At 43.3% G+C, this 234593-nt stretch overlaps 3 protein-coding genes and 2 long non-coding RNA genes across 8 annotated transcripts; 1 reads left to right on the top strand and 4 right to left on the bottom strand.

Moving 5' to 3' along the window:
• Positions 1-821: 821 nt before the first annotated feature.
• On the bottom strand, positions 822-153917 carry Deptor (DEP domain containing MTOR interacting protein). 4 transcript variants are annotated; one of them, XR_012909644.1, is made up of 10 exons: positions 153589-153917; positions 117518-117696; positions 114655-114778; positions 78327-78505; positions 47875-48060; positions 45601-45735; positions 43201-43271; positions 41043-41147; positions 5511-7091; positions 822-3063 (listed from the first exon to the last, which is right to left on the bottom strand). XR_012909644.1 is itself a non-coding variant. In XM_075961005.1 (9 exons), exons 1-9 carry the CDS (start codon positions 153708-153710, stop codon positions 6963-6965), a joined length of 1230 nt encoding a protein of 409 aa, XP_075817120.1. In that variant the 5' UTR covers positions 153711-153917; the 3' UTR covers positions 2968-6962. The 4 variants fall into 4 exon arrangements, 1 of the variants encoding a protein (XP_075817120.1); XR_012909643.1 differs by having other exon boundaries at positions 822-3031; positions 5324-7091; XR_012909645.1 differs by having other exon boundaries at positions 822-3031; positions 5763-7091; positions 153589-153912.
• Positions 153918-179012: 25095 nt separating this feature from the next.
• Positions 179013-180721, bottom strand: LOC142844810 (uncharacterized). Its single transcript, XR_012909778.1, has 3 exons — positions 180504-180721; positions 180082-180318; positions 179013-179479 (listed from the first exon to the last, which is right to left on the bottom strand). It is a non-coding gene; the product is annotated as an uncharacterized LOC142844810 (long non-coding RNA).
• A 15325-nt stretch (positions 180722-196046) lies between these two features.
• On the bottom strand, positions 196047-200290 carry LOC142845246 (uncharacterized). Its single transcript, XR_012909819.1, has 3 exons — positions 200262-200290; positions 197724-197760; positions 196047-196111 (listed from the first exon to the last, which is right to left on the bottom strand). It is a non-coding gene; the product is annotated as an uncharacterized LOC142845246 (long non-coding RNA).
• A 3164-nt stretch (positions 200291-203454) lies between these two features.
• On the bottom strand, positions 203455-209092 carry LOC142844213 (uncharacterized). The gene is made up of 4 exons (XM_075962524.1): positions 208839-209092; positions 205848-205965; positions 204960-205133; positions 203455-203619 (listed from the first exon to the last, which is right to left on the bottom strand). The coding sequence occupies exons 1-4, from the start codon at positions 209090-209092 to the stop codon at positions 203455-203457; spliced, it is 711 nt and encodes a 236-aa protein (XP_075818639.1).
• Positions 209093-215325: 6233 nt separating this feature from the next.
• Dscc1 (DNA replication and sister chromatid cohesion 1) lies at positions 215326-231454 on the top strand. Its single transcript, XM_075963617.1, has 9 exons — positions 215326-215740; positions 217265-217433; positions 218845-218979; positions 221402-221492; positions 224725-224863; positions 225547-225599; positions 225960-226114; positions 227645-227793; positions 231011-231454. The coding sequence occupies exons 1-9, from the start codon at positions 215541-215543 to the stop codon at positions 231117-231119; spliced, it is 1200 nt and encodes a 399-aa protein (XP_075819732.1). The 5' UTR covers positions 215326-215540; the 3' UTR covers positions 231120-231454.
• The last annotated feature ends 3139 nt before the right edge of the window (positions 231455-234593 follow it).

The following is a 234593-nucleotide window of genomic DNA, read 5'->3' on the forward strand; positions in this document are numbered from 1 at the left end:
TATTAAAAAATTAATACAAATTAAAATTAATTAAATAATTAAAAATTATTTTGTTTCGTCTGCACCCCAGAAGAGGGCATTAGATCCCATGGGACTATAGTTTTAAACGGTTGTGAGCCAATATATGTATGGATGCTGGAATTGAACTCAGGACCTTTGGGAGAACAGCCAGTGCTCTTAACTCCTGAGCTATCTCTCCAGCTCCTGATTTTCCATCCTACAGTGTTCGGTAAAAACTGTGGAATGTAGCCAACCCCAAAGCTAAGAATGTCATCAGGTGGTCTGAGATCAGTTCCCTGCTTTATTGTAACCTGTAACTGCCTCCTGATATTCAGATCAAATTCCTGAGTAAGGCTTTTGTCCTTTAAGATTTATTTTGTGGGCCTGAGTATATATGTACACATACATGCGTGCACACACATACACACACACACACAATACACCCATGTGTACATGAGTGCCCCTTGTGCAGGCACCTGCAGAGGCCAGAAGCAGACTTGGGATCCCTAGGAACTACAGTTACAGGTGGTTGTCGGCTGCCTAGTGTGGATGTGTCACTCATAACTCAGATCAGAATAAATTCTCTTATTCCCTCTGGAGGACAATAGGGGTCAGTGGGTGAGCATCAGGCAGGCGAGAGGAAGCTTGTTAATGTAGTTTTCCTCCAGAAGACCTGCAGAGAATGCCTATCACTGAGCACACCCACAAGGGGACCTCAGGGTCCTTTACCAAGTAAGACAGGACCATGCGTCTGTCTCTCTGTCAACCTAGATATTCAGCTTGAAGTGCAGCCCTTCTTTGGGCAAAAAGTGGCCAAAAAGTCATTTTTAATGTAACATTTATTTCATGCTATGCCCTTGTGTTTTCATACAATCATTTTTAAGAATTACAGTACAGATTTAATAAAGATAGCAAATCACTCTCACCAAATTTTAAAATAGAGCTATATATTAGGTATTTTTAAACTCATTTAACAATCCTATATGTGATCTTTGATGGCGAACTTCATTTTGGCACACAGCTCTTTTGTCCTTTGGGGACTGTAATCGAAGAAGTATACATTCCACCTGAAGCTCAGGTGACAGAAAATCACGATTGATGGCAACAACCAATTTCACCCAGCCAGCCACATCAAAGTGCCCTGGGGTTATTCTGCTCATTTATAGGCAAAGAAAAACAGACTTCTCAGCAGCCTGCGGAGAAGAGCCAGTACTGACAGTTTAAAGCAGGCCTCGGGAGTGGATCATCTCACCGGACCTTTGAAAGGAAAGTTTGGAAACTCAAGACTCCTGTTTGAATGGAAAGCAGCGATATTCTTAACCTTGGTGTCTGTCCTTCCAAAAGAAGCCAGCCATCACCAATGGTGTAAGTCCGTCATGGCACATTTAGGTGAAGATGGCTTGCCTTCCTCATCTTAACTACCATCTCTTGATCTTAGCCTTAGTTATTATGCCTTTGGGGTATCACGTGTAGTCCAGGCTGGCCTTGGATATGGCCAGTGCTGGGATCAGAGGGGTGAGATCCTAGGCCTGATAAATTATTCTTTAGATAGGGTCTCTGTGTGAGCCCAGGATAGCCTAAAACTCCTTTCTCCAACATGAGTCTTCTTGTGCTGGGTCACCACATCTAGTTGTAATTAAACCTCAGGAGGCAGAAACGGACCAGAGGACAATAGCGCCGTTTTCATTTCGACAAAAGATGGCCTTCTAATTTGCACATACAGTGCTAATTACAGAACAAAACTGTCTTCCTTCCCATCATTAAAGCATAAAACATTGTACACATTCTTCCACTAGAACAAGGGAAAAAAAAAAGAAGAAAAAAAACATTGTACACAGACATCTAAAAAAAATTTTGTCTAGTTTTATTTTGTAGGCCAAGTCTCTGTAGCCCAGGCTGGCCTTAAGCTCATGGCAATTCCCCTGCCTCAGCTTCCCAATGTTAGGATTATAGGTGTGAGTCATCAAGCCTGGCTTTGAAAATATTTTTTCAGGGAACAAGAAGGAAAGCGTCCAAGGTGTGTAGGTAAGTTATATCAGGCAGTAGGTGTCATTTCCTCTTTGAAGATCACAGACACACCAATACACATGAAGACCAAAATAACTGAAAACAGGCATGGTAGCTCAGGCTTGTAATTCTAGTCCTCAGGAGGTTGAAGCAGGAGGATGGTTGAGTTTGAGACTAGCCTGTGCTATATATAGTACATTCCCAGCCAACATGGCCTACATTCAGAATAAGAATCTGAAACAAACAAACAAACAACAATAAAAGATGATATTCCCCTCCCTTCCCAGACACCAGGTACTGCTTTGATTTTTGAGTACATCATGCCATAGGCCTGTTTCAGCTCTACTGCAACAGGGCTGGATGGCAGGAGACTCAGAAGGCATAAAGCTCAAACTCCATCCTGAAAAGTTTCATGAGTTTGGGTATAGCACAAGACCGTTCTATACCTCATTTGTTAGTCAAATGAGATGATTAAACTGTGTTCTACATAGCACACGGCACTAACATTTTAGGTCTATGGACTCTGAAAATATCATTAGAAATCAGACTTCATTGACACTCCCACCCAATGGTTGGATACGAATTTGGACCCAGAGATCCTAAAGCTTTCAATAACTACCTTCAATGAGCAATGACTGCTTTTTTTTGCATTTACTTTTAGAGATTTGAAAATGGCCACAAATTCCATGTAAGTCTTCTCATAAAAGATGGTGTTTATTTCCCCACTGGAATTCTCCTGGATTCTGGGCTAGTTTTATTTTTTTTAATTTAAAGATTTATTTATCTTAATTGAGTGTATATGAATGTTTTGCATGCATGTAAGGTTGTATGGACCCCCTAGAACTATAGTTACACCAGTTGTGAGACATTATGCAGTGCTAGGAATCAAACTTGTGTTCTCTGGAAGAACAACCTGTGTTGGTTTTTTGTTTGTTTTTGTTTTGCTTTTTTTTTTTTTGGTTTTTCAAGACAGCGTTTCTCTGTGTAGCCCCTTGCTGTCCTGGAACTCACTTTGTAGACCAGGCTGGCCTCAAACTTATTGAGATCCACCTGCCTCTGCCTCCCGAGTGCTGGGATTAATGGCGTGCACCACCGCTGCTCAGCCACAACCAGGCACTGCACTATCTATCCAACCTAGAGCTACTTTTATGACTTGCTTTGGTTCTCAAAACGATGTGAACCATTTTGGGGTTTTCAATTTTTAATCCAAAGAAGAGAAGGCTGTAGATTCTTTCTAGATTATTTGGGGTTACATGACCTGGAACTGTGGCAATTCAACTTGGAGCAAAGGCAACCTGGAGACAAGATACATGAAGCCATGTGTATTAGACAGTTATCTATGTCTATAACAAGGTACCTCTGACAATCAACTGATAAAGTGTCGAGAGCCACCTTTTTGGGGCAACTTTTCAGATTTGGCCCACATTTTTGGGTCCCAACAAGAAAGGGGTTATTTTGGCTCACAGGGTTTGAGGTTTAAGCCCATGACTAGTTGACCTCATTGAGATCTATGGTGAGTTAGTGCATTGTGTGGGAGCAGATGGTGAAACCAAACTGCTCACTCATCTCATGGTCAAGAAGTAAAAAAAAAAAAAAAAAAAAAAAAAGAGAAAGGGCTGGGGCCCCACAGTTCTGCTGGCAAACCCCCAGGTACCTGTGGTTCTCTCATGAGGTCCTACCACTTCCTTGGGTGTCTTAGACAGTATCTAATATGAACCAGCTTGGCCTCCAACATGTTCTGTGACCAAGGCTATCATTGAACTCCTGATCCTCCTGCCTCTACCTCCCAAAGGCTGAGAGGTGGGCAATGACACTGTAAATGTCATTTTGCTCTCATAGAGGATAGGATGGGATTTACGGGTCTGAAGACATTTGGAGAACATAGGGAAGGAAATCTTTGGGGACCTGGAAAAGATTTCTCTAAGGAGATGACATCCAAAGAAAGTAATGAGAATAATTTCTCCTGGGCAAAGAGGGAGAAATAACATCCTAGAAATAAGATACCATGTATGCAAACATTGAATGAGTAAAACAAGGTCCTGGGGGCCATTGCAGTATCTATATCCACTAATTATTATGAGACTGTGTGTGTGTGTGTGTGTGTGTGTGTGTGTGTGTGTGAGAGAGAGAGAGAGAGAGAGAGAGAGAGAGAGAGAGAGAGAGAGACACCTTAACTCAAGGTCAAAAGATATTTGCTGAGGTGGCAAATGTCCTTTGGCACCTGGCCTTTAAACTGGGGATGAGAAGAGCCAAATAAACCAGTTAAAGTGTTCTTCGCTCTCTCCCTGATGGCTAGAAGGAGGGGCTGTGTGGAGTACAGAGAGGTGCTTCCACGGTGTTCAGTTTGGCTAAAGGGAAATTATAGGATCTCGGGTTCAAGACAACTGGCATTTGCAGGTAAGCAGCAAGAAGAATGCAGTGCCCCACAGGCATCCCTTCCTCTTCCGTCAGCCCAGAAACACCTAAGACAGAAAACAGCTGAGACTCCTCTGTTGGGGTTTTAAAGCTATCCGAGTGCAGGGCTGTGAGCCTGTAATCCCATTTAGGAATTGAGGAGCAGGAGCTTGACACTGTCTCAAAACAAGCAACAAACACACCACATGATAAGGTCTACAGAGTTGCTGGGCTGTTTTGAACATATGATGAACCATATGTCGGTTTCTTCATCTATAAAATGGGTGATGACGGTATTGACCTCTCAGGCCAATAAAAACAAACAAACAAACAAACAAAAACCCATGAAGTCTTCAAGAGCCCTGAATATAAAACCTCTAAATAGGAAGTCTGCGGCAGACAGGCAAAGGGGCTTTAGCATCAGAGAAATAGGCTGTGGTTATATAGTTATCACAGGTGCTTGAACTTATAGACCATTATTGAATCTCCTCAGTCCTAGTGTCCCCATCTAAAAATGAGGGTGACAACAGCTATCTTAAAAGGCTGTGACAGGGAATTAGGAGAGCATAGACATTAAACGCCACAGCAGAGAGCCTTGCTCGTAGCATAAGTGTACTCACGCGGCATCTTTTTCAGACATAGATGGGTAATATTAGTGTCAGCTATCCCATAGTGCTTCAAAATCCTATTTTCTTACCAAAGCTAGAAAAGTTGGATTAGCATATATATGCTAATAAGATGTATTCCACCAGTACCAATACATGATGATCACCTCCCACTAAGAAATTACTGAGGCATAACAATTATTTTGTTAGCTGGGCAGTGGTGGCGCACGCCTTTAATCCCAGCACTCGGGAGGCAGAGGCAGGCGGATCTCAGTGAGTTCGAGGCCAGCCTGGTCTAGAAGATCTAGTTCCAGGACAGGAACCAAAAAGCTACAGAGAAACCCTGTCTTGAAAATCAAAAAAACAAAACAAAAAAACCAATTATTTTGTTAATGCATAATAAGAAAGCAGCCTCTCTGTTCAAAATTGTATGCAAAATGACTCTCTCATTTGGTAGTCTGAGGACTATCCTCTCCATACCAATACCCTGAATATATCCCCCGCCCCTCCTGGTATACAGGGTCTCCTATATCTCGGGCTCACTTTGAACACCTGATCTTCCTGCCTCCACTTCCTGGGTGCTGGGATTACAGGCACAGGATACCATGTCTGATTCTCTGGGAGTCTTTTCTAGATCAAGGAAACACACACAAGAGAGATGAAGAATTCCAACACAAGACAGAGGCGGCAGTGGCAAGCAGATCTTGAAAGGAGCAGCACATCCCATGACATTAGAAGGCTTGCAAAAATCCAGGCTAAGAAGGCGTTTTGAATCTCAACTTTGTTGCACTGGAGCCGAATCCCTTAAAAGCGGATCCTGGCAAAGTGCAATCTCAGCAGAGGTTTGACTTTGAGTCTTCCATGGGCAGGGACAGACCTCTTTGCTTTCACACCCGGAAGACTTCAAATGAACCCCAGAAAGCTGCTGGAGCCGATGTATGGGGCGAAAGAGAACAGAGGGTCACGCTGCTGTGAGCATCGTCTCCTTGCCCATCCCCACCACCCGGGACACGGAGGTTTGTTTTATTATTTATTGATGCCATACCTGAAACAGGTTAAGCTGAAAATTAAGGAGAAGTCAGTAGCCAGGGGAGACCTAGCAAGCCCCACCACCCCAGTAAGAAGATTTAAATAGAGAGGAAAAAGTTACTCCGTGATGATGGCTTTTACGCTGTTGAATGCTTAAGAACCTTTGTGGAAATTCTTGTTAGCCAGTCACATCCCTAAGGATGTCACTTTCACTTTAAGACAGTGAAATCTAGGCTTATTTAACAGCCTCAGGCTAATTTTGGTGAGAAACCTTTTTGTTAATGTGGAGGTCTCACTATGTTGCCCAGGCTGGCTCAACCACCAGAATTCAAGCGATTCTCCTCTTTCCCCTCCGTGCCCTAAGTATTCCGGACTGCAGGCGCTGTTTCATTATCCCTGCCACCAAAGAACAATAGAAATGACGTAAACTATATACTAATCATTCTTCTGAAAATGGCATTTTCCCACGTTGCTATTTCAGCAACTGTCTGCAACCATGAAAACCAATGGTCGAGGACTATGGACTGGGCTCTAGTAAGGCAATCCCACCCCAAAGAGAAATTGTTTGGCTATTGTCATCTACGTTGGCATGAGCCCATGCGTGTGCATGCGCATGTGAGCACACACCGTTTTTGAGAGGGGCACTCACACTGTGAGCTGAGACTGGCCTTGTACGGGCAGCACTGCTCCTGTCATGGCCTCCTGAGTATTGGGATTATAGACCTGAGCCACCACACACCCTGCTGTGTTTTTTTTTTTTTAAAGATGTGTTACCCAATCCTTCCACATTCAAACACTGCATGAAATTCAAGGTGTGCATGGACAGAGAAAAGATCTGTACGTCCCAATTATCCATTTGTCTGGCTGTCTTGTCACGTCATTGCTGTGTGGTCCTGGGACAGGGCACCAGCGGGGACGTCCCTCTGCTCAGCAGTCTAACTCCTCCATGACTTCCATGACGATGGTCCGTGGGCCTGTCAGAATCAGGTTGCTCACAGTGCGGTAGTCTACATTCAGCACGTTGAGCCCATTGACAGAGACAACGAACTGGCAGACCTGGAGGAGTGATGGAAGGAAAGAATGTCGGTTTGAGTTGGGGGTGTAGCTCAGTGAATGAAATGCCTACCCGCTATGCCCATCATCCCAGCACTTGAGGGGTAGTGGGAGGTTCAGAGTGGTTATTCTAGGCTACATAAAGAGGCTAACCTGGGGTAAATGAGATCCTGTCTCAGATACAGACACAGTCACACACACACACACACACACACACACACACAGATGGACAGACGGACAGACAGATAGAGCAGATAAAGCAGAATAAAAAGAGGGATGCTCAGGTTTTAAAGTATCCACCATCCAATCAAAAGGACCAGAGTCGGGATCCCCAGAAACCCATGTGCAGTGGTTTCAATAAGAATGGCACCCATAGGCTCATACATTTGAATGCTCAGTCACCAGGGACTGACACTGTTTAAAAGGATTAGAAGGATTAGGAGGTGTGGCCTCGTTGAAGGAAGTGTGTCACTAGGGTGGGATCTGAGATCTTTCTTTGTCTGTAAACCTGGAAGTAGCCAGCAGCTAATGCTCCAGGGCTATGTGTTCTGCCACGTTCCCAGCCATGATGACAATGGATTTATACCTCTGAAACTGTAGGCAAGCCCCCAATTAAATGCTTTCTTTCATAAGAGTTGCCTTGGTCATGGTGTCTTCATGAGAGATACGAATTAATTCAGTGTTGAAAACTCAACTAAAGGGTTTGAGAACTACCCAAACCTTTGGGAACCCACCATTTCCTTTTTTATTGATATCTGGCAAAGTAATATCAATATAAACTTAAAATCAAGTCCCAAAGTAGCTGTACCTATTGCCTCTACAGACTCAAGTCAGAAAACATCAGAATCGCAACTTGGTTTCTGATTTTAAAAAAAGTTATAGGATTTGGAATCCTAAAATAGGGATTTATGACCTATGTCCCTTTGATGACGACCTCAATTAAAATAGGTCACTTCTCCGCTTATCTATCATGTGTTTCATGATATAAACATGCCTCATTTGGAGCTGGGGATGTAGCTCAGTTGGTAGAGCACTTGCCTCACATGTATAGAGTCGGAGGCTTGATCCCCAGGACGGTACAAGCTCCGGGAGTGCTATTGTGTACACATATCACCAGCACCTGGGAAGTGGAGGCTGGAGAGTCAGAAGTGAAACATTAACCTTGGCTGGTTAGAGGCCAGCCCGGGCTACATCAGACTTGGTTTCAAACAAGAAATAAAAATAAATAAGCATTCCTCATTTGTAAAATCAATAGGTAAAAAAATGTATATCTACACAAGTTCAATCACACAGCGAATTTAAAGCATTCTGGAAGATACCACACAAATGCTGGGTTTACTAATTCCTCACTTTTTAAAAATGGTCATTTCCTAGCCAGTGGTGATGGCATATGCCTTTAATCCCAGCACTCAGGAGGCAGAGGCAGGTGGATCTCTGTGACTCTGAGACCAGCCTGGTCTACAGTATGAGTTCCAGGAGAACAGCACTACACAGAGAAGCCCTGTCTTGCGGGGGAAGGGGAGTCATTTCCTTCACATGTAAGTATAATGTCGTAAGCAGAATAGTATTTCTTCAGTGACCAGGAACCTTAACACTTCCGTTCCTTGCCTTTGTTGCTGGGGTGTCTCACACACAATCACCATTTCTCCTGTCCCATTCCCAAAGTTGGCCATCAAGAATTCAGGGCACATCTTAAGTGTAATCAGCAGTCAAGGTCATGGTGATAATGGCGTCACACTGCCAGGTCACAACTCACCCAGTACGGAGCCACGAACACTTGTGGGGGCATTTCCCACTCAGACCTAACTAGGCTATTGCCTTTGCTTTCCTCTGCCAAAGAATGAGAGGAATGCCACCCCTCCCACCCAGGGTGCTGGACTCCAGATCTGTGTTCTTTCCTCCAAAAGACTGTCTTTGTGCTGCTACATGGGAAAACAAGAATTGCCAGCCAACCCTCCACAGGCTCCGGAATAATTGTGACTCTGAATCACACCACGGTCATGTTAGTCATTCGGTCTTCACCACAATTATGCCGACATCCCACACCGCTTGTCTTAACTAGCCAACATGTGAGCGTTGGGGAGTGTTAGGGACGTCACAGAGAAATTTAACTGGAGTCATGCTTCTCGGGGACAATGTGGAAATCCCACCAAACCAGGTTGGATGGCTACTGGCTGGTAGTCCCTTCTAAACTGGGCAAGTGACCTTTCATATGCCACGGCCCTTCATTTAAATATTAATTTTAAAGTTAATTAAAATTTATTTGTATGTGCATGAGTGTGCCAGCATGGGTTGATGTGCATAGGTGCCCAAGAAGTCCTGAAGACAGATCCCCTAGATCAGGAGTTATAGATGAATCCCCCAGAGCTGGAGTTACAAGCAGTTGTGAGCTTGGTGTATACGCCTGGAACCAAGGCTTGGTCCTTCTGCAAGCGCTCTTAACCCAGAGCCAGCTCCCCAGCCCCACCACAGCCCTTTCCACTTCCTGCTTTTTCTTACCACTTAGTTGATGACCACCTGAGTTTGAAGAGCCAGGCTAGGCAGAGGAAGTGGCTGGAAGCTTCAAAGACGGAAAGACATCTTAACAGTCTCCTGCTAGGGCTGGAGAGCTAGCTCAGTGGCTAAGAGAACTGCCTGCTGTTCCAGAGGTCCTGAGTTCAATTCCCAGCAACCACATGGTGGCTCATAACCATCTGTAGTAAGATCTGGTGCCACCTTCTGGCCTGCAGAATACTGTCTATATAAGGAATAAATAAATCTTCTAAAAAAAAATAAAAAAAAATAAAAACAGTCTCCTGCTAAAGGACTGTACTTCTCGGCTTCCTCTGTGAGTGACTGAAGGCATTTCCGCCCTATAAGGGCCGACAGGCCATCCCTGCTTGTAGGTATTTTCACCATCAGCACACTTGGGTGACAAAGATGCCCCCCTCACCGTGACTAAACACGGTCCCACCTAAGGTCAAACCAATCCTCTCATTTTTTTCTGCCTTCCATTTCTCTACATCTTTTTCTTTTCTTTTTCTATTAAATCTAACCCATTTATCCACCAAATAATAAAAGAGAAATACAACTTAATATATCCATACTCTGTGATATCATTTAGCAGCAAATGAGAACAAGCTGTAAGACAAACAGGCAACAGTAACAACAAAACAGTGGGAAATTCCACCACTGATTGTAAATCTCTCTCTCTCTCACTTTTCTTTTTCTGTTTTGAGACAGCGTCTTCAGCTCAGGCTGGTCTTGAACTCCCTGTGTAGCAGAGGATGACCATGAACTTCTGACAGTCCTTTCTCTACCTCCAGGTACCAGAACTACAGGCCTGAGCTGCCACGCCCATCTCCCTCCCCCAACCTTAATCCAGGAACTCCTCTGTAGCTCCTGTGGTTACGCCCATGAGGTTTCCATCCCGCAGTCACTCTGCTCCAGCCACATAGGAAATCTTTTCAAAGGTTCCCCACGCCTCAGTGCAGTGTGGATAGAATCCGAGCAAGGCAGCCTGGCCTTCTTCACTCATGGAGCCGTCGCATCCAGGCTTGGCCAGTCGGACTCAGTCTCCTAGGTTGCCCACTCTGGGGATGAGTAACATGAGAAACTTTATTCCGAGGTCCCAAAGTCTTCCCTACTTCTGTCCTTGGTCAACCATGGGCCACGTGACTTGCTCTTTATTGTCCTGTGCATCTGCTAGCTCCCAATTCACCCTAACTCCCGTCTTTAGGGAGCTGTTTTCCTTTGCTGGTAGCGCACACAATTGCAAATAAAATCCCTACGAGGGAGGGAACTGAACGTCAGAGGTCAGTGTTCAAGGTCATATGACTAAGGGCTACGTCTGGAATTTGGGCTTCAAGTGACTGAGCATCTTTATCGGGATACTAAGTTATAAGGAAGATGTACACATCTGTGTAAAAGCAGAGGACCGTGTGTGTGTGTGTGTGTGTGTGTGTGTGTGTGTGTGTGTGTGTGATATGCACACTGACTCGACATCCCATGTGTTGTAAATCTGGCAATCTGCCGTTCATTTTTTCAGTTGCCATCTTGCCTTTCAGCGACTAGGCGGCAGTTCACATCATCACTGCCTGCTGCCGCCAGGTGTGGTACCTTTTTGCAAAGCAGCATGTGCCCCTTAAAGTCCCGAGCATCCCCAAATCACTCTCTCTGTCTTGTTCATTCTGCCCGTCTCTCTCTGTCTTTCTCTCTCATGTGCCCACTCCGCAATGGCCGGTCATTTTCGCATCCTTCCCCAATAAACCTCTTGCATTAGATCTGTTGTGTGTGGTGTGATCTCTCAGTGGCTCACGTTAGCTGAGCCAAAGGTTCCTATTTCTCACTGCCTTATATAACACCATCAACCAGAGTTCAAAGCGTTAGGTATCTTCCTCAATTGCTCGCCACCTTATTTCCCGAGATCAGATCTCTCACTGAATCTGGAGCTCACTGGTTTGGCTAAGCTGGCTGGCCAGTGAGTTCTAAGCAGCCTCGTGTCTCTGTCTGTCCAGTGCTGGGGTTATAGGAGTGAATAGCCAGCCACGCCTGGCTTTTGTACATGGGTTCTAGGAGTTGAACATAGGTCCTCACTGTTTATTCAGCAAGCTCTTTACTTATTAAACCATGTCCACAGCTGTTGGTAGTGTTTTTTCCCCCTCTATTCTTTAACTCTTAGACTTAAGCAGTCTCAGGTCTTCTCAAGCACCTACAGTGTGGTGGTACACTCCCATAATCTGAGCTACTCAGGAGGAAGGATTGAGGGTTCAAATCCTGCCAGGACTGTAGAGTATGAATCAACCTCAAAAACCCAACAAGCAATGTGGATGTGGCATACACTTAGAATCCCAGCACGAAGGAGGTGAGGCGGGAGACTGGGAGCTTTAGCACACAGTGAGTGCACAGCCAGCCCAAACACGGAACTCTATCTCATAAAAGCTACAAGACGGCATAAAAATTAAAAAATAATGTATGATGTTGATGTTGAGGGTCTTTGAATTCCATAACAAGATTTTTATTCAAGTGAACCTGGATTAGAAAACAAGCAAGGGATCTCAGTTAGGATTTCTACTGCTGTGATGAAACACCATGACCAAAAGCAAGCTGGGGAGAAAAGAGTTTTATTTGGCTTACACTTCAGCATTGCTGTTCATCACTAAAGGAAGTCAGGACAGGAACTCAAACAGGACAGGAACCTGGAGGCAGGAGCAGATGCAGAGGCCTTGGAGGGTTGCTGCCTACTGGCTTGCTTTCCACAGCTTGCTCAGTAGGCTTTTCTTTCTTTTTTCTTTTCTGAGACTCTTTTCTTCTCATGTTGTAGTCTTTGACTCACAGAGCTCTGCCTGCCTCTGTCTCTGCCTCTGCCTCCTGAGTGCTGGGAATAAAGGCGTGTGCCACCACCACCCAGTTTCAGCATGCTTTCTTATAGAACCCAGGAGTGCACGTCCAGGAATGGTACCGCCCATGATGGGCTGGCTCTCCCCATCAATAACTAACTAAGAAAATGCTGGATCTTATGGAAGCATTTTCTCAATTGTTTCCCTCCTTTCAGCTAACTCTAGTGTGTGTGTGTGTGCGTGTGTGTGTGTGTGCGTGTGTGTGCGTGTGTGTGTGTGTGTGCGTGTGTGTGTGTGTCAAGTTGACATGAGCATAACCAGCACACCTGGTGAGATAGATAGACCTGGGATCTACCACTTGGGAGGTTGAGACAGGAAGATGGTAAGTTTAAGGCCAGTCTAGGCACTGTAGGGAGACAGATCCTGTCTCCAAAAAAGAAAAAGAATAAATAGAGGCTAACTATACTTGTCTACATTTAAGAAACAATTACCATACCTTCTCTAATATTTGAACTCGGGACTCACCAGGTCTACAGAACAAATCTGAAGCCAACTTGGGCTACACAGTGGGACCCTATCTCAAACATAAACCCCAAATACTAACAACAAAAAAAGGGGGAGTTGCTTTTCTGCTCCACTTTCTACTTATAAATATCACAATTACTTTCAAAAACAGACGAGGGGCTAGGGAAATGGCTCAGTGCGTAAGAGTGCTTGCTGCAAAAGGATGGACATCTGAGTTCAGGGGCCCAGCACCCAGGGAAGAGGTGGATATGGCCACACATGCCTAAGCTCTATTGTTGGGAAGGGACAGGCAGGGGGATGGTGGAGGCTTACTGGCCAGCCAGTTTAGAGAGAGAGAAAAAAAAATCTCGTGAGCTTAGTGAGCTCCAGGTTCATTTCGAGATCCTGTCTCAAGAAATAAAGTGGAAAATGACAAAGTAGGACTCCTGGTGTTTTCTTCTGATGTCTGCATACATATGTATGTCAAACCTATGTATCATGTGCATACACACACACACACACACTCATGCTCCCATGATCATAATTCTCTCCTTTTCCCAGTTCTCAGCAAAGAGATCACTTCTCACAACCACAAAACTGAGAGTTATTTCAAACCTTTTCCAAGAATAAAGAAAAAATGCCGTCCAAACCTTTCTCATGCTTATATCCTACAGGGTATTTTTAGAGTCTGGCTGTTGGAAAGACGTCATCTCTCCCTAAGTGGCCTCAATAACCGCTGTGGTTCAAGCAGTTTCTACATCCTGTTGCTAAATGTTCCAGATCATCCAGCTCCACAGGCTCCGCTGTGTACTCACGAGGTAACTCACGGCGACGGGTCTTCAGGTAGCATCCTTGGTACACCATGCTTTGCAAACCTAACACACATTACCGGTAACAGCAGGAAGCATACTTCCCGGGGGGAAATTCCTTGTCCTCTATGCTAAAAAGCACACATGTACGAACACACAGAATTCATGACTGCCTCCAGACAGGCCACTTTAGGAACATGATTTCTCCTTGCTGGGCTAGAAGCTGAGATGCCCGCCTCCTGGAAGTGATGGGGATTCTACTTTTAAGTATCTTTACCACACACACCTGTTTGCAAAGATCATATTGCAGTTGTCCAGTTTTCCGTAGTTGTTTGTATCTGTTTGTGTATGCACATATAGGGGAATAGTTCTGTGTGTGTATGTGTGTGTCTGTTTGTATGTGTGTAGGTGTGTGTGTCTGTCTGTTTATATGTGCCTGTGTACAGAAGTCAGAGTCTGATATCAAGTGTCTTCCTCAGCCACTCTCCACCTTACTGTTTTTGAGACAAGACTTCCCACTGAAACTGGAGCTCACTGATTCCAGCTAGACTGGCTAGGCAGCAAGCCAAGGGAGTGCCCCCCCCCCATCTCCACCTTTCTAGAGCTAGGATGACAGGCACAATACTATGCCTGGCTTTTGTGTGGGTGTTGAAGATCCCAACGTAAGCATTTTTTTTCCAGCGGAGCCATCTCCCTGTCCCCTCCCCTCTTATTTTGAGATGTGATGTCATGTAGCCTAGGACTTGAACTCACTAGTGAGCTCAGGCTGGCCCTGAACTTCTGATCCTCCTGCCTCGACCTGTGGTTGCACCCAGGGCTTCACGAACGCTAGGTAAGCACTGTGCCGACTGAAATTAACCCCCAGTCTCATTACCTGCATCAAGGATGCAGGGCTCTAACTTCCAAGGGAAAGGGTACAGACACATTCCCATTGAGACACAGAACAAAACCTTCCTGTGACAGACACATGAATCTGGGGTTAAGATGCAGCTCTGAGTAAACAGGCTTAGGAGAGACATCCCGAGCAATGGCGTCGGTCCTTCTGAGTTAACGGGACGAAGGAAGCTGCACCAGGTACACTTCAGGGTGTGACCAAGTCGGGACGAATACCCAGGCAGAACTCCAGCCTTCCTTCAGATGGAAAGCCAAATTAAGTAAATCCCCCTGCTTCTCTCATCCCTCTCCCTGCACCAGGCCTGGCAGATGTGCCCTAATTCCCAGACTGATGGAGTGCCTGTGGAATTGTTCGATTATACACATGCTCATACTTGGCTGGAGCCCACCACAGTCATGTAGCTGTTTGACCTGAAGTGGGAGAGAGGTTGGGGAGAAACACAGCTCCGCCAGTGCACTGGAGTCTTCTCGGTACCTGGAAGTCGCCAGATAAAACAGAAGTGAAAGAGCCTGGGGCTGGAGATGTCGCTTGGCTGTTAAAGTACCCGCTATTCTTCAAGAGGATCTAAGTTCAGTTCTCAGGACCCACATGGGAGTTCACAACTATCCTTAACTCCAGTTCCAGAGGACCTGATGCCCTTGGCTGGCCTCCGCTGATACTGTGTATGTGTGTGTGTGTGTGTGTGTGTGTGTGTATCAGTGCACAGCCCTACACCCAGCAAACCACCCATATACATAAAATAAAAATAAATAAAATCTCAAAAGAGTCTTGTATTGATTAGTAAGCCTAATTAGGGGAAGCCTAATTAATGACACAGGGAAGCGAAGACAAGGCACTAAATAAGACAGTAGGATGTGCTTAAGTAGCTCTGAAGTCCTCAGACATCATCCTGATCAAGAGACCATTAAAAGGGGACCAGCCTGGGGAGACAGCTCATCTGGGAAAGTGCTTGCTTTGCAAGCAGGAGAACCCGAGTTGCGCCCCCCCCCCGGGGGGGGCGTGGTGACGTTTGCCATCTCAACCTTGAGGGTGGAGACAGAAGGGTCTCTGGGACTTGTCAATTATGTTAGCCTGACTGCTAAGTTTCAGGCCAGCGGAAGACCCTTCTCAAACTAAGGTGGAGTCCGCCAGGCTCCACATGCACACACAATCACCTGCACTCATGTGTGCCTCAATGCGTGTGCGTACACACGTGTGCATACACACAAACACACACACACACACACACACACACATTTTAAAAGGCTCAGGTGTTCCTCAGAACATAGATGTTAGCACGTTCAACCGTCATTGCTAAGAATGAGCACCCTAAGAAGTTTATCTCGGAGGCTTTGCTGGTCTTCCTTCCTTCCTCCTTCTCCAGTGGGGGCTTCTCCATCTGTGACACTAAATTAGGAACCAGGGAGTTAATACCTAGTCTCAGACGGTTACCCCTGAACCAGGGAGTTAATACCTAGTCTCAGACGGTTACCCCTGAACCAGGGAGTTAATACCTAGTCTCAGACGGTTACCCCTGAACCAGGGAGTTAATACCTAGTCTCAGACGGTTACCCCTGAACCAGGGAGTTAATACCTAGTCTCAGACGGTTACCCCTGAACCAGGGAGTTAATACCTAGTCTCAGACGGTTACCCCTGAACCAGGGAGTTAATACCTAGTCTCAGACGGTTACCCCTGAACCAGGGAGTTAATACCTAGTCTCAGACGGTTACCCCTGAACCAGGGAGTTAATACCTAGTCTCAGACGGTTACCCCTGAACCAGGGAGTTAATACCTAGTCTCAGACGGTTACCCTTGAAGCTGAACATTACTTTACTTTCCTAAGTATGAGTTCCCCTATTGGATACATTGATACATTGAAAAGTAAGAAACATAAAAACCAAGCCAAACCAAATCAAACAACCCCACGTGTTTCTTTATAAACTTTAAAGCATCTTTATCTCTTAAAAGATCTTTTTCCTTTTCCTTTTCTTTTGTTTTTAGAGACAGGGTTTCCTTGTGTAATCCTGGCTGCCTGTCTTTGAACTAGCTCTGTAGACCAGGCTGGCCATGAACTCACAGATATCCACCTGCCTCTGCGTCCTGAGTGCTGAGATTAAAGCTGTGGGCCGACACCACCACCACCACCAATATTAGTTGTAATTCTTGAGACATTGTCTTGCTCTGTAGAGTTGGCTGGACAGAAGCTGACTACATAGACCCTGCTGGTTTTCAAACACACAGTATGCCTCTGCCTCCTGAGGTCTGGGATTCATTCACACGGCCCTGCCCAGCCTTTCCTTCTCAAATCCTCCATGGGAAAAAGGAATCAATTTCTACTAAGTGACCACAGCATGCCCATCAGTGACAGTGTCCCCAGCCTGTTGATCAGTCACATGCCAAGAAACAGACCAGGCACATGCTCTTATTAAATCTGTAAAAGAAATGTTATTCTTCTTAGGAATGTGAACTGAACCTTAGAACAATATATATAAATGACAGAATACAAGAGGCTCTCTTATGCATCAATGTGCTGTAGGCTTATAGATGCTTTCTAAAGAAAAGTGTAGCCAAAAAGGTCATATTACAAAGCTAGAATATAGCAAGGCAGTGCAGTCTTATGATAGTAAAAGTACTAAAAAAAACCAGAAACTGATCCACGCACGGCCATCTGCCATGATTAAGGTGGCTAAGTAGAGAAAAAAAAAAGATGCAAGATTCAATCCACAGGAAGTCCTAATAGCCGATTGCCTATGTCTCTGACCAAAACAGTCCCACGGCATGTAGCGCAAAAGCCAAGGAACTCAAGATGGAGCAGGTAACTGAATAATGCTAGTTAAGACTGGCCTTTGATAACGGATAGAGAGGCAGGTAGAAGGGCAGGCTACATACACTTGGCACGTATCTGTACAGCATCTCTCCTCTCAGCTATGTACCTAGTCCTGCTGCCATAGCGACCAGTTCCTCAGCTGTGGTTATACTAGCAGGTCACACTGTAATAACTGCAGATATACACAATTTATATGTCTCTATGTAGAGCATACAACTGTTTTCATGGCCACCTTTGCACTTAGGTGAAAATTAAGTGCAAATTAACTTTCTCCCCTTCCACCCGCCCCCCTGTGTGTGTGTGTAAGTGAGTGAGAGGAGAGGGGTGGTCTGGGAATGACTTTAAACTTCTGACCTTCTTAGCTCTGTCTTCTCAGTGCTGGGATTGTAGAAGTGAGTCACCATAGTTGGCTTCCATTAGTGAAAATTTAAAGTAAACAGAGCTGGCCTTTGAGATGGCTCAGTGGCTGAAGGCACACGTGTGTGTGTGCACACATACACACATGCACACACCCATGCGTGTGCGTGCACACACACACACACACTTTTAATTTAAAACTAAGCAGAACAATCCATAAAGGGATAATGTTCCTGTCCATGAGGTGGTTACAAGAACAAAGGTGCATCAGAATTGAGACCGTAGAATTTTACTCAAAAATAATTCTTCATCATGAAATACTGTAGAAAAGCAGACAGCAGACTTGCCAGCGAGCCATAATCCATTACACGAATATACTGCGATGTGTTTACACAAGCATCACATTCAAGGGTCCTGTTTAGGAGTTCCCCGTGCTGCTGTCCTGAACAAGCTGTTTGTTTTGGTGAGGAAGAGCCAGCACAGCAGAATAGAGTCCTCTCCAAAGCACACAAGATAAGAAAACTTGCAGCTGTGTGTTCAGCCGCGTCAATCTTTCTGCCAAGTATGCAACTGGCCAGAGAGAGACTGGTGTGGGAGGTGGCAGATGGCCGGCTGTGCACAAACACAGGCTTCCCACTCCACAGAACCAGTCCTCCTAAGCTTTGTGCATGTAAGCATACTATAGGGCCCCGTGTGTCCCCCAGAGAACAGACTACACCAATGAAGGAAAGCGTACTGAAGGGCTATCTTTCATAAGAAAACAAAACCAGCAACATAAAGCTGCGCAAACCTTCTTCTTTCCGCAAACTGAGACGTTTGAAGAGCCTGCTGAATCTACACAGAATCTGCCCTCTTGCCCAAGCCATCACTATGCTTTAGATGCAAGTTCACTCCTGGTCCACTCGTCTCAGTGGGCAGGCACAGGTTTGTGGAACACTTGAAAGGAGAGGAGGGGTCTGAAGGAACCTAGACTCGGGATCCAAAGAACTTGGGATTCTCAAAGTGAAAACAAAATCTTCCTGAAGATTCTCTATAAAGGATTGTAGCAGGGGCTGGAGAGATGGCTCAGAGGTTAAGAGCAGCGACTGCTCTTCCAGAGGTCAAGAGTTCAAATCCCAGCAACCACATGGTGGCTCACAACCATCTGTAATGAGATCTGGTGCCCTCTTCTGGCCTGCAGGCATACATGGAGGCTGAACACTGTGTATATAATAAATAAATAAATAAAACTTTAAAAAAAAAAAAAGGATTGTAGCAGGAGAAAGATGTGGACACATTGAAGGTTCCTGCGATTGTCCTGTAGGTGACTAGAAGCATATCCAAGGTTAGCTTGCTTTAAGGGAAGACTGAAGTCTCAGGCCGAGATAAGTTTAACCCAAGGGCATAAAAGTGTTCAGTTGGCTGAAGGAGCAACAGATGAGTGTTACAACCACAGGATTCTAGGATCTTCTACTGAAGAAGGGAAGGAAATTTATCAACAGGGAGCCAGTTCTCACTCTTACACTCCCAGGCCCCCAGACAAACTGGCTTATTCTATGGATACAAAAAGTTGCTCAGAACTTCCCATGACTGGGCCTGTGTTATGGCTCAGTGGGTAGAAATACTTGTTGAGTCTAATCCCGGGAACCAAATCAAAGGAAGGAAGAGACTCCCAAAAGTGGTCCCCTGACATCTGCACACGTGCTCTAGCAAGAAAGTTTGGGTGTGACCACAAACACACAACCCAACCAGAGAAATAAATAGGTCAACATTTTTGTGTGGATGTGGCAGAGGGTCAGGAAATATATTCTCAACACACACAAGATCCGTCTTCCTCTCATAAGAATCTTTTACACAACTACCTGTTTGGTCTTAAAAAAACATTCATTTATTGTTGGGAGCTATAGATCCCGGGCCCCTTGATTTTCTTTGCCTGCGTCAGATTCTTGCCTGCAGCTGCTCTGAGCAGGAGGCCTGCAGCTGAAAAATCCCAAGAGCTGGGCGTGGCTAAGGAGCCCTATATAAGCTGTCCCCGAGCACAGTAAAGTTTGGCATTTGGCATTCTTGTATCAAGAATGACCTGTGTCCCCGCCCCCCATATCTCTGTGTGTCTCTGTCATTGTGTTTTTAAGTCTCCAGGTGTAGTTCCCAGCTCACATAAGGGCGCTACAGGACTGTCCACGTTCGGGTTTTTACAATTTATTAAATTTATTTATTAAAAATAAAAAACACAGTACTTACGCTTTTTTCCTTAATTACGGTTAAGTTTCCAGTGCTGAACACTTACTATTAACAAAAATTAACATAACAGAAAATTTAAAAGATCAATTATTAGACAAGGTGCAGAATAGTAGGGCTGCTCATCAGATCATTCATTATTCAATAGCTTGATTTTTCAAAACTACAAAGTATTTCCATGTATGATTTCACTCACAAGGGGTAAGTTGCAGTGTATTGCTGACATTTTCCGATCTCCAGGGGCTCTGCCCCTGTGCCCGCCAAAACCTTGACCCCTCCTCCGAGAGGGCAAGATAGCCCTCAAAACCTTGACCACTCCCCCAAACTGCTCCCTGGAAAGTCTCTGTGTGCCCTCCCCCCCCAACTCCGGTCACATTTGTGGCTTCCCGGTTTCCCTCGGGACCGTCAGAGAGCTCAGAAATCCCATTAGGCTGGGTGGTGGTGGCGCACGCCTTTAATCCCAGCACTCGGGAGGCAGAGGCAGGCGGATCTCTGTGAATTTGAGGCCAGCCTGGTCTACAAGAGCTAGTTCCAGGACAGGCTCCAAAACCACAGAGAAACCCTGTCTTGAAAAAGCAAAAAAAGGGGCTGGAGAGATGGCTCAGAGGTTAAGGGCATTGCCTGCTCTACCAAAGGTCTTGAGTTGGTGGCTCACAACCATCTGTAATGAAGTCTTCTGGCCTGCAGGCATACACACAGGCAGAATATTGTATACATAATAAATAAATAAATGAATGAATGAATGAATGAATGAATGAATGAATAGAAAGAAATCCTATTAGACCTGGATATCCTTGAACTCAGCTCGGCTCGGCTCGGCTCGGCTCGTTGTCATTTAGCTTGATTGGGATTTTTGCATCGACAGAGAGCTTGTGTTAGGAAAACTCCTAACACGGGTGAATTCTATCATCTTTATGGCCTGTTTTTAATCCACCATGATGGTGTGCCAATATGGACCAAGAGCAAAGCTGCGTTAGAAGGTGTGAGCTGAGGGCACACGTGGGCACAGTGGAGACACAGGGCAGCGCCACAATCTACCTGGTGACGGCGGCCGTGCGATTTTATGAAAATATCTCTTCTATTCAACGAGACTGAAACTTTTGCTAGACTTCATAGCCAAGTTAATAATACACTTGGGGTCACTTGAGACTTAAAACTGCGATTCTTCCGTGTGCCCCTCCTGTTTGTCTGACCTGCCTTAAAGAGAACAATGTAACAACCAGCCTTACTTGCCTTGGGTTTCCCAGGCAATGACTGTTTACACCTTAAACCCATGCATAGCTTAAATCCTAAATTACGTACTTTTACAGGTCCCTGACCCAGAGAAAGCAATGCACGAGTGTATATATATGGTTAGGATAATAATTTCCTGAACACAGCCAACAGGTCAAAGGTGACCTTATAAAACAAATAGTCCATAAACGCTGGAGACAGCATATTTATATATTACTTGATAATATTTTTACAGTTATGTTTGCTTTTCTGAGTGCTTCTGGGCTGGAGTCAGTAGATGGCTTTTCCCCATGAAACCCTGTTAAAGATGCCTGTCAAACAGCCTTCATTCTTTGCCTATGTGACACTTTCTGTGCTGTCCAATAGAGGGCAAAGCCGTTGTTAGCGACAAGGCAAACATGGAGCAGGCGTGAGGCATACGATACACAGATTACAAACAAGTCAGAAATGACAGGCTACAGACGGACGACACCAGGAGAGAAGTGGAGAATTCTAACTTGGACTCACCCTTAGTCAAACTAACCCGAGAAGAAATCTGAGATTTCATTCCTTCGTGCGACGCAGATACATTTCGGTGCCCAGTGTGAGGAATCTCTAATGCATTTAATCTACGTAGGTGAGGGGTTTATGATTGGCTTGTGTCATTAAGTGTTGATTTTTTTAAATTACATTTATTTACTTTTGAGGGGGACATGTGTGTGCCACTGCACACATGTAAAGGTCAGAGGTTCCTTTTTCCACCATGTGGGTCTAGCGGATTGAACTCAGGTCACCAGGTTTAGCGGAAAGTTTACCTACTGAGCTATCATGCTGAACCTGTTCCTGGCTTTTTGAGACAGGGTATATCTAATACGATCCAGGCTGGGTTAGAATGTCTTGTTTAGTGAATAACCTTCAACTCTTAATCTTCCTACTCTCAAGTGTTGAGATTGCAGGCTCGCAGCACAATGTGCCCTCAGCTCTAGTTGGAAATGATGTGGCAGGGAACGTGAGAAGATTACAAGTGGTAACGGCCCCATGGGAATCTGTTTTATGGTGTGGTGAGGATCTGTGGTAGGAGGCAGACCTCTGGGCACACCTGGGAGGGACTGCAGGGACTGTGGTTACCCTTTGAGAATGGCTCTGAGGGATTATCTTGACTGGGTTTATTTTATTATTATTATTATTTTTTTTTTTTTTTGGTTTTTCGAGACAGGGTTTCTCTGTGGTTTTGGAGTTGACTGGGTTTATTGAGGTAAGAAGACCCGCCCACTGGGGGTGGCACCATTCCCTAAGAAGGGGGCTCTGAACCTGGCCAGAGTGGCAAAAAAGGATCTGAGCACCAGCATGCCTGCCTTAATACACTGCTTTCTTCCGCTTGACCATGGATACAATGGGATACAATGTGACAGGACTCTTTCAGGCTCCTGCTGCCTTGACTTCCGGGAAATGATGGACTGGAATCTGGAACCGTGAGCTGCAATACAGCCTTTCTCCCTTAAGTTGTGTTTGACAGGCTATTTTATCATACCAGCAGAAACAAAGCCAGGACAACGTCCTCATGCATCCTTTGCTGGACACGTCCAGTGGAGAGGGCCTACCAGTGCGCTATGGCTCCAGAATCCCATTCTTTAGTTCACAAGTGTGTTCTCACATCCTGGTAGAGTAAGTTGTGAGCCAGGAATGAGGCCGACACTGAGGCTACTTGGAACTGTCTCTCTTCGAGAACTTAACTGAGGGGTCAAAGGGTGCTCCAGGACTGGGGTGTAGCTCAGTTGAGTGAGTGACTGCTTGGCGTGCAAAAAGCCATGGGCTGTATGGTCAGCGCCACGTAAACTGGATGTGGTGTACATAGCTGTAATCCCAACAGTTAGGAGCAGGATCGGAAATACATGGTGAGCTAGAGACCAGCCTGGGCTACAGAAGACCCTGTCATAAACAAACAAACAAGCCAGCCAGGAGGTAGTGGCGCACACCTTTAATCCTAGCACTCGAGAAGTGAGGCAGAGGCAGGCGGATCTCTCCGTTTGAGCCTACAGAGCGAGTTCCAGGATGGTCAGGGTTACGCAGAGAAACCCCGTTTTAAAAACTGAAAACAATAACAAAAACAAGAGTCCCAATATGGACCTTGCTTCAACTTGGAGTAAAGCATTGTCTAACACCTAGAAAGTGGACATGGGCCAGCATGTCATCTGGGCCCTTCTGTCTTTAGTAACCTCACATCCAAGTCACAGAACTGTATGGAGTTTGTAGTGATTGGGAGTCCCCCAGACCTTCATTATTAGAGCAGAATTGACCTCTCTGGTGGTGCGGATGGAGACACTAATGACCTGAAAAGTAGAATCATTTCTCCATTTTTGAAGGATCTTAGGGTATGAAGGATGATCCTGGATCCGAAGCCAGATTGACCCTAGACTAGTTTGGCTTCTGGCTCCCACTACCTCGTTACATAACCAGAGTCTGGGACTCAATTCTTTTATCCCCAACAAGAAAATACAGCTAATATCCAGCTCCTGGGTTCTGACAAAAGCTAGGAGACATAATACATATTAGGCAACGCTCGCAGCTCCTAGCACAATGCTAGCAAAAACAGTCTCCTTTCCCTCCTCACACAACACACCAGACCAGATCCAGAGCTCATCCTGTGCTCGCTCTCCAGGACCACTCCCACGCCTTCAGTGTTTACTGCGAGAGCTAAACCACAGGACTGTTAGCCAGGACCAACTGTCCTCATGCAAGAAGAAAGTGATTAATTTGTAGGCTCACCCTGGAAAACAGACTTTATTATGGATATTCAAATAGGCTTCCAGGAAAATCTCCCAGACAGCCCATTTCAATTTGGCCTTGTTACTTCCATCTTGTACAAAGTGACTGAAATGAGCCCTGTTGGATACACGGCCAGGGGCTGCTGAGACCTGTTCTTGTACAGGCTAGGAGAAAAATTCTAAAATGAAGTCATTTCTCTTTTGTTTTGTTTTATTTATTTTTGAGACAGGTGCTCATGTAGACCAGGCTGGCCTCAAACTCTGTTTTCTTTCTCTTTCTTTCTTTCTTTCTTTCTTTCTTTCTTTCTTTCTTTCTTTCTTTCTTTCTTTTTTCTTTTCCTTTTCTTTTTTCTTTTTCTTTTGGTTTTTCGAGACTGTTTCTCTGTGCAACAGTCCTGGCTGTTTTGGAACTTGCGCTGTAGACCAGGCTGGCCTCAAACTCACAGAGATCCACCTGCCTCTGCCTCCCAAGTGCTGGGATTAAAGGTGTGCAATCCTCCTGTCTTTACCTCTCAAGTATGCCACCATGCCAGATTTGGGCTGTACTGTGATCAAGCACAAAGCTTCATGCAGACTAAGCAAGCACTCTACCACCTGGGATAACATTTCTTTTTCTTTTTGAGCCAGGATCTCATGTAGCTCAGGCTGCCTCCTTCCTCCACCTTCCAAGTGCTGGGATTACAGGTGTGCACCCCCACGCCTGGCTCTGGAGTCATATTTTAAACGGTTTATTTTATGTACAAGAAGCCAGAGAGAATGAGCTGGAGACAGTTTGGGCACACAGGGACCACAGTGGGAACAATCACTTGGACGCTCCTTCCATGATCAGGCGCGTGTACACAGACCAACACTCAGGAAAGCGATCCACCCCCGCCCCTTTCATCTGGTCACCCTCCGCTCTGCCCTCCTGGAAGAGCCTCGTGTTTGCTCAGCCTTCTTCTTTCCTGCGCTGAGCACCATATATGAATTGTCTCTTAGGGAAACCACAGGTAAAAAAGCAGAACATTGTGGCATCCCCTTGAGCCATAGTTCCTTTCGAATATAGTGTTCTAGACTGTCCACAGAGAACTGTGCAGAGTATCCAGACGGTGGAAGTGAAGCAGCTACCTTTGCTCAGAGCTACTGTGGTAAACTGAGGTGCCAGGCAGACACAAAGGCATCCAGGGAGGGTCCAGCTTATCCCTGCTCTCTGCTTTCCCATATTCGGTCCTCCCCAACCAACGGCCCCACCGACCAATAGCGCTCCTAAAGTCTTAGTGACTGGTGATGCCAAAGCTTTGGGAAGACTTTTATGTCATAAACTTCTTTTGTGGACACAGTCCAGTATCACCATGAATGAAGGACAGGCTTGGAGGGTGAAGATTTGGGATCTGTAAGATACTGAAGTGTTGGGGCTGCTACAGAAACATGGAAGAAGTATTGGAGAAAGCAAGGGATAGACCCAGGTGCAGAGATGCCTGTCGGCCAGGACTTGTGTGCTAAGTGCAGCACTGCTGGATTTTTTCCGGTTTGTTCCTTTGCTCCTCCCCTCTGTCCAGCTCTGTTCTACGACCTGCCAGCCTTGTGAACAGGAGGCACCTCAGACCCACCCGGACCCTCTGATGAGATGCAAACAGGCACTTGGTGCCTAGATTGGAGAGAGGCCGAGAGCCAGAACTAACAGTGTAGCAGTTGGTATCTAAAGGTAGGTATAAAAACGGAAGCCCTGGGCCAATGAGATGGCTCACTGAAGTAAGGCTCTTGCCTTATAAACCTGATGACCTGAGTTTGATTGCCAGCCAGATGCAGACTCTTGAGAGCTGTCCTCCTAACATCTACACACAATGTCATGGCGTGCGTGCACACACACATACACACACACACACACACACACACACACAAACACACACACCTGGTCTACTTTCCTTAAGCTATTTCTTTGCAGATAAGTTTTTTTTCTCACATGTTTCTACAAGGCCAGGAACTCCTAAAAGTCCAGAGTTTGAGACACATATGTCTGTGTTTCACACACGAACTATAGCCCAGGATACCAGCTTTCACATACAACGCTGGAGGACATAACCTGCCCTGGCCCAGCCAAAGCAGGGGACAGTCACACACCTCTGGGATGGCAAAAATAATGCCTATACCTGGAACTGATGAATCTGGTTCTACAAAGTAAAATTTGATCCCACAAGCCCTAGGGTAGGAAAGTGTGGATAGCCTCTCCGCGTAGATCACAATGAGCTTAAGGCCCTGTGGTCTCCACAGTGGTCATACTGGCCATGTATGGCCATTACGAAGAAAGCTTTATCCTTAGAGGCACAGAGGGTTCTGGGGCCTCTCCTTATCCAAGACACTCTGCATTCTCCTTGGCTCAAGAGGGATCCTATTTAAAACCCTGCTCAGTGGACTTCTCATCCATCAGACAGCACAAACTCCTGTCAAAACTGAGTGGACACAGATCTAGGTACGGAAGAGGGGCAGGGAACGTTAATATTTTCTCTGCAATGGAGAAACATCCACAGTTTGAAACTGAAGATCTAAAGCTGGTAATATTTTTAACCTGAACTAGCCTTTTATTAGTATCCCACTTTCCTGAGAATGTGCGGAGGATATTTTCCTTGTCTCTAAAAAGCCTGTGCGGTTTAAGATAAAGAAGGCCCCATGGAACCTTTCCAGGCTGCAAGAACCCAGCTGCCCGCTGGCAGCCTCCTTGATGTGGTGCCTCCAACTAGAACGAGTTTTTTTTTTTTTTATATTTATTATGTATACAATATTCTGTCTGCATGTATGCCCTCACGCCAGAAGAGGGCACCAGATCTCATTACAGATGGTTGTGAGCCACCATGTGGTTGCTGGGATTTGAACTCAGGACCTTTGGAAGAGCAGGCAATGCTCTTAACCACTGAGCCACCTCTTCAGCCCTAGAACGAGGTTTTACACTGGGCGTGAGGGCAGGCCAGGTTTCTCGAATGCCACAGAGCCCAGCTGTTAGGATTCAAAGCAAGCAGGCAGAGGGCATGAGCAATATCTGGCTTTGGAAGACTGTTATTAGAAGGTGGGGGCAACTCCTCTGCTTGGCTCACTTGGTGTGAATTTTGACATTCAAGGGGAGCTTGTAAATTTCCAGATGCATGTGTAGCTGATACTCTGCAAACCAGAAGTCCAGCGCCAGACGCACAGCTGCTTCACTGCGTATTTTAGAAAGACAAACTATAGAGAATGGCCTTCAATAGAAATTGGAGGTGTGGGAAGATCATTGCCCATTGTTCAACAATACAGTGTCCATGCAGCGTTACGTCCACCGCAGGGACTCTGGGATGGTCTTCTCTGTCTTGGCTGCACAGGCAAACTACCCAGCAGTTTCTAATCAGTGCTGGTGCTGGGGGCCTGGGTGAGTTAGGGGGAACGGAATGGACCAGACTTGCCCCATCTGCGTAATTGCGAATTTCTTGTGAGTTCCCCCAGGTGATGCTGATGCTTGGTAGAAGTTAGAAACCCTGGCCTGGGCATTCCTTCAAGGCTGTCTGTTCCTGCTCGCTTTAAACAAGAAGATTATGTTCAAGGCCAGTACCCTGAATGGAATTCGTGGCATTTGAAGAGCTGGAATTCACAAGTTACTTGGCCTTGAATGACTCAGTTGAATCTTCAGAAAGTTTTCCTTTTTTAAAATAGGGCTTCCCCGAGTAAACCCCCCCCCCCCCAATAGCTTTGAACTCAAAGCCTTCCTGCCTAACCTACCAGTGTGCTGAGGTCCCAGACGTGAACCACCACACTTTGTCTGAGTTTTCATTTCTTATGTGTAAAACAGAGTACACTTAGCTCTATTTGGGGAAGTTGTGAGCATATGGTAAGTAGAACATCCTCTGACATGATTTATAAGAAAAAACCCAAGGCATAGTTATTATTCAAATCCAAGTGAAGACAACACAAAGCTACCACAACGCAGACAATCGGTTGTCGGGATGAGCCTGATGGTGGAGGTGAGGTGAGGTCGAAGGATGAAAAGAGGATGAGCTGAGTTTTCAGTGGGTCGGCACTAGAGCTGGCCTGTTCCAAACCTTTCACTTGGCATCCTGGTCAGGGGTGAGTGAACTCAACTCCTGGATAAGTGGTTCTACTCCCGGGGACCTCAGTTTCAGTACCCTTTGTGACGAATGGATTAAAACTAGGCGTGGTGGCTCAGGGCTATAATCCCAGTATCTGGGAGACTGATGCAGGATGATTGCCACGAGGCTGAGACCAGCCTGAGCTAGACACCAGTCTGAACTACAGAATACAAACTTTTCTCAAAAAAAAAAAAAAACTAAATAAAATAAAACAACAATATCCACAAAACAATCGTAGTGCCAGAAGGTGCTATGTAGGTGGCTGGGAGAGGGGAATAAAAAAAAAATCAATGATTTTACCCAGCAATGAGCCCTAGACACTTCAATTATGTGGCTTAGCAAAACTGACATAGTGTTGAACCGCTTGCTCTCTCTCTCTACACACACACACACACACAAACACACACACATATTTACACCCATAGACAGTTGCCATGCTAAGTCTTAATCAAAAAGCCTCTTTTCAGTGAATGGCGATGAAGACAGAGACTCGTGACTGCACACAGTGCTGGGACTAAATGATAGATGAATGCTTGGGCCAAAACAGGACATTTATACCATTCTCTCAAACATTTAGGGAGCACTGTGGCTCTCCCACAATGAACTTAAGAGTCAGAAAAAAAAGGAAGGACTGTGAAATGTCAACTCCAGGGAAAGCCGCTGCCATGGCAATCATGAACCCGGAGCAGTTGAGAATGACCACACTGGATCTGCATAAAAAAGGAGCCAAAGAGCTAACTGAAACTATGAAGAGGGCCTGGAGAGATGGTTCAGCAGTTAGAGCACTTGCTGCACTTGCAGAGGACTGGAGTTTGTAAGCTGGACTGAGCAGCTTACAAACACCTGTAACTTCAACTCTAGAGGCTCTGACACCGTCTTCTGTCCTCTAGAGAACACATGTGTCCATGTGCACACAAACAGACACATGCATACACACATATACACAGACACACACAACCGGATCTTGTTTTTTTTTTTTTTTTTAAGTTGGACAGTGGTGGTGAGCATCTTTAATCCCAGCACTTGAGAGGCAGAGGCACGTAGATCTCCGTGAGTTCAGGGCCAGCCTGATATACAGTGCTAGTTTCAGGACAGACAGACAGGGATAAAAAAAAATGCACTTTGCTTGTTTGTTTTGAAACAGGGTTTCTCTATTTCGCCCTGGCTGGCCTAGAACTCGATACATAGGCTGGCTTCAAACTGCCTCTGCCTCTTGGGTGCTGGGATTAAAGATTAAAGATGGCAAAAGAAAGAAAGAAAGAAAGAAAGAAAGAAAGAAAGAAAGAAAGAAAGAAAGAAAGAAAGAGGGAAGCATTTTTTTTAAAAAAAAGTTATAAACAAACAGGTTAGAAGCATCTAACCTATTTCTATTTATTCTAATAAATAAACTAGAAGATTTTCTCCTTAATGATTTATGCTCTTTTGGATGATGCATGAACAATATGAGATTGTACAAGGGTGACTTAAATATTCAAACTGCTCTTTCTGTACTCTGTAGCTTTGTGTAGATGTTCAGACAAGCAGAGGATCACAAAATAATGCTGAGAGTCAGAGAAATCTTTTAAATTCTAAGCTCTGCTTACTGGGAATAGAGAACACAGTTTGGAAACACAGATATATTTATGATGGATTTCACATGTTTTTACAAAATGCTTGTTACTTCAGCATATCTGCATTTACAGAAGTACACAGTGCAGAAGCCCTGTAACAGCTAAGGACTCAGCTGAGTCGATGTCTAGTAAGCTGTCTTCACTTCTAGGAAGTCAGTATGGTTTGAAGGTGATCTAAGAAGCCCAGTAAGTCCGCAGCAGCTGGATGGAAGTCTACATTTGCTTGGGTCCCTAGCGACTTGGAAGCATGTCCAGTCTGACTTTTCCATAGCAGTATTGTTAGGAAGTTATGCTTATGGATGGGGCTAGAGGATAGATAGGAAAGAGGATGAAATTTTAGGGCAAAAGAAGACAAGAATTCATATGGGATTCTGCCAGAGCAGAGCTGGGATCAAGATCAGGACAAAAATACAGAGGGAAGAAAAAGCAGATGCTGTGGCCAGTGCCAAGGCTTGGCAAGTACTTTCTACCAAGACTGAGGACCTACTTTTGACTGATAGGATGAAGCATGATTAATAAAAACTCAGATAGAGAAACGGGTTCAACCTGAAGATCCAAAAAGCAAAATAGCCAGCCACTGGCTCTTACCTCGATCTCAGTCCAAAAATGGTGATCCTGCCTCCAGGAATCTCGGAATAAGACTGTGTCTGAGAGCTGTTTCTTCCTGTTTTATAATCCTCTCTAGGTCAGGGATTGAAGGCATGCACCACCGGGATTAAAGGCATGCAATGCCCGGTTTCTAAGGCAACTACTGTGGCTACTGGGATTAAAGGTGTGTGTCACCACTGGCTGGTCTGTAAGGCTGACTAGTGGGGCTGTTTTACTCTCAGATCTTCAGGCAAGCTTTATTTATTAAAATACAAATGAAATGCCCCTACAGATAGGACCCACATAGTAGAAGGAGAGAAGCCTGCAAGTTGTTTTCTGACTTCCACATTTGTGCTGAGGGTCATGCAAGTACACACACACACATACACACACACACACACACACACACACACACACGCACGCACACACACTCACATACTATATAAATGCAAAAGAGCCTCAGAGATTTAAAAACAAAACGGAGCTAAAGCTGTGGGTGAAACAAGTAGAGTTTATTTAGACATCCATAATCAAGTGAGCAGGATCTACTACACTTACTCTCCTAGGCACTAGATACGGTTCATGTTTTTGGGGTGTCACCCAGGAGACCAGCCACATTTGAAGTATCATATATATGCCAGCAGAGTTAGGCTGCTCCAATCCTTGGGATACAGTATGCTTCTTCATTTCCTGGGCTCAGTCCTTTCAATTGTAAACTTTTTATTATTATGAACGTATCACTTCTCTAGAACGCTACTCTCAGTGTTATGTTCTTGAAGAGTAGAGCTGCACAGTGTGAGCCAATGCAGTGACTCCAAGAGTATCTTCTGCTGCAGGCCCCAAGAACATCTAAGCCCTTTGGCTCACATATACCTTCTTTTGAGATAATTATCTCCAGAGATGTTTAATAATCACAAAAGCACAAGATTTAGACCCATGCAAATATAAATTCATATAGCCCTAACTTGAACATCATTTTCTCCATTTGTAAAAAGAGAAACATATCTATATGGTGTGGGACAATGGTCTATATCCTGTCAATTATATTTTAAATAAACACTGATTGGCCAGTAGCCAGGCAGGAAGTATAGGTGGGACAACCAGACAGGAAGTAGAGGCGGGTCAATGAGAACAGGCGAATTCTGGGAAGAAGGAAGTCCTAGTCTGCAGTTGTGAGCCAGCCACAGGAGTAAGATGTGACTGCCTGGCTGAATAAGGTTCTGAGCCATGTGACTAGCATAGACAAGAATAACGGGCTAATATAAGTTATAAGAGTTAATAAGAAGCCTGAACTAATGGGCCAATCAGTTTATAACTAATGTAGACCTCTGTGTGATTTCTTTGGAACTTAACGACTGCAGGAACTGGGCAGGGCAGAAAACCCCCGACAACATCTAATCACTGGACTATTACCAAAAACGATAGTAGAGACAATGCAAATGGCTTTGCTGGTTCTTAGAACTTAATTCATTGAATTTATTGAAAAGTGGGATTAGATTCCAAACATTAAAGACTGCTATTTTCGTGATATCTCTTAGGTTTAATGCTGTCTGCAACTTGTATCTCTGAGTGGAACATTGGGCATCTGGTGCTATGCTTCATTTACTTTAGAAAAATAAAAATGGGGTTCGTTCCCTTAGCCGGGCGATGGTGGCGCACGCCTTTAATCCCAGCACTCAGGAGGCAGAGGCAGGCAGATCTCTCTGAGTTCGAGACCAGCCTGGTCTACAGAGCTAGTTCCAGGACAGGCTCCAAAGCCACAGAGAAACCCTGTCTCGAAAAACCAAAAAAAAAAAAAAAAACCAAAAAAAAAAAAACCAAAAAAAACCCCAAAAAACGTGCAGTCTGAGAACATCTGAAACTGAAGGGAAAAGACAGCAGCAAATGTGGCCTTCAGACACTTGGCCTGAGAAACTGGGTGGGTGGTGATGATTTCCGCTGAGACCGAAGGGACTGGAGGAGAATCAGGAATTCGCAAAACAAAGCATTCAATCAACTCAGTACCCATTCTTCCTGCCCCGGCCAGCTGACCCTATGCCAGACCAATGTTTTCATCACTTCCCCCCACCCCAGCCTGTCCTTGGGAGACCGTATGCTGTAACTGTCATGCTGACAAGATTCCATTTCATCTGGGAGACCATACACTGTCACTGTCATGCTGACAAGATTCCATTTCATCTGGGAGACCGTATGCTGTAACTGTAATGCTGACAAGATTCCATTTCATCTGGGAGACCATACACTGTCACTGTCATGCTGACAAGATTCCATTTCATCTGGGAGACCATACACTGTCACTGTAATGCTGACAAGATTCCATTTCATCTGGCACAAAAAAAAAAAAAAAAAAAACAAGGTGGGGGTAGAATGAAGAGAATGAGGCACAAGGCAAAATGAGAGACTCAATAATATAGTCTTCATTGTTCAACTCTGAAGACCACTGAAATGTGCCATCTTCCTGTGTTTTGGAACCCGAGGATTTCAGGCAGTAAGCTTCCTGCCAAATTCATGCATCATAATTTGTCAATGAATATGTACTAATAACTAATGGTGCATTAGTGACATCATATGTAGCTAAGCATTTAGAAATTATTAATCTCTGGCTCATCACTACACCTACGACCCTGACGCTAGGGACCTTGACTGGCTTTAAGCACAACTGGACTCTAGGACCTGCCTCAGGGCACTATAGGTAGCAGGCATTCCATAATATGTACAGAATGTGTATGCACTGTAGGTAGCAGGCATTCCATAATGTATGATGAATGTGCATGCAGCTTTTGGAACTGTCCAGTCCCCCTTCTTTAATTGAGCCCCCTTTTTCTTGGACACATGGCTACTACATTCACTCTTCAGGGCTTTTATAAGAAAACCAGGATGACTTAAGACAACAGGAACATTTGTTTCATAGCTCCAGATGCTAAGAGTATGAAACCAACCCGCGACCATGACCATCTTCCCTCTCAACACTCAGAACTCTTCCTGAATCTTGCAGCCTTTTTCTAGTCTCAGGGATGTGGAAATAAGAGTCCAGGATTGAAGAAAACTTCAGATTTACTTACACACTGGGTATGGCTGGTTCCCTCTGAGAGACCTACCAACATATTCATATTGAGGGGAAGGAGGGAGGGGTTAATATGTCTATCATGGTTGGGGGGAGGGTCTGGATATATGACCTCCCTCTCTAACCCTGAGGAAGGTACCATATATATGTCTTCAGCAGGCACAAGTCAAAGAGAAAAGAAATCATTTGCCCGAAGTCATCAAGGATTGGCTCTAAAAACCTAACCAATGACAAAAATCCCATCAGTGGTTGCTTCTGGTGAGGAGCTGACAGAAGAGAGGCATTGGGAACTTGGAGTGACAGACACATCCTGTGAGCTGAAAGACAGAGGAAGCCTACCAAACCATATAACGAAAGCTGTGCATTTTACTGTATGAAGATATGACTTGAGTACAAACTCTGTATGAAATGCCCGAGCTTCTTTTCTTGGGTTCCTGTGCTCTTTTGTGCTGTAAGAGGGTCAGAATCCTTCAGAGTTGAGAAAGCGTGTTTTAGGACACAGAAAATTGACCTCACTCTTAAGAACAGAGCATGCATTGGGCACACTTTAGAGCCAGGCAGTGGGTCCCTGGCATCCACATGGCCCAGACTAGAAAATGTCTTAGGGGTGATAATTAACGTAGGCAAAGAAACATGGCCCTAGCCTAGCCTAAGGGCTCATTGCACGCTGCTGCCTCCCAGTTTCCACATACTTCAGCCCACTCATGATTTTCATTTCTGTCTTCCAAGACAATGTGCTCCCTTTTGGGGTCTATCTTTAGGGACTGTGCACCCCCACCCCAACACACACATGTAAATCTATCATCTTTTCTCACCACCATTCAATTTATTTTTTTGCCTTTCCATGAGACTGATGGCGTAGACACCTTTCCATGTATGTACTGGCCATTCATTCCTGGTTTTTATAGTTTATTTTCAGAGCATTTTCTTACTTTTTTTTTTGAGTTACGACCTTTTAAAAGTTGTTCCTGACACATGGTTCACACAGTTCAGACTCACACTGAACTCGCTGAATACCCAAGAATGACTCCACTCTTGATCTTCCTACCTCTACTTCCCAAATGCTGGGATTATAGGCGTGCTCCACCATGCCCAGGTGACCTATAAGAATCCTTTGTGTATGTCTTGGTTATGCTTCAATTTGTATACTCTCATAATTTAAGAAACTGTATTACTGACTTTTGCTTTGCTGTTAAAAAAAAAATCCAATAGACACGACTTACAAGAGGGAGGGTTTATTTTGGCTCAGGAATTCTGAGGGTTCAGTCCATGGTCACTTGGACCCATGACCTAACATCACTGCAATGGGAATATGTGGCAAAGGTAAACAACTTACTTCCTCGTGACTCAGAAGCTGAGAAAAGGAAAGTCCATGCTCTGAAGATACCATCTCTGACACCCATGTATGTATACAGGGCGCAGATGGACAATTACCTGATTTCAATTCATTCTTTAGACCTGAGCTCAATTCTCCTTCCCTCGGGGAAGCACTCCCTCTCAGCTTCCTTCACCTTGTAAAAAGTACAAGCACTTTCTTCTTCACAGTCAACCTCCTGGATATATGTCATTATATATGTCTGTAACGTATATGCAATTAATTATATGTATATGTCATTATATATTCATTCCAGGATAGCTTGACTAATGTCTCCTTTGCTCAGCTTTAAGTCCCATGAATGGCCCAGTGTGACAACTAGCACATGGTGACAATCAGTACTTATTGACCAAAAGACAACTATGGACTTGAGAGCTGTTTCCCCATCTGCTTTGATGGTCTTTCTACAACCATCACTTGCTAACTAACATGGCTGACCGGGCAGGAAACTGGTCTCTCTTGGTATGAGAGGAAAATTCCATGCAACACAGAGGGCTGTCACGGGAAGGGAGGACCAATGAGTAGGATTTTGAAACTGTTTTCTCTGGGTGAAAGGAAGGTTTCTACAGTGTGGGAGGAGGCAATGCCACTCATTCCTTCTTGTGACTCAGGTGGCTGTTTCTAAATAAACATACAAAGAAACAAGGCAACAGAGGAATGAGGCACGGTAAGCCAACATCCATCAATTCATCCCGGCAGGAAACAAGAAAAGAAGCCAGGAGTCTAGAATGCCTGTGAGACTTGGCACAGGGCAGCATGAACACTTGGGGGCTGGTTCTCACAAGATCTAATTATTCCCACCAGAAAAAAAGAAAAGAAAGAAAAGAAAAAAATCCTTTTTAGAAAAGACCACAGACTCCCTTGTTCTGTATTTATAGGCCTGAAGGCTGAATGTTTTGCTCTAACAAGGGCTTGGTTAAACTGACAAAAGAGAGTGTTTGGGGGGCGTCCCCTTGGGTGAGCCTGGAAGATCTAGTCCTGGTCCAAGTGAGGGGCTGGGGCCAAGACCAAGTGATTTATTTGATCTTCTTCAAGTCAATCCAGGTGAGCATGTGGCCATTCATATTCAATCACTCTCTCTTTCTCTGGTTTTTGGAAAGAGGTTTCTTTCTGTGTAGCCCCAGCTGTCCTGGAGCTCATTCTGTAGACCAGGCTGGCTTTGAACTCACAGAGATCCACCTGCCTCTGCCTCTTGAGTGCTGGGATTAAAGGCATGCGCCACTATACCCAGCTATAGCATGTAGCCGTTCTAACAATGTGCTTTGAATAGAATATACATTCCCCTCTGTAGAAGCCATAAAAGGTCACCCATCCATTAGTACGCCACCACACATTGGATGACTTAATGGGATTTGTCATCAACTGTGCTCTGCTGCCAAGGTTTACATTTCTTGAAATAATACCATGGTCTCGACCCTGGGAAGACAGAGGCCTGGGCTGCATCACTAATGGGATTCTGGCCAGCCTGGGGTAGATAGTAAGACTTTGTCTCGAAATAACACTAGCAGCAGCAACAACAATCACCACCACCATCACCACCAGCATAGTAATTTCAATCTAGTCCTGACACTTACACGGTGGGTCCTTTTACCTCCTGACTGGTAAAGTAAAGAGCCTGTTTCCATGTATTTTCATAAGAGGTTGGAAAAATAAAAGAGATCATGGCTGTAAAATATCTGAAGGCATGATGCAGATGTTCAGTACATGAATTCTCTGACGTCTTCTATAGAAAGACGGCTGGATCTGCCAGTAAATTTGCTTCAAGCAGTTGTTAAATGCCAGGGATTATCTTAGATACTGGAACTACCATTATTTAGACTGATAATAAATAATCCATGGGCTGGGTATTGGTGCTAAACATATAAATGCATGTCTTCAGTTTCTGATTGTACAGAAAATAAGGTGGGTATTATGGGTTGAATATTTGTGGCCTGCTCCCAAAATGCCTATGCTGAATTTCTATCCTTCAGTGGGATGGTATCAGTAGGCGGGACCTATGGGAAGTAGTTAGGTCATGCAGGCGCCCTCATGGATAGTACTAGCATGCTTCATAACAAGCAAGGGGAGAGCTTGTTCTTGCTTAAAAAAAAAAAGACAGACATTGATCCATAAACCAAGAAACTGACCCCTACCACATACAGGATGGACCAAAACCTTGACATTAGACATTCAAACAAATGTGTGCTGTTTAAACAACCCAGTGCCTAAGATCTTTGTTATTGGCTGAAATGGCTGAACCAGCAGGGTTGTACAATAAAGAGTAACTACGGAATCAAAGGGGAGAAATCTCACGGCATAGTTAAGGAAGGTTTTACTGTTAAGGAAGGATTATCTGAGAAGCTAGCATTCATACCTAAAACCCGGAAGACAACAGTGGATCCAGCGTGCTTACCCAGGGCAGGCATACACCTAGTGTTTGGAAGTTACTGAGAAAGCCAGTGGGACTGGGAGGAACACAGGGCAGGGGATAAGGTTCTCAGGGGCAGGGCCCAGATCAAGGATCTCTGGCTACATCTGGCATTTAACAGGAAGCCACTAGTGTATGTTAAGTGCCAGAGCTCCTTAATTCGATTTCCTTAAGGGCCACACATGGAGCCATCAGGAGGTATTTGAGAAACGGAAATCCTTGGACTCAACTTGCACCAAGGACGCCCACAAAACGATCATAAATTCATCGGGCTCTAGAACCGGGGTTAGACGTGATGTGATAGCCAGAGTGGGATGTGACATGAAGCCAGTGTCTGCAGAATACTCTTTAGACTGTAGTCTACAAAACAGCAAGGAAGAAAGAACTGACTCCATCATGAAAGTGGCAGAAAACGGTAAAAGAAGTAGGGTGCGATATGTGATTTGGTTGATAGAATGCTTACTTAGAATTCACAAAGCACCTCTTAAACTGAGAACGGGTTCTCCCAAACCAGAACCCCTGTGACTCCAGGACTGAGTGTGGGTGCCAACGAAAGTAGTAGAATCAAGGTCATCTTTGGCTACATAGCAAGTTCAAAGCCTGGCTGAAATTCATCAGATCCTGTTTCAGGAAAGAAGAAAGAAAGGAGGAGGAGGAGGGGGGAAAACCTTTACAAACTTGGAGTAGCTCCATATTCAAAGATGCTGGCTGGAAAGATCGTGAAGTATTCACTGAGGAAACAAGCGCCCACTGTCATCAGCCTGGGGCCTGTCCTAGCCTCATACTGGTGGCCCCCAGCCTAAAGCATTCTGATCCCCATGACAAGGTGAAATAAACGCAGAGAGCGATGGTAAACACCAAAAACTTCTGAGAAGACCTCTGCTCTAAGCAATCGAAGCAGTAAAACCCTGTTGCTCCGGAGACAAAGCAAACTCTCCTGCAGGGAAAGTCATGATGGATAGATGGAGGGCTTCCTTTCCATAAACAGAAAGAGACAAAGTCAAAGACAGTGACATAAGGGCATTAGTTAAGTTCTCTAGCTGCTGAGACACCACTTACTGGAGGGTATGTTGAATTGAGCTCAAAGTTTCCTTAGTCCAGGACTCAGGGGAAGGCAGGGAGGGAGGACTGTGAGGTACTGCCACCATCTACAGGCAAAGGACCAGGAGGTAGAGGCTGCAGCTGGAACCAGGGGAGGAGTTAACCTTTAAAGGCCCTCGTTTAATGCCTGCTGACTTTTTTCCTAGCCGTCAATCCGGACCTTCTACCACGACTCCAAGCTGAGAAGTGAGGGTTCAAAACATCTCAGATCCAAACCAGAACATAGGGTGATTGTGGCATTCAGTGTAGAGAGGGCCAGTAAAGTTAAGATGGTCGCATTCTATCTGGGGCCAGGGATATGGCTCAGTTCTAGAGCGCTTGCCTGCCTTGTATGGGGTCCTGGGTTTGATCCCCAGCTCCCTGTAAACCACAACCAAGCAGGACTGCAATCTCAGCACTGGGGAAGGTCAAGAGTTCAAGGTCACCCTTGGCTACCTAGAGTTCACGGCGGGGCATAAGAGATCCTGTCACAAACAAACCAAAAGGAAGGGAGCTAGCAAAGTGGCCCGGCAGATAATATCCTTCGCCGTATAGCAGAAGACCAGAGTTCAGGTCACAGCACCCGCATAGAGGCTCTATGTGATCCATGTGCCTATCATCCTGGCACTGAGGGAGCAGAGACAAGAGGATCCCTGGGGTTTGCTAGCTGCTATCCTTGATGGAAAATGGAAGTTCCGGGTTCAAGGAGAAATCCAATCACAAGGGACTATTGCAGGGAGGGATAGAGGAACGTACCCAACGCCCCCTCTGGTACACACCCAAACACACATATATGTGCAAGATACCACCCGAACACACACACACTGCCCGAGTTTCTTTTTCGGTTGTATAAAAAAAAATAAAAATAAACACCCTGACAAAAGCAATTTAGGAAGACAGAGATTATTTTGGCTTATAGTTCCAGGTTGTAGTTCATAGAAGTAAGAGGTACAGGGAACTTGTACTTCTCGGGGGCCACATGAGAACCGTCATACACCTCCAGAGGAGACAGGACTATGAACCAAACCAATTATTAGCTTATAAAAACAAGAGAAAGTTAGGCCAGCCACTCTTCAGGCACATAAAGAGTTGGCCAATTAACTAGTTGTCAATGCCCAGGAAAGTGATTCGACAGTTAATTCCAAGAGACGGACTGAAAGCAATTGAGTTCCCAGTCAGCTTGGCTAGCTGGGCAGGGCAAGGTCTTTAGCTGTTGTGTGAATCCACTGCTTTCCTCCTCAAGGGAAATGTGTTTTCAGCCAAGTCCTTCTTCAAGTGAAGAGGTGCATGCTCAGAATTGAAGGAGCGTGCCAAACATAGTTTATACTGGGTAGTCATTGTGGAAGTAGAATAGAAAATCCTTCTTGGAGCCAAAAGTTCCTTAGGAAACGAAAATCTCAGCCTCAGCTGGGAAGCAAGGGCTTGTTCTTTGGAACGCAAGGCAGCTCTCTCGCTGAGCTCCTTGGGTTCTGTATCCGTTTGTAGGAAAGGACCCTAACCGTAGCTACTTTAGCCAAGGAGGCTGCCAGCATTTGGAGCACAGGACCTAGTGAGAAGTGTTCTTCAAATGGGGGGGGGGGTCAGACAATTATTCTAGAGCAGGGATACACCGCTCTCTGCTTCTGGGGGCCATGCTTAGCTGCCCACACCCCCCCCCTTTAAAAGTGTGCGAAGCAATGCCAGAGTCACAAGCTGGACTCCAGACAGGTGATCTACACGTTGCCACTGCTGCCCGGGGTTACAGCACCAGGCAAGGATACGATGGGAGGATGGAGGCATTGAAAGGCTGTGTGGGAGGATGGTGGAACTTTCTATCTTTTGTTTGTTTTTGTTTTTCGAGACAGGGTTTCTCTGTAGCTTTGGAGCCTGTCCTGGAACTCGCTCTGTAGAGCAGGCTAGCCCTGAACTCACAGAGATCCGCCTGCCTCTGCCTCCCAAATGCTGGGATTAAAGGCGTGCCTTCCCACCTCCCGGCCTTTCCAATCTTTGAAATCTCATCATCCAAGATCAACATCCTCTGTGAAATGTTTGTAGAGGACGGAACAAAACTGTGCTAGATAAAGATGCTTGAAACAGAAAATCACATTTGTGGGTAATACAGTGGGTTACAGATTTAAGCAGGGACCAAGTGAGGAGCACCAGGGGAAGAAGGGCTGGAAAGTGCATTAACCAAAGCCAAGGCTGTATGAAGAACCTTTATGGAAACCAACTGCTTCGTATGCTAGTTAAGAACACACGTTTTTTTTAAGAAGGAACTTGAACACAGGCTCCCTTTACTTGTGTGCAATGCTTTCCAGAGTGCACAGATTGTTCAATGAAAATCTCAGCACCAGGCACGAGATATTTCCCTATAAGTTATTAGCCTGGAAGGCCCCCAAAGGCCCTAAAAGAACACGGGTTATTGACATTGCTCCTGGCTGTCCACTGTAGCTAGACAGCAAGCGCGATGGCTGAAGACACAATACACTTGGTTTTCAGGACAGAGAGAAAGGAAGCCGGCCTAAGGAGAAGTCACCACTACACTGACCCAGTGGTAGCATCGCCATACCATCATACCAACCTACTAAGCATGGTGTGCCTACTGGTGCAATAGAAGCATGGCCGCTGTGGGGGAAACAACTGATTTCCGATTGGATGGTTTGCCAGCTTAGGAGGATTCTCCTGCCTTTGTGTGCAGAGTGTTGGAATTACAGGTGTGTGACATTATGCTCTACAGATTTGACTTTTTCCGGGGTCTGGGGGGTAACACATGGGGGAAAATAAAGAAATGTGAAATCAAGAAAAAAAATGCACAATCGATGAATGCTTCCCAAAGAAGCCAGAAAAGACAGAAGAGCCGATCAATCAATCGTACCTTCATCCCTGCAGCGGCTGCAGGTCCACTGGGGTCCACAGCCTGGATGTGGCATGGCTTGCTTCCTCGCACCACAAAGCCCCAGCCAACTGCATCACCAACAATCTAGAGAGGAAAGCCACAATTAGCAAGCAGCAGACTGTCCCTGGCAATTTGCCTGTCTTCCCAAGAAAACAAAGTCTGACCCCGGATTAACTATGAGTCTTGACATATTTTTTTTTTCTTTATTTCATCTCTACCATGTCAGGGGATTGAAGATGTAGTGGACACATATAACCTGTTTGGATTGGGGAGGTTACTTCCCGGTAAACAGCTGGCAACATGCCTCTTCCTTGGGCTGACAGCCAACTTCATATACATCCCAGCAGAAGTCTGAGAAGACCTTAAGAACATCGCTGCTCCTTCTCTCTCCATCCAATGTCTACCTCAGCATGACCTTTCCTTTATATCCAAATGACAGACTTCAACCTGGCTTACATCGAAGTGTAGAAGAACAGTTTAAACTACTAATGGAGAGACAGGAAGAGTCTTGGCTTCTTTTGAAAGACAGTTTTCCGTACCGAGGAAACCAAGTGAGAAAGCAGATAAAGCTCACTCACAAGTCGCAAACAGACTCTGGTCCAAACATTGTTTGGCACTGACGCATATTTTTTCCTACAGAATCAGAACTGGCAGGATGGCTCCGGAGGCATCCTTAGCACATGTGCCAATGAACATCCTCAAAGTGAAGGATTAGTGATACTGGCACTAACAGAAAGAAAAACAAATGCTCTCAAAACAGCGCCCTCTCAACAGCTGGAGATTGGGAAAAAGCAAGAGGGCAAGTAGGAACTCAGGTGGAATTTCTTAAGACGACCGGGGACTTCTGTGGTTTCAGGATTCACTACTATGAATTTAATATATCTAATTTCACTTTCAAATACAGTGTGCCTGCCTTTCTCCTTGATACAGACGTATTATAATGGCCCTTCTTACATTAACTCCTCAGTGCTCAGATGGGAGGGGCCCTCAGCAAGAGTCTGGGGTGTGAATGAATGTGTGGGGTGTGAATGAATGTCTCTTCCTTGAGGCAATAACAGAAGTTGGGAAACAGAGTAAGGGGTGGGGAACGTTCTTCAAAAGTTTATTCATGTGGATGTTGTAGACTGAGAGAAGCAAGCAAGCACAATAGGGGAGATGGTACCGATAAGATCATGTGACTGGGCCTGGGGATGTCTCTTAGTAGAGCACTTGCCTGGCATGCAAGAGGCTCTGGGTTTGAACCCCACAACTGCACGAAACCAATGTGGTCTTGCAGTCCTGCTACTTCAGAGGTGGAGGCCGGAGGATCAGAGATTCAAAGTCATCCTTGGCTACACATAATTTGATATCTGTGTGAGATCCTTCAGAAAAATAACTTAGATTCTGTTCAAATATAATCAGTGGGGTCTGGGGATGGCAGAAAGAAGGTTGTAGGAACACTAAGAAAGGGCGAGTCAGATACACGACTCAACTCAGGACTCCCCAGTCAGGGGGCTATACACCTCAATACACACTGGCTACTCTTTCCTTTCTTCTCCTTCTTAGGATTCTCTTAACAGTTTAACGATTTTCATAATTAACTGTAAAGAAGAAATTTTTTGTACTGTTATCTGTCTTTTAAGATATAATGATATATAATAATTATATTAGAACAATTGTATAGTAGATGTTTAAAAGGACACATCAAAAAGAATTTAAAATGTCATTAACAAATCAAGGGATTTTAAAAAACAATTTATTTTTATTTTATATACATTGGTGTTCTGCCTGCATGCATTTCTGTGTATGAGTGTCAGATCCCTTAGAATCAGAGCTACAGACAGTTGTGAGATCCCATGTGCTGGGAAATGAACTCAGGTCCTTTGGAAGAGCAGTCAGTGCTCTCAACTACTGAGCCATCTCTCGGGCCTCTCAAGGGAGGTTTTAATACATTTCACTGCATTGGAGCTCAGAAAGTCTACAACTACAACCATGTAAAAAACAAATGCACAGATGGGTACAGGTAAAGACGTTTGTTATCACCACACTTAGGATTTAGAGGCAGGAGGATCCCTGTGAGTTCAAGGCCAGCCAGGTCTTCCCTCTCGTCCCCTAAGCCACACACTGACAGGTGGGTGTGCCCAGGAGTCAGGCTTACCGTGAATGTCTTCCTGGCATACGGAGCTCCAGGGGTCAAGAGTTCCTCAGAAGTGACAGGTCTCTTCAGCACTAAGAGACAGACATAGGGTCAGAGAAGACGCAGCTCTAAGTCCTTCTCCTGGTCATTCAGCAGGGATTTCCTGAACGCCGCCTCTCGACTGCTAACCAGTAAAAGTGGCAAAGACCTCCGCCTCCTTTAGCCAAGCAGACAGGAGGTACCAGCCAAGGACGGAAGCCTAACTTTTAGAACCACGGGGATACAAGTGAGAGAAAAGAAACTAAGATGCCTTGGGAGGGGGCAAAGGGAGGAATGGAGTCTTCCTCTAAAGGAAAAGGGTTCACTTCTAGTTCTCCCAGCTAAAGCCTAGGTAGTAAAACAGGGATCAAGTCCAGGCATGGGTGCCAGGGTCCATTTCTTAGCAACCATATCACTGGCTTCCTAGGCTATGCCATCTCAGAAATTGTGAACAGTAACAGTGTCCAGCGTTGTCTGTCTGTCCTCAGCTCTCTGATGTTGTTTACCGAGGCAACAGAGACAGCTGCATGGCACCCCCCCCAGTAATGAACTTCTCCATCCATCCTGTAGCAATGAATTTCCCTGTCCATTCTCTGATCATTTGGAGCTGGATAGGGGGTTGTCCTAGCCTCCCAGGACAGCTAGTGGGTACTGGGCACAAGGACCAAGCATCCTAACATGGGGACATGCACAGCAGAGATTTAAGTGCCATAGAGAAATGAAGGCCAGGGTCCAATCTGGACAAGTACCCAGCCCTCAGCTCCCTTTGTCAGTGGCATTCATTCAGAGATCAGACACTGGTCCCCCACAAGTGTGCAGCAGCATGGGGGAGCAGACCTGCAGGATCCCCAGGCAGCTGGGCCAAATTGCTGGGAAAGCCCCAGGCTTAAGAAGCCCCCTCCTAGGGAAGAGTCAAGAAACGCCTCTTGCGTAGGGAACAGGTGGTTGGGATTATTACTTTTGCTTTTCAGAAAGCTTTGAAAAGGAATCAGTGTTTGCTATAAGGGAGTAGGTCAAATATCAAATGAGAAACAAAATGTCTCGGGAGACAGAGAGGAGGTAGGAAAAGCAGTGAGCATGTGAAGGTTGAGATCTTATTGCTTAGCAGACAAGTTTCTCTCCATGCCTGTGACTCCTCAGGGGGTTAGAAAAATTGATGGTATTTTTGGCAGCTTGGCTGGCTGTTTATTTTAATGTATTTTTTTCTTGTGTCGGGAAACAGAAACTTTGAGAGCCAGGGAATTATCCTTAAAGATTCCCCTCTTATCACCACGATGCGGATTATGGCGGCAGCCATGACTTTGTTCTTTTGGAAGAGTAGAAAGGTCAGATACTTATATCTACTCCTAAATATATATCATTCTAATATATAGAGATGGCTAATATTTTTATTTATTAAAATAAGAATGTGTGTGTCTGTGAGAGAGAGAGAGAGACACACAGATTATGATATGGCATACGTGCAGAGATCAGAGATTTTTGTGGGGCGGGTTCTTTTCTTCCATGTTTATGTAAGTTCTGAGGATGCTGGGGGTTGAACTCGGGTTGTTGGGTTTGCATGGCAACCACTTTTATGTTCTAAGCCATCTCGCCAGCCTTATGACGGGGTTCAAAGTCCTCATGGAGGCTGAAGAATAGGTTTTGAAACTGCAAAACACCAATGAATTCCAGTGGGCAGGCTTATGTATTCCTGCCCTTTCTCCTTATGAGTGTTAGGCACTGAAACCAAGCGTGGTGGTACATGTCAGTCATCCCAGTATCCAGCAGGGAGACTGTAGCAAGTTCAAGGCCAGCCTGGGCTACATAATGAATACCAGACATTTAGCAAACAGAAGGAGGGAAGGAAGAAAGGAAGGAAGGAAGGAAGGAAGGAAGGAAGGAAGGAAGGAAGGAAGGAAGGAAGGAAGGAAGGAAGGAAGGAAGGGCGCACAGCACAAGGCCCACATAGATCCTTGCTTCATGGTCTGGGAATGCAGTTCTTTCTCTGCTGCATTTGCACAGTGCTGAGGGGGTGCTGAGGCCCTTTCAAGAGTCAAAGACCTCCTTCCTCTCAGCTGCTGACCCCAGCTGCTGGTGTTGGACAGTCCTAAGCTGACGCGAGCGCCATCTCATTAAAGGCAGCTATCTTCAGCAAAGACATCCTTCCTTTCAGGGGAACCAATCTCGAATAACTGGTCAACAAGAATGTTTGACTGGGCTCTCTCAGGGCTACTCTGCAAGGCATCCCGGCACAGGACTGCCTCGCCGGTCAACAGTAGGCTTCCATGGGCTATTTCTTCCCAGCCATTCAACAGATGGTAACTCAACTCCACTGTGGTAAGGTTCCTGCCCATGGGCCCAAGCCTCCGCAGACAGGAGCATGGGCACCCTTTTCCAACTCACCAGACTTGGGGTTACAGAGCACCGGGGGGCTGCTGCTGAGCGTCGGGCTGCTGCTGAAGTAGCCACTGCTGCCACAGCTGCTCATGCTGCTCCTCCGCACGGCAGACACGATCTTGATCTCCTTGCTGGGGCTGACTGTAGAGGGGAAGCAAACACGGTCACTGAGCAGGTGGGCTTAGGACCTAAAACTCCTGGGTCCTCAGCTACAGGGTAAGAATTCCGTGTTCAGTTTGCTCACACAGTCACAGATGGCATAAATCTTCGGTTCTTGGACTGTAAAATGAAATAATATTACTCCACAGGGTGGCTGTGAGGAAAAGATCGTATAATGTATATGAACATGAACATCTTTCTCCCTCTCTCTCTCTTTCTTTTCAAATTAGGGCTCATTACGGAGCCTGGGCTAGCCTCAACCGCCAGGTTTCTGGAATTTAGGGCACACCACTGTGTCCAGTTTACAAAATTATTTTGTCTTGGGGTATTCGAGTGTGTATGTACATATTTGTGTGTATGTTGTATACACACATGCAAATGTGTATTCATTCTTGCGTGTAGAGGTCAGAGGTCAATATCCAGAGTCTTCCCCAGCTGATCTCCATCTTACAGTCTGGGACCCGATTTTCCTCACTGAACCTGGAGCTTGACGATTAGTATAGATTGACCAGCAAGGTCCAGTTATCCTGTCTTTGTCTCCCTAGCACTGGGAGTAAAGAGACATGACAACATACCTTATCTTTTTTTTTTTAATCTTAACATACCCTTTATCTGAGTGCTGTGAATCTAAATGCAGGTCATCATGGTTTATTAACAGGGCCATCTCCCCAGCTGCTACAGGACACGAATCCAAGAACTACCAAACCCAAATTTTCCCTTCCTGGGTATAAATCCAGTGCCTATCATATATGTGATACTTCCTCCCCAGGACTAGTAAATGACTCCTGATTTAATGACAGCCACCATCGGGAAGCATGGAAGACAATGCTTAAATCGGTGCATACTGAGGCTTTCAAACTGTTACGTGAGACAGAGTCTTCTTCGGTTTTCAGGTTTGGCTCTGCCTGCTGCAGAGCAGGGTGGCGCTGAAGGCCTGGAGGTGAAGGAGTGTAGGTATGCTGCTCTGGCTACTGACTGGCTTGTGGAAAGCAAATAAACAAGCAAACAACCAACGTTGGCTTTCCAGGAGTACACTACTCTCGTCATCTCTACTGACCCTATCCCAGAAGCAGGAAGGATGAATTGCTACTAGGCACCCACAGAAGACGTTGGAGCACAGGCATGGGCTGCTGACCTTCAGCTGGTTTTTATTTTCTTCTTAGCAGCTCTTGCTTCGTTTTCAGTCTGAGCCCTGGCTATGTATGAGGATTTTGGGAAACAGTGGTCTCAGAAGGGGGGCTAAAGACGAATGGCTGAGAGGAAGCTATGTCCACCGCTTGTAAGATGCTCCAATGTTTGGGGCTGTTCTCTTCATCTGAGAAATGAGGAGAGGAACAACCGTTTCCTTGGGGCTATTGTAAGAATTAGGTGAGAAAAGCCACACAGCCAAGCCCGAGGCACAGAAATGTCTCCATGCACAGGGGTACAATTCCTCATTGTCAGTTCTTGTTCAGAAGCAAGACATGACCAATCTATTTGGTGCCGAGTTAAATTCAGTGCTCATTCTATTCTTCCTCCTTTCCCCCTCTCCTTCCCACGTCCTCCTTTACTTTCTTCCTCTCCTTTCCATTCCCTCTTTTCCTCTCTTCCTTTGGAGGTAGGATCTCAAGAAGTCACATACCCAAGCCTGACCTTGAGTTTCTGCCTCCATTCCCAATGACTGGGGTGACAAGCTAGTGTCCCACACCCACCCAGAGCTTCTGAACTTTAAGTCAACAAGTTCCTAGCAACAATGTCAAGGGAGCTGGAGATCCTCTTAAACAATCCACACTTCTGTAGTTGGTGAGTGTGTATGTGTGTGTCTGTGCGCACGCACATGCGCGTGTACAGAAGCATGCAAGTGAGTGTTTATTCTTAACACAAGGTCTCGTGAAACCCAAGTGGACCCTAATAGACTGTACTGGAGCACGACTTTGATTTTTTTCTAATCCTCCTGCCTCCACCTCGTGAGTTCTGGAATACACAGGCATACAACACCGAACCCGAGTGGTGCTGGGGATTAAAACCCTGGGCTTCCTGCATGTGAGCAAGCAGTATACCAAAGGAATCACATCCCCAGGCCCGCTCTTCATCATTTCTCAAAAGACAAAACCGCATGCGGGCACAATGGAGCCGGCCTACCTGACATAAAGCTGGTGGATTTCCGGCTGTCATGGCTCTGCTTCCTCAGGCAGAAGGGGCTGTCGTGTGTCTCCTGGGAGGAGGGGGACTTCTCATTGAGCAGCTCCATCAGTCTTCGCCTGCGACGGAAGTTCATTCTGAACTGGTAGAGGAGGTTGCTGTCCACAAATGGGTGCTTGTTGGACACTGGGTTGAAGAAACAAGCCATGAGGAATGCGTGGCATGCTGGCCAGAGAGCAAGACAGCCAGAAGGCTCTAGCCAAGAGGGGCAAAAGTCCCAGGAAAGAGGCTACACAGACGCCACGTGCACCTGCGCAGCGCCCACACGCAGTCCCAAATTCTTCTCACATGACAGGCTTTGAAAGAATCTGGTAGCCAGCTCCTTTGTGAAATAGTCCCTGACTTCAGCCCCAACCTGAGTTCTCTTTATGGTATCCTTTAGGTGTCCTCCCACCATGGGATCACTCACCTTACTGGACACCCTTATTGTTCACGTTCTTTGTTTTTCTACCTAACACACTGGGTTCTCTGGGAGATGATGACAGCTTCACGTAATCACGTGTGTTCAGGATTCCGCACAGTGCGTGTGTCTGCCCCACATCAACACTTCTTCAATTCATTTTTTTTCTTTTTGAAACAGATACTTTTGTTTCAACAGGCTGACTTCAAACGCACTGTACACAGTCAAGATGACCTTGGAATCCTCATCATTCATTCCCCTGTCTCCCAAGAGCTGGGATTAGAGCCTGTGCCCCTGCATGCAGTTTAAGCATGAGAGTAAACAGTCTACCAAACAAGCCACATCTCTGGCCATCAATCATTTGTAAGAACTCTGTGTGTGTGTGTGTGTGTGTCTGTGTGTGTGTGTGTGTCTGTGTCTCTCTTTCTCTGTGCTCTGGGGACCAAACCAGATGCTCTATAAGGTACAGCCACAGCCTCAGTTTTCAATTTTCTGTTCTGAAATAATTATTAACCACAGAGTTTCAACAATACTAATGAGAACACAACCTTACACCATTCCGGTCAGATAAAATATACAAAACAGGGGACTTCTCTGGGTCTGTGGGACATCATGGGGGTTGAAAGGGAGGTATTAGACAAAATAATGGATTGTTACTCTGACTTGGTGAAATTATTCTAAAATTGCCTGTGACTGATGGCACAATTTTGCAAATACATGTTTAAAAAAACCACTGAACTGTACGTTTTATTGATTGTTTCTGTGTGTTTGTATGCATGGGCACACGTGTGTTCAAACACTGTATGCATAAAGAGGCCAGAGGTCATTAATCAGGTACCACCTGCTACTTTTTAAAAATTATTATTGTGTTTATTTCTTTGTGTATGGAGGGGAAACATGCACAGGCCACATGGTGTGGATGTGGGGTCAGAGGACAAACTATGGGAGTCAATTCTCTTTTTCTGCCATGTAGAAGTTGGGGATTAGACCCAGGTCATTGAGCTTGGCGGGCTGGCCAGTGAGCACCTGCCTCCGCCTCCCCCAGCACTAAGATTTCTACAACCACCACACCAAGCTTTTAAACTTTAGTGGTCAGGATTGAATTCAGATGCTGTGACTGCACAACAAATATGTTTATTGACTGAGCTCTCTCTTCAGCCTCAAATTGTATACATTAAATGGATGGATTATACAGCACATGAACTATAGATCCATAGACTTATTTTTAGAAATCAATAATAGATAAGGCATGGAGGAATATGCCTATCTCCCCACAGTTGGGGACACAGAGGTAGGAGAAACTTCAAATTTCTTAAGAAGTTTTATTTCAAATGCTTTGGAAATTCAATGGAAAAATTACCTGTAGCTTTTGGTAAAAAACAAAATTCCTTAAAAACTGACTGAAAAATAATCAATACATACTAGATACTTATTTGAGAAGATACAGAGGAAAAATACAGGTCAATATCAGATCCAAAGAATTTTAAAGTTCAACATAATTTAAAACCAGGGAATCATAAAGGGATCTTCAAGTGGAATGGCTCAACTTTGTTTCCATTGAGGAAGATGCAAGACAAGGTACCCAGTAGAGTCCTGGCAGAAATAACGCCAGCACTCAGCAGATTAAAATCTGTTCCACTGTTCTCTTCTTGACCTGAAGACATATCTCAGGTAGTCAAATTCAGAGGGTGTAAACAGAGGCTTTCCTCTCCTGCCCAGTCCTGCACCTGCTTTTAAAATAATCACTCAAAGGCTTAACATGAATTAAAAACTGTTTGGCCTATTGCTCAGGCTTACTACTAACTAGCTCTTACAACTTAAATTAACCTATTGTTATTAATCTATGTTTTTCCACATATCTCATGGCTTTACCTGTGTTCTAATACATCTTGTTCCTCTGGCAGCTGGCTGACATCTCCTCCAAACTCTGCGCTTCCTCTCCCTGTATCTCTGCTTGGATTTCTCACCTGGCTCTATCCTGTCTTGCTATAGGCCAAAGCAGCTTCTTTATTAACCAATGGTAATAGAACATTCACAGCATACAGAAAGATATCCCATAGCAGGAGGGACTTTTAAAATTTTATTTTATTTTTTTTTGTTTTTCGAGACAGGGTTTCTCTGTGGTTTTGGAGCTTGTCCTGGAACTAGCTATTGTAGACCAGGCTGGTCTCAAACTACAGAGATCCGCCTGCCTCTGCCTCCCAAGTACTGGGATTATAAAATTTTATTTTTGAGATGTGGTTTTGCCTATAGGACTGACTGAATTGGTCCTCATCACACAGCCCAGGATGGCTTCAAATCGGCAGCAATCCCCCTGCATCTGTTTCTAGAGTGCTGTGACTACAGGTGTGAGCCAGTAGGCATAGCTAATGTTGGAGTAGTCTGCAAAGGTTGTTTAAGAGCAGGGGAGAAAGCTCAGTGGGTAAAGACGCTTGCTGCCAAGCCCAATGACCTGAGCTTCCTTCCCAGGGCTAACACGGTGGAAGGAGAGAAGTGATTTCTGTAAGATATCCTCTGGCCGCCACACATGTATCATGGCACACAGGAACCCCTCCATGCCCACGCCACACAGATAAAGAAGCAAGTAAATTAATAAATGTAATAAAGATCCAGAGTTATCTCACTTAAAAGATAACCCTTTGTTTAACAAAAGCCTGAATGTCCGTGGTCGCCATTGCAAGCTCTTTTGTAGGAAAAATAGAAAAACTCTAAAATACTCAATATCAACAAATTTCTTATTTAGGGATGCAAGAAGCAAAAAGTGTATAAACAAGGAAAATGACATAACCCACTATGTACCCCAATAACCTCTTTATCTACATTAATTGATTCATAACTGCCTTTGACATCTCATTTAAAAACAAGCCAGGGTGCACTGTAATTATCAATGCACAATCCCTCTGATCCCACTGTTAATTACTGTTATCATTAGTAGCAGGATTGTTTTTGCAGTCCTGGGAACAAAACAGTGGGCCTCATACACAGTAAAGATGCACTGGACCATTGAGTATTTTCCAAGTCCTTTTTATACTTTTTAATTTTATGACAGGGTCTTATTACATTGTCCAGGCTGATCTTGAACTCACTGTGTAGCCCAAGTAATACCTAACCTTGGAATCCCCCTGCCTTAGCCTTTTAAATAGCTGAGATTTCGGGCCTGTGCGAACAGGTCCAGTTTCTGCCTATATTAATGTGGGTAATTCATACAGATGATGAAATGAACCTTGACATGAAAATGATTTACTAGTATATTCACCCAGTGCCAATTTATAAAATATTTGCTTTTATATGCTATTTTAAAATAGACAGACTGTAGTATGTCTATTAGGAAAGTACTACAGGAAATATTTAACCCAATGACTCATATGGATGCTTTACAATCTTAAAATGCTGATAAACTATTTGGTCAAAAGAATAATGCTGGGTTTAGAGAAAAAAAAAAGGATGTAGCTCAGTGGTAGAGGATCTACCTACCACACACAAGGCTGAATTCAATCACAGATCCCACCAAAAAACAAAACGAAGCACACACACATACACCACTGCCACCAAAGACAAGCACACTGAATTCCCAGATAGTTCTGTATGTTCTCAGATTTAGCTGTTCTATTCTAGTGCTGTCTAGATTGAGAAATAAACCAATTAAATTTTCACAAGTATCCAAATTCCTAGCTTCTCTGTGCATAGCCACCTTTTTGCATAAATCTGTATGTAAGTTATTTTGTGTGACCTTGTTCTCAGTTTGTTGGTTTTAAAAATAACCCATGGTGACTTCCACAACAGTATTTTAAATTATAACTTGCATACATACATACATACACATATATATGTATACACACACACACTATACATATAACTGTATACGTTTACTAATACCTACTGTTTTCCCTTGGCACTGAGTTAGATGAAACATTGGCTGTGGCATGAATATAACCAGAGAGCAGTATCAATACAACAGATTCCATAACTGCTAAGTACTGGATAGGAATTCTTCATTCTGAGCTTGACATGACAGTTACCATCATGGGCACAGCAGCTTTGATGACCTAGCAAAGACCTCAGCCTGCAGACCTCCATAGCAGACAGTTAGAGGGCCTATGAACGTGGAACCCATTTGCTCGAGGGAAAGAGTCACGAGATCGCCATAATACCTCTGATCCTCTCCTGAGATTTCAACCGCTACTCCCTCCTGTTCATGTAGATATAATCTTAAAAATATTAAAGAATGTAGGAGGTGGAAACTCAATGGGGATGGGACCTTTGGGCGGTGTAGCTGTTCATGGGCCACTTGGGCTCCTGCAACCCCACCATGTTCATTTATCTCTCCATGGTAGGCTTCATAAGTTCTTTTTTAGGTTTCTGAGTTCCCTATCTGAGGTAAACAGACATTTCTCGTCTGTCTCCCCAGGAAAGTCATGTAACAGTCCACCAGAAGCATTATCAGTAGGGTTCAGAGGTAGAATACTTGCCTACTGTGTGTGAGGCCCTGGTTCGATTCCTGGTCCAAAGAAAGTTTCAAACTAATGAAAACACTTGAAGTCAACTTTGTAGCCAGATATGATGGCATATGTCTGTGTTCCCAGCACTTAGACGCAGAGGTGGCAGAATTTTAGCAAGTTTGAGGCCAACCTGGTCTAAATAGTAAGTTCCAGCCTAGCTGGGGTAGGGGGTTGGGTGATGGGAAAGACGGGATCTAGAAATAGCTTGCTTTTAAATAAAATTAGATGGTGTGTTTTCTGCCACCCGCATTGATGTTGATGCGCTGTTTTACCTTGAAGATACTTTAGTCTCTCTATTAAATGTTTAACTGAGTTTTCTAAGTGTGTTTTGTGAGTGTAATTCTAGATATGGTGCCTGTGACTCCAGCTTTGATATGCCATGCTTTGTGGATAGCTATGGGAGGCCTACCCCTTTCTCAACAGAAACAGGAGAGCAGTGGGTTGGGGGGGGGGGAGAGGGAAAGATGGAATGGGAGGAGAGGAGGGAGGGGAAACTGTGGTCTGGATGTAAAATAAATAAATTAATTTGATTTAAAAAAAAAAGTTGAATAAATTGAGCTCAGGACTAGCCTGGGCTACATGGCAAGACTTCCTCTTTAGGAGCCAAAAAAGAAAACCAACCAACCAACTAACTAACCAACCAATTCACTAACGAAATGAGCTGAAGGAAAACAGCCGGTCATGCGATGGCGTCGGTAACACACATCTATTCAACTGTGGAGCACCTGGTAAGTGTCACGCCTGGCCCCAGATATCTATCTTAGCACCGCAATGGGCAGATGGCGCCATCTGCTCGTCGGAAAGCTTGCCAGTTCCACAGTCTGCTAAAAGAGACATCATTGCGTATAAAAACAAACAAGCTGGGATTTTACTGAGATGCTTTGATGGCAAGTAACTCTTAGGAAATAAGAAATGCCCTTCAGGGAGGAACACAGGCTTCATACCGTTTAGGGGTGTGTGTGTGTGTGTGTGTGTGTGTGTGTGTATGCACAATTTGTGTGTGTACATGGAAGACAGGAGTTAACTTGAATGTCCTTTCTTAGTCAGTCTCTACATTTTTTCTTTCCTGAGACAGATCTCTTCACTGGACCCAAAGCTTGCCAGTTCAGCTAGAGTGGCTGGCCACACCACTTGGTTTTTTGACACGACACATGTGGCGGTCACATCACAACTTTACAGAGTTAGTTCTCTGCTTCTACCTCTACATGAGTTCTGGGGACTGAAATCAGGACACCCAGCATGTTGGACAAGCACATCCCTGGCCTACCTAGTTGGACCCAACTTAGTTTTTTGTTTGTTTGTTTGTTTTTTTCCCCTGAGACAGAGTCTCACGTAGTCCAGGCTGGCCTGGAACTTGCTATGGAGCTGGAGATGACCCTGAACGAGTTTTCTTTTTCCATGTCCCAGTAAGGACACAGGTTTTGGAGTAAGACAAGCGGAGTTTCCCTCTCAGTTCTGCCCGATTCACGAGCTGAGTGGGTGGTTTGGGAAACTCACTAAACCTGTCCTCATCTCTGTTGTTTGTGGCGCAGTTTCCATGTGAAGAACAAATGGGCAATTCATGTCAGAGATCTGGCATACGCCTGACCTGGAGCCCTTGAAGGGTTCTTTGTCTTAAACTTCCAAAGTCTGATACCAGCCTTGGCTCTGATACCAGCCTGGGCTCACGTCGTCCTTCCTTCAGGACAGCACTGTTACCTTTCACCCACTGAGAAACATGAACTTGAACCAGATATCTAGATCAAGTTTACAGATAGACTCACTGAAGACACCTGAATCAAATCTTTTTTTTGAAGAAATAACAGCTAAATGTGAAAGTTTATATTCTAAAGAAAGAAAAGTGAATTGTTTTTACACTTTAAAAAGACCCCCAGCCGGGCGGTGGTGGCGCACGCCTTTAATCCCAGCACTCGGGAGGCAGAGGCAGGCGGATCTCTGTGAGTTCGAGACCAGCCTGGTCTACAAGAGCTAGTTCCAGGACAGGCTCCAAAACCACATAGAAACCCTGCCTCGAAAAACCAAAAAAAAAAAAAAAAAAAAAAAAAAGACCCCCCCCCCCCATCAAATTCGCCAAGGCCAGCAAGGGCTCTATAAGACCGACCCAACCTCAAAAAGTTTATTTGTTCTAAGTACTTGTTCTTTTGTCTTGGTTTTTTTGTATTGCAGAGGAACCGCCCCTGGGCCTTAGGCATGCCAGGTAAGGTAAGGTGAGTGTTATTGCTTACCTACAACCTCAGTCATTTTATAATCGTATTTTGGGACAAGGTTTCAAAGCCTTTTCCCCAGGCTGATCACAAACATGCTATCCTTCAGCCTCCTGAATAGCTGGACGGAAAACATCTGCCAACAGCCGGCAACCTCTCTTGATGTTTGTTAAACACAGAAGAGCACAGTTACAATCTGGGAAAGAATAGGAAGAAGAAGGATCAAGGAGGGGTCGGAGTCAGTATGACTTTCAGTCTGAATCATTCTGATTCTTATTTGACAGATCTCAGTGTTGTATGGAAGTCGTGTCAACAGCTGTCCTGATGCAGAGTTTAACACATTTGTTTCTTAGGACTACTATTTTCTTCTCTCCGATTTTTTTATTTCCCAAGTCTCAGGTAGTTTAGGCTGGCCTTGAGCTCCTAATCCTCCTGCCTCCACCTACCTAGCACTGAGCTTGCAACCATTTTATCAGGCAGGTCTATCTTCTCTAAAGTGGTGGGAGGGCATGAGAAGAGATGGCGTCCAAAGTCCACATATATTCTTTCTTTATGTTGCCTGCCTTCCTTCCTTCCTTCCTTCCTTCCTTCCTTCCTTCCTTCCTTCCTTCCTTCCTTCCTTCCTTCCTTTCTCAGTTTAACAAATTTGTTGAGCTAGCACAGAGGGCAGGTGAGATTCACTGGAGAATAAAATGGGAAGCAGGAACAGACCAGTCCCCAAGAGGACTGGGCTACATTCTACTATGGGAGCAATTTTTTTTTTAGCTAGTTAATTATTTACTCTTATTTTTATTTCATATCTCCTTTACTGGTCCTTATCTTTTTTTCCTGCCTGTGTACTCCCCCCTTTTATTAAAAGTAGATTCTTATACAATATATCTTGATTAGTTTCCCCTCCCTCTACTTCTCCCAGTTCTCCCCCGCCTCCCCTCTCATTTGGATCCACCCCCTTTCTGGCTCTCATTAGAAAGGAACAGGCCTCTAAGAGAAAACAATGACACAAAACAAAAGTAAAATGTAATAAGATAAAACAAAAAAAATCACATCAAAGTTGGATGAGGCAAGACAACAGATAGATGGAGGGCAAGGACCCCAAGAGCAGGCACAGGAATCGGAGACCCAGTGTTCACACACTCAGGAGGTCCATGAACACACTAAGCTGAAAGCTTTACTTTATAAGCAGAGGACCTAACGTATACCTGTGTAGGCCACGTGCTTGTTGCTTGGGTCTCTGTGAGCTCATAGGAACTTTGCTCAGTTCATTTAGAGGGCTTTGTTCTCCTGGTGTTCTCCATACCCTTTGGCTCTTCTACCCTCTTTCTACCTCCTCTTCTACAGGGTTCCCTGAGCTTGGAGGGGAGGGATTTGGTAGAGATCTACCATTCAGAGTTGTGTGCTCAAAGGTCTCTCTCTGTCTAGGTCTCTCTATATCTATCTATCTATCTATCTATCTATCTATCTATCTATCTATCTATCTATCTATCTATCTATGTTTTTCTCTCTCTGTAGCATCTTGTTATGGGTCTCTTTATTTGTTCCTGCAGGAGGAAGCCTCTCTGATGTTCACATACATTTTCTAATTGTGATCTTATCGATAACTGTCCTTGACAGTTGATTTTCTTTTTTTTTCCTTTTGAAGTTCTGGCAGTTGAACCTTTGGCCTCCAACATGGGGGCAAGTGCATTACAACTGAGCTACAACCGTATCCCCAAAACAAAAAGTTTCACTGTCCTGATTTCTAATTTCTGGGACCTTCTAGGTCTTCTTCTTTGCTTTAGTAAAATTCCCAAGGCACATGGCTTCGTTGGACATTGGATGCTTTACTTTGATCTTGGGTATTTATTCACTGAAATTTTTGTTGTTGCTTGTAATTCTAAGGCTCAAACCCAGTGCCCTTGGGAATGCTAGGCCAGTACTGAGCCACCTCCCCCAGTTGCTCTGGCATTAAAAGGAATATTAAACAGGAAAAGCAGACATGGCCAGAAAAGTGAAGCCACGTGAAAAAGGAGGCTCTTCTTGCCTATGATGCTTGCAGAAGGACAAAGCTACTGGTTAAGGACCAGACTCCTATGTACCATATATCATAAATATTCAGAAGGAATGAGGGATGTGCTATCTGATCTACCCAAATAATAGTGGCAGTAAGGATGAATTTTCTGTGCAAATGATGAGGCAAAATTTTCCCCTTAGAAATAAATAAGATCAGGGCTGGAGAGATTGCTCAGTGGTTAGCTGCTCTTCCAGAAAACCCAGGTTCAGTTCCCAGCACCCACAAAGCAGCTCACAACTGTCTGTAACTCCAGTTCCAGGGGATCTGACATCATTGCAAAGACATACATGCAAGCAGAACACCAGTGCACTAAAAGTAAAAATAGTAATAATAAAAAAATTAGTGAGATGTAGTCCAAGCTGGTCGGCCTAGAACAATGCAGAAGACGGCAGAAGATGCCCTTGAGTTCCCGACCCTCCTGTGTTCACCTCCCACATGCTGAGATGACAGGTGTGCATCACCGCCCCTGACTTAGAAAGCTATTTATTTTAAAGACAATCTGTGCTGCGCTTCAGGCCATAACCACCCACTTCACATCACCCGAAGAGGAAGCCATTGAAGGAACTCGCTTCCCAAAACAGCAGAGGTCCTTGACGAAGGAAGATTAAGCCGCTGCTTTTGAGCTCCGGCTTCTCCAAAGGACGGTGCTAGGCACTTGGGATACAAAGCTCTTCAAGAGGTAATAACAACAGTGAGTCACAGGCTAAAATAATTACTTCCTCCGCCAGCCCTGACATTACAAAGAGGATGTGAAAGCAGGAAATTGATTTTAGGGTACAGAATCCTATTAGCTGATATTACTAGAACAAAACAACACTTGAAGGCTCCGAGTTAGGACACACATAATTATCTAGTTGACTGAAGGGAAGAGAGGATGGGCATAAGTAGAGGAAAGCGGATTTAAAGTAACTTTAGCCAAGATAATGGGAGAGAGATCAAAATGTAACACTTGATTACACAGCTTTTCTGCTACTTCCAATTCCTCCTACAAGACACTTCAAGTTAAAAAAAAAGTGTTGAGCTTGGGGGTCGTTTGTTGCTGTGATAAAATGAGGGAAACTTCATTTGGATTCACAGTCACCCATCATGATAGAGAGATAACATCAGCAGGAGCTCTGAGGAGCTGGTTCCGTTGCATCCACAGTCAGGAGGAAGAGGGAGGTGAACACTGTGCTCAACTCCTTTCTTCTACTGTTGAGGCTCCCAGAACAGACAATGGTTTCACCCACAGAGGAGGTGTCTTCCTACCTCAATTAATCCCCAAATAATAGTCAACAGATGTGCCCAGAGGCCTGAATCCCATTCTAGACCTTGACAATGGATTAAGTATCACAAGCTTGGTTTTATATTCCTCTGAGCACTCCAAACGCTACCAGTCTTTCTTTTTAGTTGTAACTCACAGCACAAAGGGTAAAAATGTTCCAGAAATGAGGTTGGTTTTTCAGAGACCCAGAATGCACTGTAGGAGCAAAGGGGTCTAAAGGCAAAAGCATTTTGTTGATCCACGCTTTGGAAGCACAGGCCTAGAATCCCAACTCCTCTGGTGACTCATACATTCCAGGTCATCTTGGGGAACTTAGATCCTCTTTCAAAACAACAACAACAACAACAAAAATTAAAAACAGGGGCTGGGATAACGTTTATGGGGAGGGTGCTTACTGAGCACACATGAGAGCGTGGGTTCTGTCCACAGCATCAAAACAAACAAAGAAAAAGCAAACCAAACAGAACCCCACATCTCTAAAAGTGAAAAGACGGAGTGTGCCAGACACAGAGTTCAAGAAATGAAATTTGCAACACTGTCTTACTCACCGCTCTGTTGCTGTGAGGAGACGCCATGACCAAGGCAGCTCTTATAAAAAGGAAGTATTTAATCGGGGACCTGCTTATGATTTATTAATTTAGATTGGTCGATAAACGTCATGGCAGGAAGCAAACTGCCTGGAGCTGGAGCCGTAGCTGAGAGCTTTACAGAGAGAGGGATGGGGAGATAGACAGACAGACAGTGGGCCTGGTGCAGGCTTTTAAAACCTCAAACCCCATCCTCAATAACATGCTTCCTCATTCTCAAGCAGTTCATGTACATATATGAGCCTATGGCAGGGCGGCGAAGCGGTGGGGGGGGCACTGTCATTCAAACTACCACAGACTCTATCCTCGTACCTCTGGAACTGTTGGCATAAATCTGTCAGAAATACTTTAGGGGTAACTTATTTAAAAGGGCTCATCTGTCACGTGCAGGGCCCTGGGTTCTACCCCCACCAAAGGAGGGGGAGTGATTGAGACCTTACACTGATTATGTAGCATCAGACATGATGGTCAGAACTGGATGAGGCAGATATATATGAAGCTTTCCCTGAAAGGCAGTTGATGACACAGATGTTGGTGTTCATGATAACAATGGCAGTCGGCTACCATTCACTGAGGGATACTCTGTGCCAGGTCCTGTGTATACTTCCAGATAGGACCATTCAGTTCTCTGTAATACGTCTAGAGAGTTAATGTGCTGTTCTGTCATTGGGAGGACAGCTCGCTGGCAGCATCTATGAAGTCCAAGGTTTAATCTTCAGTACCATAAGAAAGAGAGGCGAGTAAGGAAGGGGAAGAGGATGAGAAGAGGGAAGGGAAAGGAGGGAAATGGAGGAGAGGGTAGGGAGGAGGGGAAGGAAAAGAGAGGAGAGGAGCGGAGAGGAAAGGAGGGGAGGGGAGGAGAGAGGAGGGGAGGGAAGAGGGAAATGGAGGAGAGAGGTAGGGAGGAGAGGAAGGGAAGGAGAGGAGAGGAGGGGAAGGGAAGAGAATGAAGGGAGGGAGAGAGGGGAGGGGAGGGAGAGGGGGAGGGAGGGAAGGGGAATGAGGGGAGGGGAGGTAAGGGGAGGGGAGAGGAGGGGAGGGAAGGGAAAAGCTTGAATAGTCCAGCTGTATTGACACTGAAATGTCAACCAAGAAAACCGAATTAAAATGAGGGGCTCTATTCTTGGTCGGATGGCTATTCTTGGCTGTCAACTTGACTGCATCTGGAATTAACTAAAACGTAAGCTCATGGGTACACCTGTGAGGGATATGTTGACTCAAGCTCCACCTTAAATCCGGGTCACACCTTCTGGTTTCAGTCTATATAAAGAACACGGAAGAAGGAAGTTCTTGCTCTTTGCCTGCTTCCCCCAACTTTTGCTGGCAAGTTCATTCCTCCACTGATCTTAGAACCTGCTTACTAGGGATTCCGGCATCTACTGAAGACAAGCGGGGACAAGCAGTCTCAAGGACCAAACAACTAGTTGATTCTTTGACTGTCATGAGACATAACTGGAAGGGTCAGACCACAACCCTAAGAAATCCTGTTTATATAGAGATTAGATACCTCCTACCCATTCTGCTTCTCTAGAGAACCCTGACCCATATAGGCTCAGAATAAAGAGCCAGAGAGGCTCCTGGGAGAATTTCTAGAGGATACCTGTGAAACATAGCACAATATCAAGGATGACATGTCAGGAGGACAATGACTATAACACAGGAGGCCGAGGTCACAGGTAGAAGCCCTACTCAGAGCCCCAGCCTTGCAGCTGAGAGCAGAGGGGCTGACACAAGGAACCCGATGATCCAAGCAATGACAGAGCCTATGCTGGAAGAGATTCACATTTCTGTTGCTTTTTTTTTTAACAAGATCTCAAGTAACCCGGGACTCTCTGGGACCTTTCCACCCAGTGCAGGCTGCACTTGTACTCCCAATCCTCCTGCCTTGGCCTCCCTGGTGCGGAGGCCAGGGAGTGATAGGCACGGAGTGTGGTGCCTGGCTCGGAGGCACCCATTGAAAGAGAGTTTCCCCACTCTCCTCTACCACCATCTCCAATGTAAGCGGTTCAGTTGAGCTCATGCTTGTCTGTAATGGGAAGTAAATACTGAAGAAGGAGGAGAGGCAAGGGACACACCGTCATCCATACTTTTAACTATCCGTTGCACTGCCGAGAGCTGGTGTGCCCTGTTAATAAACCTGAGGGCCCAGCATCTGTATCCCACTAAATACCATCACTCAACCAGCCCTCGCATTACCTGAGAAAACTCAAGCCGGCTACCCAGCAGAAGATTGTACACTTCTGACATACGGTCCTCCCTTGGTATCCACAGGACAGAGTTCAAGATCCCCAGATACCAGCATCTCCAGGGCTATTCAAGTCTGTATATAAAATAGCCCCACATTCAGACATGACTGCTACATAGTCTCCTGTGACTTTCAACTCTCCCCCAGATTACTTACAATGCCGAATACGATGTAAATGTGATCCAGCTGCTACTGTATTGTCTTGGAAACAATGACAAGAGATTCGGAACAGGTTCAGTACTGATGCAATCTTATTTCCCAAAGGTTTTCCCTCTATAGTTTGTCAAGACCCCAAACGCAGAAACTGCAGATATTGGGGCCAATACACGTCAACTGCATAATGCCTGGGTGCTTATATTGTATGACATTCTCACGCTCTAATAGAAAATACTTGGCAAATACACAAAGCCAGACATGGTGGCTCATGCCTGCAATGCCAAGGCTTAAAAGGCAGACACAGGAGGACTGTTATGACTGCCAGGTCAGTCTTGGTTGTGTTGTGAGTTCCCAACCAGCCTGGGCTCCAGTGTGAAATCAAAACAAACAAAATGGATGTGTGGCTAAACTGAGGATCAAAGCAAGAGACGAAGAGTGTCATGCTGTCAGAAGAGCCTGAGGTAGGGTGGGCTAGGCATCTGTGCTGATGAGCTCATCACAGTCTGAATCAACAGAAACAAGAGATACTCCCCTGGCAGACTGCAGCCAAGAAGGATGGGGATATAGTGAGAGACACTGAACAAAAGGAAACCTTTCATTCACGATCACATTCTCAACTGAAAGACTGCATCAAATTAGTATGTCCCCTTCCCTTTATGCTTTGGAAGATGTTAAGGCTTGGTGCAGCTACAGGCCTGTTTTTCTTGAATTAAAATCAGCACTTACAATGTGTGCCAACATCTTTGCGCATGACACTACGAAGCAACGTGGAAAACAGAGCTGACACATACAACCGCAGGGAAACTGTACCCCTATACACCTTGGGTTTGCTTTTTTTTTTTTTTAAGATTTATTTATTTATTATGTATACAACATTCTCCCTCCACATACGTCCACACACCAGAAGAGGGCACAGATGGTTGTGAGCCTCCATGTGGTTGCTGGGAATTGAACTCAGGACCTCTGGAAAAGCAGCCAGTGCTCTAAACCGCTGAGCCATCTCTCCAGCCCGGGTTTGCTTTTTTTAAAGACAGGGTATTGTATATCTTTGATTGGCCAAAACATTCACTGTGTAGCTGAGGATAACCTGAACCTCTGATCCTTCTGCCTCTGCCTCTAGAAAGTTGAGATTAGACATGAACCACCAGCTCTCATTCATGTGGTGTTGGGGCTGAAGTTGAAGCCTGCTACATGACTGACAAACATTCTACCAATTGAGCTGCATCCCAGCCCAATTTCCTAGAAATTCTAAATAGAGGACACAAACATTATATTAGATTATGGCTTCCGAGAAGATTATATTGAGCCATAAAAAAAAAGATGATGAGGAGGAAAATGACAAGATGAATATGATAATCAAGAAGAAATCCAATTTAAAAATGAGCAAATTGTCTGGATAATAAATACTTTCTGAAAAGAAAAACTAACACTGGCTCTGGTGGCACTGGCCTGTGACCCTAATTACTGGAAGGACTAAGGCAGCAGTATAGCAAGTTTAAGGCTGGCTAGGCTACAAAGTGAGTTCAAAGCCAGCCTAGGCAAGAAGGGCTGGGGATGTGGTTCAGTGGTAGAGCATTTACCGGGGATACACAAGACCCAAGGCTCAATCCTCAGTGGTGTGAATAAAAGAAATACAAAAATAACTCAGACATTTACGAAAAATCACTGCACATCATTAACTACTGAAAGATTATTTTCTCGGTCCAGTTATAATAATAAATGACTAACAGACACTGGCAAGGAAGTGAAGGAAAAAGAACCCTCGTAACAGCTGGTGAAGTGCAAACGGGCACAGCTATTGTGGAATACAGTACAGTGGTTCCTCAAACACCTAACAGCAGATCTCCCGTGATTCAGCTGCCCTGGGAAAGATGGAGCCAGCATATAAAGGGCATACTTTGATATGCATGGTTATGAACTATTCATAATAGATAATACATGGGATCAGTATGAGTACATATTTAAAGAGGGATGAAGAAAATATAGTATAGCTATACAATAGAGTATTGTTCAGGCACAAAGCAAAATGAAGGGGACTCGGGGAGTGGCTCAGCAGGTTATAAAAAAGGAGAGAGAATATAAGTGATAGTACTAGTTTTACATCAACTCGACACACGGCAGTGTCATCTTACAGGGAGCCTCAGTTGAGAAAATGCTTCCATTTAAGATCAGGCTGTAGATGAGTCTGTAGGGCACTTTTGAAATTAATAATTGATAGGGGAGGGCCTAGCTCACTGTGGGCAGTGCCACCCCTTCCTTGGCTGATCTTGGGTGCCAGAAGAAAGCAGGCAAAGTAAGCTCCAAGAAACAAGCCAGTGAGCATTTCTGCATGGTTCCTGCATCAGTTCCTGCCTCAGCTCCTGGCCTGACTTCCTCTGATGATGAACTGTGATGTGGACGCATACGCTGGAAAAATCCTTTCCTCCCCAAGTGGCTTTTGGTGACAGCATTGATCACAGCAACAGAAACCTTAAAACAGGGAAGGAGGGCAAAGCAAAGACAGCCTAACCTCTTCAAAAGCTTCTCTTGGACCATACTTTCCCATCCAGTCAAGCCTAGTGTTCGCAAAGAATTCTGCTGCATCGTTTTAGAAGAATCCCCTACCCTTAATATCTGACCAAGCTCCTAGCCTTCACATTTGTGTGTGTGTTGGGAATTAAACCCAGGGCAACATGAACACTAGGCAAGTACTCTCACACCGACCTATATCCTTAGCTTTTGTTCTCTCCCTCCTTCCCTCCCTCCCTCCCTCCCTCCCTCTCTCTCTCTCTCTCTCTCTCTCTCTCTCTCTCTCTCTCTCTCTCTCTTTCTCTCTCTCTCTCACACACACACACATACTTTCAATGTCTTTGACTTGTCCTTAGTGAGACAAGATATTCCTTTTGTCAGAAGAGATTTTTGTTACAAACTCAAGAAAGGCAGAAAGAAAATTATTTTTTTGCTGGGCAGTTGATGGGGGAGTGTCATATATCAATCTGTTGATTTCATTGGTTAAGCAATAAAGAAACTGCTAGGCCCATTGGATAGGCCCACCCTTAGGTGGGTGGAGTAAACAGAACAGAATGCCGGGAGGAAGAGGAAGTGAGCTCAGACTCGACTGCTCTCTGGAGCAGACGCAGGAGAGACGCCATGCTACCTGCTCCAGGGAAGACGCACGCTATGAAGCTCCGACCCAGGATGGACTTAGGCTAGAATCTTCCCGGTAAGCGCACCTAGGGGCGCTACACAGATGATTAGAAATGGGCTAAATTAATATGTGAGAATTAGCCTAGAAGAGGCTAGATAGGAATGGGCCAAAACAGTGTTTAAAAGAATACAGTTTCCGTGTAATTATTTCGGGTAAAGCTAGCCGGGCAGGCGGCTTGGGGTGTTGGGGACGCAGCCCCGCCGCTGCCCCCTATTACTACAAATGGCGCCCACGTGATGGACTAAACCCACTTAAAAAAACCTGAAAAGGCTTAAAAATAAGGGAGAGAGTTTAACACAGATTTTTGCTGTTTGTTGGTGGCATGCTGTAGAGAGATTTCCTGATTCGGCAACAGCAGCAGAAAAAACACTGTGTCATTTTAAAGCACAGCTTCTTGGGGCTGTGCCCCCAGTGCAAACTCTGGCTTTATGTTGTGTTCCCGCTTGGGATCGGAAGGAGAGTGCTCTGAGACCGTGCTGATGGCTCTCAGCGCTCCCCGCCTGCACCTGGGCAGATGGCCGGATCAGGCTTAGGCAGGCGGAAGAGCATGGCAGATTCCTGCCACCATACAGGGACGTGTTTCCAGACTGCGCAGTGCTCTGCATGTCAGATTTGGATGTAACTTGGATGAAAAGAATTTCTGTGCTGCACGCTCAGTCTCAGAATTAAAGTGCTGAGTGCCGCTCCTACCTGGTAGCCCCAGAGCTAGCACAAAATGGTACATCCTCCATTTTGAAATTTTCCTGACTCAGCAGCAGGAACAAGCCTGTGTTGTTTTAAAATGCCGGCTTTCTGGGCCATCCTGCCAGGGCAAACTCTGACTGTTTGAGGCAGGAGGGCCAGCTACTGAGAGAGGATTTGAGTGTTGTCTGTTGTAGCTTGCTGGCTGGCAGGGACCTTGAAATGCCATAGAGGTGTGGCTATAAACATGGCTGCAGCCAGTACTTCAGCCATGAGGCTGGAAAGCTAAGGATCCAGCCGTCAAAGCCACGGCTTTAGTCCTACTGATATTGCTTGGTAAATTAAAGACTCATGTGGTCAGAAAAAGAGAGATATACAGTAAAGAGAGATTCAAAGACAGATAAAATTTCTGAATGGTTTAAAGTGTGTTAAAAATATATGCAAGCTGAAAGTTGAAGTTCTTAAAGCAAAAAACTAAAAAAAGGAAGAGAGTTGTTGTGTGTACACACCTTTTATCCCAACACTTGGGAGGCAGAGGGAGATAGACCTCTGTGACTTCAAGGTGTGGTAGCACACGCCTTTAATCCAGTGCCTAAAAGGCAGAGACAAACTGATCTCTGTGAGTTCAAGGTGTAGTAGCAAACACCTTTAATCCCAATGCCTGGGAGGCAGAGACAGGCGGATCTCTGAGAGTTCAAAGACAGCTGGTCAAAGATGTGCGCTCAAAAAGCAAAAAGTTAACCTAGGAATGTCACAGCTTAGATTCTTAAGCGCCTAGTGATTTAAAGGTGCAAATCAAAAGTGCTCCTGGATAGTAAAAAATTGCAGATTCACAATAGGACAGATTCAGACCACTAAATGAGTCATACTGTTGGATGAATGTACGTAGGCTTGAGAGAGAGAAGAAAAAGAATATAGAGAATAAAGTTAATGGTTTAAAAAAAAAGTAAAGTCTTTAAAGAGACAGTACAGATAGTTATAGATATAAATAAAAATAAGCTGCGTAAAAATGGAAAATTCACAGAGAGTCTGGATTCTTTGTATTATTGTGTTTTCTTTAAAATTTTTGACTGTGAAGGAGCTAAGTACAGAGAGACATTTTATTATATGGGCTGCCAAGTGGAACCAGAACGGATATCATGAGGGTATGATTTCAGAATTTGGGTCTAAGGATATGATGCTTTGGAAAGGAGTTTCTTATTTTGTTTTCACAGAGGATGAGACCCTGTTCATTTCTTCTATTCCGATTTGGTATGATGGACCACGTCCTCCTGAAGGTTTGCTGTGAACATCTTCAGAAAATTGCTTCGCTCAACTGCCAACTGAGATGAAACTAGCACACAGGTTATACCAAGAAAGACCTAATTAACGACGCCCCCATTCAGCAGGAAGCAGTTTGGAGAGAAAAAACTGCGCCCATGTTCCCAAATATAGTTTATAAATTCTTTTACATTTAAAGGGGGATATGATATAGATATGAATAATTTGAATTAGTATAGATTTTGCTTTATTGATAGAGATTTACGGTCAATTTTGTTATATGTATAAATGTTTCTGATGTAACTTTTACTTGATAACTGTTTTGTTATATGTAATTTTGCTATGTTAAAGTTAAAACCTTTCTTTTTTGTTTAAACAGAAAAAGGGGAAGTGATGGGGGAGTGTCATATATCAATCTGTTGATTTCATTGGTTAAGCAATAAAGAAACTGCTAGGCCCATTGGATAGGCCCAACCTTAGGTGGGTGGAGTAAACAAAACAGAATGCCGGGAGGAAGAGGAAGTGAGCTCAGACTCGACTGCTCTCTGGAGCAGACGCAGGAGAGACGCCATGCTACCTGCTCCAGGGAAGACGCACGCTATGAAGCTCCGACCCAGGATGGACTTAGGCTAGAATCTTCCCGGTAAGCGCACCTAGGGGCGCTACACAGATGATTAGAAATGGGCTAAATTAATATGTGAGAATTAGCCTAGAAGAGGCTAGATAGGAATGGGCCAAAACAGTGTTTAAAAGAATACAGTTTCCGTGTAATTATTTCGGGTAAAGCTAGCCGGGCAGGCAGCTTGGGGTGTTGGGGACGCAGCCCCGCCGCTGCCCCCTATTACTACAGGCAGTGGTGGTGCACGCCTCTAATCCCAGCACTCAGTAGGGAAAGGCAGGTGAATCTCTGTGAGTTGGAGGCTAGTCTGGTCTACAAGAGCTAGCTCCAGGCCAGCTAGGACTGTAACACAGAGAAACCCTGTCTTGACTTATTTCTGTCTAATCATTTGCAACCTTAGGCTGACCTCCATCAATTGATCATTGGAATGACGTCACTTCTCTATCTGAACCTGGCACCTTTGTTGCGTCTCAAGCAAGTGTCTCAGCTTCCATCTTCCCCTCGGATGGCATACTCACAGCCACCCTAGGGCTGCTGGGAGGTCTCCAAAGATACTCTGTGCAAAACTGCTCCTGTTTGTTGCACCGTTTAATAGAATTACAGACTTAAAAGGAAAAGCCAGAGGGTTTTTGAGTGTTGATACTGCTGAAGTGCTCTGGCCAAAGCGGAAAGGGAGGAAATGCGATGTGTGGACACGGCCGCGGGAGCCTGATTAGCCAGGGTCAGTGGCTGCAGCTGAATGCTTTACCCTTGTACTTACCCGGCTTCCATCTCGCTCCGCTTAGTGATGGGGGAGTGTCATATATTAATCTGTTGATTTCCTTGGTTAAGCAATAAAGAAACTGCTAGGCCCATTGGATAGACCCACCCTTAGATGGGTGGAGTAAACAGAACAGAACGCTGGGAGGAAGAGGAAGTGAGGTCAGACTCCACAGCTCTCCTCTCGGGAGCAGAAGAGAGGCCATGCTCTGCTCTCCCAGGCAGGCGCACGCAAGAAAGCAAGCTGCCAGGTCAGACATGCTGAATCTTTCCCGGTAAGACCGGTGCTCACAGATTATTAGAGATGGGTTGATTGGGATATCAGAATTAGCCAGTAAGGGCCAGAGCTAAGGGCCAAGCAGTGATGAAAAGAATACAGTGTCTGTGCAATTATTTCGGGGCATAAGCTAGCCGAGCCAAAGCCGGCGGCTGGGGTGTTTGGGGACGCAGCCCCGCCGCCGCCCCATATTACTACAAATGACGCCCAGACGTGTGGCTAACTAAACCCACTTAAAAAACCTGAGAAGGCTTAAAAATAAGGGAGAGAGAGTTTAACACAGATTTTTGCTGTTTGTTGGTGGCCTGCTGTAGAGAGATTTCCTGATTCGGCAACAGCAGCAGAAAAAACGCTGTGTCACTTTAAAGCGTGGCTTCCTGGGGCTGTGCCGCCAGTGCAGACTCTGGCTTTATGTTTGTGTTCCCGCTTGGGATCGGAAGGAGAGTGCTCTGAGACCGCGACGATGACTCAGAGCTCCCCGCCTGCTCCTAGGCAGAAGGCAGAATCAGGCTTAGGCAGGCAGAAGAGCATGGCGGATTCCTGTTGCCATACAGACACGTGTTTTCAGACTGTGCAGTGCTCTGCGTCTCAGATTTGGATGTAACTTGGATGAAAAGAATTTCTGTGCTGCACGCTCAGTCTCAGAATTAAAGTGCTGAGCACCGCTCCTACCCGGCGGCCCCAGAGCTAGCACAAAATGGTACATCCTCTGTTTTGAAATTTTCCTGACTCAGCAGCAGGAACAAACCTGTGTTGTTTTAAAATGCTGGCTTTCTGGGCCATCCTGCCAGGACAAACTCTGACTGTTTGAGGCAGGAGGGCCAGCTACCGAGAGAGGACTTGAGTGTTGTCTGTTGTAGCTTGCTGGCTGGCAGGGACCTTGAAATGCCAGTTGTGGCTATAAACATGGCTACAGCCAGTACCTCAGCCATGAGGCTGGAAAGCTAAGGATCCAGCCGTCAAAGCCACGGCTTTAGTCCTACTGAGATTGCTTGGTAAATTAAAGGCTCTTGTGGTCAGAAAAAGAGAGATACACAGTAAAGAGAGATTCAAAGACAAAGAAAAATTTTAAATGATTTACAGTGTTAAAAATATATACAGACTAAAAGTTAAAATTCTTAAAGTAAACCTCTGTGACTTCAAGGTGTGGTAGCACACGCCTTTAATCCCAGTGCCTAGAAGGCAGAGACGAACAGATCTCTGTGAGTTCAAGGTGTGGCAGCACACGCCTTTAATCCCAATGCCTGGGAGGCAGAGACAGGCGGATCTCTGAGAGTTCAAAGACAGCCTGGTCTACAGATGTACACTCAAAAAGCAAAAAGTTAACTTAGGAATGTCACAGCTTAGACTCTTAAGCGCCTAGTGATTTAAAGGCGCAAATCAAAAGTGCTCCTGGATAGTAAAAAATTGCAGATTCACAATAGGACAGATTCAGACCACTAAGTGAGTCACACTGTTGGATGAATGTATGTAGGCTTGGGAGAGAGAAGAAAAAGAATATAGAAAATAAAGTTAATGTTAAAAAAAAATAAAAAGGTAAAGTCTTTAAAGAGACAGAGTACAGATAGTTAAGAGATTAAAAGAAATAAAGAAAAATAAACCACGTAAATATGGAAAATTCACAGAGAGTCTGGATTATGTACATTGTGTTTTCTTTAAATTTTTTGACTGTGAAGGAGCTAAGTACAGAGAGACATTTCATTATATGGGCTGCCAAGTGGAACCAGAACGGATATCATGAGGGTATGATTTCAGAATTTGGGTCTAAGGATATGATGCTTTGGAAAGGAGTTTCTTATTTTGTTTTCACAGAGGATGAGACCCTGTTCATTTCTTCTATTCCGATTTGGTATGATGGACCACGTCCTCCTGAAGGGTTGCTGTGAACATCTTCAGAAAATTGCTTTGCTCAACTGCCAACTGAGATGAAACTAGCACACAGGTTATACCATGAAAGACCTAATTAACGACGCCCCCATTCAGCAGGAAGCAGTTTGGAGAGAAAAAACTGCGCCCATGTTCCCAAATATGGTTTATAAACATTCTTTTACATTTAAAGGGGGAAATGATATAGGTATGAATAATTTGCATTGGTATGGATTTTAAGGTCAATTTTATTATATGTATATGTATTTCCAATATTTATTAAGGTATTGTGATTGTGTAGTTCATTTAAATATGTACTGCATAATTAAGAAATATAGGTTGTTAATGGATAATCATCGATAATAGTAAAGCTTGCAGTCATGTTAGTTAGATTTTCTAGATATATATAGAGATATATTTTAGATAGATATTCTTCATGTCTTTCAAAGATTACAGAATAGGACATTTAATGTTTTAATAACTGAGGACTTTTCCTGACAATGAGACACTCTGCTCCTGGCAGCACCAATCTCCTTCAAGAGGAAGATGGGCATCGAAGAGGTACCTTATGGAGTTTGATAGCCATTTGGGCAAGAAACTGCTCTTGCCTGGACTATTGCATAAACTGGACACAGAGAACCCACAGAGAGAGGACTACTGAACTTGCCTAAGGTGAGATGATCTTTCGGGGTTCCTGATTCATGAAAGAGTCTGCAAGACATTCTGCAGGACACCACAGATAGTGACTGAACTGACTTTGAATTTTCCTGCTTTATGGAAATGTCTGCTGGATACCATGGGCCTGTAGGCTGAAGATGGATGCCCCAACGGTACAGAGGAACTTTGGGTGACTGTCCAGGCAGCGAGATGTCTCTGTCATTTCTAGAGTTTTCTTATTTCTTGTTTACTTAGGTAGTATTATATCCTTCTGGAGTCTTTGCTGGAGTTGAAGAATGAATAGATAGTTATAGTTTTCCTTAGTTATGATAAAAGATAAAATAGATATAAATATTGTAACTGTAATTCTTGCTTGATAACTGTTTTGCTATATGTAATTTTACTATGTTAAAGTTAAAGCCTTTCTTTTTTGTTTAAACAGAAAAAGGGGAAGTGATGGGGGAGTGTCATATATCAATCTGTTGATTTCCTTGGTTAAGCAATAAAGAAACTGCTAGGCCCATTGGATAGACCCACCCTTAGATGGGTGGAGTAAACAGAACAGAACGCTGGGAGGAAGAGGAAGTGAGGTCAGACTCCACAGCTCTCCTCTCGGGAGCAGAAGAGAGGCCATGCTCTGCTCTCCCAGGCAGGCGCACGCAAGGAAGCAAGCTGCCAGGTCAGACATGCTGAATCTTTCCCGGTAAGACCGGTGCTCACAGATTATTAGAGATGGGTTGATTGGGATATCAGAATTAGCCAGTAAGGGCCAGAGCTAAGGGCCAAGCAGTGATGAAAAGAATACAGTGTCTGTGCAATTATTTCGGGGCATAAGCTAGCCGAGCCGAAGCCGGCGGCTGGGGTGTTTGGGGACGCAGCCCCGCCGCCGCCCCATATTACTACAGCTTAGCGCTAAGATAACCAGTTGAGAGCTAGGGCAGCTGGGGAAATATTTAGTACCAGGGAAGTGTGTCCACCCCATTTGTAAAAGTTACACACAAAAAACCCAAGGTTGTTAGTGTTTGAGAAAAGGTAGAATTTTATGGGCTGACCATTTTCTTTTTAATAAGCTGTAGCATCTGCCAGCCCATGTGAGCTGTTGTAATACAGTCCACACAGCTCAGATTTTATGAGCTAACAATTTTTATTCTAGTGGGACTAAGGATAAGCCTCTGGTAGGTAAGAGGTGGTTTCAAAATCTGCCCTGATATGAACTTTGAATCTACTACTTATTGGTTCTTGTCTTTAGCAGATTATTTAACCATCTGAAAATGAGACTACTTGGACCAGGGAGATGGTATAGTGGATAAAGACACATTCATGCAAGCCTGAGGACCCAAGTTCAAGACCCACAACTGACATAAAGATGGAAGGACTCCTCTGATTACGCGCGCGCGTGCACACACGCACACACACTATACCCCTTTCCACTGTATCGTATGAACACACAATAATAAACAAATAAATAAATGAGAATGAATATGTAATAGTTACTTTTCTGTTCCTGTGATAACACCCCATGACCAAGGGAAGTTACAGAAGTTTTTGTTTGTTGTTTGTTTAGGGGGAGGACTAACAGCTCCAGAGAAATAAGAGTCCATGATTGCGGAATAGAGAAGCATTGACAGACAGCAGCAGTCAGAAGCAGGACGCTGAGAATGCCCATCTTCAGAGAGAGCAAACTGGAAGTAGGCTGAAGCCTTAAGCTCTTAAATTCTAACCCTAGTGACATCGTTCTCCCAGCAAGGCTAGGTGCACTGCCTAAAGCCCAAACAGTGCCACCAACTGGGAACCAGGCGTTCAAATACTGGACCTACAGAGGATATTTCTCATCCAAGCCACCACAGCAGATAATGCCCAACTTAAAGTTAGAGGAAAATAAGAACACAAAGGACTAGATGTTACCATAGTGACTCGAAGACTGTAGAAGCTCTATAAATGGTCACTATATTTACAGGTGACCAGATCACAAACAAAAGCGGGCATCTGAAGCCAGCCGAGCTGAACATTGTGCCGAGAGCTTTTCTTAAGTGCTGTGATTCAATTCTCAGCACCAGGCAATGTGGGAAAGAGCAATCTAGCATCCCCAGTAGCGGTGCCTGCGTCTGGGACTATGCTCTGGCTAGCCTCCGGAAACCTGGTTTTTGGAAGGCTTCCTAGATCATTGACTGATAAAACCATTCTGCCCGCTTGCAACACGAAGGTGCGTGTGCTCTATCCTCAGGCCACGGTGTGATTTATGGAGGGCACCTGCTTCCTCTTCAAGAGTCTGGGATGCTCGCAGTCATGGCTGGTGGAGCAGGCGGGATGCCAATGGGAGTGACCCACGGTGAAGCCCTTAGCCTCAGAGTCTTGATAGGGCTTTCCTGGACAGAGGTTTTGGATGTGCGTTACTGCCCGGTGCTGGAGGCAGGAGCCAGTGCTCTGGGACCATACAGGAAGCCTGTGCCTCCATTTCTCCAGATCACATATCTCTTGCTGATCTTACACTGTATTCTTACACTGTAATCTATCTTAGGCATTATATGATCAACTTTTCCAGTGTGACACTGCCCTCGTTGGTGTTCAAAGGCTCTCTGGTCAGGAGAACCCAAAAACATTATGGTAGAAGCTGACTTCATACATTAGTAAATCTGTAGATGAGAAAATTAAAGATGATTACTCAGGAAATAGAGCTAGGCTCAAAATCCAGGCTGTATATCCTCCACAATGGGGCACATTCTATTACACCAACTGCATGCATACTGGACCCAGAGAAGTTCCCTCCCCCTCTTCTTTCAGAAGAGGGCATTGAATCCTCTAGAACTCGAGTTGTGTTTGGTTGATGAACCACGGCATGGGTACTGGAACCGACCCCAGGTCCTATGTACAAACAGCAAGTATTCTAAACCACTGAGCACTTTCTCCAGCCCCTCTTCTTCACCTTCAGTAAACATCCTCTTTAGCTTAGGCTGGCCTCAAACTCATATAACCAAGGATGAACGTGATACTTTATACCTTCCTGCTTCTGCCTCCTAAATGTTGGGATTACAGACAAGTGCCACCATGCCTAGTGTTGTGGTATTGACCATCAATCTTAGGGTGTTAATCACACTAGGCAAGCATTCTGCCAACTGAGCTGTATCCATAGCTCACGTGAGTTTCTTTCTTAGGCACAGTGCTTATAGTTGCTACGGTCTATCTGGGCAACCCTGGCAAAATATCTTAAAAGGCTTTGAACCTCAAAAATTTTTACTGTTAATTTTCTGTACTTATATCAATGTCATAGAAGTACTACAAGAATTATGATGCATTATGAATGAATGAATGAATGAATGAATGAATGTATGTATATATGTATGTATGTATTTTTGAGACCAAGTCTCACTCTGTAGGCCAAACCAATCCAAAACCTGCCATGTAGTTCCAGTTGTCATCCAACCTACAACCTTCTTGCTTTAGCATCTACTTCACCAGTACTGGTATTTCACACATGTGCTAAGCCTTTATGGGTTTAATCAAAATATATAAAATCATATGTAAAATATATTATAAAATATTTAGCCCAGTACTTAGCATATAGTAAATATAAATGCATTAGAAAGTAAGAAAGTCCGGGTGGCACTTGCCTTTAATCCTGAGGCAGAGGCAGGCAGATCTCTGTGAGTTCAAGGTCAGCCTGGTCTACAACGCTAGTTCCAGGACAGCTAGGGTTGTTACACAGAGAAACCCTGTCTTGGACAACCCCCCTTTCCCCAAAAAAAGAAGGAAAAGAAAAAGAAGGTAAGAAAGAGCTGGGTCTGGTGGTACAAGCCTGTAACACAGCTCCTTCAGAGGCTGGGTCAAGAGAATTACAAATTCAGGGACTACTTGAGCTATTAAGAGTTCAAGGTGAACCAAGGTAACCTGCTAAGACCCTGTGTCAAAATAAAAACTAAGGCTGAAAACTCAGGTGTGGCAGGGCATACCTGCAAACCCAGCACCTGGGAGGCTCAAGTGGGAGGATTTCAGTGAATCTGAGGCTAGCCTAGGCAATAAGGTGAGTTTGGGCCAGCATGGCAAATAGATTAAGACCCTTTAAAGGGTGTGTGTGTAAGCTGCAGGTGCAACACACACACACACGATTGTGTCTATAACTCAGTGGTAGAGCACTTATTCTATGTGTGGGGCCTTTAGTTTAAAAAAAAGAACGAATGAATGAACTAGAAAAATATGAACATGTGATCATCATATAGGCATTTGTGTATGTACATATGCCTGCACAGACATATGCATGCCCTTAAATATGAGTGCCTGCTAATTACTCATCTGACAAGTCCTGCCTTGATAAGAGCATTTGTTTACCATTCATGGACAAAGTTAAATATTTCCTGAGAAAGCCTTGATGCTCACACTGACAGTAGGGAACCATTTCTATCCAGAAACCTTGTCGTCAAAACCTAAGGGCTGCCTTGCTTTAATGATTAATCTCTGAAATTAATTACTAGCTAGACAATTCAAAGGGTCTCTGAGGACACTAACAATGATGATGGTGTTTTCCTAATTTCGAGTTAGTGATCTGCTTAGCAGGGAAGTCTGCTGGGAAATGAGTTTCATTCCCAGATTCTCCCTGCAGGATCCTTAGTCCTCCTACAACCGGGGATCTGCTCCCACACTCAGATTCTCTACAGTGCCTTGATTTTATCTGCAATGGCTCACCTTTATGGGATGGAGGTTACAGCATTATAAAACCACACTGTAATTGAGATATAATTACATATTCCTTGGAAATCATTTGGAAAAAAAAAACTCATGACATCTGGTATCCTCTCATGCACAGAATGAGTCAGTAGACTGTAGTGTGAGGAACTGGATTTCTCATAGAACTTGGTATCATCTGGCATTTCCTTTTTGGAGCAAAATAAAGGTAGATTCGAACCAAAAGGTGTCTTTGCATACTAGGGAAAATGGCAGCCACTCTAACCAGTTCCAAGTTTACACTTACTAGCAGTAATACCCATTGGACTACGTCTACTTGAGAAGCTTCCAATAACTGTTTAACTTATTGGTATCTTTGTTTCTTGAACCACAAAATGGAGAGAGTAAGAATACCTGCCTTTTGGTCACCGGTACTGTGTTGTTGAGGTGGCAGGCAGCATATCAAATGCAATAAAAATTTAAAGAGTGCCTACTTTATTAGATTTAAGAGGCTCAACTAAATCACTAAGAATACAATGATCAAGGACTGGCGAGATGGCTCAGGTTCAACTCATAGCACCTATACAAAGGCTCAAAACCATGCAGGTCCAGAGGATGCATTGTCCTCTTCTGTCCTCTGTGGGTACCAGGCATGCATGCGGTGTATGTACACATGTGCAGGCAAAGAACTCACGAGCCTAAAATATCCTCTACTCTTTATGGATGGCTTCTATAACCACCGTAGAGTCTACAGTCACTGGACTACGAGCTGCCTAAGGAGAGGGAACAGTCTGACACCATGCAACTCCCATCTTCACTGAACTTAGTTCAGCCATGGACATAGAAGGTTATAGACAGTCAAGATGAGTTCAACATGGTAATAGTGCACAGGAGGGAATGCCCTGGAATACACTGAAAGCCAAAGAAGCCAATGCAAACACATTGGTGGCTTTCTAAATACTGGACCCCAGCACGCAGGAACAAGTAATTTTTAGGTTGCAACAGACGACCCTATCTCAGTCTGTATGCCTCTCTGGACATACTATATGAGCATCAGTATTTGCAATATTTATATTATAAATAAGAGTTTTGCAAAATAACACTTGCCTTACTATGTAATTATGCCCTGTTCTTTTCTATGGCAGTTGGGTTTAGTGTCTCTTATGTTTTAATGTTGAACTTTACGTGCAGCCAAGCATGACCTTGAACTCCTGATCTTCCCACCTCTACCTCCCAGTGCTGAGACTATGTCGGCATAGGCCAGCATGCTCACCACCTTATGCACAGTCTGATTTCATAGGGATCTTGGTCAAACACAGATGAGGTTCAGCAGAAGGCAGATAGGGCAGGAGTTTCTGTATTACCATTGTGTTCCCGGGTAATCCTGAAGGTCCACAGGGGACACGCTAGGGGTAAAAATGTACATTTGTAGTAATCATTTCTAAGGCTGGGAATGGCTTGTTAAAGTTATATTCCAGGGCCAGTGAGATGGGTCAGAGGATAAAGGAGCTTGTTGCCCATCCCGACAACCTGAGTTCCATCCTGGGAACCACATGATGGTTCTGGCAAGCTGTCCTCTGAGAGCCGCCCTTGTATCATGGTGGGTGCACATTTCATGACCCACTAGTCTAGTATTCTAGACTGAGGAAAACATCCCTCATTGTTTCTAACGTTTCTTTCATCTCTCTAATTCCACTGTCATATTCTTGGAACAGAAATTCTTGGCTTGGAAGGTAGGAGGATGAGGGGAAGGAGCTTACAGCCCAATATCCCCATTTCTATGGATTTGGGCAGAAACAAGCACAGGCTTCCTTGTCCCGAGGGGGAAAGTTCATTTCACCTCGCAGGGAAATGAACTGAGTGGGTGACCAAGAGCAGGACCATTAAATGAGAGCACTATGTCTACCTGTGTTTATTTCGACTTTCCCCCGGCGAGGTGGTCATCCTCACTTCCCAGATAAGAGAAAGCAATTGACTGAACTTGGCGGCATTCAGCAACAAGTGAGCCATTGTGGGAGCGAATCTTCCAGGTCTGTATCCCTGGCTAAAGGTGTAGCCACCGTTTCAGGGGAGACCCCAGTGGGAACCACCCAGCTAAGTCTCACCCTATTTCCTGATCCACAGAAACCATGAGACACCATTTCACATTCATAACATTTACAGTTGCAGGTCTAGATCATTACGTTTTGGTATGCTGTTTGTTAAACTTTAAAGTTATTTGTTATGCAGCAGCGGCAATAAAATTCTTAACCAGAGGTTATATTGATTGCATCAATACAATTTATCCCAATAGGAAGAAAATGTTTACAAAGCCCTTTACAAAACCTCTTCACCGGTGGTGCAGCTTGTACCAGTCCATTCTCCTGGCCCAAGCTCTACTTCCCTAAGGTCATGGGCAGTAGATCTGACAAACAAAATTGTTTATTCTTTTTGTGAATTATTTTAATGCTTGTTTTTGAGAGAGGGCTGTATACAGCTTGCTTTGCTATGTAGTCAAGAATGACCCTGAACTTCCTATCTTCCTGCATTCACAATCAAAGTGACTGTACGCCTGTGAGGACCAGTTGTGTATAGAATTGTGAGGTGATACCATACCTAAGTAGAGATTTTGGAGCTCTATAAGCTTCCTGGGCTGAAGAGATGGATGGCTCAGGCATACAATTCACAACTCCATCTGCACCCCCTCTTCTGGCCTATCTGGGCACCAGGCACTGATGTGGTGCAGACATATATGTAGGCAAAACATGCACAAACATAAAATTAAAAATAAAGACTTTGCCTTTCCTCATTAGTGTCTGTGGAGACACCTGCAAAACAACACGTCCCTTTTACACTGATCTCACAGTGAACGAGTAAGGCAAGAAACAGACTTGAACTTGACTCTCAACATAGAAGCAAGTCACACTGTCCAGAGGCACAGCTGACTTATGGACCCAGGGATGAGGAATGTGTGTGCCGTTACAAACACCACAGGTTAGGAGACTGTTTCTCGCTGGGAACATTGAGCACCGACTGAAACACTCACCATGTTGTATGATGCCGTGCTCCATGAGCCGGTGGCAAAGCTGCTCCCCCTCTTTCCTTGTCGTGGCCTCACCTTCCTGAACCAACCAGTCCAGGAATTCAGAGGCCATGAAGGTTCGCTCATACTTCACTCCTTCCTCTTCCCGCGGCTGTAGGAGGGTAGTTTCCGGGCTCATCAGTCTGGGAGGAAACAAGAGGAGGAGAAAAGTAAAGCAAACATATACAGAAGGAGAATAGCTCATCTGCAAGGTGACATCCTAGGCTTCCAGGAAGTATATCCTAGGCTTCCAGGAAGTGGCACAGAAGAGCTGTCCGACAGACAGATGTAGCTGTCATATGCTGCTACATGTAGATGTCAACTCCAAGAGAGGATCTATGTCAGAAATGAACAAGATGCCTTTTCTCCTGGTAGTTAAACAGAAGCTGGACAGACAAACTACAAGTTTACCGCTCACAGGTGTTAGCCACGGTGAAAAGTGGTGGCAGCACTGGGGGTCTGGCCCAGCAGCATGGTGTTTACTTAGCCCTGGGCTTGGTTCCTGGCACTCAACCACACCCACACCCTTGAGGGAATAAAGAAACAATGAAGAGAAGTGTAGCATATTTTTTCTTTTGGACCACCAACCAGCACCAAAATCATGACATAGAGACTCTCTCTTCCTTCTTTCCTTCCTTCCTTCTTTCCTTCCTTCTTTTTTTGAGAAAGAGTCTTACTATGCAGTTCTGTCCTTGGATTTGGTATGACCAGGGCAGGGTCGAACTTGCAGATGGATTCTGGGATTACAGCTATGTGTTAATGTGCCTCCCCCAAATTTCCTGATTCTTTCACATTCTACCGTCAAATCCTTTATTTTATCGAGTTTATTTCAAAACAGATATGGCTGGAGCCAGAAAGCACCTTTTTATGCATCTATACAACACCAGTGACCATTAGAGGCTACTGACCAGTCCCTTCACCCAGAGCGATATTACATGCTACCATTGCCTCTTGTTCCTCCATGAACATATCTTTCTCCATGTTGCAGAACTCTTTTTAGGAAAATAAGAGCGCAACAATAATAACCAAAGACACCATCCACCCAAGTTTGACTTGGTGGACATTGCGTTAACTGAGATTACTTACAGGGACAATATCTAACTCAAGTTATAAATGACGGAGGAGTCTAGGGGTAGATAATAATCCCCTGAGCATATGCTGTGCACATTGCTCTACTGCAAGGAAACATGCTAAGGGTGGAGATTGTTTACCTAGGTTGGAGCCCGTTTATGCAGCCTGGTTTGGCTATGGAGCCTCCACTGACACAGCAGGCTAGAGGCAGACCCTACTCCTGATTGGCTCTCTGCTAGGCAATACTGTTGGGATAATCTTTTTGCACACTGTGTAAAGAGTTATCTGTCCTTCCTCACCTGCCTAAGACACTTTCTGATTGGTTTAATAAAGAGTTGAATGGCCAATAGCTACGGAGGAGAGAATAGGCAGGACTTCTGGGGAGAGATAGGAACGCTGGGAAAGAATCTGAGGCTTGCAAGATTTATCAGCCAGATGTGGAGAAAGTTTGATGTATGGTACTAAGGAGAGTTTACAAGCCATGTGGCAGAATATAGATTAACTTGCTAAAAGATCCTGGTTGAGATGTGTCTGTCTTGTCTAGCCAATGTATGGTAAGACGACCTATACATTTTATTTCCTAAAGAAATCTCATTTATGCCTAGGCCCTCCCATCTCAGCAATGCCACCACTTTAGTCTGAAATGTCTACATTTTAAACCTTGTTAACTACAGCATGTTCTTAGATGAGTTATGACATGCATCCACTCCTATTAGGAAGGTAGTACCTGCTCCACTTCCTTTCCTGATTCATGGATTACCAATCTTTGGTAGAAAAAAAAAAGCACAAGAGCTCAGCATAGTGGTCTATGCCAGTGATTTTTTTACTGAGATTTTTAAATTTTTTTTATTTAAAAGATTTTTCTTTTCATTTTACATACCAACCACTGTTGAGACCATTTAGGGTCCTGGCCTCCAGCTGCTCTTCCCTGCTAGAGATCTTTACTTTCCTTCTAATTTGAGTTACTAAAGGCTGTGTCAAAGTTGTTTACCAGCTCTGCTGCATGAGCATGTGTTGCCTTGGCCTTGAGGAACAGAGGATGAGGTTTTCAGCTGTTTTCTCACCTGACTATGTTGGATATATAAGCCTCCGTGGTGCTATTGAATAAAGGGCTTCTTACCAGTGACTAGAGGTCCGTGTCTGTCTGTGTGTGTTTGTGTGTTTCAACCTCCAGCCCCTTGCCCGAAGCTCACGAACTGTATGGTAGCTCATAGAGTGCAATAGGTGTTGTGTGCTGCAAACCACAGTTCTCCCTCCCTCCCTTCTTCCTAAAACTTCCCTCATCACCTCCCTCCCCAACTCCATCCTCATCCACTCCTCAGAAAAGGTAAGCCCTGCTATGGGGAGTCAACAAAGCCTGGCAAATCAAGTTGAGGAAGGACCAAGCCCCAACCCCCTGTATTGAGGCTGAGCAAGGTATCCCTCCATAGGAAATAGGCTCCCAAAAGCCAGTTGATTTACTGGGGATAAGTCCTGGTCCCACTGTCCATGTTCCTACAGACAGTCCGAGCAACACAATTGTCACCCACATTCAGAGGGCCTAATTTGGTCCTATGCATGCTCCCCAGCTGTCAGTCCAGAGTCAGTGAGCTCCCACTAGCTCGTGTCAGCTGTCTCTGGGTTTCCTCATCATTATCTTGACCCCTTTGCTCATAGAATCCCTCCTCCCTGTCTTTGATTGGACTTTGGGAGCTTAGCTATGGATCTCTGTATCTGCTTCCATCAGTTGTTATGTGAGCGATTCTAACCCTTGGGAGACAAGGCAAAGGATCACGAATTTGAGGCTAGCCTGGGTTACATAATGAGATCCTGTCTCAGACTAAATCAAAGCAAAACAATAATAAAAGCCCAAACAAGAACAAGAGAGAGAGAGAGAGATTGCAAGAGTTATTTATAAAAGTGATTAGCATATTATCAGACCTCATTATAAACCTTATTCAGCATATCACAGAATTCATGCAAAATCTGCTTGGCTACATCTTTCCCCCAAGTTGATCCTCTTTGCACTTTACTCTGCCTTAGAAAGTACTATTTGAATGTTTTCCTGAGGTTAGCAGCAGCTGGGTTGATATGAGCACTTAAAGATTCCATTCAGTAGAACACTGGCACATGTACTTCAACACAGACGCAGGATGATAGCAACATTCTGTAAGAGATGATGCATCATGAACAAATGACCGCAGTTCCCTGCATCTCCATGGAGAAGCCGAGTCTGTTCTATCATCTCCTGAGCCTGTGGATGGCCTCGTGACAACAGGGTGAAGCAAAGTGACCAGGAGGCCATTTTGGACCTGCTAGTACAACAGAAACCCTGTCTGTCTGACCAACCAGCAATCCCATGAAGGAGCCCAAGAGAAACCAGCAGAGGGGCCCTCATGTGACCCATAGATCTAGGAGAAACAGTACATCACAGCTGTTTGAACTATTACATTTTAGTATTTTTCCAATGACCTACCAATGACACATACTGATATTAATGGAGAATGAAAAAAATGCATGAAAAAATGCATGACATACCGCGTATCACTGAACACTCAGAAAAAGAGGAAGTAGCACTGCCAAGACGTAGAAACAAAATTACATAGAAGAAAGCGCTGCAATGCCAGTGCTGAGAGCCTGCGCTAGTGACGAGACTCCAGCGGGGAGAGCAGAAGGACGCATGAACAGGAATTATGGGCACCGCCACTTCTGTTGATGCTCGCGGTATTTTGAATGAAAATAGAAGGAACACTAGTCTCCTATATTTTCCCATTTTAGATATCATTTCCTGTGAGAACTCTCGGGGCCCTATAAATCTGGACACTGTGTCTCTTCTAGAACCACCCAGGAACCATCTGCTGAGTCGACTTTGAACATATGGAGGTCACGGACCCTACTTGAGATGTTTACAGGTGTTTCCTTATGTTAAAATGTTTACAAAAAAATAAATTGCTGAATGAATACATTAAGCTCATTTGCATGTGTTTCTTGCTACATAGCAGCCAAGTACATCCTAAAAAGGCCATCCTCACAAAGCCAGGTGTGGTGGCACATGCCTTTATTCATGACCAGCCTGGGTTTGATTCCACCTTAAAATTCTGTCTTTAGATATGTAAGTAAAACCCTCTCCACAGGTTGATGTGACTGACTTGGTAAAGGCACTTCCCCTCCTGGCCTGATGCCCTGAGTTCTGTCCCTAGGATTCACATGGTGGAAGGACTGAATCTACCTGCTGAGACTGGTCCTCTGAACATCATGTGTGCCATGGCACGCCCATTCCCACACACATACACATGCATATGCAAACTAGATGAACAAATACATAATGTAATTAAACTGATTTTTAAAAATTCTCTCTATTTCTGGCACAGGCTCTTAACCTTTATCTCCACTTCAGCTTCTTCTGCACTGCTGCTTTCCTTTGAGGGCGCCTCAAGGACAAGTGCACAGGGTTATTACTTCACGCTGCTTCTTGGAACCAGACACATGACCTGTTCCGTCCTTTAGAACTCCTGCTAAGTAGCTGGCGGCCTCTGGACAAGTGGCTGGCTAGCTGCTCCTGCCAAGGATCAGGAAAGGGGCCAGCTAACAGGCTCATCTCCTGCCATTTAAAACTCCAGTGTCCTCAGCTCCTCTCTACTCATTTCCCCTAACAATCCAGGAGCATTCCCATCCTGCTTCCTCCTTTTAAGCCCAAGTCTTTCTTGGGACTGGAGTTTAGTATTTATATGCAGTTTTCATGCTAAAGCATGAATCTGACTATTTGATCTGATTTGTAGTGATATATTTCATTTGTATTTTAATAAATAAAGCTTGACTGAAGATCAGGGAGTGAAATGGCCACACCGATCAGCCACACAGACCAGTGGTGGCACACACCTTTAATCTCAGCACTAGAGAGGAATTTAAGAAGGGAGGAGACAGCTCTCAGTTCAGTTAAGAAGTCTCATTCTGAGGATTTGAGGAGGTAGGTTCATCATTTTGGTCTGAGGTAGAGGTAAGAGCCAGTGGCTGGCTGCTTTGCTTTTCTGATCTTCAGGTTGAACCCTAATATCTGTCTCTGGATTTTTATTATTCATGCTACACTGATTGTGTTCTGGCATATAAAAAAAAAACTGACTCAGTAGTTAAGGGCACTGACTGCTTGCTTTTCCACAGGACCCAGGTTCAATTCCCAGCACTTACGTGACAGTTTATGAGCATCTATATCACCAATTTCAGGGGATCCAACACCCTATTCTGGCCTCCATAAGCACCAGGCATTCACATGGTACACAGACATACATGTAGGCAAAATACTCAAACAGATTAAAAACTGGTAATAATTTTTCTTAAAAGAAGCAAAAAAAATTACTCTCAAACTTGGTGGCTTGAACAATGACTATTTGTCTCTTAAGTATTCTGTGGGTTGTCTCCCAGGATTGAATTTGGCAGTCCCTCTGTGGCTCTAGGTTGTGTTGCGAGACCACTTACACAACTGTGTGAGGTGGTAGCCAGAGAGCCGGATAGTCAAAACTGCCCGATGTCATGATACAGCCCCTGCGCTGGAAGGCACCCTAAGCTATACACAAGGAGATTCAGGGCTCCCGGAAGCGGAAGCAGCTGCTCCCAGGATGCTGACTTCACCTTTTCCTTCTCCTCCCTTCTCTCCGTGTCTTCTAGCTGTATTCTGCTGTAATTCATATACCTACAATGACTCACTTAGCTGACACAATTCAATGATTTTTACTATGCAGCAACCCACACAAGCCAGGTAAAAGCATTTTCATCCTCCAATTTAAAAACAAACCAACAAAACCCCACAACTATTAATAGATGATGTCACCCAGGCTGGTCCAGCTCTCTGCATCCCCCGCCTCCAAAATGCTGTAAATATAGGTATACACCACCATGCCTGGTTCTCTGTTTTAATAAAGGCTTTTGTTCATCGCAGCTTTAGAAGCAATAAACTATACATACATACAACACAGCCTGTACTGCCTAGGTTTGGGTCGGTGTGCTATATAATGCTCACACAAACTCACCTAATAACAGAGTTCTCCAATCATGTTATTAAGTGATGCTTGAGTATACAAGGTTTTGTGTGTGTATATTTAATTTTTTCTTCATTATATACCCAGAAATGGAATTGCTCAGCCATATGGCAACTGCTCAGCTTTTTGAGAAACTGCCAGACTGCTTTCCAAATTCCCCACATTCTAGCCAAAAAATCATTATCATCTGTTCTTTTTCATTACAATCATTCTGTGGGTGTGAAGTTGTATCACATTGAGGCTTTGCTTTGTATGACCCTGATGACTAATGACTTTGATCATTTTTCAGGCATCTATTGTCCAATTTCCATATCTCCTTTGGGGGAAAAATGGCTTAGGGGTTCTGTGCCTATTGTGCTATTGTTTTTCTGAGAGGCAGTCTCTGGTAGCCAAGGATGACCTCAACCTCCACCACGCAAATATTGAAATTACAGACCTGTGCACTATCCCTGGCTGGTCATTACTCTTTATTGTTGAGATTTATGAATTATTTGTGTGGTCCGAAGGTGAGGGCCTTATTAGACATATACTGTTTATGTCTTTCTCCTATCGTGATTTATCAGTTCCCATTGTTAAAGCACCAATCGTAACACAGGTTTTTAATGCTTTCGTGCTCCCATTTATCTCCTTTACTCTGTTGCTTCTGCCTTTGCCTTGCCCAAGCACAAGAATGGATTTTTTTTATCCCCCTCTTGTTCTCTTTTCTTATATTTAGTTCAATGACACAGTTTGACTTCATTACATAAGGTGTGAGGTAAGGAGCCAATTTCATTCCTGCGGGCGGCTATCCAGCTGTGGCTGCACCAGAAGAATATTCTTCCCTTATTGCACATCTTGGCATAGCTGTCAAACACCAGTCAACCATGGCAGCATTACTGCCTAGGCTCAAAGGTCAGAGAATATCAGGGGGAGGCGACACACATGCCGCCTCTTTAGAAAACCATACACATGCTTAGATAGAAGGGTGCAATGCTTGGGACAATCTTTGGGGAATAACTGCAGTTACTTATTTTAGTCACCAAATGCTACTTTAAATATCTATAGCTCAGCCACAGCTTTGCAGTCTCTGTTTGTGTTTTCTCTATCCCCACCCACAGGGTCCTCTATTATCATCTGCATTATCTCTATTTTACTTCTCTACCTGGTACTTTCGAAGGTCAGATAGGTACTAAACGTGCTCACTTGGTTATTGGGCTAATTCCCCACAAGTAAAACAGGAATGGGAATGGTGTCTAGAGTCCGAGAAATGGCTCCGCTTGTCAGGGTACCTACTATCCAAGCCTGATGCCCTGAGTTGGATCCCTGGGACCCACATGGCAGAAGTGAAAACTGACTCCCACAGGCTGTCCTCCCAACTCCACAGGTACCCCAGGGCACATGTGTACACATACACACACACACACACACACACTAAAATGGAAGAATTTAAATATGTGAAATAAAATAAAATGAAATGTAATAATTTACAAAATAATTGTGCCTAGTTAGAAATTTTTTGTGCAGTCTGAATGTGATAATACAGACAAGCAACAGTCATCATGCCTGATCAGACACGACAGCTGATGCCCGTAAACCCATCATTCAACGGGAGACAGAGACAGGAGGGTCGCTGTGAGTTTGAGGTTAGTCTGAGCTACAAGTAAGTTCCAGGATGGTGAGGGCTACATCATAATACCCTATTTCAAGAACGATCCCTCAAAACGTATAGTGCTTTAAGTACACCAGAAACCTGTGGTACAAACCTGCAAAATAAACTCAATCCTGCGGCCGATGATAAGTACACTAAAAGTTTAATGGGGCTACGATGAGGTGGGGATTCAAATCCCATTCTGCATCAAAATTAAGATTCTTTATGTATTTCCACTAACAAGGACTTTAATTCCATTTTAATTAGTAATCCAACGTGTGACTGTTGCTCTGGAACATCCTCCCTCGTATAGTGCAAATTGATTTTCAGTAAAGCTGTTCTGTACTGGCTCGTAATCATGGCACAGGGCCACTGCCCATCGACACAGTTACACACGGCTGAGCCTTGACTCCCGCCAACACTCAGCAGATTCTGCTGATGCTGCTGGGCTTGCTTCCACGTCTCCCGATGTGTATCAGAGTCCAATTTCCCAGATTCACGTTAACCCAGAGGAAAGGCCACACAATAGAAGGAACTGCCCCATTCAGGTGCCAAAACAGGAATAGAAATAAGCCGATAGTCATCTCCTTGCGCACTGAAAGAAATTCAAGAGGGTCAGGCAGGCCTTGTGTAATGTGGGAATATATGAGAATTGTGGGCAGGGCCAGAAGTTGGGGCAAGCAAGGCATGGTGTTGCCTATGTCCAGCACTGGGGAGGGTAGAGGCGGGAGAATCAGGAATTCAAGACCACTTCCTGCTACATAGAATGTCATGCCAACCGAGGCTTAGGGTGCACATCTTTAACCCTGGCACCTGGGAGGCAGAGACAGATGGATCTTTGTGAGATCAAGGCCAGGCTAATCTACATAGTGAGTTCCAGGACAGTCAGAGATACAGAATGAAACCCTGTCTTGGAAAAAAGAAAGGAAGGGAGGGAGGGAGGGAGGGAGGGAGGGAGGGAGGGAGGGAGGGAGGGAAAGAGAGAGGGAGGAAGAGAGGGAAGGAGGGAAGGAGGGAAGGAGAGAGGGAAGGAGGGAGGGAGAGAGGGAGGGAAGGATGGAGGGATGGAGGGAGGGAGATAGTAATAAAGAGAGTGAGAGAGTTTGAGGCCAGCCTAGGCTACATGAGATTCTGTTTCGAGACAAACAGAAAGGAAGCTGGGAGTAGTTAAAATTATCATGAGCCTATGAGATCAAATGATAGGGGGAAATTAGGAAGAAAGCTTTGGAAGATACACACCAGGCCAGCTAGAATACACTGCATGACCTCCCAACGCTGTGGCAGGAGGACCATGGCTGAGGCCAGCTGGGGCTACATAGAAGTTCAAGTCCAGCCTGCACCATAATGTAAGACATGGTCTCAAGAGGGGTGAACATTTAAAAAAAAATAAAAGGAAATCCATATATTAATGTGATGATCGATCATCCTACATACACCACAAGCATGACTGAAAATTAAATATCTATTAATTAAAACATTAATAGAGCTACCTCTGATGATAGGCTAGGAAGGTTTCCTTTTATCCTGATAGATTCTCTATAATTCAGATTTTACCCCAAATCACTTGCCCTCCACTTTTAACCAAAGAAAGTCAAATAATTAACAAGAAGTCAAATTATTGTTAGGCTTAGGGTTAACCAGATGTTTGGCTACTGAAAAACAACAACAAAACGCTTACGTTACTATCCTGTATAATACACCAGTTTATTTAAATTATAGCTGATTTATTTTAAATTAAATTAGTTTATTTATATTACATATAAACTAGTTTATAATAAACTAGGCATAAATTATATATGTGTGTTTTCCACAGTTTGAATGCATTATTCTGACTGACTTTTGAGATTAATAAGATAGTATTAATTAGGGCTAAATGCCTACACGAGAATTAGAAGTTTTAAGTACTCTGCTAGTATTGATAACATGGATGATTCATGTATGTATGTATGTATGTATGTATGTATAGATATATTGTTCATAATTAGGTAGTGAGCTAGTAAACAGAAGACTATTTCATTATGAGTATAAACACTGCATACTGGGAAAGGTGAGAGAACGGGGGAAAACAGCTCTGGGCACTGACAATAAATGTCCCCCGAACCATCGTCACCTCCACGCTGTACATGAAATAAGTATATTCATCTTGATCCCCCTGTTCTTAACAGCTTCCTTCCCTCCTTCCTTTGTCTGTGAAAATTTAAACTATTCCTAAGAAGTAGGGTTCTTAAAATCAAGCATAGCAACTCACATTTATAATCTCAGTGTTCCAGACAGAAGCCGAGTGACTTGCATGAGTTTGAGGCCAGCCGAGGGTGTACAGTGAGTTCCAGCTTGTTCAGGAAGCCTGGGCTATGTAAGTGAAGACCTATCTCAAAAAACCAGAAGAGTGACTGGCCCCGTGACACAGGATGTTTACTGCACAAAGGAAATTGGTTTGGGGGGAAAGGAGGGCTGAGATCTAGGTAGGCCCAGTGGCTCATGTCCAGTGCTTTGTGGAGATGAGGGCCGCACTAACCAGAAGGAGAGGGCAGAGGCGTGGAGGGGGGGTCTCGCATGAAGGTGCTGAACAGAGCGTGGAACCATGTTTTCCACCATCAGTTAAATCGTCAAGTCTCTACTGGAGTATTTAAAGTAAGCAGAAACCTAACCTATATAGTTCTTTCATTCTTTCTCTGTAAACAAAATTAGAACAACAACAACAACAAAAACCTGAACTTAAAGCCATGGTTTTTCTCCTACAATTATTGCGTATGTGTGCAGACCCCCCCACCCACCCACACAAAGTGTGCAGGGTATCACTTTGTAACCCAGGCTGCCTTGCAATTACCATGTATCCTAACTGTGGGGGTTTGAATAGGTATGGCCCCCACAGACGCCTGTGTTTGAATGTTTGGCCCACAGGGAGTGACACTATTAGGTGGTGTGTCCTTGTCAGAAGTGTGTCACTGTGGGAGCAGGCTTTGAGGGTCATATATGCTCAAGCTAGACCTAGTACAAGGTTTTCACTTTTACTGCCTGAGGATCCAGATGTAGAACTCTCGGCTAACTATCCAGCACCATGTCTGCCTGTACACTGCCATGCTTCCCACCCTGATGACAACAGACTGTCTGTCTGTCTGTCCACCCACCTACACACGTATGTATGTATGTATGTATGTACGTACGTACGTACGTACGTACCTACCTACCTACCTACCTACCTACCTATCATCTCTGCAGACAATATCCACATTTTTTTTGAGACAGGGTCTCTCACTGGTCTCAGCTGGCCAGTGAGCCGCCAACATTCTCCGACTTCTACCTCCCTGCACTGAAATTACAAGTGTGGCATCATACATGGATTTTTTTTTATCATGGGGGCTCGGGGGGGGGGTGAACTGACTGAATTCTCTATAGACTAACGCTCTTAGCTTTTATTTAACACACGGTCTCACTATGTTAGTCAGATTGGCCTTCAACTTGCAGTGGAAGCTGGGATCAAAGACTCGCACCTCTAGGCTAGGCATAACACATGATTCTTACCCCTCCAACCAAACTAGAAACTCCTAAAGACAGAATTCCATGGTGTCTTAAAAGTTTTTTTTTTTAATTTCTTAGAAAACAAAATTCGGAGGAGGTAGACATTAGATGTTTAATAAATATTTCCTAACCAACTGTGGGAAAGCTAAGCAAATACCACCGGCAACAGTCATGGTGTGTTACTTTTCTCTGAAGGATAAAAGCCCTTCCTCTTTGTTTGCTATTTGAATTAGGCGGAAGCAAACAAAACACTAATATTCTGAAACCCAAGCTGTAATTCCCCATTCCCTAGAGTTTTTACTGCTCTCTGAAGAGTCATTTTCAGAACCTGCATGCACTTGAGAGAGAAGCCAAGTATGATTTTTTTTTTTTTTTTTTGGTTTTTCGAGACAGGGTTTCTCTGTGGTTTTGGAGCCAAGTATGGATTTGAAACCATAGCCATTCTAAAAAGGCTTCATTCGACTACGGTAGGCTAACCAAACACTGCACAAAAGAAATTGAGACCGGGAGCTGTTGCCCTCAGTTCAAAACAACACAAGTCTCGTAGACTTGCCCAACAACTGGCAGGGGAGCTGGGCTTTATAAAGGCTCATTAGAAAAACAAAATTATTATTTATTGTGCATATTTTCATAATCATCAGACAATAGAAGTATTGGTTGTGTTAAAGAAATAGTATGCCTCCTCACTGAGACATTGCTTCACACAAGACCGTGTGTGTGTGTGTGTGTGTGTGTGTGTGTGTGTGTGTGTGTGTGTGTGCTCGCACATGCGCATTGGTGTTTTGCCTGCCATGTGTGACCGTGTGAGGGTGTTGGACAATGGATTGCAGACAGTCATCTGCTGTCAGGTGAGGGCTGGGAGCTGAACCCAAGTCCTCTGGAAGAGCAGCCAGTGCTCTTAACCGCTGAGCCATCTCTCCAACCCCAAGGTGTGGGAGGACGGTCTCTTTAATAGCACTTGTTCAGGTGAGACCAACAACCAAGGTACAGCCACCTCAAGTAGAATGTTTTCCTGCCTTATCCTACACCTTAGGCTTAGACATTCCAGATGAGTTGTCATCTTTAAATTTCTTGTCGGTCCCAGTCCCAGGATACACTTTGAACAATTTAAAAAGAGACACAAGATTAGAAGTCTGGTCACTTTGGCAGATGGGAGATTTATCCAGTAGAAATATTGCCAGAATTCTTTCTTAAGTACACCAGTGTTGTTTTCGGATAGTTGTTTCATCGGGTCATCTTGCCCAGCTGGCAGAATTATGATTTTTCTAATAAGAACGCAGGGTGCTTAATGACAAGCCCAGGACTTGATGGCTGTGACCCTGAGATGCACCCTGGAACAGACTCTTGGAGGCATCTTCTTTGACATGGGGAGGGGCCTACCAGCCGGTTCTAACTCATGGTTGTCTCCATTGGTCATAGGAACAAAGCCTAACTAGAGGCCAATCTTGGTGAATAAATATTGACAGAAACTTTCCCAGCAATCCTAAACTGGAACAGAATTTTCTCTCTCACAGTTTCTAACGTATCTGGTTAGTATACTTCTTACCTTCTAGTCATATTAGAGACTTCACCCTTTTATATATAACTTAATATTTCCTAAGCAAGTTTATCAGTAAATCCTGTCTAATATCAATCTGAATACTTCAAGTTTCTAATATCAGTCTGAATACATCAGTTGGGCATGAAATCCCAGCACTCGGGAGGCTGGGGATGTAGCTCAGTTACAAGGGTTATTGCTTGTTATGCACTAAGCCTTGGGTTCAACCAGGGTGCACACCTAGAATCTCAGTCCTCAGGAAACTGAGGCAAGAAGACTCAAGGTCCAGTCGTGATGCAGACACAGAGCAAGCAAGATGTCACTGCCTTGCCAAAAAAGGTACCGAGCCATGTGGCTAACACAGACAAGAATAATGGGCTAATATAAGTTATAAGAGTTAATAAGAAGCCTGAGCTAATAAGCCAATCAGTTTATAATTAATGTAGACCTCCGTTGTGATTCTTTGGGACTTAACGGCTACAGGACCAAGTGGGACAGAAACCTCAGTCAACAGTGTGGACAACTGCAGCCACATAAAGTCTGAGAGAGCTTGGGAAGGTATTCTAGATAGAAAAGAATAGATTTAAGCACGGCTTATTGATAGCAGCATTTTCTCAGGTTGGGCTCTGCTTGCTAGAGGCAAGCGCTGTCATTTAAGAAAGGCTTCCTGACTCAGCTTAAGCTGCGAAACTTTGCAGCTCTTTTAAGAGGCCCTGCCACGAAACACTTAAATGATGTTATGAGAGCTGATAGCATGTTTCTTGATGGTAGCAGGGACCTTGAAATGCCATAGAGTTGTGACAAAAAACATGGCTCTGGCCAGTACCTCTGCCATGAGGCTCGGATCTCAGAAAGCTAAGGAATGGATTGGATCCAGACGTCAAAGCTTTAATCCTAGCCATATCGTTTAGCAAATTAAAGACTCATGTGGTCAGAAATACAGTAAGAAGACTCAAGGTCTTGGCTACATAGTACATCCTAGGTATTGTGGAATATTAAGATGTATTACATTCGTTTATGCTGTGGAACATTTGTTTAATGATGCAAAGATGTGCTGCATTCTTTTATGTTGCATTTGCTTAACTCTGTGAAACTGTGTTACTTTGCCTGTCTAAAACACCTGATTGATCTAATAAAGAGCTGAATGGCCAATAGCAAGACAGGAGAAAGGATGGGTGGGGCTGACAGGCAAAGAGAATGCATAGGAAGAGAAATCTGGGAAGAGAAGATTGAGAAACAAAAGGAGAAAGAGAAGAGGACTCCAGGGGGCAAAAAAACAACTATATATTAAGCCAAGGAGTAAGAAGTAAAGAAATGTATACAGAAATTGAGAAAGATGAAAGCCAGAGGCATAAGGTCCACAGGATAATTTAAGAAATGCTGACTAGAAACAAGCCAGGCTATGTCTAGGCACTCATAAGTAAGAATAAGACTTCATGTATTCATTTGAGAGCTGGGTGGTGGGCCCTCAAAGAGCAAAGAGCCAAAAAACAAACAAACAAACAAACAAAAAGACAACTACAAGTAGGCACCTACGGCCACACACAGCAAGTCTTATCTCAACAAAGAAACATGGTTACTGAAAGAAAGAAAAATAAAACTGAGTATAATGACAAGCAGGCATTTCAGGTGAACCGTCTATGTGGCTACAGGATGTATGTATAGTCCTGGGTACTCATGGAAGCAATATAAAGCAGAGGAGAAATGGTCCCTGCTCTTTGTACAGTAGGTTGACTTGGGGGTGAAGCTAATGATAACACCCTTGTCAATCATGTGTGAGGTCCTCATTTTAATCTACGGACCCACCAAACAAACTAGGTCACATAATGTATACTTCCAAATTATAAGCACGTCCTTAAATCAGCTTTCTGTCTGTTGATTAACTTTGGAGGTAGGGTTTCACTTTGTAGCTCAGGCTATAATAGAACTCACAATGTTACCAAGGCTAGCTCTCAACCCAAGGAAATCCTCCTGTTTCAGATACCTGAGTGAAGTTTAGGATGTATAGGTTTGAGAACCGAGAATTCAAGGCCAGTGTTGGCTATGTAAGAAATTTGAGGCCAGCTAGGGATACATAAGAACATGTCTCAAATCTTAAAAAAAACAGAACAAAGTAAGTTTCCCTGGGAGCTAGTGAGACAGCACAGAAGATCAAAGAACAAGAATAAGTGGGCCAGGTCAGGGAGGGGTTGGATTTGGGACAATGGGAGATAAACATGGACAATATGCAGCAATTAGAGAGGCTAAGCCTCTATAGACGAGGGAGCGCCACAGAAAAACTCTGAACCCAATTCTGAGGAATGGCAGCACAGAGATGAGATGCTTCTGTGCAAGGGTGATTGGTCATGGGTTCATTCCCCACCACAGTGGTCTCGCTTCCATTTAGCAAACGACAGATACTAACCCACACTCTGGCAAGTTCTGCTCACTGAGAGCATGAAGAAAAAAAAAGCAAGGTCCCTAGTGTGCACCACCAGAAGGAAGAAAAGCAAGTGAGCTTCTGAATAGCTGGAATCGACTCTCACATAGAACTCTGAGTTGGCTCATTGGCTGGAAGCCATCAGGAGGTTGTCTGCACCCAAAGACTAATTGCCATGGTGTCCGAGAGTGCAGGCGGGGACAGGCACTAATCAGGAGCGTGGAACCTCTGCCACTGCCAAGGAATGAGCTGCAAAAGTGGAAAGTGACTCTCCATGGTGGATAAATCTGTCCTAGTGCAGGAAGGAAGCAGGATGAATAAAGGCCACACCCCCTGGGGACACACCGAGGGAATGTGATCTGGCCGGCTACATTTCTTTCTGGACTATTATGAGCACACACAAGGCTCCAGAGAGGTAGTGGTTCAAGGAAGACATCCCGGACTTAAATCGGCTGGCCATCTGGGTCTGGCTGGGCTCTAGGATCTGAGCTTTTGTTTTACTTTTGTGGTGTGTCAAACAGCTCACATTGGCCTCGAGAGCGGCCTTGAACTTCTGAGTCACCTGCTTCTGCCTCCTGAATGCTGGGATTGCAGGTGTATGATACTTCGCTGAATTTATGTGTGGCAAGGAATTGAACCAAGGACTTGGTGCACATGAGGCAGGCACTTTACCAATCGAGCTATATCTCTAGGCTTAATTTATTTATTTAATTAAATTAATTAATTAATTAAGTAGTTGGCTTTTGGAGACAGTCTCATGTAGTCCAGGCTAGCCTGGAAGTCACTATGTAGCCCTAAGATGGCCCTAAACTCCTGATCCTCCTGCCTCCACCTCTCTTGTGCTGAAATTGCAGGCATGCTCCACTACCTTTGACTCTGAGTTTCATTTGTAATCAAGACAACGACAGCTCAACAGAGTCCGTGTGATTTACAATTCATCTGTTTAAAGCACTTACCATAGTGTGTGGCACACAGCAGCAGAGACCACATCACACACACACTCACATGCACACACACACACACACACACACACACACACACACACACACACACGCACGCACGCACGCATCCCTGCCTCACACCCAACAGCTGACCCTTGCAGAGCTTGGACAATAGTCCAGAAAATTGCTATGGAGAGGCTGGAGGAAGGGGGTGGTTGAAACAGAGAGAAGCCAAAGCAGTTAACTTACTTAACAACAAAAAAAAATACAGTCTAGAAGGGGTGGGATGGGGGGGGGGAGGCACACCTTTAATCCCAGCACTCAGGAGGCAGAGGTAGGCAGATCTCTCTGAGTTCAAGGCCAGTCTGGTCCACAGAGCGAGCTCCAAAGACAGCCAAGGCTGTTACACAGAGAAGCTGTCTTGAAAAACAAAACAAGATGATAGTCTAGAACCTCCATCTACTTTTGCCCATTAAGCCATGAATTCCCAGGGAATGGGCCCCAGCACCCCAGGCTCCTGCCTGTCTGTCCTCACAGAGTGAACTCCTCTTGGGCGGAGCAGACTATTGAGTCCCTGTGCCTTTATCTCCAGCTTCCTACTCTAGTCTGATTGTTTTTCCTTCACCCATCTCAGGAAGCTGCTTCTGCTCTTAGAGCGCTTAACAGGCGTCTCCTCGTGGCAAGAATCTCACCCTTAATTTGGTTGTTTACAACGAAACCTGCGGCATTCAGAATGATGTCACAGCCTCTTCCTGTTCTCCCAAGGTAACACTTGAGCGGCATTACTTTTTAATAAAACAGCGTGCATTTCCTTGGTGTCTATAGTATCACCCTTCGAGTACAGGGCCAGAGGAATGGCTCCGTGCTTCCTAAAAGGCCTAGGGAACACAAATTGGGTGCGCCCTTCTTTGTCGTTATGTTTGTTATTTGGGTTGAGTTACCAGAAAATGGCTGCCACGACCCAAAGGCTAAATTACTTTTTAAAAAAAGTTTCATATTCTAGGAAACGCCAAAGCTCATTTGTTTAGGATGTTAAGCCACGGGGGACTACCGAGATGGTTTTAGAATGTTGGGACAGTGGCTCCACGGGGTACTAATGTGCTCAGTTCCACACTGAGCTACATATGCACTTTATGGATGTCACAGTCTAGGCTCATAGTCAAAGTTTAGCTGAGAATTTCACTTCAATAAATTAAAAAATCATAGTTGGGTCTTTCTTTGTAGTAGGAAGGAATTATTCTGGGGGGAGGGGTGGCTCTAGAATTAATAACTGCTTCCTGTCAATGTGCTGCTTTTGCCAGTTGGCGGAATAACGCCTTTATTTTCACTCCCAAGCCCTGTGTGAAGGGACTGTAATTGAGCACGGATGTTTTCATTTAGCCAACAGAGCCTGACCAGCAATGCAACTACACTGTCCATGCAACCGTCCCAGGGTTTCACACACCGCACCAAGTGTCAATGATGGAAGAGTCGCCGTCTGCCATTAGAGACCCAGCCATGTGGCCACTGGTACCATTCCTCAAGCATCCACTACTATCTAGTTTCAGTATGTCCCCAGGCCCTCCTGCTCCACGAGGGTTCTTTCCCTCTGATACTGAATGCGGATTACACTCACCCTGCCCCACCTCCTTCATCCAAAAATAGTGGGTTTTCACTAGAAAAGATTATGTAAACATTTTCCACATAAATCCATAATACTCAGTGAGAACTAGATTTTTTAAAAAGCGTTCAAAGAACCCTGGGAATGGTCTTTACCTTCCACTAGTTAACTGCAAGCAAATTTAATTTTTTTAAATTATCATTGACATTATTATTGCTGTTGTTGTTATTTTAGTATGAAGTAAAGTTGGGCTTTATTAAGAAAACAATAGTATATACCCAAGGGGTAAGTACAGGTGCTCATACGCACACTTTTTTTTTTTCTAATTTCAAGTTTGAAAAAGGAATGAACCTATGCTATAAGCAACTTTTGGCCAGGATAACTTTTTGTTGTTGTTAATTTTATTTAATAGTAGAGGCATGGGAGGTACACATGTAAAGGTATTCACGTGGAGGTCAAAGGACAACTTTGTAGAGTTGGTTCTCTCCTTAATAAAGCCCAACTTTGCTTCATACTAAAATAACAACAACAGCAATAATAATGTCAATGATAATTTAAAAAAATTAAATACATACAAGTCACATTATACAAACTGAATAGGTTATAGTTAGAAATATATCTATGTATACATACACATATATGCATGCGATAACCATCAAAGAAGAGGCCATGAATTGGAAGGGAAGTGGCACATAGTATACGGGGAGGATTTGGAGAGAGGAAAGGAAAAGGAGAAGTGTTGTCATATTACAATCTTACCTCATTGAGTTGTTGAAGAGAACAGTTTGAATGAACCTTGAACGTCTTCACATAGGGAATGACTTCTCAATTCTAATTTCACCTGATTTAATGCAGAGTTAAATTCCCTCTCTGTCTGGTGAATATTCTGTGTGTCTTAGTTGGGCTCTTTTGTTGTTGGACCTTGGCCCGCTGCCTCCTTTCCTAATGAAAATGACCACACACTCATTTATCCAGTCCCCCTTTTAAAAAACGTTTCAGGGAGGGTATCTGCATTGAATAAGGAGGCTCCAAGATCTTAGATTTCGGAATTTCCCGTCATGCTGGGGAGACTGAAACACAAGACACATTACAGCTACCTTGGTGAGTCGGCTGCACCATGAAACCAAAGGTGATGCCGGAGAGATGAAGTGAGGCAAAGACTAGTCAGTGGACCATGTCTCAGTTTCAATCTTCTTAATATTCAAGATACACAATCAGTAAAAACACAAACAACAAAAATGACATGAAGACCAGTAACAGGGGGCTTCCCCATTTACAGGGAATAGACAGTTCAGACCTCCTGAAGTGGAAGGAGTTAACATTTCCTTTCTGATGGCAAGACTGAGCAATCAGGGTCTGGTCAGAAAGTAACAGGATCATACAAATACATTAACAAAGGGTATGGTGGCTGTTATTTTTTTAAAAAATGCTGCAAGATCCCCGGTGGCAGTAGGCAGCAGAAATGCTGTAGGTCCCAAATGGTGGCGGTGGGCCATGTGGTGGCAGGCAGCGGGCCCTGGGAGCAGCCAGTCCCAGGCAGAGACAGCTGCTGGTCTCAGAGCAGTGGTGGCGGGCCATGTGGCAGCAGGCAGTGGGCCCCAGGCAGAGACGGCTGCTGGTCCCCAAACAATGGCTGGTCCCAGGCAGGGAGACACATGGCGGGCGGGCAGAAGATAGAAACATGGATAGACACGACATGCAGGGTGAGGTTGAATGTTTATTCAGGGGCTTATGGAGGAGGAAGGGTGAAGGGGGATACAGAGAGAGAGGGAGAGAGAGAGAGAGAGAGAGAGAGAGAGAGAGAGAAGAGGAGAAAGAGACAGAGAAGGGGGAAGCAGAGAAGTGGGGAGAGAGGCAGAAGCAAAGCTGCCTCTTTGAGAGGAAGATGGAAAGGAGAGCTCAGGCCGGAAGCTGAAGATCAGCCTGCCTCAGCGGATGGGGAGGGGAGTGGGTGTGGCTTGTCTCTTAAAGGGACCAAAAGCATAACATTCCCAGGTCTTCCTTATAATAAAAAGCACGCACTTCAAGGAAGCAGAAAAGGAAGGGCCCAAGATGGCGGCGGGCAGGTCAGAGGTAATGGGAGTGGGCGTGGCTTGTCCCTTAAAGCGACAGGAAAGCACAACAGTGGCATAAGCCTGAACCCAGCACTCAGGAGGTGGAAACTGGAAGATGGGGCAGGTGGAGACAAGAGAATCAGGAGTTCGGGTCATGTTCAAGAAGACTACACCTCGAGCTTGGAGCTACCAGGGTGTGGGGGACTCCAGAGTTTCATAGGGAGCTGTGGCCTTACTAGAGGAAGTGTGTCACTGGGGGTGGGCTTTGAGGTTTCAGAAGCTCAAGTCAGACCCATGATCACTCTCTCTTCCTGCTGCCTGCCAATCCAGATGGAGAACTCTCAATTATTTCTCCGGCTTCATGTCTGCCTGTACACCATCAAATTTCCTGCCGTCACAATAATGGGTTAAACCTCTGAAACTGTAAGGCAGCAACAATTAAATATAAGAGATGCTGGCTGGGGTTATGGTTTCTCTTCACAGCAATAGAAACCCTAAGACATGAGACCGCACAACATTACCAAAATAAATACAAAGAACAGCATAACATTATAACCAGAAAGGCCGTTTGTAATAAATGAGCTACTAAAACCAAGAGGAAAGATGATGGGGCTCAGGTCTAGACAGCTGGGTTGGTCACGGTCATTAGCACCAGTAGCCTGATGGTTATGGGAGAGGGTTTAGATAGGGCCCCAGAGGACAGATGTGAGGAGGGGGCTGTTTGCCCACAAGTGTGGCCACTCAACAGTGGGCTGGGAGCAGAGGAATTCATCACAGTGCCTCCCATTAATGGAGCCAGACTAAAAGACAGGAGCCCGTGAAGCCTGTTGAGGCAGTTCATATAGGTCAGCCTTTGTGACCTTGGAAATGGGGAGAAAATGATCTGAAAGATGGGGAGAAATATTTCACACAGGCCAAGAATCTCAGCTTGGGTAATACTAGGCTGCATTTAATATACATGGAACAGTGCCCTATACGTTAAAATACAAAAGCCCTACTGTAACTAAGACTCCATTACAGTGGTCCTCACAATACGGCTGATGGGTAGGCACTTTCTTCCCAGAACACACTCGACAAAACAGACTTGGAAAGGAGATCTGCCCATGAGAGGAAAGGAACTCTGGCCCATCCTCCTTTGTTTGCAGAAATCCTGAGTTAATCCCTGACTCTACCAAAATGAAAGTAACCACAGAGAGGTAACCACAGGGCATGGAGGAGAGTTTAGCAGAAGTTAGCAGCGCCATCCATCTCCACTTACTGGACCTGGTCTCCTGTTCAAATGGCAACGCGTTTACCTTTAAGTCATTTCTAGATAATCAACCGGAGCTAGCAGTCTGGACGACGCCTGAGGCTTCTGACAAACACAGATGGCTACAGCCTGCTTTGCATATGCATATTAACAAAGCTCTGATTTGACGGCAGGTCACACGGGGGGTGGGGGGGGGCATTGCTCCTCAAGAACGGAAATGTGATTTCTACAACCACTTTTCTCAGGCTCATTTAAAAGTCCATTAAAGGGCTTAGGGAGATAGCTCGATGGGTAAAGCACTTGCTAGGCAAGCACAAGGTCTTGAGTATGGATCCTCGGGATCTATGTACAGGCTGTTGCAGGCGCATGTGCATGTAATACCATCGCCTCTAAGGCAAAATGGGAAGCAGACCTATCTCAGAACAATGTGTGCACATGCAGCCGTCACCAGCCACTGCGCACAACCCACTGTGTGTGCATGCAAATGTCACCAGCGATTGTGCACAACCCACTGTGTGTGCATGCAACCATCACCAGCCACTGCGCACAACCCACTGTGTGTGCATGCAACCATCACCAGCCACTGCGCACAACCCACTGTGTGTGCATGCAACCATCACCAGCCACTGCGCACAACCCACTGTGTGTGCATGCAACCATCACCAGCCACTGCGCACAACCCACTGTGTGTGCATGCAACCATCACCAGCCACTGCGCACAACCCACTGTGTGTGCATGCAACCATCACCAGCCACTGCGCACAACCCACTGTGTGTGCATGCAACCATCACCAGCCACTGCGCACAACCCACTGTGTGTGCATGCAACCATCACCAGCCACTGCGCACAACCCACTGTGTGTGCATGCAACCATCACCAGCCACTGCGCACAACCCACTGTGTGTGCATGCAACCATCACCAGCCACTGCGCACAACCCACTGTGTGTGCATGCAAATGTCACCAGCGATTGTGCACAGCCTACTATGTACATATGCAGCTGTCACCAGCCATTGTTCTGTTTATAGAAACCAAACAGTTCTTTTTGTTTTTTTTAATTTATTTATTTTACGTATATAGTGTTCTGGGCACCAGATCTCATTATAGATGGGTGCGAGCCATCATGTGATTGCTGGGAATTGAACTCAGGACCTCTGGAACAACAGTCAGTTCTCTTAACCTCTGAGCCATCTCTCCAGCCCAACCAAACAGTTCTTAACACGAGTGACTGAGTATCAAAATCAGCCTGGTCACATGATGGTACTTTGCCCACAGACACTGCTAAGAGTCAAGGTAGCTGTCATGTCCTGACACGGGGTTTCTTGTCTTCTACAAGTTCCCATGAAAGGTTATGGGTACACTTGCTGGCAAGCAAGTATGGTTAAATTGCAGTCAGATGTAAATGGTTCATTTATTTTTATTTATATTTTATGTGCATTTTTGTTTCGCTTGCATGTGAAGGTGTCGGGTCCTCTAGAGTTAAAATTAGAGACAGTTGTGAGGCACCATGTGGGTGCTGGGAATTGAACCTGGGTCCTCTGGAAGAGCAGTCAGTGTTCTTAATTCCTGAGCCATCTCGCCAACCCCATGTTAACAGTTCTTAACAAAAGTGATTGAGTATCAAAATCACCCTAGTCACATAAACAGTGGTTAAAAATAACCTTTAACCCAGTTACATCAAAACCACTGGACAAATATTTCAAATACATGAAGCCAAGAAATATTTATTATAAGATTTTATGTAGTAGCTGGGTATGGTGGTTCATACCTTTCCTACCAGCAATGGGAGGCAGAAAAGATGGACATCTGAATTTGAGACCAGCCTGGTGTAAATATTGAGTTCCAGGACAATCATGGCTATATAGAGAGACCCTGTCTCAGAAAATAAATAGACAGATAGATCGATCGATCGATGGTTCTAAGCGATAGATAGATAGATAGATAGATAGATAGATAGATAGATAGATAGATAGATGATCGATAGATGCTTCTAAGCTGCACATTGCCGTGGCACATACCTATAATGCTAATACCAAGAGGGAATGTGAGTTTAAAGCCAGCTTGGGCTGTACAACAAACAAACCAAGAAGAACAAAAAAGGTTCTGTGAAACCACAAATCAAGCAGCACTATTAAACCAAAAATGTCCATGGCACAATGGAAAATGTTTTGTTATAGCTTCCTGGATGGTTGAAATATTTCAAGCTGAAATTTGAATCAAATTGTAGAGCTGAAGGTATCAGTTTGGGTCCATGCCTGTCATCCCAGCACTTGTGAGAGAGACAGAGACAGGGGAGTGGCTGCAAGACTGAGGCCATTTTGGTCTACATAGGAAGTTCCAGGACAGTTAGAGCTATGCAGACCTCATCTCAAAACAAACAACCTAAGTAGTCAAGCAACTGACCAACCAACCAAGCATGAAAAACATGTTCGCAAGGTGGAAACAGAAGAAGATGGGCGTAAAGATGCGCTGAAGGAAATTGTCTGCCAGGCAAGCAGGAGGAGCTGAGTTCAGATCCCCAGCACCCTTGTGAAAAGCCCCGTGATAGTATATACCTGCAATCCCATTGCTGGGAAGTGGAGACAGGAGGGACTCTGGGGTACATGGGCAGCCAGTCTAGTCAACCTGTAAGCTCCAGATTCAGCGTGAGACAGTCGCCAAGAACAGACAGTGAGACATGCCTGAAGCCTCCCACTGGCCTCCATATTCAACTGCATACACACAGATGCATTCTCCCAGCCCTACACAATGGCTTAAAGACAATCCCCCGTCAAGATATTTACTTATTTACTTGTTTACTTTTAGGTGTGTGTGTGTGTGTGTGCGTGATATGCCATGTGCATGCAGGTGCCAGAACAGACCAAAAGATGGCATTTTTTCCCCTGGAACTCAAAATACAAGCATCTGTAAGCCATCCGATGCAGGTGCTGAGAACCCAAACGTGCGTCCTCTGTAAGAGCAGCAAGAGCTTCTAACTGCTGAGCCATTTCTCCAGCCCCAGAGGTGTTTAAGAAGTATCTCTAGCTCCCTAACTAAGGGTCTATATTAACAATTTAAGCCTTTCCGTACCTCATGTCCTCAGTTTTACAATGGAATCAATTATACCTGCTGGGTATATCACTCAGAATTGTAAGGAAAGTCAAGCATAACAAAATATACAATGCTTTGTGCTCGGCAGTGGTGGCACATGCCTTTAATCCCAGTACTCAGGAGGCAGGTGGATCTCTGAGTTCGAGGCCAGCCTGGCCTAGAGAGTGAGTTCCAGGACTACAAAGAGAAACCCTGTCTTGAAAAACCAAAACTGGAGTTTCATCAGGGCACCTAGTGAGACATCATTGTGGTGAGTGAGTGCTGCGGCACCCAGGAACAGCCCGCCTACACTTCCTGATCAACCTACAGGGCTACACTGCCCGGTACCTCCTCTCTCTTCCTATCCCATCCAGCTTACATCCAGATCCCCCCACCCTCTGTTTCTCTTCCCCCTCCCTTCCCTGGTGGCAGAGAGCCTCCCTGCTCTGCATGCTTGGGCGCTGGGTCCCAACCCCAAGCGTAGGGTAAAGGGGAGCTCGGGGGCTTCTTTGTCCCCATAGCCCGCCTGCAGCAAGCAGGGTGGGCCCTTTGTCTGCGAGCGAACCAAGCAGCACGGAGTTTCATCAGGGCACCTAGTGAGACATCATTGTGGTGAGTGAGTGCTGCGGCACCCGGGAACAGCCCGCCTACACTTCCTGATCAACCTACAGGGCTACACTGCCCGGTACCTCCTCTCTCTTCCTATCCCATCCAGCTTACATCCAGATCCCCCCACCCTCTGTTTCTCTTCCCCCTCCCTTCCCTGGTGGCAGAGAGCCTCCCTGCTCTGCATGCTTGGGCGCTGGGTCCCAACCCCAAGCGTAGGGTAAAGGGGAGCTCGGGGGCTTCTTTGTCCCCATAGCCCGCCTGCAGCAAGCAGGGTGGGCCCTTTGTCTGCGAGCGAACCAAGCAGCACGGAGTTTCATCAGGGCACCTAGTGAGACATCATTGTGGTGAGCGAGTGCTGCGGCACCCGGGAACAGCCCGCCTACACTTCCTGATCAACCTACAGGGCTACACTGCCCGGTACCTCCTCTCTCTTCCTATCCCATCCAGCTTACATCCAGATCCCCCCACCCTCTGTTTCTCTTCCCCCTCCCTTCCCTGGTGGCAGAGAGCCTCCCTGCTCTGCCTGCTTGGGCGCTGGGTCCCAACCCCAAGCGTAGGGTAAAGGGGAGCTCGGGGGCTTCTTTGTCCCCATAGCCCGCCTGCAGCAAGCAGGGTGGGCCCTTTGTCTGTGAGCGAACCAAGCAGCACGGAGTTTCGATCAGGGCACCTAGTGAGACATCATTGTGGTGAGTGAGTGCTGCGGCACCCGGGAACAGCCCGCCTACACTTCCTGATCAACCTACAGGGCTACACTGCCCGGTACCTCCTCTCTCTTCCTATCCCATCCAGCTTACATCCAGATCCCCCCACCCTCTGTTTCTCTTCCCCCTCCCTTCCCTGGTGGCAGAGAGCCTCCCTGCTCTGCATGCTTGGGCGCTGGGTCCCAACCCCAAGCGTAGGGTAAAGGGGAGCTCGGGGGCTTCTTTGTCCCCATAGCCCGCCTGCAGCAAGCAGGGTGGGCCCTTTGTCTGCGAGCGAACCAAGCAGCACGGAGTTTCATCAGGGCACCTAGTGAGACATCATTGTGGTGAGTGAGTGCTGCGGCACCCGGGAACAGCCCGCCTACACTTCCTGATCAACCTACAGGGCTACACTGCCCGGTACCTCCTCTCTCTTCCTATCCCATCCAGCTTACATCCAGATCCCCCCACCCTCTGTTTCTCTTCCCCCTCCCTTCCCTGGTGGCAGAGAGCCTCCCTGCTCTGCATGCTTGGGCGCTGGGTCCCAACCCCAAGCGTAGGGTAAAGGGGAGCTCGGGGGCTTCTTTGTCCCCATAGCCCGCCTGCAGCAAGCAGGGTGGGCCCTTTGTCTGCGAGCGAACCAAGCAGCACGGAGTTTCGATCAGGGCACCTAGTGAGACATCATTGTGGTGAGTGAGTGCTGTGGCACCCGGGAACAGCCCGCCTACACTTCCTGATCAACCTACAGGGCTACACTGCCCGGTACCTCCTCTCTCTTCCTATCCCATCCAGCTTACATCCAGATCCCCCTACCCCCTGTCTCCCTCCATCCCTCCCTTCTTGGAGCAGAGTGCCGCCCTGTTCAGCCTGCCTGGGCGCTGGGACTGAACCCGAAGGTGAGTGCAAAGGGGAAGGTGGTAGCTCCTTTGTCTCCATAACCTGCCTGCAGCAAGCAGGGTGGGCCTTTGTTTGGAAGCTAACCAAGCAGCAAGGAGATCGGAACTGGACTCCAGGAGAAACATCACGGGGGAGTGACATCACTTGGAAGGTACATCAGTTGGCAAGAAGACCTGATCCTGTAAAAGAAGATCCATAGGAGAATATTGGAAGGAAGAGATGGGGAGACGCCAATGCAAGAATTCACCCAACAATCTGAAGAACAACACGAAACCACCAGAAGCCAGCGACCTCACAACAGGAGGACATGAACACCTTAATCATGAAGAAGGAGAAAAAACTGACTTCATGACAGTGATTGACACCCTTAAACAGCATATAAAAAACGCCCTTATAGAAATGGATGAGAAGTATAACAGAAAGTTCGAGGAATTGAGTAAATCAGTGAATGATACCCTAGGAAAGCAAGGAAAAACAATCAAGCAGATAATGGAAACAGTTCATGATTTGAAAAATGAAATGGAGGCAAAGAAGAAAACACAAACAGAGGGCCGGCTGGACATGGAAAATCTAGGTAAACGAATAGAGACTACAGAAACAAGCATAACCAGCAGAATACAAGAGATAGAAGAAAGAATCTCAGAGTCTGAGGATAACATAGAGAAAATAAACGCACTGATCAAAGAAAACAGCAAGTCCAACAAACTCTCATCACAAAACATTCAGGAAATATGGGACACAATAAAAAGACCAAACCTAAGAATAATTGGAGTAGAAGAAGGAGAAGAAGTGCAGCTCAACGGTCCAGAAAATATACTTAACAAAATTATAGAAGAAAACTTTCCCAACCTGAAGAAGGATGTACCTATGAAGGTTCAAGAGGCATACAGAACCCCAAATAGGCTGGATCAAAAAAAAACATCCCCTCGCCATATAATAATCAAAACACAAAATATACAGAATAAAGAAAGAATATTAAGAGCCGCAAAGGAAAAAGGCCAACTTACTTATAAAGGTAAACCTATCAGACTTACACCTGACTTCTCTATGGAAACCATGAAAGCCAGAAGGTCCTGGATAGATGTACTGCAAAAACTAAGAGACCATGGATGCAAGCCCAGACTACTATATCCAGCCAAGCTTTCGTTCACCATAAATGGAGAAAACAAAATTTTCCAGGATAAAAACAAATTTAAGCAATACGTAGCCACAAATCCAGCCTTACAGAAAATAATGGAAGGAAAATCACTAACCAAGGAGTCCAACAAAGACCTCAATAACTCAGACATCTAGAGACCCTTCACCAGCGCAACTCAAAGAAGGGAAACACACAAACCCTACTACTTAAAAAGTGACCGGAGTTAACAACCACTGGTCATTAATATCACTTAATGTCAATGGACTCAACTCACCTATAAAAAGGCACAGGCTAAGAGACTGGATACGAAAACAGGATCCAACATTCTGCTGTCTACAAGAAACACACCTCAACCACAAAGACAGGCACCTACTCAGAGTAAAGGGCTGGGAAAAGGCTTATCAAGCAAATGGACCTAAGAAACAAGCAGGTGTGGCCATACTAATTTCTAACAAAGTTGACTTCAAACTTAAATCAATCAAAAGAGATGGAGAGGGACATTTTATACTCATAACAGGAAAAATTCATCAGGAAGAAATCTCAATCCTGAATATCTATGCCCCTAATATAAAAGCACCCACGTATGTAAAAGAAACATTGCTAAAATTCAAGGCAGCCATCAAACCGCACACACTAATAGTAGGAGACTTCAACACTCCTCTTTCACCAATGGACAGGTCAATCAGACAGAAACCTAACAGAGAAATTAGAGAATTAATGGAGGTAATGAAGCAAATGGACTTAACAGACATCTATAGAATATTCCACCCAAATAGGAAAGAATATACCTTTTTCTCTGCAGCTCATGGAACCTTCTCGAAAATTGACCACATACTTGGTAACAAAGCTAACTTACACAGCTACAAAAAAATATTACTAACCACCTGTGTCTTATCAGACCACCATGGATTAAAGTTAGAATTCAACAACAATGCTACCCCCAGAAAGCCTACAAACTCATGGAAACTGAACAGTCAACTACTGAACCATACCTGGATTAAGGAGGAAATAAAGAAAGAAATTAAAGTCTTCCTTGAATTCAATGAAAATAAAGAAACAACATACTCGAACTTATGGGACACTATGAAAGCAGTCCTGAGAGGAAAGTTCATAGCACTAAGTGCCCACTTAAAGAAAACAGAGAAAGCACATATTGGAGACTTAACAGCCCACCTGAAAGCTCTAGAAAAAAAAGAAGCAGACTCACCTAGGAGGAGTAGAAGACTGGAAATAATCAAACTGAGGGCTGAAATCAACAAAATAGAAACACAAAAAACAATCCAAAGAATCAATGAATCAAGAAGCTGGTTCCTGGAAAAAATCAACAAGATTGACAAACCCCTATCCAAACTAATCAAACGGCAGAGAGAAAATTTGCAAATTAATAAGATCAGAAATGAAAAGGGGGACATAACCACAAACACAGAGGAAATTCAGAGAGTCATTAGATCTTACTACAAAAGCTTGTATGCCACTAAACTGGAAAATGTAAAAGAAATGGACACTTTCTTAGATAAATACGATTTACCAAAATTAAATCAGGACCAGGTGAACAAGCTAAACAGACCTGTCAGTCGCGAAGAACTAGAAGCTGTTATCAAAAACCTCCCTACCAAAAAAAGCCCAGGGCCAGATGGTTTCAATGCGGAATTCTACCAGAACTTCCAAGAAGACCTAATACCTATACTCCTCAATGTATTCCACAATATAGAAACAGAAGGGTCATTACCAAATTCCTTTTATGAAGCTACAGTTACTCTGATACCAAAACCACACAAAGACTCAACCAGGAAAGAGAATTACAGGCCGATCTCACTCATGAATATCGACGCAAAAATCCTCAACAAAATACTGGCAAACCGAATCCAAGAACACATCCGAAAAATTATCCATTATGATCAAGTAGGCTTCATTCCTGAGATGCAGGGCTGGTTCAACATACGAAAATCTATCAATGTAATCCATCATATAAATAAACTGAAAGAAAAAAACCATATGATCATTTCATTAGATGCTGAAAAAGCATTTGACAAAATTCAACATCCATTTATGTTAAAAGTCTTGGAGAGATTAGGGATACAAGGGTCATACCTAAATATAATAAAAGCTATATACAGCAAGCCGACAGCTAACATCAAATTAAATGGAGAGAAACTCAAAGCCATCCCGCTTAACTCAGGAACACGACAAGGCTGCCCACTTTCGCCATACCTCTTCAATATAGTGCTGGAAGTTCTAGCAATAGCAATAAGACAGCATAATGGGATCAAGGGGATTCGAATTGGAAATGAAGAAGTTAAACTTTCGTTATTCGCAGATGATATGATAGTGTACATAAGCGACCCCCAAAATTCCACCAAAGAACTTTTACAGCTGATAAACAGCTTTAGTAATGTGGCAGGATACAAGATCAACTCCAAAAAATCAGTCGCCCTCCTATACTCAAAGGATATGGAAGCAGAGAGGGAAATCAGAGAAGCTTCTCCATTCACGATAGCCACAAACAGCATAAAATATCTTGGGGTAAATCTAACCAAGGAAGTGAAAGATCTATTTGACAAGAACTTTAAGGCATTGAAGAAAGAAATTGAAGAGGATACCAAAAAATGGATGGACATCCCTTGCTCTTGGATTGGGAGGATCAACATAGTAAAAATGGCAATTCTACCAAAGGCAATTTATAGATTCAATGCAATCCCCATCAAGATCCCATCAAAATTCTTCACAGATCTGGAGAGGACAATAATCAACTTTATATGGAAAAACAAAAAACCCAGGATAGCCAAAACAATCCTATACAATAAAGGATCTTCTGGAGGCATTACCATCCCTGACTTCAAACTCTATTACAGAGCTACAGTAATGAAAACAGGGTGGTACTGGCATAAAAACAGAGAAGTCGACCAATGGAATCGTATAGAAGACCCGGACTTTATCCCACAAACCTATGAACACCTCATTTTCGATAAAGGAGCTAAAAGTTTACATTGGAAGAAAGAAAGCATCTTCAACAAATGGTGCTGGCACAACTGGATGTCAACCTGTAGAAGAATGAAAATAGACCCATATCTATCACCGTGCACAAAACTCAAGTCCAAATGGATTAAAGACCTCAATATCAGCCCGAAAACACTGAACCTGATAGAAGAGAAAGTGGGCAATACCCTACAACAGATGGGCACAGGCGATCGCTTCTTAGGTATAACCCCAGAAGCACAGACATTAAGGGCAACATTGAATAAATGGGACCTACTAAAACTGAGAAGCTTCTGTAAAGCAAAGGACACTGTCACTAGGACACAAAGGCAACCTACTGACTGGGAGAAGATCTTCACCAACCCCGCAACAGACAAAGGTCTGATCTCCAAAATATATAGAGAACTCAAGAAACTAGACTTTAAAATGCTAATTAACCCAATTAAAAAATGGGGCGCTGAACTGAACAGAGAATTCTCAACAGAAGAAGTTCAAATGGCCAAAAGACACTTAAGGTCATGCTCAACCTCCTTAGCGATCAGGGAAATGCAAATCAAAACAACTTTGAGATATCATCTTACACCTGTAAGATTGGCTAAAGTCAAAAACACCAAGGATAGCCTTTGCTGGAGAGGCTGTGGAGGAAGGGGTACCCTCATCCATTGCTGGTGGGAATGCAATCTTGTGCAACCACTGTGGAAGTCAGTGTTTCGGTTTCTCCGGAAATTCGGGATCAACCTACCCCTGGACCCAGCAATACCACTCTTGGGAATTTACCCAAGAGATGCTCTATCACATGTCAAAAGCATTTGTTCAACTATGTTCATAGCAGTATTATTTGTAATAGCCAGAACCTGGAAACAACCTAGATGCCCTTCAATGGAAGAATGGATGAAGAAAGTATGGAATATATATACACTAGAGTACTACGCTGCGGTAAAAAACAATGACTTCTCGAATTTTGCATGCAAATGGATGGAAATAGAAAACACTATCCTGAGTGAGGTATCCCAGGCCCAAAAAGACGAACATGGGATGTACTCACTCATAATTGGTTTCTAGCCATAAATAGGGTTCATGGAGTCTACAATAGGCGAATCTAAAGAAGCTAAGTAAGAAGGTGAACCCAAGGAAAAACATATAGTTATCCTCTTGGATAAGGGAAGTAGACAAAATTGCCGGGGGGAAAATGGGATCTTGGGGGTGGGGTGGGATGGGGGTTAGGGGAGATGGGGAGAGAAAAGGTAGAAGGGAAGGAGGGTGGACTTGGGGAAACAGGAGGATCGGGATAAAGGAAGGTTGGATAGGGGAGCACGGAACCACAATTCTTAGTTAAGGGACCCACTTTAGGGTGGGCAGGAGACTTGACCCTAGAGGGGCTCCCAGGTGCCCAAGCTGAGGTCCCCAGTTAGTTCCCTGGGCAGCTGAGGATAGGGAACCTGAAATGACCCTACCCTAGAGCAATACTGACGAATATATTGCATACCATCCTAGAACTTACATCTGGCGATGGATGGAGATAGAGACAGAGACCCACACTGGAGCACTGGACTGAGCTCCCAAGGTCCCAATGAGGAGCAGAAGGAGTGAGAACATGAGCAAAGATGTCGGGACCACGAGGAGTGCACCCACCCACTGAGACAGTGGAGATGATCTACTGCGAGCTCACCAAGGCCAGCTGGACTGTTACCAGAAAAAGCATGGGATAAAACTGGACTCTCGGAACATGGCGAACAATGAGGGCTGATGAGACGCCAAGGACAATGGCACGCGGTTTTGATCCTATGCCATGTGCTGGCTTGGTGGGAGCCTAGCCAGTCTGGATGTTCACCTTCCTAGATATGGATGGAGGGGGGAGGACCTAGGACGTACCACAGGGCAGGGAACCCTGACAGCTCTCTGGACTGGAAAGGGAGGGGGAGAGGAGTGGGGGGAAGGGGAGAGGGGTGGGAGGAGGGGGAGAAGAGTGGGAGGAGGGGGAGAAGAGTGGGAGGAGGGGGAGGGAAATGGGAGGCTGGTGGGAGGAGGTGGAAATTTGTTTTTTTTTCTCTTTTCTTTATCCTCCTTTTATCAATAAAAAAATTAAAAAAAAAAAAAGAAAAACCAAAACTAAAACAACAACAGCAAAAAGATGCTTTGTTAGCTCTTTGAAGCCAGACAAGGTGAACAGGCTGGCTATTGTTGCTGGCCATTAAACAGATCTCTCATGCCGTACACTCAGAGGCGCACAGAAACAACACGGCAAGTCCTTTGTACATTCAACAATATTTACTGTGCCAGGCACTGAGAAAGAACAAAAGAACCATCGTGGGACACATGGTGGAGAAAATAAAACACACAGACGGACCCTGCCCCACCAGAGATGGCTTTTCCTTTTGATTCCTCTTCTGTCACGTGGAAGAGAAAATGAAAAGCGGCAGTGGGAAGCCACAGATCTCAAGGCATTCATCTCTTACCACGCTTCAATCAGGTCTAAACCCTTAAGCAGGATAAATAGGCGGGTGTCTGGGGAGCATTCTTATCGCCGCCAAGGTCCAATAACAAAAGAGCCCAACTAAGACACACAGAATATTCACCAGACAGAGAGGGAATTTAGCTCTGCATTAAATCAGGTGAAATTAGAATTGAGAAGTCATTCCCTATGTGAAGACGCTCAAGGTTCATTCAAACTGTTCTCTTCAACAACTCAATGAGGTAAGATTGTAATATGACAACACTTCTCCTTTTCCTTTCCTCTCTCCAAATCCTCCCCGTATACTATGCGCCACTTCCCTTCCAATTCATGGCCTCTTCTTTGATGGTTATCGCATGCATGTATGTGTATATATACATAGATATATTTCTAACTATAACCTATTCAGTTTGTATAATGTGACTTGTATGTATCTATGTACGTGTGACTATTTAGAACTGGACAGCCAGTAGGTGTGCTCTTGCCTGGGGAAGACTACTTCTCCCGCTTCCAGGTTTCCTGGGCTGATTACACTTCTTTGTGTAGTGCTGAGGCCTCATGAGCTTTCCCGGGTCCACCTGGGCAAGTTCACTGGCATCATCCTTGCTCAGCTCACATTTGGGCAATCATGCTGGTGAGACGTTATGGATGTAGCTTCTGACATCACTCAGAGATACCATCTCACAGTGAACTCCCTGATCCTCTGGCTGTTATAATCTTTTTGCCCCCTCTTCCACAAAGCTCCCTGAGCCTTAGATGTAGGGTGTTTTGTAGATATATCCCATTGGGACTGAGTGCCACAACCCTGCATTTTGATTGGTTTTCGTTTTCTAGTGGTCTCCATCTGCTGGAAAGAAAAATTTCCTTGTTGAGGAGTAAGGACTACACCTCCCTGTGGGTATAAGGACAAATGTTTATAGACTGTTGCGAGTGATTATTCAGGCCTAATAAATTAGTAGTTGTAGATTTTCCTCCAACAATCATGAGTTCACTAGGCACTGAGTAGTTAGCTGGGTTTCTGGCACCAAGCATGGTTTCCCTCTTGCTGAATACAATGAGAGAGTTGTTGGTTACTGCTAAGGTATGCATGCCACTATTGCACTCTTAGGTTACGGTGCCATGCTGGTTGTTGATGTGGTTCACGGGTGTCATAATTGGGTAGGACTGTTGGTTGCCTCCCTCCTCTGGATGCATGCATGGTGCCTTCAGGTACCGTGAAAGCTAGTCCTCAGAAAGGAGGCATTCAGGTCAGATCCATATCCGGGATCTTATTACAGAGCACCAGGGATACTGGTGCAGAACAGGATCTCATGCTTATGTCTGTCTGGCACCTTTCAATAAAATTTTACAGAAAGGTCTCTACCTTGACAAATTAGAAATCCCCTGCCTCATTTTACAGTTAACTGTATTCTGGAGTAAATGTTTATTCATTCATTTAATCTCAATAATGGGGAACAAAAAGGATTTAGGACTTATTACCAACCAAGTGACAAAGATGTTAGGGTTTAGGTTTCTGGATTCAAATTTCAGCTTGGATTTATTAGTTGACCTTGGACAAGAGACTTACCCTGCCTGCCCTATTCCCCCACCATAAAACAGGGACAATAAAAACATCTAAATCAGTGATGTAGCAATTCAATTACTAACTCTACTAACCCAGCTCTCCTATAAGCATTTTGCAATCAACAAATACTTACTGTTATAATCTTAAAAGGAGAATAAAAGGAGCACATATCATGCAAGTCATTCATGTGTAAATGTTAGAGATACCCCCAAAGAAGTATTCTAGGGAAAATATTGTTGGAAAAAAAAATCCCTTTAATTCTAAAAATGTAAATAAAGTACCTGACTAGATTACCAGCTAATGCTATAAACGTATCTGAAACTTACAAATGTACTGAAATTTACAAGGAGATCACCCATAAGACAAGGAGAATGCATACAATAGAAGGGCCCATTTCAAGGGCCCCAAAGTTTGTTCCAAACATGAGCCAGCAACCCAAAGCGGAGGCCAAGGTCTGTGAAACCGCAGCTGGGTCACTTAGGGTCAAATACATATTAAATTTCTTTGTCCTACTGCTAATTTCACAAGCAGTTTGGGGAAATAAATTTACTTGCAATTTGAGACACTGTGTAATAGTGATTAGAAAGTAAATGACCAGCACAGAGAATCCTGGAATATTGATCAACTCTCAAGAAAGAAAACCAAACAAACACTCAAAGTCACAGCCCCTCTCCTCCTCCTGGGCCTTACACATGCTCAGCAACTGTGCATATCTGAGACACAGCCTGGCCTCTAGCCATAATTTCCATCAAATGTTCACCGTATAATTGGCTAGGCACAGGTGGCGAGGCTGGAAGAGATTCAAAGAAGGCTGGGGCAAGGGTCACTGGTAGAGTCTACGAAGCATGTGCAAGCCCTGTGTTCTTAACTAAGACTCAACCTTAGCTCTTAATCCTCTCGATCCTTTGTCTGGCTTCTTAAACCCTCACTGTAACCCCTACACCCACTCACTGTGGAGCAGGTGACACTTGTGCATCTTATATGTGACAAATACGAGTTTTCAGAAGGTTCAAAGCCTTGCAAGGCAGCTAGAATTAAGGAAAGGCGTTGCCTCTGAGATCCTTTCTAAAAATGTTGCCCTGGATAAAAATAAGGATGGCTAGAAGAACAAGAGGTCAGAGAAAAACAGACAAGCGCTGAGACACACCTTGTGGGAGGCTCCAGACTTGTCAACCAAGTGCTCCTGTGGTATGTATGGTATGCTTCAGCTTCCAGAGAGCTGAAACACGGGCCTCACACAGACCCTGCTCCGTAGGTGCTCTCGGCCTGATTGCCTGGCACGATCCCTGTGCACAGCATGTGCAAGACCGAATCTTCAGATTCTGCAACAGACTCATCCATCAAACAAGGAAAAGGTCATGGGCATCACTTGATGGCAAACATCAAAGAGTGCCCTTCTGTTTTCTCTTCTGTGATTTTGTTCCATTGTTTTAGGTACAGAAAATATGATTTTGATCAAGTATTAAGGACCTTATAAAACCAACTTTGATTTCTGACAAAGAGAAAAGCAACTACGTGACAGAGTTTTCTCCTATTAAAAGGAACGGTTATGTAACCAGCCCACATGGAAGAGCCACGCTGAAGTCGACATGGTAAAAGACAGTCGGATGAGCTGCTGATGAAGCTCAGCTGATGCAGCACTTGCCCTGTGTTCCATCCTCAGCACCACATAAAACAAGCAACAGTGACACACAGTTGTAATGCCAGCAGGTGGAGGCAGGAGGATCAGAAATTCAAGGTCATCCTATGACCAAGTAGGTCTTGGATTCAGCTTAAGCTCCCTTCTCAAGATATAAATAAATAAAACAAACAAGCAAGCAAAGTAAAGATTAATAGAGCCCACTCCTTTCTTCCAAGTCGAGATGGTGGTGGACCTACTTTTCATACAGCCTCTGTCCTCTCATGAAGGCCTTCACTTCGTTGTCCAGCGGGAAGGTTCCATCGTCCTTTCTAAAGCGGTAGAAGAGCTTTACATCCTTGAATTCCTTGTGCTCGTCACACACTAAAACACAAAACACACAGAGAGGACAATGAAAGCCTCACTAGAGACAGAAGATTAAAATCCATCTCACTGCTTCAATACTTGCTCACAGGGACATCAATGCTCAGCACAGTGCTGTGACTCAGTGTTTGTCAGCATCACTACCGTCACCATGTATTAAAAGGCTCATGAAATGTGGAGGCCCAAAAATTTGAGTCTATTTCCACCTCGTCTGAAGGTCAGAGAGTTTTAGCTTGTTCAAAGTTGTTGACCAGTGAGGTTTCACTCCCTGACCTAGGGTGTAGTTACTTGATCTTTTTGACATTAAGATGGCCCGTACAGGTAGATCCATTCCACCCTGACCACTGGTCGGAATATTCAAGCATCCTTCCGCCCCTTCTTTTGATATAGGAGGTTTGACCTTGGGAGTGGCTGCCCTCAGGATACTTGGTCTAGGGTGGCTTCACTGCCTAAACAACAGAATGCTAATGACTTGATGTCTCAAAGTATTGAAGCAAGTAACTGTTGTAGTTGTCCTTTGTATCATGTTAAAGTAGTCTTTTGTCTTCTCCCCCTGTTGTACTGGGGTATAAAAGTGTGTGGAAAATTAAATGCAGGTGATTTCAGTATTCACTGGAGCTCCCTCCAGGTACTATCCTATGCTTCTGTTTTATTATTTTCACTCTCATCTTCGCTTTCTTTACTAGCTTTCTAACCCCCATGCTCCTACCCTGGTAAGTGGTATTTTTGTCAAAGCTGGTCTCCAACAACCAAATTCACTTCATCACTTATCCCAGAGTCTTTATAAGCATGAACACTGGAATGACATGAGCCTCAAAGATTATAAATCAAAGCTAGATAAGGTGGCATACAGTTGTAACCCTTGTACTTGGGAGACTGAGAAAAGAATCACGAGTTTGAGGCCAGCTGGGGCTATAACGTTATGACCCTTTTGTCAGAAAACTGAAAGTGATCTGAAGAGAAATGTCAGCACATCACTAAAACTAGGGGTTTGTAGGTGTTAGAGAAAACTGCAGTGGGAATGATGGAGGAGTCCTCAGGACCCCAGCTTTGGGGAATGGAAATCCAGCTTTCCTGGATTATTTGTAAATAGAAACTTATCAGGGAATGAACAAAAATAAGGAGAATTTTTATCTTAGCTTAGAGGAACATCAGAGTGCAAATGTCTGGGTCAGGCTGAGACTTCGAGGACGTATTGTCTTAGGGTTTCTATTGCTGTGATAAAACACCATGACCAAAAGCAACTTGGGGAGAAAGCAGCTTATTACATCTTGCCCTTCAAGGTAACAGTTCCTCGCTGAGGGAAGTCCGGACAGGAACTGAAGCTGAAGTTTTAAAAATACTGCTTCCTGGGTTGTCCTTCATGGCTCACTCAACCTACCTTCTGATACCACCCAAGACCACCAGCCAGGGGTAGCACTTCCCACAGTGAGCTGGGCCCACCCACATCAACTTTCAATTTTAAAAAATGCACCACAGGTTTCTAAATAGAGCAATATGGAGACTGTTTCTTAATTGAGGTGCCCCCTCCCTAGGTGACTCTGGCTTGTGTCAAGTCAACATAAAACTAGTCAGCACACACATGTTCATGAACGTTCACTGAACCATTGAGAGTGGGATGGTTTGAATGATAATGGCCCCCATAGGCTCATATATTTGCATGCTCAGTCCCCAGTTGTTGAATTGTTTAAGAAGGATTGGGAGGTGTGTCCTTGCAGAAGGTGTCTCAGTGGGGGTGACCTTTGAGGTTTCAAAAGCCCACTCTAGGCCCAGTATGTTTCTCTCTGCTTCCTACCGGCTGATCAGAATGTAAAGCTCTTAGCTACTACTCCAACAACAGGTCTGTGTAGCCATGATGATCATAGACAAACCCTCTAAAACTTCAAGCAAGTAGCATTTAAATCCTTTCCTTTATAAAAATTGCCTTGATCATGGTGTCTCTTCACACCACGAGAATAGTAACTAAGAGTAACAGCCAAAACTTATAAACAATGTAAATGTCCCTTAACTGAACAGATGAAGCTACAATGGTCTATACAAGGCACACTATGCATACAACAGTATCAGCAAGATGAACGGCCAGAGATGTGGATCTTGAATCAGGAAAGAGATTTGAAGGGAGGTGGAAAATAGAAAAGATCACCAATCCATGGGATAAGAAGGTGGGTGGGGGACTAACTCAGAGAGAAAGAAGAGTCAGGTAAGGGGTGGAGTGGTGACCAGTATAAACGGTGAAGGAGGCATGTAAGATAACAAAATACAAAGGCACACATTTATGAAGACACCATTGGTTTGTCTATTAGCCTAACAAACAATAATTTCAGAGAAATAGGCTATCAACACTAGTGACTTTGACACACAGCCTGCTGATCAAGTTGCAAATAGTAAATATTCATTCTGATGAAGGTTCAATTATGGCACACTGTCTAGGAAAGCAAATGAAAATAATCCAAGTATCTCTTGGAAAAAGGACACATTGGGAAGAGGTACTGAAGAGATAATTTAAAGTAAAATGGTTATTGGTTTACTAATTAACACTTGATTTTGTGGACACAGGGTCTCACATAGCCCAGACTGGCTTCAAACTCATCATTTAGCCAAGGTTGGCCTTGACCTTCTGATCCTCCTGTGTCTGCAAGAGCCATCACTCCTGTCTCTGACTTCATAACTAGTACATCCACTCAATCAATGTGGTCTTCATTGCCTCTCCAAACACCTTGCCAGTGCCGCCTCACTCACCATGATGAATGATGCCCCGGTCAGCTAATTTCTGCATGAGTTTTATTGCTGTCTCTCGGTCAGAGGCCTCCTTGTGCTCAATCAACCAGTCGATCAGTTCTTTAGCGACAAAGCAGTTTGGGTAGGTCTTGAGATGATGCCGCCTATCCTTAATAACCTTTTCTTCATGGAGCCTCAGCCTAAAAAGACAAACAAGAACTTGAGGAATGTTGATGGCAACAGGAATAATTAAACCAATCCCATGGAGAAGTAATTAAACAAGTTGGAGATTTCCATCCAATCAAAACCCCTCTCTTCAGCACAGATATTTTTTTATGGTCCTCCATATTTGCATTCATACATTCATATGACATAAGTACATGCCTTCACTAATTCGTATGACAAAGACTGATACATGTTATGACCTACCTGTTACAGACTTCTAGGCACTAGAGGCATGTATTAGAAAATATGGACAAAAAAGCTCGCCTTTGGAGGCATTTGTTTTCTCCAGTAGGGACCATAGCTATGTTTTCTTTTGTTGGCTGGTTGGTTCTTGGGACAGGGTTTCATGGGGCTCAGACTGGTCACAAACTTGGTTTGCAGTCAAGGATGACCTTGGATTCCTGATCTTCATGCCCCTACCTCAGACTACAGGCTTGTGCTACCACACTAAACTTCCAGAGCTAATCTTGATGTGAGGTTTACTGGCTTCCACGAGTTAATCTGAGCAACCTACAGAGAGTGATTAGCTCATATTAGCGTCACAACAATCCACCAGCAGTCAGTGCCACCTCATTCTTTTACAAGCAGAGACTGAGGTCTGCTGTAAACTATTATTTTAACTGGGCAAAGATGTGTTACCTTTGTTTATGCTGCAGAATATTACTACTTGAACTAAGTAAAGGTGTGTTACTTTTGTTTATGCTGCATTTGTTTAATTATGTAAAGATGTGTTGCATTTGTTTCACCTTGTCTGCCTAAGGCACCTGATTGGTCTAATAAAGAGCTGAATGGCCAATAGCAAGGCAGAGGAAAGGATAGGCAGGGCTGGCAGGGAGGGAATAAAGAGGAGGAGAAATCTAGGCCTGAAAGAAGAATGAGAGAAGAAAAGGAGTAGGAGAGAATGAGGCAGACACCAGGCAGCAGACACAGAGAAGCAGGGAAAATAAGATATACAGAAAAAAAGGTAATAAACCCTGAGGCAAAAGGTAGATAGAGAGAAACAGATTAATTTAAGTTAAAAGAGCTAGCCAGAAACGTGACTGAGCTAAGCCTAGCATTCAAAACTAGTAAGTCTCTGTGCCATGGTTTGGGAGTTGGTTGGTGGATTATAAGAAAAAGCCTGGGATAGAGGTCCTGTGATCACATGACTTGTCTAAACCCACATGGCTAATAAGTCTCAAAAATGAGATCTGAGGCCTGCTGTTGTCCCTGAGTTCATCACGCTGCCTCCAGCTAGAGATGGATAAATGAAAAGTCAAGGAGAAATCGATTAAAGCTGTTGGGGAAAAAAAAATACAACTTACTTCCAGGCTGGTAAATTAGTGGAAAGTGCTCTGTGGGAGCTTTCGGTGATTTCACAAAGAAATTATGGACCTGCCTGTTCTTTAAGGTTTCTGTCATTGACCATTTTTTTGTTTGTTTTTAAATCATCCTTGCATTTCCTTTTTGTTTCTCAAATGAAGGAACTGAACTGGTGACCCACAAGGTCACCTTCTACAATCCACTCACCTGACTTCTATATTTCATAATGCATATTCTGAACAGTGCTGTGCAGGCCTGGGAATTGGAAAGCCTGTATACATAAAGGACTGTATGACTCTGGAAAGTGATTTAAGGGCTCCCCCACGCCCACCCACCATCAGTAAAGTGGAGAGTTTGGATCGACTTTCTAACCCTGGCCATGTTGAAATTTAGGGGTGGGTATGCCGACCAGAAACCCAGCAGAGTGGATCCCCCACGGGGACAGTTCTAAGGAAAGAGATGGAAGGGCTGGGGGTGTGGCACTCAGTGGAAAAGTATGGGCCTAGCAAGTGTGTAGATGAGAGAGAGGGAGAAAGCCTGGTACTAGAAAGAGGGAGAGATCCCATTCCTATCTAGTTTTTTGTTTGTTTGTTTTTCTGATACAAGGGCTTGTGTATTCTGACCACTCTCCAAATCCATGTGTAGCTATGAATGACCTTGAACTTCGTAACTTCTTGCCAAGTGATAAAGAGTCCAGGTCTGTACTACCATGCCCAAGTTTTTGTAAGCCAGGCAAGCACTGTACCAACTGACCTACTGCCCAGTCTTCTGCGCGGAGGGGGCAGTCTTTTATACCCCACACCAGCTCAAATATGCTCTGTACCTAATGATGGCCTTGAGCTCATGGTCCTTTTGTCCCTACCCTCCAAGTGCTAGGATTGCAGAATGCATCCATCACCAGGCCCACTTTAAATTTTGACATCTCAAAAGTTGTCCCAAGTAGGGAGTATACTTAACCGAAATCTCTGAGGCTTAGGTGTCCTTTGCTATATCCAACTGCCACACACCAAATTGTGTTCCCCTCAAATTCATACCTGCCTCCTCAGTTGATCTTTCCATTCCAAGTATTCTGTGACTCTATTTAGACAATGGGTTTCTAAAGATGGGACTGAAGAACTGGGGATGGAGTTTAGATGCAGAACACTCACCTAGCACCTGCAAGGATATGGAGAGCAGGCCCTAACCTGCTATGACTGAAAATTGGGGCATAGGCATATATAAAGATACAGGGAGAATGTCACCATCTACGCATAAAAGAGGCCTCAGAGGAGGACAATGCACCTTGATCTTGGATTTCCAGGCTCCAGGGCTGAGATGAAATTTTAAACCCTGTAGTCTGCTGAGCCAACTAACACAACCACTGAAGGCTGAAGACTTCGAGACCCTGGAAAGACTCAAGGACTCAGGCTCTGCTGGGACCAGGCAGTAGAGACGGGGAATAAGAGAATGAGGGCAGTTCCCAGAGCTGGGAGCTACAAAGAAAAAAAACAGTGAGTTCAAATGAGTTTCTAGTCCATGCCTAATGCTGTACTAAACGTACAATCAAAAACCGATTCACCTATCTGGAATCTCACTGTTCTCGCTTGTGAAAGAAGGGTTTTGAACACGTGAGTGACCATGTGATCTCTTTACAGTGGATAGTGAAATTCTTGGAGCTTCACCTACCTCTTTTCTGCTAATTACACTCTCACTTCCCCTGGGAAAACCATTCAGCATCCACTAACAGTTCAAGCAGCTCATATGCAACTGGGCTTAGCCCCAACATGTGACCCAGGCTTAGGCAATGATAGCACGCTAGTTATTTCTCGAGCTCTAGGTTGGGTGCGTGAATGAGCATGTAACTTAGACAAGGCAATCCTGAGGCTTTTTCTGCAAGTCCTGGTTGTCACTAGACTTTATAGACGGTGATGCCTACAATCCTCAGCACGATTGCTGCTGCAGTCATGGGCTATGTCACAAGACCCTGTCCCAAACAAAGAAAACAAATGCTTGCAGTTACATTCTTGTCATGATAAAGACATGCATGTCCAAGAAAAACCTTGAACACAGAACAAAGCAGTAATAATATAATAACAGATACAAAGAAACCAAGAGAAAAGCTTTACCAGGCATGATGGAATATGCCTGTAATTTCAACACTTTGGTCAGGAGGCAGGAGGACTGCCAGTTTGAAGTCAGCCTAGGTTACAAAAAGGACTGATCTCTAAAAAGCAAAACAACAATAGCAAAGAGGTGGCGCACGCCTTTAATCCCAGCACTTGGGAGGCAGAGGCAGGCAGATCTCTGTGAGTTTGAGACCACCCTGGTCTACAAGAGCTAGTTCCAGAACAGGCTCCAAAACCACAGAGAAACCCTGTCTTGAAAAACCAAAAAAAAAAAAAAACCTCCAATAACCATGCCTGTGCACCTGAAATCAACAGTCCCTGAAGCCAAATGAACTTGTATTTAAGTACCATGAACCACATGTTCCTTATCCTATCGTGAGTTAGTTAGGTGCCTAATCGACTACCAAAATGGTCCTAGATCTCCCACTGGATGACTCAATGGCTCTGTGACACTGTATGTTGCCACTTTTGGGCCTCCAGAGAACCCATTGGTAGTTGGAGCCGTGTGACCTGAACATAGTGGTCCCCGGGCCCCTGGAGCAGTTTGACAGATTCCCATTTCCCCATCTCCCCACTTTCCTCTGTTGCTATTACTGTGGTCAGTCCATCTGGATTTTTGAGACGGGGTCTTCCCATGCAGCCTGGATGACATATTATGCATTCATTGTCTTTGTTCCTGAACTCAAACAATCCCTTACAGTTGCTGTTCTTATGCTGCCGTGATGTCCTAATCTAGTTTGTAGAAAACACTGATGAAGAACTCAGGGGCCACAAAGACAGCTCAGTGGTAAAGAACACGTCCTGCTTTTGCAGAGGGCCCACGTTAGGTGCTTCATGACCCCCAGAAACTCCCTCTTCAGGGGATCTGAGACCCTCTTCTAGACTCCACAGGCATCTGTGCTCACATGTGCATTATGTTATGTCCACATATACATATTATAAATAAAAAGAATCTTTGAGAAAAACGAATTCGGAAAGTTCCAGCAGAAGCCCAATCCGAACATCTATGAATAAGGGAAATGAGTGTTTGAGGTATGGAGCTTTTGACATCTATTTTCATTACTCAAAGACTGTTTTGTGTGCGGATAAATCGGTGACAGCAAATGTTGGTCCTTAACCAGAACATTTAGCCACTTATAATTACCTAAAACCCTAAGAGTCAAAATGTGCTGTAGGGCTCATGAATGAGAGGGCACAGCAATGAACCCACCAATAAGAGAGATGAAAATGCCAGCGACAGGAAGAGAATAATCCCAAGAGGCATCGTCCAATGCGCCTAAAATCCGCCCTTGAGACAGCAGTGATGATGCAGGATTGCCTGACTGAAGAAGAATGTAGGTATGAAAGGTAGAGGCAGAAGGAGTTTATCAAGATCATCCTCAACCAATAGTAAGTTGAAGGCCAGGCAGGGGTATATGAGACCCTATTTCAGCTGCAGCAGCAGCAGCAGCAGCTACAACACACACACACACACACACACACACACGGGGTGGGGAGAGAGACTGGAAAAGGAAAAAGTTAGGAAACCCAACTAAATTTGAACTTCAGAGAAACAACAAAATTAATTCTTTTATTATAAGCATGGCCCAAACACTGCATAAGACCTACTTACACTAAAGAACAATTACTCATTAGCTCTGCAATTCGAATCGTATTGAGTACTCTGCATCTAATCTGGCAGTCCTATAGGGGGTATGTTTTATTAAACACAAAAGTATATTAGGATTAATATTTTATGGGTGAAAGAAAGGGACTTACACTGGTAGGAAGGAACAACTTGAGTCCTTACTGCTTTAGGGGAAACTACTTAGGTAATTTTGTTGAGACTACCTGACTCATTGTTTATCTACTTCTTCCAGAAAGTACTTTGGCCCATGTGCTTGGAGCCAAACCCTAGCCTTGACGTACTAAGGACCAGGTGAGAAATACAAATTGTAAAGATTATGAACTTGTAAAGCAGATACAGTGAAACCAAAGGACAAAATCCCCAGCTCCTCCCGTTGAGCCAAATGATTTGAAAACAGGCTGGTGAGATGCTCAGCAGCTAAAGGCACTTACTGTGTAAGCCTGCAGACCTGAGTTTGGTCCCTCAAACCATGCAACAGTAGAAGAAAAGAACTAACTCCATGAAGTTGTTCCCTGACCTTCACGTTTGCACTGTGGCATGCTCACACACTCACACACACACACACACTACACACACACACACAATTGTAATAAATAATTGCTTGACCCTAACATGATGGAAAAGTGAAGGAAATAATTAGCGATCAAATTTAGCCCAGGAGAGAAAATGGCATGTGGTGGTACTCTGAATGAGAATGGTCCCCATAGGCTCATATATTAGAATGCTTAGTCACCACAGAGTGGAACAGTTTGGGAAGGATTAAGAGGTGCAGCCTTGTTGAAGGAGGCGGGAAAAGCCCACACGAGCCTCCCCCACGGCCTCTGCCTGCCAACAGGATGTAATGCTCTCACCTAAGGCTCCAGTGCCGCAGCTGTCTACTTCTTGCCATGACGACCGTGGACTAACAACCCTCTAAAACTGTAAGCAAGCCCCCAGTTACACGCTTTCCTTTATAAAAAGAAAAACTTGTGGTATGGATAGAGACATCTGTGTTACATATACACATAAAGCTGAGTGTTATGCAAGACTCTAAAGCAAAATAATAACAACACATACACAGACATACTAAAAAAAAAGAAAAGGAAGGAGTAAGGGAGGGAGAAAAAGGCAATCTGAAAGAAAACACAATTCAAGGAATAGACTTATCCTAACATTTAGTAAACTGTTAACATAAATAAAAACAAAAACAAGGGCAAGCAAGATGGATGAGTGGGTAAAGGCCTTTGGTGCGCAAGCATAAACCTGACAACCTGAGGTCAATTCCTGGAACCCATGGCAGAAAGTGAGAACTGACTCCCTAATCAGACACTTGCCAGTCAGACTCCATGGCACACTCCCTGCAACACACACACACACACACACACACACACACACACACACACACACACAATTTTAGAAAATATTGGCACTTGTGCTAGGTAAAGTGGTAACTGCTCAACTGTTCCATGGGCATTGGTCCTCGCGGTGACTCCCTAAACCATCCTAAAACTACAAATGGCTCCTGAGTGAAGTTACCATTTTCAAGAAAATACTGAGCCCTAATTTTAAAAAGTTAGCTCACCCAAGCTCACTGAAGTCTTCACAGGAATCCTGCTAATTAATTCAGTGACAATAGCACTGAGTCATTTGTTGAACATGCTCAGAGAGGCAGAATGCAAAACACTAATTCTTAGACATGCCGTCTGTCAGGAATCCAAGAATAATGAAGGCCAATTTATTTAGAAATTCAAATGTGGAGCAAAATGCCACATAATTCAGCGGAGGAGGAATATGTGGGGAGCCAAGAGAAGAGTTTCAGTTCTTGTACACCTTCCAAATAATAAAAAAAATAAAAATTATTAGGTGGTGTTTATCTTGAAATACTATAGAAGAGAACTCCATTTGACTATCCTTCTGTGACCCTTGGGTCCAGTGCTAACTCAAATGTCTTGCTTTCCACTGACTCATTCTGCACAGTGGGGAACAACAGACCACACCAGCCCCTCTGGCCTGCCATTTCTCCAGAGGCTGACATATTTCTTAAGAAAACAGCAGCTGGGGCGGTAGGTCAACGATGAAGAGCGTAAGAGCTGAGCTGAGCAGATATGAGACCCTGGGCTCACTCACCAGTGCTTGGGGTTTGGAGTGGTGACGATTTGGACTGGGTGCGTTGACTAGAGGCAGAGCACTTGCCTAGCATGCTAGAGGCCCTAGGTTCAATTCCCAGCACGCCAAATGAAGAAGCAACAAGGAATCACGTGTGTACGTTGGTCAGGTTGTTCATGCAGGAGACTGGCATGAGGTCTGCTACAAATTCATAGCTAACCTGGGCTACACTGAGTTCAAGGCTATCCTCACCTATCTAATAATACTCTGTGTCAAAAACAAAACAAATTAAGCAAAGGGTATACATTAAGAAAGTTACTGATATAGCTCAGAGGGTGAAGGGTCCTGGCAACCCGAGTTCCATCCTAGGTAAGGGTGGAAAGAGAGGTGACTGTACTATGTTGTCATCTACACACGTATTGTGGCATGTATAACACACACACACACACACACACACACACATCATGCTCTCTCTGTCTCTCTCTCTCACACACACTAATGACACTAAACTCCCTTAAAATGGAAGCAGATGGTCTGGAAAGGGCAGAAAGCAGAGGGGTGGAATATTACACCCAGGAATTTGGTAGATAAATTTTGATATTTTTAGGTATGTTTCCAGGGGTTACAAATTCTCAAAACCTCTGTCACCATTTCTTCGCTTTTATAAGCAGAAACAGTCTAAAAATGAGCAGTGAAAATGTAAGACCCCAGAAAAAAAACAAACCACTCCAATAAAGAGATAGTTTTCCATGCTGCAGACATAGCAAGTTATTGTGCCTGGCACAGCGGACGCCGAGATACTCACTGGACAAATGGAATACACAGGGCACAGACAGAGATGAGGAGCAGGAGGAGGAGGAGGAGGAGGAGGAGGAGGAGGAGGAGGAGGAGGAGGAGGAGGAGGAGGGAGAGGCTGGCTACCTGAGCAGGTACTCCTGACAAGTAATATCACCATCTACGAATGTGCAGTTTATCTAAACCTTTCTGGGTTTGTTGTGAAACGGTGCCCAGGCTAGTGTTGAACACAAGGTACTCCAGACTCAACCTTGGGGTTACAGGGATTACAGGTATGTGCCACTACACATGACTGACTTGAAAAAAAAAAAACAACTGACAGCTTGTTTTGACTTTTTGTCTTTTTTGGTAGAGTCTCATTACATCACAGTGTTCTGAAGTGTGCCCTGAGCTAGAGATTTATCTTGCTTCAGTTTTGGTGGTGTGGGGATTAAAATCTATGTCGCTATGGTTGGTTCAATGTAAAAGCCTGTGCAAGCATTCGGGGCTCAGTGTGGGATTCTATACCTCTGCCACAATGCGTGGCTCTATTTCCACTTTAATGACAACTAGCTTTTTCTTCCTGTGTTCTAAAAACATAAAAGCAATTCATTTTTATTCCTTTATTTTTTGCAGTGCTAACGACTGAACCCAGGGCCTTGCACAGGCCTGGCAAGCAGTTTGCCTAGCCCTTGATTCGTATCCTCCCTTCCCCCACCCCTCCTCAGCCCATAAAACATGAGATAGTTTATCCTGGCACCATTTTGAATAACCATGGTTCTGGAAAACAGACTTAGGTTACTCCAAATTTCCTGTTCCAGCATGGAAGCAGTTTCATGAAGTTTCTATGGTTTTACATAACAAAGGCACAATGTTGGGTATATCAAAGAGGCAGGAACAGCCAGGTGGAGAAACTTTTCTATAGGTCTAAGATGTTATCTGATGTCAATGTCATTTTTAACGCTTAGGTTGGCAGAAACTAAGTTAGTAGATTCTGAAAGTTGTATGGTCTATTAGTCACATAACTGTTTTGAGACAGGGTCTCACGTACCCAAGTTTGGACCCAAATGTGTCATACAGCTGGGAGTTACAGAATTCACCAATATTCATCAATATATTCATTGCTTGAGATCAATCAATCCAGCACTCCTTGCAAGCTAGGTAAGCGCTCCACCAGCTGGGCTATATCCCCAGGTCCATATTTTTTACATTAATTTTTTCCTTTTGAGAGTCTCACTATGTAGCTCTGGCTGGCCTGGAATCCTCTTTGTAGACCAGGTCAGACTCAAACTTATAGAAAACTGCCTGTCTGTGCCTCTTGAATGATAGGATCAAAGGTGTAGGCCACCACACCCAACTAAAAGACACAGCTCTAAATATAACATGCAGCCTGTGTACAGTGGTCACCCTGTTTGCCAATGTCCCACATCCTTTCTATTTAAAACTGCCTTTCTAGCCTTCCCTGAATAGAGGCAATATCCCATCTCCTCCTGGAACAGAACCTGAGCAAAAAGAGCCCTGAACCATCAAGGTCCTCACAATACTTCCAAGGGCATGCCCAGATAAAAAGCCAAGGACACTTGGTTCTTCCCACTCCACGTGGCAGGAATGAACTAAACCTAGCCAAATAGTTCTTTATTCAAGCAAACCACACCTGCAGTTTTCAACCCATCTTTGTGTGATGAAACACTTCAAAACAGAACACTAGTGTGCATTCCAGCTAAAAGGAGTTTGGACCGAGAAGTACAGAATAGTTTCTGGTTTTCCCACACATATTTTTCTACATCCGTGGTCTTCCTAGAAGTCATGACAAAAGGTTTCAAACTAGCAGGCCCACACTACCCACGGGAGAGCACTTCTGTAACTCAGTACTTGAAGGGAGGAGGAGGAAGGAAGATTGAGAGTTCCAGGCCAGCCTCAGCTACACAGTGAATTTAAGGCCATACCCTGCCTCAAAAAAGCAAAACCAGAAACAAACAATAAAAACAAAACTGGCAGAAGCAGAGCTGCTGAGGAAACAGGATTGGCAGGTTTGGAAGAAAAGGAATGCCACCCAGCACGGAGACACTGAGAGAACGTGTCTGGAGCTAGACATGAGGGCTGGCAGGGGACAATGTGTCTGGAGTGACTTATCCATCAGAGTTTTCCAGATTTTCTTCCAAGCCATGTGTATCCTTTCAGTAACTAGGACTGGGGTAGAGGGTGGGACTCTTTGGCAGATTCTAGAAAAGGAGGGGGCGGTGCTAATTAAGACACCCACTATGCCCTTAGGTGTTTGAGTGGTGAGCCTGGATTCTGTGGATCCAAGACCTTGAAATCCAGGCTCTAAGCGGGCTTTTCTCTCCAGCCCAGGCTCCTCTCTCACCTCCCAACCAAAGCGTGCCCACTTGTGCTGGGAACATTCTGAATTCTTTAGCCCCTAGGAGTGTAAACCAGTCTCCATGCTGAGTAGCACACGCTACTCTCTCTTCCTTCCTTTAATAATTGAAAACCTTGCTTTTCCAAAGGCAGCCTTGGAAGGGCACCTGCTTGGTGAGCATGTTCCCACAACCTTGTCTCCTTACCTTCCACAGGGTTTTAGTGCCACTGAGAGAGCACACACCACACTGCATGACTCCACGGACACAAAGTGAGCCCTGCCTCTGGACTACAACCATGCCAGTGATAGCAAGAAAAACCAGTCTCAACAGTGGAAAAAAAAAATCAGTCAGGATAAACCCTGCTTTCGGCACTGTGGGATGCCTAGGTACAACAGCCCTTGGATTCAGATTCTAAATTCACTTTCAATATACTGGTGAGAGCAGACACCTCTATTTTATTTTTAAAATAATGTTTAATCCCATTTGCCATGATATTTAAAGAAGAAGAAGAAGAAAAGACCTTCTCATCATTCATCTCAGACAGCTGGTTCACAAGCACTCAATTCAAGGTGATCCTGTAATTTTCTATTCCTGTCTGGCTAACCAGCTGCCCAAATTGCATCATCAGACAGTTCCCTCTCCCAGTCCTCAGAGAGCAAACATTACTGAAGGCAGGGTGTTAATAATCCCTTCAAACATCACTGTCCATCTCAGAAGACATGTTGGAAATACTCTTCAGAAAAACAGCTTCATGAGGTTGCAGTAGCTTGTGGAACCCAGAGAACAAATGGAGCGGTTGAAATTGCCCATCATTATTTTCAAACTGCATCACGAACCTCAGGCAAAGCAAACAGTTTAATCAAACAACACAGAAAGCCAAACAGGGGCTCCGGATGAGCCTGGTGACACGGGAATGGATGCTTGAAATCAAAGCTGCTGATCCTTCCAGATGTTCTGCAGTGACCAAAATCTGTCCACTGAGACCGGAGAACCCAGCGAAAGATCTATCCTTGAAAGGGTCTGAATCCAAAAGACTGAGATTAAAACCAGGAACAGATGTAACTTAACACACAGCATTTCCTTTCAACGGTTTGAATTTGTTTTACAGTTAAGGACTGTGGGATGTCCGTTCCTTTGATTTGAGACAAAGTCTCACAGTGTAGTCTTGTCTGGCTTGGATCTTGCTATGAAGACCAGGCTGGTCCTTAACTTGCTGTGATTCTCCTACCTCAACCCTCAAATGCTAGGATATATCTCTGAATTAAAATTTAGGTGTAAAAAAAATGTATATAATGAAAATGAAAAGTCTCTTTCTAAGTGGGCATAAATGGACAACTATTAAAAGTGGGTAACGATCAGTGAACTGTTGCAGCTAGCTGACTGGTGAATGAGAATTTAGGAAACTATCCTGACACATTTGGAATTTTCCTCAAGTGCTGTTTTCTCAAAGAACCTGGTCTCTAAAGCTGTTTGTATATATTTTGTTCTGTGTGTGCATACATGTAGCTTGATAAGCATATTTCTACATGAAATAGGACACGGAACACATTTTACACAGCTTTCTTTTTAATTAAGTTTTTTTTTAAAGACAGGGTCTCTCTATTATATAGCTCAGGCTGCTCTGGAACTGGCTATGTAGATCGAGTTGGCCTTGAACTCGCAGAGATCCATCCCATCTCCCCCTGTGCTGGCATTAAAAGCCTGTACCATCACACCCGGTTTTACATTTCACAGTTTTACTTCAAGAAAATGCTTGAATTTTTCATGACTGATTATATTAATAGAGCATACAGACAGGAATAAAAATAGGAAGAAAAGCATTGAAGAGACGGCTCAGCATTTAAAAATATATACTCAGATACTGCTCTTGTAGACAATCAGATTTTGGTTCCTAGAACCCATGTGGGGGTGGTTTACAACCACCTATAACTCCTGCTCCAAGGGATCTGATACCCTCTTCTGGCCTCTTTGGGAATCTGCATTCATGTGAGCATACACTGCCCCCCCCCCGACATAGCCATAATTTTAAAATAATTAAATCATTAAAAAATAGGAAGAAAAAAGTATAGATCTATAAACAGAGAGCATGTGACTGTGAAGAAGCAGAAGGAGCTGGTCTTGGACCACACACACACACTTTCCAAAGCCTCAGCAACCACTTTAAAGACAGTCTTACCAAAATCCAACCTGAACAATCCTCAGCGGGTGGTAAGCAATGGTTTTGTGCATTAAGAACAAATATAGTCAAAGTTCTAAAAGAACCCCTACAAGGCTCATCACAGATCAATACAAAGCAAATCTCTCATGTGCTCTCTCATTTGTCTATTTGCTTTTGTTCTTCTTCTTTTTTTTTTTTGGTGAGTTTTTTTTTTTTAACAGTGTATCATGTAGCCCAGGGTGGCCTTCAAGTTGCTTCACAGGCAAGGATGTTTTTGAACTCTTGATCCTCCTGCCACAACATCCACAGGCCTGCAGCAGGTGTCCAGCCATCTGTGTGACATGGCACAGAAAAGCTCTAACACTGTAAACATACCCGGGAAGGAAGGATATTTTACTCAGAACCTGGCATATCATATGCTATATGATGAAAGAGCATTTGCATGAATAAAACCATAAAGTCTTGCCTCTGCGTGGAGCCCATCGGGAACGACCCCACAGCAATCTCCTGTGACAGGATGTCTATGGCGGCTCACATCTTTAATCCCTGTATTTAGGAGACAGAGGGAGAATTCCTGCAAATTCAAGGCTAGCCTGGGCTACATGTGAGTTCTAAGCCAGCTTGAGCTACAGGGTGAGACCTGTCTTAAACACAGAACACAGCAACAAAGTAAATGTCTATCTCTGTGAATCAGGAACACAAATATCTCTTGTCTCCCAAACCTGCATATATTTTTAACACACTGTAAAACATTTAGAGGTTTTCTTCCTCTTTTAATCTCTCTTTACTGTATATTTCTCTCTTTTTCTGACCATGTGAGTCTTTAATTTACTAAGCAATATGGGGAGGATTAAATCTGTGGCTTTGAAGGCTGGATCCAGCCCATTCCTTAGCTTTCTGAGATTCTAGCCTCAGGGCAGAGGTACCGGTCCGGAGCCATGTTTATTGCCACAACCCTATGGCATTTTAAGGTTCCTGCCACCACCAGAAAGCATGCAGCCAGCTTTTCATCAACACCATTTAAGTGTTTCATGGCAGGACCTCTTTAAAGAGCTGCAAGGTTTTGCAGCTAAAGCTGAGTCAGGAAGCCTCTCTTCAATGAGAACGCTTGCCTCTAGCAAGCAGAGCCCACCTGAGAAGATGCTGCTATCAACAAGCCATGCTTAACTCTATTCTTTTCTGTCTAGAATTACTTCCCAAGCTCTCTCAGGCTTTATGTGGATGCAATCATCCACACGTTGGGTACCATTTGTTGTGCTATATCACAATATCACACTCAATGGCCCGCCTTTGCTGAAGGTGCTGCAGTTGGACCGATTAGACAGTGGTAAGATGGAACGTTGCAGATTGATGGGCAGAACTCTCTTAGGCTACCCCAGTCTCTTTAGTAGTCATTTAGCACCCACCCCCACATCGAATTTAACACCTCTCTGACTGTCAGGTAGGACGTCTGGACTATGCTAATTAACTAAGTTACCAGGAGACCACCTGGCTCCCACCAGCACGAAGGCTCCGAATGTTTTCATTGGCACCTGAAATCTCTAGTAGAGATTCTGACTTGTTCTAACTGCCCCCCCCATCACATCACATCCACATCTTCAGGAAATGCCGCTATTCGTGTTTGTCTTCCACCCAAGTGCTCTAGTAAATGCTTCCGTGGTGGAGCATGCCATCTGGGACAACCTGACCACCTGGTCCTGGGCTGTAGTCATCTGACTCAGTGTAAATTGTCTCTTTCCTTTGGAACAAGAGTTGTGTTTTGTATTGACAGCAGACACAAAAGGGAACTGAGAGAGAGAGAGAAACTTACTCAAGTTTTGTTTTATAAAGACAGAAGGATAGACTCGGAATTTGAATCTAAATCTGATTTTTTTTCCCAGACAGTGTTTCTCTACACAGCCCTAGCTGTCCTGGAACTCACTATGTAGACCAGGCTGGCCTTGAACTCGGACATCCAACCTACCTTTACCTCCTGGGACTAAAGATGTGTGCCACCACCACCCAGTTAGATCTGATTTCCGCGTGGAAAGCTTTCTATGTCATCCTTTGCCACAGGGCCGAGTCACCAATATCCTGCCTACTTTGTGGTCATATGGACTCAGAAGATGAAAACATTTCTATATCCCAGCTATCACAGAGCTATGTACCAATATAAATACAGAGGTGATCCTCGGAAGAACCTGCAAAAGACACAGCCAGTCTCCTGTTTGTATCCAGCCGATGTTCTGTACCTAAGATAACACACTTAGAGACAGGAAATGTATCAGAGGGTTCTCCCATGCTGGAGAGTTAGCGGCAGTGTATGCAGGACACACATCCTGAGGACCTACGTGTGCATCAAGGCTCTGAGCCTTCTAAAGCTCTCCTCTCGTCCTGGAGGTATGAGATACTAAAAAGGGATACAAGAAGGCCTCCATGATAAGATGAATTGAATACAGCTTCCCTGGGGTATGAGACCAAGGATTTTTTCACTTGGCTTCCATGCAAGCTTTTTCTCAACAGGAATGTTGGATAAACAAAGAACCCAAGAGAGATCACAGCGCATCTCCAGCTAGTCCTCTGATGAGTCAGAAAAACGCTCTTCCTGTTTGCAAAGTGCCTTTCCAAGAATTTTTTTTTAAAGCAGGTCATTATTTATCTGCACACCACGCCCAGAAGTCTGAGGCCTCTAATTGCCTTACAGGTGAAGAAATGAGTCCACAAGGTTTGGGGAGCTTGCGGAAGATAAAGGATGACTCACAGGACCATGCCGGTTGCTATGCCAACCGCCTCTTGTTTTTCCCCTGGTAAAGACCAGACCCACACTACCCATTCTGAGTCTCCTGTCCCTGTCAGGGGGGTGCATGTTCTCTGACCCGCCCCCTCCTTCCACAGACGGAGTTTCATACTTTACAGCAGCGGTTCTCAAATTGCCAAACACATTGTTCTTTCCTTGACCTCCGGTCCTAAGATCCTGCTACGGATTAATGAATAGCGCTAGTCAGATGGCAACAAATAAAGAAGAGACAAAGTAACGGCTTCCAGGTATGACTGAGAGTCTCAGTTGAATCAACAAATGAGAAAAGAGCCTCCTGCTCACCCCATTCACTATGCCAGAGAGCCAACACTCAAGGTCAGACGGATCCTTTGTTCCCGGGGAGGTTTGGACAAAGCTGTGATTTCTCTTCTTGGTACCTTGGCTTATCTATAAAAACGAAAGTTAACCAAACACATCTCATAGGTGTGTTCTAAGGATTCAGCGAGAGGCGCGTTTAAAGTGCGGAGTATCCAGTGTTGAGTCTTATTAGTTATTATATAACGTACTTTATTATCAGATTTTGGCAGAAGCACCATCCATCTCTCACTAAATACACATTTCTGTGATTTCCTAAAGTAAATTTAGTCGCGAATCCAGGGATGATTGTGGTGGCCTAGCAACCTGAAGAGACCTGGCTGTTCTCTTGCTAAAGGTTTAGAAGAAATGATAGAAGGTTAAATCCAGAGAATTCTGTAAGGGAGCCCCAGTTACTCCCCGAGAACAAGCTAAGACCTGGTTTCCCATGAGGTGTGCTATAAACAATCTCCCCACTACTACGGCATCACCCAAACATAACAAAAGTCAATGAGTTACCATAAGTGGAAGAAACATCAGCCCATCCAGTTCAAGCTTTCACCCACGTCTGTTTTTATAGATGGGAAAAGGAGACTGAGTGAATTTGAGTTCTTTGCCCTGTTATCCTGACTGAGGTATAAACCTTGACTGCCTGTCTGTTGATAGAATGGTCCAGCGTGCTTCCCAGCAACACCATAGGAACAGCAGCTGCTCCCCTAGTGTGTACGCAGAACTGCAGACAGCCTTGTACGTCATTTCTGATAACACCAGCTTGCGTCCATCCTCGAGAAAGACGCCACCTATCCAAACGCCAGCCAGAGGCTTACTAGTTCTGAAGCTCTTCCCCAAGAAGAAACAGACGTGGCGACAATTTTAGACAAGAGAAAAGATAAAGACCTATTATAAAACACCATCAAACAGGCAAAACATTGCCTATTGTAATTAAATATGCCGCTTTATCTGCCAACTGAGGTGGAAATTATCACATCCAGAGGAGAAAATGGATTCTCAAAGCTGGCGGACCTGAAAACCACCAGCAGGGCTTGTTGAGACAGCGAAGGCTGCCCCTTCTTCTAGCCTACTTTTCTGACTCAACAGGGCAGGGTGAGTCCTGGTATTTAGATTTCAAACAAGTACCTCCTAGTGCTGCTGACGCTGACTTGGCCATGGTTAGCAAACACCTGGGTTGAAATCAAACAGAAAGATGAGAGAAGATAGGGAAGCAAGAAACATGGGCCACTGGGGAGGCTGAGCAAGCAGATCTATGCTGGGCAGGGTATGGTGAGCGATGTGACCCCACCACACACACATATTCCTAAACAAAACAAAACAAACAAGACAATGACTTGAGAGGTGCGGCTGACAACAGGAGCCAGGCACCGTCGTTGCTGGGAGGGGCGATGGCACCTAACTGGACAGCGTACACTTCCTGTCTAGATGCTGTGGTGGGGAGGCCTCTTCCCCTTCCCCGGTCTGGACCCGAGCTTCAGGACCCAGTAAAGTAAGGAAGCTAACTGGACTTCTTCCCCAAATCTCTCTACTCTTGAATCTGTTTTGGTGGACTCTCTGATGAGTCTCTAGGGAAAATCTCCCCTCACAGGATCAAAATAGAACAGACCATCCGAGGCACATTTTGTACTGAAAAGATCAACCACAAACCACAAGGCTGGGAAGCATGGAGCAGCAAACATTTCCTCTGGGCTTCCAAACACAGATGAACATGTTTTAAAGAGAAGCTTGTGCTAAGAGGCATGCTGTAAAACACCCTGAAGGGTGACGACCCATCTATTTTCAGTCCAGGGGACAGAGAGACCCTGAAGCTGCCACGGTGCCAGAGGCTTAGGTGGTCCCCACCTCTACCATGAGAACACACAGGCTTCTCTGGGTTTTAAAATAAAAATATTATTTCATAAACTCTTAAAGTGTTTTCAAGAACACTTGCAGCTATGGTGAAACTGGCTTGTTGAAAGGGTAGTAGACATGCATATAATATTCATACCAGGCCTAGAGACAGATGCTCAGGGTGGCCTAGTTCCCATAGCCACCGTGGTGGTTTGAATGAAAATAGATCCCATAGGCCCACAGGGAGTGGCACTATTAGGAGGTGAGGCCTTGTTGGAGTAGGTGTGGCTTTGTTGAAGGAAGTACGTCACTGGGGTGGGCTTTGAGGTTTCAGATGCTTCAAGCCAAGCCTAACATCATGTTCTCTTCCTACTGCCTGCCGATCCAGATAGATGTCTCAGCTCCCTCTCCTGCACCATGTCTGCCTGCATGCCACCATACTGCTTACCATGATGATAAAGAACTAATCCTCAGAGCTGCCCCAATCGAGTGCTTTACCTTCATAAGAGTTGTTGGGGTCAGAGTGTCTCTTCACAGCAATAGAAACCCTAGCTAAGACAGTCAGTATGATTGAAACAGGTGGTTCTTTCTAACGAAATGTTGTAATCTCTGTACAGGATGTACACACACCAGTAAATGTCTTTATACTAAGTTAAAACTGAATTCTCCCAAAGCTGGAGAGATGGCTCTGTGATAAAGAGCACTGGCTGCTCTTCCAGAGGACTGGGGTTCAATTCCCAGCACCCACATGGCAAATCACAACCGTCTATAACTCCAGTTCTAGAAGATCTGACACCTTCACACCAATGCACATAAGATAAAGTTAAATAAATTTTTTAAAAAACTGAATCCACCCAACATCATTTTCCTGTTGCCAAATGTGCTGCCTTCATTTCTGCCTGTCTCCATCATTTGGAGGATGGATATGTTCTCGCCAGAGCCTCGCCAATTCATCACATTCAAGTTTACCACCACCTCCTTTCCCAGGAGCTTGCCAGCCAGATGAGATCAGTTTCCCTGACTCCTCCAGGACCTATTTTCTCTAATGCTTGTGTTTGCCCAAATACCACTCCATATTTATTCTTTCTTGCATTAACTCTCTTTTTTTCAACTCATTACAAATCCTGTGAGTCAAGAATGGTCTCTCTACAGCCATGTTGGCTCTTGCATGTGATCCCAGCACTGAAAGGGAGGAAGCAGGAGGATTGAGAATTAATTCAAGGCTCGCCCCAGCTACATAGCCTGCAAAGCAAGTTTAAGAAGAAGAGGAGGAGGAAGAGGAAGGAGGGGAGTAAAGGAAAGAGGTGAGAGGAAGGAAGAGCACTATTTTATTCTTTCACATTTTCTCAAGGTTTAGTGCAGGCTTCAAGGTAAGAAGGTCCAGGTTTGCCATGGACATGGAGAGAAACCAGCCACATGGCACAGGATGCAAAGGCCGAGTCTCTAGGCCTGGCCTGTTGGTGGCTGCATACTCACCCCGGTGAAACAGCCAGCAGCGCCTCAAAGGGTCTCAGCTGCCCCTTTTCTGTGATACAAACAAAACAACCACAACAACAACCATGTGTCTGCTTGGTGCCCCTGGAGAGGGAGCGTTTAGTGAGCCTTCCTTCAGTGCAGCGCCTTCTTTCCTCACAGAATATGTCTGCGGCAGGGCTCTCAGCCTTACTTGAGTTCTACCTGCTGGCCAGATTGAGTCAGGTATGCACAGAGGGCACCCGGGCTGGCAGACAAGATCCTCTAGCAGGCAACACACGGCCCATTGAAGGAGAGATGGCGGAGAGACTGCGAAACGTTGCCTGAAGGCCTTAGAGCTGTTTGTTGTCAGGCAAGGCATGCACCCTCAGAGGCAAACATCTCTGTTAACATACTCTCTAAGGATGACATGGAAGCGAGGGATAGGACACACAAAAATGAGAACACAGTCCCAGCTACAGCAATGGGAGCACAAACACGCAATAAGGAATCAATAATAAGGATCAAAACTTATTAAGGAGTGATGGGAAGGGCTGTCAAAAGGCGTCTAGAGCAGTGGTTCTCAACCTTCCTCAAGCTGCAACCCCTTTAACACAGTTCTTCATGTTGTAGTGACCCCAACCATAAAATGATTTTCTTTGCTACTGAGCAGCGTCTCAGTTTCTAAGACCATCCAAAACATATGCTTTCCAATGGTCTTGGCACACAGATCAAGATCCACTGACCTAGAATATACTTGGGTGAACTTGGATCAGCCAGGGAAAACTCATGCACATAGAAAGAAAGGCTTACCCTGGCGGTTGAATTAGTCATTAACACTTGGCAAGTCAAAGAACACAAGCCACCGAGAATGTAAGATTTCTCACCAAGACTCAATCTTCCTTTGTGTTTGTTTTGTTCTGTTATTTGAGGCAGGATCCCATGTAGCCCAGGCTGGTCTCAAACCCACCATGTGGCTAAGGAAGGCCTTGAACTCCTGATCCCTGTACCTCCACTTCCCAGGCGCTGGGCTTATAGGTGTGCAACACTATTCAATACTTTTGTTATCTCAGCGCTGGAGATGGAGCATGGAGTCTGGCGAGTGATATACAAGGACTCCACCACTGAACTACACTGCTAGTCCCAGTTTTACTTTTTATTTTGAGATAAGGATTCAGTAAGTTGGCCGGGCTGGCTCTGAAGTCATTCTATTGCCTAGGCAGGCCTTGTACTTGAGATCCTCCAGCCTCAGCCTCCCGGCTAGCTGGGGTTTCAGGCCTGTGCCACTGGGATTGGTTATACTGGGATTAAGACTAGTTCTCAAGCCAGGTGTGGCGGTGCACATCTGTACTCCCATTACTTAGGGGGCAGAGGAAGAAAAATGAGGGGTTCATGCTTAACCCTGCTACCACCTGAGTTCAAAGCCAAACTAGGCTACATAAGACCCTGTCTGAACACACACACACACACACACAGAGAGAAAGAGAGAGACAGACAGACAGACACACACATACACACACAGAGTGCACTTCTGCATGGTTGCTTCTCTGTGTGTGTTTCTGTACACTCGAGTCTTTCATGAGCTCTCTATTGTTTTGCAAGCACAAACCACACATTCCACTTTCTCTATAATTCTCTACTAAGTGATGGTGGCTGAGTAGATTCCTCTTGGTGATTACATAAAGAATCTGAAAACTTACCAAGAACTATTTAGAGCCCCCAAGAAGGCCTAGCAGGGCTCCAACCACCTGTGGCTACTTTTCAAACACGGCACCCGTTAAGCCAAAGTCAGTATCGTCTAAAGATAGCTAAGCAAAATCTCATCAGCTCTCAGTCACATCCTCCTGACAGCTGTAATTTGGACTGGAGTGGCATTTGGCAAGGTCTAAAGAGTCACACTGTTAATCAGGCTAGCAGAGGCAAAGGCGGCAAGCTGGACAGGGACTCGGGGAAATCATTAAGATTCTAATGGGCGCTTGAGAGGCTTTTCTCAACTGAACACCACCTCACTCCTGTACACATCTCCAGGATCTTATATGCATATTTGTTTTATTATATGCAAGACTCTGGGATGTAACACCAACAGGACAAAACCTTAAACTACACACTAGAAAGAAATGATACTTTTGCTCTGGGACTCGGCAGGATGTCCTGGCTCCTCAGTGACACTCAGACACCAGTTTTACCTTGGGGTGGGGATGGTCTCATCCTTGGTGACTCTTTGTTGGTATCAGAGGGACAGCTGCCCTGAAGGATTCTGATCAGTTAACTCATTTGTTGTTCCCAGAAACTTAAAGACTGCCAGGAGATCAGCCCACATTTATGAAACCAGTGGCTTTTCCGTGGATGATGCAAGAAAATTCAAGGACCAGGAAATAACCTCAAAAGCAATTTCCTTATTTTGAGGGAGGAGCGGTGGCCAGGAAGTGGAATTGGTCCAGAGTAAAAGTCGCTCAGACTGGAACATAAACTTGAACAAAGGAAAGCAAACACTGGGGAGCTGGGAACATCGCTCAGTGGCAGAGGACGAGTTTAGCATACGCATGACTGCAGTTTGATTCCCAAACAAACAAAAGTGGCAAAGCTAAACAACAAGCATTTGCTGTAGTGCGACGACAGGGGGATAACAGCTTGTATGTGGTTGGTATAATGAACTGCTGTACATAATTCAATAAGGAAGAAAAACTGAACAATGTCTATGTTCAGAAAAACAATACTCTATGTTCCTTCCTTGATTGTTGTAGGCTGTCTTCCTTCCTTTTTAATGTGGTGCTGGGATTTGAACCCATGGCCTCCTACATAGTAGACAAACACTATGTCACTGAGCTACATTCTCACCCCTGATTCTGCATAGTATAAGAACCATCTCTTCTTCTCCTGTTTTCTGCCATCATATTTTCTTCTTTGTTGCCAAGGGCACTGCATCCAGTTTCCTGAACTTTCTCCTGACGTTTCATGTTATCCGTGATAGATGAGGAAGCTCTAACCCAGACCAAATTCAGCCCGCTAATCAATCGTAAGCCAGTGGGTGTTCTAGACATCTCACTCCAGGTTCCCTTGGTGAAGAATTAACCCACGATGCAATGCGATGGAATTATATATTACAAGAAGAAGGCATGCACACCCAGCCCACTGCTCTCCAGCATATTCAGATCCACCGACCAGTGAAAAGCTGTCACTACCCTGGTGTCCTGTTGGCTGCCATGTGAAAAAGACAGTTCTGTCATGACATCACCCATCCAAAGATTCAGAGATCAACAGAAACAAATCTGCTTTTGATGTTGTTATCCTTCCCAGTAAGAGCAACAGTGGGAGGGAAGAATAGCCTCATTCTGTCGTCCTGCTTATGCAAGGCTATTCACCAGCTCGAGTGGCCTTTTCTTTGTGCCAAGCGCATCACAGTGTCCCTTTCATCAGCTCCTTGCACAAGCGACAAGTGATAGAAATATGACTGTCCCAGATGGGCTCAGGAGAAAGGAAAGAAGAAAAAATATGAGTGATAAAAGAAAAATCTAGGACCAACCTTTGGAAACTGCAAGAAAATAGCAAAATGTCTATATTTATTTAATTACTGATTTACATTATCCTGAAGATTAAACTATTTCTCTTTTTGGGAAGGGTATTGAATCTGTACTACATTGGAACAGTCCCTGACCATAGCTATTAACTTAATCTGCCTATTTTGAAGGGAATCTGTATCAGCATATGTTCAGTTAGGAATGGGTAAACAAAAGCCCTGGAAAACCCCTGGACCACAAGACTCTGAGCACGGCATGGCATACACTCAAGCCTTTATTCTTGCTCTTGTCTCTGCTTCAACTGTCTCGCCATTCTCCACTGTGCTCCTGGTAAACTCCTAGCAAGCTAGTTGAGTTGTCTTCTCCTGGAAAAGTCTCTACAGTCCCTCTCTCCTGAGCAGTCTGTCCCTTCTATCCAGGGTTCCCACAGTACCTAGGACACCCTTTCACCACAAAAATACCATGCTAGGTTGTAATTCACCAGACACCCACCTCCAGACCCTCTGTCTGGGACCTTTGATCACGTGCTCCTTGAGAGCAGGGTCCTCACAGCTAATACAGTGTTGTTCTCATGAGCCACCATCATACCCAACACAAGGCCACCTAGGATAGCTTACTTCTTCCATTAGGGGCAGAGGTGCCCACACGAAGAAGGATGTTCATATCAGGATCTCAGACAAAAGTCTGACCCCAGTTGTGTTGAAAATTTAGTACTGAGAGCCAAACTCCTACACACTGAAAATTTACCAGCCTTGGTTGTTCAGTCTCAATCTTTAAAGATGGCAAGCAGCCGGGCGGTGGTGGCGCACGCCTTTAATCCCAGCACTCGAGAGACAGAGGCAGGTAGAGCTCTGTGAGTTAGAGGCCAACCTGGTCTATAAGAGCTAGTTCCAGGACAGGCTCCAAAGCTATAGAGAAACCCTGTCTCAAAAAAATTAAATAAATAAATAAAGATGGCAAGCAATGGACCAGAAAGATGGCTCAGCAGGTAAAGGCACTTGCCATATAAGCCCAACAACCTCAGTTTGCTTCCTGTAGAAGGAGAGCACCAATTCCACCGACTTACTCTCTGACCTCCATGACTCCCACACATAAACACAAAAATAATAATACAGTTTTCAAAAATTACAAAGATGTTGAAAGACCAATGTATCAGACCTTTCTTCAACTGGATTTCATTTATGGTGGTTTAGTACCATTAAAAACAACTTCAGTCAGCCAATTAGAACATTGCCATAGCAAAGCTGAATGAGGGACCTGGGTTTTAAAATCCTAAATAGGAGCTCTGCTACTCAAGCTAATTTTGTGACTATGGTGCACGCTCTCTCTCGCTCGCTCTCTCTCTCGCTCTCCCTCTCTCCCTTCCTCCCTTCTTCCCTCCCTCCCTCTCTCTCTCTTCTCCTCCTTCACCCCCCACTCTCTTTCTCATTTTTGCCCCTTAGCACATTGGCATCTCATGTTCACTGTTCACCCATCTTTACACCGAACACTGAGACATAACAGTGGACGAGAAAATATTGCAGAACTTGGGTAGGGGATGTGATGTGAGGGGTAGAGTGTTTGTCTAGCATGCAGGAGGCCCTGGGATGCTATAGTGGCAGACAACTATAACCTCAGCAGGTGGAATTGGTAGGATCAGAAGTTCAAGGTCATTCTTCCCAACACAGTGAGTCAATAGGCTAGCCAGAGATACATCAGACGCTGTCTCCAAAAACTGATAAACAAGGAAGGAATCTGGCTGATCGCTCACAATCCTCTTTCTCAGTGAACAAGACCAAGGATCAGTAGGCTCAATGGGGACAGGGCACATAGAAAAAGCCATGTAATATCTTTCCTACATTTCAAGGCTCTGTCTAAATGTCAGCTTATGTTCTTAAGTGTAGCACAAACAGTTATCATAAGACTGAGAGGAAGGGAGGGAAAACTGGTAGAGACAATGTTGTTATTAACCATAGTTAATAAGCAGCATCGCCTCCCGTTTTCTTCCCAGACGGCATTCAAGCTGTGTATCCTAACAGCTGCTGTGGGAGCGTGAGGCCAGTTCAACATTAACGACTTCACTACAGTCCTATCAGCAGCTGACTCTGAAGTAGGTGTCTGTGTACTCAATATTCAGCAGCTCCAACAACACACTGAGGTGGCAGACGACAACACCAAAAGAAAAAGCAATGTTACGGGGCTCCTGCTAGAATTGCCAAGTGCCTTCGTCTTGGATGCAAAACTGAAGATGAGGAAGGACGCTCACTCAAATAAAAGCCCTCAGTTCCTCCTCTAGACACGAACTGCAAAGCGCAGGCATTCACGTCCAGGGCCTCAGTGGTCCCCTAGTTCTAAAGGAGGCAACAAGAGGATGCAGTCTCACGATGGGAGAACTAAAAGCAATTTCAGTTTCCACTAGGGATGAACCAACAAGCATCTATTTGTATTTTTACTCTATTTCTAGGACAGTGAGGATGTCATTAGAGTTACAAAAATGGAATGATGCACAATCATCTATATAAATAATGGACAAAACTAAAATAGTTTCACCTTCTTGACCTTGGATACATGTGAGGGACTATCCCATACCAAGCAGAATTAGCTTTTGTTCATGCTGGTAGCAGGAGACATATATATATATATATATATATATATATATATATATATATATATATATATATAGTTATATAGTTATATAGTTATATATAGTTATATATATAGTTATATATATAATATAGTTATATATATAATATAGTTATATATAATATAGTTATATATAATATAGTTATATATATAATATAGTTATATATATAATGCAGATATATATATAATGTGTGTGTTGGGAAGCCTCCCAACACAGTCCCCACATATAGATGCTCATGAATAAAAAAAAAAACTGAGAAATTGCATATGGTGGGGTAGGCCTGTAATCCTAGCACTTGGGACAGCAGCCTGAGCTACCTAAGATTCTGTCAAAGGAGAAGAGGAGATGGAGGAGAAGGAAGACCAATGGAGGAGGAGAAAGAGAAGAGGAGATAACTACATCCTGGCCATTAGACATTTCCTCTGACAGAGGCTGAAGGTTCCAGCAGCACCGATGGGAAAAAGGGTTAAGCCATCCAGGAAGAGGGGTGCTTTGGGAGATTGCACCCCATTTCTAAGCACTCTTCTGAGGTCTGGCCACAAGCAGAGGATACAGAGTCATCAGGACAGGATGGGAGAAATGAGAACAGCTGGAGGCTCTCCAGTCCTCACAGATTCCATGTCTTCCTTGGATAAATGTTCTTTCGAAAGTGCTGAGGAGCCAAACCAACTTCCTCTCCTCTGTGCTCCCCTTAAGGAAAATAAATTATCAAGCAGAAAAATAAGCACCCCAAATGCAGCTAGCAGGAAGACAATGGAGGGGGAGTCCCTCGGGCTCATTAAGCATGTAAATTAGAAAACTGCTTTGTGCCAGGATAAGCAGTGACTCAAAAGTCCTAGTGGGCTAGAACAGCCATTTCTCTTTTCTTAATTAACTTCTTTGAGGGGTGGGGCACATGTGACAACCAGAAGACACTTGCAGGAGTTGGTTCTCTCCTTCTACCACGTGGCTGTCCGACACGGAAGTAAGTGCTTGTACCTAAGGGCCTTCTCAGGAGCCCGAGAATAGTGGTTTCGATTGAATTTTTATCCCTGACTGGTACATCTCCCTGGAAAGATGCGATGGTGAATTACAATGAAGTCCTCCGTTAGCAGACGCCAGGCTTCTTGGCTTGAAGCCACTGTTGGTGCAAAGTCAGCAAATGGTGAACATTCAACAAAATGTGCTGGCTCCTGGCCCCGCTTCTTCGATTTCGTGGATGTTTCTCCACCATTTCCTCTTTGTAGTAAACACAGCACAAGCAAATTTAGGCCGCTTCTATCACAGCTGTGTTGTTCGCGCTGAAGGAGAAAGGCATGGGAAATGCAGACACGGGCCTCATATTAGAAAGAAAAAGAAAGGGGAGACTCAGTTATCAGAGAATAAAACCACTTTTACTCGGAGTCATTTCTCAGTTACGTTTATGATGAGGCGGGACAAAGTCTGAGGCAAAGTTCCTGTGCTGATGTCACTGCAGCGTGCGGTCAGTTAGGCATAAACGGAGAGAAAGACAAAGAATGCTGGTGTCAAAGGTTATCTCTAACTTCTAATTTATAGAGATGGAAAGGAAGAACTTGACAAAATGAGTTGAAATGGCTGACCTGCAGGACCTGTCCTCAGAATACGCAAGTAAAAGCACGCTGTCGACTTTTCCAGAAAGTCCACACGCATCTTCCTTAATTGCTCCTTAAGTAGCCTTGTTTATACAAAAAGATAACCGGCAGCCTTGGCTGGATCTTTATGGGTGGAAGCATTTCTTAGAAAGACATCAGAGTTCAAGGGGTACAAATCAGTCTTTGCAACTCAGACTAAAGCCGTTTGCAGCCTCTGTCCTTTTGCTGACAACTTTGCTTTTCGTCTGTTGTGTGGGAAGGAGGAGAGAGAGAGAGTTTTGCTATCTAGCCTTTGCTGCCCTGACAGCCAGTGTGTAGCCCAGGATGGCCTTGACTTTATGGCTTTCGGTGTACTGGGATTACAGAAGTGCACTGCGTCTGGCTTATTTCACTGCTCTTCCTGAGCACACATGAACGGGAGAGTTTCATAACCACTAGCGGCTGACGGGGGTGGGAGTGATGGAGAGTGAGGGTATCTCAGGACAGGCTGTCACTGCAACGCAGTACAGAGGGCGCGGGCCCGATACTAAGAGCAGACAGTTCCAAAGGTCATGTCAATCTATGCCAACCTGTGTCTTTTCTACAGCTACTTTCTTCCTTGGACAGATGCCCGCACTAGGTATTTGTCCCTAAATTTTCCCTTAATTGCATTATAGACTCTGGGGAGGGGGAGGGGCAGGGGACATCCGGTTTGTCATCACTGAAGCCAAATGACCTTTGGTCGATTATCCCCCTAACTTGCCCTAGCAAGTTGTGGGTGGGGATGACCCCATCTGTCCCCCAAGAGAGATCCTGATTGAGCTAAGGTAGGCAGGAAAGCAAATTCCTCCTCACCATGATACAGCCATACCAATGTACCTGAGTTATGATGGGTCAAAAAAAAAAATCAATGTTCAAGGCTTGTGTTGGTGGCTAATAACATTCAGCCTTGTCTTCAGCCTGGGTCTATGCTGGTGGCCACTGGGTGCAGCAAGAGGTCTTCTTCATGAAAACAAAGCTGATACCCAAAGAGAAGAATCAAGAGCATGGAAGAGGAACAGAACTTCTAACCAAGCCTCACAATGTCCCCTCATCTATGAAAACAGTGCATATAGCCCGTACGTTGCTTTGGAGCCTGTTCTGGAACCAGCTCGTGTAGACCAGGCTGGCCTAGAACTCACAGAGATCCGAGTGCTGGGAGCCTGCACCGCCACCATCCAGCGGGGAAGGTATCCTTTATCATGAGCCAAATATGAGTACCATGGCCTGACAGTGTGGGTTCAGCTTACCCTGAATGATGTGTTTCATGATGAAAGAGTTCAGGTGAGCTTTTGCAGTCACTGAACAAAAGTCATGAACCAATGCATTTGTGAATGTGTTGGCTGGAACATCAGGTAGGCAGCAGGGTTACGGCAAAGTGGGAAAATCTGTGCTACAGGTCTCAGATGCTAGCTCGTGGCTTTTTGGTTGGTGGACGTTGGCTGGTGTGAGGATATACATGGAATCAGAATGCTGTATACATAATAAATAAATAAATCTTAAAAAAAAATTCCAAAGATTTTACCTGACAAATGGGTGTTAGGGCAGATAAAGAGGTTAGCGATAAATGGTTACTAAAGAGGCAAAAGGCAGCCGGAGATAATTTAGGCTCTGGGTCATTCCAACTCTGGAGAATCAAAGTCCTAGTCAATCAGTTGGCATACAGAATATTCAAAACCAATGTGGCAGTTTCAGGGAAATTCAGTGTACAAATGACATGCACAGTCCTAAGACTGAGAATGGCCACAGGGAGACCCTGGTATTTTAAATCCAAGAAACCAAATTCTCATATGAATAACCTACCTAAATGTAGGGAAACCGTTCAGGCCGTGGATCTTCCCATTTTAGAATAGAGATAACTGAATTGTTATACAGAATCGTGAACATAATTTAACAATATACACACAGGGCATAGACTCGGACCCGAAACTGTCATTTCTCTTCAGCTAATGGCTGCATGGTTCAGTGTTCCAATGTCTCCTTCTTCAGAAACTATTAAGAAAAACAGAGACCTGGGCCTGGGGAGGTGGCAGGGCTCTACAGTCATCCATCAGTGGATAAAGTGCTCCCAAGGCAGGTATGAGTGGAAAAGTGCTTCCAAGGCAGGTTCAGATCTCTGAGACCAGCGCAAAACCCAGGCAGCATGGATACAGAGATTCCCTGAAGCAAGCTGGCGAGTTGGACTAGCTAAAATGACGAGACTAGCTAAAATGGGTTCGGTGAGAGATGCTGCCTCAGAATGGAAAGTGAACACTGACTGAGAAAGACTGATGTCAACACTTTGGGCCCCCACACATCCACATGCCTGTGCACACACATACACACTTGTAAATATGTGTACACGCACACACCATACACACTGGTGGGGGGCACACGAAAGGACGCCATGAAAAAAGTTTTGAAAAGAAAAATTCACATCTGCCCCCTCCATTGATTCCTATCATGTTTTGTCCCAGATTCATCTGAAAATTCCATGAAGATATTGGCACTGTACCAGAGTATTGCCACACGCTTGTAAGGACGTGACTTCAATATCAGGATCGCCCAGACCCTGCTTTCCCACAGTGTGGAGCCTAGGTTTATTGGCTGTGAGCTAAACTTCTCCTGATCCCTTTGCCCTGCAAGAGTCTCCTTCGCAGCTACCTTCTCTGTGCTAGTAGAATGGATTCCTTAAGTCCTTCCTTACCACAAACGCCCAGAGGCTGTGATGATACACACCTATAATCCTAGGAGAGGAAGCCAGGCTGGCAGGCTATGAAGACTGTCTCAAAAATAAATGAATGAATAAAACAGAACAACAAAAATACCTGTCACCATCTTCTGTTCTTCCAGTGCTTAGGTTTTGAATAACTTAGCATCAGTATTTCTCAGGTTTCCTATTTATTGAGTTATGCTGAATTATTATTTGTAAGATTTATCTTAATAAAAATAATTTTCTTAAAAAACTATGTGAATGGGCTGGAGAGATGGCTCAGAAGGTAAGAGCACTGACTGCTCTTCCAGAGGTCCCGAGTTCAATTCCCAGCAACCACATGGTGGCTCACAACCATCTGTAATGTAATGAGACCTGGTACCTTCCTTGCCAGCAGTACATTGTATGCTTAAATAAATAAATCTTTAAAAAAAAAACTATGTGAATGTATGTGTGTCTCTGTGTAGGTATGTGCACATTGAAGGTAGGTGTTCTTGGAAGGAGATGTCAAATCATGTGGAATTGGAATTTTTGGTGGATCTGAGCTGCCCAACATGGGTACTGGAAACCAAACTCAGGCCCTATGCAAATGTATATGCCCCTAACTACTGACTACTGAACTATCTCTCCAGCCCAATAATAATAATTAATAATAATAGTGTAATGGTCTGTCCTGTCACTTAAGAGACAAGTCCCACCCACTCCCCCCTCCACTGAGGTAAGCAGGATCTTCCACTTCCAGCCTGAGACCTTCTTTTCCATCTCTCTTCTGAAGAGGTAGCTGCTGCTGTGGCTCCTCTCCTCTCCACCCCCCCCCCCTCTGCTCTTCCCCCTTCTCCCCTTCCCCCCTTTCCCTATCCATCTGTCTCTCACCTGCCTCGGTGCCTTTTGGCACTGGCTGAGTGCCAAGGTCTCCAGCCTGCACAGCTCCCTGCCTGGGACCTGCTGCCCCCTGTGGCCTGTGGGTCCCTCGGGAAGTGGCACAGTTTTATTTTCACCATTGCAAATAGTATACATCCCAACTGTTGGAATTACAGGGCTGTACCACTATACATACTGAATGATCAATATTTACTATGTACCCATCCACACGTGAAATGATATTTGTCATTCCCTGATCTTAAAAATCCCAATCCTCTGAGGAATGCATTCCTCTGTGAATTTAACATTTCTCAATAAAGAAAGTTTCTAGGGAAATATCAGAATCAGAAGTCTGTAGATAGCAAGGAAAAAGGACCATAACAAATTCCGGAACCAAGAGTACCATTCTGCGGGTCTAGGGTGGTGGTGGGGTAGATCGGAGCCTTTCCCAACGCTACCAATGACCTGCTCTGTAGCTGCCAGGGGCTTCCCCAGTCTGGAAACCAGGCTGGCATCCCAAACCTGAGAATACAAGAGGTTATCTTGTTCCTCGCTCCAGTGAGACATTTAGGCTGCACCTCACCTTTCCTCTCCAATCCTAAAGAAGCTTTTTAAAGGTAGAGATGGACAAAAATGACTTTTGTGCAGGCCCGAGTGACTTGGGGCTCTATGGCCTTTACAAAGAGTGTGACGACCCCAATGAGACCACTAGTTGTTCCTCCCAATACCAAGGCGAACAGCTGCTTGCCAGCACGTTGCCTGTCCCACTGAGCCCTCTCTGTCTCCACTATGTCCCCTGAGTAACCAATAACCAACAGAACGAGTCACTGACTCAGACTTCCAAGTGTGATGAAGGATCTCAGATCTGTGAGCAAATGAGGAAACCAATGTGCCCACTAAGGAGGGAAGTTCTTTTGCTACTTCCTGGTTTCTGAGTCACTAAACTCATGGAAATTCAACATCTATGACTGATTAGGAAAAACAAAACAAAAAACAAAAAAATCTTCTGACCCAAATGAATACTAGAAATAATAAGGATCTGTCTTCCTTCATCTTCTGAAGTCTAACTTTTCTTTGTGTTTATTAATTATAAAATTCATAGCAGCCCATTAAAGATCAGAACTGGCCTGTAAGAAAAGTAACCACAAATATAATATTCATAAACAATTAACATTCAAGCCTTTTTTTCTATCCAGGACTATCAATTAAAGCCAGAGTCTTATATATACTAGGAAAGTACTCCTTCACTAAACTACATATTTAGCCCACTTGACTGGTGTGCGCAGCACACGTGTGTGCATGTGTGTGGGCGTGTGTATATGTATATGTGTGCGCGTGTATGTGTGCATGTGTGTGTGCGTGTGGGTGTGTATGTATATGTGTGCGCGTGTATGTGTGCATGTGTGTGTATGTATATGTGTGCGCGTGTATGTGTGCATGTGTGTGTATGTATATGTGTGCATGTGTATGTGTGCATGTGTGTGTGCATGTGGGTGTGTATGTATATGTGTGCGCGTGTATGTGTGCATGTGTGTGTGTGCGTGTGGGTGTGTATGTATATGTGTGCGCGTGTATGTGTGCATGTGTGTGTATGTATATGTGTGCGCGTGTATGTGTGCATGTGTGTGTATGTATATGTGTGCATGTGTATGTGTGCATGTGTGTGTGCGTGTGTATGTATATGTGTGTGCGTGTATGTGTGCATGCGTGTGTGTATGTGTGTGCATGTGTGTATGTCTGTCTATGTGTGCATGTGTGCGTGCGCATGTATGTGTCTGTCTGTCTGTCTATCTGTAGGTATACCTGCCCATGTCTGTGCATCTCTATATAGGCCAAAAGGTAATGTTAAATGTTCTTCCCCAGTTACTCTCTTCTTTTTCTTTAAACATAATTTCTTTAGCAATTCTTTGAAAATTTCATATCATGCACCCCAATTCTGTTCATCTAACAGTATTACCCATATCCACCCCCACCCTTGAAGCAGCGCCTCAAAAGAAAAATAAAACCAAACCAAACAAACACAACATTTCTTCACCCCTCCATCCTTCCTGCCTCTCCTGCGCCTCTCATTGGTCTTACTGGCATTGGGAGCTGCGGTGTGTCACACGGTAGACCCATCTGCCCCATCAGCCTCACTTGCAAATGTTCATTGCAGTGAGTCATTGGTCTGGTTCAAGGCCTCTTCAACCTAATTTCTCCAGACAGAGGTGAATTTGGAGCTCACTAATTTGGCTGGTTGTTCAGCCAGACCCAAGGATCCTCCTCTCCCATGGGATGACACAGGTACATGGCATTTTACCTGGGTGCTGGGAATTCGACCTCAGGTCCCCATGCTTGCATGACAAGCACTTCACTGACTGAGCCATCTTCCTCTCCCATCGACTCATTATTTTTTTAATTTAACCTAGTTTTATATGTATGTGTGCTTTGTGTGCATACATGGCTGGGCACCAGGTACATGCCTGGTACCCACAGAGGGCAGAAGGAAGCATCAGATTTCCTGGGACTGGAGTTACAGACAACTGTGAGCCACTATGTGGGTGCTAGGAATTGAACCCAGGTCTTCTGGAAGAGCAGCCTGTGTTCTTCACTGCTGAAGCATCTCTCTAGCCCCCATTTTTAATTATCTATTTATTCATTTATTTTTGGTTTTCTGAGATAGGGTTTTTCTTTGTAGTCCTGGTTGTCTTGGAACTCACTCTGTAGACCAGGCTGGCCTGGAACTCAGAGATCTGCCTACTTCTCTGCCTCCCAAGTGCTGGGATTAAAGGCATGCCTCACCACCACCCAGCTTAATGCCCATTTTTTAATTTTATGTTTTAAAGTACACACAAAAACAACTATAGGATCAGAAAGATGGCTCAGCAGGTAATGCATTTGTAATGCATCAGTAGGTAAAGGTGCTTGCTGTGAAGTCCTGGCAACCTGAATTTGATCTGGGAACTTATGTAAACACGGAAGAAAGGACTCCTGAAATCTGTTCTTTGACCTCTACATTGGCCTGGTGTTTAGAGACAGAGTTTCTCTGTGTATCCAGGGTTATCCTAGAGCTCACTCTGTAGACCAGGCTAGCCTGGAACTCATAGAGATCCACCTGTCTCTGCCTCCCAAGCACTGGGATTAAAGGAGTTCACTACCACTGCCCGGCAAGATTTCTTTAATTGCTTAAAAATAGTTAGAATAAGGTGAAATTGAATTTTCCAAATTTTTTTTTTATACAATATTCTGTCTGTGTGTACATCTGCAGGCCAGAAGAGGGCACCAGATCTCATTACAGATGGCCATGAGCCACCATGTGGTTGCTGGGAATTGAACTCAGGACCTTTGGAAGAGCAGGCAATGCTCTTAACCACTGAGCCATCTCTCCAGCCCCCGAATTTTCCAAATTTAAATAGTTAATATTTGTTCAGAATTTTTTTTTTGCTTTATTTCCTTTTGTTTTTTTTTGTTTTGTTTTGTTTTTAAAAGACAGGACCTTGCTGGCCTAGCACTTACTATGTAGGCCAGGCTAACTTCAAACTTACAATTCTCTGGTCCCCACCGCCCAAGTGCTGGGATTGCAGGTGCATGCCATCATACTCAAATTTGGATGTGACATCTCAGCCCTTCCCAAACTGAAACAGAATTGTCTTTTAAATCTCCTTTCTCTAAAGAGGAAAACTGAGTCAAGAGAGGAAGCCCCAAAGTCAGAGAAGCAATACAAGGTGGAGGCAGAAACAAGAAAACCCGGAACAGACCTTCTGGACACATCCTACCAAGTCTGGAAGTCAAAAGTGCTGGCGCAGAGAGACCAGTAGCACCATTACATTCCAGCAAGCCTTTGCAGGTTGCTCACTGATACAGGAAGCCCCGGGGTCAGATTCTCAAAAGCATCCCAAGAAATGTTTCCATCTTCAGGGCCACTTTACAGATGAGGAAATGGCTCAGACAAATAAATACATTCATTTGGCCAAGCTCAGCTACACTGGCTTATGATCACAAGGTGCGTATTAACATTGGTGTAAGCACTAACTCCACATAATCCTCGTAATTAACACTGCAAGGTAAATTCCATTGTTACTCATCCTTCTTACCTAAATAACTCATCTAAGGCCCTATTCTTCCTAAGTAAAGGGCAAGGCCAGGATTCACTCCGGCTTAAAGCCCTTCTCAAAACAAAGTCATGGTAACATAGTAGTGAAACAGAAATTCAAACCCAGTCTGTGAGTTCAAGGCCAGCCTGGTCTACAAGAGCTAGTTCCAGGATAGCTACAAAGAAAGAAAGAAAAGAAAAGAAAAGACAAAAGAAAGAAATTCAAACCCAGCTCTAACTCCCGAGTCAGAACCTAATTGCCCTTCGGTCTGCCGAACTGTGGTGGGAAAGCCTGGAAGTGCTCTGGGGAGTCAAGGAAGGTACATTTAAGGGACAGCATCTTGAAAGAGAAAGTGATTTGGGGACACAATAATGTTTGTAGAAGAAATGCAAAGCAAGGACTCCCATCCAAGGAACGCCTTTCTCAAACAGCAATGCAGCCACGAGCAAAGCCTTACACTATTAAGAAAATATGAGTAAATTAGAAAATCTTTACATCATCTTATTTAAAAATACTCTTGATGAAGGAAAACAGGTTTTTAATTCCCTTTCATTTTGGCCACACACTTGAAATTCAACAAGGAGCCACAAAGTGTGATTTTCCTTGTCACGCTAGACTGGCATCCTGACTTTGAACAGCTACTTCCTCAAACTGAGTCCTGCAAAGCCCAGTGGTTTATCAGAACTCCAGGGACCTTTGCAAAATTCTCCTTCGAGTCTTGAAATAATCATTTAGAAACTGAAAAAATGGCCGGGAAAAAAAAATCAAGCCAAGAAGTGGGGGAAAGTAGCGCACCTCTTTCTGGTTGGACCAGGGGCTCGTTCGTGGTCAAGTTCTGGCAGAAATGCCGCAGAGCCGGATTCATTTTAACTGGCAATCTGTTTTATGACCACAGTATCGGCAGCTGCGGAAGCACAAGTCTTAAGCATAAGCCCAAGAAAAAGGAACAGGAAGCGGTGGGAATGGCGAGGGAGCCCCGGAGCTGAGCTGGTTCCTGGATTTGTGAGATTGGGCAAGTGATAATTCTAGGAAAAGTGCAGGGCGACCGGCCAACTCCAGGGTCCCAAACGACGGCCCTAAACAAGGTACTTTCTCGCCCCCTTGCGGACCCAAGTGACAACTGACAATGTGCCAATTAAGGGATAGCTAAAGGGCTCCGAAAGGTTCTCCAAGATGAGCGTTCTGCTAGAGCAACCCTTCAAGGGACTCGCAGAGATCCGCCCAGATTTACATATAAGTAAATTGGGGCTCAAGGAAGAAAAGCATGTCTTGCTAGCAAAAAGGAAAGCTGAAGTGAAGGCAGACGTGGAGCTGGTGCCTTTTATCTGGAAGTCCAGGGGCTGGGGTCCGATTCGATCCTTCTTTTCGGACCGAGCAGGCTAGGCTGGCATCAGGGAAACCTGGCAAGGAGACCGCGCGCACTGAGGGGTGGCGAGTCCACGGGACGCAGGGCTGCAGAAGCCCAGCTAGGTCGCAGCCTGCACCATGCGTTCCCGTCATCGGTCCCTGCAGCCTTCCTGAGGCTGCCAGTCTCGGGGCTGTAGCCGCCAAAGCACTCGCGCCAGCGAACCAACCAACCCAGGCGTCCGCAACGGTACCCGCGCCAAAGGCAACTAGCCTGCCACCAGTCAGACCGCGACGGGCACCACGAGCAGGTTAACCGGGGAGCCCACCGACTGAGCGCCTTTCCTTACCGGAGCTGCTCCCCGGTGACGAGGACTTCAGCCATGCGTTCCAGTTCTCTCTGCTGTGCCCCACCACTCCCACCGGGGTTGCTGTCGCTGCCACCGCTGCCGCCGCTGCTGCCCTCCTCCATGCTCCCGACCGCGCGGCTGCTGCTACTCTGCCTTTGCTGTCCCGCCGGGTGCCTGGCTTTCGAATCAGCCTGCCCTCGCCGAGGCCGCCCCGGCCATCTTTGTTCCTGGCGGTCCCGTGGCTCACGAGCGATTGGCTCGTGAGGGAATCCCTGCGGGCAAGCTGGAGATTTCGGCGAGTCCAGCCCTGGAACTTCGGCGTGGGGGCGTGGCCTGGGCTCGCTCGTGGCCGGGGGCGGGGCCAAGGAGGAAAATATAAACATCTGGGCGGGGCAGTGAGCTGAGTCTTCTGGAGGTTGAGTGTTTTCTCTCCTTTTATATTTCTTTTCTTTTCTTTTTTTTTTTACTTCCAAAGTCATGCTGGGGAAGTTTGCATTTTTACTGTACTTTCCATAGCCGAGTTGCAGAGAATAAAAACAAGAATCATATACTTAAATAATGAAGGGGCATTCCACACGGCCTGACGACTTTCTCTGGAGACAGCCTACCTTATGGTGGAGTCAGTAAAGCATCTTGACCTGGGGTTGAAAAAGACTAAGAATCTGGCTTCATTCCTGCGATTTCCTAACTAAATGCTCTTAATCCCTTCTTACAATAATTGTAGCTAGCACCTGTCCACACCCGGTGCATGAAAGATGCTTCAGGCAGGTCATTCGTTGCCTTGCTTAATTTTTCCAGATCATAATCTGAGCGTTGCCTTCCTTTTACATCTAGAAGGCAGCTAGGAGGAGTGAGGAACCTGGTCCCCTGCAAGCAGGCAAGGTCAGCCTAGATTTTAGGGTGTGTTTTAAAACAACTGCATCTTCCGAGGCGTGGTATGACTCACCTGTATTCCCAGAACCCCAGAGAATGAGGCAGGAGGATGGTGAGTTTGAACCAGACTGGCCTGCAAAGATGCCTTGTCTCATAAAACAAACTAAAACAACAGCAGTTCACTTGACAAGATGAAGCAGTACAGTAAACTTTCAGGAGAGTGGAGTGAAACACGTTTGAATGGCAGAACCGGGCTAAAATGATCATAAAAATGGATCGTCGTCATCCCTTCTCATTTTTAGTTTGTAAACATCCGCGAACGTCTGCGTAACTGCAATTCAGAGGTTGTGTCTTTCACGGTCAAATAGATATTTTATTTTTTTATTTTTTATTTTTTTTGGTTTTTTCGAGACAGGGTTTCTCTGTGGTTTTGGAGCCTGTCCTGGAACCAGCTCTTGTAGACCAGGCTGGTCTTGAACTCACAGAGATCCGCCTGCCTCTGCCTCCCGAGTGCTGGGATTAAAGGCGTGCGCCACCACCGCCCGGCTTCAAATAGATATTTTGAAGTCTCTTTGGGTTTCCCCTCTGTAACATACAGGCACTAGTATCTGTGTACCTTAACCCAAGTTCTAGGACAGCAACAACTGTAGCAACATGCAGGAAGTGTCAGTACAGACCAGAACACTTGCTGCTGTGAATATTACCTGAGCTTCCTGAAGACTGGGTTCTGACCCTTACTGGTCTCAATAAAAATAGAACAGTTAGCACTTTGCAAAGTCCAATTATTGGTAAATAAAACCATCATAGTCCCATTTTAAGAGACATATTAAAATATAATGTTTCAGATAGAATCTTGCTTTATAGCCCAAGTTGACATCAAACTCATGATTCACTTGTCTTAGCCTCCGAAGGGCTGGGATTACAAACATGAGCATCAAGCTCTTCTCTGTTTTTTTTTTTTTTTTCTAAAAAGACCAGTCCTCATGGCTTACTGGAGTTTGCTGAGCTTTTATTTATGTTTCTGCTTTACCAGACACCATGCACTTTTTATATATTGTTTTAATTTATCCTCACGAAGCCCTGTTAGGTCCTAGTGCTTCAAATATAAATGTGAAAGGAGAAATAGCTTAAGTTTCACAGCTAGTAAGTTAGGCAGCCTTTCAATGCTTTCTCTATAGATTTTCAACACTATGATCAGCCACATTCCAGAAAGGAAATAACTCTCTTTAACAGAATATCTTAGGCAAATCCTCTGCCAAAAGAAATTATTTATGCTTATTAACTTTTATAAACAGACAATATTTGAAAAGGTGTACCAAGAGAGAAAGCGCTCCGCTACATTTGATTCTCAGAGTCCCATTCTAACAGCATAAACACCATTACCAGTAACAGAGGTGGATGGCCTAGAGTTAACGAGAGTAAAGGCTGTCTGTTTCTCATGATTTTTGTTTGTTTTCTGTTTCTCTGTGTAGACTGGCTATCCTGGAACTCAGAGGTCTGCCTGTCTTTGCCGCCAGAGTGCTGCAATTAAAAGTGTGCACCACCATGTTCAGCTACTGTTTCTTGTGTTTTAAATTTTATACTTAGTACACAGAAAACGGATTTTTTTTGGCATGGGTATTTCACTCAATCCTGCAATCTTGATCTTTGTTCTATCATTGTCTAACTTTACAATCTTATACTGGTCACTAAATCTCTTTGGTTCTCAATTTCCTATTGATAAAATAGAAAAAATAATTCTTAGTTTCTAAGTATGGTCTTTGACATTCATCAAATAATGGTTTAATTAAATAAAATTTGAAGATCCATTTTAATAACAAAATTTTGTAGATTTATGACAAAAAAATCACCATAATTTAAGGCTAACAATTTTCAGGTCAGGAAAATATCTGACCTGGAAGGGAAAGTAGCTTTAAATATTATTTTTAGATTCAATGCTTTTTAGTCAGAACTTGAACTCCTGATTTTCCTGCTTCCACTTCCACTTCTCAAGTGCTGCTGGGCCTGGATATTTTTCTTGAAAACCCCTCCCATTTCTCTCTCTGTCTGTGTGTGTGTGTGTGTGTGTGTGTGTGTGTGTGTCGAAGTGATCTAAGTGTGATATTTTGGTGAAATACAATATAAATTAAGTAAAAAAGCATGGTTAACACATATCAATTCCAGCACTCAGGAGGCAGAGGCAGGTGGATGCTGTGAGTTCATGGCCAGCCTGGTCCACAAGAGCTAGTTCCAGGACAGGCTCCAAAGCCACAGAGAAACCCACAAAAACAAAAACAAAACAACAAAAAAAAAAACCTATGTGGGTAATTAGAATGTTTCTGAGTGGATTTCTCTCAATAACAAACAGTACATCTCCGTTTTTTATTTAGGTTAGTGGCCTCTCTGGTCAATCCTATTTTGAGCAGTGCTGGTGTAATGAACTCTTCCTAAAGGTGAGTCAGAAAGTGAAGTGACAAGCTGGAATTACTAAAAATGCAAAAGCCTAGACAGCGTTGGCCGACAAGCTGAGTGGTAGATTAGAGTTATCTGGACTTGGTGAAGCACACCCAGTTCCCAACATTTGGAAGATAGAAGGAAGGTCAGTAGTTCAAGGTCAATCTTAGGTACCTAGCAGGTTCAAGACTAGCCTAGAATGTGAAAATGAACTAACAAACTATGGCTGCTGCTTCTAAGAGTCCATGTGTCTCAGTCCTGCTTGATGTTAATGAGATGCCTTCTGTCTGTCATCTTCCTGGGCTCTCCTTCCCAACAAGTTATACTTCTCTATGAATTTATATTTTTTTTTAAAAAAAGTTTCGAGTTGGGTGGTGGTGGCACAGGTCTTTAATCCCAGCACTCGGGAGGCAGAGGCAGGCAGATCTTTGTGAGTTCGAGGCCAGCCTGGTCTACAAGAGCTAGTTCCAGGACAGGTTCCAAAGCTACAGAGAAACTCTGTCTAAAAAAAACCAAATTAAAAAAGTTTCATTATATTTTAGTGGATGTGTGTGTGTGCGTGCACACAGTTAGGTATGAGACGACAGCTGGATGGAGTCGGTTATTTCCCTCCACCACGTTGGTCCTGGAGACTGAAGGTTCTCAGGCTTGGCATTCCATACTTGTACCATTTAAGTCATCTCCCCACCTCCCGAGTTTACATCTTTTTATAAGAGAGTTAGAGTCAAACATTAGTGGAAGTCCTGATTCTCTTCCCACACCCCCACTTTGGTTTTTTTTTTATCAAGACAGGATTTCTATGTGTGTAGTCCTGGCTGTCCTGAAACTCGCTCTTGTAACCATGCTGGCCTCGAACTTACAAAGTTCCGCCTGCCTCCCCAGTGCTGGGATTAAAGGCATGCATCACCATCGCCCCATGGAAGACCTGATTCTTTAGCAACCACATTTGTGATTGGTTTTGTGAAAAGAAGAACCGGATGGTTTAGAACATCTTCTCCAATATATCTGCAAAGGACCTGGTACATGTTGCCTCAGACTCCGTGAGTTCATAGGAGCTTTGCTCATACAGATTTAGAGAGCCTTGCTTTCCTGATGCCCTCCATCCCCTCTGGCTCCAACACTCCTCTTTCTCAGGGTTCTCTGAGTTCGGAAGGGAAGGGTTTGATGGATTGATGGAGACATCCTCTGAGGGCTGAGTGTTATATCTAAATATTCTTGTTGCTAGATATGTTGAGACAGGGCCCAGTCTTTAACAAAATGATTGTAAGGTTTGGGACTGTATCTTAGTGACAGAGCACTTGCCTAGCACGGCCAAGGACTTGGGTTTTATCCCCAGCCCTGTCAAAAGCAAATAGGTGAGACCTGAAAACCAATATTTAACAACAAACAAAAGACAAATGACAGCAAGTAAAGATAGCGAAAAAATAAGACACCCATGTCTTTATAATTCACACCCACTTTAATATATTATTGTACGGATTCATCTTTTTGTAAGAAAACATTACAGAAGAATTCAGCCCTCCTTACCACGCCAGATCTTTTAATATATTGGTAGATGGTGCTGCCATCTACTGACTACTTTTGCAATGACACTAAACAATTGTAAACTTCCTATGGAGAAATGGCCACCTTCCAGAGGTTCTATTGGGAAGTTTACAGTCTATTCCGTTTATGGGGTGGTGCTGGCTTTTAGTGAACAAATACTAGATATGATATGTACTTAGGGAAATAATCTCACAAAGAATTGAATTGGCCCAAATCTCAACTGTCTTTCTTAAAAGGTAGTTTTTGCATGATTTTAACCTAATACACAATGGTCAGGAATGTGATTATTGTATATATGAACAAAGAATTGTACCTTGTGTTGTTCCAGTCATTTTTTGTGTGGTTTTTCAAGACAGGGTTTCTCTGTATAGCTTTGGAGCCTATCCTGGAACTCGCTCTGTAGACCAGGCTAGCCTTGAACTCACAGAGATCTGCTGCCCAGCTTGTTCGGGTCTTAAGAACCCTGATTGCTCTTCGAGCGGGTGAGGGAGGGGGACTTGATCGGGGGAGGGGGAGGGAAATGGGAGGCGGTGATGGGGAGGAGGCAGAAATCCTTAGTAAATAAATAAATTAAAAATAAATAAATAAATAAAAGGGTTGCCTTGGGATAAAACGACTCTATTTGCCATCTGTGTCATATACACACAAATAGCACTTCAGTCTGCATATGGTAGCTATAGCATGCAGCAGGATTATGTGTATGCTAAAGCAGATGTATAAATAGGGGCTAGAGAATTGGCTCAGTGGCTAAGAGAAAGCATTGCTCTTGCAGAGGACCAGTCTGATTCCCAGCACCCACCTCTAACTCACATTCCAGGGGATCCCTTTCTGTCTCTTGGCTTCTGCAAGCATCTGCACTCACATGCACATATCCACACAAAGACAAACAAATCGACACATATATTTTTTTAGATGCAATGTATTAAAAATATATAAATATATTGGTCTGGAAATACTCAATTGGTAAGGCCAATTATTACCAAGCCTGATTGATGACCTGGGTATAAAGACCAAGGAAGCTACTTTTGCAGCGTTGTAGTTGACTATGGATGCCCAGTTGAGAAATAGAAGGCTTCTGTGACAACCCCTACCATCCCCCCAAAAGTAACAGCCCAGAGAGGAAAACATCAAAGAGAACTCTTAAAAATGGTAATAAGGACGCTGAAGTGTAGCTCTCTACAACTGAAGGCTTCTCGTGGGGGGGTTGGGTGAGAAAGGACTCAGTTTTCTATAAGGGGCTGGCTATTGGGAGTGCAATCATGCTCCAGTGTATATATGGGCAACACGGATTGGATATGTGGGGTTTTCATTTGGTTGTTGTTGCTGCTGTTGTTGTTACTCTCCTCTTCCTCTTCTTCTTCTGGAGGACAGAAGGGTTGGGGGACACAACTGGGTGGATTGGGAAGTGAGTATGATCGAGGTACAAGATGTGAAATTTTCAAATAATCATTAAAAATATTATGTTGGAAAAATACGATTTTCATTTTCTTAATCTAATTAATTCTGTTAAATCATTAAAAGTAATAGGGCAGTGGTGGTGAGTCCCTTTAATCCCAGCACTTGGGAAGCAGATCTTTGTGAGTTCAAGGCCAGCCTGGTCTACAGAGTGAGTTCCAGGACAGCTAGGCTGTTACAAAGAGAAACCCTGCCTCCTGCACTCAGTGAGTTCAAGCCAGCTCAGTTGTAAAGTACTTTCTGATGGTTTGAAACACCCTAGGTCCGATCCACAGTAACACACACACACACACACACACACACACACACACACACAAAACAGAAAGGAGGAAGATGTGCTGGTCCTCCGAGTTCTCCCTGCACAGACTCCTGTGTTGTAGGCAGGCTCAGTTTAGTTCCTCTTTCTGTGTGTGTGTTTTTTTGAGGCAGGGTTTTACTCTGTTCAGACTGACCTCTAAGTCATTCTGTAGATCAGGCTACTCAAACTTGGGTTGGTCCTCCAGCCTCGCCCTTGAGTACTGGGAAGCGAGCCAGTCTACGCAGCAAGTTAAGGTCCTGTTAATGGCCTAGTGTATCCCAGTACGAAATCAGTTTTTCCTGTCTGTGTCTTCTCAGTCCATCTACATTATAAGTGAGCCCATCCTCCTCCTCCTTCCCCATTGCAGAGTTTCTTAACCCAAGTTCAAGGCCCAGAAAATGCATATTAAATTTTGATTTCCGTGTGGAAGATGGCATAGATTAAGAAGTCACTAGATATCTCTACCTTCGTTGATTACGAGAGATGGCCTGGGAAATCGTTGCATTTTGATACAAGCACATGTGCACTATAAGGTTCTGCTGTATGCAGAAGAGCTCTTTCAATAAACATGTTGAGCAAAAGGAAGCTCAGAGCTTTACAAGTTATTGGTGGTCGGCTGGAATCTCCAGCGGGGCCCCAGCTTGCTCCCTCCAAACCCTACCCTCTCAGAAAAGCCCAGGGGAGTCCAGTTCTGCATTCCTGGCGTGGCTCCTCCCCTGAGGCTGCTAGCTGCTCCAACCCCCACCTACCATACTCTGGCACAAACCCAGCTTGCAGAGGAGGAGTCTTTACTCCACACCTGCAGGGTATTAAGTCCCCTTCTCTAGACTGGTCACGTGATTTCTCTCCAGCCTCTGCCCCACCCCCCATCTCTGGGGGTTGGAGGACTCATCCAAGCATGTTTTGCCCAATAAACCTGGTCTCTTACTTTTTTAAAAAAATCGATTTTATTGATTTTTCTTTGCTCCCCTCTTTTTCTCTCCCCTACCCTTCAACCTTCTCCCATGGTCTGCATGCTCCCAATTTACTCAGGAGATCTTGTCTTTTTCTACTTCCCGTATAGATTAGATCCATGTATGTCCTCATTATCTCTTAGGGTCCTCATTGTTGTTTAGGTTCTCTGGAAGGTTTTTGACTTTTTTTTAAAAGAGTAAACTGATCTGGCTTTAGTGCACTGGCAGAGGAACCTATTATGGGGTATGGAAACCTTTCAGTTGACAGTAGAAAAATCATCATATTTAAGGGCTGGCAAGGTAACTCAGTTGTTAGTGTTGTTCTAGAACGAATGAAGCCCTGAACTGATACTTTGATCCCTAGCATTCCAACATGGTACCCGTGCCTATGGTCCTAGTGTAGTAGGAGGTTGATGTTGGAGGTCACTTGTTTATTCCCGGCTGCTCAGACCTGAAATAATCACGCAGAAATTCTATTATTTAAAACACTGCTTGGCTAGTAACTAGTGTGTTCCTAGCAAGCTCTTACATATTAAATTAACCCATTTCTATTATTTTATATTTTACCACAAGGCTCGTGGCCTACCAGCAAGGTTCCAGCTGGAGGCTTGAGTCTTTCTACTCTGGAGGCTCCATGGTTTCTCACTGACTCCACCTTCTTTCTCTCGGCAGTCCTTTATTAACCAATGGTATTCACAGCATACAGACAGGAATCCCACATCATCCTAGCACTTGGGAGGCAGAGGCAGGTGGATCAATTGTCCATGGTCATCCTTAGCTACATAAAGAGCCCGGGCTCCATGAGACCCTGTCCTAATATTTAAAACAAAACAAGTACACAACCAGTATCATAGATGCAGCAGCTGAAAGTGATACTGCTTTTATTTTATCAAACCCTTGTGAAATCTTACATGTGCTTTATTTGATTAATTGTTAAATTATTTCAGTAAAACAGTCTTGGACTGGAGATATATCTCAGTGGTAGAATAGTTACAAGCACGGGTGACATTTTGGGTTCAACGTTCACTCAAAAACAAAACAAACACGGCAGAAAATAACTTGAAGTGATGGGCTCAGAAGTAAATTTCTCTCGGACCTTCTTTTTCCCTCCCATTGAGTTTTCTTCATTTTCCTTCAAAGCAAACTTGGAGACCAGACTTCTTCCTCTCCAAGGCATATCATGGAAGCCAAAACCCCTTTCTTCCAAAGCCAGTCATAAAACCTGGAAACATAACTCTAATACTCCCCATCTTACCCCCACATCTTTGTTTGTGGGGTGGTTCAGGCTTTTGCACGTAGCTGCTGTATGTTCGTGATTATGACGGTCACGTCATATCCAAAAGGCAGCATTCCGTAACACTCCTGTTCATCCTCCAGCTCTGATGGTCTTTCCACCCCATCTTCTGGGACTCCGTGATTTGGAGCCAGTGATAGAGACGTCTTCTTTAGTATCAGTCACTAAATCAGAGACTAATCTCAGCATTGACCTTGGCTTTATTTTTTAAGAGAACAAGTGGAGCAGATCTGTCTGTGGAACATGAAGCAATTGCACCCTCTAGTGGGAAGAATCTTAACTGTTTTGTAAGCAGAATTCATTTTTTAGGTTTTATTTTTTTTTCAAGACAAGCAAAATTTTTATATGCGAACACGTTTTAGTAATATGAAACTTGTATCATCTTATAAGTTTTTCTCTAATTACTATTATTTTAATTAATTAATTAAGTTTAAAACCTGACTGAAGCCCCTCCCCCAGCCCACCCCGCCTCCATATTCGAGGAGAGCATTTTTCAGAAGATGTAGTGTAAGCTATTGCATTGTCCATAAATGATTCATCTTGTTGTACACTGGAACTCTACCTCGTCCGAATTTATTCAGTGTCAACACAAGGTAGAGCAGATTCCAAGACACTAGAGCACTCCTTGGTTCTATTTTTCCCAGGGCCTGCTATCCTTGCCATTGACATCTTTTCTCTGTGCTGGGGATTCCAGACAGAGCCCCCCCCCATACTAGGAAATCTGTGCATCATAAAGCTCTACCCCCAGCCCTATCATCCTTTATCTTTTTTAAATTATATTTTATTAGCATATATTAATCATAGAAAATAACGGGTTCTGACATTTTCACACATGAACATAATGCAGTTTGATTACAGTTAACCCTCCCCATTACCTTCTATGGTGGTTTGAATGACAGAAGTTTCCCATGGTCTTGAGCATTCTCATAGTTAGCCACACTGTTTGGAGAGGTTTAGGAGATGCTGGAGGAAATATGTCACTGGAGGAGAGCTTTGAGAGTAAAAAGCCTTGCTTACCTGAATTTTGATCACTCTACTTCAAAATGTGAGCTCTTAGTTTCCTGTCCCAGGTGCCTCTTGCCTCACTGCCATCCCTGCCATTGGGGACTATTAGCCCCCTGGGATCCTCAACACAAACAGACCCTTTCTTCTGTAAGATGCTTTGATCATCCTGTTTTGTCATGGAACAGAAAAGTAATGAATGACCTCCTGTCCCTTGCCCACTCTAACTGATCTCCTCTCTCATCCTAGCTAGATTCTCTTCTGTCTGCCCCTCAACCTCACAACCCAATGAATTTCCCTAGGGTTGCCTACAGGAGTATGCAAACGGTTACTTACATGAGCATAAGCAATATACCAGCGACTACACCACTAAAGAAAATGTCTCTTCTTCCCCAAGCAACCATTAGCTACTGTTTGGGTGGAAGCTACACCCCAGCCCCTGACATTCATATCAAATAATGACCCCCTCCCCCAGAGATGCTCAAGACCAATCCCACCCCACAGATTACTTAAACTGCCCCCCCCCAAGCAGATGCATGGTTTTCCGGTCTTCCTTTCCCATTTCCTCTCTGGGGGACTGGGAAAACATCCAGGAGCATTTCATCTATTCAATCTGAGCTTTTTCTAATTCGATTTGATTTGGTCTGATTTGGATTGTTGCTTTGATGGAGTGAAGAAACTTTCCAGCTACCTATAAATCTTCAGAGAATGGTGGAGACCTCCTGAGTCCCCTCCCTCTATGACAAGATGTTGATGAGCCCAGTCTTGTATAGGTATTGCAGGAATCATGGCTGTTGTGAGTTCAAGACTGTCACGGCTGCGCCTTGCCCAGAAGACAGCATTTCTCAACACCCACCCTGTCCTCTGGCTCTGACGTTCTTTCTGCTTCCTTTCCCTGAGCCTTGCGAGGGATATCACAGGTGCCATATTTATGGCCAAACACTCAAAAGTCACTATTCTCAGCACTGAGACCCGTTATGAATCTCTGTAGTCACCTCTGGCCACAGCAAGAAGAAGTGTAGGGATAAGTCCCGCCCCTTAAGGGGCGGGGCGTGTTCACCTAGGGCTAATGTTTGCCTATAAATTTGGCGAGCATGCTCCCAGCCGCTTCTTCTGCTTTCCTGGTCTCCGCAGAAACAGTGGTTCTGTAAGTCTATTTCTCCATTAAAGCTATATATATATTTTTACAATCTGTCTGCATTTGTTTATGCCGTTACATTTTGGCATCCAACGTTGGGCTATTTTGCCCCCGACTCAAGAGCGTAGCCCACTAGCTAACACAGCACCCTCCAGGGTGCTGTTTTTTAGTTCGTGACTCGGGCCCCAGTGCCGAGTCCGAGAGACACACTCGGCCACACAGGCCCATTCTCCCTGCCTTGGCTAAGTTTGCAGCGGAACCCCACTGCCTGAATTAGCAGAAGCTCAAGTACCTGCGGTTTTGCAACAAAAGCCACCACAGTGGCAGATTTGGTCTGATACAAAGTGACTTGGCCGGGTGGTGGTGACGCACGCTGTTGATCCCAGCACTTGGGAGGCAGAGGCAAGCGGATCTCTGTGAGTTCGAGACCAGCCAGGCGGTGGTGGTGCATGCCTTTAATCCCAGCACTCGGGAGGCAGAGACAGGCGGATCTCTGTGAGTTCGAGGCCAGTCTGGTCTACAAGAGCTACTTCTAGGACAGGCTCCAAAAACACAGAGACCACCCCTGGCAGGAACCTATCATTGCAGGTAAAAAAATTTTCTTTTATAAATAAAATGTCTGAACACGTTACTATTCAAGAATTTAACAGTTTTTTTAGTTGTACCATGTGGGAGATTTTACAAGAGGTGTCTAACACCCCACATCTATGGATCCTTCTGGGATTCATAGCTTTCATTGGCACTAAATGGTTTGATAATAGAAATATGATAAAGTCTTTATGAGATGAATCCAGGATTCTTAAGGCAGATATTGAATGCTTAAAAACAATTGAGAATGACAACAATCTTCTCAAGAATCAGTTTGAAGTTCTCCAGGCTGATGTTAAGGAGAAATTCATTACTATGGAAGAGGGAACAGCTGATTTGGATTGTAAGCTTCAGTCCCTTTCTGTAGGAAATGAAACATTAACTGAGAGAATCAAAACTGCTGAATGTGACAATCGGATTTTGTCTAAAGCTTAAGACAGATTGATGGAAAGATTGTCAGTACAAGAAGGCACGGTTTATGCTATAAAAATTATGTCCAAAGAGGAGATGTTATCTCTAATGGACAAACTTCATACCTTAGAATCCTCAATGAAGGCTTTGGAACATAATTCTGGACAGGAGATTCAGACATTGCAGAAGGCAATGGTGAATAGAATTGAAAAGATTGAGGAATTTCTAAATTCTGATGAAGAAGAGCAAAGGATAGAAAGGCAAATTTTAACTACATCTGTGGGTAAATCTCTCCGGGACAATTTCCACAAAGCTCTACCTACAGATTTACCTGCCTTTCCAGTAATAACAACAGAGAAGGTGATTGGTTCCAGAAACCCTAGGGTCATCAAGGAGGATACATAGGAGCCTGTCCATATAATGATCTCAAGGAAATAAAACAGGCTGTCATGACTTTTGGGATGCAAGCCTCTTTTGTTAAAGAGATGCTAAGATCTTGGGCCACAACAAGCAGAGCAACCCCCTCGGACTGGCTCCAGCTGAGTTCTGCGGTACTTGAGAGTGGACCACAATTGAAATGGAAATGCTTATTCAGGCAAGAGGCTAGATTCTTAGAACAGCAGGGGAAAGCGAAGGGAATTGACATTTCCCTAGATAAAATTCTGGGTGAAGGGCTCTTTTCCGACCCTCAGCTAATAAGAATGAAAACACACTCTCCATGTGTACTACAGCAGCCTTAATGGCTTGGGACAGGGTATAAGACCCTGGACAGAGAATGGAATCATTTGTCAGAGTTAAACAGGGTCAGAGAGAACCCTTTAGTGACTTTTTACAAAGATTAACTAAGGCTGTACAAATAGGGATATCTGACCCAGAAGCAAGACGTATAATGATTGAGTCTTTGGCTTATGAAAATGCAAATGTGGAATTCAAAAGGATTTTGGGGCCTTTAAAGCTCAGATCAGCGCCCTTGGAAGAATGGGTCTTGCATACACTCAATGTTGATACATTTGATTATGGCACTGAAGCATGGGTAGAAGAAGCAATTTCCAATGGTAAAAGGAGACACCAGAATACCAAATGTTTTAATTGTGGCAAAATGGGTCATATGAAAAGGAATTGTAGACAATGGATTTTCAGAAATAATAATAATAATAATGCATCTTTTAGAAATAATAATAATAATAATGCATCTTCTAGAAATAACAGAAATAGGAGGACTCAGCATTCAGGTTTATGTAGAAGATGTGGAAAAGGCAGACATTGGACGAATAAATACAGGTCTACAAGAGATAGACAAGGCAACCTGATACAGACGGGAAACGTGAGAGGGGGGGCCTCACAGGCCCCCATGGCAAACATGGTTCAGTCATTTCCAGTTTCTGCAGAGAACATGCCTCGTCAGGACAATTAGGAAGCCACATGCCTACTGTTACAAGCAATAATGATCAGAAAGATGAGTTACATGTGTTTTGGCAAACTTCTATAAATGATCAAAGACCTAAACTGAGAGTGTGTGTAAATGTCATTTTTATTACTGGCCTGCTGGACTCAGGTGCTGATGTAAGTATCATTGCCCCAGAATCTTGGCATCCATATTGGCCTCTTCAGAATGCAAATGTTCAGCTCCTGGGAACTGGAACCCTATCTTGAGTAAAGCAGAGCGCGAGATGGGTTGAATGTATAGGGCCAGAGGGACCAATAGGAAAATTAAGGCCATATGTAGGCAATATTGCAATGAATTTATGGGGATGTGACCTATTACAGCAATGGAATACCCAAATTAACATTCCTGCTACTTCTAGAGCCTATATTTCTGAGAATAATATTAAAAGATATTACAAACCGAGAACAAGAACAAGCAATTGATGTCCCTTCAGAGATACCAACAGCCTTGCCTCTAAAATGGTTGACTGAGAAACCAATATGGACAAAGCAATGGCCTTTAGCTGAGGAAAAGTTACAGGCTTTAGAACAGCTGGTACAAGAACAATTAGATGCTGGACATATAGAAGAATCTACCAGCCCTTGGAATTCTCCTGTATTTGTGGTTAGGAAAAAATCAGGTAAATGGAGAATGGTGACAGATCTCAGGGCCATCAACAAGGTTATTAAACCTATGGGCCCTCTGCAATCTGGAATTCCTTTGCCCTCTTTATTACCAAAAGGATGGCCTCTCATAGTTATTGATTTAAAGGATTTTTTTCACTATACTTTTGCAAAAAGAAGATAGAGAAAAATTTGCCTTCACAGTGCCTACTTATAACAATTCTCAACCTCCGAGGAGGTACCACTGGGCCGTCCTCCCTCCCTGTGCCAATATTTTGTGAACCAACCATTGCAAATAATACACAAGAAATTTCCCAAATCTATAGTATACCATTACATGGACGACATTTTGTTATCCGATTCAAACATGGATACCTTGAACAGGCTGTTTGAAGAAATAAAGATACTTTTACCTAAATGGGGATTGCAAATTGCTCCTGAAAAGATTCAGAAGGGAGATTCTGTTAATTATTTAGGTTATAAAATAGGTTTGCAAAAAATTAAGACACAAAAGGCACAAATTAGGAGAGATTGCCTATGGACTCTTAATGACTTTCAAAGACTGTTAGGAGACAATTCCAGTCTACGACCAGCTGTTGGGATAACACCTGATCTAATAATTCATTTGAACAAAACCTTGGATGATGTTAAAGATTTAAACAGTCCCAGAGAATTAACAGCTGAAGCAGAAAAGGAACTGACAATGATTGAGGAAAAATTACAATAGGCACATGTGGACAGGGTGAATCCAGAGCTCGATTGTATTCTTGTCATACTACCATCAAAAATTTCTCCTACAGGAATTTTAATGCAGAGAGATGATATTATTTTGGAATGGATCTTTTTACCACATAAACCAAGTAAGAAACTGAAAACTTATGTGGAAAAAGTCTCTGAGTTAATTATAAAAGGCAAGCTGAGACTTTGTCAACTAGGAGGCATAGACCCAGCAGAAATCATAGTGCCTTTCACTGCTGATGAACTAAAGAAATTATGGGAAGATAATGAACCATGGCAAAGAGCTTGTGCTAATTTTTTGGGAGACATTAATAACAACTATCCAAAAAGCAAGAGGCTTAACTTCATAAAGAGAACTTCTTGGATCCTTCCTTGAATCATCCGTGATGCTCCAATAACTGGAGCCCGTACATGCTATACTGATGCCAATAAATCAGGGAAGGCAGGTTACAAATCAGAAGACTTGGGTAAGGTGGAACAAAGTCCTTATGATTCTGTCCAGAAGGCAGAATTATATGCCATTCTTATGGTGCTAAGGGATTTTAAAGAACCTATTAATATAGTTACTGATTCACAATATGCAGAAAGAGTTATTTTGCATATTGAAACTGCTGAATTTATACCTGGTGATACAGAACTAACCTCATTGTTTCTCCAGGTTCAAGATTTGATCAGGAACAGGCATTGCCCTATGTACATAACACATATCTGATCCCATACGGGTCTGCCAGGTCCTCTAGCACAAGGTAATACAGAAATTGATCAATTATTGATTGGTAGTGTGCTACAAGCCTCTGAATTTCATTAAAAACATCATGTTAATAGCAAAGGTTTGAAGAAAGAGTTTTCTATTACATGGCAACAAGTTAAGGAGATTGTAAAGAAATGCCCTACTTGCTCTTTCTATAACCAAACGCCACTGCCTGCAGGGGCTAATCCAAAGGGCACCCAAAGGAATGAAATCTGGCAGATGGATATGTTCCACTTTGCAGAATTTGGCAAATTAAAATATGTTCATCACACCATTGACACTTATTCAGGCTTTCAGTGGGCAACTGCTTTAAGTTCAGAAAAAGCTGATTCAGTAACCACTCATTTATTAGAAGTCATGGCTATCATGGGTATACCTACACAAATAAAGATGGATAATGCTTCTGCTTATGTCTCTAGGAAAATGAAATGGTTTTTTGATTATTACAATATCAAGCATGTTACAGGTATACCATACAATCCTACAGGTCAAGCAGTCATAGAAAGATCAAATCGAACTATAAAGGATATGTGGAACAAACAGAAAGGGGTGGAAAACACCCCCAGAAATAGGTTACATAATGCTTTGTTAATCTTGAATTTTCTCAATGCTAATGAGAAGGGAACAACGGCTGCAGAAAGACATTGGATAATGGAAAAGTCTACTGAACTAAATCAACTAGTTTATTTCAAGGATGTGCTGACCTCACAATGGAAGCCAGGAGATGTGCTGCGTTGGGGAAGGGGTTTTGCTCTTATCTCCACAGGTGAGGAATAATTGTGGATACCATCAAAATTAATAAAGGTTTGGTTTGAAGAAGAGAAGCCACTTGGAAAAGATAAATAACAATTCATTCACAAGGATGGCGAGCATACTGATGGTAAGAAATACAGATAGGTTGAAGGCAGGGTTCTTTTCTTATCTCCACAGGAAAATACTCATCTTCAAAGAAATTAAGGGACCCTGAATATTTAATTACTGATGGATGGACACATTTTGTAAGTATTAGTTTTATATGTATATATATATGTCTTATTAAATATTTCTTTATAAATATGTAGAGCTGGTTTTGGAGTTGGACTATGGCTCAGTCCCTCTTCAATCCCAAGCCTGTTGATAAGAGATATTTCAGGGTCAGGATCCATGAAATGGGACAGAATAAGAATAATTATGTACTTGATAAACTTTCTTTCCTTTTCCTCATATCTGTGTCTTTCTTTATATGTCAGTATATGTCCTTGTTGTTAATGTTTAAATTTCCCATAACAAAAAACAACTTTCCCTACAGTAATCTTTAAAGTTTCCAGGAAGAAGATGGGGCCCCATAACAACAACTCCACCTGGTTGATATTACGTCATTATACTGATAGCACTACTACAAGACCTGCTTTGGGTACCAGCTGCACAAGACAGTTCCAACTTGGTTAGCTGAAATGGTGCACATCTTATACAACATTTTGGCCAGACCTGCACAAAATACTCAGAGACTATTTGCAATTTTAAAAACATTGATTTGGGAATTTTACCATCATTTGCTTTCACAGGAGCCCCTAAGAAGAATGTCGCCCCCATGTCAGCTAGAAGCAACTTTAGAGGACGATGTCCCCTCTCCCAACAGAGTTTGCCCTTAGGGTTAGGGACATCTTTTAGTGGTTGGTTTAGGGTTGAGGGGATGGGGAGATATTTTATGGAATTAGGGGTATTTTCAAAAAAAGGGGGGGATTAACTAGTTTGATGGGATGATTAGTATTTGTGAATTACTGTTTTTAGAAAATTGTATTGGTACTGTTTCCTGTATATTGATATATTGAATATTGAATGTGAGTGTTCCTACCTCTATTTTTGTATAAGAGTATACTTATAACTTTGTCTATATTGTATTGATACATCTACCATATTACAACGTACATTTCTACCTCTGATACTATTTATATAATAACATTGTTTACATTTGATATGTAATGACATTGTTTATAGTTGAAGATCATTGTCTTCATATATTGCAGTTGTTTATTCTTTTAGTCTTCAAGATAGATAGTATAATCTTCAGCCTCTTCAAAGAGCTGTAGAAAATGGCCTTTAATCTAACCTAGAATTCTGTGCCAACGAGACACAATTACTCCTGGCAATGCCACTCTACTCCTGAAAGAATGTTGAGCACCAAAGACACTCCACTGGGAGCTTGTCTTCTTGGCAGAACTGGCCTTTGGGTTAAGAAAAGCCCATACCTCAACTTCTGACAATGAATCAGGATTGTCTTATCCTGCCAAGACAGGGTAGGATAGTTCTAAGAAAGTTCCTTGCTTTTAATAATGGTATGTCCGTTATGTTAGGCCTTAGCCAAAGTTGGTTGACTCAACATTGCAAACGAAACTTTGGGTGATTGCCCAGGTAGTCAGTTGTCTCTGTCAATTGTTGCACATTTTGGATATATCTCATTTGTTAAGTAATATTTATTCCCTTCTCAGATCTTTGACGGAGTTGAAGATTATATAATTGTAGTTACTCTCTACATTATTTAGACTCCTTGAGATAGAATGTTTAGCAAAACTTTTGTTCTCAATATTGTTTGTTATATTTATTATTTGTTATTATTGTATATAGTTGTATTTGGTTTAGTTCTGTCTTATTTAGACACAAAGGGGAGATGTAGGGATAAGTCCCGCCCCTTAGGGGGCGTGTTCACCTCGGGCTAATGTTTACCTATAAATCTGGCAAGTGTGCTCCCAGCTGCTTCTTCTGCTTTCCTGGTCTCCGCAAGAACGGTGGTTTTGTAAGTCTATTTCCCCATTAAAGCTGTATATATTTTTACAATCTATCTGCATTCATTTACACTGTTACATCCCACAGTATGTACCATGAGAGCTGGGTTACAGCCATGTGCCCGCAACAGTACCTATACCATGAATGCTGGGTAATAGAAAATCTGTTCCAAAAGTACATACACTATCAGTTCTGGGTTATAGCTATAAGCCTACCATTGTATATACACAATGGAGGCCAGGTTATTGGCATGATCCACCCACAGTGCATGCAGCTTGAGTTTGGAGTTCATTATGGCACAGTACATTCACAATGAGAACATGGTTGAGGACACATGTCCACTACACTATTTTCAATAAGAATGATGGATTAATGGTTTGAGTCTCATACAGCAGATCACCATATGTGCTGAAATACAGCTGTTCAGGTCCCATTGTAAATGCACAATTAATGCTGAGAGCTAGACATAAGAGCACCACAGTACATTCTGGGATGTATGTATGACCCTGTCACAGTACACCACCATGCATGGTTGGAAACGTGTCAGCCCTCCACAGTATATGCACATTGACTGTTGGGATACAACCACGAGCCCACGATAGTGCTTATACCATGAAGGCTTGGATATAGGCATGAGGCTCTTGCTGTACACACACGACTTGTGCTCAGTTACTGGTTTGAGTCTCACACATAACATTCACAATGAGTGCTGGATTTTAAGCATGAGCTTCCCTTTAATGTGCTGGGATCATGGTTGTATCTAGCATTCATGGTTCATGTCCTGCTGGAAACTCTTTAAAACCAAGAATTCATTGCTCATGAATTATTGTGGGCTTATGGGTGGAAACCAGCACTGAATGTGAATGTACTGTGGGAGACTTAGATGAGTCTCACAGTACTCATGGTGCATGTGCTGGGGGAGGATCATGCCTAAACTCCAGCAATAATGTGAATGTACTGAGTGAGACTGAAGAACTAATGGTTTATGTGTGGTTGGAGACTTACATAACTAACCTATCACTCATGGGACAGGTACTGTCAGAAGTTCATGTCTATGTCTCACCACTCACTGTGAATGCACTGCCCCAAACGCAAACCAGTAGCCCAGCACTTCCCTTGCATGCACTGCAGGAGGCTGACACAACTGCAGCAGCACTCATGGTGCATATCTTGTATGAGACTGACACTTGTACCAGCAAGCATGGCGCGTGCACTGCAAGATGCCTGTAACAGTCTTAAAGAACCAGCTTCCAGGCTGGTGATAGTGCTGAAGGGAGAGTCGACAGTGTAGCACAAACTGAAACTTTTTTTTTATCTGAGGGCTTAGGAAATGTACACTCAGAGCTATTGTGAAGGATTCCTTCCTTATTCTCTCATGGTGCTTTCATGATGCCCCTTTGTTACCCTCCCTGCTTTCTCCATCTCTCATTCTAACTCTATCTTTACTCTTGATGTTTCGCTCCTAATTCTCTCATGCGTGACGTTATTCGTGTAGCACATTTTAACACTTCTCTCATGTTGTTTTCCTCTGATGCTCCAAAATTTCTTTGTTCTTCACAGCTTAGATATCCAAGAATTTTTTCAAGCAATATACATCTTATTTGACAAAAAAATATCATCTGATGTCAGGATAAGATCTATAGCACCCTACACATTCTTTGTATTAAGGCATGGCTATGTTGCTTGGTCATTAAAATGGGTCCTTGGCTTGCTTCATGCCATACTGTGGTCCTAGATCCTTTGTGGTTAGGATTGTTCTAGGTCAAATGAGATTAGGGTGTGGCTCAAATGCCCTTGAATTTAAGCTTGTCCCAGATGCCTTGGTAATTAGGGAGCTGCCACGCTGCCAATGATGTCCCTGGTTCTTTGTATGGACTGAATGTTTCTGTGTCCCTTCTGTTTTACATGTGGTTCCAAGCTTTGAATTCTCAGATGCATGGTTTTAATTTAGAATACCTGCTAAATGCAGAAAGCATGAAATGGATCCTTAGAGGAGAACAGGCCTGGAGGGGAGTGGGATGGCAGAGGAAATGCACTGTGGATGGGGTGAGGGAATCTTGCAAGTGGAAAGGTTTAACCAGGGATGGAAGAAGTGTGGTGTTGGGGAAAGGGGTAACCAAAAGTATGCATGGAGGAAAAAATCCTTTTAGACAAATATTACATTTTAAATTGTTTAAGTTTAGCATGTTATAGTTCTGGATGCCAACCATATAATGTTAAGTTTGATGTTGGGAAATCACATAGTAAAAGGTAAGAAAATGACCCAGGAAATGATCCTCTGACCTCCATACATGGACCGTGGTTTGCCACCAAGCCTAATGAATGAAGCTGCATCCCTGGAAGCCTAAGTAAAACAACTGAATGAAGGAGCCCTGCATGCATGGATAACGTTCCTCCCAGAAGATTAAGTTTACCAAACAAAGACCCCAATACTATAGGATAGTTCCCTCTGAGGTGTGAAGCAAGGGGGGGGGCTACTGTCAAACATTACAAGCTCTTGCAAATGTCCTCATTTACACATGAGAATTAGATTGTAGGACTCTTCTGAACACAGTACACACTTGGGATATAGGACATTTAGAAGTCATGTTGTGTCCATGCTGGCTAGCTTTCACAGTACTAGAACTTCTATGCAAGCTACTGTATGAGGGAAGTTGGCAATGATTCTACCCATCTGTAGACCCTGCGTGTGACAACTTGCCTGGCAAGATATTCTCTGTGTGTTGACTCTTACAGGAACAATGAAATTTGTGATTTGATTTTAGGTCTACCACACAGTAGGGAACTCTTGGCTGGTTCTGTAAACTTGGTTAAGAGCCCAATGACTGAGGCCATGGCGATGTAATATGAAAATATGTCTTATTCTAGAGACTGAAACATTTGCTTGACATCACAGCCAGAGTTCATAACATATCTTGAGGTCACTTAAAACATAAGGCTGCTATCCTACTGTGTACTCAAATTGATTGTTTAGCCAACTTTTAAGAGAAAAATGTAACAATTACCACCACTTTCCTTGGCCTTTATAATAGCCGCCTTTTACAAACTAAACTAATACTTAATTGTAATGTTAAATTATGTCTTTTTCTGTGCCCCTGATCCAGAACAATTCATTTATATCATTTGTATAAAAGAGCAAACATAGAGGTTGAAAACACTTTTAAATGAGTATCCACCAAAACAGTTGGGCACAGCAGCATTACTGGGCAATCATGGTATTTGTAATTTCTTTTTAAGGCTGGGTGAATTGGGTTCAGTTGTGCTCACTACCTTAATCCCTTGTAAGACTCCATGAATGATTTCTGTAAAGTACCCCACTCCTTCCCCATGTAATTCTTTTGGTGAAATTCAATGAAAGAGAGAGCAAGAAAAGGGGCAGACACACAAATTCACACATAGGGACACATGTAGGGACAGACAGACATAGGGACAGACAAAGACTCAGACAGACAGACAGACAGACAGACAGACAGACAGACACACACACACACACACACACACAAACAGACAAAGGGACAGGCACACTTCTTCAGAAAGACACAGATTTGGAGGGAAGACAGGGAACACAGAGAAAATTCAAACCTGGAAATGACTCCCAGTGGAAGAGCTTTTATTTCCTTACTGCCATGCTGATGCAGTAGTGGTGACTCTGAGTTAATCACTGATGTGGTGAATCCACACAATAGGCCCTCTGTTGTTGATTTGTTAAAATTACATGGCATCAAGCTGCCTTCTATGTATTCTCTCTGACACCTATACATTTGAGCAACTGTGATTCCTAATGAGAGAGGCTTCTTTAGGAAGTGGGCTCTGCTGACTGCACAGACTCACACCTGGCCAAAGTTTAGAGAATACATAACTGTGCAGTTCTCAGACCTCAGCAGGACACCTGAACCACAACACGCTGCAAGGCTCAGGGACTCCTTTGGAAGTGAGAGGCAGAGGTTGAAGATTGTTTCTGTGAAATGGTGTCCAGGACACAATGATAATCATACACAGGAAGGGGCTCATAAGGCCCCACCCTCAGTGAGGGACTTTGCTCACTTAACATGTGCTTGGTGATGGAATGTCATAAAAAGTAAAGCGGGTATGCAGGTAAGCAGCCATAGTTTAACTCTATGGGTGTTATGGCAAATAGAGTAGTTTTTACTCATGTGAGAGCAGTGTGAGAATGGAAACCTCAACATGACTGGTTTGTGCCTTAGAAAATCCACTAAAATTCATTAAACTCCAGTTTCCAAAACTGCAATTGTAGGCCCAGATACCCAGAAATGGGCTCAACCTGGACTTTTGGAGGATTTCTGGAGGGTAGATAAATCCAACATTCCTTAAAAACTTGTGAAGCTACTTCCTCTTCTCAAAGGGGTCATTTCTCTTATCACTGGTAGTAGGAAAATTTAACTACCAGTGTTGCCTATTACTATAATAAGGTACAGACTAACCTCCAGGCTCCTTCAGTAGAACCAGTACCCACTGTATATTTCAGAGTCCATGCTCAGGTTCTAGGTCTTCTACCCTGCTCCACTACCCTAAACTCCCTCTAGTTCAGAAGCATCCCTCTCCCAGCTTCTCATTCTCTTTCTAAACCTATCTCTCTGTCTCCTCCTGTCTCTATGTTCTTCTCCCTCTCTCTGTGTCTCCTCTTCTGTCTCTCTCCATCTGCCTCTCTGCTCTGCTTCTGCTTCTATCATAGGCAGGTGCAGTTGACTATGTTCAGCCAACATTTATTTCTGCTCTGGGTGATTTGATATGCCGCTGTCTGTTCTATCTCTGATAGCTATAATAGAAGCTTTCTCCTTAAACATGTCACCAAGAGGTCATGCCATCAGCTTGTACAATACAAAGAAACAGTTTAAAATATTTTCATAGTACATTTTAATGAAAAGCTACTAAAAACTTATATACAAAATTCAATATATACTGTATCAATTTTCAGAGAAATATTTAACATTATAATTTCTTATTTTTTTCTGAGAGTAAGTACAGATTTTATTTATTATTATTATTATTAAAATTTTTCACCTCCTCCCATTTTCTTCCCCCTCCCCTCATTCCCCCTCCTCCTCCCTCTCCAGTCCAAAGAGCAGTCAGGGTTCCCTGCCCTGTGAAAAGTCCAAGGTCCTCCCTCCTCCATCCAGGTCTAGGAAGGTAAGCATCCAAACAGACTAGGTTCCCACAAAGCCAGTACATGCAGTAGAATCAAAACCAAGTGCCATTGTCCTTGGCTTCTCAGTCAGCCCTCCTTGTCAGCCATGTTCAGAGAGTCTGGTTTGATCACATGCTCCATCAGTCCCAGTCCAGCTGGACTTGGTGAGTTCCCATTAGATCAGCCCTACCGTCACAGTGGGTGGGTGTCCTGACTTCCTTGTTCATGTTCTCTCTCCTCAGGGGTAAAAAACAATGACATCTTGAATTTTGCATGCAAATGGATGGAAATAGAACACACTATCCTGAGTGAGGTAACCCAGACCCAGAAAGATGAATATGGTATGTACTCACTCATTAGTGGATTCTAGCCATAAGTAAAGGACATTGAACCTATACTTCGTGATCCTAGAGAAGCTAAATAGGAAGGTGAACCCAAAGAAAAACATATAGTTATCCTCCTGGATATTGGAAGTAGACAAGATAGCCAGGCAAAAATTGGGAGCTTGGGGGTTGGGTGAGGTGGAGAGGGGGAGAGAGAAGTGAGAAGGGAAGGATGGGGAGAGCTTGGGGGAATGGGATGGTGGGGATGGAGGAAGAGTGGATATGGGAGCAGGGAAGTGTATATCTTAATTAAGGGAGCCATTTTAGGGTTGGCAAGAGACTGGAATCTAGAGAGGTTCCCAGGTGTCCAAGGAGATGTCCCCAGCTTGTTCCTTGAGCAACTGAGGAGAGGGCGCCTGAACTGTCCCTATCTTTTTTTTATTTATTTATTTATTATATATATAATATTCTGTCTGTGTGTATGCCTGATGTCCAGAAGAGGGCACCAGACCCCATTACAGATGGTTGTGAGCCACCATGTGGTTGCTGGGAATTGAACTCAGGACCTTTGGAAGAGCAGGCAATGCTCTTAACCTCTGAGCCATCTCTCCAGCCCCGAGCTGTCCCTATCTTATAGCCACACTGATGAATACAGAACCTTCATCTGGTGATGGATGGAGATAGAGACAGAGACTCACACTGGAGCACTGGACTGAGCTCCCAAGGTCCAATTGAGGAAAATTTCTAAATTTTATAAAATATTTCTGACAGATTGTCACTTGAAATCCAATGTAATAATATCATAATAACATCGTTTTTAAAGGTGTCTTATATCTTTAATCTTTCAAAATAATGTACAACAGGTTAATAGTTTTTTTAGAATACCAAAAAGGAGGTGGACTAAGAAGGAACTAGATTACACATATATATAAGAAGGAACCAGAAATACATTATAATTTATTTTTTATATATTTTATTCTTTCATCCCCTGCAGTACATTCCACATGCTTCCTCACAAACAGAGTTTTAAAATCATGCATTCTGAAAATATTGAGCTCATTTAAAAGACCAGGTATTTTAATTGTACATATATAAATATATAAACCCACACACACATAAGCCATGTTGATTTTTATGTTCTAGCCCTAGCTGGGCCTCTTAGCCTCAACAATCTCAGTGGAATTTTTCATTTTTGAATGTTGAATGGTGCCAAGGAACCCATACATATCTATATTTGTATTCATAAAGATGTGACAAACTTGGCATCTAATATTTGTTATCTTTTGTTACAAATGAACAACTCTACTCATTTTCTGGAAATCTCATGAAATACATTCTAGGCAGAAATTGATTTCAATATTTTATCGGATGGCAGAATAATGAATTTATTGACCTCTTGGAAATACTTTTGACCCTTTGCTGCTTTCAACTATCCATTACAGCTCCTTAACCTCCTTAGAATTCCACACAACTAGGAGGCTTCTGATCAAGGATTAAGAGAGAAAGTCCAAGTAGCAAAGTGTTTTTGTTTATCTTTCAGAATTTATCAGTATGTTCCACAATAGGAATAAAGTCAAATTCCTATTGAATTGTGTATCCCCTTGAGTTGTGTCCTCTCTCTGGGGATGCATGTACAGTACATGTTTAAATAGGTGAATGAAAGTTTAGCAAGCTTTACATGTACTGAAAGCATAATAATGTTTATAAAATTAGATAAGATTTAGTGTTTTAATGCCTGGCCAGTAATTCAAGGAACAAAACACTATATGTAATTTATCTGCAAAACTGGTGAAAGATGGATGTTATGTCTCCCTCCCTTTTTTAATAACTCACTTAGTCCAACTGATAATGTCCACATGCACTTGGCTATGGGGGATCCTACTGGAAGTCTTACTCCTTAAGATAAATGACACAAAAATGGGATGAGGACAAGTTAGGGGATGGGATGGAGGCAGAGGACAGAAATGGGGAAGATATGAGCAACATGGATGATCTGAATTACATACATTAAAATGTCAAAAAGTAAACTGAAAATATTCTTCAAACAATAAAATGAAAGAAAACCTCAAAAAATATTTCTGACAGATTGTCAGTTAATGACAGGAGCTCCTCATAGGTTGTTCGGCAGAAACTAAAAAGAAAAGCAAGAATTATCAGTAGTATCAAGAACATCATTGGTGGCATCGTCAAGATAAGCAGTAACAGAGGCATCACCCATAGAATCCTATGTAGTGTCATGTCACAATGAGTATCATTGTATTTGAGAATGGTGAGAATGTGGAGTCTTGTTTCATTGGTTTTATTCTCAGAGGTTGCTTCTTTTGGGGTAGTTGTGTCCAAAATAATGCTGTCCACATAAGTCACAGTGTATGGACACAGAAAAATAAAAACTAATATCTAACAGTTACATTTCCCTGTTTAGCCATTCAGAAAATACAAGTTTCACATTAAGAGTGAAAATCATTTCCTCATTCCAGCATGGGAGGCAACTGTGTGCTTACCAACTTTACTTGATCAGTTTGGTTGGACTAAACTGATTTTGTTAATTTTATATGATGCATTTTCAATATGACTAGAAAAGATAATCATTTTTTCTAGTTATAGGTAATATCTAAAGAGTCCTATACAAAGTATGAAATTTATTTATCATCATGCATATTAGAGCCAAAGAGAATTGGATTTCCCGCACAGAAATATTTGTCTATTTTAAGCTATTGGTGTGGTCTAACTTACTTTGTTAAGCTCCTTTAACTTTAACTGTGCAGGATTTCTAAATTAGGTTCCATATCCACGGCATCGTCAAAGCCACCAACTGCAGCAACCACATTGATGATGTTAGGAGGAGCAAGGATGTGGTTGCTGCCCAAATTGGAAAAACCTTGATGGGAGTATTCGCTGCATAGCTGGTGCTGTGAGCAGGACTTGAAGCAAGAACCCGCATATCAGCATTCTGAGGGTCCAACGTGTCACCTGGGATACAAACAAGAGCAGATTTCTGGTCAGTAGTGAAGCTAAGACACTGTGTTCTCTTCTAAGCAGGTATCAAGAACAGGGTCAGAATGTTGCACAGGGTCCATGGGTGTCACCAGTGTGGCTACCAGGAGCAAGCTCAGGGACAGCATGTGTTCTCCCCCTTGCATGCCCAGTATAAGTACCTAGAGAAGGTGTGTGACCCACGCTGGTGTTGTTAACAGTAGTTTCCTCAGAAGACTGAAGATTGTCACCTGTTTCACTAACGCTGATGGTGTTAACAGTAGTTTCCCCAGATGACTGACGATTGTCACCTGTTTCACTAACATGAGAAGTTGATGTGGCATTGGCATGGGCAGGAGGTTGGGGCACGATGTCATGCATATTAGGTGGAGGAAGGAAACCTTCTCCCTTCTTTGTTTCAACCTTTAAGGAAATTTTGAGATGTTAGATTTCATTGAAAATTTCACTTATTTTTTGTTCATTTTAGAACTTATCTGTTAATGTCAGGGTCTTGATTTAGAGTCCCCAAATGTTTGTTTTCTCAGGCTTATTTTATCACTATAACCGCTGATATCCTGAAACTTTTGCTTCCATTGGTTTAGTCAAAGGCCCAGAGTTTGAGAATCTTAAAAGGGGACCTATTCAGCTTTATGCCTTCTTTTCTACTGTTCTTTGCTACCTCTCTATAATGGAAAGATGGAAAAAAAGACACAATGTGTCCTCTCCTGTCTTTATGACAAGGATTTTACATTCCATCCAGATTAAGAGAATGTGACAATCGGGGGCTTTGGAAACAAAAAGAAACTCGCTCTTCTGCACCACACTACTGCTTTCCCCATGGCTTTCACAATTGCCCATTAGATTCCTGGGATAACAGAATAGGGAGGGTGACTTTTGAAATGAATGAATAAAGTGTGCCACTGCCCACAGCAGATGGAAACTCTGGGGCTGAAGGAAGGGTTCTGGGAGATGCCATCCAAACTCTTACTCCTTAGCTATGACTGTTTTTATATATGGCTGATGAATGCAATGGCCTGTTTCAGCATCTCTGTGGTGGCTTGAATGAGAACAGACTCATGTACCAGGTTTGAGGAGGATTTGTGCTACTTATGTGTGTATCTATTTCTGCAAACCATCCTTGATCAAGCACCAGACATCTTCTAATATATGAGAACTGCACTCAATCTTCCCCTCCCTGTGTTTCCAGTTCATTCTCTTATTGGGCCACCACTATCTGCAAGGACTTACTGCTCACTGGAATTTATAGAAAGGATGGTTCACTGATACCAAACACTTTTCTCTGACCAAATTTCCATATTAAACTGTGATAGGTAGAGTACTGCTGCATTTTAACAAAATTCATAAGGAAACAAATTTCACAAAGGAGAATTTTACCTTAATAGCAGAGGTGGTGGCCATGTCCTCTGTTGTAAAATGAGGGTTTTCAGAGAGCCTTTAGAATAAAAACATGCAGTGAGGGGTGAGTTTGGTCCTTAGAGCATCTCTCTTGAAAGATTTGTTATCTGTGCACTAAGTGACATTTTTGCATTTATGTAATTCAACGTTGACCCAGGTTTTAAAAAGTGTTTACTTTGGCAGTTTCAACTTGTCTCAATCTATGTAACATTCAGTGAAGACTCACTCAAAGTTCTATTTAAAAATAAAAATTTAAAAAGCCAGTGGTTTGGGAGATGGCTCAGTCAATAAGAATGTTTGCTGCCAACACAGATCAACCTGAGTTTGAATCCTCAGCATCCACGTAAAAAACTGGGCATGGACACATGCACATGTACCCCAGTACTGTGGGTGGAACAGGCTACCAATTGGGCTTGTTGGCTGCCAGACCAGCTCCAGAGTCAGTCAGAGATCTTATGTCAAGTGGATAAGTTAGAGAATGATGCAAGACACCAATATCCTCCTCTTTCCCTCATGTCTGCACAACAAAATATGCAAAGCATGCAACAGGCACAGACACATGCACACATGCAACACACACATGCAGCACACACACACACACACACACACACACATCCAATCACATAAGAGGGGAAAATGGCGAGTTTTGCACACACTTGTTATGATGGATGCAGTAACTGATTGTTTTGAGCACTTAATGCTCCTATTTCATTTGTTCCCCTAAACCTAAAGTACCATGGCCTGCTTTTTGTAAAAAAAAAAAAAAAAAAAAAAAGGGCATTTCATTTCATAGCACTCTCTTCAAAGAGTTGCTTTGGGAAAACATGAAATGTATCTATGTCCAAGCATTAAGATGCATCAGTCTCAGAAGTCATCATATTTTGGTGCCTTGAAGATTTGATAGTGTGTCCACATGCATATGTTGAAACTCTTTATACTCAAGGGTATTTCTGAGTCATTTTATAGGACACTAGGGAGCAACATTGTCCCCTCAGCTTTGAGTCGTCTGAACTACAGCTAAAAGTTCCTAATTTCATGGTTTCTGATTGGCAAACTCTGGAACACTTTCTTTTTGTAACTTCCACCTACCTAGGGATTCACCACAAAGGTGGAACTCATTAAGAGGGAAATAAACCTGCTAAACAGAAGCATGTCTATAAGGCCATTCTGAGGTGATTTTCTCACCAAAGTTTGGGAGAGCTTTGCCTACACTCTTCCCAGCAGACACCTTGTCCCAAATATACTAGTAAACAGGATTAACAGCCTGAAAACTAATATTTTTACATATATGTAACTGCATGTTATGTGCAGTGTATTTGTAAGTATGTATGATTTCAGATAAATAAGTGCCAATGTATAGGTGTGGTGATTGGAGTACAGACTTGAGTGTCAACCCTCAGCCTCAGCCTTAGTTATATGGCTGAATCTCATTCATGAATGCAAGCCCCAGGCTAGCAATCCAGGCAAGACATCCAGAAAATGTGAGAGTATGCTTTGTCTTCACCTGCAATCTCACCAAAGCTCACCAGGATTTTAGAAGCACACAAGACCAACAGGCCTCCTGTGGACCCTGGGCATCCATCTCCCATTCTCCCATATGAACAGCCAGCATTTTATCTGCTGAATCACCGCCACAGACAGGGAGTCCTAACATCATTGCACGCTGTTTCTGAGGCATAATTCAGCTTTCATTAGCAAATAATCAAGAAGCTAAAATTGTCTTACACAGAGGAAAACTTGGTGCCAGCTTCTGAACTTTATATTCTCTACATACTGTATTTAAAATCCAGACATTCTTACCTGAGTGGGATTTGGTCTTGATTTCTTCCATTATCTACAGAGTAGAAAGGCAAAATATGTTATAAGCAACTGTAGAAAAAAGAGCATTGAATGCCAAGGCCAATGCTTCATTACCACATATACTTTGAATTTGTATAGCCTTCAAGGTGAATACTGATTTATGGACAATAAAAACAAGGATAACTCTTAATTTACACTTCTTTGTATGTTTAAAATACAGAGACAATTTTATCAAAAGTCGATACTAATAATAAATTGGTATACAAAATACCTCTGATCATGAGCATTATCAAACAGAGAAACTGACATCTTAACCAGAATCAATATCTCAAGCTAAAGTGTTAATTGGTAGCAGTGTTGCTGCTACTGGATTTGTCTCTGGACTAGTGGTGTTAGGAGAATTGCAAGTGAGCATACTCATCTTGCAGGGAAGTGAAAAGAGACTCTCTAAAGATTAAGTTGAACTTATTTCGTTGACGATGAAAATTCTAGACACAGGGAAGCTAAGTCTATGAGGACTGCTCTTTGCAGCATAGCAAAAGTTAAGAAACACAGGTAGACCAAGGGCAAAGAATTTCCAGATGCAAGGGTGGCAAAGCTACATATATAGAGAAAGAGGGGGAATTGTGTGTACTCTCCTCAAGTGCTTCTGAGGAAGCTGCAGAAGCCCCTCAGTTCTAGCTTCTGGTCCCTCGCTAACGGGCAGTGCAAAGAAGCTCAGCACTAGCTGCTATCACCTCCCATGATAAGAGCTATGGGAAAGCCCCCTGCAGTAGTTATGCACCCTGAACTGTATCTCTAGGGAGAGAAGCATGGAAAAACATGGGGACCAAGCAGCAATTCCATGGGAGTAGTACCTCACAGGAAACGTTTGTGTCCACACATACACAGCTTCAGTGAACAGCTTTCACTGCACGCTAACAGCCTGTCCTCTACAAAGGAATAAAGCAAATTTTTGCTTATTTCATTCACAGTATGGAAACTGCAGTATAACCTCCTTGGCATTGCCTATGGCTGAGGCAGAGCATTTGTCCCACCAACAAATGGACTGCCAATGAGGCTTAGCATGTGAGAGACCTCCATCAACCATCGTCACCACAAAGGAAATTTACTGTGGAAATAATGTAAAGGACAGTCACCCACATTACAATAATACTGACTCTTTTCACCTCTTCTCTTATGGGAAGAAGGTCTTTCAGACCCTCGACACTCCATGTACTCCTATTCACTTGATGCTGTGCTCTCTATAGGCAAGGTAGGTGTGAAAGACCCTGTGGTGACAGCTAAGAGCCCAAACTCTGTAGTGTTCCTTCCACTCTTAGAATCTTATCCAGACTCAGTGGACCAGTCAGTGCTGTCCCCTGCAGAATGATGCTCTTTTCTCAGCCTTCCTCCTACTGTGGCAAATTGTTCTGGAAATTATGTCTATCAGCATATAAACCAAGTATCACCATATCCTACACTAATAAAACCAAAGGAAAAAAGGTGCTGGCAGTATAGCCATTAGGGCGAGCGCTAGTCTAGAATGCTTAGAATGGCAATGTTCAATCCGTAGCACTGCCTATAGGACTCAAAGTACATTTTTTAAAAAAGTTGACCAAGCCTATTATTTCTTATGCCAAGAAATAGTCGGATTAAATAGCAGATAATTAAAGATAAACATAAAACCATATGTGAATTTTCTAATATGTCTGAGAAATTATAGAAAGGAACAAAACCCATAAAAATGTAGTTAATTTAGTTCTCAAAATCCTTAATGAAAGTAATTGAATACTGTATTTCTGTTTTTTCCATGATCACCTTTCATTGAAACTAATATATATAGCATAAATGTAATATATTTATTATAAAAATGAAAGAAAAATTCATTTTATAACAAGCAAAATTGCTGTCACATAACTCTAGAGGACACATACTGTGGACTAGTTAGAGGTCCTTATATTTATACAAAGATACTGTGTGCATCAGAGGCTCATGTTAAATAAATAAACATGGTTCAGGTAATATAGTTTGATACTGAAATTTCTCGGAAAATCATTTCTGAAATAATTTTGAATGTAAAGAACATTAGGAGGCAAATTTTAAAAAATGAAATTACGTTTATATCTTATTTACTTTGTTCCTTTTTTGAATGAATTAAGTTGCTATTGAAACTAGGAAAGTAGCAGCAAAGTATTCATGATTACTCTTACCTCCACTGATCTGAAGAGACTTCTTAAGTATTGGTTTCAGCTCTCCAGGTGGTCGTATGCCGCTGTTGCATATTTTAAAATGTAATATTTTAATATTCATACAAGAACATTTACCAAATGCTTTGATTATTTGCTGTTTGATTTCCTAACATACATTAGAGATTTACAGTCAAGCATTAACTTGTCCTTCAATCAGTTGATTAGGTTTGGTGACACTTTTTTAAAACTTTTCCCATGTGAAAGAAAGGAAAGATTTAGTCCACAGAAATTAGTTCACTGAAAGCATACAAACACACAAGGGAGAGAAAGAGAGAAAAACAGACAGAGATAGAGAGAGAGAAAGAGAGACAGACAGAGAGAGAGAGAGAACACCAAAGACAGTAGTTTCTTTCCAGCACATTTTTTTAAAATTGTAGTAACTGATGGTCACTCTTGTGCTCAATGTAATTAGTGCCCCGATTCCACTTGTCATGTCATCATCTGTTCCTAGAGCATCACAGAACCCCTCTCTCTCAGGTTACTTTGTGGGCTCTCAATGCATGTGATGCTATCTCTCACAAGGTTTGTTTGCTTCTGCTAGCACTCTGACAAGATACCATGGCCTAAGCTATGCCCAAGCTGTCCCTTAGTAGTCCATTCATGAGTGAATCTTGAAACCACAATCGGCCTGTTTCTATGCCAAATGAGCATTGCTATTAACTTAATGAGATAAAAATGTGAACAAACAACAATAAAGCTCAGTGGATAATTCCAGGTTATTAGCTTGAGACAGTTTAGAACTCTTAGTAGAAGAGAACATAATTTTTACAAGGTCTGTCTTTGAACAGTTGTAGCTACTGTAATTTATGAATCTGCACTTTGGACCTTTTAACTTGGAGTAATTTATTAATAAATAATTAGTAATAAGCAATTTACTAATGTGTATCAAATGCTTTATGATACATGTTCCCACAAATGATAACACAATTGTCCTCTATTATGGAAGTAATCACTTAAGATGAGCACAGAACTAGCTTGACATACCACCTTTAATTTTCTGCCAAATCAGTGTCTGAGATAGCAGATCACTGACAGAAGGGGCCTTTTACTCTATGTTCATGTCCTACTGATGGGGAAGACAAAGCCCCTTTTATAGACACATAAAGAGTAAACATGCCACAGTTTGGCTCTCTACATCCAGATAATCTACTGAGATCCAGAGACTTCATTACTGTAGAAAACAGCTCAAAGGAATGGAAAAGTGATGGATAGAGCACTGTGGTAGGAGGAAGGCATGGGATCTTCTACCAACTATGAAAGGGTGCTACACAGAACAAAAGGGCCTCTGCATGTGGAGATGGTGTCAAAGGAAGAAAGTAATTTGTTGGCTTCTTGTAATACTGTGTGATAATTCAGAATGATCCCAAGTTCTGTCAGCTCTCAGAATGACAAATGCGATGAAGATCTAGTTCACTAGCTGATTTCAGAATAAATTTGAAAAGGCACTAAGTGTCAGATGGACATAGTGAGTGTGGTTATCATCAGTAGGCTCATTTTCCAAAATGCAGAATTGGTACTTGGGACATGATGGTTGAGTATACAACTTATGTCCACGATCTAAAAACAACAATATTTCTGGCTAAAATACATTGATAATACTATGGGGATTGTAAGACAAAGCAAAAATTGAGTGTATAAATCAGTATCTATCTGAGAATACAACCAATAATTGGCTTGTTATCTTGGAATTTCTTTAGTATTATTGTATTCTTAGAACTTACCTGCAAAAAGGCTTCTTATTGGTATTGTAATGTACTTCTAAAAAAATCAAAATGAATTTGTTACAATGCTAGAGAAATATGAAACATAAAATAATTAGATACATAGTATCCATTTTTGAGACTAATCTAGACTATTCTAGAGTAAATACTCTTTTTTAGGAAATTTGTTCATGTAGAATTAATCCATTTTGTTTATTTCAAATCAAACAAGACTTAAACTTATCAAGCACAATACCTAAAAATAAACAATCACCCTGTGATTTCCAAGACAGCCAGAACTACATAACAATAAAACTGTGTCTCACAAACAAAACAACAGATTCAAAATAGAAAACAAGATCCATGGGCCTATATATATTTTTGTTCTTCAAGGAAACGAAGAACCTTGTTGAGCCGTTTAGTTAAAATTGTTCATTTTAACTAAAATTAAATTTTAGTTAACTAAAACTAAAATTAAAATTCCTACCACTGGGACTATATGCATTGTTTCTGTCTTTTGTATCAGAAACCTAGCAGAAAGAAAGAGAAGAGGGAAAAAGACTTTTACATAACCTCTCAAGGGAGGGCAGTCATCAAGCTTCCTCTCCTCATTCTTTTGGGGAAAGAATATCCTTAGTTCTATCTGTGTTCCCAGACTTATATGCAGCTTAAAGGATGCTCATGATAGCAGGCATCATCTCCCCTGAAATGAATTACTGGAAAGATCTCTCCCTTGGGAGTAATAACCCCAAGCTCGACCTCAAGTGCAAGAGCATCAGAGAAGCAGCTGTGAGACTGGAGCAGCAAATTCCATGGGCTTCCTTCTGACATAGGATCAATGTACAAGTTTACATATGTAAACAATAAACTCACTCAATCCTTCACTGTTCACTTGCAGTTTGCTTTTACAAATGAAACATTGGAGGCTGGCAGTGGTGGCTCACACCTTTAATCCCAGTGCTTGGAAACAGAGGCAGGAGGCTCTATGGGAGTTCAAGGCAAGCTTGTGTAGAGAATACATTAAAGGGCAGGCTCCAAATATACATACAGAAAAACCCTGTCTCAAAAAAAAAACCCTAAAATAAACATAAACAAACCAAAAAAGAAATGAAATCATTCATTTTTGTCTTGTTTAAAGTCAAGGAAACTTAGTGTGTCTTTTTAGCATTCCCCCATGTCTCAGAACAGCCACTTGAGCCACCAACTAGTGGACTGGGATTGCGGCTCAGTGGGAAAGCCTATGCTTATTATGCAGGAGGCCTCAGTCAGTTCTCACCACCACAGATGCCATGAACAGCAAACTTCATAATAAAGTGACACAAAGCTGTCTCCATTACAATAATAATTACAATAATATTGACTCTCTTCATCTTACCTCTTGAGGGAAGAGGGTTTTGGATTCACTCCCTAGTGTGGTTGCCACTGGCAACTTAGGTATAAAAGACACTGTGGTGACAGTTGGTGAAAGTAAATACTACGTGGTGCTCCTGACACTGCCACAAAGTCTCTCCAGACTCAAGGGAGAAGCAGATAATTCTTTGAAATACAGAATGATGTCATTTTCTTCACTTTGCTTTTTGTTTCAAGTTTTTTTTAAGATTTATTACATCTACAGTGTTTTGTCTGCATATATTCCTGCAGGCCAGAAAAGGGCACCAGATCTCATTACAGATGATTGTGAGCCACCATGTGGTTGCTGGGAATTGAACTCAGGACCTCTGGAAGAGCAGCCAGTGCTTTTCACCTCTGAGGCATCTCTCCAGCTCCTTGTTTCAGTTTTTATTCTTGAATCATGCTTTGCAGCATGGAAATGATATTCACCCTTACCATGTTCTATTTAACAAAAACAGAAGGCAGAGATAATGGGTAGGGTGCTTGCCTACAATGCTCCCAAAGCCTTATGTTCAACCTCTAGCACTTCAGAGAAAAGAAAGAAAGAAAGAAAGAAAGAAAGAAAGAAAGAAAGAAAGAAAGAAAGAAAGAAAGGAGGAAGGGAGGGATTGATTTAGGGATGGGTGGAAGGAATGAGGGGAGGCAGGGACCAAGAAAAAGGAAGAAGAAAAGGAAAGAAAAGGAAAACATATAAGGATTGTTAAGACTTCCTAAAATCAATTCATTTACTGTAAAAGAAACACTTCCACCCTAAAGTAGGAGATTTCTAAAGAAAACAATTATACAGTATGCCAAAACTTTCCAAACTGAGAACTTTCACAGACATTTAAGAACTCAGATGATTTAATAACATCATAAGGTAGGAAATTAGTTAATGAAAATAATTGATTAAGGTTTTTTGTGACTTAATTTCATTTTAGTGGCAGTGAGATGTGTTAGTGATATGCAGTACAAAATACAAGGCATTTGTCATAAAACTCAAGAAGAATCTGTATTTCTGACAATCCTATTTGCTGCAATGTGACTATGGAAGACATGTGCTGTGTAAAGATGTTTTCTTATTTATTCAAAGGCTGTACAGATATCAGCATTAAAGTGAAATAAGCAATGTTTTGACAAAAATACTTCACACTTGAAAGTGCTTGATGTATACTTGTTTTCCTTAACTCCTTTTTGGGATCTAAAAATCTTTACTCTTCCTTATTCCTCCTTCTTCGGGGAAGGTAGGACAGATGGAGTAATTCTTACCTTCGTTGAAGGTGACACACTTTTTCTTTCTCTGCTCTGGCTCTCTTGTCATTGTTCCTTCACTGTGACATATGTTGAAAGTGATCATCATTTAATTATCCATATAAAAACACTTAGCATGTTTATAAATTCTTTATTTTTGAGTCCCTAATACATCTTATATTACATATTATGTAAATTCTTTTTTTTTTTTTTTTGGTTTTTCGAGACAGGGTTTCTCTGTGGCTTTGGAGCCTGTCCTGGAACTAGCTCTTGTAGACCAGGCTGGTCTCGAACTCACAGAGATCCGCCAGCCTCTGCCTCCCGAGTGCTGGGATTAAAGGCGTGCGCCACCATCGCCCGGCTAAATTCTTTATTTTTGAGTCCCTCATACATCTTACATTACATATTTACAAAAACATTTTTTGAAACAGGATCTCATTATGTATTCCAGCTAACTTTTAATGCACTATATGTTTCGTGTTTGTCTTGAAATCAAAGAGATCTATGCCTCCTGCCTCCCACATTGTGGGATTAAAGGCATGGGCAAAGAGGCCAAGCCAAATAATTCTGAATTCATTCTTCAACAGTTGGTGATGATTAATGACTGCTCTTCTTTCCACCTTTCCTCATGGAGAAGAACATAGAAAATTTAGCTCTTGATTAAAACAACACACACACACACACACACATCCAAGCACACAAGACAGGGGAATGGTGGTTTTTCCACACACTTTGTTCTGATGGTTGCAATAACTGACTGTTTTGTGCTCTAAGTACTTAATGCTCCTATTTCATTTCTTCCCCTAAACCTACAGCACCTTGTCCTGTTTTCTGTCAAGAAACTTTTAAGGAGTTACATTTAGTCACTCACTCTCTCCAAGAAATTGCTTTGGGAGCAACATCTTGATCTAAACATCAAACATTGAAAAATCTAAACATCTAAACCTCAAGCTGCCAACAATATCAGAATTCACCATATTTTGGTGATTTGAAGCTGTGTTATTGGTAGGCTGTGTGCAAGTACATGATGAAATTCTTCCCCCCCCCCTTTTTTTTTTTTTTTTTTTGGTTTTTTGAGAAAGAGTTTCTCTGTAGTTTTGAAGCCTGTCCTGGAACTGGTTCTTGTAAACCAGGCTTGCCTTGAACTCACAGATCCGCCTGCCTCTGCTTTCCTGAGTGCTAGGATTAAAAGCATGCACCAAAACCACCTTGATCTATGAGGATCCTCTTTTTACGCAATGGCCAATATTTCCTGCACAAGTCTTGAGTATTTACAGGGCACTGCAGAGCAATACAGTACCCTCAGCTCTACTCCATCTGAACTACAGCTAAGAGCTCCAAATTTCAGGGCTTCTGGTTGGTAAGCTCTGGACCAACCAGTTTCTTTTTCTAACTTCACCTACATTGTGAGTCACCACAGTTGGGTAACTCATTAAGAGAGCTATTAACCTGCTGGACAGAAGCATGTCTATAAGGCCATTCTGAAGTGATCTTTAGCAAAGCCTTGGAAAGTTTTGAACCTTGCCATATTATTCACACTCTTCCCACAGACAACTCAAACAAACAAATTAGTGAAAAAGATTAATGACTTGAAAATGGATCCTTTTACATATATGTGCAAAATATGTTATATGCTGTGTATTTCTATGTATGTGTGATTTAAGATAAATACATGCCAGTGTGTAGGTGTGGTGATTGGAATATAGACTTGGGAGTTGACCCTAACCTTAAGCATTAGTTTACTAGCTGGGTCTCTCACTCATGAATGCAAACCTCAGGCAAGCAATACAGAAAATGTCAGGGGATGCTCTCTGTCCACGTGCAATCTCATCATTACCTCACCAGAATTTTAGAAGCACACAAGACCAACAGGCCTCATATAGACCCTGGGAATCCGTCTCCCATTTTCCCATATACACAGCCAGCACTTTACCCACTGAATCACCTCCACAGACAGGGAGTCCTAATAGCATTTCATGCTGTATCAGGGAAATAATCAGTTATTTAAAACTATATGCTTCTCCATAGATAAATAAATATTCAGCTTTGATTAGCATATAATCAAGAAGCTTAAACTGCCTTACACAGAGAAAAACATGGTGGCAGCTTCTAAACTTTATATTCGCTACATGCTCAGTGTATTTTAAAATCCAGACATTCTTACCTGAGTGAGACCTCATCTTTTAGTCTTCGACTACCTATAAAGTAGAAAAACAAAATATGTTATAATCAATTGTAAAATATAAGAGCATTAAATGCCAAGGCCAATATTTTTTTTTTACTACATATACTTTGTCCCCAAATGAGGCTAAAATTTAAAGTGAATATTGATTTATAGACAACAAATATAGATAACTCTTAATTGAGACTTCTTTGTATGTTTCAAATAGAGACAAACTTATCAAAAGTTACTACTTATAATAAATTGGTGTACAAAACACCTATGATCTTGAGCGCTATAAGACATCTTAACCAGAATCAATATCACAAGCTGAAGTGTTAAAGTAGTAGCACAGTGTTGCTGCTGTTGCTTTTGTCTCTGGACTAGTGGTGGTAGAAGAATTGTGAGTATACTCATCTTGTATGGAAGTGAAAAGAGTTTCTCTAAGGTTTGAGTTGACCTTATTTCATTGAAGATGAAAATTCCAGACACAAGGAAGCTAAGTCTATGGTGACTGCCCTTTGCAGCATAGCAAAATTAAAACAAAACAAAACCACAAGCACACCAAGGACAATGGCCCCTGCAAAGAATTTCAAACTGATTGGTTGGCAAAGCTCCAGAGAGGGGTCAAGGTGTGTACCCTCCTCAAGTGCTTCTGAGGAAGCTGCAGAAGCCCCTCAGTTCTAGCTTCTGGTCCTTCGCTAATGGGCAGTGCAAAGAAGTTCAGCATTAGTAGCTATCACCTCCCATGGTAAGAGCTATGGGAAAGCCCCCTGCAGTAGTTATGCACCCTGAACTGTATCTCTAGGGCGAGAAGCATGGAAAAACATGGGGACCAAGCAGCAATTCCATGGTAGTAGTACCTTACAGGAAACATCAGAGTTCCCACAGACAATGTATCAAGCTCCCACTGCATGCTAAAAGCCCGCCCTCTGAAAAGGAATAAAGCAAATTCTTGTTTATTTTATTCACAGTATATAAACTGTAATATAACTTCCTTGGCATTGCCTATGGCTGAAGCAGAGTGTTGGTCCCACCAACAAATGGACTGCCAATGAGGCTTAGCATGTGGGAGACCTCCATCAACCCTCTTTACCACAATGAAAATCCAAGGTGGTGCCTGTTCACCTGCAAGCTCTGTGGAACCCTAAAACACAGTTTGTTCCAACACTGATGGGCCCCAAGAGCCTGCGAGCTCCGTGGAATTCTGAAACACAGCTTGCTCCAATACTGAGGAGACCTAAGAGACAGCCACAGCAAAAATTGGACCAAGATGCCAATACACTGCTGGCCTCATTTGAAGGAAGATATGGTAGGTGCCTATGCAAAAATTCCTCCAATATCCTAAAACACAGCATGGTAACATGAGAATCCAGTAGACACACAAAAGGAAGACTTGACCATTCTAACCCAGAAGTAGAAGAAACGACTTTGAACATAACTTTATGAAAATGATGAATACCTTTAAAGAAGAAGTGAAAAACTCCCTTAAAGAAATTGAAGAGAAGACAAAGTTGGAAGAAATGAATAAATCCCTCAAAGAAACCCAAAAATACCCATGATAAAACAATCAAACAAGTGAAAGAAACAGTTGAAGACTTGAAGACTGAAATACATGTAATAAAGAAAACACAAACCAAGGGAATTGTGGATATGGAAAATCTGTTCATTTACAACAGGAGCTACACAGACAAGTATAACCAATGGAATATAAGAGATAGAAGAAAGAATCTCAGGTGCTGAACATACTATAAAGAAAATACTCATTGGTCAAAAAACATTAAATCCAACAAATTCTTAACACAAAACATTCAGGAATTCTGAGCCACCATGTAAAGACCAACACTAAGAATAATAGGAGTAGAAGAATAAGAACTCCAGCTCAAAGGCACAAAAAACATATTCAACAAAATTATAGAAGAAAACTTTCCCAACCTAAAGAAGGATATCCCTATGAAGACACAAGAAGCTTACAGAACACCAAATAGACTGGATCAAAAGAATAGCATCCCCTAGCCATATAATAATCAAAACAAAGAACATACAGAATAATGAAAGAATATTAAAAGGTGCAAAGGAAAATGGTCAAGTAATATATAAGGTAAACCTATCAGAATTATGCTTGACTTCTCAATGGAAACCATGAAAGCCAGAAGGTCCTGGATAGATGTGTTGCAGACACTAAGAAACTATGGATACAAGCCCAGGCTACTATACTCAGCAAAGCTTTCACTCACCATCTATGGATAAAGCAAGATACTCCATGACAAAAGCAGATTTAAACAGTACATATCCAAAAACTCAGCCTTACAGAAAGTACTAGTAGGAAAACTTCCACCCAAGGAAGCTAACTACACCCACAATACCACAGAAATCTTACTAAAAGAATGTTTCTTAGTAAAAGAAACATTACTAAAACTTAAATCATACATCAACCCACACATACCAATAGTAGGAGATTTCAACACTCCTCTCTATCCAATGGACAGTTCAACCAGACAGAAACTTAAGAGAGAAATAAGAGAACTAACAGATGTAAAGAATCACATGGACTTAACAGATATCTATATAACACTCCACCCCCCCCCCAAAAAAAAGAACTCACTCAAAAGGAGTAGAAGACAGGAAATAATCAAACAGAGGGCTGAAATCAACAAAATAGAAACACAGAAAACAATACAAAGAATCAATGACACAAAGAGCTGGTTCTTTGAAAAAAAAAATCAACAAGATTGACAAACCGTTATCCAAACTAATCAAAAGATGGAGAGAGAGCATTCAAATTAACAAAATCAGAAATGAAAAGAAGGACATAACAACAGACATTGAGGAAATTCAGAGAATCATTAGGTCATACTACAAAACCTGTACTACACAATATTGGAAAATGTAAAAGAAATGAACAATTTTTTAGATAGATACCATATACTCAATGCACCAACCTGTGCTGTCGACTGTAGAATGATGCACTTTCTCAGCCTTCCTCCTATTGTGGCAAATTGCTCTGGAAATTATGTCTATCATCATCTAAACCAAGTATCATCATATCTTAAACTAACTAATAAAACCAAAGGAAAAAGGTGCTGGCAATATAGTCAATAGGGCGTGCGCTACCGGAGAATGTTTATAAGAGCAGTGTTCAATCCCTCAAACTGCCTACAGGACTCAAAGTCCATTTATTTCTTTAAATTTTGGGCAAACCTATTATTTCTTAGGTCAAGATTTTTGTCAAGATATATTCAGATTAAATAACAGATAATTAAAGATAAGCATAATACCATAAGTGAATTGTCTAATATGTCTAAATTGAGAAATTATAGAAGGAGAAAAACCCAGAAAAACTTATTAGCATTTAGTTCTCAAAAAACTTAAAATAATTGAATACTTTATTTTTGTTTTTTTAACATGATCATCTTATTGACATTGATGTATATAATAATATGTAGCATAAACACAATGTGGTTTTAATAAAAAATCCATTTATAACAAGCCAACTTGTGGTTACATGACCATAGAGGACACATACTGTGGAATAGTTAGAGATCTTTTTATTTATACAAAGATATCGTGTACATCAGAGGCTCACCTTAAATAAACAAACATGTTTCAGACGATAAAGTTTGAGACTGACAATTTCTCAGAAACTACTTCTTAATTCTGAATCCAAACCCATTTGAAGGCAGATCAAAAGAAGATAGAATTACATTTTTATATTATTTCCTCTGTTCATATTTTGAAAAAACCAAGCTGTTTTTGAAATTAGGGAGTTGGTAGTCAAGTATTCACCATCACTCTTACCTCTCTTAATCAGGAAAGACTTCTTCAATAGGGATTTTAGCTGTCTTGCTGGTCTTACTGCACTGTGGCATATTTTAAAAAGTAATATTTTAATATTCATATAAAAAATTTACCAAATGTTTTCCTAAAATACATTAGAGATTTACCATTAGCCATTAAATTGTCCTTCAATCAGTTGATTAGGTTTGGTGACAATTTCCTTAACACTTTTTCTCATGCGAAAAAAGAATTTAGTTCACTAAAAACATAGAAAGACACACACACACACAAAGAAAGAAAGACACTAGTTTCTCCACAGAACTTTTTTTAATGCTGTAGTAACTGATGGTCACTCTTGTGCTCAATGTAATTAGTACCCCGATTCCACTTGTCATGTCATCATCTGTTCCTAGAGCATCACAGAACCCCTCTCTCTCAGGTTACTTTGTGGGCTCTCAATGCATGTGATGCTATCTCTCACAAGGTTTGTTTGTGGACCATAGAATAGATTCCTGCTTCTTCTAGCACTATGACAAGATACCATGGCCTAGGATATGGTCAGGCTGTCCCTTAGTAGTCCATTCATGAGTGGACTTGAAACTACAATCGGCCTGTTTCTATGCCAAATGAGCATTGCTATTAACTTAATGAGATAAAAATATGAACAAACAACAATAAAACTCACTGGAAAATTTCAGCTTGAGACAGTTTAGAACTCTTAGTAGAAGAGAACATAATTTTTACAAGGTCTGTCTTTGAACAGTTGTAGCTACTGTAATTTATGAATCTGCACTTTGGACCTTTTAACTTGGAGTAATTTATTAATAAATAATTAGTAATAAGCAATTTACTAATGTGTATCAAATGCTTTATGATACATGTTCCCACAAATGATAACACAATTGTCCTCTATTATGGAAGTAATCACTTAAGATGAGCACAGAACTAGCTTGACATACCACCTTTAATTTTCTGCCAAATCAGTGTCTGAGATAGCAGATCACTGACAGAAGGGGCCTTTTACTCTATGTTCATGTCCTACTGATGGGGAAGACAAAGCCCCTTTTATAGACACATAAAGAGTAAACATGCCACAGTTTGGCTCTCTACATCCAGATAATCTACTGAGATCCAGAGACTTCATTACTGTAGAAAACATCTCACAGGAATGGAGAAGTGATGGATGGAGCACTGTGGTAGGAGGAAGGCATGGGATCTTCTACCAACTATGAAAGGGTGCTACACAGAACAAAAGGGCCTCTGCATGTGGAGATGGTGTCAAAGGAGGTAAACAATTTGTTGATTTCTTGTAACACTATGTGATAATGCAGAATGATCCCAAGTTCTGTCAGCTTTCAGAAAGACAAATGCAATGAAGATCTAGTTCACTAGCTGATTTCAGGAAGTTTTGAAAAGGCAAGGAGTATCAGATGGACATAGTGTGTATGGTAAACATTAGGAAGCTCATTTTCCAAAACACCGAATTGGTACAGGGGAAGTGATGGTTGAGTAAAAACCTCAGGCCTATGATCTAAAAACAATAAATTTTCAGTCTAAAAATACATTGAAAAAACTGTGGGGTTGTAAGACAACACAAAAATTGAATGTATAAATCGGTATCTATCTGAGAATACAACCAATAATTAGCTTGTTATCTTTGAATTTCCTTAGTCTTTATATATTGTTAGACATTACCTGCAAGAAGGCTTTATGTCAGTGCTGAAATTTTCTTCTAAAAAAATCAAAATTAATTCATTACAATGCTAGAGAAATATAACACATAAAATTATTAGACAAATAGTATAATTTTTTAGATTAATCTAGATTATTCTAGAGTAAATACTCTTTTGTAAGAAATTTTCTCATGGGGAATTCATTCATTTTCTTAATATTTCAAATAAAAGAAGACTTAAATTTAACAAGCATAATACCTAAAGGTAAACACCTACCCATAAACAATTGAGATTATCCTAAATTATCTATCTCAGACAGATGGAGAGTGGCATCCTTACCAGTATAAGCATCAATTGACTGTGTCACAAAATAGCTTCTGTGGTTCTTGTTTGACTTTGGGATAATGACACTTGAGAAAAATTCTAGAGTCTGGATGGTGGCACACAACTTTAATCCCAGCACATGGATGGCAAAGGCAGGTGGATCCCTGTGATTCCCAAGACAGCCAGAACTACCTAACAATGAGATGGTGTCTCACAAACAAAACAACAGATTCAAAATGGAAAAAAAAATCCATGAGCCTATACACATTTTTGTTCTTCAGGGAAACAAAGAATCTTGTTCAGCTTTTTAGTTAAAATTGTTCATTTTATGGTACAAAATGCTACCACTGGGACTACATGTATGGCTTTTGTCTTTTGTATCAGGGTATAATCTAACAGAAAGAAAGAGAAGAGGGGCAAAGACTTTTACCTAACAGCTCAAGGGAGTGCAACAGGATTCCTCTCCTCATCCCTGTTGAGGGAAGAAGTTCCTTAGCTTTATCTGTGTTCCCAGCCTTATATGCAGCTTAAAGGATGCTCATCAAAGCAGGCATCATCTCCCCTGAAAAGAATTATTGGAAAGATCCCTCCCTTGGTAGTAATAACCCCGAGCTCTACCTCAGGTGAGAGATCAGCAGAGAAGAAGCTGTGAGACTGGAGCAGCAAATTCCATGGGCTTCCTTCTGACATAGGATCATTGTACATGTTTACATATGTAAACAATAAACTCACTCAATCCTTCCCTAGACACTTGCAGCTTGCTTTTAGAAATAAACATTTGAGTTGGGCAGTAATGGTACACTCCTTTAATCTCAGCACTTGGTACCAGAGACATGCAGATCTCTGTAATTTCAAGCTTAGCCTTGTCTACAGAATGAATTTCAGGTTAGGCTCAAAGTCAACACACAGGAAAACCCTGTCACACAAAACCAAAATAAACATAAGAAAACAAAAATGAAATGAAACCTTCATTTATTTTTTTTTTTGTCTTGATTAAAGTCAGAGAAACTTAATGTGCTTTTATAGCATTCCTCATGACTCTGGAAGGTCATTTGAACCACCAACTAGTGGACTGGGATTGCGGCTCAGTAGGAAAGCCTATGCTTATTATGCAGCAAACTTCATAATACAGTGACACAAAGCTGTCTCCATTACAATAATATTGACTCTCTTCATCTTACCTCTTGAGGGAAGAGGGTTTTGGATGCACTACCTAGTGTGGTTGCCACTGGCAACGTAAGGTATAAAAGACACTGTGGTGACAGTTGGTGAAAATAAATACTACGTGGTGCTCCTGACACTGCCACAAAGTCTCTCCAGACTCAAGGGAGAAGCAGATAATTCTTTGAAATACAGAATGATGTCATTTTCTACACTCTGCTTTTTTCCAATATTTATTCCTGAATCATGCTTTGCAGCATGGAAATGATATTCACCCTTACCATGTTCTATAAGAAAAACTAAAGAGAAAAGTACTGAAGGTAGGGATAATGGGTAGGGTGCTTGCCTAGAATGCTCCCAAAGCCTTGTGCTCAATGTCTAGCTCTTCAGAAAACCAAATCAAAACAAAAAAGAAGGAAAGAAGAGAAGAAAGGAAGGAAGAAAGAAAGAAAAAGAAAAGGAAAACATGTCAGGATTGATAAGTCTTTATAAACTCAATACATTCATCACAGAACGAAGCTTTCACCTCTAAATGGAAGATTTCTAAAGAAAACAATTATACAGTAGGATAAAACTGTCCAAATTGAGAAATTGCACAGACCTTAAAGAGGTCAGAAGACTTTAATTATATCATAAGGTAGGAAATTATTTAATGAAAGTTATTGATTACTGAGGTTGGTTTGTGACATAATTACATTCTAGTGACACCTACCTGTGTACTGTTATGCAGTACAAAATACAAGACTTTTGTCATAAAACTCAGGGAGAATATGTATTTCTAATAATCCTATTTGCTGCAATGTGACTATGGAGGACACGTGTGTAAAGTTGATTTCTCCTTTATGCAAAGGCAGTACAGATATCAGCATTAATATAAAATAAGCAATGTTTTGACAACATATTTTCACAGTTGAAAGTTCTTTGAAATAAATTCTTAATTCTGACTTTTCAGAATATTTGAAAACCACAGAACTGCATGTATACTGGATTTCCTTAACTCCTTTTTGGGGATCTAAAATCTTTACTCTTCCTTATTTTCTTTAGGGAAGGTAGGAGCAGTTGGAGTCATTCTTACCTTTGTTGGAGTTGGCACACGTTTTCATTGATTGTTCTGATTCTACGGCAGCTGCTCCTCCACTGTGACATATGTTTAAAAGTGATCATCATTTAACTATTCATATAAAAATACTTAGCATGTTTTCTAAATTCTTTATTTTTGAGTCCCTGATATATCTCTCATTAGATATTTACAAATAATTTTTTGAAACAGGTCTCATTATGCAGTCCAGATTACTTTAAACCCACTATATGCATCATGTTGGTCTTGAAATCAAAGAGATCTCTGTGCCTCCTGTTTTCCAAGTTCTGGGATTAAAGGCATGAGCAACAAGGCCCAGCCTAAGAACTCTATACTAATTCTTCAACAGTTGGTGATGATTAATGACTGCTGTCCTTCCCACCTTCCCTCATAGAGAAGAAACAGAGAAAATTTAGCTCTTGATGAAAACTCTCTCTCTCTCTCTCTCTCTCTCTCTCTCTCTCTCTCTCTCTCTCTCTCTCTTGCACACACACACGAATGATAGCAGTACTTTTTCCATAGATTTGCTTTGAATGCTCCAGTAACCTTGTATTTCTATGCTCGTGGAGTCAGTGTTCCTGTTCCACTCATCTGCCTGCTTGTCCCTATGGCCCCACAGTCCTATCTGTCAGAACTCTTTGGAGGTATTTTGTTGAGTACTATGCTTTCAATGGTCAGTATATGAAAAAGTTTTTTTTTTTTTTTGCTTCTAAGCATCTTTCTGCCTGCATTCTTAGAAGCCGTGACAGTTGTAGCACCTTTAAATTGTTTTAACAGTTCTTTCATGTGTGAATGCTGAAACCACCGCCTGGCTGTTTCTTTGTTCATAAGCCTTTTTGTGTAATCCTGAGTCTTTGTAACTCATGACGAGCTTCCAAACTCAAGAAAAGCAACACTCTTTTGTCAGCTATATTCTTCCCAGGTCAGAGCTAAGACTGCTGTACTTCAGGGCCTATTGCCAGTATATTCTGGACCAGCAGCTTTATTTTCCTAGTTTCTGCTTTGGCTGTCATCACAGTCTTGGAACTTGTCATGGGGACTTTTCACCTGCGGTATGAACCTAGTCCAAAATAGCACCACTGCTGAAGTGATCTCCAGAAAACTAAGAAAACCTTCAACCTTGACCACTATTTCCAATGTCTTTTTAGCAGATAATGATCCCCAGTCTTACTAGATCAACAACCTAAACTTACTTTTTCATCTTCATATTTGATATGCATTCCTGTTCACATCTGTGTATGCATTTGTGTCTGTTGATCCCAGTGCATGTTTGTTAGGTCAGAGGACATCCTTGACTGGCAGTCCTTGCCTCCTAACTTAGTTTTGAGGCAGAGTTTCTTGTTGTTAACAGCTGTAAAAAGCAAGACTATCTAAAGTATAAATTTCCAGACAGTCTCCTGTCTCCATCTCCCATGTCCCTCAAGGTTCCCTGAGATTAAGATGCACACAGCACATGAGGCCCTTTCTGTGTTCTGAGGAGTTGAACTCTGAAATCTTGGGTTTGTGTGATAAGTACTTTATTCCTGAGACATGTTCCTAGTTGTGAATTCCTAAAACTGTGCTATTCCATGTCAAAGTCACAAGCATACTTTATTTGCTTAAAAAGTACCAGCTTTACAAATTTCTGTCTGTCTTGTATTAAAGGAATAATAAATGGCCTCAAATGGTTCTTCATAGAGGGAAACACAGGCCCTCTAACTGTATTAGAGGTTTAATTGAAAGTGCTCTGCACTCAGAAGCCTTAGTTCCATAATTAATAACACACTTATAGCCACCTCTTTAATTTAGACACAAAGTCTTCTTTTAAAAATTGAGTGTTTTAGAGCCAGATAGATGGCTCAGTGGGTATTGTCACAGTAGCCAAGAATTCAACAAAAAGTCAGAAACTGTGTAATGTATCTATAATCCCAGCACTTTTATAGTACAAAGGAAGTGGAGGTAGTAAGATACCAAAGAGGCTTCCCTGCTTACCTGGAGTAAGTGGCCAAGTGCCAAATAAAAATAGAAAAAATGCTTCAAATAAGATGGAAGACAAAGCCATCACACAGTGTTGTACTGTGTCTTGGTTGGGAATATCAGTGCATGCATGTCCTCTGACACAAAAACAAGTACATGAAGATGAGGGATGCTAAACCGTGTTTAGAATATATGGTACGTACAAAGTGTATTTTCAATAAAAAATACACAACACACAGGCTTTACTTTTTAATTCATCTGACTTTAAACTTGCATGTATGAACAAAAAAGGTAATCATTTAATTTTTAATGCTGAAATCATCTTAAATACCAAGTGTCCATTTTAGAGCTGCTATTTCTGTGATAAAACACCATGACCAATATGAACTTGGGGACCAAAGTATTCATTTGGCTTATATGTCTGCATCATAGTTCATCATTAAAGGAAGATAGGGCAGGAACTCAAACAGGGAAGGAAGCTGGAGGCAGGAGCTTACAGAGGCCATGGAAGAGAGCTGCTTACTGGCTTGCTCATTCTGCTTTCTTATAGAACTCAGGGCCATGAGCCCTGGAACAGCACCTCCCATGATGTGTTGGGCCCTTATCCATCAATCACTAATTAAGAAAATGCCTTACAACCAGATCTTATGGAGGCATTTTCTCAATGGAGTCTTAGTTCTTTTTACTCATTTTGGACAAGTGTCCCTATCCAGATTAGCTGTTTCAGGAGTTTGGGTGTACAGATTCACATCTGACTAACACAGTGTCAAGATAGTTCAGACAGGACAGGGGAAAATAATAGCATCTGGTAATATCATCTAAATGATGGATACCCTAAACTATTTGCTTACTCAAATTCACTTAAAGCAAAGTGAGTGATCAAAGAGACAACATGATTTGAAAAAAATATTTAAATTGAATATATATAAGAAGAAAATATATAAGAAACAGGCTAAAAATAATAAAATTATACATTTCAGTGTTGATAATAAAGTTGACACTTTTCAAAGTAAACAACATTAATGTGAAGTTGCCTTAACAAGTAGAAAATTGCCAATCAAATCAGATTAGAAATGATCACTTGTTTTTGAATGGGAAGCTGAGCCCTGGTACACACTGTTCCTTTGTTTATGTTGGAACAGTCTCTTTTCCAGCTCACACTCCCTGTGAGCTAGTCTTTCTCAACATATGCTTATGAGTTGAAGCCATTTTCCCTCTAGCATTTTAGTGTTCATTACTTGAGCAATGACACCCTCAAGAACAGCACTAAGATTGTAAAAAAGAAATGGTACCTATTTGGTGTAAGCTCTGAAGGTGCATCTCCACCGTTCTCAATTAAAAACTCCGCCATTTTAAGTTGATTTTTAAACAAAGCGAGTTTATAGGGTGTCAGACCATACTGTAAAGGGAAAATTTCATTTTATAAATTGACATGCTTTTCAAATGAAAAATGTATCACAGATTTTGAAAACAAAATGAGTCACAAAAGGATAGATTTTCTTTCAGCCCTTGCTGCAGATTCACACAAACAGGGCTTCCCTTTCCTTTGAAACATCTTTCCCTGTCCAACAATGCCCGTGAACACCACTATTTCCAGAACTTCCCACAAACGCTTGCTGGTTCCAAGTTTCTTAGCTCCATAGAGAGCTCAATTGCCCCAATCCTAAAACATGGAGATAGATTTGGTATGCTTCTGTTGAATGAGTGAACCCAAATGGCATCTCTGGAGCAGTTTCTCAACCTGTTTTTTAAAACTATTTTTCCTAACCTAAAAATTTTCTCCCAAACCAAACATCATTTCCTGTTGTAGTGGTCCAAAAGATGCTGGAGGAAGACCTCAGACTCAAATGGTATGTAAACACAGAGTGCTTATTCTTCAGAAATAGCCAGCATGCAACAGTCCATCACCCATATAAAGTGATAATGAGGACCACGGACAAAGACATACAGGCCCTTTTAAAGTGGACGTGGGGAATTCTATCTTTTTAATCTTTTAAATATTTTTTTTCAATAATTGGGCAGTCAGGGAGCAGTTACATGGGGTCGTGTTGATTGGACAGAATTAGTAACAGTTTCATCCATTGTGGGATTTTTCTGTCACATATAGTCAGTAGCAGCCAGATCCTGCAACTCTGGTCTCCCGGCCTTATAAGGCCAGGATTGGAACTGTTTAGCCAATTGGCTAAACTTGACTGGGGAACATCCTGGATTCAGGCTTAGGTCATTAATTACAATGGAGTTGCTCCTTGTCTAAGATAGAGTCCCATTTTGGCCCCTTTGTTATGTACATATAAAAACTGAAAAAGTTAAGTGAAAATGTCTTCTCAGCATGTTTTCTTCAATGATCAAATTTCCACATTTACCTGTGTGCCTGTGACCTTCCCACTCTAGCCTCATCTCTGAGGGACAAGTCACATCAGTAACTTCTTAATTGCAACAGATTTCTGTTTTTTCTACAGACATTTATCTTAAAATTATTTTTTTCTATTGTTTGTGTGTATGTGAAGTATGTGTGGGCCCAAGTCCTTTACTTGTTGAATTTTAAAGTAAAGCCCAAATCTGAAACAAAATGTGCTGTGCTGAGTTCCTTTAAGTTCCTACAAAACTATGAAAAACAGATTTGGAAAAAATGCTTTACTCTGAACAGATTCAGTGAGACTGCTTGAGCTTCAGAATGTGGAAAGTGATCCGAGAGTCATTGCTAGAAGTGCATTGTGAATGAAGTTGAATGATTCTTACCTCTGTTTTGGCTTTAATGTCTACATTATACTCCAGCAGTTTGCTGACAACTGGTATGTTCCCTCTGCAAATGGCGTGGTGGAGGGCAGCATCGCCATTGGCATCTACAATGTGGGGATCAGCCCCATGCATGAGGAGAATAGAGATGCATTCTATATTATCCCGCTGGGCGGCCTGTGGGTATTGGATAAAGAAAGAGACACTGAAATCAAGAGCTTTAATAAGCATTCCAACAATTCCATTGACTAGTTACCCTTGGATCAGACCAATTGTTTAGGTCATGCATATTATCCCTCTCAAGTAACCAGACTTTCCTAAATTCATAACCTCCCCACCAAAGTTTTCCAAGTGGTAGAGTTTCAGAGGTGTGCCACCACACCTAGATATTAAAGGATTTCACTAGCACTGTTTGGCCATTTTTATAGTGGGGGAGGTTGCTTGTTCATTTGCTTGTTTTGATAACTTGACACAGGTTGAAGACACCTGGAAAAAAAGAATCTCACTTGAAGAATTGGCTCCACCAGACTGGACTCTGGGAAGCGTGTATAGTATTTTCTTGATTGAGGTTGATCTGGGAGGGCACAGCTTCCTAGGGGTGGTGGCATGACTGGGAAGGTTATCCTGAGTAGTATAAGATATTTGAGCAAGCCTTGGAAAAAGCCACGGGAAAGCTTCATTACCCCATGACCTCTGCTTCATTTCAGGCCTCAGGTCCTGATTGAACTCCTGACCTGGTTTCCCTTCATGACTGACTGTGATGTGGAATTGTAAGCCAATAAACCTTTCCTTTCCTGAGATGGTTTTGGCCAGTGTTTCATCACAGCAACAAAAACCAAACAAGGATAATTTCTAATCCATTTTATACCAAAAGTGTTTTGCGATAGCTACCTTAATTAGGGGCGTGCAGCCTTCATCATCCTTCATATTAATATCGGTACAGTCGTTGGATGATAGCAATGTTACTACATTAGGATGATTATGGGCAGAAGCGTAGTGCAGTGAACTCCTACAAATTGAGAGGACATTTTAGGAAATTACAGATTATTATGTAAAGGCACATTCAAGTAGACACCAATGTGCATTTCCTTCTGATGTAAAAGAAGAAACTAAAATTTTCTTATTTACTTATTTCTCTACTCAGGTGTTCATTTTCTGTGCTAGGCATATAGCACATGGCTGTCCCATTCAAGGCGAGTTGCCCTATCACAAGCTTCACTCTTCCTCAGAGCAGCCTCTCTAGATAACAGGAGAATGCCCAGTAGATTGAACTCAGATTGGATTTGAATCCTACTCTAATAACCGAGTGTTACTAGTTAGAACATAGACCTCCTATGAGCTCCACAAAACAATCTCTCCATCTGTAGAATGGGGATTCAATACTGCAGCTCTCTTATACAGTGCTGCTGTGATGCTTCAACTCACATCTTCAAGAGCACGTACAAATTCTTCCAGCACCTGACAGCTCAGTGTTGCTGGATACAATTACAATTTGTTCCTAATGGTAACAAACACAATATTTCAATGAAGAGAAATAGCAGAATTATACCTACTGCAGATGTGAAAGTTTTTACTCAAGTATCTTTACAATATTTTAAAACTATATTCCCTAAACTGGCCTTGAACTTGGTAATCCTCCCAGTAGGTAGGAATGCAGGCAGTTCCACTGCACCCACCTTACTCTTTATTTCACACTTTAGCATCGCTGATGTTTGCCACTTATAATTCATGATATTTTATGACTATAATTGGCAATATTTTTTACTTTGCTACCATACAAAATAAAAGGTCACCATGCAGTCCATTGTGCCTGACATCCAATGAAATATGACACAATCCACAGGCCCATGACACTTCTAAAGGTCACATGTTCTATGTAAATTTCTGCTCTTAAGACTATGAAATGTAAACTATTTAGAATAGCAACAACAACAAACAAAAATCTAAAATTTCAGTCATCAATACTTTAATTTTTTTCATTTCTCTTTGCCCAGAATTAATGTTTCTATATTTGCTGCCAACAGGGACACAGCATAGTCCTCAGTCAATAGACAAAATGTCCATGTTAATATAGACACCAGGTGGTAGCAAATGGTTTTGCCTTATACCTCCATGAATTAGCACCAAAACTTATTAAATCTATCCAGAAGGAGATAACCCATGGTATCATAGCTCCCTTGCTTTGATTTTCAAAAAGTTTAAAGACAAAAATTACTAGGGATTCAATTGAGCATCATTCATTGTTTTCAATATTTAAATTTATAGAACGTCAGGAAAGCTGACTGGACAGAGAAATGTAATATCTTAAGAATGAGAGGGTCTTGAGAGCTAGTAGATTTGTATGCTGTACAGTAGATATCTAAGTTACGTGCAAGGAATAAGTGGATTGGCAGAATGGATAGATACAGCTGGAAAATTCAGTGTTTTTAAAGAATCCACTTATTAAGCAAAAATACTTTGAAACAATAATTTACTGTTCTATTATTTGTAGGAAGCTCTAATTTGGAAGACTGAATAACTATAGACTAAATAACCTCACAACTACAGACATAATCAAGAAGCATGTGAGCTATGGAGAATCTACTGTTGAGGGTCATTGTTTCCTGCCTATAAGCTAGTGAGAAACAGGAAACAAGGACTAGGAAAGAGGGCTGCAGTGATTGTTACAACTCAGTTGGAAAATAACTCACCCTGCAAGCCTGAGACCCCAACTTCAGAACCCCCAGCACCTTGAGAAACTGGTGCTGGAGATGTGGATACAGGAGGATCCCCAAATCTATCTTGCCAGCAAGTCTAGGTCAGTCAGTATACTCCAAGACAATCAGTCAGACACAGCGGGGATTTGGGTGAGAGAATCTGTCTAAAAAGCTGAGGTGGAGGAACCACAGGGTGGTTCATCAGGTGGGGGCACCTACTGGCAGAGCCAATGGCCTACGTTCAATCTCCAGAATCCACAACATGGCAGAACACAGCTGTCGATAGTTCTCTTCTGACCTTCACACACTTAGTTGGCATGTGTGAGGCACAGGTGCACACACACATATGATTTTTTTTTAATGAGATGAAAAGAAATTTTCAAAGAGAATGTCAACCATTAGCCTTCATGTATGTACCAAAACACACACAACATGTATATAAGGGGCCGGGGGACAGAGTTATAGTTCGAGTTGATAATTTCCTTATGAAATCCCTCAGCAAGCATGAAACAGACATAAGATTTCTTGTTAATTCTTTGGGTTTTTTTGGCTTTGAGTTGGCTTTTTATGTGAAAATTTATCTTGTGATACAATTTTCTGTGTTGCATATAACATAGCATTAAAAACATATACATTATAGGGCTGGAGAGATGGCTTGGCATTTACAAGCTCTAGTTTTTCCTGCAGAGGACCTGGGTTTGATTCCTAGCACCCACACAGCAGATCACAACTGTCCATGACCCCAGTTCCAGGAGATCCAACACCCTCTTCCTATGCTTGTGTGGTACACTGAAAATACATGCAGCCAAAACACTCAAACCTAAAAAATTATAAGTGTACACATAAAAAGATGTATGTGGTTTTCTTAGCTAAATTCCTTTAAAGCTCTCAATAAAGTGCTCTAAAAGAGACAATGTAAAGGGATTTGTAAACTAACTGAAGTTCTTTGTTTTGCTTCTCTTGAAGAAAGCCTCGAAGCTGCCCTTCCAAGGTGTGCAGGTTTCAGGTGCCTAGGAGCTTAAAGCAGGTACAAATCCAGAGGTCTCCTTGAAAGAAGAGCCTTAAGCATGACATCTGCCCTCCCACAGGCTGCAGATCTGGAAGGTATGTTTCTCCCTGGTAGACCCTGACTGTCCCCAACAGTTTCTGCCCCTCCTGCCCCTCGCCCCTCCTCAGGCCCCATTACCTGCCCCTCCGGTCGCACTCATTAACATGGTGTTCACTGGCATTGATCAATCTCTCGACTAATTTGACATCACCCACACTGGCCGCCCTTTGGAATCGGCCCACGGGATCGTACCCAATTAGGTACAAAGGAAATCGCTGCTGTCTTCTACCCAGGCACCCACAACCCAGGCATGCGGGCCACAGGCGGGTATACCAGCGAGACCGCTGAGGGGCCCGAATGGTTAGGGCATCATATTCCATATCCTCCTGCATGTTAAGGCTCAAGGCTCTACAGGCCCTCCTGGCCCTCCCGACAACCCCGCCCCCCTCCCAGCCCTCCTGGCCCTCCTGGCCCTCCTGGCCCTCCTGGCCCTCCTGGCCCTCCTGGCCCTCCTGGCCCTCCTGGCCCTCCCGGGCCTACTGCCCCTCCCTTCCTTCCCCTTTAACCACCCCCACCCTCCCAAACCCAATAGTAAACGTTCAAAATCTGGTTAAAACTCCCCACTGAACCAAATAAGCGTCCTGCTTGGGCAGATCCTTGGTTCAGTGTGAGCTGAATTCTGATTCACTCTTAGCAACACAGTTCTAGGGGCATAGTGATGCGCTATGAGCTCACAATGGTACTCAGCAGCTGTGCACCGAGGTTGTGTTCTGTGCCTGCCCATGTCAGACTCCAGCGACAAAAGCATACAGTGCTCAGTACATGTAGACAAATATTGTATGTTTTCTCTTTTAAGGATGTTATGGTTCTGATATGGGAACTTCAATCTGAATACCCACAGAGGTATGGAACTTAGTAAGGGACCAGGAGGGAGGAGAGGAAAGGAAAGAAAAAAGTCTATAGTGTTATTTAGCTGTTAAGGAAAGCTAGAATTGGATGGTTTAATGAAAGGGGGATGGGACAGAAAGGTAAAGGAAGGAAAATGGAGAGGGACAACCAATACTAAAGGTCCTTTGAAAAACTATATGGACACTGACTATCCTAGAATCTTCCTTTACATATGTGAAAGGAACCCACAGGGAGACAAAAAACAACAGGGGAGTGAAGACTTCAACTAGATATCTTGTGCCACCAAATGACACCTCCAGTGCCAGGAACAGGTTACAGCCTGTTGAGTCATTCACCAAAGGGACCCATGGAAACCACCAAATAGCACAGGCTATTGCCAAGGCTCTTGGTTGCTCACACAACCTGATGTTAAGGTCTTGTTTCTGGAGGTAACACTTATGTCACTGAATATGGAGAAGTTGAGCTGGTGTCTAACTACATTATTCACCTACTAACCACAGTTCACTGTACTGGAAGGTACTCTACATGCCCCTGGAGGAGAAAAGTAGTCCTCAATACCTCTCAGCACAAACCCTTCAACCTATAACTACACCCAAATGGAAGGAAGCTCACAGATATTTATATCTAGGGGATCCAACACCCTCTTGTCTCTTTGCAGGCACCAGACATGCACACAGTGAACATACATATATGCAGACAAAACATACATGGACATGAAATGTGATCTGTACATATTGAGAAGTAATACATTTATGTAGTAAGTTTACTCTTTTAAAGTATATAACCCAGTAGGTATTTTTTACTATGTTCTTACAATAACGCAACCATTATTCTATTTACTTTTAAAATAATTTTGTCATTTGAGAAAAACCACTTTATTCATTAGCAGTTACTCTTCATTTCTCCAGACCCCTACCACCTATTAGTTACCAATCTAACTTTCTGTTTCAAGTGTCTCATTCTGGGTATTAAAGAGAAATCAAATCATCTAATAAAGAAGTGTCCCATTTTTCAGTCCTTTTGGTTACTTTCAACTCAATGTTTGTGATATTTATTCATGTTATAGGATGTATCCTTTCTCTACCCCTTTCCATGACTAGAAACTAGACCACTGTATTAACACACCACCCTTTGCTTACCTACTCATCAAGCAGTAGGTAATTGGGGTATCTCCTTTTTTTATATATACAAACGCTCAGTTGCTAGTAGTTGCACCAGAAGTAACGTAGCAGGTTCCTGTTCTCTGGCATGTTCACACTCTCATATGTGTCCCAGCACCTGTGCATGCTAGACAAGTGCTTTCCCTGTGACTTATATCCTCAGCATGCAACATGTACTTTTCAGTTCTTAGACCATATTTTGCTGTCCAGCTTCAAACAACAACAACTCTACCTGGTTGATATGACGTCATGATACTGATAGCGCTACTACAAGACCGGTTTTGGGTACCAGCTGCACAAGACGATCCCAACTTGGTTAGCTGAAATGGTGCACATCTTGTACAACATTCTGGCCAGACCTCCACAAAATACTCAGAGACTATTTTCAATTTTAAAAGACATTGATCTTGAAATTTAACCATCATTTTACTTTCACAGGATCCCCCAGAAAGAACGTCGCCCCCATGACAGCTGAAAGTAATTTTAGAGGACGACGTCCCCTCTCCCAGTAAAGTTTGCCCCTGGGTTTAGGGACATCATTTAGGGGTTGGGAGGTTGGGGGAGGAATTTTATAAGCTCAGGGATCATTTTGAAAAAAAAAAGAGGGAATGATGGGATAATAGATTTATAATTGTGAGTTACTGCTTTTAGACAAATATATTGGTATCGATTCTTGTATATTGATACAAAGTTAAATTATATTGACTATTGTATGCATACATGTTTCTATCTCTGTTTAAAACATTTTTATGTATTTACATATATTGTATTGATATATATATATAGTATATATTTACCATATTGCAGTGTACATTTCTACCTCTGATTAAGATACTTATATAATGTTTGTGTATTGATATATATTTACCATATTGCAATGTATATTCGTACAGTGTTTACATTTGGAGGTCATGATCCTCATTTGTTACACAGTTGTTCATTGTCTTAGTCTTTAAGTTAGATAGATATTGAGAATTATATAGATAAATAGTCATCTATGTTTGTCATTTATAATTAGACTAATCAGGTTCTCTAGATATATAGAGATTATACTCAGTATAGATAGATAATCTTCAACCTCTTCAAAGAGCTGTAGAAAATGGCCTTTAATCTAACTCAGAGTTTTGTGGTAGTGAGACACAATTGCTCTTGGCAACACCGCTCTATTCCCGAGAGAATGTTGAGCACCAAAGACACTCCACCTGGAGCCTTTCTATTTGGCAGAACTGGCCTTTGGGCAAAGAAATGCCCATACCTCAACCACTGACAGAGATACAGAGCGTGCATCAATGGATAAAACAGGACTGTCATATCCTGCCAAGACAGGGTAAGATAGTTTTGAAAAGTTCCTTGCCTTTAATAATGGTATGTCAGTTATGTTAGGCCTTAGCCAAAGTTGGTTGACTCAACATTGCAAACGAGACTTTGGGTGATTGCCCAGGTAGTCAGTTGTCTCTTTCAATTGTTGCACATTTTGGATATGTCTCGTTTGTTAAGTAATATTTATTTCCTTCTCAGATCTTTGACGGAGTTGAAGATTATATAATTGTAGTTACTTTCTACATTATTTAGACTCCTTGAGATAGAATGTTTAGCAAAACTTTTGTTCTCAATATTGTTTGTTATATTTATTATTTGTTATTATTGTATATAGTTGTATTTGGTTTAGTTCTGTCTTATTTAGACAAAAAGGGGAGCTGTAGGGATAAGTCCCGCCCCTTAGGGGGCGTGTTCGCCTCGGGCTAATGTTTGCCTATAAATTTGGCGAGAGTGCTCCCAGCTGCTTCTTCTGCTTTCCTGGTCTCCACGGGAACGGTGGTTCTGTAAGTCTATTTCTCCATTAAAGCTATATATATATTTTTACAATCTGTCTGCATTCGTTTACGCCATTACAAAGAAGCTTCTCTGATAAAAGCTAAGAGTAGCACTAATCTACAACAGTAAATGTAGAGAAACTTGATAGGCACATCACGTCTACTTACTAAAACATCAGCGGTAGTTTCCCCAGGAGATCCTAAGACCTCCTAAGCATGGTTTTTTGACCAGGTTTATAGCACCAAACATGAATTCCTTCATGTGGAACAAGTTTCAACTCTAATCAGAAGGAGGCTGACTACCTCATAACGGACTTGCCACTATAGCAATACAGTGCTATCATGCCCATCTTGTCTAGTTGTTTGCTAGTGTAGCAACCAGGGTGTGGGAACCCAAAAAATGTGAGTGTATTCCACCTTATCTGAAGGTTAGGGAGTGTGAGCTTAAGTTGTTGCTTTCAAAGTTGTTGACAACAGGTGTGGCTACATAACTAGATATCCTGACCTAGGGTATGGTTACCTGGTGTTTTTGATATCAAGATGGCCCATAGAGGTAGATCTGCTCTACCCTACAGAGGTCGGAGAACTCAAGTATACTTCTGCACCTTCTTTTGAAATAGGAGGTTTTACTTAGGGAGTGGCTGCCTGCAGGATACTTGGTCTGTGGTGTGTTCACTGCACCAAACATCAAATTCTTTGCTCAGGAATTAATGGCACAATGTCTCAAATATTGAAGCAAGTAACTTTTCCATTTATCCTTTGTGTCCTGTCTCTCACCCACCCTGTGGCTCCCTGCACGGGACCAGCCGCCTTCGGGGACCAGCAGCGTGGCCTCCTGGCATGCCCATCTGTCTGTCTTTCCTTGTGAACTAGCTGCCCCATAGAGGTCTCTCACCCACCATGCGGCTCCCTGCCTGGGACTCGCTGCCCTCATGGCCCACTGCAGCCACTTGGGGAACTGCACCATCCCTGCCTGGGACTGACTACTTTTGGGACCCGTAGTCTGTTAACTGCGACGTGGTCTCATCGCCCACTGCCCACTGCCACCACTCGGAGACCTGCAGCACTTTATTTAAACCATTACAGCGCTGCCACCACCTGGCTAAATTTTTTATGTTATTATCGTGTGTGTAGGCACACACTTACTATGGCACAAGGTCATAGGACATCTTGCACAAGTTGCTTCTCTCATTCTCCTATGGCTTCTGGGACTCAAACTCAGGTCAGTAGATTTGGCAGCGAGCACCTTGAAATGTTTCCATTTTAATAGTTCGTTTTCAATAGTTAGTTATCTTCCAAATGATATTTCTTATTATTTTATTTATTACCATTGTGTGTGTTTATGTGTATGTGAATGTGTGGGTGTGTGCCATCGTGAATGTGTCCACATCAGAGAGTCGTGTAACATTTGAGAGTTGGGTCTCTCCTTCCACTCTGGGCATTAAGTTAGGTCATTCATTAGTGTTGGGAGGCAAACACTTACAACCTTGAGCCATCTCACTGATACCCAGTAGTGAATTCTCAACACTTTCATGTTCCATACATTGCTCCACCATTTTCTTTATGGGTTCAGATTTTTGCTTTTTGAAATGGGGTCTCTCTATGTAGCTTTGGCTGGCTTGAAGCTCACTGTGTAGACCAGGCTGGTCTCAGACTCATAGAAATCCACCTGTTTCTGCTTCCTGAGTGCTGGTACTAAAGATATGCACTGTCATAACTGGTGGTTCAGATTTTTTTTGTTTGTTTTGTTTTTCAAGACAGGGTTTCTCTGTGTAGCTTTGGAGCTTGTCCTGGAACCCACACTGTAGAGCAGGCAGGCCTCGAACTAACAGAGATCTGCCTGCGTATGGCACCACCGCCCAGCTAAAAGAGATTTAATGAGGTGATAGATTGGCTATTCTTCCAACTAAAATTTCAGGTGGACGCTGGGATGCTCTGTTCTGTTGTTTTCCTATTGTTTCATCAAAAGGCTGGGGAAAGATAAACAACGAACAATCTTGCTCATTTTCTTTGAATTCAGTTCTTCCCCATCCTCAACCAATACATTCTTTCACTTCAACTGAAGTTTAACTTATAGGAACAAGTAGGAGGACACCCCTCCTCAAAAGAATTATTCCTCTTAGGGTATTTCAACTTTCATGGGCAGCAATATCTGTGGGAGTTGCTGGCATCCATCACAATCAAGCGGTTACAAGTTCATGGCTTTTCATTTTAAAACAGTTTGAGGTCATTGCGAACTTTGGTCAAGAAAACATCGCACCCTGCAAATGCTGAATTTTAGCTGTACTCTCCCTGGAGCCTGCTGGTTTCCGCGGAGAGAAGTCTAATGAGACACTTAGCACAAACGAAGTATTTAACGAACGAGAAGTGTTAAGTTCCATCAACGATGGTCTCCAATCCCAAACAAGTGAGATGCCTCATCTGATTCTTCCAGGTTCTAGTTCTTGGTCCTGGACTGTCTACACAAATCAGGCGAGGGCGATTTTGGAGCCACCATAGAGCAGGCTGGATCCAGGCATCCTGCTTCCGTTTTCATGAAGGGATCACCAGGATCCTGCCTTACTGGGTCGTGGTAACCTGTTAAAGAAATTTTGCACGCAAGTAGCTCGTCACCAGGACAGCAGGAGAGAAAAGGAAGCTTTGGCGGGAAAGAAGGGGGCGGGCACAGGGCGGCGGAAGGGGTGGGTGCAAGCTCTGTGCTTGGCCCCGCCCGGAAGCAGAACGGCTAACTCCTTCCAGGAGTCCTCAGGGGGAAACGCGTGCTTCCATTCAGCAATCCGGGACTTGCACGAGGTGACCGGCAGCCCTGTGGCTCGCGCCGGGACGCTTTCCGACTTTGCCCGGACACGCTCCGCTCCTCCCCGGAAGCCCGCTCCGGAGGATTTGGCGCGCTTTTGAAGTCCGGGACGCTCGGAGGATCTCCACGGTCGGCGACACGCCCCTCTCGGTGCCGCGACATGCCTCAGCCGCCCGCTTCGCGGAGGACCCGCGAGGAGGTGGACGCGACGCTGCAGGTCGCCAAGCTGAACACCGCCGAGCTGCTGCCCACCGTGCACTGCCTGAGCTTCGGCCCCGGCACCAGCGGCGCGGCCGCCGGCGACTTCTGCCTGCTGGAGCTGGATCCCGCACTGTGCCAGCAGCTGGAGGCCGGCCACAGGTGAGCCGGGATAGGGACCACGGGCACGCGACCCTAGCCCACCTGCCGCGTTTTGTCGTGCGGGAACTCCGAAGGAGGAACTGGTCCAGAGGGTTGCTTTGATTGGACCAATACAGGCTGGTGGGCGGATCCCCAGCTTGCTGTCATCTGCCAGGAGGAATCCCTGCCTCTGTTAGGCTGACGTCTTAGCAGGACTCAGCTGAATTTATTCAGATGCCAGCGGAGAATGTCAGGAAGAGAGCTCCAGCGAGTTTTGAAGGCTTCACCAGTGATGCTAAGGACTCTACAGAACACAGTTGTTTTGTCGCAAACCATAGCATCAGAATCTATATAGAGCCTTTACTTGGGCTTCTTTTACTTGGACTGTAGGTGGGACAGATAAGGCAAAAGTTTAAAGCCAAATGCAGGTATGGTTGGGGGTCACTGACAGAAGATCTGGAGCTGTTTTTAATTCCAGGTCAACTATAAGTTTGCTGCCAAGACCTGGATTTTAAAACCTAGAAGCCCTGGCTGGGACTGGTTTGGGCTTAGTGTTAAAGTGCTTATGTTATAGGTTTTAGGCCATAAGATGGATCCCCAGTCTGGTGCGGAGCCGGGGGCGGTGGGGAGGCAGATGAAAATTAAGGGCTGGCTGGAGATGGGGCATGGTTAAGGATATTTGCGGCTCTTCCAGAGGCAAGCCCCTTTACCAAATGAGCCGCCCTGTCATTCTCTTCAACTTGTTTTGGCTCCGTTTATTTTGTGCAGACCTGACTCCTCCAAGTCAATTCCTCCTTGTATTTACTAAGCATTGTTTCCTCTGCTAGATTCATGTTAGTAGGACCATTTAGGTTCTCTTTGAGTTTCACAAAGTATCCTTAAGAGAATTGTCCAAAAACTCCATTTAGCTGTTTCCATCCGGCTGAATTGGAGACTAAGGACTTAAGGTGTGAAGGATCGTTTCTTTGTTCAGTTCATTTATAGTAATTATTTAATTTAGTTGGCAAAGCTAAACATGTCTTTTAACCTCCTGCGCCAGGTAGAGACTGTAAACTCATTCTGTAGCCAAGGGTGTCCTTTAACTTCTAATCTTCTTGCCTTCCCGACTCTGCAGCGCTGGGATTATAGGTGTGCACTACCACTGGCCTTACGCAGTGCTGGTGAGCTCAGGGCTTTGTGCAGTGCACATTAGGCAAGCCTTCTGCCAATGGAGTGAGCTACAGCCCCCAGCTCTCTCTTTCTCTGTGTGTGTCAGGAGTTAGCTCTCTCCTCCCTTTGAGGGAGGTAGAATGTCTTGTTTCTATGGCTTCACTGTACCTCCTAAATCTCCTCAAATAGTGTACCAGCTGGGGACCAAGTGTTCAAATGCCTGAACCTGGGCATAGGGTGAGGGGGTGGATTTGTTTTTCGAAGTACCACAGGTACAGCCCCAGGGCTTAATTTGAAATCTGGAAGTGAGAGGATTTGGGCAGTATTTGAAACGAGCTATCCGCTAATGTCTCAGGAGGGTCATGTCTTTCTGCCCCCCCCCCCACGTTCCTGTAGTTTTGTGATTCGAGGGGACAAAGATGAACAAGCTGTGCTGTGCAGTCAGGACAAAACCTATGACCTGAAGATAGCGGACACGTCCAATATGCTGCTCGTCATCCCAGGCTGCAAAACTCCAGAGCAGCTGAAGGGGGAGGAAGCCCAGAGTAACATCGTTCACAGTGAGGTACTGCTTTGTCCTATGCGCATGTTTGAGAAGGCAGTCTGTGTTCTAAGTTTGCCTTTGGTTAAAAACTTTTTTTGGTGTAAGATACATTCTATCATAGGGAGTCTAAAAAATTCTTTATTAAAGTTTGAAATTTTTCTATATTATTTTAGTTCTTTTTGAATTTGTGAATTCTCTTTAGTTTCCTTTTTGCCTCAGACACATCCAATATTTCTCTTAATGTGGTCTATATGCTGTTAGACAACTTGTTCTGTTTTTTTAAAAATTCATTTTATGTATTTATTTTGTAAAAGTTTTACTTGTGGATGTCTTGCCTGCATGTTATGTCTAAACCATGTGCATGCAGTATCCTTTGAGGCCAGAAGAGGGCATCAGATAGCCCTGGAATTGGAGTTCCAGACAGTTGTCAGCTGCCATGTATGCGAGATATATATATATATATATATATATATATATATATATATATATATATATATATATATATATATATATATAGAGAGAGAGAGAGAGAGAGAAGGGTCTCATTGTGTACCCCCTGACTGGTCTGGAACTTATAGATCCACCTCCCTCTGACTCCTGAGTGCTGTGATTAAAGCATGTGCTACCATGCCAGACCCTGTGTTTTGTTTTGAATGTTTTATTTATTTTTATTTTATATGTATGGGTGTTTGGCCTGCATGTATTCTATGTACCATCGTGCTTGGCAGTTTTTTTATTTTCTATTTTCAGTTGTTTTTATCTGGTTGGTAGAATTGCCACCAATTCACTCCTTCCAGAGTGTTTCTAGAGTATTCCTGAGATGGGATACTCAAGTATGGATGATCATTTTATTGGCGGAGTTTTCTCTTTTTTTGTTATTTTGTTTGTTTATTTTTTCTGAGACAGGGTTCCTTTGTGTAGACCAGGATGGCCTTGAACTCAAGAGATCTACTTGCCTCTGCCTACTGAGTGCTGGGATCAAAGGTATGCTCCACCACCGCTCGGTGGTAGTGCTTTCTTCTTCTTTTTTTTCTTTTTTAAATTGTTTTCATTTTACATACCAACCCCAGTTCCCCTCCTTCCCCTTCTCCTTCCCTTCTACCTACCCCCCATCCTACCCCCCTCATTCACTTCTCAGAAGGGTTAAGGCGTCCTTGGGGAGTCAACAAAGTCAGGCATACCAAGTTGAGGCAGGATCAAGCCCATTTTCCCTGCATCAAGACTGAGCAAAGTATCCCACCATGGGGAATGGGCTCCAAAGAGTCAGTTCATGCATCCAGGATAGGTCCTAGTCCCAGGAGTGCTTTTCTTAATGGACTTTACAAAGTAGTTGAGATGACTGGAAAGGTACCACGGAGCAAAGGTGGCTTTGTGGGAATGTTTTATCTTTTAGAAAGGCCACAAAGACTTATTGCTGCATTGTGATTTCTAGATCTTTGGTTTCTCTAATAATTATTGGGAGTTAAGAAGATGCAGACCTAAATTAAAAAAGCTAAAGAGACTTCTGATGGAAAATACCTATGAAGGCCCTGGCACTCAAAAAGAAGACGATCCAAGCCGCTCAAAAGTAAGAATATTATTTCCTGGTTTTATTTGAAATTTTAAAATGTAATGTTTATTTAAAAAAATTGTTTTAGCTGGCCTGGAACTTGCAGCTGCCTCCCTGCCTGTATTTCCTCACATACTGGGGTTGTGTGTGTGTGTGTGTGTGTGTGTGTGTGTGAACACCTATTACTGGTGATAGTCTTATTTTTTAAATTTGCATTTTTATAAAAGTTTCAAACATTAGTCAGTCAGTAATGGCGCACACTTTTAATCTCGGAGATAGAGGCTGGCAGATCTCTGTGAGTTCGAGGCCAGCCTGGTCTACAGAGCTAGTAGTTCCAAATATTGTCTCAAAAATAAGCAAGCAAGCAAACACAAAAAGTTTCATACATAAAGCAATCTGGGTAGACACAGAGTGGCATGTTGTCAAGGACTCTGCCATCTAAATGTGCTTGATTTCACGTGACCTAGGAAACCAATTAAGAAGCCTGGCCTGGTGTCATGGGCCCTTGTCATCCCAGACTCCCAATAGCCTTGGTTGGGTTAGAATTTGCTGAATCAAAACAAGACGAAAAGCAGGATTGGGTTGAGTTAGTGCTTGGATGGGAGACGACACAGGAGATGACATGGGACCCGTGTGTGCTTCGGGCTTTAGTTAAGGATGTAAACTGATATTCCATTGTGGTGTCCATTTTCTCATAACCGGCTGATCTTCCAGAGGTCCTGAGTTCCATTCTTAGCAACCACATGGTGGCTCATAACCATCTGTAATGAGATCTGGTACCCTCTTCTGTCCCACAGGGATACATGCAGGCAGAATATTCTATATATATTATTCAATAAATAAATAAATCTTTAAAAAAGTACACATCAGGGCTGGAGAGATGGCTCAGAAGTTAAGAACACTGACTGTTCTTCCAGAGGTCCTGAGTTCAATCCCCAGCAACCACATAATGGCTCAATAACCATCTGTAGTGAGATCTGGTGCCCTCTTCTGGCGTAGAGGTGTACATGCAGGAGGAACATTGTATACGTAATAAAATCTTTAAAAAAAAGTACACATCACACAGCATTTACCATTTTGATAAGTTCAGTAGCATTTAGTGTGTTCATGGTGATGTGTCATCATCAACACCATCCATCTCTACAACATTTTATCTTTATAAACTCCCTACTAATTAAATAATTAATAACTCCCCCCCCCCGGAAATGGCAACAACTCACTACTTCTTGTCTTTATGAATTTTACTATTAACAACACAGCATGAAAGTACAAACATATATTTATTTGTCCTTTGTATAGATAGGTGTTTTGCGTTTATTTATTTATTTGGTATGTGTGGTGTGTAGGTGGTGGTGGTGAGTATGGAGGTCAGAGATCAATTTGCAGGATCAGGTTCTCTCTCCCACCTTGTGGACTCTGGGCGTTGAACTTAAGTCATCAGACTTTGGTGGGAACCACCTTTACCTACAGAGCCGTTTCAGCAGCCCTGTTTTTTTTTCTTTTTGAGATTGGCGTCTGTTGAATATGTACGTGAGAGGTGGGTGTACGTCCTATGACATGAATGTGGAGGTCAGAGGACAGCTTTATGGTGTCAATTCTCTCTTACCTTTATGTGGGTTCCAGGAATGAAACTCAGGTATCAGGCTCGCAACTGCAAGCATTTTACCTATTAAAACCATTAGCTGTTGAGACATCTTCCCAGCTCTTAGACCAGATCTTGAGACCCCCTGCCTCCACCTCCAGAGGACGCCGATCACAGGCATGTCCAGCACCATGACCAGCAAATAGTGTTCTGAAATTTAATCCTTTTTATAAAGTCTGGTTGATGATGACTCTAGTCGCCCTCCTCCTCCTCTTCCCCCTCCTTTTCTTGTTCTTTGTTTTTTTCTTATTAGATAGAATCGCACTAGGCTAACTCAATTTTTTTTCCCTTCAGTTTGCCACATGGTAGGATTACAGGTATGTGCCATCACACCTGGCTATGTCTTTTTTTTTTTTTGTCATTTGTGTTTTTAGTGTCCTATTCAACAAACCATTGCCAAGTGCAATAACATCAAGATTTGCTCCTGTTTTCAGACATATTTTGGTTTTGTATTCATTTATGTATTAATAAGGGAAACTATTAATAGTGTTTCTTTTTTTAAATATTTATTTATTTATTATGTATACAATATTCTTTTTGCGTGTATGCCTGAAGGCCAGAAGAGGGCACCAGACCTCATTACAGATGGTTGTGAGCCACCATGTGGTTGCTGGGAATTGAACTCAGGACCTTTGGAAGAGCAGGCAATGCTCTTAACTGCTGAGCCATCTCTCCAGCCCCCTATTAATAGTGTTTCAACCAGCTGTATTTACTGACTCTCAAACTCAATAAGAAAACTAAGGAGGTAATATTTCTCAAACCATTTAGGTATGTATCTATTTTGCTTGTTTGTTTCAGTATACCACTGAAGATTTGCTTGATCAAATTCAGGCAAGTGAGGAAGAACTAATCGCCCAGTTGCAAGTCCTAAATGCCTGTGAGATTGGAGGTAGTGTAACTCTTCCCGTTCATGATGGTGAAATTGTATCATAAGCAAGCAAGAAGCTTTGGGGCACCTTAACCATGTTGCATGCTTATTTAATTTCCTTTTAACTTCAAAGGTAATGATATCAGAAGTGGAAGAGTATTTCTTGAATATGTGTGGCACCACACACACACACACACACATACACACACGATGCTGATGTTTGTCTTGGTCTAGCCTATAAGATGATCTTTACATGAGGTCAATCTGTCACTCTGTGAACAGTGACATTTTAATTACTCGCTGCAGATATTTCCCTTTAAATGTCCTTAAATACCAAGTAGATATTTTCATTTATATCAATTTTTATTTTATTTATTTATTTTGGTTTTTCGAGACAGGGTTTCTCTTTGTAGTCCCTGCTGTCCTAGAACTCACTCTATAGACCATGTTGGCCTCAACTCAGAGATCTACCTGCCTCTACTTCTCGAGTGCGCCACCATAAATTTTTTTTTGTTTTGTTTTTTGATTTTTTTTTTTGAGACAGGGTTTCTCTGTAGAGTTGGAGCCTATCCTGGAACTAGCTCTTGTAGACCAGGCTGGCCTTGAACTCACAGAGATCCGCCTGGCTTAAATCAACTTCTAAATAGGTAAAATATAAAGGTCTAGCAAGGGTCTGGGATTGTGTTAGTGACAGTCGTGGCATCAGTGCTAGATCTCTGGATCAGAATGAGTTCAACAGCTTCATTAAGTTTTCAAATAGCTCAGAATGTGTGCTGTGCTTCTTCATCTGCTGTTGCCAGTTCGATGATGACCACACATTATTTATAATTTAAGCACATGTGATCCAGGTATGTTGAGCTCCGAGGTTGATGGCGAAGTTCTGTGCTGTCTCCTCTAAGGGTTTGATTGACTTCTGCTCTGGAGTATAGCATTTTTGTCAGCATCTGGATCTAGAGTCGTCACTGAGTCCATGTTTGTATGCATCTGTGAACCACCTGTCTGTCTGTCTGTCTGTCTGTCCATCCGTCCGTCCGTCCATCCATCCATCTGTCTGAGGCAGGGTCTTACTACATAGCCCCGGCTGGCCTGGAATTCACTAAATCAACAGTTCTCAACCCCTTTGGGAGTCAAATGACCCTTTCACTTCACGGGGATCGGCTACCATATATCCTACATATCAGATTTTTATATCACAATTCATTACAGTAGCAAAATTATGATTATGAAGTGGCAACAAAAATACTTATAGTTGGGGGTCACCACAACATGAGGAACTGTGTTTAAAAAAGTAGGAAGGCTGAGGACCACTGCACTAGATAGATCAGGCTAGTTTAGAACTTATGAAAATCCTCCTGTCTGCTTCCCGAGTACTGGTGCTAGAGGCACGTGCCACTATGCCTGGCTAAGAACCCACTCTTAGCTTGCCTAGAGAAACAACTTGATTGTTTACCTATTAGGAAGAAAGAAATTAGTATGGTTCTGTGGATATTCTATTCATTTTGCTCATAATCTTCCAAACAAGGTTAGCTTTTGTGTGCCTTGTCCCTTAAATATGGAAAATTCTTTAAATAAAAAACTGAAAACACCCCTACTCCCCCCCCCCTTATTTAGATAGAGTTTCTCTGTCAGGCCTTGGCCATACTGGAGTTCTCTCTGTGGACCAGGCTGGCCTCGAACTCAGATCTGCCTGTCTCTGTCTCCCAAGTGCTGAGATTAAAGGCGTGTGCCGCCACCACCTCCTAGTGCCTAATGATACTTTGAACTTTCCAGAATATGGACTGAATTATTTTCCTTGCAAAATGATAGCTATGAGCTTGCAAGTGGTATCTGTGCCACCAGTTTTAAAATGGCATATTAAATCCTTGGAGGGTGTCGCTCTGTAGCCCCAGCTGGCCTAGAACTGGAACGTGCTATGCAGCCAGCTGCAGTGAGCTTTTGAGGTTCTTCTGCCTCAGCTTCCAGAGAGCTAGGGTCATAGGGATATACTACCGCATCCAGGGGCATGTCAAATCCTTTCACAGAAATAGGGACAGGTAGGTGCCTTTCAAATTAATTTTATGGTTAGCATATGAAGAGACATATTGCATGGTGACATTTGTTGTTTTTTATCAAGACAGGGTTTCTCATCTGGGCAGTGGTGGCGCAAGCCTTTAATCGCAGCATTTAGGGAGGCAGAAGCAGGCAGATCTCTGTAAGTTTAAGGCCACCCTGGTCTTACAAAGTGAGTTCTGGACAACTAGAGATACACAAAGAAATCCTGTCTCAAAAAACCAAAAAAGAAAAAAGGCAGGGTTTCTCTCTGTAACCCTGGATGCCTAGAACTCTGTAGACCAAGCTGGCCTTGAATTTAGAGATTCGCCTGTCTCTGCTTCCTGCTTCCTGAGTGCTGGGATTAAAGGTGTGTACCACCCCCCCACCACCACCTGGCCCACTGTGACATTTTCATGTATGTATCTTTCTGCTTTGTTCTTAGCCACCCTCCCACGGCCCCTCCATCACCTGTCTGCCTTCTCTGGTAATGACATTCTTCCCAGCAAATAGGTCCCCTTTTGGCTTAATGACATGGATATTCGCTTAATTTTTCTTCCTTCCCCTCTCCCATTAAAAGTCTTCCTTATAATCCTCTTTCTTCCTTCATACCATACATATAAGTCCCTCTCTCTCTCTCTCTCTCTCTCTCTCTCTCTCTCTCTCTCTCTCTCTTTCTCACACACACACACACATACACACACACACACACACACACACACACACACAAATTTAAATCTAAATTCTATGTATTTGAGAAAGCATGGTATTTGCCTTTCTCAGTCTAGTTAATTTCTCTTAGCATAATGTTCTCCATGTCCATCCATTTTCCTTCAGATGTCTTCATTTAATTCTTTACTGCTGAAGGAGATTCCATTGTGTATGTATGTAGGCAGTATCTGTAGAAATAGGGAAAGGCATCTTGATCCCCCAGTGGTTATTTTTCTCGTCCACTCCCTCCCAGAATCTGTCATCCAGTGAGCTGGGCTTCTTTGTGCTGTGAGAACACATTTTCAGACATGATCAGCAGCATCACACAGCACAGATTACCCCAGGCTATCCCCTCTGACGGTCTCTTCCCAGTCCACCCTCGACTGTGTGTCTAGTTGACAATTAACAGTAGCCACCACAATGCTTTATGGGTAAGAGGGTGTTCCTGCTTTATTTATTGATTATCTAATCACTTAAAATGTTCTTTGGTAAGTTTGCCATTTGGAATTTGTAGGTTATTGGAGAATTCTTGAATTTGATTATGAGATCAGACTTCTGAATCATGTAACTCAGCTTGTGGATTCCGAATCCTGGTCTTTTAGTAAAGTCCCCTTGGCTGTGTGCCTGCAGGAACTTGGGCCTTTGGAGCCAGAGTGAGTATTTCTCTTCTTGCCACTTGCAGGTTTCTTTAAGACAATGAAAATTCTTTTCCAGACGAGATGGGAACTGGGACATAGCATTTACATTCTGACATGGAAAAAATATTTTAATTTTATTTTATGCATATGAGTTTTTGCCTGCATTTCTGTATGTGCATCAGGTACAAGGCTGCTGCCTACAGAGGTCAGATGAGGGCACCAGTTCCCTGGAACAGGAGTTAACTGGGTGGTTCTGAGCCACCAGTTGGGTGCTTAAAAGTGAACCTGGGTCCCATGTAACAACAGCAAGTGCTCTTAACCTCTGAGCTGCTCTGTAGCCCAGAGCAGGGAGAAAATTAAAACAGACAACCAGAAAGGATTTGAGACTTTGGGTCACTGGGGTGAATAAATCTGCTTCATCTTTTTTACTTTTTATTTTGGTCAAAAAAAAATATCAATGATTATATTAGAGCTACTGTATCACAATGAAAGTAGACTACATAATTCATGCAAACTGTGGAGCACAGGCCTGGCATGTGGCATTTCCCAGAATATTCAAATTAGTTCTTAAGTATTATTTATCATCCAACTAATTTATTATCTCAAATCCTTAATTGATATCTGAGTTTATTGTTAGCAACTGGGTCTAAAGTGTTTTAAAATGCTGAGAAGTTTTCTTGTATGTTTTAAACTTCCAGGGAAATGATTGAACACTGTCTTAAATGCTACGGAAAGAAATATGTGGATGAAGGTAAAGACTGGAAAGTATTCTAATCGAGACTTTAACTTGTGTGATAAATAGGGGTGTTGGTGTTAATAAGAACCGTGGGGCTGTGGGAGGTGGACAGAGGTACAGGGTCCCTTCAAGCCACTCTGCTGAGGTGAAGGAGGTGCTAATATTGTATTGAATAATAAGAGAGTACGGTGTCAATGAGATGGCCGAGCCAGGCTTTTATCCCCAGCACAGGGTGAGAACAGACTCCCTGAAAGTTGTCACCTGATCCCCATGTTCATGTGGTGGCACATGCACACACACACACACAAAGAAAGTAAATTAACAAATGCCATTTTGTAAACAAGGTTGTGAACCTATCTGATACCGTTTCCTTAGATGAAGTTTATTTTGAATTGAATGCTGACAAAATATGCCGAGTGACAGCGGAGATGCTCTTACAGAATGCCGTGAAGTTTAACCTCGCTGAGTTTCAGGAAGTGTGGCAGCAGAGTGTCCCCGAGGGAATGACAACCCGGCTTGATCAGCTCAAGGTTAGGCTGATGGGGGCTGTGCCTGGGATTCCCCAAGTGGCATCTGACTAGGTGATGTCACTCGTGTCCTGGAGCTCAACTGGGAGATACTTTATTTTCCTGGACACCCATTAGGGTACAGAGTACAGTCTTCGTCTGCCCCATCGCAAAGTCCTTTAACTCCCCTAGTGCTCATAGACAGCTGTTAGGGCTGCAGGTGTGACACAGTTGGTAGAACACTTGCCTAGTACCCACAAAGCCCTGAGTTCAATCCCCAGCACCCCATAAAGAATCAAGTATGGTGGTATATGCCTTTAATCCCCAGCATTTAGGGTAGAGGCTAGAGAATCAGGAGTTCAAGATCACCCTAGCTACACACTGAGGTTATGTTATTCTGGGCTAGAGAAGACCCTGCTTCAAAAACAGGGGGAGGGGAAACAAGCAAACAAATAACTCCCTCCCCTAAAAAATGCTGGCCAAATAGGTAACAGTGGGAAGCAAGAAATGGCCCTCAGTAGGTGAGAGTGCTTGCCACCAAACCCGGTAGGCCGAGTTTAATCTTTAGGATCCACGTGATGGCAAGAGAAATGACTCTTAATGTGTCCTCTGATTTCCACATGTGGCTTTTGAGGACACACCTTTCCTCTGTTTTGTACTGCACACACATGCACACTTTAAAAATGTAAGAAACAGCCGGGCGGTGGTGGCGCACGCCTTTAATCCCAACACTCGGGAGGCAGAGGCAGGCGGATCTCTGTGAGTTCGAGGCCAGCCTGGTCTACAAGAGCTAGTTCCAGGACAGGAACCAAAAAGCTATGGAGAAACCGTCTCGAAAATCCAAAAAAAAAAAAAAGTAAGAAACAAACAAAAATAGACACTGAGTGACGGATAGAGAAATCTTATAGCGACTCCTGACCACTCAGGTATGGGACTTGGATACCAGAATTTAGGTTCTCTAGACTTCCTGTTTTCCCAAGGCAGTGGGAGTGGAGCAGGTGTCCTCTGGACGTGTGGCTCTCGAGCTCAGAAGAGGAATCTGAGTAGAGGATGCAAACGTTACAGTCATGAGCAAGGGCGCTGCAGGCTGTGGGGTAGGATGAGGTCCCTGGGACAGGCCGAGAAAGAGGTAATGGGATGGGGTGGAGGTCTGGGCATTGACATCGGCATCGAAGAAGGCAGCGATGTCAGAGCGGGAGAGAGAAGAGAGGGAAAGTGTGCTGGGCGTTAACAAGGGGATGGGCTGGTGAGGTGAAGTGAAGAAGCCGAGGAAGGGGCATTTGGCAATGACTGATCACTGGCGACAGTTGTCACTAAAGCTCTCGTGGTAAAGTGATGGCTGTGGCAGCCAGGTTGCAGAGGGCAAAGAAATCACAGCTTAAAGGACCGCTATTATGAAATGGCAGCTTATAAGGCTCTGGATAGACTTTCTATGAAGTTTCATGTCCCTGGTATTTTAAATTCCTTGGGCTAAATCCAATGGCAAAAGAAATGAGTCATATTTAAATATGAGGTCTTTACTTTAACTGCCTTTTTCCTTCTTGTCTCTTGTAGGGTTTAGCACTGGTGGATAGAAACTCAAGACCGGAAATCATATTCTTGCTCAAAGTGGATGATTTGCCTGAGGGAACACAGGAGCGCTTCAATAGTCTATTCTCTCTCAGAGAAAAGTGGACGGAAGAAGACATCGCTCCCTATATCCAGTAAGTAATTCATTCGCTATGGGTTACGGTGTTCTTTAAAATGTGGCATGGGGCTTCAGAGTTATGACCTGAGCACGACATTGCTGTGTAGTCCCTGAGGATACTGTCCCTTGAAACTCCCTCAGACGGCATCCTCTCATCATCTGATTACTCATCCTGAAGGTGGAATATGTGCTTTCTTTCTTCCTTAGCATTCCTTCTGGATTTCTCTGTTCTCCTCCCTACAAGACCACAGTTCTCCGGGGGTGGGGGGAGGGGAGTAAATATACCCGTGTCCCAAAGGTAGAATTTTGATTGCCAACTCCTGTCTTCCCTGCTGCTTATGTCATTGCTCGTGGCATTGTTCTTCTTTTATAGTTATATTTATCTATTTAATCTTTGTGTATGTGCGAGTGTGCACATGCACATTCTTGTGTGTGTATGTGTTGGGTGAGGGCAGGTGTTCCACCCCCACATATAACAGCCAGATTTGGTACCATTAGTGCTGGGATCTAAATTCCAGCCCTAATGATTGTGGAGCAAGTGCTCCTAACCACTGAGAAATCTCTCTAGTTCCACTGTTCCTCCTATTGAGGCCAGTCCTCCCTCTGCACCTGAACCATCTCTTCTGGTCCTTTCCAAGACCTGGCTTCTTGAGTTATCTTTCCTCCCTCACTAGGTCATCCCCATCACACATGTCCTATAGTGTCACCAGACTACAAAGCAACCTGTTAACCCCATGTCCTTTTCTTTCCTTCATAAGAAACTGCCTGATTGAACTAGCCAAGTGCGCTACCACTGAGCTGTATCTTCAGCCCTATTTAGTCATTTATTTGTATGAGGGAGAGGGAGGAGTGTGTGTCGTGGCTCATATGTGGAAATCAGACAACTTTTAAGAGTTGGTTTTTCTCTATGATGTTCAGTCCCAGGGATTGAACTCAGGCCATCAGCTAGTAAATTCCTTCATCTGCTGAACCTCATTGACCCTCATCCTTTTCAAATTTTCTTTCTTTCTTTCTTTCTTCCTTCCTTCCTTCCTTCCTTCCTTCCTTCCTTCCTTCCTTCCTTCCTTCCTTCCTTCCTTCCTTCCTTCCTTCTTCTCCTTCTTCCTCTCCTCATCCTCCTCCTTTTTTGAGATAGGTTCTTACTAGGTTGCTTGGATAGGCCTGGAACTCACTCATATTTCAGTTAGGACCTCAGTCTGTGATTGTTCTACCCTCCAGAGGCTAAGATTACAAGATTACAAACACGTGCCAATAGGCTCAGCTACATTTTCTTTTTTTGCTCATGTTCTGTGGATACCTTCATCCAGGCCTGAATAAATACAGTGACTTCCTTATTCTATTTTCAGTGTTGATGTTTACCATGACCTACTGATTGTTAAACATTGAAAAGTATCAATATAATGAGTCTTCCATATTCTTGCTGCCAAGATTCCATTATCAACTCATTTCCTCCATCATTTAAACCTCAGATCATATTAGGCTTTTTCTACTGTTTAAAATACTATTAGCCTTTGCTAATAGTTTAATTGTAAATTTGTATTTACAATTAAATTGCAAGCCCTTTTGTGTACTGATGGAGGAAGGTCATTGGCTAATAAAGAAACTGCCTTGGCCCATTTTATTGGTTAGAACATAGGTGGGTGGAGTAAACAGAACAGAATGCTGGGAGGAAGAGGAAGTGAGCTCAGAGAGGCCATGCTCCCCTCTCCCGGGCAGATGCAATCGATGAAACTCCGACCCATGATGGATGTAGGCTAGAATATTCCCGGTAAGTGCACCTAGGGGTGCTACACACATTATTAGAAATGGGCTAGTCCAGGTGCGAGAGTTAGCCGAGAAGAGGCTAGATATAATGGGCCAGGCAGTGTTTAAATGAATACAGTTTGTGTGTTGTCATTTTGGGGCATAAGCTAGCCAGGCGACCAGGAGCTGGGGCGGCCGAGCTGGGTAGCAGGAATGCAGCCCACAGCTCCTACAACAGTGTACTTTATGGCCCTCTGTGATCCAGCTCCCTCTCCCGTCATGTTATATCCTCTCTCCTCATTAGGCTTCAGGCAGTGTTCTTCTTGAGGTACATCAACTGAAGTCCAAGAAGGGCAGGCAGTCTAGACAAGCCCATACTTGGCAAGCCTACGATACAGGTTCTTTGACTCTAGATGCCTCCACATCCCATTGCTTCTATTTCTAATTTAAAGGTTACATGATATAATGGAAATAGCATGGGAATTTGAAGTCATACACACATGATGGCAAAATTTGACCTTTATTAACTTTCTCCTCGGTTTGTTTCCTAATATCTAACAGAGTTGAATAACTCATAAAGTCTATTGTAAGGGTTAAAAGAAATGATATATGTAATCTAGCTAGTTCAATTAAGACATAGCAATGGTGCAGCAAGCTTTGTTGTCGTCCACCAGCTCACAAATAATGACATGGAGACTTATTAATTATGAAAGCTTGGCTTTAGCTTAGGCTTGTCCCACTAGCTCTTATAACTTAAAAGAACTCATTAATATTAATCTATGTTTTGCCTTGTGGCTTTTTACCTTTCTTTCATTCTGTATGTCCAACTTCTTACATGGCTTCCAACTCTGGGCCTAGCTTCATCTCCTTCCTCTTTCTCTGCTCGGAAGTCTCGCCTATACCTCCTGCCTGTCATTCAGCTTTTTAATTCACCAATCACAGCAAATACGTCTTCATAGTGTACAACTATCCCACAACAGAGTTTTCACTGTTCTTCTCACAGGGCTATTAGAATAATGGTTTTAAGCCAGGTGTGGTAGCACCCACCTTTAGTCCCAGCACTTGGGAGGCAGAAGTAGGTGCATCTCTGAATTCAAGGCTAGCCTAAGATTAAATTTTACTTAGGATTATTGTATATGTACATGATGTGTGAAAGAGCACATACGCCACAACATGCATGTACAGATCAGAGGGCATTCTTGTAGCCTTTTTTTCTCCTCCCACCTTGCAAGTTCAGGGATCAAACACAGATTGCCAAGTTTGTTCAGCAAGCACCTTTATCTGCTGAACCATCTTGCTGGCCCTACAAAGAGAGTTCCAAGACAGCTAGGGATACACAGAGAAACTCTGTCTCAAAAAACAACAACAACAACAACAAAAAAAAAAAAGAAAATTGCCTTAGGAGATAGAGATAAACTAAGCAGTACTGTTATCATTTTATGTTCCCTAAAATATTCATGGAATTTATTTATTTATTTTTATTCCCACAGAGATTTGTGCGGAGAGAAGCAAACTGTTGGTGCATTACTTACTAAATATTCTCGTTCTTCAATGCAAAATGGTGTGAAAGTTTATAATTCAAGAAGGCTCATTTCTTAAAAGAATGGCACACACCCGTTTGGGGCCAGCCTGGTCTACAGAGTGAGCTCCAGGACAGGCTCCAAAGCTACAGAGAAACCCTGTCTCAAGAAACAAAAAAAGAATGGGGCACCTTTTGGAAGGACTAAATTGCTTCATAAAGTTGCTGGATATAATAAAAGAAGATTCTCTTGCCTATTTTTATCCCTGACTTTTTTAAAGATTAAATTTTACTTATGATTATTATATATGCATATGATGTGTGCATGGGCACATATACCACAACATGCCTGTAGAGATCAGAGGACTTTCTTGTAGTCTTTTGTCTCTCCTCCCACCTTTCCAGTTCAGGGATCAAATGCTGGTTTCCAGGCTCGCTCAGCAAGCACCTTTACCTCTCCTATTACTTGCCCTATTCTTGGTTTTTAAAACCAACTCTTTGAATACCTTTTTTCCCCTTCGCCATTTTGTAATTTACTATCCTTTCTTATTTCTCTGGTGCAATAATATATTTCCATATACTTCAGGTTACATTTTTATAATACTCACTAAATACAAGGATGAAAAATAAAAACTTCATGGTGGTGGCACATGCATTTAATCTCAGCACTCAGGAGGCAGAGGCAGGTGAATCTATGAATTTCAGGTCAGCCTGGTCTACAGAAGAAGTCCAAGACAGCTAGGGTTACATAGAGAAACCCTGTCTCGGGGGAAAAAAAATATCTGTACTTTATATCTTGAAGTCTGTACGATTCTATATGTAGAAAGTTCTGCTTTTCACATATGAATTCCATATCTTTAATTAAGATTTGGTGTTATAGTTATTAATATACTTTAAAAATTTTCTAAATAACTATCAGTAATAGTCTCATACAACATTTTAGTCTGCTAAAAGGTATTTCTAAATTAAGTGGTATATTTATAGATTAGTCAGGATTCAACTGGCTCACAGGCTCACAGTTCAGTTAGTCCAACAATGGCTGTCTACCAATGAAAAGTCTAAGAATCCAGTAGTTGTTCAGTATGTGAGGTTGGATGTCACAACTGGTCTTCAATATCCTTCAGAATCTGAAAGAAGTAGGTTCTAATGCCAGTGAAGGAAAGAACTTGCCAGCAAAAGCAGGCAGACAAAGAACAAAAGCTTCCTTCTTCCGTGCCCTTATACTGGCTGCCACCAGGTGTGGCCCACACTAAAGGTGGATCCTCCCACCTCAAAAGATCCAGATTAAAGTTGGGTCTTCTGACTTTAGACATTTAACTAAGGAAAATCTCTCAAGGGTGTACCAATTTGCTTGGATTGTAGTCAACTTCACATGTGGTCAGGTTGACTAACAAGAACAGCCGTCAGCCTTTGGATTAGTTGTTGACATTGGTGTGACACTGGCCTGTTTACTTCACTGTGCACTGTGGACAAAGTGCTTAATCCTGCGTCTTCTGTGAAGGACACCAGAGGAGCAGTCCAGTCCCCCACCCCCACAGGTTTATTCACCAGAGAACTGTAAATCACTTCTGGTTTTGGTCAGCCCTTCCTTTTTTCCCTGGTTGCGCCCACTCTCATCGAGGCCCCATGCTCTGTAAAATCTCAGCACTCTGTGGCTTCCCACAGTCTGCACATAGAAGCCATCAGTGATGACTTACTGGACCTGACCAGTGAAGACCTACGAGGTTCAGCTATGAGCTCCTGTGTGGCTGTTCTTTGTCAGCTGGACTGTATCTGGAATGGAGTGAACTGAAATGGAGGGCACATTTGTCATCTGGATCTTGAGGCTTGAAGGCATCCGCCTTTAATCCAGACTTTGAGGCTGGAAGGCACACCTTTAATTTGGGCCACGCCTTCTGCTGGAAGCCGGATTAAGGACAATGGAAGAAGGAAGGGTTTGTTCTTCATCTGCTTGCCCTGGCCTTGCCAGCACATCCACTCCTTCACTGGCACTGGTGCCCACTTCTTCAGGATTCCAGCATATGCAGAAGACCAGCTAAAACACCCAGCCTCGTGGCTAGATTCTTGGACTTTACATTCACAGCTAGCCATTACCGGACCTGCAGCCTGCAAGTCATTCCAATAAATTCGTGTGTGTGTGTATATATAAATACATATTTATGGAAAGAGATTTTATTCCTTAAGTTCAGTGACTATAGAGAACCCTGACTAATATACCTACTATTCCCAATCAGTGAAGGCCTACTAGATTCAACCACTGACCTACTAAACTCAACCAGTGACCAATTGAAATCAAATAAGGTAGTGTTAACTGTTGGTCTAGAGCAGTGGTTCTCAACCTGTGGGTCACGACCCTTTTGGTGGTTGTATATCAATATGGATTCATAACAGTAGAAAAATTAGTTATGAGCCGGGCGGTGGTGGTGCACGCCTTTAATCCCAGCACTCGGGAGGCAGAGGCAGGCGGATCTCTGTGAGTTCGAGACCAGCCTGGTCTACAAGAGCTAGCTCCAGGACAGGCTCCAAAACCACAGAGAAACCCTGTCTCGAAAAACCAAAAAAAAAAAAAAAATTAGTTATGAAGTAGCAACATTTTTTATGGTTGGGGTTACTACAACATGAGGAATTGTATTAAAAGGTCGCAGCATTAGGAAGGTTGAGAACCACTGGTGTAGAGGTTGACAGCAACATGGACTCAAACGCTGACCTTGACCAGACCACAGACCTCATTTCAACTACGTGTATGTGTGTCACAAAAACACAGACTTTTGTTTCCTGTACAAACGTTGAGACAGTTGCCTCCAGCTTTCCGGAAGCCAGGGAGCCCACAGATGCTCGTATGACTTGCCAGGCAGCTTTCTGAGCAAAGATATTTAGCGGACTGGTACCTCCATACAAAGAAGTGAGTTCACCCTCAAGTGTATCTTTAAAACAGCAAAAGTTTCCATTAGCACTGCACTCTCTTCCACTTTCCGAGAAGACGCTAACTGGGAACAAGCCCAGCATTTATCTTCTGGGTCTCATATACTTTTAGAAAATAATCTAAGTCCAAGGATGCTCCCAGCAAATTGAGAAAGAGCAAGGAAGTGCTCCTGCATGAGGCTCTCTGTGGCAGGCATTTATGAGTTCTGCCTTTACTGTGTGTGGGTTTAATAAATGCTCATTGGGGACAAATAATTTCTAGTTTTGGAACGTATGTTAAAGCTATGGCTTTATTTTCTTAATTAGTTTTGGTTTAGACCAAAGTTCAAATAATTTAAAATCAGCTAATGAACTTGTCCACAGGACCATTAGCAAAAGAAAGAGAAGTTAACTCCATGAAGGTGGCAAAAACTGTTAATGGACAATCCACAATTAACAGACAATTAACAGATACTGGTTTGCCACTTTGATTCTCAAGAACATGAAATGCAAATACAATGGCTTTCAAGATGTCTTCATAATATTTTCTGTATTTGTGAGTGTGGTTTGATTTATATCTGTAGGTGCATAAGAAATGCTGAGGTTTGGGGACTTCGGGACTTGAGAGTCCCCTGCGGTCGCGGTCTAATTAC

The sequence above is a fragment of the Microtus pennsylvanicus genome, chromosome 2 (assembly GCF_037038515.1).
Source record: "Microtus pennsylvanicus isolate mMicPen1 chromosome 2, mMicPen1.hap1, whole genome shotgun sequence".
Classification (NCBI taxonomy): domain Eukaryota; kingdom Metazoa; phylum Chordata; class Mammalia; order Rodentia; family Cricetidae; genus Microtus; species Microtus pennsylvanicus.

What these genes read in the sequence shown, in the direction of transcription:
- Dscc1 (XM_075963617.1), top strand. Translation starts at nt 215,541, where the DNA reads ATGCCTCAGCCGCCCGCTTCGCGGAGGACCCGCGAGGAGGTGGACGCG. An exon ending in GTAACATCGTTCACAGTGAG is followed by an intron (nt 217,434 to 218,844) that starts GTACTGCTTTGT and finishes TGTGATTTCTAG; the next exon opens with ATCTTTGGTTTCTCTAATAA. An exon ending in CCCGGCTTGATCAGCTCAAG is followed by an intron (nt 226,115 to 227,644) that starts GTTAGGCTGATG and finishes TGTCTCTTGTAG; the next exon opens with GGTTTAGCACTGGTGGATAG.
- LOC142844213 (XM_075962524.1), bottom strand. Translation starts at nt 209,092, where the DNA reads ATGCAGGAGGATATGGAATATGATGCCCTAACCATTCGGGCCCCTCAG. An exon ending in GCTGCACGCCCCTAATTAAG is followed by an intron (nt 205,134 to 205,847) that starts GTAGCTATCGCA and finishes CAATACCCACAG; the next exon opens with GCCGCCCAGCGGGATAATAT. An exon ending in ACATTAAAGCCAAAACAGAG is followed by an intron (nt 203,620 to 204,959) that starts GTAAGAATCATT and finishes TTCCCTTTACAG; the next exon opens with TATGGTCTGACACCCTATAA.
- Deptor (XM_075961005.1), bottom strand. Translation starts at nt 153,710, where the DNA reads ATGGAGGAGGGCAGCAGCGGCGGCAGCGGTGGCAGCGACAGCAACCCC. An exon ending in GTCACCGGGGAGCAGCTCCG is followed by an intron (nt 117,697 to 153,588) that starts GTAAGGAAAGGC and finishes TTGTCTTTTTAG; the next exon opens with GCTGAGGCTCCATGAAGAAA. An exon ending in GCACGGCATCATACAACATG is followed by an intron (nt 48,061 to 78,326) that starts GTGAGTGTTTCA and finishes TCTTCAACCCAG; the next exon opens with TGTCCAACAAGCACCCATTT.